Source organism: Anguilla anguilla, chromosome 6 (assembly GCF_013347855.1).
Source record: "Anguilla anguilla isolate fAngAng1 chromosome 6, fAngAng1.pri, whole genome shotgun sequence".
NCBI classification, from domain to species: Eukaryota; Metazoa; Chordata; class Actinopteri; order Anguilliformes; family Anguillidae; genus Anguilla; species Anguilla anguilla.
In genome coordinates, this window is record NC_049206.1 from 12597880 (window position 1) to 12877513 (window position 279634).

A 279634-nucleotide genomic window follows, 5' to 3' on the forward strand; every position below is an offset into this window, starting at 1 on the left:
CCGTCCACATCCTCATCCCAGCACCCGACCCCCCCACAACTCAACCCCGCACTCACGACACCCCCCTCCCGCCCCCCACCTTCCCTCACACTGTCCCCCCCTCCCCCCCCCACTCCCCCCTTGGGCTTCCCGTAGCTCTGTGAAGTTGCTGACGGCAGCGGGTTTGACTTAACATGGGTCACGGCGGTGACAGAGATTTCCGATTCCCATTGAATCGTCCTCCAAGATCAAAGATTGCTGGATAGTTGGCTCCGTGATAAATTATGATTGCTCCGAGAAATGAGTGGCGTGTTCACTAAGAATGTTTTCAAATCTTTGCTTAAAAAACAAAACAATATCACAAAAAACAAGAAACCACCCAGCTTCCTAGATCAATCTTCTCCTCTGCGATCTGTCCTACTGTCTCTGTTTCCATAGCAATTTGTTCACTTCAGTGGAAAGAAAGATTAACGCGGACAGAGCGAAATGTTTTGGTTGACAAACTTGCGGACTGTGTCAGAATCTAATACAGCCCTGGGGAGTGAGATCTGAGGTAGGAGGGGGGAAGAAAAAAAAGTCGATCTTGTTCTCATTGCAAGAGAAAATTGAAGTGTTAGTTACTGAGCCCCATCAATGATGGATTCCATCATGGCTTGTCAAGGTTCAGTTGTCTCCCTGAATGTCATCCACGCATGCGCACTCTCTCCGGCATGGACACACACACACACACACACACACATACACACCCAAGTATACACATACACACACACACACACACACACACACACATACACACCCAAGTATACACATACACACACACACACACACACACACGCATACACACAAACTAATGAACACACACACACACACACACACACACACACACACACACACACACAAACACACATACACACAAACACTCACACAGAGGAATAATTTATTCAGTAACTGTCTTAATGTATTGTATAAAATGTAGAATAATACAAAGTATCATAATATAGTGATACAGTATATTCTAATCAATAATACAGCAGCATATTCATAAAGAAAGAGAAAGTGAGTGAAAATTATGTTTTATATTTACAGGACTTGCATATTTTCACAACCTTATTATTTTACTGGTAGCTGAGATCAAGCAGGATAATTCAGGGTGAACAGAAGATGAATTAATTGCATAGAGTAAATAAAAATGATCAGACACTTACCAGTTCAATTCTAACAACTGTCATTTCAGTCATAAAACAAACAAGAATGGCATTCCAAATAGGATATGCAGGAAACTCAAACTAGATTTTCTTTGATCTGCCACTTTCATCTTGAAAAAATTAATAATGCCTTGGAGTTCTTTCTGATGATATTCAACATCTTCGAAAAGTAGTATTGGGACAAACTGTGACAGTATCCACTGACTTCAGGACGGGTGTGACAGAAAACTTCAGGCTTTGTGGGAGCTCAAATTTAAGCAATCTACTACTGCCATCTGGTGGGAGAATATCAAAATGATAAGTTCACAAATGCATGTTGATAGATGTTATTGTATGTTCTTTATACATCCACGGTTTGAAGGCCTGTGTTTTTTCCACTGTGGAGCATTCTACAATAGGTGGTTCAAAACTAAATGAATAATTATTTTATTTTTCGAAACTTGAGTCAGTAGTCATTGATATTAAATAAAAACATGGGTCTCTCAACTCAGTTTACATGATGTATGAAACTGAAGCACAAACCAGGAGAAATTCAAAATGGGAATTTACCAGATTTTCCAGGATTTCCCAGTTTAAAAAAAGAGGTAAAAATGCAACAGTTTAAAATGCATTGATTACTTTTGAAGATCTTTTCAATAAATGTCTTGAGACCACTGGTTAACTTGCCAACATAGTTTTAACATATATTTAAATGGAATTGAGGCTTAACGCTTTGTCATGCAAAATACATTAAAACATTTTTTTTAAAACTGAACTTGTATGTCAGATGAAGAAAATACAAGAGATGCCTATAAACATGACCACTGGGGGGAGATAGATATCATGATGATCACTGTAGAACAGCGATGGGGAAAATGGCTGTTGCATTTCACCATTTCAACATTTTGACCAAAATCCAAAAAAACATTTCCAGAAGTGAGCAATACATCTGTGACAGGGAGGGTCCATGAATCATGCAGTGAGTGGTTCATGCATATGCCAACCAATCAGAATGTTCTAATTTCTGTCCCAACATTCAGTTTTCTAAGTGCTATACAAATAAAGTCTGATTGATTGATTGATTTTCTATGCCCATGCAAAGGTTTGTTTTTCTTTTGCATATGTAAAACTACTTGAACAGGGATTTTGTTTGAATAAAAACCAGTGTATTTGAATGCACGCACACACACACAAACACACACACACATATTTACAAACACACAGACACATGCAAATGTTCCCAGACACACACACACACACCAGCGTGATTATATATGCCTTACTACTGTTCCTGCCTGCCCTCCTGCTTCCAGAGTCATTTTCTCTCTGTTTCCCGGCTAGACTACCTGCCTTCCTGAATTTCTTCCTGTCTGTCTGCCAGCCTGTTACCTTACCACCCTGTGTTTGCCAGTGTCACCGTGCCCTCCTGCCTGACTAACTTGGCACTGCCATCTCGTTGAACTAAAAATAACATGGACTGACATTAATTTGAACATGCGGATGAACAAGTTGTAGTCTAGTTGGCTTAGCATAAATGTGTCCTGCGCTACACTTTCTGCTGCAGAGTACTCACACATATCATCTTCTTTCCTTCGGGAAAGAAGACACACAAACTTGTGCTCCAATTGCATATAAATGCGCTGGACCTGGAGGGCTGAATTCCAGCAACATTAAGTCTGTGTCCTCTATAAGCACCATCTCTGTCTTGATTGACAACTTCAGTCTTTCAGTTAAGGCAATTGGCTAGATTAAGTGTCCTCCTGAAAGAATGTACTCCTAGGTAAATGACGAGTCTAGATAGGCATGTAGCCATACATTCCTATGTTCTTAAAACATTGCTCTACTTGTGTCGTTGAGTGGCATTTTCAAACTTCAGCACTACTGTATTCTTTTGCATATTTAGATTGAGGCTAATATAAACACATTTATTGTGCTATGTAAGTGTGAGTCACATAAAGTGCAAAAAAAAAAGGTTTATATTCTTACCAGAGACAACAAAATGGTAGATATCTTGTGAATTTGACTCATCATATGTTACGCTCATTATTTTATAAACGCAAATAATAACATGGCTTATTGTAGTTGCATTCCAACACCCTGGTATCAAAACAATTATCAAAAAACTAAGTTTACCACATAGTGGCCACCGCATTATATTATGCACAGAAAGGAAAATCCTATGTGAAATAATGGGAACTGTGGTTACATACAACCAGGTTGTCTCGGTAGTTTTGTACTTCCTGAAATTTAATGTATGTGCTTTAAAGTATTTCTAACCGTCCTGACAAGCCTTCCTTTCTTTTGATTACGTTTTGCACTGCAAGATATGAGTACCTTATTACCATCAAGCATAAATACCATCATGGAAGAATGCAACTAAATAACAACTTAATTTTCTTGCTTACATTTAAAATGGCTTTGCCATCAGGGCGCCTGTATTTAGACAGCACAAATATATATGACTGCAATTATGTTACTGTTATACTGCATATCCAGTAAAGGGTTGCTCAGTTGCTTATCGTGGTTCAGAATATGTACTGCATAGCTGAAATGTATTTATACAGTAATCTTTCTTTAACTATTTTCTCAACACCCCTTTTACAGAATCCTCCTCCCCTCATGTTTTTAAATAGGCTATTGTTATATATTATGCATTAATGAATATTTGTTTTTCCAAATTTTGGATTAAGACATAAATATGATTTTGTATTTGAAAGCCATTGATATTTTGTTCAATTAAAATGTGTGCGCATGTGAGTATATAAATAAGAAAACCATTTCGCTAACATTGTAAGACAGTACTTTTCTCACCCCCATACTGACACCACTGTGAAATCAGGATAATAATGAATCTGTGTTAAACATGCAACTAATCAGCTTCCCTTAAGGACAGTGTCAATGTTCACACCATATTTTATATTTTCTCATTAGCAATAGTCAAGCTGAACTTGATGAACTGAGATTTTGAATTTAAATGAAGATATTTTACCGTTACACTCTATAAACAGTCTGACAGGACACCGCTTGTTATAGGAATTAAATACACCAGGTCTCCCCAACCAGATCTGACAAAATTTGGTGTAGAAGCCCTATACCATATCTCCCTGTCACGTGTGATGAGGTCAGTCATTTATCTCATGATGGTGTGTTTACACAGTGACACTTGGAGGGTGAGTTAGTGCAACGTGATCAGCCGGTCAAAGGTTCCAAACGTATTCCTGAACCTAAACTAAGGCGTGTTTTGTGACTGATCGCTAATGATTGGCCTATATTTCATACACATGAACAATACTGTAAGTGTTACTGTATAGGTGAACCGGAATGAGGACACATGCTTAATTTTCAGACATTTGGTATATCATATCTCTGTTACTCGCTGGAGTTGCTACAGAGGGGTTCTTGAGTGGTGTAACCAGGTCAAACACCTCTGATTCCAAGAATGATCAGGCTCATAAAAGGAGGGGTTGAGGTAATGGGTGCCAACACAAATTCTGTGCCCCTACATGGTGTTGCATATCATGAATTTTCATGAAGGGACTTGACTAAATCAGCAAGCATATGGGGAATGCATGCAATTAATTTGTGAGTCAGTGGTAGAGCTAGCTTTAATCTGCACCTCCGATTGGAGCCCTGCTAACACAAGATCATTATTCATCAGCAGAAGCAGCTTGCCTCAACCTTAGTTAGCTAGCAAAGCACATTCCTGGTAGCTGGAAAAAGCCTTGCAACAATGCCTGGTCAGGCTTATGATATCATACGATTACGAGTCTGAAAACGTGGCTATCTGAGTTATAATTTCCCTTGTTGCTCAATGGTGTCTCTTCTGGTCAATGGGGTGCCTTCGGTCTGCCTTACCCTGCTGGACTTGTTACACAGTCCTCTTGCTTCCAGAGTGAAAAATGGGAATGAGTGACTGCGTGTATTTCAGAGGAGTGCATTCTAGAGTCCACATGCCTGAACTGACACAGTACATTGCAAAACTGGAATGGGCATACATTGCCAATTATAAAAATTGTTCGCAAAAAAAAGAGCCACAAAATTTATTCAATGTATATATAGCGTAAAAACAACCAGCCTTATAACTGATGTGATTGATCCTTGAATAAACAGGCAATTATAAGTATTCATTAGTACATTTATAGTAACAGTTTACACGGTGAGTATAAAGTGGGGGCAAGAGGATAATTGCAGTTCTCAGGTTACAGCACATTACACTTACGACTTACACTTGCCTTTTACAACATTGCAGTTTAGGCTAGAACGAACATAAACACCATGCTTTGGCAGCCCTGCGGTTGAGGCAAGCAGCATATCAGCTGCTGAATCCCACAGCAGGAGCCAAGTCCCTGCTTACCATCATTGGCCTTCTAGAAGGTTCTCAGGATGCCCTGCTCTGGCGATGGCGGGTCAGGCAGTTCCCGCCGTAATGTCCGGAGGCTGGTCAGTCACATGAATCGGTTGCTGAACGTGCCTTCAATTAGGAGCTGTTTCCAGACGCTAAGGCGATAAGAGTCATGGGACTTCTGCACGTATCATGAGATCTTCATTAGTATGATTGGCCAGCTGTCTGCTGGGGTACTCTGGGATGCTGTTGCCCCCCCCCCCCTCCCCCCAATAGATTATCTGGGTACCTTTCTATTCAGTGGTCTCCGTGTGTATCTTCTACAGGCAGACAAAGGAATGAAAGTAGATCAACCCAGCCAGACATGCCAAACCAATTTACCATTTATTCCATTCCGGAATGGAATACCAACAGAATGACATATTTGGTCAAAGGAGTAATACCTGGCATATATTCTAAGTGAATTGTACAGTCCAGTGGACAAATGTAATGGCTAATCCAGGTTTTATTGATTAACAGTCATGATTTAGTTGTAGAAAAATGACTGAGGAGAAAAATGTCGTTTTTCCAAGTATGATCCATTTTAGATCTACTGCAGCTGCTGGACTAAGGAACGAATGCAGAATTTCCATGCTGTCCTTTGCACTAGCAGTTCATATAGAATCTTGACTGTGCCTTTAATATAGAATTGTAACATTAACTCATCTGTGTCTGTTGATGGCTTAATAAATGTACAAATTAACAAAAAAAACAAAACAACTGAGCATATTGATGTTTGCGCTTCTGAAGATTTATCCCCAACAAAGACATTGCAACAGAAATAAATATTGCACTGAGGCTGTCAGGCCTTTAGATATATAAACATTAAACCAGTATATGAGATACACTATGGCAAATACATATTACAATAAACTTTAGACTAGAACAGTTGGACAACTGAAGTACATTTTCAATAGAAGTGAGGAATGGTCTCATTTTAGACTTTAGGATATAACAGCAGTTAGAATGTCAGAAAATTTACAAAAGATTTACATTTAACGCTTTTATAACATAAAATGATTCTAACCTTCTGTCTTACTGTGAGTAAAAACAGTAAGACAGAAGGTTAGAATCATTTTATGTTATTCTGTGGGCAATGCCAGCTGATCCCAGTAGAACTGATCCATTATTCACACAAGCAGTTTGTCAAAATGTTTGAATCATTTATCTAAATCATTTTTTTAAATTCTGCGTGTGGATCTTTCATGGATCTAATTGTCGGATCAGCACTTCACAATTATTAATTCTTTGGGTTTCAGGTTTGTTTTGGTTTTTATTCCCCTCTCTCAAACTCTCATTAATGACCCTGAGGTCAAGTCTAGTTCTTTTTATAGAAAATGAACTTTGAAAGTGTACCATCTCTGCACCAGGGCAGATACAAACAGCAGTGAGTATGAAGGTCAGTTTATTCTATCAACAAAGAAAAGAAACAAAAAAGAAACTTTGTGAAATAACAATTGGAAACAAACACCGTGGGTTGATTATTGATCTCCCTTGCTAATGATTAAAAACATAAACATAAACATATTTTGTTTTCTTTGTTGTTTCGCTGTTGTGACAGCAGTCTGCATCTGCATATGCAAACACATACACATACACAGACACACACACAGACGCACACACAAATAAACACTCACACGTGCATACCATTTGGCTTCATCTAAGTCTAGGCCTTGGTGAGGACTATTACGCAGCCTTTGTGACACATTTCCTCAATAAAGACACTATGCCCTAGTAATGGGATATTTACCTGAGATGATAAGGACCGATCCATTCCTTAAAAAGGCAACTCAATGTAAACTCAAACAAGTAGAACGCCTTTTGTTACCAATTCATACTCCTCGTTTTGTAGAGAAAACTGCAAAAAAATTGTATCATTCTTAATCTATGAAAAATTGTACATTGTTGTACAAAACTTCAAGGAAGGAATTTACAAAAATGCAAGGGATAACAATGACCTCTCTCCCTCTACACACAGTAACAAGGCATATTCTCTAAATATCTGACATGACATTTGTGACCTAAAGACAAAAGCAGAGCAAATAATCAACGAACTATAGCTGCTAAAAAGCTGATGGCCCCACGTGGTGTGGAAAAATACCACAGCATGGAGAGGAAGAGACCCTGGCCAGGCACAGGTTAATGAGTAATAGGGCAGTCACACATTGGCCTGGGCAGCAGGACTAGAATGCACAGGGTGATGGGTTTAGCTAATTAACAGGAGCTATGTTATTTTTCTCACTGCTCCATTTGTTTCAGCAGCCATGTTTTTTTTTTGTGAGCTCACCAACGGGTTCACACTTTGCATAAAATTACCTGCCCAAATAGCATTCCAGTTGAAAAGGCCAACGTGTGATATGCGTGCATATCTACAGCTGAGTGTGTATATATTCAAGGTTGTGCAGAAACACAAAGGCTTCATTCAGGAAGGAAAGGACAGAATATACCTTCAAATAGTGAAAGAATAGGACGCTTTGTTTCTTATGAATTTTTGAGGTTAGTGTGGTGGCCTCCACGTATCAATATTTGCTGATACTGATGATACGGGTCATTTTTCGGGCAGGGTAGTGTGCGGATTGTTTGCATGTGCCATACAGTGTGTCTCCAAGCAAACTGAATTATGTTTTCAATCCCTAGTATGCCCACTGTATTCTGGGACACTTACATAACATTTTGATTTCATGCTCTCAGATGATTTATTTTTGTACCAGTTTGGGATAAGTATTGTGCTAAATAACAATGCCCAACCAGGGAATTGAATCTCCGAGCTTCTGGCTACAGGCTCAGTTCTTTACCCTTCATGGTGCATGTAACAGAAACAGAACAAATCCACTAAAAGAGAAGGAACAAAAAGATAGCCAAACAAGAAAGAAAAAAAAATTTTGGGGGGGAGGGGGGGGTTAAAAGTTTCAAAATAATGATAAGTTGTAACCACGTGGAACCCGCATAACAGTAATTAATCAGACAACCAATGGACTGAGCGGTAGAGCAGGGTGGGGCCTTTGGGAACATGGGACAGTATCCTCTAATGAACCTCCAGCACATGGAGCCCGGGACTGGAGAAGGGAGAGTAGGGAGTCCCGTGCCCTCCGCAGCGGCACCGGCCCGGCTTTTATTATCTCGTTTGGCGTGAGGTGCAGGCTTCTCGTGTTCTTCCGCTGATGGGGGACACAAACTGCATCACATGCGTCTGATTTGCTGATTCCTGCCCCTCACTCTAGGTGCGGCAAGATGGCAGAAGCCACCGCTTACTGCCCCTCGGACAACCAGTGGGACCGCTTTTCTCATATTAGGGAACACAACTAGGACAGGTTCTGTATGTGAACCACACTGTGTGCTCTTGCTTTAACAGATACACTAAGAGGAGCACGCAGTCTTAAAATGTAGCTCTAACCCAATCTGACTCAGTTGATGTCATTGATTGATAATTTTGACTTGGATCATTGTGTCACATCAGTCAGTTAAATGTGTGTTGGAAGTCTTCGAGGCCAATGATATGCCAAGTCTTACATGGCCATCACATTTCATGATTGTTACCTTTATCAATGACTCTGCGGACTGCAACTGATTTTCTTTTTGTTTAAACATCTATAGCTCTTGCCTCTCATTTCAACTGCATATTTGCATGCTGACTATATGGGAATGGAAAACACAAGAAGAGTGTTTGGTTGGATGCATCAAACATTTGTAAGCAACTTTTAAAATGCCATTGCTTACATTGGCAGTCACAATGGCTGGCTGTATAGTATGAATGCAAAGAATTTAAGCTGTGTAAATTGCTCTGGATAAGAGTGTTTGTCAAATGCTTACAATATAAATGTTATATATCCAACCAAACACTCTAGGCATGATCCCTGCACACCATCACCCCCTACCTCCCGGATTTATTTCTCAGGTTAAATGATGATAATGAGATACATTTTTCTCAGGTTTGGAGGGCACATACTAGCCTGTGCATATACTTCCTTTTTTCACAAGAAAAACAAATTATGGAAAACCACTTGATGATATTGTACAGTTAAGAACACTGTCAATTAATTTCTGAGGTATTTAAAAAAATTAAAAAAAACACAATGCACTGAAGAATGGCAAATAATGGGCTGGCAGGGTCAATGACCGACTGTAGCATTCAAGTACCTTCCATCTTATACAGGCAGGATGGTCAAATGTGATTAGTCCTCAGTGCACATGATCTAAACTTGTCAAATTGTGTCTCTAATTATAAAACCAAGTAGCACACGCATTTTATTCCTGCTGCTTAAATTAATAAACCAAATTTTCTTGTAATACATGTGCGCCACTATCCCCCCCCCAACCCCCCCCACCCCCACCCCCACCCCACCCCAGCAGGAATAAATATACTTTTACTTATATTCCTTGTCTTGTAGACCTAAACCAATCCTTTAACTGTACTACACACCCAAACTTTTTTTAAGGATAAGACCAACAGTATATACCGTACATAAGCTATATAAATATGTTTATATGCGTGTATAATGTATATGTGCATGCCACATAAAACACAAAATACACTGAGACTTTCACCATTTCATAAATACAATTTTATGTAATATGCGATTGAAGAATATGTTCAATGATATGAGCATAAAATGTTTCTGAAAATGCAAACTGAGTGATTCATATAAAATTGTATGAAGATTATGGACAAAAAAATGTCAGTATAGTGATGTCGTTCAGAGCCAATATCCAGATGGTTGCTGGTGTAAATTCAAGGTATGGTGATTGTAGGCCTACTCTTGCATGATACTTAAGCAGACATCCAGTTTTGGGAAGTGATTACATTTCATTTGAAATTCTCTGGGTGCTGTCATTTGCTAAGCAAATGAATAACAATGCATGTGCAATATGTGTTTTAAATGTCTGATTCTGTAACAGACAGCAGAGTAATACTTTCTGCACTGCATCAAGTCTGTAACTTACTAAACTCATGTCCATGTGCTACAAAGGCCTTCTCACGCCTGCATTGTATTATTTAACCACTTTCATCAAATGAGAATATCGTGAAAATGTGTTGTGTCTTGAAACAAAACATCCACAAATGCTGCACGGTTGGTTAGAAGTGTGCAGGTAGTATGCAAAACCGTAGTACGCGGTGTAACTCAATAATATTACAGTACAGAGCAATGGGGACATACATATCACCGGTCTGACCTTCAAGCTCATGTTTCAATATTTATGATATAAAACAGATGTTTATTTTTGATCCATGAAGCCAGTTCGAACCGCATTTTAGAGTTATTCTCATGGCAGGCAGTATCTGTGATTACAGGATAGAACGCAGAAGGTAACGGAGCAACCCACTCAACTAGGACTCCTTGATTATTGCTAAACGTTGTCTCATTCAGAGCTTTATCATGTGAAAGATGCGTGATCAGGCGGGGACAACGTGACGTATTTCGTGTCGATGGCCAATAGGCGCTTCTGTTTTGGCGCTCGTGATTCGACGGTAAACACATTGACCTGTCTCTGCTGCTACGTAGTCAGTTGAAGCGAGCCAGAGGACCGAAGGTTCTGGGTTATAAGAGCTGATAACGTTGACAACAGTTCATTCGCTTTAAAGTGAGTGAATAAGCTCTAGACATTTTTTGGTTCGCCAGTGGGGGATTTTATCGAGGTGGAGAAGGAGAAGAATAAAAAATCGCTTGCTCGGTAGCACGACGAGTATTGGACACAGTAGCTAGCTAGCTAGCAAGCTAACGTTAGCTACAGTAGCTAGCTAGCTAGCTACCTACATACGTTTGAACTAACGTTAGCAAGCTTACTGCTTGCTACTGACCTCGCAAGCAGCTGACTAGGTAACTAACAATTAGCCAGCTACATAGTGAAGAACATCTCGACATCACCAGCCTGCTACCTTGTGTGCGGGTTCCGAGAATGATAAAGAATGAGTCAAAGAGACACCCTGGTTCATCTGTTTGCTGGAGGGTGAGTATGTCATTTGGTTAACGTTAATTAATTTCGCATTTATTGTCATATCTGGTGTAAATGCATACATAAAACTATAAACTTGAATAATTTCCAGAATAAATTATATAGCTAGTTAACATTATGTGTAAGCTGACTGTTATCCTGGGGCCTGTTCAAAAATAGATATCGAGCTTCTGGCTACGTTCAGTTCTGACGTCCATGTTCCCTTTTCTAATAAGTGGGAGCGTACTGCTAGCGACCTAGCGAATTCGTTAGTGTAATATAGGTTGCTGGACTATATATTGTGGACCTCTACAATCTGGTAGCTCGTTAACTAGTTAAATTAATGCATATCATTTTGACAATGCCTGGGTGTTTCTGAAACCCTTAAGTACTACGGCATAGCATATGTAGCTACCTACAAACACCGGCTGCCTAAGACCTGCGTTTCCAATGTCAAACAACAGGGCATCATGTGGTTGACTTGCAAGCTAATGATAACTAGACCTCTCAAAGGAGCGCTCCCGTGGGTGCCAGATTTAACTAGCTAACGGTAATTTGGGTAATCCTTGCTTTTACATAGCCAAGTTACAGGAAAATCGCGGTAGGTGTGTCGTTAATTTTAATGTTAGGGACATTAAGCCGCTAGACTGTATAACCGCCTAGACGACATCAAATTTGTGCAGAAGATAAATAATATAACGTTACTAGTATAGCTAGCTAAGTAACACTAGCTAGTCGACGAACCAGATGTTTGTTAACTAGCTAACGTTAGATATTTGAAGGTTGTTCAATGAATGACCACATCGTGAATGAGCTACATCTCGACATACCGGGTTAGCCTCTATCATTCAGCAAATCGGCCAATTGGGTTAGCTATTGGGTTAGCTTACTGGAGATGCAAACAGCAGCACAGATAGTTAGCCTCACAGACACGGAAACTCGTGGGGATTTTGGTGAACAATTTGCCGTAATAGGGAGTTAACTTACCAGTCAAAATAATGTATGTCGTTGTCTAATTAGCTGGGAACGTGAGCTATTTCGTTTTGCAAGTACAGTGTAAAGTTGGCAAGTTAGCTAGGCCCTCTCTCGTTGGTCTAGCCTCGGTATATCCAAGATTATGCCGCGGTTCTGTTGCCAGTGTCGGGGATGTCTTCCAAGTGGATTTAGCTAACTAGCTAGTTCGCTTTGCGAGATTATCAAAAGCAGGTCAGAGCTCTTGCATGCATATCTTGAATGATATCAGTAGACCAACTGTAATGAATGAAATGATCTTCGTGATTACCCAGTTCGCTGGATTTTGTTCGACCGCAAATGAAGGTGTGTCCATGAACTCTTAGTATTGAAATGGAAACAGGTAGTTGGAACAAAAAAGGTGCACTGAAGTTCAACGTGCCATCGCTCTTGCCCTCATTCAGGTCTGAAGTATAGCTAACACATAACGTTATGGTTCACGCAATTCCTCAGTCTGTACCCCGTCTCTTTACATTATGAAACGTGTAAGACTTTACAAAAAGACATAGCACTTAATCATTTTTATCAACCAATAAGACTCTTTCAGGGATTTCATGGGAATTAAGGAATGGGACTGCAGTTTAGTGGCTTTTGCATCACAAGGCCTACATCCTGTTGCAGCAACAATATAAATTATAAATATAAATTACGTTTCAGTTTAATTAACATGATTGATTCTTGGCTTCAAAAAATTCTGCACATATATATATATACTAGAACAAAGAGCCCTTTGGGTGTTGCAACCTTCTTCCTTGACCGTCCCCTGACCCCTGAGACTTTTGCCCCTGTACCCCAGCCCTCTCCATTGCTTTCACCCGCAGCCTCCCCTGATTCCCCTTGACCCTGTGGCCCCACCCCTTAAAAATATCCTGTGCAAAGGGCAGACCTCCAAGCAGTATTAATGGTGAATTTGGAAGGGATGTGACGAAAAGTGCATGGCACATATCCGAAAAAGCACACACATACACACAACTGTAATATTATAGTGCAGTAATAATAATATTGTATATTTACATGTGCCCCCCCCCCTCAAGATTGTGCAGATGAGGTGAACAATAGAAATATATATTGCATTACATGTAAGTTAAAGAGTAAAACAAGAAACCGAAAGGAAAACTGTCCATACAAAACTTTAGGGCTTGCCAACTCACTCATTTTTTTTGTCCCTGACCTTTGTTGATGGTAACTGAGAAAGCCAGCCTGACAGGGAACTGTCGCCTGACAAAGGTGAAGGGAAGCTCATCATTTCTGTCATGGTGAGGAGTCAGACGGGGGCCGCACAGGCTGCGTTGCAATGAGTGGCATCACTATGGTGAGAGAACGTGCACTTCGTTCTTCGAGCCGCTCTGACCGCAATAACTATGAAACGACCTGACGATTCACGGAGACCGTGTGCGCCGTCCGCACCGTGTAGACTGCGCCGACCGCAAGAAGTATGAAACACGAATGCTGAGCTAGCTAGCTAGGTACTTTATTAGCATGCTAACGCCAAACGGCGAATCAGCAGTGTACTTAAGAATTCTTAACTGACTTTTCTGGAGATTCGCTACCTTTCGCCAGTCTCTTGCGTTTGGCTGGAGATTTGCCACCTCGCGCCAGTCTCTTGCGTTTGGCATCACAACTTGCTCTCCAGCGTTTTCAGTTCCATCTCTGGTGTGTGGTGTAACTGTTCCCGTTGGTACGGTGGAAAATAGTTCCGGGTGACAGTAGTTCCGGATTCCAAAATGGTGGGACACACAAACACACACACAGACATACAAACTGCTCTCCAATTATAGTAGTAGGATATATATATAAATATACATACATACACATTGGTGCATATATAGTTTAAATCTTTACCTGCACAAATGATTTTACAAAAAGGGCATCTTGGCATGCAGTAATTGCATGATTATTTCATACGATGCACGTTGTGGTAAATGAATTACGCCCTCGCGAGTAGCACATGTTCTTCAGAAGGGCCATTCATGCTGGAATGCTGACTGGCTGCTGTGTTGGGCTCTGCAGTTTGTGCCCCCTAAAACTTCCCAGCCAAACGCAAGATCCAGTGCAAAAGCCAAAATATGCCTGGGACGTGCAGGGCATGGAGATTTTTTAAATGCATCTATGGCTTATTCCAGGCAGTTATGATAAGGTGAAAAGAAGATGTGGAGTGGCATTACTCTGTTTAATTAGATTTGATTTGTACAGTGATTTTACAGACACTGTCACAGAGATGCTTTCCAGAGTGAATTGGGAGTTTAAATTAAAAAAATAAAATAAAAATAAAAAATTCACCTGTGGGAAGAAAAAAACTTTTCCTGGTTGGAAAAAAAATCCCCCCCACTTATAAAGGGGTAACCCATGCTCTGCTGGCGAGCCTGGTGTCAGTAGTGAAAGGTAATCTAAATGGTAATATACATGTAATGGGGAATACATTCCAGCAAATAAATACAGTAGTGCCGAATAAAGCTTGAAGTATTAGCTGGTAGAATAGAAAGTATAACTATAGCAAGTAAGAATACATTTTCAGCAGGACTTAAAAAAAAAAAAAAAAAAAAAAAAAGAGAAATAGGTCTACTTTCAGGACTTGAGTCATTTGCTAAACCATAAGTATGAGGGAACCTTGGACAAAGTGCTGATTGTTAGGCTTATGCAACCAGTCATGTAACCCCAATAAGCTACAGAGCTGCAAGGTAGCAGTGGCTGCTCTCACAAAATGATCATTAGTCTACCTTACACATAATCAATTAGCATACAATACACATCTTATTAGAGCTTAACTCAATCCGTGTCCACTGTTGAGGCAAGAGAAATTGTTCAGTTGGACATAGCAGCTGCACAGTGTGTCAGTCACTGACCTTTGCAGGACTTACTAAATGCCAGCAGAATGCTTGGCAACGGAAATGAAATTAGAAGAGAACAACGGAGGTTGACGCTAGCTGCAACTGAGTATCACACCGTCCCGCTTTGTCTGAGCGAGAGAGCGCCGGTCGGGTTGTGGTGCGGTCGTTGGCCTTTTTTTATTTCTCTCCGAGGCTCACAAACCCTTTCCAGGGAAGGCAACATAAAACTGTTACCCTTACCTGTCACACAGTCTCTGAACTATCCGTGCATTCGTCATCGTACACTTTTTCTGCATAGTTTTTGCATGTGATTATTTCCTTAGGCAGATGTCCACAAAAAAACGTTATATTAATGGTGACCTTATTTAAGATGGTGATATTAGTTTTACATTTTTATAGCCCAGCTGTATCTGTTAGGGCTTGTTTCATTAAGTATTAGTTGCATCATTTTTGGCAAGGATTTGAGAGTACGGCTAGTCAGCTTTTGCTGTTTTTTGTGCCAAAACATAATTGATTGTAATACATTCTTATGCAACAAACATGGTTGCCTCTATTTTCAGCCTTTGCCAGTTTTAATAGGCAGTCAATATGAACCGGGTGAAATACCTTACAGCTTTGGGTGTTGCTAAGAATGTCAGAATTACCCGATGAAGTATATCTGCCTCTATGTATGTTGGATTTTGAGTGCGTTTCCATGTCTCAGTAAATTGTTATAATGTTGTAACCTGCAGTGGAAAACACACTTGTATTTCTCAAGGGGACTTCTAATGGCCAAAAATTTTCAGAACGCTGTTTTCCGATATTTTTAATTTTTATTTTTTGCATTTCTGAAGACAGCACACCAGTGCCAGTCACATAATTTGTGAAAACAACTCCCCCCCCCCCCCCCCCCCCAAATTATGAAAATTTCAAAGGGAACACACATAAAATGAAATGTCATGTTAACTTTGCGGTTGAGAAATGTTTTTACTGCAACATCCCTTTTAAGTGAATCCAGATTAGGACCTGCACACTCTGCAAGTTGTAGGGACTGGTTAGGCAGACGATGCAAAGTAAGCTGCCGTTTGGTTTAATTTGTATCAGATAAATGTTAACATAACAACATCTCTCTCGTTCTCTCTCCTCTCTCCCTTTCTTTTGCAGGGCATTTCTGAGTGTGCTATGTAAACTAGGATATGCTTTTATTTGTTGCACCATCCAGCACTATGAAGAAATCTTTAAAGTAATAGCTTGCTCCCTGAATTGTTTCCAAGTTTTTGATAACTGTATAAGTTAGTTTTTTTTTGGAATGTTTATCGTGTCAATCCACATTTCTCCTGTTTACATTTGAAAACTATGTGCTGTGTTTAAGTCAACATGTTTTTTATTTTTTTTTGCCAAAACCTTTTAGCTGAAGGCCTAACGTCTTCACAGATGTCCAGATATGTTCAGTTAATAGGGTTGCACGCCACTGTGATATAGAGTAGTCTTGGCAAATCGTTGCATTTCTTTTGGCCATTTCAAAAGTCGGAAAGGATGGATTTGCAAAAAGTTTATAATTTTCAGCCAATTATTTATTTTTGCATCATAATAGATTAAAAAAAAAGAGTGAAATAGAGATCAACTTGTCAAACCGGAATTCCCTTATCCTGTATTTTCCTGCAGGTTTGGGGTGATTTAACGCTTCGTGGGTTGTGAGGCGATGCAGTGAGTCTTAAGCCACTGAGACGTCAAAACAGTTAGTGCATTTTTCAGCATGGGAGGAGGCCAGAGGGGGACAAAAAAGAGAGGATGTGTCAGACGAACAGGAGCCAGCGTGTGCGCAAGAAGAGTGTGCAAGCGTAAGGGGAGAGGGACTGAGAGACTGCAGTTGTCAGAAGACAGCGAGTTAGTGTGTGCGAGTGTCCAAAGGAACGGGTGACTCCTTCACTTGATAGTCTCAGCTTGGGAAAGTGTTGAGAGAGCCTATAGCGTTAGGCCGAGCGTTAGGTAGGGTGGAGGTAGAGCGCTCTGTCGGCAGTCTACGCAGTGCTGGGCTGCGCAGGAACCCACATGCCATTTTGAATCTAGGACAAAGGTCACGTCTGGTGTTATGCGGGGCGCCCCTGCAAACGGCTGTGTATAAATAACCCTACGGAAAGAGAGCTGCAAGTCATCGCTTTCAACACTAGATCTGCACGTGTGTGCACTGCACGCCGCAGAGGAGAGGTTAGCACGTCAGTTACCTGGGTTTTAAAAATCACAGTGGGGAAAATTTTGTAAAACCGGAAGGCACTGGAGAGAAGTTTCTCTGTGTGTAAAAGGGGTGTGGCTTTCTCAGCCAGAGATTTCTCAGCCCCTTCGGTCGTTGTTATGGCTAAGGGGTTTCATTCTTCTTCTCAGGAAGTTGTGCGCACATACTGGGCCATCTTAAATCTTGTTCTTAAACCCAGCCTGCCCCCCCCAGCAATTAATTTTATAATGACGCAAAAGCAATAGACGAATAGGCGCAGGGGAAATACAATTTCTGTTTGCCCCCCCCCCACGTCTTCCTGATATTGAAGTGCAGGAGAATGTTTGGTAATGCTGCCCTGAAGACCACTGGTTATCAGTCTTGCAGTTGCCATGCACTGTTCCCATGGAGTTTAACTGCTAAGTTCAAACAGTGGTTCAGACTGTAGACATTTTAAAAACTTGCTTGTAAATTGCCCTGAGGGCCTGCAGGATTGCATCATCTTTTCATTCACTTTCCTGTACTTACTGTATCCTCTAATTCCCTTTCCCACAGTTATTACTCATATTTCAAGTAAAAGCAAACATCTGTGATGTAGTTTGTTGGTTATATGTTTGGAGTTTATGAAAATGTTTTTTCTTTCTCGTCCTCCAATTATTCTCTTACTCTCCTATTCTCAAGAAACCAAAGGCCAATATTTTTGAAGTCTTGGGGATACAGGAAGAGGGGTCCTTTCATTGCGTACAGGCACTTACGTAGGCCAGCTGCAAGCTTTGCAGCCAGGTTTGTCCGGGAAGGGCAAAAGGGGCAAACACACTGGCTTATTTTGAACTCTGTCATTTGAATGGCCAGAGGAGGCCACAGCTGGCAGGGGGCCTGCACGAGAAGCCTTTTCCATTATTAGGAACTTGGACAGAACATAATTTGTGAGGGCAGCATAGAGAACCAAATGCTCTGGGTTCCGGACTATCCTGGTTGTCAGCACGGAGTCCGTATTGAGCTGCACTTTGACATTGGGGATCATGTCATAGACATGGCAGCCATGCGTGTGTGTGTGTGTGTGTGTGTGTGTGTGTGACATCTCGCCCATGGGATTTACGCTCTCCCTCTTTCAGATGTGGGGGCACAGTGGGTGCCATTCTAACCTGCCCGCTGGAGGTGGTGAAGACGAGGCTGCAGTCGTCCTCCGTTACTCTGTACATCTCTGAGGTGCAGCTCAGCACAGTCAATGGAGCCAGCGTTGCTCGAGTGTCCCCCGGCCCCCTGCACTGTCTCAAGTAAGTGCCCTGTACCACCACACATCTGCTGAAGACACTCTCCACTGGACGCTTGGATGTTCTGGGTTCTGTGTACCACTGTACGCCATAAAATAGGGAGTACCATTATCACTGTACTTCTCAGTAAAGCGGGTGTGTATGTGTGTATATATACATATTAGGGATGCAAATTTAGAGAGATTCTTTTAATAGGTCATCAGCGCCCATTAAAATGGAGTGTAGCACAGTGGGTAAGGAACTGGGCTTGTAACCGAAAGGTCGCAGGTTCGATTCCCGGGGAGGACACTTCCGTTGTACCCTTGAGCAAGGTACTTAACCGAAATTGCTTCAGTATATATCCAGCTGTATAAATGGATACAATGTAAAATGCTATGTAAAAGTTGTGTAAGTCGCTCTGGATAAGAGAGTCTGCTAAATGCCTGTAATGTAATGTAATAATAATTAACCGGTGAGCTTAAAAGCTACTATATGATCTACAAAAAGAATGACTCCCAATAGGCCTACCAATTAAAAAGTTGTATATATCAGAGGTTATAAGACATGCTCAAAATTATTAAAACCGGATTTGCATTGTTTAAGGCCATAACAGCAAGACACAAAATTGTACAAACACAGATTCACAGACTGCTAAATCTGCAGGGACCACTGATACTTTTATTACAGGCTGGCTGAAGTGCTACTGCAATGGTGACAAAAGATATTGCTTATTAATGCTGCATATTAATGCTTAATTTTGTAATTAACAAGTAAATAAAAAAATTGACAACACTTCCAAGCGCTAGTGCGGTCTTACAAAAGAACACATCGGTTCAATAGCGTAAATTGTATTCTGTAATGAAAGTGAATTTAATACCGAAGCATTTTTGTTTAGGAATATGAGCATGCCTGTGTTGTGGGGTCTGTCTAGTGCGCAGGCTGCTGAACATGAGACCAGCAGCTGAGAAGAGGTGCTCAGATGGCACCGATGTTTGAAGAATGGGCGAATAACGTTTTGCAAACGCTGGCACTCGTTAGCGAACTGTGGCTCGTCAATTTTCCACCAGTCGAGGGTATTTTTTTTGTCTAACTACGGGGAAATGTCTCTCTAATGTAAAATCTAACGTTAGGTTATTCATTGAAATGGTTTTTTGAAATTTAACAGATTGAACCAATATGATTAATTGATCAACTTTCTTATTATCGATTAATCAGTTAACTGTTGATTAATCAATTAACTGTTAATATACCTAATACATATTTATACACAAACACACAATCAAAACTGAGTGTGATATATTCCTCACTGACTCCCAGAAACACCTGTGACTTCAGTGCATATGAAATCATGTGGGTTGTGCATGTTCAAAGAAGCGTGTGTGCATGTTCAAGAAACACAGCGGACAGGGTGATGTGGAATATTTTAGTGATTATACTGATGGCAGAACCTCTCCTGCACTGCACAAGTCCCTGGTGGGGAAGATAAAACACTGATAGCTGCCGCTCTGTTTTCTGACCCTGCGTGCCGCGAAGCTGAACCCTTGACACGTTGAAGAGTTCGTCTCGGGGAATTATCAGTGCTCCGCATACATTCCCAGTGCAGGCTGGGAATTCTCCTGCTCTTGGGTGTTAAGTCTGTCCCCCTGCAGCTCTTTGAGAGCAGGAGGGAATTCTGCACAGTTTTGGTTTAACTTTCATTTCTCCTTTCTCGTGCCCTTTGTTTTTGTTTTGTCTTCACTTTTTAAAAATTCAGTGGAAGTTACTTGTGGTGACGATTTCTTTTACTGAAATTCCCTATCTCTTTGACGGACCACATTGCGGAAAGCCTCGTGTTAGGGCCCAGTAGTGGTGATTTTTTTCGAAAATGTATTTTCATAGGCAGGAAGTGATGCCTGTTAGACCTGCTGCCCCATCTAGCCATTGCTCTTCTTTTTCTTTCCCCTTTCTTGTTGCTAAGAGAAACAAACGCTACTAATCTGCTGACCGGTTCTGTTGCCTGCAGTCGTTTCTGTCCTGTCGGCCACATCAGAAATCTCTTGGAATTTTCAACGTCTACAGGATCAGAGCTGAAGAAGACTGTACGTTGTTTTGGTGACAGTAAGATCTTGGTGTGCAGGGACAGTGTCCATAATGTGCTACATGCTACACGCCCACCACTCTGTCCCTGAAATGCACTTCATAAGCCACTGTCTACATTTCTAATGCCAACCTTGTTGGACTGCACTCTTTAAAAAGTTGTGGAGGAATTATATTTAAAAATAAACAAATAAATAAATAGGGGCATCTAGGTATGTTCCCTTGAATTCTGCCCAAAATGGCCTCATTCCTTGTATATTGAATTGGAGCTTGAAGTTAGTGTTGGATTCTCTGAAAATTGGTCTTGAATATTTGAAAATCAGTCACAACATTGTTTGTTTGGTTGGTATGGGTGGACGCACCAAGAGCAGGCCAAACAAGAATAATTTACTCAAGCTATTTTCTCGGCTATCTACGAGGATTGCTGTGCTACACTGATGATACAGAGACAGGATTCTCTATGTCTATCCCACTATGTCTGTCAAAAAGGCCCCAAAAAAGGACATGCTGTGGTGAAATCTGATCCAAAGCTTGCTTGCCCGCTTTCTAGCATTGTTCTCTGCAGTAGTGTCAGTCTACTGCAGTGAAGGTGGAGTTAAACAAACAGCTCATTTCGCGAAGTTCCCGGCGGGTAGGTGAAGGCCTTAACGTAACTGGGTCAGTCAGTCAGCACTTTAAGTAGGCCACAAACCTGGTCTCCTTTTGATCCCCATTCTGCATGAGCTTTTTTTTTCTTTTTTCTTTCCTCGTCATTTTCTTCTGACATGTCTCGGTCTCACCTGGTTGCGCCAGTAATGGGCGCGGCGCAGCTGAAAGTAATCAGGCCGTTGCCCGTTTACGGCTCGGCGGCGTCTGCTGTTCGCCCTCTGCGCTCGCGCATTTCTCTGTGTAGCGGGAGGCCTGCCATCCCACAGTTGCGCTCTTCTTGGAAACACTTTTCCCCCGGTCGGGTTGCTCAACTTCTCAGCCTTTCTATTTAGCCGACAATGTTGACGTTCACCGTGCAGTTTGCTCCGACTGCGGAGAGCTGAGAACCACCGGCAAATAACGGCAGAAATACTTGGAAAGCCTGCCACCCGACTGGCGTGTTTACAGTCTCACGCTGAAGTATTTCTCCCCCGCCTCTGCTAGCCACCGCCCTTTCTGTGCCTCGCCCAACTGATCCGGCTCGAAGCGGTTCTGATTCCCAGCCCCCGAGCTTTTTTAGGACAGGCAGAAGTGGGTCAGGGACTCGTGCAGCCCAGGTTGTGCAGGCATGTTTGCAGTAAGGCCTGCGGCTGTAACTTCCAGCCACGCTCCCTGATCGTGCTTGGATATGGGACATGCTGTCCTCTTGGCCGAGATGCTCACATGCATCGGTAAAGTAAACACTGAGCGGACGATATGAAAGCTGGCGGCTGCGCTAGCCACCCAGATAATGGGGGTAAGGTGTCCACTCTCCAGCCGCTAGTGCTTATTGCAGCGTCCCGGTTATCGTTCATTAATGGAGACTTGATTTGAGCAAGTATGCACTTAGGCTAAAATTAGTTTTTTCTTTCTGAAATCACCTCGACAGCTACATTTTCAGCGACATGACATTGTGTTGCCATTTTCCTATTATTTAGGATTTATTGTATGCTCATTATTGTACATGCTGTCTCTGGGCCAGCCAGCTCCAGATGAAAATTCAGGTAATGAGGTGTCTAGAGCATTGACATATGAGCCTTTTACTGGCAGGATCGTGTTGCTGTACCCAGCTATCTGTTGTTAGAACAACAACAACAACAACAACAACAACAAAACAAAAACTAAGTGCTGTTTTTAGAGGCACATTGACAAAGCTCACTAAAAGGTTGGTGAGATGTGAACCATGTGAACCCAGTTGTGGCAGTTTTTATAGTTGGCTGGCTAATGGTTTACTTCAGTGCTGGTTTGTGGCAGATTTATTGCGACAGATTCTATGTCAACAGATTCACCTTAGCTGCTGCTCACGTTTTATTGTATTTCGGGCTCTTACCGCTGCATTTTTGTGCTTCAAGGAAACCAGCAGCCCCAGGGTAGAGAATGCGTTTCCAGTTCAGGAAGGGAGACGGTGAATGCTACTAATAAGTGGTTCTGTCAGCTAGATTGTAAACTCTGCAGTGGCAGGAAACGCAAAATATGCCATGTCATGCTCCGGACCACGAAATGTCTAATTTGCATTTATTGCTCTAGAAATGACTCAAAATTGTGATGCAATGCGTTAATTACCAGTAATTTTTCTGGAAAATAACTGTCCACACTTTGTGTGCTTTCTGGCATTGCAAAGAAGGTCAACAGAGCCCGGTCCTGCTCACCGTGAAGGAGGCTTTCTGTACCTGCACACCTTTACGAGACGGCGAGGGCCGTGAATGACCCAGAACACCCTTCGGAAAGGTCAGCTCAGTGCAGTGAGCTAACTGCCGCATTCTCTCTCTCTCTACAGGTTAATACTGGAAAAAGAAGGCCCTCGTTCTCTGTTCAGAGGGCTGGGCCCTAATCTGGTGGGTGTGGCTCCGTCCAGGTATGAACCTTTTTATTTACTATGTTTATCCTTTACAACTTGTCAAGTGATTGTCAAGGAGACAGATTGAAGAATATGAGGAAATGCCAAGGTAGAAGGGTGAGAAATTTGCTTTTGTTTACAATCTGATTCTCCACAAGCAGCCTTGGACTCTGTCCTACACTCTATTTTATTGTTTTGATTACAGTAAGACATTTCCAGATATTTCAGGAGTGTTCACTTTTCCTGTCTGAGATGTAGGGTCCTCACTAGTACAGTTCTATGTCTGAAATGTAGGGTCCTTACTAGTACAGTTCTATGTCTGAAATGTAGGGTCCTCACTAGTACAGTTCTATGTCTGAAATGTAGGGTCCTTACTAGTACAGTTCTGTATCTGAAATGTAGGGTCCTTACTAGTACAGTTCTGTGTCTGAGGTGTTGGGTCCTCACTAGTACAGTTCTGCGTCTGAAATGTAGGGTCTTCACTAGTACAGTTCTGTGTCTGAAATGTAGGGTCCTAACTAGTACAGTTCTATGTCTGAAATGTAGGGTCCTCACTAGTACAGTTCTGTATCTGAAATGTACGGTCCTCACTAGTACAGTTCTGTGTCTGAAATGTACGGTCCTCACTAGTACAGTTCTGCGTCTGAAATGTAGGGTCCTCACTAGTACAGTTCTGTGTCTGAAATGTAGGGTCCTCACTAGTACAGTTCTGTGTCTGAAATGTAGGGTCCTCACTAGTACAGTTCTGTGTCTGAGGTGTTGGGTCCTCACTAGTACAGTTCTGTGTCTGAGATTTAGGGCCCTCACTTGTGTAGCTCATTGGCTTAGATGTAGGCCAGCTGTGGGTATAGCTCTTTTTTATAGTTGCAGTGACCACTGAGCTTCTGTTTATTTCTGCATGTGTCTTGTCAGCTGCTGCATTGGATGAGCATGATCTCATTGCGTGTAGCTGCGTGTTCACTGCCTGCTGTAAGCTGCAGCGGGCGTACGCGTGTGTGTGTGGGCGGGTGAGTGTGCGTGTGGGCGGGGCTTTTCCTGAGCTCCCAGCTGGAGCGCATCTCTCGTGACGCCGCAGCTGTTATGTAAAATGCGCCCTCCGCGCGTCGGTCTGATGCGCCCCCAGGGGTCCGCTTTAATCCTCCGCAGCGCCGCGGCCGCGGAGGCGAACACCGCTCCCTCGTCTCAGACTACCCGTGTCCAGCCGACACGATTCCCTGCTCCGGTCTCCCTTCCTCGGATCGGTCGCTTTCGCCCGCGTGCCCGACTTCAGGAGCTTTGATTCGTCAGCGTATTAGCTGCGCGCGCGCGCGCGTGCCGGTTATGTAACTCCGGAGGGGGGTGGAGAAGGGGAGAATAAATCGGGCGAGTGGAAATTTTTAGCGGGGCCGGATTGTTTGATGTGTGCCGGACCTGCCCTGCAAATTGCCGAGCGGGGAGATTAATGGGCGCTAATGGCGAGCGGGTTAATTCCCGCCTGGTGGCTCCGGGTGCGAGAGAGAGCAGGTGTTAGCGCAGATCCGTCCCAGGTGAATGACACCTGTGCGTTCCGCTCGCTGGCCTAATGGGCCCTCGGTCGCGCTGATGTCAGTTAGCGGAGTCGCGTCCAGCGGCAGTTCAAACAACAGGCCTGCGTTTTGGCCCTAATTTCACCTGCACTCAGCAAAAGCCGAATCCCCGTTCCTCGATGTTTACCTGCTGCATCAACGCACTTCAAAGTTAATGAAGGGACAGTAAATGAGTGACTTTCTGGACCTGCTTTCCCCCAGCATTCTGTTAGCTTTCTGGGCCTTTTGCAGCCCTTAATGCAGTGTTCTCTGCTCTAGAATGCTGACTCAAATTTACAAAGCTAATGAGTTCATCAGCAAACGGGTGATGGCTCTGTTATGATGCCACAAAATGAACTCAACCAAAGGCTGTAATATTGTGCCTATTTTGCGCTTTTTTTTCTTTCATTTTTTCTTGCTTGTTTTTGCACTTGACGTACGCTGCTCATGAACCAAGATACAGTTTTAACGTTCAAAAGAACGGTAATAAAATTGTCTTTTGGTTACGGAACAGCTTAAAAAGGGACAAACAAAAAAAAAAATGAATAGAAAAGGTTCAAAATTCACATAATAATAATAAAGATCCATCCATCAGTTAGGGTAACCGTTCCATTTGTAAAAATTATGCGTCTGTATTGTCGTAGCCCTGTAACTGGAATTTAAGGTGTTGATAAGAGTTTTTCTGCTTCAGTCTCAATTCACCTGCTTTTCCTCCTCTTGTCCACAGAGCGATATATTTTGCGGCGTACTCCACTGCTAAAGAAAAGCTGAACAGCATATTCGAACCCGACTCCACGCAGGTGCACATGGTCTCCGCCGGGCTGGCAGGTGAGGGTCGCCCCACACGCCGTCTGCTCGACAGGCGCTTGCCAGTTTGGTTAGAACGGGTTTTTAAATGGATTAAAAAAAATTTTATTTTGTATTTGACCAACATCAAACATCCTTTCTCGGTGGAAATTGGCAACTGTGTGTAGCTAAATGCAACAGTTACTTCAATCTCAGAATAACATTCTGAATACTGGTTAAGTGTGCAGTATTTCTTAACACACGATAGTCTTCTGGTTACCGTGATAACTAGTCTGCAGAAAGCACCTGATAATATAAAGGTGTGACTGTAAAAAAAAAAAATACATAATGGCTTTTTTGAAAATATTTTTGAAAACATTTATTTTGGCCCATAGTTTTCTGATTTCCACGTGTGGGGGGAGGGGTGGGGTGTCATGGATTATTTAGGTTTTGATTGTTGTTTTGTGTTCAGTTTGGAGCACTTCCTGGCTCTCAGCATGGACAGTGTCTACAGCAGCGACAGCCATTTTGTCAGAGAGCACAACCGTAAACTTTCAGGATCTGACCCACTCAAACCACCTAACCCACACCCTGTGGTTTGCTTCCTAAATGTTCCCCTGAACAGGTGGCTGTACATTGCTCTTCTTAATATCCACAACCATTTATTATGCTTTGTTACATAGTAGTGAATGAAAAGACAAAGAACTCCATATGAAGTTCAGAACATATGTCTCAGAGTTGCCTCTGTAGTGAGGGTTGTATTATGGTCCGAAATAGAAAAACGAAGTAATAATAATTAAACCCAAAAAGGTGGGACCTTAGAGTCGGCATGTGTGTCGAAGATTTGCTGCCTTAACCTGCTAGCTCTTTGTCCGAATATAGTACTGAGCAGCTAGGCAGTAGTTTTAAACACATTCAGCAAAAAAGGAATTAATGAAAATACTAAATTAAAGCAAAACCAGAAAGCAGAACTAGGAAAATAAGTTCCTAAGAGTTTTGGTTGTGCTTTCCTCTTTTGGGGGGGCCAGGTTGGTTAGGTTGGGGGAGGGGGGGGGGGGTTGTAGCCTGTTTGACAAAATTGAACCCGCTGGGCAGTCTTACCTCTCATGCTGCTTGTACTGTATTTGTTCAAGCCTGTAGCCGCTAATGCTAAAGGTCCTCACGCCTGCTGCTAGAGGACATGGGCGGGGCGGGGCGGGGGGGGGGGGGTCCACGCCGGGTGGGCAATTTGGGGTGGCTCACATTTCTTCTCCCAGTATAGTGAGGATGATGATGATGATGATTATGTCGTCATGATTGTGACTGACGAGGCCGTTGGCTCGCAGCTCTCTGTCCCCTAACCTCTTGTGATTGCGCAGTTTTGACGCTGGCCCCAACCAGCCTGTCGCCCTGGTAAAGGTAAACAATTATACACACGATTTTATTTATTTACTTAATTTATTTACTTTAAAAATCTGCAATGGCAAATGCTAACCTTGTCATTTTCAAAATTTGTCCTGGTTCAGACTTTCATTTGCTGCTTGTTTTGTTTTGCAAATCGGACACGTGTATATAGTGCAACATCTACACATTATGTTTCATTCTATATCCCTACATGTCTGTTTAAAGGTATTTCTATATCTGTCTATCATACATTTACATTTTAGACATGATAAATGTAGAAAGGGGATATATTTTTCATTTATTGGATTATAGACAGGCAGGTCAAATCAGTTGGTTGGGTCCGAACTGATAAGAGTGGACTCCTGGTCACTGAAACTAAACTTTGTGGGAAATGAGAAGTTCAAAGAAAAAATACACGGCAACAATCCAAGCTTGCCTTGTGTTAGATTAAGTTTTTAGCAAACTATGATATAGTAGAACACATTTTCAATAGATCAAGAAATTGGTTGCAAGAAAAACTAGCATACACAGTGGGTCCCTGGAAACCACTGGTTTCACAGACTACTTGCAATCTTTTTATGCAGCTGGATATATACAAGCAATTCAGTACCTTGCTCAAAGGTACACCTTAGAATTGAACCTACTGTACAACCTTGGAGTTACACCCTAGTTCCATAAACATGCTACACTGCTGCCCTATAGTTGTAAAATGGTTATAAAATATTCTTGGGAGTTCTAGATAAGTCGCATACACTTTGAGGAATTATTTTAATCCAGGAAAAGCAACAAATGAATGCGCTAGGAGCCCTCCTCAGTACGCACACCATTCTCTTCTCAAACCTTCTTTATGATTAACTACTCGCATGCTCCAATTCACAATTCAGCTGGAAGGAGATCAAAGTACTGCATGAACTATTTACTGACCAATAAGTGAAACGGACATTTAAAGCTTTTCTTTTTTTCTTTCCCTCTCCTCGCACCTCCGTCTCTCTCTCTCTCAGGCCAATTCAGCATGACTGATATTTATGTTACCAAAGCATGTACATAGAAAAAGGTATAGTTAAGTAACGAAGTAATGTACTAATAAAACGGGTGTACTGTTTAATCGGTCTAGGGTGAGCAGTACCTCTCTCTGAATGTTTCTGCCTGTCTCTCCCTCTCTCTGAGCATGAGTACACGCCCAGGCTCTTAATTGAAAGCGGGGTACTCACTCTTGGCTGGAGGCCTACTGAAGTGCAGTGCACTCTGTGCAACAACTTGCAACAAGCCGCGGCCAACTTTCCTTCTGAAAAGCGGAAATCTTAGCGAGGCCAAACCAAGGCTTTTAAAGCACGACGTAGAAACGCTTGCGGCTCTGACATCGAAACGGGCTCTTTTCTAAATGGGAGTTAGGAGGGAGGGATTGCTTCAAGAGAGAGAGGGTACAAGTATCATGTGTTCCAGGAATAACTACAGTATGTGTGTGAAAGGTCACAGGGGCGCACAAACAAATACACGCAAGCTACTCGTTTTTTTGCTTTCATGTCAGTATGTGTGAACCAGCTTTCAGGTTCACCGTTGACTGCGGTGACAAGGTTAGCATTTACACAGTTTTTTTTTCTCCTCCTGCACTGCTTTAGCATTCTTTTACCTTGATAATTTATACCTCTGTATGAAGACATGTTCCTCTCTCCCCTCCCCCGTTACGCTGTTGGGCCAATGACAACAGCGGCTCTGTTTCGTAAGGCAGGTATTCAGCCCGAACGACTTGGCTTTTCATTCTGTTTACAGTTTTACAAATTTGTGGAGACAAAACGTTTTTTTTTTTTTTACTTTGTTGTTTTGTTTTTTGATAGAGCATAAAGGGCAAAGGTCACGCTCGTCACCCACCCACCTCCAAAAAAAATAAAATAAAATAATAAAGTTGTAAAAATAATTGGTTTTGTGGGGTGATGTGGGTGGGGAGGGTGGAGAGCGGGGAGGGGGCTGAGGGTCAGGGGGTGACCCTTGTATCTGTGGTACAGAAAAGCCTGTGTCTATTTTAGGCCTGTACTCTACTGTAGCTCTCACCTGCGTGATTGAGTGCGTGAGAGATCCTTCCATCTCAGTCTCCACACCTGCAGGTCTCTAGCTGCAGCGGTAAGGAGTAGCTGTGAGTGAGTACTCTCCGCGTACACTCGCTCTCTCTCTCCCTCTCTCGTACGATCCATCCTTCACACACCATCATCTTCCTCACGCAGGCGTGCCATCTTCTCTTTTTCCGCGCCTGTCCTCTGCACTGTAGTCCTCTGTGTAGACTCATGCCATAGGTAGATGTCTCTGATTCGCTGTTAGAGCATTCCCGTTACCCGTTTAGCTAGTTTGCGCCCAGTAGAGGTTATGCGTTCATTTTAAGTGGTCTTTTTTTCCCTCCTTCATTTTGTTTACTTTTGTTTGGCAATCTTATATATGCCCATTTGATATTAGCTGTTGTAGGCACATGTGATGAGAAAATAAATAAACTCTTAATATCTTTAAGACTGAAGCCTCCCTCAATGCGGAGTCTCACAGATATTGATTTCATGTGCATGTACTTCATATACAGTGCAGTCTATAAGTATTTGGTTTTTTTTGGCTCTGTGCAGATTTGATTTGAAATTAAACAAAGAATATGATTTTAAAGTGTCAGCTTTAATTTAAGGGTAATTATATCAATATCCGGTGATCCATGTAGGATTTACAGCCCTTTTTATACATAGTCCACCATTTTAGGGGACCAAAAGTAATTGGACAAAGTAACATCATTTTGCAAATCCTTTCCATTCAATGACTGCCTGAAGTCTGTGACCCATAGACATCCCCACACATTGGGTATCTTGCCTGGTGATGCTCTGCCAGGCCTGTACTGAAGCCACCTTCAGTTTCTGTTTGTGTCAGGGGATTTTTGGTTGAGTCTTGTCTTCCTGCAAGTCAACACACATGTTCAGTTGGATTCAGATTGACTTGTTGACTTGGCCAGTTGAGGAAATTCCACTTTTTGGCCCTGAAAAACTCCCTGGTTGCTTTTTGGGGTCATTGTCCTGCTGCAAAGTGAGCTGCTGTCCAATGGATTTTAAGGCACTTGGTTGGATCTGAGCAGATAAGATGTTTCTGCACACTTCAGAATTAGTCCTACTGCTGGCATCATCAATGAAGACAAGCCAGTTCCAGTGACAGCCATACATGCCCACTACTTCCACCATGTTTCATAGATGAGGTGGTATGCTTTGGATCATCAGCTTTGGATCATCAGCAGTTCCTTTCTTTCTCTACACTTTCCTCTTTCCATCACTTTGGTAGAGGTTAATACTCATCTCATCTGTCCATATGATTTTTTTTCCAGAACTGTACAGTTTTTAAATGTCCTTTTTTAGCAAATTTACCTGACCATTCTTGAGGCTTTACTAGTGGTTCGCATCTTGTGGTGAATCCTCTGTGGTTATGCTGGTGCAGTCTCTTTATTTAAGCCTTTGACTCATCTATGCCTACATCCTGGAGAGTGTTCCTGATTTATTTGACAGTTGAAATTTTTTTATTTTTTTCTCCACAACTGAAAGTATTCTTTGTTCATCCACTGCAGTGGTCTTCCGTAGTCTACCAGATTGTTTGCTATTTCTGAGCTCAACAAGTGTGTTTTTTCGTCTTAAAAATGTACAAAATGGTTCATTTTTATACACCAAATGTTTTTGCGATGTCTCAGATCAATCTATTCAGATTTTTCTGTCTCAAGGTGGCCTACTTTACTAGCATTGACACTTATTTGATCCTCATGTTAAGAGACAACCGCAACACACTCCAAAAGAAATGCCACACCTTGATCCAACTCTAGACCTTTTGGTAGCTTTCTTGTGCATGAACTAATGATGCAATGACACATCTGGCCAAGAAACAGCTGAGCAGCCAATTACCAAATTAGTTCTGGTCTTCTAAAATGGGGGGACTATGTATAGGAAAGTGCTTCAATTCCTGGTTCACCTGCTATGGATGTAAATAACAGTAAAAAGACTTATTCCATTGAGTAATTATCCTTGTGGTATATACTGCACTTTGTCTTCATATTCATTGTTTCATTTCAAATCCAATGTGCTGGAGTACAGAGCCAAAACAACAAAAATTGTGTAACTGTCCAAATACTTGGAGACTGCACTGTATGTGAACATTCTGCCAACATTTCCACATATTTGTTTATTTTTCAGTTTACAGTGCCCAGGAAAATGGGCAAATGGGACAAATATTTGCAGTTGCTATTATTCAGTGGTGACCATTTTGTAAAAATATCCAGTCCTTGAATGACAGCTGTACTAGTTTTGTATCCCCTTCCATTTGAACCAGATAAAACGGTCCAAAGAAAAGTGCAGTGGGAGTTTGTAAATGCGCATTATTTGTAAACACCACTGTGATCATGTGACCGTATCATATTTTACACTGTAGTAATGGACTGTGCTGTCAACCCCTGGGAGTTTTTCTCTGATTGGTTTAGGCTGCAGTGCCTCAACCCTATCTAAAAAAGACACTGTTCCCTCAGTATGTGTTTGTTATATTAATGTTTAAGGGATTTTTTATGTTGGTAATTCCAGTGGTATTTTAAAGGAATATGCTGAAGTCTGAATTTTAAGCTGTGTTTGTGGCTGTGGTTTTTATTGTGGTTAAATGTCCCTTTAGAAAAAAGAAGAGAAAAAGCCATTATCTGATTACTTAATACATACTGAATGATATTGTGACGGGAAGTATAACGATACAATGCCTACAGGGTCACGTTTGTTGTTGTTCGCTGGATTCCTACATACCTGTAATAACGGAGGCTATCGTATGAATGTGTTCTGATTAAACTGGTCATAAACACAGCTTAAGGAAGCCAACAGAGATTATCGAAATACATTTTTAGACATTGGAACATAATGTTAGCAAGTAGTGTTAGCTTGTTTATATGCGTAGGTGTGCCAAATCTTTTAAATGAAGTCACTTCCTGTCTGAGCCCTTCCTTTTCATCTTCCAGGGTTTACTGCTATCACAGCCACCAATCCCATCTGGTTGATAAAGACACGGCTGCAGCTGGATGCCAGGTAAAAAGAGTCGTGTTTCACCATAGTGCTTCTGTTCTGTACAGTGCTTAGTGTCTTCCTCTAAATCCAAACATTTCAGTGTCTGCTGTGTTTTCTTTTCTACAAGGCTGTAAAAAAACAAGCACACCATCTCATCAGGGCAGTCCTCAAGGCGTTTCAGTCCAGTGAGACATGCCTTATCCAGCTTTTTTCCGGAAAACTTGCAATTCAAAAATTTGAGAGGGAATTTGGGAGTTGGAATTTAAAGGCATAAATACACAATACATGCACAAAGCTAGACTATGTAAAGGTGCAACAAAAATATAATAGATAAAAAAATCAAAGTAATAATGAATTGATGTGTTTGTGAATTTGCGTGCTTATGGTACATTTTGCCTTGCTTCCAAGCAGGCTGGAGCAGGCTGAAACCTGCTGGTGCTGTGCTAGCAGTCGCTAACGTAGGTCCATTCCATCACCACTAAGCTAAAGCTAGCTAACCTGTAACTTTGCTGCATATAGCAGTGAAGTGGGAGATTTTGGTATCTGATATGTCAGAAAGATGAGCATTCAAGCATACGTGTGACTGCCTGACTGGTATGAATGCAGCTATTGCTATATTGAAACAGACATGATTCCAACAGTCAATACGATGCTATAAAGCTACTGACATAGCTAGGCTGGGTTGAGAGCAGAGGTGGAGACTTTTTTGATCGTGAACACAGGGGTGACTCAAGGAAATAAATCCTGCATAGTATGCCTTTAACCATGGGTGGTGCCATCAGTGTCTGTGGACATACTCTATATTTTCCAGACCTTTGGAACGGTCTATATTTCATTAAACTAATGTTTCAGGTGCTCTGCTCCTCTTGTTAAATTCTAGTTCAGGGCTCTGGCTACCAGCGCTGGGAAATGCTGTGTTTTTATTGTTTTTAAACTGTTTCTTTTTTTCCAGGAACCGGGGGGAGAGGCGCATGAATGCGTTCGAGTGCATCCGGCGCGTGTACCAGTCCGACGGGCTCCGGGGGTTCTACAGGGGCATGTCGGCCTCTTACGCCGGCATCTCAGAGACTGTCATTCATTTCGTCATCTACGAAAGCATCAAGCGAAAACTGATGGAGACCAAGGCCGCAGCCAACATGGCCGCCATGGACGAGGAGGAGGAGTCAGTGAAGGACGCTTCGGACTTTGTGGGTCTAATGCTGGCCGCGGCCACGTCCAAGACGTGCGCCACCTCCATCGCCTACCCGCACGGTGAGTCTGGGGGTCTGTCAGCAGGGGGATGCCGCAGGGGGAGCACTGTTGCAGCATTGGGGCTTAAGGTTCAACTGTACTTCAACTGAAATCTGCACTAGGACTTAGAAATGTGGACCTCAGCGATTGTAGCCTTGGCTGGCCCTGATGAGTCCAAATTTAGAAGTGAAACACAAGTCTAATCTTGTAGGTTTAACTTGCACTACAAAATCCAGTTAAGTCGGACTTAATTTAAAGTCTTGACATGTACACTGGTCTGCAATCAAGGAATTAATTTGACCACAGTGTGTGCTTGATCAGCTGAAATAATGATTTCTAGCGAATGTCGCGAAGCACAATTGTCTCATTTCCTTCTCTCTTTTACTTTCGCTCTCGCAGAAGTCATACGCACAAGGCTAAGAGAGGAGGGGACCAAGTACCGGTCTTTCTTCCAGACACTATCTATGGTTATCAAGGAGGAGGGCTACCGTGCCCTGTACCGCGGTCTGACCACTCACCTGGTGCGGCAGATCCCCAACACGGCAATCATGATGTCCACCTACGAGCTGGTCGTCTACCTGCTGAATGGCTAGCCCTACCCTCCCCTGCCCAGAGAGAGAGGGACCCGCCCAGGACATCCCATCAGAGACCAAAAGTAACAGAGGACCAGGGAGACCACCCTACCCCCACACAACCTGATGCGCCACAGAAATAGTTGCATAGAGACAGAAAATATTGTTGTGGGGTGGGGTGGACAGGCTTGCAATTGTGGACTCCATTAAACAGGAAGTCAAAACGGGGGGTAAACAAAAATATGGCCAAAAGTGTACATTTTGCGTACAGTTGACACATTAAAACCAAGACCTGTCTCCCTTTCCCTCTCTCTCTCTCTCTCTCTCCCCCGTCTTTCTCTCCCCCCTCCTCCTTCAACTCTGTCTATCTTCCTGTGTCCCTGCCTTCTGTCCTTCTCTCCTAAAAAAAGAAAAAAAAGCTGCTTTAGGATGAGTTTGAAAAGAATATCAGAGAGGGGAATGCTTGAAAAAGGAGTTTCGTTCATGGTAACCCAAGTAATGAACCAATATGTTACAGATTTCCGGCATTATATATGCAAAGTGGTTTCTGTAATAACCCCCTTTCAAATTTAATAGAGGCATTTCATGTTCTGCCTTTCTGTGGGCAAACCTTTTGGACCATATTGAAGTGTAGTTTTGGTATGGAGTCTGTGATGTGTGTATGAGGCAGTTGGTAGTTTTAGATTTGGGGTCTATGGGAAAGGCACGGGGTGACATTTTTCTAGAAATTTATGTTATGTCCCTCCCATTTGAAATCCTGAAACCAAGGATATTTATGACGTAAGACAGAGGAAAGGAAGTTCTCACATGCACTGATTCAGGAAAAACAGTCATTTTAAGTCCAAGCATTCCCCACTACTTCCAGTGCTCAGTGCCTTTTACGGAGGGTCAGAGCACAATGAGACCGGTCAACTTGCGGTTGATCTTTGGTCAGTTACTACATGCTACACGTGGTTCAGCCATGGAGATTGTGGATTTGCTCTTGCCTTTTGAGGAGTTTAGTTTTGCTTGTTTTGCGGTTTATCTGGTTGGGAGCTTCCCTAATGTCTTGGCACATTAATATGGCCATTTTTTGTGTGAAGGACTGAGGGTAGTGTCCTGCATGGCGATGCCTCATTATAAAACATTGTTAACAGGTTTTCTGAAATGTATCTGCTGTGTGCAAGAACATCGCTACTTGAAACTCGTGTATGAAAATTCTCTCATTAAGACCTTTGAGGCACTTTTTTGACTAAAGTTGGTATGCAGCTCATTGTCAGATTGGTATATGTTGCATCAGGTGGATGGGCATGAGAAAACAGGCATAGAGCATTCCCCTTGTACTCCACCTGTTAATTTACAGCACATGTTTTAAATAACTACTGATCCCTTTTTGTTCCCAAAATTTGGAAAAAAAGAGACGTCCATTAGATGTCTTGTTTTCCTGGAGGTATGGTATATCGCCCTCTGGTGGACCGGAGGTGCCTCAAAACTGAATTTCCACTGCATCTGTGGCCAGAGATCTGACAGGAGAACTTGCCTTTCTGCACTACAGTACTTGAACAGATACCAGTGTGACAGACGTGAGAATTTCAGTAATGGCTGCATATCAACCTTTTTGTGAAATGAAAACATACAGTACAAAAAATGTAAATGATTATTACGCTAAAAAGAACTATATATTTTTTGTTTAAGCTTCTAGGAATAACAATAGGCGTGCTGTTAAAATGGAAATGTGAGACCCGTCAGAATGGGAGGGGCTGTGGGCGGCCCCCGACAACTCCACCCACACCGTGGCTTCAGAGTGACTCCTTATGCACTTTTGTGGCCCCTTGGCTTGTGATAAACGTTTTATTTTATCTGTTATGTATTATTAAGAAAAGTGTTATAAGCAAGACTACGTCTTGGCAAATCCATTGGATATCCATTGAAGATATTGTACAGTTGAGTGTACAGACTAGTGAAGGATATTCTTATATGTGTGTATATATGTGTAATATATATGTATACATATACAATATCCAGTGTTTATTGCTTAGGTCCATACATTATTATGCAGTAGTTTGCAGTTACTAAGTATTTTTTGTTTTCAAAGATGTATCTGAAACTGGTGCAAAATGGTGTGAGACTGTAATGCATTGTTTTTTTTCTTCTTTTTTTGTTATTGATTTAGCAACATGCACCTCAAATCCATACCAGGTGCTGAACATTGTGGTCCTTCATATTTTTATTTATTTTCTCAATTTTTTTTAATGGCATCCTGTGAAAATTCAGTGTTTCATCTCCCCTTCAGTTTGTTTACCTTCATACCCATCTCCATGGAAACACCCCCAGCTCCCAGTGCAGTGTGTGTTGGTGTTGTCCCCCCCCACCCCCACCCCTCCTGCCATTGAACAGACACGCCAGTGTGCGAAGCCTTGTGATTACACCCGTGGACGTCGACACCACAGTGAAAATGGCAAACGATCAGACGAAGGTGGAGTAACGCCTTAAAGGTCCAGCAGCATGGCAGATAAGAGTGTTTAGGAGGATACGACACCAGTCTGAGACCTGTTCGGCAGGGCATTGTTTCATTGTGTGTTTGCGTCAGCCTTTCGTGCTTATTCTGGGCCACGCCTCCTGGCTTGTGTGTCATGTGACCTTGGGGTCGGCCTTTTCCTTGACCCTCCCTGGGACCTGAGACTGGAGTTCACTAATTCCAGAATTCCAGCTGTAGAACCCCCCACCCCACCCAAGTTCCAGAACTAACTTTAATATAATGGAGGTCAAAATATTTTAATTCTGAATTGTTTTAATCAGGCAAGGTACTGGTAATTATTTTATTTTGATGGCTATATCAACTGGGGTCTAAGCACTTAACTTGGGTTGCAGCGAGTGGCGTCTGTCAGCCGTGGTCATCAGACATCCAGTGAGCTTGTTCAAAGGTCTTACTGTGGTAGGAGCTGTAAGTGCTTCCTCTGTATAAGAGGACCAGGCCCCTGAAATCCAGGACTAAATCTCTTCTCTACATTCTTGATTCATCAACTCCTCACTTACTGCATGTTTGCAACAAACATATTGGGTGCATTTTCACAAAAGATATTTCTTACAAAAGGCATCATTCTGGAATTGTTCACTGAATAGATTCATGAACCCGGTTAGAATTCACTTAATATTCCCTGCTGTTTTTTTATTATAAACGTTTAAATAATGTTTCTGTGTCACAAGACACAGAATGCTCATGTTCCGTTATCCAGTGTTGTCTGCACATGCACAGTAAAGGATCTGGCAGGATTGTGAACATCTTTTCCAGCATACAATTGTTATTGTTCTGGTGGAATTCATGTGAAGTCATTGGCCCAGTTATTAAAGTCATGTCACTTAGTGACTCCATAGTTATAGACACTACATTACTTATTAACCCTCGTTTTTCAGTATACATTTTCACACATTATCCATGAATGCATCTTCACAGCAGTTTAGGTTGTGTTTTACACAAAGTTTCAATTGCTGGTACCCACTTGGGGGGCTAACCTTGAAACCTTGTAATTGCCCAGTTCCCCAACCAGATTAGTGCAGAGGACTAGTATTGATACTTCTAGTGTTAAACTTGCTGGTAATGTACCAACGCACAGCGCAGTGTTAAACTTTCTGGTAATGTACCAACACACAGCGCAGTTCAGACTCCACCCTGGACACTGTCGCTGCGTAAGCCTGGGAGCTAGTCTCTGAGGTGGTCCCAGCGTTACCTGACTGAAATCACTTGTTTCCTCATGCCATGCTCTCACTAGGGAAGGTAAAAATAGGTCGAACAGTGATATAAACCATAAAATACTACCATACAGCACATCAGCATTTTCAACAAGGAGACTCCCAGATTATTTCCCACATATCATTTTACCCCCCCACACCCCCCCCCGATTTTGCATTTTACCAATACGGAGACCTGGTACTGACACAGAATGTGGTGATGCACTGTTTCCATTAATGCTATGCTAGCAAAGCTGATTAGCCTGTTTCACAGTAATGATTTTACAGTTGAAAATGTTATTTTCCTCAATTGCTTTTCTCTTGTTCTTTATTTTTGTTTTAATTTGTTTTTAGCCTGATGAATATGCGGTCAATTCAGAGCCGCCTATGCATTATCAAACCTCCTTTTGTACAAAAGTCAATAAAAATAAAGTTGCAAACTCCACTGGTGTACTCGTAATGCTTTGTAATACTGTGTGGCAATGGCTGCGCCCCAATCCAAATGAAAACGCTCCCTTCCGTCCGCCCCCGCCTCCACCGTCCACCGTCCACCGTCCACCCCCCCCCCCCCCCCCAAAAAAAAAAAGTTTCTATGGTTGGCCGTTAGGACGTGTTTTATGCGTTTGATATCAATTTATATAAACGCGTATCTTATTGATTACAAGCGGTATGTTAGAATTTTACACATAAAGCTACTGGCAAAAGACAGGCTCAAGACTTTAATGTTATCAAAGCTCATAAACGCGTTTTGATATTAGTGGGATGATCTTGAGCATGGATACTCAAATTTGGACTTCGAATCCAAAACCAACCGTGGTTTTCTTTTCCCCCAGGTAATTACCAGAACATTTAGCGCTACTGATTGGCCACATGTATTCACACCTGACTCCCAAGTAAAGGGAGAACGGGAAATCACCAGTTCTTGGACCCTGAGGGCCATGATTTGAGTAACAATGATCGAGAGGATTTTTTTTTCTATCGCCCGGTTTTCTTTCCTTCTCATTATTACAATTCTCCTCAGCCATTTCGATCATTCATCTCCTCATTTTACAATATCGTAATGGCAAGGCATTTGCAGACGACAGCGGCAGATTAATGTTTATATTCAATAAAACACAAGCTGATTGGTGTATGCAGTCAAAAGTGTTTCCCCTAGTGTAGATCATCCCACCAATAATGAACTCGTTTAATAAGTGCGTTTATTAACTTTAAATGCACGTTTTTAAATGTATTTTGCGAGCTATGTAATTATAACATCCCCGTTGAGTTCGAAATCGTTGCGTTTACATAAATTGCAGGCCTATTACGTGGATATAGCTAGGCTAATAGTAAAGACCTGCCTTAATTTTCAGTTTCGTCTAGATACGTCACAGTCAAACCATACTAGGTAATGTTAGCGGTAGGCTATTAGCCTATATGAAAGTCAAAGCATGAAAACTAGTTTACAAACTGGTAAGACTGCATTGTTTCACTTGCCAGGAGAAATTCAGATGCAAAATTAGTGAGCACAATAGTAGGTTTATAATTTTCATTCATAGTCAGCTTTATTAGCTCCTCGGATAAATTCTTGTTATAGGCAGGTGTGTAGCTACATAAAACCGTTAAAAAACAACGAAAAACATACACAAAATACAGCAAAGACACGACAGTAAAATGGCAACACAGCCAATGATCAAAGGCATAAGAAAACATCATAACTCCATTCAAAACATCGAGAGCGGTAATAATAACTGCAGTCTCGAGTAATTACATTATACAGCCGCAACCGCGATTGGTTGGTTCAAGCCCTATAATTTTCAATGTTATATTATACATTATGTTATCATTATGAGGTAGGACACAGCGAGGAAAGGACGCGGGAGAGATGGAAGGAGAGAAAACAAGCGATTGGAATGCACTACTCCGAATAGAAATACAATGTAAGCGAATGTAGCCCATTGACTGTATTGACATGTATTTTGTAACTCAAGAACAATACACTTGTTTGTTCTGAGGTCTGGTATCTTTGATAAGCACGCAACATTGCATTTTGAAAGTTAAATGAAGTTTCTGCTGTATTCAGGGACTGAGATAAAACAATAAAATTGATTTAGTATTTTAAAAGTTTAAGGTATTATGTAATAAGTCACACCCACATTTGTCACTCATGACCAAACTTTTATTTTGAACTAGTGCATGGATTTCATGACTGTCAGTCCATTACTGAGAAACAGATTTTCGGCATTTGTAGCGCCCCCTGTTGACCAATTTGTCATATTTTGCAATCTGCTTTAAATACGATCTGAAACGTCCGCCTCATGGAATGTTGACTGAGATATGGCCATTTTAGCCTTAAGGGTGGAAAAAAATGGAAATGGGGCCAACAGATGAAATAGCAGAATTAATGACAGCATATACACGTTACCAGTTTCCACTTTATAAGTACTTTTTCCAAAGGAACTGCAGTTCCCTGTCACGTGCACAAGGTGTCAGCACAGTCCTTCAATCTAGTCTAACTTGAGGAAGAATAGCTGGTCTCAATATGGTACATTTTGCATTATTCTTATATGTTCATAGACCAACCAATGCAATTCACATATATCCTCAAGTAGAGGGACAATTAACTTTTTGAAACTCTAATCCACCAACAATTATAGAAATGTTATATACTGCAAATATTGGAAATGTGGACTTCTGGAAAAATGTGAAATTACAATAGTGCATTTTAGAAAAAAGATATGTACTGCGATATCTGAAAGTAGCAACAGTTTGTATATCTGCCCTTTGTGAAGTCATGCAATAAAATATATTTTATTTAAATATATTGCTGTACATTCCATTTCTGTAAGACATGACTTGGACACGTGGAAGATATGCCAGAAAATGTATGACAGTGCAGGCCTCAACAGTTTAACATTTATAAAGGCATTCTGTTGCCTTTATTCTTTCTTTATCCACTGCATCACCCTCAGTTTGGGAGTCTGCAGGCTGTCACGCGTCTCCCACACCCTGGGCTGCCACCCACCATTTCTTTCCACTCCGTTGTTTACCAGTGAAGCGACACAGCTATTACGCAGGATGACTGCACAGTCATACTACAGGCATCAACTTAGAGAAAAAGAGTCACAAATTTGCGATGAGATGGAAAATATCCGATTGTAACTCTCCCAACCAACTGTACTTTCTCCACTGAGGGTGCCAGCCCCAATTGGCACTGGCATGATCCGGATATTTTATGGGATGCATTACTGGACAGAGAACCAGTGATTTTGGCTGCACGAGCCCAATCAGCCCTTTCAAGTTCTATTCAAAAAGCTTTTTGGATGCTGGCATACAGCTCTCGGTATCAACACCAATGAATTAATAAAAGAAGAGTGAACAGAAAAGGAAAGCCTGCAAGTCTGAAGTCCGAAAGAACTGGGCAGTCAACATTAAAGTTTGTTTCCTACACAGTCATTCTTTCAGATGGATGGATTGATCCGTTCCATTTCCAAAGGGATAGTAATCGTGAAACAGCAAAAAAATCCAGACACTCTTATCCACAGTAGCACACGGCAGTGGAGAAAAGTTTAAGTAGGCCTCAAACAAAAATGTGGCATCGCCAAGAAGGCATAGATCCTCATTTACAATTGATAAGTGTAAATTTAAACTAACAAAACTATTTTATTGTAATAAAATAAGATACCACTAGATGGATAACTGATCTTTACACGAAAATCAGAACACATGTAAAGAACACAATGATGTCAGATGCACTCAGCAATTCTTACCCTTACAAATGGGCTGCGATCCTATAGGTCAGCTCAAGTTATCTTGAATGAATAAGGATTATCAATGAATAAGCTGGCCCTGGATAGCTTATTGAGTATGGCAGAAAATAGGCCTACCTGATGCCCAGGGCTACAAGGTGTCAACAGCTAAAAAGGGTTAGGGCCTGACTTACAAAGCCCCTCTTCCATGTGAAAAACTAATAACACAACCAATGATTGGTCCAAAACAAATATCATGACCAATCGCTGGTCATGTTATTGGTTTAGCATGTGCTAAAAGGTTTTGCACATGCTAATGGTTTTAGTAAATCAGGCCGTTAGTCAACTATAGAGAAGAGAAACACACATCAAATTTATGTATGGATGACAAATGTATATTATACATTATACATCTGTATATGTCAGTAATAAAATTAATTAAAATGCATTTTATTTTAAACATGTTTCATTAAGCGCATGCTGAGGAAGTGGGACGATGAGGTTTCATCTTGCTGACAGACAGGTCTTCAATGCAAAACCAGTCCAGAGATAATATTCATGATAAAATTCATACTTCAGGCTATTTCACATGGTCATATAGGGTCACCCAAAACTGGTTTTAAAACTAATCCTGGTTTCCTAAAATTCCTATTCCTATTGTGTTTTAAACAATAAAATCTAAACAGTCAACAATACAAAATAGACAAATATTTCCACCCTGAACATATTTTTGCTCTTAAACGTGCAGGGGCGGAGTTAAGGGGGTATAACAGGGAAAGTTTTTGCGGGCACCAGCAGGTCCAGGGGGCCCCGAGAGGAGTGTGTATGTGTCTGTGCATGTGTGTGTGTGTGTGTGTGTGTGTGTGTGCACAGGGGAGCCTTTTCTCATATTATTTTCCCTGCACAAATCATTTCTCGATCCGTGACAGCACACGTGTGGCACCTTGCCCTTTCCTGGAAGGAAATGGAATGTCGGATGGAGATGCCCGTTGAATAACTGCTCTGGGCAAGGGCAGAAATACACCCATGTTGTTGGAAATGTGCATTTCCAATCATACGAAGCAGGACACCTCTAGCCATCCTCTACTCCCTGTGCCTCACCAACGCATGGAAAAGACCAGTGTACCTTTTCCTGAAGCTCAAAAACCAGCTCTGAACAGACCTAGATGAACAGACCTAGCACTTAGACTATACGCTAATATAGCGTAGCATAGTGTGTTAATTAGGCGAAACAGTCTGTATAAATTGGAAAGGGCCTGGATGCAGAGTTAGGCTATAATCTACACCAGAGGTAAAGGTGAGTGATGGGGAAATAGAACACCAAAGGATAACAGGAGAAACAGCTCTCAACATGAGACTGTTAGCTAACTACAATAGAAAATTGACATGGGGTCTAAGCACAGTTAACTGAAAGAGCCACGCAGTGGAAAGTGTAAAATTTCTCAATTTAAATGAGCATGATCTCGTAAGGCATTTGATTATTCCTACAGCCATAAAATCTAAAGCTAGGCCTATTGCTGTGCTTGAGTCTTTTCGTTATCTAGCTATTTGGCGTTATGTCATTTTGATCCCTGAAATGTTGAAGAGAAGCCCTGACAAAAAAAACGTGTGCCGTTTCATGCTGGACTGTTGTGGAACGTTTATCAATTTCCTCGCTTTTTATAATCTGCACTTTATGCACTGCAGGGTAGTACAGGAAAAGACCGCGGTAGAAGATTTTGGGTGAGAGAGCATCCTTCTAGAAGTCGGATAGGCCCACGATGCTAACATAGGCTAATGATAGGCCAAGCAAATAGATCGCATTATAGATTTTCATGATCAAGGATATGGATTTGGCCAAATAATTGGCGTCCTGAGTCATTACCCAAGTCGTGACCTTATGGTATATTTTGACTTGTTGACAAATAAATCGTTTCGCGCTGTTGGGGATACGCTTCCAGTCTGTAGGATAGCATTAACAACACATTATCGATTTACATTTAGCCTACCTTAACCGTCTTCAAAGAAATCAGAAGTGAGTAGGCTATTCGGTTGCCCAAGAATAGGTTTAGCAGAGCATCGATTTAGCAGGCTCGACAGCTCACCGAAGTGGAGACTCTAGAAACAAGGCAGACATTAGGACATGGAGGGTTTTCTTACTCCAAACTAACCCAGCAGTCATCACCTCTGCCCGTCTTTCTCCAGAACGCGTCCAATCAGCGTCTGTCAGGGAAGCATGAATGAATGGCCACATCCACAAAATGACTTTCAACGCTCAGCCAACAAAGAGACGGTCGTCGTGCGCAGCTTTGTGTTGCGGTACGGATGAGGGGACACAAACAGACGATTTTAGCGACAGCGCGCATAATGATATTTACTGCTAGGTAGCAAAAGCGCAACTGTTTCAACAGAGGATACATACGCGGACATCGACCAAAGCTTTTCATCAAGAAACTTCATCCATTGCAGCGACTGTTCACTCACAAACGTAAGTAGGCTACAATCGACTTTATTTGATTTCCTTTTAAATTTGCGCGAAGCAGCGAATGGAATCGGAAGACACTTGCAATAATATCGCCTCGCGCTTCGCTTTCGGTCAGTTTTTCGTGTAACCGGACAGTTTAATCTGTGAAACAACATGAGTTAACTCACCAACTTCACCTCGGCGTTCGGCAAGATGCAGTTTACGTTTCGGTTGTGTTATTTACGGCAGTTCGCTGAAATAAAACGTTGAACAGAAGCGCTATTTCTTCTAATTCGGTCTTTTAGCTAAAATTGGCTTCGTTGTCTCCTTTCAGTTCATTATTTAATTAGGCGATAACTTAACAGCCTACACGGTAGGGATTCACTGATCCAATCAGTGTGATTAATATTTAGAACGACCTCTTTTGATCCTCTGAGTCCCCATAGGTTATTTCTAATGTAGGACCAAGACAAAATCTTCAGTTAATCAAAAAAAGCAACACCTATTGAGGACAATACTCACAGACAACGTCCATGTTTCTGCATTGACATCTTAAGTTACCCTGGAAACTGAAGGCTCATTATTACATGCATGCCTGAGTGGACCCAACTGGCAAAAGCTCAAAGGTGGAACTGAAGGAGACATTAGGCCTACTGTGGCGTGTGAGGGGAAGAGAGTTGGTACAAAAAAGACGTTAAATTGAGGAATGTCGGTGTCTTAATAGAATCTTTGAGTTGAACACTTTTAGTCCGGAGTTAGGCTTCCCACTGCAGTTAGGACAGCAGAAAGTCATCCATCTTCCCACATGGACTGAAGACCCACCTCTTTAGACTGCACCACGGCTTCTCTGACCTCCTTGGCTATAACTTACTCATTCTTTTTTCCTTGTCTGATAATAATGTTATTGGTAGGGTATAGGTGTTTAAAGATTAGCTGTGTGGTAGAATTTACTTTTGTTTTCGGCTAACTTCTTTGGTGATACCGCACTATTGTAATCCTGATACAAACACTGTTCCTGGGTGGCCCGTCATTTGACCCATAAATAATTCACAAACAGCCGCACACACGAGCGCACCCCCATCGAACAGACAGTCTTTCATCAGCTAGGATTAGGCCTGATCATCTTTAGATTCAGAAGCCTGAGCCCTGTAGCTTTTTACATGTTGCCTGAAGTGCTAATATCATAGACCTGAACTGTTAACCATGACCGATAGTTCCAGTTAACATAGACTGAGATTGGTGGGGGGGGGGGGGGGGGGGGTTCTGTCTGCCTGTGTGTGTGTGTGTGTGTGTTTTTGTATGTATTTGGGTGTACGTGTTACAGAATGTTTGTGTGTCTGTCTGTTTCTGACTGTCTGCATTTTTGTCTGTGTGCCTGTGTGGGTATGGGGGTGTGGGTGGGCACGTGTGCAGCCGAGGTTTAAAAGAAAGGGGACAGGACACAGATGACAGCCCCTGTGGCTGCTGACCACAGCAGTTCAAGTCCTCATATATCCAAAAGATCATGCAAGGTCACCTGTGAATAAGGGGAGGAATGCCAGCTGCAGGAAAGATGACTGTACCTAGGAGTTAAGAGACACACACATGCTTACACACACACACACACACACACACACGCATACTTGCACAAGAACACATGCATACCTGTGTAGTTGTGCTGTCTCTCACCATAGACCACACACATTCTTATACACAGGCGTACCCATACTGTCTTGTACACATCACATCTTGCATGCAGCCGACACATCCGTACACTGTTTCTTACACACAGGCGGGGACAGGCAGTGGCACGAACAAGCTCACTAGCTTGCACAGATGCGGACACACACATACACACACACACAAATGCACACAAGCACGCACACAGGATACTTGAGCTCCTTAATGCTGACTGCCACTGCTCTCTTATGTGAAATGCAGTGGAAATCCGGACAATCATGCAGAAAAGATCTGGTAGTTTGAGACCTTGACTGCTTCACTTGAGCTATAAAGTCATCACACTTCCATAAATGCTTTCAGAATTGCGTCTTCAAATGGCAAGAGCCGCTACATATGTTCTGGCCTTTCGTCTCGCTGCACTTGTTTTAATACTCTGTTGGGACCCTCATCAGAATATAAATGGTCTTGCTGTGGAAGCACGTATGGGTAGTTTCTGCTGCATCTTATCGTTCTGACAGGGCATGGTTGAGTGTGTACCAGCCTGAAGCCATTTCCAGGGCTAGGTGGAACGAGCAAGCCTCATCCCCTTTATCAGGCTAACATCTTCAGCACCGGGTGGTGCCGGTGTGCGGGGGCATCAGGGGAGTGTCAATTGCGATGCAATTTACCAAGGCTTGCCTCAGGCGATTCTGCGCCGAGTGGGAGGGGTCCAAGTGAGTCTGAAGCCCCTCCCACTCTGCACAGTATTGGGGCGACCTGCGGTGAACACCCAGATTCTCTTCCCCGTGATCGGGAAAGAAAGCTTTTCTGTCAGGCAGAGACAGCGCCACGGTCAAAAGTCGCTGGCAGACACCAGAGCTGTTCGGGGAAAGGTTTTATTTATAGCAGAGTTATGATAATTGTGATAACTGTACAGGGACACAGCTGGGTATTTGCATTCCGTCTCAGTCTGTTCTTTGGGTACAAATGGAAATTGGCACATCAGATATTCAAAGCTGATTTGAATCACCGACTGATTGGGGACTAACGGGTCAACAAAAGTCTAGCCCTTCACCTACAAATGACATCTATGGGGTGCTCTACTTCCTGTAACATGACCTCCCTTACTCTTCAGTTCCCAACCTCGTTACCTGTGTCATGAACACCAGCTTGTGACTTGTGGTTTAAAACTGGAAGCGGCAGAAGTAAGAGGGAAGTGCAGCGTGGGGGTGAATGTAGACCCCTGTGCGTGTGAACAGCTGAGCAGCAGAGGATGACTGCGGAGGAGGAGGAGGAGGAGGAGGAGGAGGGAGGTGGCGGCTGGCGGGAAGATGGCTTCATTACTGGGGGAGGCGGATGGTGACGGAGCGCGTCGAGCAGCTACGAACGGGGCAGTATGCTGAGGAGCGCTGATCGGATGTGTCAGCAGAGCCGACCGGAGCGCGTCACGTCCTCACGTCAACCAGGCAGGGAACTGTGAGCAGGAACATTACATCATCCATCATCTACACTGGGGGGTGTTGTCAAAGGGTGGGATGGGTGTGCTTGGGTCCTCAGGTGTCCTTATAAGGATGCATCAATGGAGTTACCCATGTCTCTCCACTTGGTCTCTGGTCAGGGCATAATTAAATTGGAACCATTATTGTGATGGGAACATGAGCACACTTCTGCCATTGGACCAGAACACCAGAGCCATCTTCATCATAAATAGAAAGTAGAATATGTAATCATGGCTGCTCAACCCTTTTCCTGGAGATGTACTGTTCTATATGTTTTCACCCCAACCCTAATAGAGCACACCTCATTCAACAGCAAGAGATGTTGCTGAGCTGTAAATTAGTAGAACCATGTGTGGTTAGAAAGGTTAGAGAACCTACAGGACGGTACATCTCCAGGAACAGGGTTCAGCAGCCCTGATGTAGAGCAACAAGGCCTGCTGGTTTTGGTTGATCAATTAAAACAGTTTATTATGCTATTTGCTTACCTCATCTGGTTTCCTGGTCTCAGTTATTTACAGTTCTTAATGTGGAAACAAAAACCAGCAGGTCCTGTGGTTCTCCAGTGTTGAGGGTCTAAGCTGTAAACTTCTTTAAATAGGTTGTGACTGTCCGAGTGCGTGGGTACAGTGACCTGGGTGGTCCTCAACACGAGCGCATGGCTAAGTGTCGAGTGCTTTACGGGGATGCTTCTTCATCTGCCTGCCCAGTGATTGGAAACAAACACAGCGAGGAAAACAGACTCTTGCGAAGCCAAGCTCCTCTCTGCTAATGACTAAACCCCGTTTGTCTGAAGAGCCCTCATTAGCATTTAGACAACAGCAGGCGGGCGCTGTTGTTTCTCTGTTGAAACGTGATTTGTTTTTGTGTTGTTTGGAGTCTTCGTTCCCTCGGTGTGGAGTGGAATCCAACATGTGAGTAGATACCCAGTCAAACAGCAGGCCTCCAAAGCAGCTTTTGATTTAATGTGTCTGCTTGCACTTGCAAAAACGTTGAGGTTCATTATTCTTGCATTTGTGTAATGGAAGTTTTTTTTATTTTTGATTTATTATTATGCGCTGGTTAGTCACATTATTTGTTACCGAGGTCTAACCCTCTGTCCTCCAACTTCCAGTGCTAAATCTTCCCAGTTCATCCTGGAATAAGCCATTAAGAAAAGAGGTCACGTAAAATGCAGTGTTTTCAGCTGATGAGAGCCACTGATGTAAGAATGAATCATGTACAATGATTTAAAATGTGTCATAGAAACTAGAAGCCAGAGCGCCGTTGAGTATCAATTTGTGAATGAATGTAGAATTGCTTAGGACTGCAAAATTTTACAGTAGTTGTATTAAGGACTCAATTTCATACTCACACATGGCATGCAGCAGCTTACAGAATGCAGTGAACATCCAGAAGCCCAGCTGCACACGATCACACGACACATACTACAAAGCGTCTTGCAAAATTGCTCTGAAGCTCAGTGCCCACTTCAACTTATAAGAACACTGAGCTACACTAGAGAGGGACCTTTATCTGAAACTGACCTACATTAGTGAGGGACTTGCATCTCAGTGAGCTGGAGAGGACTCTATACCTGAAACCTAAGTGCTTTAATAGTTGGGGCCCTACATCTCTGATACTGAGCTGTACGAGTGTGGACCACAAGTCTCAGACACAGGGCTGTACTAGTGAGGAGCTTACATGTAAGGGGTGTGGTCATCATACACAAGTAGCTAGAAGCTAACACAGATGATAGTAGGAAAACCACATGTGACCAGCACCGAGGCAGAGTGTACCTGAAAGAAGGCATGCAAAGAACTGGATCACTGAACAAAGAAATCCTGGCATAGGAAACCGTGTAAGATGAGCTTTGTTGCACTGAACACAAGAACACCAGACATCAAAGTGCACTGAGAGAATATATCTTTCAGCCTATGGGGCCGAAGAGCTCATCCCCATTATGCACCTTGCACCAGCCTGAAAATTTATGGCACCCTGACAGAACCATTTCCCCTTCAGTTGTAATCAGAGGGCCCGAAGAGGTGAGCAGGGAGATGGGTTTTAAAGTCTGCTGAAGGACGCTCGTCGAACGCCTCGCGCGCACACCCAGCTGCAAGCAGCAGCACTCCCTCACCACCCCTGACTGCAGAAATATGGAAGGCAAATTCACGCGCGGTGCAAAACACTGAGCCCACGAGGCCGATATCGCCGGCGAAAGCAGCCAGAAGTCGTTTAGAATTCACAGCGTGTAGTTTTTATTCGACGCGGATGCTTTATATTCTTTGTAAGTGCAGAAGAGGGCTCTGGAAGGCAAAAACGTACGCATGTGCTTCACGGTGCTGCCGAGTAATTTTCCTTAATCATTTTTTTGGGGACATGATGAACCTCAGTTAAGGCTGATAAATTAATGAGCAATATTAACTTAAAAGGCATGGCCGGTTCAGCTGTGCTTCCTCCATGACTAATTGCATTCTGTCCTTCATTTGAGCCCGGCTCCTTTCTGACTCTGGTAGTGTGGTCTATGCACCAATTTGTGTTAAAATGTGGAGGCTTTAAATTTTGGCTTAATGAACATGTTTTTCCACCCCTTTGTTGAAGTTATTATCTGGTGTCAAATATTTTTTGCTGTTGTATGGATCAATGTTCAGCAGTCCTCTGAGGATGAAGGATAAATGCAGGGCCGGAGGGGGTGTAGGCCTGGGGTGGGTGTTGGGGAGTGAGTGTACCTTTTTTGCAGAAGGTGTAGAAAGCAGAGAGGGGGTGTCGGTACTACAGAGAGTACAGGGGTAGTGAGCCCTGCGGAGAGACCTAGGACTTGGAGCACAAGAGTGTAGTAAACCTGGTATATGCATGCAGGCATGAGCTGTCAGGATGGACAATGGAGGAGTGAGGAAGAGTCGCGCTAAAGAGAACAGTCAGTATTCTGTGAGCAGAAAACAGCATCGGTGAGGGGAGTAGTCACAGGATGTTTTTTTGCATGTAACCCTGGTAACTAAAGGTTTGGCACCTTGGCCTAGAAATGATGCGCACTCGTTTTGTTTAACGAGGGGCCGTGGTTGTCTGCATTCGGTAAACGCTCTGCCGGAAATGCCTGCCGGTACCGAGAAGCGAAAAAACGTCCGTTGCTGCGAAATGGGGAAAATTGAGCCGTCTTCAGCTCAGGTGATGACCATGTAATCCCGGGCAGTAAGCGCTTCTCTTGCAGATTGTGTTTCTGATAAAGAAGCCATTTTGGGGGGGAGAGAATTTCCCAGACAGGGATTTTTTAAATTATCTGCGGAATCTGCACGCGCACGGCTGAGCCTGGCGGTTTCGCGCCCGTCCTTGTGCGCTGTCGCTGGGCCGCTGGCGGGAAATGGCCGCTCGGTGGTGAGGAGCCCGTTGGCGAATGTGTCAGGTGACCAAGAGAGGAACGAAATGGATGATTTAGCTGAAAAGCTGACAGCCACCTGTCAGTGTGATGACTAATGTATTAACCCTTTCTCTCCAGGGCTGAGGACAGTGGTTTATTGGTTTATATGGGTCTGGAGACGTGCTGACAAACTGACGTGGACACTCTCCTCACCTCAAGCATCAGCACTTTCAGTAAGACCGCGGTGGTATAGATCATATCCCTGAATCTAAAATGACCTCATCAGTGTCTGTTGACCGGTTCCAATCAGCAGGCTTGTATGTGAGGTCTGCCCTGTTGCTGGAAGGACAGTGGCTGTGATTTGCAATGGGCCTCCATGGAGTCTCATAAGCAACATGCCCACACGCTGCGTTCTCCTGTAGTGCAGGGGCGCGCCCACACCGAGATCGGCTGGCGACTGTCCGTCGGTATTTTTAGAGGCGAATCATTTCGCTTCGCTCCGGGGTCGAGCAGCGCGCCAGGCCGCAGGGCGAAGCGATGCTGGGAAAAGGGAAGTCGCAATCTGGGATCATCAGTTCGGAGGCACTAGCGTAGGAAGAGGTTATCGAGCTCCGCCGGTTTGGGCTGCTATTGGGTGGAGATGGCGGGCGGGTTTCCATTCTTGTCGCTGAAGAATAGCGCCTCCGCCCCCTCTTCCATCTCGCTCACACCTCCCCTCAGGGCCGGGCTTTCAGCGCTCCTGCGTTTCACAAGTGAGCTCCTGCTCCCTTTCGCCTTTCTCTCGTCTCAGCGGCTAAATGTTCTCAAGTGCCTAGCAGGTAAATTGACTTGCTTTAGTCTTGTAGCTGTAATTGCCCTTTTATTTGATGGAAGGAATTTGACAGAGAAGAGTCGGCACTTAGGCTATAATTTCTCTTCTTTTTTGCCTGATTTTGAAGCAGTATTGAATTCTTATTGTGAGCTAGTACACCTGCTAATTAGTTGGAGGTCAAGAGACGGGCTGAAGCGTTCTGCCTAACTTGATTTGAGGTTTTCTTTTGCACAAGACAGGTGGAATAATGAGTTTAAGCGCTTGCTAATTGCCTGTGTGGCAGGCACACTAGGCTGTATTAATGATGACAGGCAAGCAGTAAAATGTGAGGATGTAGCATGTCTTTATGATTTTGTGTGCAAATTTGTAGTTTCCTTTGTAAAGAAAATGTAAGGATGCAAGTTTACAGTTTCGAAACACTCTTCTTGTTCCCTTGTCTCTTTTCAATCATTTTTCATACTCTCACTGTCTACCCACTCCATTTATTCACGTGTATTTTCTTTCATTTTGTCACATACACACAGTAGGAACTGTGGGCAGCCATTTTGCTTCCACTGTTTAGTGTCATGTTACTTTGCTTCCTCTTGTTTTTCTGATGAATTCAGGCCATGCCTATTGATTTCAGTAAGGGTCACCTTTGCGCGGGGACTGTGAACCACGGTGAAAGAGAGAGTGGGAGTGTACGCGTGCGGTGGCGGGGCGTCAGCAAGAACCGAGAAAATTACCTCTGTGGCCTGTTGGTTTTTGATTTATTTCGCCTCACTACCGACAGTGTTTTACGCTGACAGCGTGTCGGCCTATAAAGCATCCCATTGCTATTTTGGCTGTTGTTTCATAGTTGACTAACCATACTGCTGGGATGGATGATGAAGATTATGGTCTTGGAGAGAGATTTTGTCAGTATAACACATTTCCCCTTCCTGCTGAAGGTCACAGTTTAAAATATGTAGCACGTAGGCACAAGGCCCGCAGCCGGCGTCCGCTAGCCGCTCGCAGTGGAAGCCTCCATCGCAGCCCCCCCTGTCCCCCATATTGAAATTTACGCACTCAGCGCCGTGCGACTTGCATAAAAACCCCAGCGCCCAGCCGGATGGGGAAGAAAAGTGGTGTGGGTGGAAAGGTCACATGACAAGTTAGTTTACAGACCGTTGTTTCCTGCCCCCTCCTCGGGGGCCTCTGGGAAGATCACATGAAGCACTGCGGCGAGAGGGAAATAAGAGGAGGAGGAATGAACAGACATCTCGCATGATTCTCCGGAGCAGTCATTGCGTGGGAGATGTGAGCGAAACACGGTGGGGCTTTTGGGGGTGAGAGAGGGTGGGGTTTCGCTCCTTACACCTGCCGTTATTTACCGCTGTTTTTTTTTTTTTTAACCCCCCTTCCTTTCTTCTTAGGTTGCCCCTGTTCATGGAAACTCTCGGAGATTTCTCAGAACAGATGATACCTTATCTGTGCCATCTTTCCCCATGTTGTCATGGTAACGGCAGATTATCCATCTTAAATCCTCTAAGCAGAAAAATATTTTTTTTTCCTTAACAGGATATTGATCAATCTGCCTTAACCTCTTCAGTTCTTTGTGTGTCAGAATTTGTCATATCTCTTGCCTGGTTTTCCTTCTCTGCAGCAAAGTCTTCTCTGGTGTTCTCCAATGACATCCTCAAACTCAATATCAAATTCAGCAGTCATTTTATTTGATTATTGATATGGCATTCACCATATCAGTATTGTTTGTATACTTTGTCTGTAGAAGAAACTGCAAACCCTGAGTGTCCATTGGTTGTTGCAATGAGGAATTGGGATTGTTTTCTTTTTGGGAACTTGCCCAGTGCTCATCATGCACGCATGAGTAAGAGGCGAGAGTTCAACAAATTGGGCGATAGTTTAATCTGTTGGCCGACTCCTCGGGCTCCGAACAAGATGGAGTAAATTCTGCTGACTGGGCTGTGCTGCGTCCTCATTAGAGTATCTGGGAGCTCAATTAGTCAGGCAGTTTAAATGTCACAGGGAGTCCATAGCTCAGGACGCTTACTCTGAACGATTAGAGAGATTCTGAGAAGCGTGTGGGAGTGATTTGGCTGAATGGTAGGGTACTGAGGAACAGGGGATGACTGCATTATTCAGTTTATAGGTCCTTCATGGCCTATGGTATTTAGTGAGGGGGAGATAGAGCCTGGTTTAAATACAGAGCAACTGAAGAGGAAGATAGGGAGTGCACAACTTCATTCATAATCATTGCTCTTATTATCAGTAGTAGTATTTAGTAGTAGTAGTCTACTAGTGCAGCTACTGCTGATGACCAACAGTCGTGCTCAGAGTATATGGTGCTGCAGCAACAGCACTTATAATGTCAATAAAAGTAGTGGCAGATCACAGGAACAGATTTAGGATTCTTTGTTTTTCAGTACTTTCACATTAACCACCCCCCCACCCCACTGACTACCCAGTGAGCCCCCCACCCCCACACCTCCCACCTCCCAGATCTGTCACCATCTGAAGTGGGAGCATGAATTGGAGTGACAACTACAGTTGATTTCTATAGTGTTTTTACTCCAGGGAGTACTTCAAGGCATTCTGCACACTGGCTTTATCTAGCCTATTAGCAGTCTACTGAAGGTGGGTTGTAGAGATTAGCGTCTTAGCAGTCTAGTAGCAGAGGATGTTTTAGTTCTAGTTTGTTTTGAGTATTTAGTTCTCGTTAACTCGTTAGTTTCCCTCTCTACGCTAAAACTCTTTGTTGACACTTGCTAATTGCTTCTCAATGCATGTAATCATCTGAAATGTCAGATTTCGCCATCAAACGGCTCAATTATGCCTTTGTTTAATGAAAATGTGACTCGTTAATGAGCAGTGACATTTTCCCTTTCCGAAACCCCTCTCGATTTCCCCCGTTCCCGCCAAGTCTGAATTTTCAACATCTGGGCCACTGTCAGGGAACATCAGCTTCAATTAAAACCGGAGTCCCCAGATGAGTGGCAGAAAACAAAGCAGACGTGCGTTTTATTAAACAGATGGAAGTCCATTACACGCGTGACGTTTTGGTGGAGCTTTGGCAATCAGCACCCCGCCTCTGGAGCGCCTTAGGGTCACGGGTTCCAGTCCTGTGTGGCGCTACCGTTTTAGCCTTAAGCAAAGAGCACGGTCGCTGTTGAAACGAGCTGAGAAATCGTTACGGTTGCAGTGGGTCACGGAATATATGAGCCATCCAGGAAAATGGCTTCTTTTAAGTAAATAGATAGTGCTATGGGCTCATTACCGACCCAGTGGTAATGATCCTCACCCAGATCTCCTCCTCCCCCTCCCTGGCCAGTATTCCGGACAGGGCTGGGAATGAGATCTGAGGGTGGTATGTAAGGGGATCCAATGTTTCACTAAATATTTCAAAGAGGTTGGCTGCTGACCGAAGCTGTAGGTCATGTTACCAACCAGCCTAACTCCTGTACTGCGGGCCCGTGGGCAGTATTCCCATCCACTGAAGCGTAATTACCCACAATCCCCCCTCGCCAGTGCCATGCTGCACTTTTGAGTGTGTGACAGAAGTCTCGTGAAGGTCACAGGCTATCCAAGTCCCCTGCTGCTATTAAGCTCAGTTAAGTCTGTTGCCAGGATTTTAGATGCTTGGGTTTTCCCTGTTCTGTTCTACCCATGTAATCAAACATGAAGTGTGTCTGTTCGCCACTTCCAAAAAAAAAAGAAAGGACCCAAGAAAAATCACTCTTATTTTGATTTCTGGCACCTTCAGGATGTTGAAGCTGTGAGGTGTGGCGTACTTTCATGTCTGCCTGTGCGTGGTTCACGTGGGCTGGCGGATATGACAGGTTCCATTTGTTTGCTGCTGTCTGTTTGCTTTAGGCCCGGAGAGTGCTGCGTGGTTTCTGATGGTCTGCATGCGGGGAAGGCCAGTAGGCTGCTCACCCGACGTCCGACGCGGATCACCTCCTGCGGGGGAGGGGGAGGGGCCGAGCGACTGCTCGTAAATTAGGTTAAACGATCATCCTCAAACAACCCCCCTCACCCCCTTCGCACCCCCTGTAAACAAATCAGACAGCCTCTCACAAAGTGTTTGGGGGAAAAAAGCAGTGACGGGGAAAGAACGGATAGAGGAAACGGTGGGTTCAGTGGTCTTCCTTATGGAAACATAGGAGGAGGAGAGTGCATATTCTTTTTGAGGATATTTGTTTATCGGCGGGGGAGGGGAGTGTATGTTTTCTTACTCCGATAAAGCCCGTTGTGAGCCCTTTAAATCCAGGAACAGAGACGCAGACTGCACGGGAGGAGCGCCGAGCGAAAAGGAGTAAGTAAAAATAGAGCGAGGGAGAGCGGGAGGGTTCCGCACTGGAAGGGCGTGTGAACAAAACCGCCTCATCTGCGGAGCGGAGCGGGGAGGCGGCAGCAGCGGCGCGGGGAGCGTCGCTCCAACCAGCCCTGGCTGCGACGGAAGCGCTCTGGCAGGATGCGCTTTGGCGGCCCGTTTCCTGTCAGGAAGGGGTTTGCGGTCGGCGGCGCTTCCTGGTTCCCCCCCCCCCCCCCCGGCGGTGCCTCGCCGGTGCCGTGATTAATGCGGCTCGGCTGAACGCGGCGCGGGCCCGGCCGGGCCTGGCTGTAAGGCCCCGGGTTCTGGTGCGGCGTCCCTTCAGTTAGCACGCTAGCAGGCTAGCAGAAACGCTGTGCCCGGTCCCCTTGCTTTACCTACTCAGAGTTTCAGGGTGAGCGCACTGAGAATGTGCCTCACATTCGTTTAACCTCGCTTGGCAGCAGGCCCGGGCAACCCACTGCATTTGGCTCAGACGGACAGCTGTGCGCTAGTGTGTGGTAAGGCATCCGGTCAATCTGTCCGCAGTGTAGTGTGTGCAGCGTTTTACCCAGTGACTTTGAGTTGCCGTTTAGTACTTCAGATCCGGGCTCATTTTTAAAAATAATTTTTTGTTGTTGATCATTTTAGAAACTCTGAGGTTTTTAAAAAAAAAAAAAAGTAAGGTATTACTTAGTTTCTCAGGATTTTTTTCACTGACCGAAACCTGATGCTCCATACTCTAATCCGGACATGCATATGTCCCTGATACTTTAATAGAACACAATTCATTAATGAAATTCACATTAAGATCGTATTTTTGATGTGTGATTGTTTCTGTAAGGTGGAGTGGCTGGCTGCAGTTTTCGGGTATCAGCGATGAGCCCGGGTCTGTCTGCTCCGCGGGATTGATTTTCTGCGCCGGGAGGTCGGAGAGGGGCCGCTCGGCGATTCGGGAGAGGCGTAGCGGAACATATTTGTGTAAACGGCTCCCCGTTTATCCCCGACTTTCCCGAACCTCGACTTCTGCGCCGTCTCACCCCCGTACTCTTAAGAACATTGATTCACTTCTCTAATAAGATTAAGCCCTCTGTACTGTATTTAGCTGCTTTCTTGGAAGCGGTTGGAAGATTCCAGCGGCTTAGATGGAGCGGCGGTGGGGTGGGGGATGGTTTGAGGGGGGGCGGGGGCGCAGGGGGGGTTGCCGGGGGGGGGGGGGCTTTGTGGAAGGCGCTGGAGAAGCCGCGGCCCTCGCTCGGGGGCCTGCTGTGCGCTGCCTGCAGTCTCCCCAGTGAAGAGAGACGATGAGAGAGGTGTGTCTTCGCCGCGCGGCGGTTCGAGCCTTGTCGTCTGGGAGAGGATGCTCCTGCGAGGCGCGATCAATGTGACGGCGGGAGGCCGAGCGAGGCTCTCTGGGTAGGAGCCGCGGAGCGGGTTCCGCGAGCGCTCAGAATGGGGCGTGCTCAGCGGCCATTTTCCTCCGTGCCTTTGCATGCGATACATATGCAAATCTGTATTTGCATATGACTTCACGGCGCGTCCTCACAGAATTGGGGAGATTAGCGAATGGGACGCATTCAACCGAGAGAAAACGGATGAACAAAAGAGAAGATGAATGCGACGGATTAACAGAATTCTTTCATTGCTTTCCATATCAGCCAGTGATCTGTGTTGCACCAAAAAACCCTTTGTTTACGTCATGCTCGCTAACCGTTTGCGGTGATAATGATGACAACAAGGAGTTCAGCTTCCACAAGTAAAAGCCACAACCACAAAACACCAACTAGTGCTGCAACTACTACTATTTTTATTCTCATGGTCTCATCGTCACATTTTACACCTCCATTCACTGCCCCTAACTTTTATTTGTACATGTGGTACATGCCGGTTCCTTATCATATACCACTGCATCTTAACCAGTGACTAAGATGTCTGACACCCGGGTAATGACTTTCAGTTGTGTAACTTCAGCTGATTGTGAAGTAAAATGCTGTTCTATAGTTAACTTTTCTGGTGGGTTCCTTTCCTGGGGTGACGTAGGCCTATTGATCTAATATAGATTCATTTGATAACGTTTCCTTGTACAAACATTTAATTCTTTCTCTCTGAATTTTAAGTTTTCTTGCTCCCGCTCTTCTTGCTATGTCCCCTTTTATTTTGGCTATACGAATGGTCGAAAGCACGTTTCTTTTGCTAAAACTAGTTTTTTAACTTGGTGGCCTCTTCTGTAATTGCACCCGTTGTAAATTAATTTGGATTGGCGGTGCAATTTACCTGCTTTGCTAAATAGGTTCAGAAAACCGGTCGTACATTTAATGAGCTGAATTCAGTTCGCTGGTCGAATTCGTCCCTGCGCCTTTCTGAGTGTGGCAGGGTTTCACACGCTTCGCAGCCCCTTCTTCAACCCAGCGGGGGTCGTCTTCCCCCGCTCCTCTGCATTCTCTCATTTTATCTTTTTCTTCATCTTCCTTTATTCCGTCTCTTTCCCCCCTACATTAGCTGTTCCCTTTCTTTCATCTCGGTCCCCGTCAGATCTCACCGGCAGCGCAGCGACTCCAGCTCACGCTGTCCCTCGGTGAGGCGGAGGAGAAACGCGTCTAAACCGGCGCCACCTAATGAACTGAAGGACGGCTCCTTTCCCCCCTCCCCCCTCCTCCCCCTCCTCCTCCTCCTCCCTCACACCTCTCTCTCGCCCCTTGATCATCTCTGGAAAGAAGAACTGCACAGAGGCTCTCTGGAGCTCCCTTTTGTCTGCGACGCTGAGGAGCGCGTCCGTTAAAAGGGATCTTTGTGTGGCGGCAGCAGTGATCTGGTCCCCGGCCCGGATCGGCGGCGTCCTTTGTCCCAGTACCAGTTGCCCTGTGTAAACAGAGAGCTCTGAAGTCTGGAGAGCAGAGGGGAGCGCTTGACCCCGCGCGCCCTCCTCCATCGCCCTCGTCACCATCGCCATTCTTTCGTTTTGCGTTATTGCTTCCTCCCCAACGCCCTTCTCTCTCGCCTCCGGGCTCCTCCTTTATCGGCCATCTGCCCGGGGTGTGGGGTAACGTCTGCTGCGTAGGCCCCGTCTCTGTCCCCCTCACGCCCCCCCTAACCCCCCCCCGCCCCCCCCCACTCTCGTATCCTGGGCCTGCCCCTACACCCCCCGCCTGCCTCTCCCCCTTCGTAGGGCTGCCCCCATACACCCCCCTCCCCATTCTGGGCACTCACTGTGAAGGTGTGTGTGTGTGTGTGTGTGTGTGTGTCGCCTGGAGGGGACTGCCCTCCAGCCGCCTATTCAATGGGCCATCCAGATGGCCCCCTCCACTCACTGTGCCCTCAGATTAACCCCAGAACACCCCCCCCCCCCCCCCCGGTGCCCCACCCCCCTCCCCATGTGGTGCTCTGTCCCACTGGGCAAAGTGGTAAAAGCCGCTGAAGCAGAAAATGGGGAGGCGGGCCGCACCCCTGTCCCGTTTGAATGGAAGCGGGGGGCACGTGTGCACAGGGAGGTCTCTTTAACTTAATCGCCTCTGGATGCCTGCTTTGCTCTTCTCTCCAAACACACACACACACACACACTTTTACGCAAATACACACGCGCTTCTCCTACATAGCGAATTAGCTTGTAAACAGAACGAATAGGATTCATCTCACATAATCTCTTATAATCATCTCACATAATCTCACATGGCCTAAAGGACGCTCTCTGATTGTCTTTTCCTTTTTCATTTTCGTCGCTTGATTGATATGCGAAGGCGGGGAGTTGTTTTTGTTCTTGCCGCATCCCATTAATACGTGTGAAATGACACAAGTGGAGAACGGAGCGCGTCCGGGACGGCTGATCCCGCCCGGCTGATCCCGCCCGGCGCGCTTTTAATAGCTCTGCGTCGTCTTCGGGTTCGTCACACTGGAGCGAGCGAGCGGCCCGGGCGAGCTTCGGTAAACCCCCGAGCGTGGGAAAAAAGGGGGTTTCGCCGCCGGGCCGGGGCGCGACTGCGGGGACGAGCGGGGAACAGCCTGCGCTCCTCCGTCCCGGGGGCCCGCGGTCGGAACGGCATGCGAAACGGGGGCGCGGGGTCGGACGCGGTGTCCCCGATCTGGCTGCGCCCCGATCCGACTGCTCCCCGCGAACTGACTGCACTCTTCGGGAAAGCAAAGGACTGTTTGTGCGGGCAGCGGGTCAAGGGCTCGGGCCGTCGGCTCCCGTCGTCTTCCGCGGAAAGCAGATGAGAGAGACAGAGAAACGGAGACGGAGCGAGGGAGACAGCGAGAGAGAGAATTGAGAAATGGAATAGCCTACTCGTTTCGAATCGCTCGCAAAGTGCACTGCGGTCGCATGGAGCCGAGGGCTGGTCCCAGTTCCCCTCCCCCTAGCACAGAGAGAGTGCTGTTCTGGCAGACGTGCGGGAGGAGAGTCAGCACTTCTCCGGCCTGTGTTTACTGGAGGGCCGCTCTGAGTGCGCTCGATGGGTTTTCTGCTCCCCGCGTTTGGCCGGAGGCCGCCCCAGACCGGGGACACGCCTGACGGGCATGCGGACGGAAAAACACACAGAGGTGCCCCAGGGAGGGAGGAGGGGAGGAGGAGCGGGGGAGGTCCGGGCCGTGCGGGGCAGAGAGAGGGAGAGAATGAGGGAGGGGAGGGGACTGTGTAAGTGTGAGGAGGGAAGGGGACTGTGTGAGTGTGAGGAGGGAAGGGGACCGTGTAAGTGTGAGGAGGGAAGGGGAGTGTGTAAGTGTGAGGAGGGAAGGGGAGTGTGTAAGTGTGAGGAGGGAAGGGGACTGTGTAAGTGTGAGGAGGGAAGGGGACCGTGTAAGTGTGAGGAGGGAAGGGGACTGTGTAAGTGTGAGGAGGGAAGGGGAGTGTGTAAGTGTGAGGAGGGAAGGGGAGTGTGTAAGTGTGAGGAGGGAAGGGGAGTGATCGCGCTTTCGTCACGGGGAACCTTTGACTCCTCCAACTGCTGCGGCTCCTTAGTGCTTGCACGCGCTCTCTCTCCCTCTCTCTGCCCCCCCTTCACCCACTCTCTCTCTCTCTCTCTCTCTCTCTCCCCCTCCCTCCCTCCCTCCCTCTTCCTCTCTCACCACCTCTCTCCCTCCCTCCCTCCCCCTCTCTTAGGAGGTTTGGTACCTCTCTCACTCCTGCCTCATGCTGCTTCTGTACTGCGACTGACACCACTGGAGCTTTAGCCCAGCACAGCCAAGGTTCCGGCCAGGGCGGGAGCCGCACCTTACGGCACTGAGAGGTGTGTGTGTGTGTGTGTGTGTGTGTGTGTCTGTGTGTGTGTGTGTGTGTCTGTGTGTGTGTGTGTGTGTGTGTGTGTTTTAGTTTGTTTGTCTTTTTCTCCGGGGGGAGGGGTCAGACCTGAGGGGAGGTGGGGCTTGCCAGGAGTTCTGGAATCCTCGGGGCGCGTCGGCGAGCGAAGGAAGCCTCTTATTTGCGACTCTCTTCTTTTGGGGGAAGACTGAGGGGTGGCAGCCAGGTCGGCGTGGGGAGTAGGAGGGGCGCGGGCAGGGAGGCCCCCCCCCCCCCCCCCCCCCCCCCCGTCTCACCTCCCTCAGCCCTAATCCCGTACTGCCCTCGGACGACTCCTCGTCTCAGCTTTAATACTCGTGATGGCTCCCCATTGGCCCGGGCATGCGCTGCAGGGACCTCATGATTAGCTGGCCAGTACATTTCCCTGTTATAGTACGATACTAACACCACAGGTACTTCTACTCAAACCGCTGCTTTTACACGGCTGCATCTTGTGTCAGTTTTTAGTGACGTTTCTCCTAAAATCTTTTTGGACAGTATTGAAGCAAAATTTACCTGAAAATTCAATGGTAAGATCTTTTTGTATACCATGAGGTTAAGTTGGGGGAAATATGGTAGAGGTGATTCAGATGCCATGTCCTGTGCTGTTGTGTTCTCACGGATGATCTGTGCTGTTTGTGCCATGCGCTAAAGTATGTTTGTTTTTTCTCTGCAGCGTGTGTGCTGTGTTCTGTAGAGTGGGCCTCCTAGTTTGTTTTGTGTCTGTAGCATACTTAATGTTGTTTGTTATTGTGTTCCATTGTGTGTTCAGTATTGTTGTGTTTGTATCTTCCCTGGTGATTTCAGTTTAGTTGTTTGTTCTTTAGTGTGTTCAGCATTGTTGTGTTTCTTCCCCAGTGTGTTCAGTATTGTTGTTTGTTCTGTAGTGTGTTCAGTGTTGTTATGTTTGTGTCTTCCCTGGTGAGTTCAGATTTGTTGATTTGTTGTTTCTTCAGTGTGTTCAGTATTGTTGTGTTTCTTTCCCAGTGTGTTGAGCATTGTTTGTTCTCCAGCATGTTCCTCCAATTGGAGGTGAAGGCCGGTTTGAAAGATGGAAATTGATGGGATCTGAACACAGGATGTTCTATGCACGTTTATTCCACAGGGACGTAGCCGGGACAGACTTCTGGTTTCATATCATTTCCTCGTGTTACCTGGCTGTCATGTTGAAATGAAATCTGACAGGACTTGTCTGCATTTGGCTCGCTGGGATAGGCTATCTGACAGCTCTGCTATTCTCCGCTACTTCCAAGTTTTCGGCAAAGTTACATCTACATTCAGTGACACTCCCAAAAGAGAAACGGGGAAAGAACCTCTGCGTTTAATGTGATGTCACAATGGATACCAAAAGCGGCCTCAAATCAGTTTCATGTAAATGGCCCAGGACGGCTGACAGAATGTAATTTGAATGCAGCTTGGGTGATACCTTTCACTCTGTCCTTACAGAGGAGTCTCGCAGTGTATGACGGATGGTTGGTAACCAGGGGTAGGGAGGTGTCAGTTTGAAATGTCACTCTCATAGCTGACGTACTTGAAGACCGAATCAGTCACAGACATTGAGATGTGTGGCTACTGGAAGAATTAGTTGTGCTGAAGTTTGTTCTTTAGTTGGAGAGTTAATGATGTGTTTGTGCATGTTACTGCCATAGACATCAGACCTAATGTAGTACAGCGCTAGCTGGCTACTGATTTGTCTAAACAAATTTTGTGTTGATAATGGAGTCATCTCCATTCAGTTGACTATGTTTGCGTGTGTGCGCGTGTTTTTTGTGAGTGTGTTTCAGTTTGAATGTGTGTGTGTGTGCTTGTGTTTGTGGGTGTGTGAGTTTAAGTGTTTGTGAGTGTGTAATTGTGTGTGAGTGTGTTTGCTTGTGCGCGCTAATTTGGGAGCAGAAGGGAGCAGAAGGAGGGCCAGCTTGCGGTCCCTGAAAGGTCATATGTTGCGTGTTTCTTTGGCGTCAGAGTGTCGCATCAGAGTCCGTGTCGGAGTATTTATGTATCGCCGTGGTGTGTGTTTGATAAGCTGGGGGAGAGCAGCTTTCCTGTGGGTTCGGTTGTCCTCACACTCTCTCAATTAGTGAAAGTCATCAATCCCCCCCCCCCCCCCCCCCCATGTCGCCTGGTCCCAGGGGGACAGTAACGCTGGTGCTCGGGGCAGCCCCCCCGAGGAGGGACGGAGAGACGGGTGAACGTGGGGGTGAAGCGGCAAACGGCAGGCGGGAGCGGCAGATGGCTCGTCCACTTCCTCCTGAGCCCACCCCCCCCCCCGGGGGAGTGAGGCTGCGACTGGGGCGGCCGTGGCAACGGGGACTCCCTCACCTCCACCCCCCCTCCCCCCCCAGGGCCCGTCGGGAGTTCCCATTCCCGTTTGCGCTCGGAGGCACGTGTCTCCACTCCGCCACCCTGGCTGTAAACACGCTGCCCAGGATGCCCCTCTGCGGCCGAAGGGACTCCATATCCCACAGTGCTCGGCGTTCGGCTGCCGTGGAGCGGAGGCTTAGGACCCGAGCGGTTAACCCAGGGCACTGCTGATGCACCCTTTCCACAACTTAACCTGAAACGCCTCGATAAATATCCGGCGATTTCTAAATCGTGTTTAGTGCACGTTCTGAGCGTTGGCTGTGCCGGTAAACAGCGCCGCGGGGAAGACCTCTTATTCTCAGCTGTGGTTCCGGAACCTACCGCCTCCCGGACAGCAGGAGCGGGGTGGGCGGGGTGATGAAATCTTTAGCGGTGGCGCGCGGCGATGTCCTCCCCGCTCTTCACACCTACCCCCCGCTCCCCCCTCCCCCCAACACACTTCCCTTTTGACGTAGCGGCGTGGGAATAACCCAGCTGCGGCGTTCCGAGTCTCGCCTCCGACGGTGTCGCACGACAGCGCGTCGGCGTCAGTCCTCCGCGGGAGCCGCGCGGCGAAGCGCTCCACAGACGGCGGTTTTCGGACGCGCCTTTCGGCCGCGGCTGTTTTCGGAACGGCGCGCGTGGGATTTTCTGTATTAATGACCCGTGCCTAAGAGCATCCGAAAGGCTTTTTTTAATGCCTGATGTGTGTTGTGAGAACTCGTGCCGCTGTGAATCTGAACAGCAGTAAAAGAGGCTTTTGCGTCGGTGCCTGAGGCTCCCATTGGCTTAGCCTGCGATGGCCTGAGTGCCTGTCCCCCTGAGCACTGTTAGGATGGGAGAGAGGTCAGGAAGGAGGGACTGCAAAATGGGACAGGTGAGAGAAGAAAGTGAGGGACGGGGGTAAAGGAGAGAGAGAATGTGTAACTGTAGAGAGAGAGGAGCGAGTCGGGGGTGGGGGGGGGTGGGGGGTGGGGGGGGGGGGGAGAGACCGGGAGCTGAGAGGAGAGCACTAAAGCGGTGGTGTTAATTGGAGGGGGTGTGAGGGGTAACCAGGGGGGATTGCGGAAGGAGGAGGAAGCATAAAAATGTGGTGATTGGAGCGTGAACATTGCCTGCATTACGCAAACACACAGACGCGCTGGCGTATGTCCACATGGCCAGGGCTGTGCAGAAATGCTTGGTAGAGATAATGCACGTGTGTGCGCGCGTCTGTAATATTTACATAATTTACTGTCGTCTAAGCGGCAGTCTAATGTTTTTGTGTATGGACGCACACAGGCACTCTCACACACGCTTACAGTTCTCTGGTAGGGCGGGGTGATAAATGACAGACTGATAGCTGTACATGAATAATGCAGGGAGAGAGGGCGAGGTGGGGACGGGTATTTCTGTGGAGATGAATGGAGTGACGGATGAGCGGACAGGCGAGCGGGCCGATGTAAACGGAGGCTCCGCCGGTCGCCGCGGTTCGGGCTACGCGCCGCCGTACCGCCCTGGTCACAGCCGCCGGCTTCCCGCTCGGGGCTCGGGCCCCGTGACATCACCGTAGCCAAGCGACGGGGGTCCGCGCGCGGGGTCGGGGAGGACGCGGCGGACGGGGTCGGGGAGTACGGGCCCAGGCGAACGAGTTGGGACCCTCTGGGAACCGGGAGGGGTCTCATCCCGTTCCTGGAAGAATGCGACCGGCCCGCCGGGGCCTCCGCAGGGGGGGAAGACCGTGTTCCGAACAGGCCAAAGTGCGATCGCATGGTTTGTTTTTGTATTTTTTTTCTTCTTCTTCTCTTCTAATGAATTCCCAGACCACTTTGATATAAATGGCTTGCTGATGCTCCCTGAAAGTGGACCGTTTGTGAGCCGTCAGTGTCTTTAACACACTGCTGAGGGGGAGAGCGGGTTATTTATTACATGTTTGTTTCTTTTTTGCATAATAAATGCGTCGGCTAAAAGACTCTTGCAGGAGGGTGAGTGTTATTGTCTCTCTGAACAGATTTATGTCGCAGGCACTTTGAGCCTTTGGGATGCACGCCGTCATTCTTGCTGTCCTTTCATAAGAGTATTTCTGTATGTCTGTGTACTGGAGTGTCTTCTGTGTGTAAACGCATGTGTGTGTGGATATTCACCTTGTGTTTATGCGTGTGTGAGAGAGTCTGTGCGTGCGTGCCTGTGTGTGTGTGCGTCTGTGAATGTGTGTCTAAGCGAGAGTCTGTGAGCGCGTGCGTGTGTGTGTCTAAGAGTGAGACTGTGAGTTAGAGTTTTTGTGAGAGTGTGTGTGTGTGTGTGTGTGCTGGCTTGACTGCACCTGCAGGGTGGTGTGTGTGGTACGAGGGAAGGTGAGGACGAGGGAAGGATGTCTCTGATTAAGAAGAGCGGAGGAAGGGCTCCTCTCCCACTGTTCGGCATCTGTGACAGTTCCTCACTCTCTCAATGTGTGAAGAAAGACCAGAGTCAGCTGCAGGGCTTGTCCTGCTCTCCCTCCTTTTGCACTGCACCGAAGGCAGCGAGCTCCATTTTGGCTCTTGTGATTTTAGCCTTGTTTTTTTTTTTTGCTCTGTTCCTGTAATGAAGTGTTTTGTCTCCTCTGTTTCCCCTCTCTGGCCTCAGGACCGCGGCTTCTTTTGAAGAGGGCAGATTCGCCGCGGCGCGGCGCTGACTCCGTTCGTCTCCCGAGAGACGCAGCTGGGGCCGGCGGAGGGAGGCGGGGCCCGGCAGCCTTGATGAGGTAACAGAGGGCGCCGGAGCAGAGACAGACCCCCGCGAAAGCCCCGCCCCCGCGCCCCTCCCCGCCCCGGGCCGCGGCGCGATGGGTCAGAAGGTCTCGGGGAGCATCAAGTCCGTGGACGCGCGGGGCGAGCCGTCGTACCGCCCCGCCCGCCGCGAGCTGCGGGGGCCCGACTTCTGCCGGCCGGCGCGGCTGGACCTGCTGCTGGACATGCCGGCGGCGGGGCCCGAGCTGCAGGCGCGGCACGCCTGGAACCCCGACGACCGCTCGCTCAACGTCTTCGTCAAGGACGACGACCGGCTCACCTTCCACCGCCACCCGGTGGCGCAGAGCACCGACTGCATCCGGGGCCGCGTGGGCCACACCCGCGGCCTGCACGCCTGGCGCGTCCACTGGCCCAGCCGCCAGCGCGGCACGCACGCCGTGGTGGGCGTGGCCACGGCCGCCGCGCCCCTCCACTCGGTGGGCTACACCTCGCTGGTGGGCAGCGACGGCGAGTCGTGGGGCTGGGACCTGGGGCGCAACAAGCTCTACCACGACAGCAAGAACCAGCCGCCCGCGGCCCCGCCCACCTACCCCGCCTTCCTGGAGCCCGACGAGGCCTTCGTGCTGCCCGACGCCCTGGTGGTGGTGCTGGACATGGACGAGGGCACGCTCAGCTTCATGGTGGACGGCCAGTACCTGGGCGTGGCCTTCCGGGGCCTGAAGGGGAAGAAGCTGTACCCCATCGTCAGCGCCGTGTGGGGCCACTGCGAGATCACCATGCGCTACATCAACGGCCTCGACCGTAAGTACCCCCCAGCCACCCACCCACCCACCGAGCGCGCTCCTTTCCCACACCTCCACAGTTCTCAAGCTGACTGACTTCGAGTAACTTCTCCAGCTCTCCTAATGAAGCGTCTCTCTGCTTCTTCAAGGCTGCTGGAGGGGAGACAGTTTTGGCTCCCTGCTCTGTTTGGATTGATTTCTCCATCATTTGCCTGGGTTCTGACCAAGGGGAAATGCTCAGTTAAGAGTGTAATGGGAATTTTAGTGCTTTCAGTTCTGAGTGCAGGATTTGAGCAGTGTGTGTGTCTGTGAGAGTGTGTGTGTCTGTGTGAGTGTGTGTGTGTGTGTGTACAGTGCTATGGTTCATAGCATAACCGACGGGAGTGTCCTCACTGTTCCCACCCCAGCATTCAGTCTGAAATCTTATCGGCAGACTGCTGAGACTGCAGAGGCTTCTGGGAGTCTGCGCTTGCTTTCAAGTTTTGCTCTTTCTTTTGGTGTCATTCCCTCTCTCTTCCTTTCTTCTGCCCCCCCTCCTCTCACCCTCTCTCTAATCTGGAAAGGCTTAAGTGAAATTGGAGTGACTGAAGTTCTCGGAAGAGGAGAACGCTTTGTTCCGCTCCCCTACCCCAAAAAACCACCCTGTTGGGAAGGTTTAAAAAAAAATGTATATATATATATTTTTTTTTTTTGCCAGTCCAGCAGCCGTCAATCTGCTGTAGGGCCAGAGTGCACGCTTCTTGATTGTGTACCTCACTCAAGCGCTTGCCAATTACCTGGCTCTTTGACTGCTCTCCTGAAGAGCTTTCAACTTTCCGCACGCTCACATGAAATCGCCTGTCAGCGCCAGGACCTGTTTCTGAGCGCGAGGAAACTCTCCTTTTTTATCTTTTACCGTTGAGTTTCGAGCTCGATGCTTCGCTGACCACCGCGGAGACGTAAAGCTACTGGCAACCGGTTGCGAATTTTGGAAGAAAAGCGAGCCTGTCTTCTGACGTTGTTCTCGGTGTCTCCGCAAAAAAGCCGCACTCCGCAGGAAGGTGTCCCAGGTGTGTTATTGTGCTGTGAAGTAACAATGCTTCCACACAAAAAAGCTCCATGACTCCCAAAAACAAGCAGGAAGAGCAAGGAAGCGTCTGCTTACTGCAGGGTCCCAGCGACGACAGCAGGGCTGTCCTGTGAATACAGACTACGAGGACCAAGCAGAGCCTCGCCGACTGAAACGAATAGGGACGCGCGTTGGCCGTCTGAATCGCTGCGTTTCGGACGGCCCCGGGCCAGACAGGAAGGCGTCCGAGGAAGGTGACTGTTGGGAACGTCCTGCGTGGCGGCAGTTGCCGCAGCGAGCTGCTATTGTTTCCCTCCTGCGTTTGTTGGAAGGGAAAAGCCGGCCTGTCCTAGAACGGCGTGAATAATTGTGGCCGTTTCACACATTTTTGCACAAACAAAGCGCGCCCCCCCCGTCCCCCCTCCCCTCTTCCAGGCTGTTCCTCAGATAGCTGCTGCAGCCGGTGGGCCGCGCGAACGCACACCTGCCAGACGGGTTCTCTCATCCCTCTCCTCCTCTCCTCCTCTCCTCCGTGATGAATCGCGTTTGGCAGCCGTGTGGGGCCCTTCTGCTCGGAGGGCCCGGCCCCAAGCCGGTCCGCTCGCCCGCACCTCCCTCCCTCCCTCTCCTCCCGCTTTCCTCCGGCCCCGAGCCACACCTCCCTCCCTCCCTCCCTCCCTCTCTCTCCTCCCGCTTTCCTCCGGCCTCTTCCCCGGCTCCGTTTCCAGAAACTTCCATCTCTCTCTCTCTCCTCTCTTTCTGTCTTTCCCCTCTTTTTTCTCTGTCTCTGTCTTTCTCCCCCTCCCCCCTTTTCTCTCTGTCTCTAATGGGCTATAACGTTTGTATACGCTCCCTTTGTGAGTAAATTGGTTTGATGCCTTATCTGAGACTTGGAATTGATTTAGAACTTCACGGCCTGCCCCTCTGTCTAAATTTTAAGGGGAAATTGCAGAATTAATTACTTCTAATGAAATTTAGGACAAGATGAGTTTGTGTGTGTTTAGGCTAAAAGAGTTGGAGAAAAGAACACAATAAAACTTTCGTTGGCCTATTAGATGAGGTATATTTAAGTCTGTTTCTGATGTTCCCTTGTTCCCTCTGCGCATGAATCATTTGCACTTTATTTGCACTCTTGGCAGTGTTGCTTCTTTGCATGTTCTTTTCTGAAGTGGCTGCGCAGTCGGTGCGTGCGTGCAGGTGGGTGTGCTCCTTCTGCGTGCACTGTGATTGGCTGAGCCGATGTTTTTACGAGATTAAAGCTGTGTCCCATCAGCACCACAGTGATTATTTGCTCTGCATGGAAAACACTCCCAGAAATCACACAGACAGAACCCACGCACTGGCGCATACACACACACACACTCTCGTGCGCACACATACACACACATGCACAGACTTATACATATACACACACACACACACACTCACACACACGTGGGCCTCACATAGACATGCAAACGCATGCACACACAGAGAAATGAATGGAATCGCTATTAACGGGAATATAAACACCGGTTTCAGGCAGGTTTCTCAGCTTCTCCCCGCACGGTGAGGACGGGGCTAGCAGAAGAGCGCTAGCGCTTTTGGCGCATGCGCACTTCAGAGCTCTGTCTCTCGCGCAGTCACCGTATGACAGTAAAATCCACTTTACGGCCCCGCCACGCTCTCGCCCCCCGCGATCCTGCCCTCCACCTGCTCCCTAGCCGGCCAGCGAAGGAGGAAAACAGGGCTTTGATTGGTTCCGCGGGACGCCCGGTTCCGCTCGAGTCGGCCGAATCGTTCGGGGCGCTAACGGTCCCGGTTCGTGCGGGGCTGCCTCTCTGCAGCCCACCCACACGGTCCTTCAGTTGGATAAATCTCGCAAAGGGTCTCCCCAATGATACTCCAGACTCCCCGGGGGAGAGTACAGGAGCCACGGGAGAGCCTTGGGTGAGAGTGTTTGAAAACGGAGGAGACGGAAAATGGATCTGCAACGGAAGTCCGTCCCAAAATGGAAACGCCATTCGCTGTCCTCGGGTTGAACCTTATTAAGTCTGTTTGGCTTTCTTTGGCTTTGCCTGCGTTTGTCTGTTGTTTTGCTACGTGTGGCCGTCCGTGTCTTGGGGAGTATTGATCTTGCGTTGGCGTCTTCCTCTCTGTCCTGAGATTAGACGTGAAATTTGCTTCCGTCGCCCCATTTATTCACTTGGGTTGGCTCGCAGTCGAGCCCAAAGCGGTCAGCTTCTCTTCACTCTTCACTGCCCTCACTTCCTGTCTGTTACATCTCATCTCCCTTGACTAGAGATGCACTGTTTCAGTCTTCTAAAAGGCATGAAAGCTGGTTAAATGTGAATTAAACCTGGGTATTTTTTTTTTTTTTAATTATTGAACACAAATATTCACTGTATGGGTGTGTGCTTGATACATACCAGCCTAATTCCTGGGATTTACTTGCATTTTACTTTGTCACACCATAAATAATTTGTTTCAGAGAATAGCTGTTGGTAAGGAGCATAGTGTTTATAGTTCTGGCTATGGAAGCTAAGGAGAAATTTGGAAGTGTGCATTATGCACGATGGTGAGCATGACCGTAGTTCGGTACTTGCAGGCCTTAAACATAAGCCGTGGGTTTACATTTCAGTCAAAATATTTCTCATTTCTTTACGTGTGTTTGCATTTGTGCTTCTATTTTAAGTAGCACTCTTCAGACCACGTTTCTGAGCAAAACATCACTCTGCTGAATAATAAACCAATTCCCCGGGGCTGCTGGAAATATTAATGATGGCGTGGCAGGGAGAGGGGGAGCCATAGAGGAGAGGAAGAGGGGGGATGTATGGGAGGAGGCTAAGGGGGGAAAGGTATGAAACCATCGCTACTGCGCAATTTACCGGTTTCCAGGTAGTTGGTGTTCCTGAGCTACCAGCTTCATTGTAATTGTACCACCTGACTGAGAAAATGTATACAGCTGAAATTAAAACTATGGCGAAGGTTGCTGTTTGAGGTGGTAATCAGTTTATCCGTATGGCTCGCTTGACCCAATCAGGCAAATTGGTTGAAGCGTTCCGACGGGGCACGGCGAGCGATTCCCCCCATTCCCGGGCTCTCTCGGATGCGGAATTCTCTGGTCGTCCGGGCGCTTAATTTCCCCCTGTTTATCCCGCCTTAACGAGTCGCCCACTTGACCCCTGGGAAGCAGCGGCGGGACCGCAGGGCGAGCCGGGGCGTCTTTCATCTGCTAAATGAAATGTTACCCGGGGCGTCGGTATCAAAGAGAACTCCCAGCCCCCCCCTTCACTCAAAGCAGCATGCAAATTGGCAATCAATTAAAGCTGCCCTTGGCCCCCCGTCATCACGTTAGACTGGAACTCTGCTTATAAACAGATCGAGCTGGGGAGAAAAAGGAATAAGGAGAAAGAGTATGGGGAGGAAAAAGGAGCGGAATTGTGGTACCAGTAAAGAGACCAAGGAAAGAAGGAATGTAGTGGAGGAAGATATTCTCTACCTACAGACAAGTCTGTCTGAGAGATAATATTTAAGGTGCAGCACCAGGAGATTGCTAATAACTGGAACTTTGCATCCGAATCTCAGGGGAGGCACTGATTTTTTGCATTGTTTGCCCACTTGCTGCTGATTGTTTGGGTGAATGTGTGGTAGTATGCATTGGTAGTAGCCTATACATATATTGATTTTAAAAAGTAAGTTTTTCTGTATACAGTACTGTCTAAAAATATCTGACACAGCTATCTGCTTTACCATAACTTAGATCTTTTGCTTTTTTGATGTCTGTTCATATGTGAGCGTATGTGTGTGTGGGTGTCTGTTTCTGTGTGCATGCACGTGCAGCAGCGTACATGACTTTCCTCAGGAGACACACACTCACACCTGCGGCACACGCATGCGCGCGCACACGCACACACGCACACACGCACACACGCACACACGCACACACGCACACACACACACACACACACACACACAAACACACCGCTCAATTCCTGCACTCAGTACACTGAGTCTGAAATGCGCAGGGGTTTCTTTTCAAAGGCCAGACCTCTTATCTCACCCCAGAGCCAAAATGAAATTTCAGAGAAACCATGTGATCAAAGCCAGAGGAGAGCCTTCAGCTCACAGCTGCGTTTCCCGCTCGTCCCGAGATGAAACCAGAACCAGGGTTTCAGATTTGGAAGTAAAAGCGGGTTAAATGTATCCCATCCACTCGAAAATATACACATATTTATCCTGTGCGGCAACACGATTTCTGTACTACTTTACTGGCATTAATAATTCATGCCTTACATCCCCAACAGTTTTTTTTGATATTCTAATATCTGGGCAGCAGCGTGGTCCAATGCTAAGGGACTTAACCAGAATTGCTTCAGTAAATATCCCGCTGTATAACTGGATTGTGTTTGACGATTGCGAGCCGTCTGCATCGCTCTGGATAAGAGCATCTGCTAAACGCCTGAAATATAAAAACGTAAATGTAAATGTTTGTTTTATATCCCTTCGCTGATTTTTACGACTGACGGATGCTTCTGGAAACCCGTGATACATGAGGGTTTGAAAGCCCGGGCTGCTTAATTAACTGCTGAGCCTCTCCTCTCTCCAGGCACATGTTCTTTTCTGTAGTAGCTCTTCGCTCAGAACTCAAGGTGCCGCAGATTGGGAGTGTCTCACGGGGGACCCAGGCAGTCTACCACTTTCCTGCTGCATCTGTTCCAGGATACTCTCGAGGCCTGATTCACTCAGATCTCTAGCATGTACGAAACCTTTTTGCACGCGCAAAAACCAATAACATGGCCGGTGATTGGTTATGGTATTTGTTTTGCACCAATCATTGGTTGTGTTACTAGTTTTGCACGTGCTAAAGGTCTGAGTAAATTGGGCCCTCGGTGCACTGCTCCCTACCTCCTGCAGCCCTTCCCCTCGGCCTCTCTACTGCAGTGGCCCCCAATGGACCTTCCTCTTATTCAGCCCACAGCCAGTCTTTCATATCTACTCACAGGTTTCATATACACTCATTTCTTTCTTTTTGATCAGCTTCTCCGTCAAATGGTTGATTTTTGTATTTTTTGTATTACTACTTCAGACCTCTTTTGGACAAGGTTTGACACTAAATACACACGCGTGAATGAAAAATCAACATATACAGATATGACATACACGTAAAGACATGGACAGTTAATCTCCGCTGACAGTTGTTGCGGTGAACGTGTAGGAAAATAAAGCCAGAGCCGCATCGTCCATCTACAGCTGCCGGTCTGTCTGTCATAGAATAAGTACTAACTGTGACCTTTGTGCCGGTTTGTGTTCACAGCTTCTTCCATGAATAGCTTTGGCAAAGCTGTCGACATATTGTAATTGATTTATCATTGGCAGGCCTGGAATTGGCACAGTCCCCTGCATCCTGCTTATGAGAGGATGTGATGGGACTCCGTAGAGTACCGTTACTCAAATGCAGGTCCTGCGAGCTGTAGTGTGTGCAGGTATTCGCTCCATCCACTCGGTTTCACTAATTACTTCACTTACTTCAGGAAGTAAGCTCGTTAGTGAAATCGGGCGGTGCAGTGCATTGTGGGAGCGGATACCTGCCGACACCGTGGCCTGCGGGGCGTTTTTAGCCGAGTGCGGCTTCTCCTGCTTTGTTTGAGTTGTGCAGGGAGCCGTGCTGTTTTGGCAGGTCTTTAAGGACCGAACCAGGGAAATGAAACGATATCCCCATTCGCGGTGACTGCACGCTGACCTCGGCACTGATGCAGCAATTATTTTTATCCAGTGTCGCGGTGTAGCTGTCACAGTTTAGACCCGCCCGCGCTTTGAATGTGGAGGATAATGAGTCCATTGTTGAGTTATCTCTACGACCTTTCACACCTTCCTCGCTTTTTTGAGTGGCACGTTGAGCTCTGAGATAGCAGCTGCTTTTTTCCCCCTTCTGTTTTCCTCCCCCCTCCCCCCGCCCCCTCCATTTCCCCCCCCCCCTCTCTCTACCCATCGCCTGTGAGCTAACAATGTATCCTTCAACAAGAAGTCCTGACAGTGAGGGGTTTAGCTGTGTCAGTTCATAGCAGTTCATAGCCCCGCGAGCGCGATGCTAGTGGAATATTGCGCATTTGCCCCTCACCCCCCCCCCCCCCACGCGTTGGTCTCATGACATTAAGACGTCCTCACATCCCCTCACATCCCCTTATCACCGCCGGCCTGAGAGCGGGCTAATTCCGTAGCTCACAGTTTGGCCCCCGGAGTCGTGCGCTAATCCAGCCATTTGGACCTAGCCGCGGCGTGATTGCACGGTCTCTCGCCCTGCGACAGCAAGGGATTGTGGGACTTTCCAGCCAGGTTCATGCTTCATTTTCCCCAATTGCAAAACCCCTGTGTGCGCACGCATGTCCCAGCATCCCCCAGTTCTTTAAAGCCCAGCCCCACCTGGAATTAAGGCTCTTATACCGCCGGTTATAAATATTGATTTGCTTTGGACAGCACCCAGTCCGTCCAGTCCAGGGGGGTGATGGCCCCCGTCGAGCGAAATCGCGCGGCTCCTCGATCCGTTTGAGCTGCGTTTCGACTTCCCCCCAGGAGAGCGTGGGCCTCGATTTGCTCTCGTGGAGGTCGGGAGATCGTAAGCGTGGATTCGCACGCCGGCCCGAGCAGCGGTCGCTCACGCCATCGCGCTCGGCTCTCAGAACCCAGGCTCATTACGTTTACACGCCTGCTTTCCCCCCCGAGGGCACCTTGCCCCCGAACGTATTCCACGCAGGTGTACGCCTGAGCGCGGAGTTTCCACCTCGGTACCTCCTGGGGAAAAAAAAGCAGTCTCTGTTCTGCAGTGCAAGTATGTCAAACGAGACCTGGGAAGGATTTTTTTTTGAGTGCCGTACTTTCTACTGTAAAAAGAAGGTTGGAGAAGCACTGCGCATGTCTCGGTGAATATCCAGTTCTGCGAACTGAACGTGTCAAATGCGAGCCAGGCAAATTTCGGTTTTGTTCGTAATTGGATCTCGCTCGGGTTGTTGGGACTGTATCCTTTTTTTTGGGTCAGAGAGAAACCCCTAACCCCCCCCCCCCCCCCACCTCCTTGCCCGTCTTAGCTCGGCTCTTGGTGTGAATTATTTGGTGCGATTAGCGGAAACAAAAATCAATGCCCTCCCTCGTGTGATTACCGCAGAGCCGAAGACATTGACGCTCCTCTGTCCTGCGCGGCGCGTTGCGCGCTCCGGAGGCACTCTGGGAAACGGGCGCGCTCTCGCGGCGGCTCCGCGGCGTGCGAATCGGCGGCCTTTCCGGCGGTCAGCGGTCCCCAGGCTCATCGCCTGCTTGATTAATACGTCCATTACGAGCGCGGCGCTGCAATGATTGCCGAACCGGGTCTATGCGAAGACCTTTAGCTCAGCCCAGCCATGTTTACTGTAGCGTTTAAAGCGCCGGTGCTTTAACACGCGTGTTTCTCTCCCCCTTCTTATTTTAAAAGCGCGTTCCAGAGTGATATCGATTTTTTTCAATCAATATTAAAAGGTTGCAGCGCTAGGGTTACCTCCCCCCACCCTGAGACTGTAAGACGCACGCATTCGCAGTGTGAAAAAAAAAAAAAAAAAAACCATCAACGGCATGCTCTTCAGACGCAAGGAAATGCCTGTTGCTGTTCCCGGCCAGTTTAAAACCCGATGCGCATCTTCCTATAGGAGAGATTATGCACGCATGCATCGCTACCGCAGTTTCCGCATTGTTCATTTCTGCAGGGTGTTGCTTGTGTGGCTGATGTGTTGTTTTTTTCGACCTTACTAAAGCCAATGATATGGAGCCTGGTACTCGCTGGCCTAGGCAGTTTGAATTCAGTGGTGCGTAACATACAGGCTGGAGACCTAACATGCAGCACATTCTTTATTTTCATTTTTCACAGGTACTACAGTTTCTCCTGCTTTATTCTATGGTATTATGTCTGGAAGAATGCTGCTCCCTCTCCCCCAACTGCCCTAAGGGTCCGTAGCACCGCGTGGTCATCGCTGCGATCTCCGCCTTGTAGTAATGGGGGCTAATGGCTGCAAAGTGCCTGGAGGACTGGCTGGTCTGGGGTGGAGGGAGTGATACAGGTTGCAGTAATGTGGCTTTCCCAGCATCTTACGGATTCTCCTCTCTCCCTCTCTCTCTCTCCCTCTCTCCCTCTCTCTCTGTCTCTCAAGAGCAGAGCCTATGGCCCGATTGATCTTTGTTTGTGAAATTAGAAAAGCGTCTTTTTAATCTAATACATGTATTATGTATTTATTTCTGTTTATATTGTTCAACCTGTTCCACCAGGGGGCCCAGACCTTCAGCCCCGTGAAAGTCGTAAAGGAGATACTTCTCCATCAGAAGTGCATCCAGGCGGCAGTCTCGTATTGATTAACAGATCTTTAGGCCGGACTAATTGAACTTAAAGAGCATTGATTAGTGTGGTCTGGAACCCACTGTCTGCCTGGTGTTTGTGAGCCCGTGTGGGGTTGCTGTGGTCAAGGACGCCACATCCGGCACTGGCCTTAATTTCTGACCACGCCCTCAAAAATTTCAGACTCTAGCTGTCCAGCTGTTCCCATAGCGCATTCCCCTCCAGATAGCTGTCTGAGACGCTAAAACGCACGTGCTCAGTATGTTTACTGAGCTGTGGGCATTTCCTGCAGTGAAACCCTTGGGCTTCCTATGGAAAAGTCTGTATATTCTCTGTTCCATTACGCTAAAGGGAGAGCAGGCAGGCTGGGAGCGGTAATTGGATTTTGCTCTTGTACTTTCGTAATGTACAGCCCCAGTGTCTGGGAGCTCGGCTCAGCTGGAAACTCCGGCTTTAGAAACACGAACCAATTCACCCTCGCACTCAAATCTATATTTTCCCTTTCGCTTCTCCCCCCCTCCCCTCCCTCAGTATTTTTCTCCCCTATTTGGAGTGCCATATTGCGACTAGGGTTACTGCTGTGCCACCTGCACTCTTGCAGTAAATTGCAGCTGAAGCATATGCGGTACTCCAGTCTGCCAGCCACGGTAAGACAGCATCTGATTGGATGCCAGCCGGTAGCCATGCGGGATCCTTGCGCATTATTGGACGGCGCTGAGGAAGGGGCGGTGACCCGAGGAACCCTGGCCGACTTGTCTGTGGCCGAGGCTAAACTGGTGATGACTCCTCCATGAGGCCCCAGCCTGCTGTGGCTGACCGACCTGAGCTGCTCAGGCGGGGTAGTTCCTGTTTCTCCAGGTCTCATTGTATTAGTGGGTAATGGACACTTGTGGGTTTGTGGAGTGGAATTCCATTAAGTAAATTTTCTCTGTTTATGATTGTCAGATTTTTATGATGCTGCAGCTCTTTGTCACGTGCGTGCCGGTTCACGTGCGAGGAGATGCACAAGTTTGCGCAGAGAGCGTGGTCTTTGGTTGCTAGGCGAATGGTTGGTGACCATTCGCCCTGTTTGTTGAGTGTCCTTAGTTAGAGACTGTGCAAGTCGGCGCACGTACATATTTGGGTGTGCATATTAAAAGCAGACCGTGCTGCTACAGAGTAAGCTCAACAGCAGCTCTAATACCCGTGCAGTCTCAGGGCCTTTAGATTTAACCAGAAAATACTGCTTCAATTCCACCTGGACATAATAGCGCTGTTTGCTACGGCGCTACAGCTCGGCTTGGTAATCGCCCCGGTTCAAGTCAAATTGCAACTCGCCCCCCTTGAGAAAGAATTGCTGGGAAAATCACAGGCGTGACACCTGCATTTTCTACACGAGATATTTATGGGCGGAGGGCTTTCGAGCAAACTGTTGATCTCAGCCCGTTCCCGTGCGCTGGACCCGCGCGCGGATTTTCCTGTCAGGGCGGCGATATATCTCTGCGAAGCGAGGGCCTAATAGATGTGTAAAAGCGCTATCCCTTTGTCAGTTAAACTGCATGACAGTAAGTGGTAATGGTCTTTGGGTGTGTGGTGCGGCTGTGCTGGTTAATGCTTGTTTTTTCTTTTCTCTCCCCCCCCTCCCCCAGGTATGTATTACGGCTGTGCCAGTAAACAGTTGTTATCTCCGAGTGTGTATTTTGACAACGCCAGTAAATTGTTGTTATCCGCGTTTGTGTTCTGCCTATTCCAGTAAAGACTGGGCACAACTTCAGTTTTTTTTGCACTGTCATCCAGATTGTATGTTTGTATTTATCATTTTTACTGTTTATTTAATTGTTCTCTGTTTCATTGTCTTGTGGTCATCGAATGTAATTTTCCCTCTGAAGGGACGTAAAGTGCCTTATCTTTACTTAACTCAGGGGATATCTCATCTCATCTGCGTCTCTCTGTCTCTCCCCCCCTCCCTCTTTCTCTCTCCCTGTCTGTCTCCCCTCCTCTCTCTGTCTCTCTCTCACTCTCTCCCTCTCTGTCTCTCTCTCTCACTCTCTCCCTCTCTGTCTCTCTCTCTGTCACTTTCTCTATTTCTCACTCTCACTCTCTCTCTCTCTCTGTGCACTTTCTTTATTTCTCTGTCTCTCCCCCTCTCCCTCTCTCTCTATCTCTCTCTCTCACAGCGGAGCCCCTTCCGCTGCTGGACCTGTGTCGGCGCGCCGCCCGGCTGGCGCTGGGCCGGGGTCGGCTGCACCAGATCCACACCCTGCCGCTGCCTCAGTCTCTGAAGAACTACCTGCAGTACCAGTGAGGCGGGCCTCCCGGCGCCGCCGCCGCCGCCTTCCTTTCCGGGGCTCCGCCCATCCGGGACCTGCTCCCGCCCTGACGGACAGGTGGGTGGGGGAGGGGCATGGGAACGGGCCGGGCGAAGAGAAGCACGTACGAGCGTCATCGCCCCCTGGAGTGGGGCGGAGCTGGGCGTGGCTCGACCCGCGAAACCCAGGGCTCTGGGGCTAAGCGGGGGGGGGGGGGGTTCTGAAAGCACACTACTCGTGGCGCGGCTTTGGGATGTTTATAACCGGATTTATCGGTCACCGGATCTCTCAGGACTCGTAACCGCGCTGGGTCCCATCCAGCCGCCCGGAAGCGGGACCCTGAGGTCTGACTGGGGGACCGCGTTTCACTGCGTTCCAGTTCCCACGGTCACAGCCCGCCTCGCCCTGTCGGCTCATTGCCATGCTGGGTAATTATGTGCCACATACTGAGCACATCACCAACCTGGACCAATCGCCAGGAGGCTCTGCTTCGGTCAACCAATCAGAAGCAAGATCCAGTCACCGGGTGGCTCCTTGAGTCACCGAGCTTCCTGTTTTATCTGAATCATCTTTTATTTCAAAAGGAGGCTGTACTCCAAAGGTTACATTTCTTTTTTTATTTTCGAGTGTTAGTTTTTAAAACTGCTATTTATATACGTGTGGATTCTGGTTCTGATTATTTTAAGAATGGTGGTGATCATAACTGTAATGTGTTAGACTGACTTTTTTAATTCTGAGGGGTTTACAATGCAGGTCTGTACACCTGGGGTGGGGAAGACCGCTTCTGTCACCACACTTTATTTTTAATAAGATGCTGCTTTTTCAACATTATTATTATTATTATTATTATTATTTCTAATGTCTTAGGTCTGTCAGCCTGCTTGGCTCGGACGTGTGATTGGACATCATCATGTCATGAGAGGTAGTGGAATGTACTCTACGGACAATGCTGCCCTTTGCTTTTAAAATGTGAATAAAAATTAATTATCACACCTGTAGTGTGGAAGTTGTGATGATTCCTCAGTGGTGTCAGCTGTCCTCGTCAGACGCAGGAAGTCGTTGTCATTGTAGGTCCAACTGTCACATTTTCCACACTTAGTCCTTCTTTTTAGAGCAACTGTCTTCACTGCCATGTCATCGGGTAACTGTTAGCTGAATTTTAGCACATTTTACTTGAGAGATGCAAGCACACACACACACACACACACACACAGACTTGGGCTCTCTCTCTCTCTGTGTTTCTGACACGTGCTGGTCCAACTGAGAGCCATGTTGTACTGCAGAACGGAGCAATTCAGTCAAATGGCTAATCACGGACTTCCTTTAAAAGGGGCGGGCATTCAGTGCATTAGCAGTGTCAGTGGACACAGCAGTGGCCAGTGGGACCGATATCCACAGTCCTGCAGGCAGTCTCAAAGCTGTTGAGGGTTCTGTCGCACAGAAAGTGACATGATGTACTCCTCCCATCCCTCTCTGTCTCCCTCTCTCTCTCTGTCTCTCGCTCTGCTGTGCGATTCAGTCTAAATTTATGTGTAATTAATAGTTTTCAGCCATGTCTATTTCTGCTGGCACGCTACGACATTGATTTCTTTTTTGTGTGTGAAACTGTGAAGTTATTCCTCTTGTTGAAGAAAATGTATACTCCGGAGCAATAGCACGCCGGTTTCCCGTGCTGGAAAAACACTTGCAGAAATATGGAAAAAAATGTACAAAGTTGGACACCTCGTACAAAGAGGGAGGGCTGGATTCTCAAGCTCGTGAGTTGTGCGAAAGTGACTATTTGTCACTTTCTTTTAAAAAAAAAAAAAAGATGGATTTTCTTATCTATTCTGACCAGAATTCGCCTTTCAATATTGTGTAAAAGACTCCCGCTCAAAGCTGGGCACGTTTCCAGGGAAACGGTGTGTTGTGTGAAACAGGAGAGAATTGGTTGGATGAGTAGAAACAATGGGCAGCCATGCGAGGCGACAGCCATGCCATTACTGCATTACAGTGTGCCGCCCCTTATCAGTCAATCGCTGACCAGGGGGGACGGCTTCCCTGGCAGTCAGACTACAGGTCAGAATTTGAGGGTTTTGATATGGATCTAGAGGAGGCAGAAGGATAGAACGGTTCGGTGTAAATTGCTCATTGCTGGGGAAAGTGCAGGCTCCTGGTTTCTCACATTTTAAGTGGTGTAAATCCCCTGCGGTGACTGGTGTCTTAAGAACACGTCTCGTAGAGAGATTGTAAAGTGGCAGGTCCTTCTAAGGCAGTGTGAGATGTGCTCTACATGGTATCAAATCCTGAACATTGCCAATGCTGACTGGCCGGCAGACCTGCTGGCTGGGGCCAGGGATAAACAGCGTTTTTCATTGGTGGGGTTACCTCAGTCTCGTCCTACAAGATTCTTCCTGCAGCACATTTTTACTCGGATGTGTAATAGAATGTACGGTCTTCGTCCGTAGACTACATTACCCAGCAAGCACTGCTCATGAAACCATAAGCTCCCAGAGGACCCTCTCAACTGACTGCAGCAGGAGTTTTATCGGTCACTGTACTTTTCCAGGCTATGGCCATTTGTCTCGTCTGGTTGTGGACATTTTTGTGGGGATATTCAAGCTTACCCCACCCCCTGCACTCCTCTTGGGTCTCATTCACAGCTTTATAAACGTGGGCTTGAGGAGGGAAAGTGGGTTGCCGGGTGCCAGGAAGGGGGCGGCAGCCAATGCCTCGCATTTTAGCAGCCGTTTCCCTGCCCCCCAGCCCCCCTCCCTCCCTCCCTCCCCCCAGCCCTACCCACCGCACTTAAAACAGGCAAGGGTGTTCTCTATCACTGCTATGAATCTCAAACGAGGGTAATTAGTTTTAACAGCCTGGAGGAAGACTTCATATGAGATCCATCCTGTCTCTCAGCACCAGTGCCCCCTCCCCTCTCGATTTGTGCCGAGCAGCCGGATTAGTCCGAGGCGTCACGCTCCATCTCCGATGCTCCGGTCTCCCTCGGCCATGGCCCTGTCGCAGGGTTGTCATGCTGCCATCAGTTATGTGGATGCAGATATCCTGCAGTGTGCAAGTGCATCCAGGCTTCCCGAGCACCAGGGCTCAACATCATCGCTCAAAAGAAGATTATATGGTTATCTCCTATTGCCTGCAGACCTTATTTCAACCTTGAGTTGACAGACTGCAGTGCTGGCAAGAGGAAAAGAAAACTTCTGTACTTTTGTATCACTTTAGATTAGGAGGATTTTTTTTTCTTTATTTGGGGCGAATGATCCAACAGAAGAGAAATACTCTCCTCAGAAGACCAGGTTTTTTGGAATGTTTTCTTCCTCCGAAATTCGAAGTCAGTGTTCTAGAACCCCTTTGCATTCATTTGCCAGAAGTGACTGTGACATCAGCACTAGAATGTTCAGTTATAAATATTCTAATCACATTAGCGATTTTACACCCTAAAGGGTTAAAAGGGATGTTTATGCGGCAGTTATTTTAATTAGCATAGTGACGATCGCCCGATGTTAATTGGTGCGAGGGAAGTTGCGTCTCCGTGGTGCGATGTTGCGCAGCGATGTGTAATGCCTGTGATCCGGGGTGCGATTTTTATGGGTACGGTAAATGACGCGAGCTGGCTCCGAGGGGACCCTTCTTAAACGCCGTCGGACGTGATGTGATTAGTCAGCGCGTGTTCCCGCCACCTTCCTCTGATGTCAGCGGCCTGACAGGAGCGGGAATAAAAGTTAATGGCTTGATAAATTGTCAGCCATAAACAGTGGCCGTCCTCTGCAGGTCGATGTGATGTGACAAATTAGACTGGTTGTCAAGGGGAGGTAAGCATGTGTGTGTGCAGAGTGAACTTGCCATGAGGATGCATTAAAGAGTCTGCAGAGCACTGTAGTCCCAACCCCGCAAACAGCATACACACACACACACATTTATACACAATCACACGTATTCATACATGAACACACACACACATTGACTCATATAAGCACACAGACCGTCACACACTCCTCACATGCCCACATGCCCTTCTGCACAGTGATCTGATTTCGCCGTTTGTCTTCAGACCGATGGCATTTTCTATCCCGTCATTATTTCGCTTGATTTTGTTAACTGAGATTTAAGATTGTTTGTTATTTTGCTGCAGTTCATATATCATTATTCAAATGTCAAAATGAAAATGAGCCAACTGCACAGCATTGAGCCAGTCCTGCATAGCTACTTACAGTAGCTCACTCTTGCCATCTATTGACTATGTGCTGTAAAGGCAGCCAAGTGAATTTTAAATATTGAGCGAAAGACCGATCAATGCTAATACTAAGTAGGAAGTGGTTTCAAGGTGTTTTTAATTACATTTTTTCCACATGTTTTTATAGCCAGTGCTGCTGCATCCCAAAGGCCCAACAGCCTGCATTGTTGGACTTACGCAAAGAGGAAATTCTAATTCAATGAACTTGCTTTGATAAATGTAAACTAAAAACATATTTTCTGATTTCTTCTGTTTATGGTTTTTTACCAACTTTTCGTGAATAGCTGATTGTAACCAGTTATTTCCTTACCTTTTCAACTGCATAAAATCATATCATTATTGCTTTAATACATTGTATTGCCTGCTTGTGCAATGAACCCTGTTTCAAGGATTTCAGTGTGTGCATTGTGCACTTACAATAGACTTATTTCTTTAGCACTAATAGTGGTTCTGCATAAGTACTGACGAACCTATAACATATTTCATATGGAACAGAGGGCATGGCTATGATGGCAGTGTGCATTTTAGTTATGGACTTAAGGGCCAAACTGACTTCATAAGCCTCTGAAGATTAAGGGTCATACAATTAAAGGCCTGATTGCTAAGGCCTGATTTACTAAGACCTTCAGCATGCGCAAAATCTTTTAGCGCCCACAAAAGTAATAACACAAATAACACAACCAATGATTGATGCAAAACAAATACCACAACCAATTAATTATTGATTATGTTATTGGTTTTATGTGAGCTTAAAGTGTTTGCACATGCTAAAGATTTTAGTAAAGCAGGCCCTAATTGGCTAGTTTCATTGTCATGCCTGAGGTGGTAACATCTCTATTCCTGTGTCTGTGTGTGTTTGTTTCTAATTCCATACAATGAACTCTGTTTCTATGTTGTGGCCAGAACACAGCAATGCTTACCTTCTTCTTCGCTCTGTCCCCCTATACTCAGATGGAAATTGAACCGCATTCCGTTTACATCCGACACCTCATTCACAGTAAAGAATGAACACGGCTGGATTCTAAAACAAGTCTTTATTGGCTGACATACAGAAAGTGCTGCAGTCACCATCAAGGAAAGGAAAGAACAGAAAAACGAGGGGGAAAATTAAAGAAAAACTTATAAAATAGTTTTACACATTTTTACAGGCTAGATATTTCGAATGGCTCTTTAATCGTCATTGGAGTCATGGAGACGAGCAAAAACATGATCTGACGAAGCAGGCGGTAACACAGAGTGGAGATTGGGAGGAGGGGGTGGGGGGGAGTTGCACATTGATGACATCACAAGCACAGGCTTTATAAAGTTGATGCGGAGGAAGAACTCCTAATCACTGCTACGGACTTTACATGTAACCAATACACAAATTCAAAATGGAGCTCTTCAGGAAAACCATGGGCAAGAATAAAGCACAGAAAAAAAGATCCATCTACAACACCACCCACCTTCTCCCCGATGGGGGCGGGGTCCTTACGTCTGCTCTTTAAACACATCTGGACCAGATGCTGGTAAATTATGTACTGTAGTTAGTTAAGGGTTAAACTACAACAGGCCACACTCAATGAATTAGGGTGATGCGATACTAATAGTTTTGCACTAACTTAATTGGTAGCAGACTGGTCAGTTTAGTGAAAGTGGATATTAGCAATTTAGTCGGCAAGAAACAGAGCAATAACAATTAAACTCTTCATTAGTGAAAGACAAATCCACATGCTGCCTCATGGAGAATTCAAAGTGTCAGTTGAAAGCTCTGAACACGCTTACAGCTTTCTGATTAAACACTTTATTTACAGCTGCATTTACTGTGGCTCTATAAACGTGTACACTCAATTGCCCTTTTAACACAACAGATCTGTTTTGTTCAGTCGTACTGCATTTCGAATCACAAAATGGTGCGGAAGAGTACACGGGGATCAGATTGACGCAATCTTGTGAACAGAAGGGTGTTAACTAATAAAATCAGCAATCCCTCGCCATGTCAAACCCTCTGCTGAGGTCTAACTACAAACTGTACTCTTACGTCGCTCTCTCTTTTGCATATTTTCTGCAAGTTTTGCAATGTATTATGGATGTTACTTGATTGACATTGCATATTTGTGCTGTTTGGTACTGTGCAACCGGAGCAGAACCAGGCTCTACAGCATATCGTACACGCACTTAACATGGAGAGAAATAAAAATGAAGCGAAAAAAAGGCGTTTGCTACTCTGACCGAAACTAAGTCGACCTCGGTCTGGGGCAGTTCTGAGTGCGAGCAAAGCCATACGAAGGAGAATTCAACCTTAGCTGACCTGTTTTGAAGGTGCACACAAAAGCCTCTGCCTGGAGGAGGGCGATTGGGAAGTCGGCCGCGAATGCAGAGAAAGATCGGGCGATCGCAATGAAAAGGCAGTTACCGTATGAATGCACACGAATGAGAAAAGCTGGCGTGAAGTGCTTCAGTTATCCTACTTGAACCATATAGTGTACCTACAGAACGGTATATAAAAAGACATTGCTCCCTCTGCCCTCATCGTGTTACCTGGACAAGAGGAGAAAAGTGGGAAATCTTTGACAAACAAAAGCACAAAAATGTGAGACATGTTAATAAAGAATAACGGGAAAATAATAAACCCCGATTAGCGACGAGTCATATCTTCTAAACTCTATTCTATTGTAAATTTAACATAAGTGTAATCGTTAAAATATAGGCTATACCATCATAAAAAACTGCTTTAAGATATTAAAATACTGAAAATAAATGCAATAATGTTCATGTCAAAGATTAGTTTTTACATTTTTCAATATATTGTATGAAACAAAAGGTACTATGTCCAGTCTATAAAGTACTTTGCATGGATTTTGTCATTGATTCATTGTATGTTTCACGCAAAACAGCTTCTTTTTGCTACTTGCTGGAAACTGTTCCGAGCATTCCGAGAAGAATCAGCTCAAAAGGGGCAGAGCTCTTGTGGCTTTTGACCCAGAAAGGAAACGAAAAATCACACAAATGTCAATCTACAATTGTGCCGGTGTGGCTTTATGGTGCAGTACATAATACCAATCAGCAGAGGGAGACATTGTTTTGCAAACAGATTGGTTGCAAAAATTTGAGTTTGGTCAAAGGAATTTATCGTCTGAAATGTAATTTTTTTTAGAAAGGCATAGATGTTCCGTGTGCATCAGTGCATGTTTGTGTATTTATGTCATGAGTGTGAGTGTGTGTGTGTTAGTCTAAGATAAGGTAGTATTCCACTCCAGCCTGCCCTTGCTCTTGCCTTCCTCTGTCCCCCTGTGGACCCCCGCCTCCTCATCATCACTATCTTCGGACTCCATGCTTGTGACGTCATCCTCCAGTCCATCATCCTCTTCTTCCTCGTCCTCTTCATCTTCCTCTTCTTCTTCACTGGCTTCCTCATCCGCAGCCTTCGGCTCTTCGACATTCTGGGGCGAGAAACGGACGTGACATTACTTAGTTCATTACTTGTCACTCTCTCTCTCTGTCTCGCTTACTCTTTCTTCCTCACTCTTCCTCTCTGTCTGTCTCGATTCTTCCAGTATTCAATATACTGAATTACAGAACTGTATAACTGCTGTTCAATACCTCTCATTCATTTTATTCTCAGAATCAAGCTGTTCTTCTCCGTGGTTGACATTGAAGTCAGTGGCTATATGAGGTCAGAGGCTGAACTAGAAATATCTTAATAACTGCCATCTACTGATCACAGCAGGCGGAGACCAGGTGCAATCCCTGAAGGTGCCCTTCCTTTATTCCATGACAAGCTAAGCAGTTGCTCTGCCCTCGTCCCAGGGCTCACCTCCATGGGGTTGACAGTGATGGTGAGCGCCGACTCGTCCCAGTCAGCATCCCTGTGCTCGGTGTCGCCCTCCTCGCTCTTAGAGCCCAGCTGGTGGGCTGCATGCATGCGATAAATGCCCAGGACAACGATGACCACCAGGGCGGCGATGCACATCACAATCACCACAGTGGCTACTGGGGGGGTGCCTGTTATATGGGGAAAAGGGTTTAAAACAGAGAGGTGTTTCTCACAATTATGTTCTTTTACTGAAATAGATTTCAGACAGTATATTTATATTACCACTAGATGGCGACAAAACATTATGAAGTGGGTCCACCGAGGAATTGCTAACTCTGGAATAGTGCCTCTTGGGCCCCTTTTATTATTTCTATCTTACTATACATGGTCCGAGGGAGGCTGGGAAGTGGGTTTCCTCCAGTAGGGGGCAGAGTGAGATTATGGGCACTTTTGTATTCAGTGATCCATGATTTTTTTTTCTTGTTTCGATCATGCCTGCAATTTCCTTCCCCCCACTGTCCTTCATTTCAGACCCCTTTACATGCAAATTGTTTTTGCAAACCTGCTCCTGCAGGATGCAATTACGGTTGGCCGTTAAAATGGAGTAACTGGGATGAATAATTAATCGAGTGAAAGTAGTCATGACATCATAGATTATTAAAGGGGTATTTTCAATCTGCCGCTGTTCAGGCAGGGCTCCTTACCTGTGCTGTGGGCGGAGTTCAGACTGTGGACCATGACCGGGTGATGCACCGCCCGCATGTACTGCGATTGGGCAGCCATGTGATTGACATGGTCCACGGCCTCTGACCTGTGGAGCACACTGACCTGGGAGGCAAAGAAAAAGCACATACATCAAGGTTGACCATAGATAATTTAATAATTAATGGTTGCATACTGTATGCTACTTTGAAAAGCAGTATGCAGTATATACTGATATAGTATGTAGTATGTAGCACATAGTAGGTGGGCTACAGCCTATGTCTGTGAGGCTATCTGATAACCCTTTGGCTTGGTCCTGTACGTATCACAAATTTCCCCTGATTTTAATGCTTGTAGAGCATGCTCCAGGAATTGATCCAGGTTGCATTATATTTTGGAGCACATTCAACGGGCAGATTATCAAACAAAAGAGAACAGGGATCAACAATGAGGCTTGCCCCGAGCAATCTCGTGTGTATAAAGTAAAACAGCTTGGCCACTTGCCCAATTGGCCAAATAACAAATCAGAGCTAATTTAAATCTTAGTTCATTCAAATCTCAGCGCGGTGCTGAACTAAAAATAGCGTTCCAAGCACTCGTGGCTTCCAAACAGAGAAAATTAAAGGAGCTGTTATTTGAATCCCCATCTAGTGTCCACAAGGGAGAACTGCAATCCCAGCTCAAATAAAGACATCGCCTCGCGAGTTGCAGGAGATTGAAACTCCGCCCCCATGAGTGGTTGCCAGGTTCTCTCACACCTGAGTCTTATGTTGGGCCATAGATTGTAGAAAAATATGGACAAAGTCACTGTGACTCTCCATGGGCTCGGTGATAAGCGTTTTGAAGCCCAGGAAGTGCAGTTTGTGGGCGCCTCCATGTTTTACAAACTGATGCCAGAGACTGCTCAGTAGGTACATGAAGTCCAGTCATCTACTAAGCGTGTGACATCCAGTGACTCGGCAAGCAAACTTAAACTCCACACAGATTTACTTTGGACAAGCAGATTTCTGACCAACTTGCCAGACTGGACAAGTGGGGGAAAAAAACCGTAAGGTTGAAGCGAGCGGAACATGACCAGACCCCAAGCTCTGACCTCCATGTTGAACTCGTTGCTGGTGTAGCGTCCGTTGAGCTCCGAGCAGGTGACGCAGAACCGGCGCTCCTTCAGGCCCGCCGGGTGCCAGTTGCGGTACCTCACCTGCCGGATGGCCTCCTCGTAATGTGACATGGAGTCCACGCCTGGGACGAGACAAGCAGCCTGTTGCAGGTGGTGGACACGGTCTCACTTACGCTCTGTAGATGGAGTTGCAGAGGATGGGAGTTGATGTTGAGATTGGCTGAGATACCTACCGTAGATGGAGATGCCCGAGGTGGAGTTGGTGGCGTCCAGGTGCTTCCCCTGCAGCGCTGAACGGGGTATGTGCAGGCTTTCCTGCTCTGGGTCCAGCTCCTCTCCAATCACCAGCACGTCGCAGTAGTCCAGGTTATGGAGGAGCTCAATGACTCCTGGTCTGTGGGCTGTATACACATACACATACACATACACGGCTGGGCATGAAGGTGCCTAGCGTCACAGAAAGGGCAAGTCAATCAAGCCAATTAGCTTTTATCTTCAGGGACCTAAGAGTTTAGCACGGTCCAACTGCGAACTGGATGCTCTGGCGATCTCTCACACGGCGTGACTTGGGGATCAATGCTTTCCTGCCCAATGCCAAATGAGACAGAAAAGACACGTGCAGTACTCACTAAGCGTGAGTCAATAATACCAGTAACTCGCACACAGCAGACCTCCCCGACCCCTAAGGTCACGGCTGTGGCACTCGGGCGACGACAAAAGAAGCGGAGCTGTCAGTCAGATTCACTGTGTCCACCCTACTGAGACGCACCGTAGTGAACATTTCTGTGCCCTTAATTGAGATCACACTGGGCCATTTGTCTGGCCGACAGAAGGCTTGCTCAGCACAGGAGTCCAAGTCCTTATCAATCAAGGCTTTGTTCAAAGAGCTGCAGACTATCCATCCTCCCCTCAAAAATGACCGCAGACAAACTCGTGATTGATTGCAGGACTTTCAAAGGCACCCGGAGTTGCTCTCCGAAACACGAGCCACATTTCGACGAACAATTATAACTTACTTAATTCCAGTTTGAGCTCGAAAGAGTTTTGAAGCTTTCTGGGAAAAATTCCAAAAGTTCATGAAAGATAAACCCAGTGAAAGTGTTTGGTTGGACCATAGACTCACTCAGTCAATGGCCTTTCATTAATATTGATTGCACATTCCCCACCACTGTAGTTTTTTGTTCACGATGACTGGTGTCCATTGTGCATTGTGAAAGTCTCTGCCATCTGATCAGCGCTACCACAGATTCTGTACATCCACCAGATATTCAGCTCCATATTCAGAACCCTAAATGTTCTGCATCTCTGCCACTGTTCTAACTCTCTGCCACAGTCCAATTTTAAGCATCGTATGAACACTCATAAGGGGCTTGGATCAAGAACAGCACCGGAGCAAAGTTATCCTTTGTATGTGATTCATGAAAACATGCACAAAAAAAAAAATCATACATTGATTGTTTGTGTACCATCCTTGACCCACACCATTTATGATCACCCATAAAGGGTGTGGATCAAAGACAGCACTGAAGCAATGTATGCTTTTTCTGGGTACACCTTTTCATGAATATTCATACAGTGCCAGAAGCTCCCGCTACCATCTGGAACCTCCTGAAGTTGAGAGGACATAAGGAGCGCGGGAGTTGCCCATCTGGTTGCTGCGGAGAGTCTTTCTCCAGCCGCGAGCCGCGGCGCGGCGGTCCTTACCCGCGCTGTGTGCGGCCGCGTCGCTCTTGCTGACCGTGCTGACGATGCGCAGGTCCTGGAAGAGCGCCACGCCCGCCGGGTCGCGCAGGTCGGGGCCGGGCCGGGTCAGGAGCTCCGCCCCGGCGATGGTGATGCGCGGCTCGCTGGGCGGCAGGACCATCACCACGGTCTCCACATCCGGAATGGAGATGCAGGAGTCCTCGCCGAAGCACCTGAGCCGGAGGGGGAGGGGCAGGAGAGAGAAAGAGAGGCTACAGATTGATGCTTTCGGGTGATTCCGCTTTATTTAATTTAAACAGCAATCCGCTACCGTTCGTTGAATGGGCGGCCTGTGCACTCCTTTCTTGTGATTACTTTTGATTAGATGCATGTGCCTCCAAATGACTCAGGAGCTCCATTAACTGAGTATTGTAATTCTCACTCCCCTGCTCTAAACAGCCTGATGAAGATGCACGACAGTGGAGAGGCACCGCATAAACCTCAATGGGCTACCCACCTTCAGTTATTTACTTTTCTTCAGTGATGTCATACTAACTGACTAAAAGCTTTCTCATTTGAGTCCCAGTTTTGAACAAAGTGTTTACTTTCTTATTTTAAGAAATATCTCAATTAAGAAAAACACTTAAAAAAAAAAACTAAACAGGTGGTGCGGTGGAGGGCTGTAGCCATTGAAGCAGGAATAAGAGCTCATTTGTGGAGTCTAGCTCCAGCTCCGCAATTGGACTCCTTCCAGCTTGATTAAGGAGAAAAATTAAGTGAAGAAATGGCTCATCGGAGCACTGCGTTCCTCCATGAGCTGTCATTTGCAATTACATTTCTAGGTGGCCTGTCGAAACAATGAATTTTCTCTTTCCTGATTCAGAGCTGGTTACCAATTTATGCCGAAGAAGAAGTATGTTTATTTTAAGAAATACTAATATGGCAGAATGTTAGATAGTTTAACACAGTTTTGATTGTTCTTGTCACGACAGTTCCTTTGCAGATTAATTTGCCGCTGCAGTGCTTTATGTTTTCTGCTGGCTTACCCAGTTGAATAACAGACCGCAAGTCATTGGCCGTAATATTCAAGATGGAAACTCATTATGGAATTCATTAGGTTTAACAAATGCAAACCAGGTGTCTAATAGTTCTAAGAACCCTATTTGAGATATATTTCAGGTAATCCTGCAGCATTCTTTCAACCCTGTATCACTGGTAAAAAATAAATATTTTATTTGGATATTAAGGTGAGCAACAAAACCACTTCTCGCCTCTTTTTAATCGATGATATACATTACATATAGTGAGTGATGTGGACATTCCCACCGAATGAAATCTTTCTCCCTCAGCGACACAACAGCCAATCTTGGCGCAGCACGGTCCAGACTTGCTGACCAATGGAGCAGGGCCTTCACAGGAGGAGCCACCCAGCAGCCCAGCAGGACCCCATTCAAGCAAGACGTCCGACCCTCAGCCTGATTTTCATTCTCCTGATACAATTTATAAGCCATGTGGAGATTGGGCTCTCCTAAAATGGGTTTAATAGCTCTCTGGTTCAGTGTAAATTAAAGATGTCTGCTCTGGTTTGGCTCACCCTCTCTATCCCTTTTCACAGAGAAGATTTTGGCAGACACCCCCCCCCCCTCCTTCCCCACCCCCACACACACACAGGTGGGAGAATCTCTTCCTGAAGGCAAATGTTGGGCTCCACTTGGCCATGTTTGTTCTGTGTGCTTTATGAGCAATCTGGCAGACTCCTCTCATTTAACCCTCATCTATTAGGGTCCAAATTAACACCAGTGTGCACAGAATACTGTCTAACTTTACGGAAGTTTCTGGAAGTACCCACTGCAGGAACATAAGAGATGAGCAATGACTGATGATTATATGAGCATTCTTTTGCCACTTTCATGAGGATGCGAACACTTCATTACTGCATTCAGAGTTGATAAATATAAGATTCTATCGGCATAGTTTTGAGATATACAATAAAGCATTATGATAGAAGTCCCATATAACAGCTTTTTGCTGTTTCGCATCTACTGTATGTTTGTTTTACTGTTTAATAAAGTAATTCCATGTTTTGAATCTGTTGTTTTGCAAAAACACAACAAAGAGTATTTTCCATGTTAATTAATGACAAATTGGACCCAGTTATTCTAAGTTCTCCTTTTATGAAGTGTGATGTCACATTTGCAAGGTATTTCCAAGGCTTGTTGAAGAAAGCAACATATTAACTATGCAAGGAAATACTTGACTCACCTTGACTTCAAACCCACACTAAGCAAATAATTTGTAATGCTATATTAGCAATACTTTATAAATTATTTCTTATTAGAAACAAAAAATGTGTACATGAAAAGAAAAAAGGTTACATCAAAATTTTAACCTACTCATTTCTCTTAAGGATCAGCAATAAACTGCTAGCCTGCCATTGAGGTATATCACCTTCTAACATAAACATCACATGACATCATTTTACTTAAACTGTAACACAGGTAATAGCATAATTAGAAGTTTCAAAAGACCTGTTGACTTCACAATAGCTGGTATGTGGTTGCTTGGGCAGGTCATCAAAATCCATCTCTGAATATCTAGAATATTCTTCATCGCACACAAAAACTGTCTGGACCAATGGAAAATATACACTTAGGGCCAGATTTGCTACGGAAATGGAACGCAAAACATTTGCTACAGTAGATGCTATATGCTATATGGCTCTGTTGCGGTTGCAGATACAGACACGTGAATAACCAATTTACCGAGACTGGTTCTATTTATGCAACCGAATAAATTCAACGCCCTCATTAAAATTTCTGCAGTAGGAGACACCCATAAAAAGGGTCAGAAACAATACAGGATGCTATACACGTCCAGATTACAAGGCGCTAAAAAATGGATATGGAGCAGCCAGGTACAGGCAGCGAGGGAACCACAAGAAAAAGAAAACATAAATTTACAAATGAGGAAATACAGGTAATGGTCAACGAGGTACATCATCACAGTGGCATATTATAGCATAGGAATGAATACAACCCCAAGGTAGATGATAAAAATTTGGCTTGACATCACATATAAAATTAATTCATTAGGTATAATAAAACGAGCAGTAGAGGACATAAGGAAGAGATGGCATGATATTAGGCAGGACACGAAAAGAAAAACTTTACGAGGGCAAAAGACACAGGTGGTGGTCCAGCTAAGGAAAGAATATTAACAGCGACAAAACAACAGGTGGAAAATCTCTGCAAAATGAGCAGGTCATGGGGCTGGAAGAAGTAGACGTGGATGAACTAGCGATGGGAGATAGCAATAGCGAAGGCCACAGACTGTCTGATGGTAAAACTGTCAACTATTCACAATTCATTATATACCCTACTGAACACATACGCAGAACAATTGTTTATATTCAGAACTGTGTTATCATACTAACTGCTAGCTGATGACATCAACCAAAATCCTGCGTCCTTTCAAATTTCATATTTCATGAAAAAATAAATAAGGAACGATTAGTAGAAATGTGTGAAACGTATTTGAAATCATATCTCCTTTCCAGAGTGTTATGAATCATTTGTTCATCTTCACCCCACGCAGCCCACAAGGGAAACTGATCTGACTGAGGAGGGTGTGTGTACAGCCCGACAGCCTGTGCATGAGCTATAGGCTATCGGCTATATATCAGCGCAAATTACCGCCTGCTTTCAGGAGTTATAGAAATTCTAACACAAAGAGGGGTGTCGCAATTAATGCGTGCTTTAGTAAATTACACAGAATACTTAATTGGCCTAATTTACATAATCTCCCGACCAGTTTTAAGTGCGTTCACCCCAGGTATGCATATGCATGACCAGATCTAATTATGCATCAAAAGGAAAGTCAAAGCGTGATATAATCCACAAAAAATACATCCTAGTAGAAATTCTCGTCTTAACTACTGCTTGTATTTTTGCATAGACTGCATTGTTGCTGTTCTCGTTTGTGTTAGTGTTAATCAGCTTAACCCACAGGGTCCAAGTTGAACTATGCGGTTGTTCCCTGCACTTGGAACGGTACTTCTCTCTGGGGTTTTCGACACACTTGTTCCTGGTTCTGGTTATACACTTTGTTGTACGTCGCTCTGGATAAGAGTGTCTGCCAAATGCCTGTAATGTAATGTAATTCTGACCCATTGCGTCCTTTTAGTAAATACGAAGTGGATATTGTGCCCTTGTAGCAACGGCATTTTCATCAGAAAAGCAGTCGTAATCATTTAGAACATCTGGGCCTGAGAAACCCCACAGAAAGAACAATCACTTTAAAGGCGAGATTGTCACATCTCCTGTTTCATGCTAACAAGCCTCCACTGAAAACACCTTCTGTTCCCACCTCAGCTGATGCACGATGAGCATTCTGGCGTTAAAATGGATGCCGTGCATCACCCAGGTAAGCCCTGCACACTGGCGGTGTGTCTGAATCGCGTTCCCCTCCCTGACCGTATCTGCTTTGTGTCTTTTGTGTAGATGTGTTGCCGGTGTCTCCGGTGCCTCGGAGGGCGAGGTCAGCGGGCGTGCGAGAGAGAGAGAGGCGGTTGACGGAGGCGCGCGGGGCTCACTGCACGGAGGTGGCAATCCGCAGCCGCCGGATCCCGGGCGTGGGGAACTGGCGGGAGTTGATGTAGGACACCTTGGACAGGGCCGCGTTGATGCTGTCCAGGTCGTCCCCCTCCATGACCAGGATGGACTGGGCCGGGTTGAAGTGGAACTGGAGAAAGAGCGCAGAGCATTTTTAAGTGTTAATTCAACTCCAGCAGCGATTATATGAGTCCATGTACTCTATCAGAGTTTTTTTTTTGTTTTGTTTTGTTTTTTAAAAGCCTTCCATCGCCTCCTCTAGTGGATCTCAGCAGAGCTCGGCCTGGCCGACCCCAGCCCCCCGTTTCCCCACAGAGCATACAAACAGCTGTCCAGGTGAGCTATTGCGGGGTCGCCGGGAAACAAGGCCGGCCCACTTTATGCTGCTCCCCAATCAAACACTGTAATTCACAGGAAGTGAGTTACTCTCTGGGTCTTAAGCCCCCACCCCCCCCCCCCCCCCCCACCCCTTCCTCCCAGAGCACTGTGGGCCAGGGGGCACAGAGGAAAACAGACAAAGAAAATTGAATGTTTTTTTTTTTTTTTTTGTGGAAAGGTGAAACGAGGCATGCCTTCCTGTTTTCCCCCACTCTCCCTACATCTGATTTGCTCTCTCTCCTTCTACCTTGAAAACTGACAAGATTTAATCAGTCTATTTCTAAAGAAAGTGCACTTTGCCACTGCTGACTGAAGAACACAGCCCTGGAGTATACAAAATTGACCTGGCTGTTTTATCAACCACAGGACTGTGATGGGTGGGAAATGAATAAATCCCTCCCCCCGTCCCTTACACACACGCACACACTATCACAGGCCCCCCCTCACCCAGCAGACCTCGTCAATGCTCCCATCATTCAGTTTAATTCCTCTCGTCCTCATCAAATTATTCTACACCCATACAAATGAGAACACAATTTTTTCACGGGGCAGGTAGTTAATGTGCGTTTCCAGCTAACCGAGAAGTATTTGAGTATGTATCTCTTCTTATCTGATGACTCCGCCCCCTGGGGGTCTGGGTTTATGTCAGTAATTACTGCGTGTTCCCTGTGAAAACAGTGCTATGAAGCAGCAGAGAGTTAAAGGGGAGAAGATAGCAGTAGTGTTACTGCAGTGCATTGCCTCCTCACCCCTCACTCTGTGCTAATAGAATACCACAGATACGTTCCTTACTCATACTGCGACCGTATGCTTAAAATAGCTGAGATTAGTTCCCTTAGAAGCAAATACTGGATTTTACAATATTGTCCTTGTGTAAAATTCTGCAAAGAAATAATAAACAGGAAAATCTAATCATAATTTGGCTCAGGTGGAGAGGAATTCTGTTTGAGGAAGTGGCTTTGACACTTGGTTGGCTCCTGAGAATTGCAACAGGGTTTGTGTGATATTGATGTTGTTGTATAATACCATCAAAAATGTTTAAACCATCAGCACTGTAAATCAAAGGAAACTAAAGTAGCAATAAATGCATATTTACACACATAAAGTAGAGTTATAGTGTAGTGAGAGACAAATGATTGATGTACCCCTGTTTTTTCCCTACTAGTTATTTAGTGTGTATACAGTGTGTAGAGTGTGTGCATGCAACTTTGTATATGCATGAGAGTGAACATATGTATAATGTATCTGTGTCTGTACTTGTGTATGCATGTGTGTGTGCTTTTGTGTACCTGCATACATACTGTATATGTTTGTTGGTATGTGGATGTGTGTGTGTGTGCGTGTGCATGTGTGTGTGTGTATGTGCATGTGGGTGTATGTGTGTGTGTGTTTATGTGCATGTGTGTGTATGTGTGCGTGTGTGTGTGCATGTGTGTGTGTGTGTGTGCATGAGTGTGTGTGTGTATATGTGTATGAGTGAGTGAGTGAGAGAGAGAGCCATCACCTTGATGCCTCTGCCCAGGCTCTCCAGAGAGTTTATGTCGAGACCCTCCTTGCAGGCCTGCAGACAGGAGATGACCTTCTGGGTCTCGATCTTTCCCGGGCGGATGGTCAGGCCTGAGAGACTCCCTCTGAAATACTGGGTGAACCGTGGAGTGGTGACTTCACCTCCTGGGGGAAGGGAGTCGAGGGTTGGGATTTGGGGGTTTGGAGTGGGGGCGGGGATGACAGATCGAACACAGTTAAGAAGTATGTGAGGCATTTTATTTTGCATTATTTTCACAGAATAGTGGTCTTTGTGGCTATTATAGTTTTTCACAACTGCTTATTTCCTGAAATGATGCTTCATTTCCCAAACCTATAAACACAAAACGCAAAACACTGCTCTGGCAAGACCTCAGACTTGGATGAAACAAAATGATGTACTCTAAAACATCTTAACTTCCATCTTAATTAACCATTGCCTTCAGATGGCTCACAAAAGCCATCAAATAAAATACATAAACATTGCTGAATACCCATTACACACTGGTGAGCTAAATTAGAAACACTAATATAAAAGTTGTTAATGAATCAACAACCATATGCTTTTTCTTAACCTGTATATGTATACACTTATCGACATGAATTGTGTAAATGTGCAAGTGTTAAAGGGAAACAGTACGCAGTATCCACAAGGGTGTACACTACAATTACACTGCAAGGATGTGTCATTTCACAGAATTTTAATTGTATTTTCCAGCATACAAGAGAAGTCAGGGAAAGAAGTAAAAATAAAATTGAAGTAAAAATGTAAAAACAAAATTCCAAACTGTTCAACTAAAATAAGAGACATGTACACATTGTCAAAGAAAGAAATTCTGCCTCTGGGCTGAGTCAGTCCAGAAGCTTCCATCTACACCGCATGCAATGTCAGCCCTAGGCAGGCAGTGGGGGAAGTACCTCTAAGTATAGTATGCCTTATCCACCCCTGGCAAGACCCCATGATAATGTCCCCACAAGCCCCACTCATATGTAATTCTTTCATATACTGTACCTTCCACCACCATGCACAGAAAAAGCTCGTCTATGGTGTTTAGGAACGGGGAATAGGGTGTAAGAAGCAAATTACGGAATCGAGGACTGTCAGTGAATCAGCTGTGGACCACAGCAGTGTGGTTGAAACTCATGTTAGCCCAAATAGCAATGTAGCGTGACTGCTCTGGCTGCCCTGACTCCCTCTGCTCTCAGTGAAATGTATTATCCTGAAGACCATCGAGGAAAGCCAGCAGATGTGCTGTGTTATATTGGCCCAGGGTGGGGTGGCAGCAGAGGACTTAAAACTCTTTTTAAGATATTTTCAAAAGGAACATGGCAAGCTTGTTTCGTTCGTATTCTGTTACATCGAAGGATGTGGCGAACGGTTGAAATGCTGATTTGGTCAATTCCGTGAAATATACACTCATCTTCTATTATTCTGGTCTGAATTTCTCACAAACAAATAACATTGCCGCAATTTTAACACTCACAATCTATAATTTCACGGACAAGGACATGCTCAACTACAGAAGCACAGATCTCATCAGATACAAATGCTCTCCTTGTCATTCTTCCTCCTCTTCCACCTCCTCACAGTTGTAATCTTCCTCTTACTTCAGCTCAATCTGCATTGTTTGGATCCATTGTTCCAAAGCAAATTAACTCATAGGTGGCCCTTTTTAATTCATGCTGAGGTTCTGATTGGTGTCTTAACAATTTTGCTTCTGAGTGTTTGCACCTAGAGAACTGTGTGGAAATCGAGGTAAGGTTGCGATGACTTGAGTTAATTATATTGAATGTCTGTTTCCTAAATGAGCACATGGTGCAACCTGTGCTTTATAAAAAGAGTTTTGCACAGAGGGCTCAACAAATCTCCAACATGGATGAAAACAGGTGTTTACAGTTTACAAGAAATGAGTCGTGTAATGGTTTGGGATGTTTCCCTCATAGAACCAGTTTTAGTGTGTAAATAAGAAAAACAGTTTTTCATTTTTTAAATATAAAAATTTTTTTAAACTCACTTTGTATTATCTCTATGTCAGGTTGTTCGGATTGTCTAACAACTTTTTTGGGCTGACATTACGTACTTTGCGCTTAAATAGTTAAATGTATTGTGTGAAACACAGTAAGGGGGATGGTTTGATGTCATTTTTATAGATAGCTATGTTCTTCCAGTTACACACGCATGTTAAGGGTTTTGATCCCTAATAATTGGTTCTGCTAGCTGCTGCTCATTAAATTAACGTAGAGGAGACTCTGACCTTCGAACAAGTCATTTCTTACAGGCTGTTTTCCTCAATGAACAACTGAGCCAATTAGTTGACTGGCACATACTTGCCTTTCTCTTATCGGCGTCAGAAGTGGCTGCTTTTCTCATAATTTACAAGATTACATAACTTCATAAAATCTATGTAATTATTAGAATACATTTTTAACAGTAATTTTCAGAGAGACATTTCTGGGAATTAATTGTAAGATGGGAGCTCTATAAACGGTATGGAGGGAAAATCTTGTTATTTTGTATAGGACTTAAATTTCTGAGAGAAATCTTCACACGTTTATGGGAACACATTATATTCTCAACATTGTTCAGAGAGTGAGAAATAAAAGCACCTGCAGTCTAATCAGTGAATGTTGGAAGATGCTGCAGAATCTGAGGCATAAGTATGACAATGCTACCATAAAACAAATTAAGAGAATGAGCTGTTTAGCTACCCACCAGTGTAATTATATACGGTAATTATATAAGGTAATTAGTTGCTTCATAAGTCAAGCAAAAAATAAAAAATAAATTAAATAGGCAGAGCCATGATTAAGGGTAAGATTTTAGTCTCATCCAGTTCCAGCTCATGAACCATAACCTGATTCTGCACAGTGCTGTTCTCAGAATCTGAATGGCATAGCGTAGTTTTATGCATATACTGTATGTGAACATATTGCATTTCATTGTTCATTGGTTCAGTCAGTGTTCAGTGATTCAAGACAGTGTCCTGGAGCGATCTGAAAGTTTTTAATGATTCCTGCAGCTGTTAGCAGGAACACAGCGAAAACTTTCTGTCTCCTGGCTCCAACCCAGCTTGATTTCCAGTGAATTTCTCTTATCTCCTGACAGGTGTTGTGAATTTAATTTTGGGACACTGTGATGTTAATTATAGCTGAAAAGCAGAATCAAAACAATTACCCTGCCAGGCTTAACTAAGTTTCTTTGGCAGGGATATTGGACATGTTTCTTAAAATGCATTTTTTTGCATTAAGTAAGTTCGCAAAGTAACTTTACCGCCTAATTTGCCTCATTGTGGAGCTTGTCATATTCCTGGGGGAGGGGAGGGGAGTCGGTGCTTTTGTGAATTTGAAGTTCTCTTAAGCTGACATTCCTTGTCAGGGAACGTTAGTCAGACTGAATTGACTTGAACAACATCTTGTGCTGGATTCAGTTAAAGGAGAACCTGCTCAAACGGAATCTCCTTAACCCTCAGGGGCCTCTCAAAACCACACCGCCCCCCCCCCCCCTCCCTGCCCGCTCCTGTTCGGCTCTGGAGTTCTGTGCGCTAAACACAAAATAAAATCACCGAGTCAGGCCAATTAGCAACTCCCCGAGATGAGGCCGAAGCGCAAATTATCAGTACGCCGGTACCTCATCTGTGCGATAAAGGAAGCGGGGTCCGCACAGTTTGAGTCCCACTGTCACTCGCTGTTCTGCGCTTGATTAGGAGCCGGAAAACTAGCGCCCACGAAAGACAATCTGGCTCGTTAATAGCCTGGAAAGATATCAGTGTCAGCTCAGTGGAGCTCAGCCCAGTTTCAGAGGGACGGAGTTCCGTAGCCGGTGAACTTTTGTTTTATTCGGGCCTCATAATCCTCCATTCAGGCAGTCTTAACACGGGCGCGGTGTCGAGGACAGGAATGAAAGAACAGAAGTATGGCTAATACAAAGGAATCCAAATGACGACTCAACTGTAAGAACTGGAAAGCCTCTGCAGAGGGCCCAGGCTATTGAGATGCATCGTCGCGTAGTTCCGCTACCCAGCACGTTTCCATAATTATTCAGATCATAAAAGTGGCGTTAAGCAGTTTTTTCTTTGTTCAAATGAAGTCATTATTCCTGTGTTTGACAAGCTGAAATGAATACACCAAATTTTAAACTTCCCTTTTTTCCCCTTTGACATTTTTCTGAAGCTGAGACTTCTTTGTATGAAGATTAAGTCACTTTCTTAAAAATCAGCATGCAAGAATGGTCTTGCTGTGGTCAGTGATGTTCAATTTCTTACTTTTTTTAAGCTATATCCCTGTATCTCATGTATGTACTCTAACAATAAGCCAGTTTTTTGATAGAGTACATACTTTAGTAATACTTTCTTTAATTGATTTTTATTTTAGGAGCAATAGGCTCAAACACAGCCCCCTAGTTTCCAGACTCACCTTGCCAGCAGGCACCCACTGTCAGCTGGACATCAATCTTGGAGGGGTGGATGGGCCAATCGTCTGTTACTAGGTAGGGTTCATAGGTCACGCCGTCCACGTAGAGTGTTACCAGGGGAAACTCCACATTAATCACGTAGTAATGCCACTCCTGGTCACAGATCTGTCCAGAGCAAATATCCATTATCAATAAGCGTTGACATACATTGGCCACCATGACCAACAAACAGACACACACATTAGCACACACTCTGAACACAGACACAAACACAGCCAAGGAGCACACACAGTCAGATGTGTCTTAGATCTTTGATGCAGAGGCGTGCATTGGGCGTAGGCAAGAATAAGAATATTTTTTACAGTTACAAGCATTGCTATAACAACACGGATCACAGACAGCATTTGATCGTAAAACGCATGCATATTATGTAACAGTTACACAAGTGAGGAGCGCTAAACAACTGGAAGAACAGCGACATGAAAGAGAACTGCTTCTGCTACTGACAGCACTGGTTCTGCTACCAGAGAACCATCATAAAAAATGCAGTTTACATTTGCTTACCAACTAAGCAGCTAGCTAGCTGGCAAACAAACTAAAAGTAATGGCCAAACATCTTTGCTAACCCTAGACAAGCATGTCATGAACTCATAAGGGAAAAATAAGACATCCATTCCGGATTGCAACCACAATATTAATTCCCCAGACTGTTTTTTACAAAACCGTTTAGCATTCAACCAGACATGAACCCAAGTTTCCCTTCTCTCTGTTTTAATCAACTGTACGATAAATATAGTTAGGGCGGGCGCTCAATCACCTGTTTAAACTGAAAAAGGAAGGCGTGCCTTTTTTGATGAGAAAAAATCTCTCCTAGCAGGCATTATCTTGATGGTGAGGTTTTTGCCAAACTGGCCTACTTATCAATATCAGATATATTAGATCTGCTGAACCAGCTGGAACTGTCCATCCAGGAAGAAAGAGCAGTATGTCTGCAGTTTGTGACATAACTGCAGGATTTAACCGTGGAAGGATTTAATACTTTGGAACAAGTGAAAAGGGGATGAATGCAAATGTCCCCACTCTGGAGTGAGATTCTGGAAGATTCTCTCCAAATGTGTGTGTTTTGGGCATTTGAGTCAGCTGTCACATAAATTCTCAGGCTACCTCCCAGACGACCCACAGAGATGGCAATCTCTGGATTTGGGAGCCATTTTCAGAAGATACTGCGGCTGAGGACTTGGCTCCGTCCACTTTGCTGGAAGCCCAGCTGACAGAACTATCATCTGATGGCAGAGAGTGAAACTTCAGCTCACAAAAGTTGACGCACTGCTTCATTTTGCAATTTGGCACCACTGAATATTCGGCTCTGTTACGACAGGCGGCCAAGTTTCTGTTGCCTTTCGCCACGCCATACTTGCGTGAGTCAGGATTTTCATAGTAAATACTGACCATATTAAGACCAAAGACTAGGAATAAGCAGGAAGTAAATTTGAATGAAACGCCTGTGAGTCACCATCTGGTCCATCACACTCCAGTTTGACCCAGTTACTTTGCAGAATTTACAGTAAATAATCTACGTATCCCCAAAGGTGAATAGCCATCTGTGTTATTTTATCATTTCAACGGACAGTTATATACAAAGTGTTATGTCCCTGCTTAGGACATACAGGTATTTAAATGAAAAGGGAAACGCGGACAGACAAACAGCTAGAATACAGTACTTTAGGAATGAACTCTCGGGCCCTGGCACATAAAGCAAAACCCCTCAGTGGTGGATGTTGTATTTCATTAACAGCCTAACACATGAACCGAGCAGCTCCTGCTGCACCACACTCTCTCCATAGAAACTACATTTTCACTTCTTTATATGCTAGTCTCTTTACCAATCACAATGCAGTGTTAACCAGCGACCAAATGCTTTACCATTTTAAAATATAATTAATCCTAACATGGGGTTAATTCACCATTCTTTAGATTTTTTTCCCTTATGTTTTTTGGTTATGCCTCATGCGCTCCCAGGCTTCCTTGATATATGCAATATAAATCTAAGTGGGACTTGAGGCACGAAAGGATGAGGACACCTGGAAGAGAGTACGTCTATGTGGGGAGAATATTTATCAAAAAGAGAAAAACAACTTGCTGCAGGGGAAATGTTTCTCAGTAAATGTAATACTCTGCAAAAGCGGATTTCACCTGAGGATGTAACAGCCCTGTTACATTGGCCTGCCGGGAGCTATTTGTCATTCCTGTCATATTCTTTTCAAATGGTATCCGCTGTAATTTCCGAATTCCATTTTACAGCATAAGCCTACTCGGGACGACTTAATTATCACTTTACTGCGGCCGTACTGCACTAATAATGACAGCTTTTATGTTATTATAATTACATATATACAATGAGGTGGATATGCATTAAGGCAGAAAATGGGTTATTTGCATTGGAATGACAGCCGTTTCACAATCCTTTCATTCCTATCCCTAACATGTGCACTCAGCACGTAGGCATCACTAACAAAAATCAATACAAGTGAATCAGTCCTACAGAGTTCCAACACTAAGCCCTAACCTCCTCTCTCTCTCTCTCTTCCTCTTTCTCTCTGTCTTTCTTCCCTCTCTCTCTCTCTCTCCCCCCCCCCCCTCACTCTCTCTCTCTCGCACCATCATCTCTGAGCCTCTCCACACCCAGCTGGTCCTGACGTTATGATAAAATGCCCCATCTGTGGCTCGCTGTTCACTCCATTCTCAGCATTGCACGGCACAACACGGCAATATATTGCCTTCTTGAAAAATCAATTTCTGTAGTGGAATTATAATAATGTATCACGGAGTGCAGACATGCTTTAGCACTCTAAGACCCCTCAGATAATTGTGCCAAGCAAGTGCATCGCAGGCCTGTTTCTCCCTTAAAGGGCTTTGTAATGTCAAAGCCTAAGTATTGTGTCGCTTTCAGTCATATTCAAAATACGCAATATGTACCAGTACACCCTCCTCCGAATGACGCTGTGAAGGGGCTAGTTACTGAAAAATAATCACCATGACTGCATTCATAAGAAAATACGCTGCCTGTCTAATGAGAAATCCACTTGAGATATCAATCTTGGCATGACGGGGGGGGGGCGGAGGACCCAGCTGGCCATACACGGACGGGCTCGTGCGGCACCCGTTAACGAACAGCCCCCCAAATAAGAGCGCTTCTCTGTCCTCCCCGCCTTTTCTTTCCATTTTAAGCTACGCAGACGTTTTTTAAATCGGTTTTCTATGCTGCATTTAGCGTGATGCTGACCTTCAGAGCAAGGAAATGGCGCACACGACCGGGACAAAGGGGGACCTGGAGTGCGCACAAGGCACGCTAGCAATGCTCATGAACCTTCGGGCCCATCAGGGAGAAATCGGGGCGACGAGCGGAGCGGCGGCAGCGGACCCCAGCCGAGGCAGATCACAGAGCCGGGACCAGGGCGGGAACGCCTCACGGTGTATTAGCCGGAGGCAGGGAGGGGGGGGAGGGACGGGACGGCAGGGTGCGGCAGAAACAGAAACTCCCGCGGTCAGCCGGCCGCCCGCCCGCGACGCGGTACGCCAACGTCAGCTCCGCCGCTCGCGCGGTCCTCCGCCGCGGCGACTGCGCGGCTCCGCTGATGGATTGCAGAGTGAAGAGGAAGTGGCAGCGGCAGGAGGACGCGCGCGAGCGAGCGAGCGAGCGTCGCCATCCATCGCAAATTGATGGATGGCGACGGAACCCGAAGCTGCAGGGATGAGAGGGGTGAACAATTACGGCTGGACTTCCCAAGTTTGGAGGGAAAAGAAAATATTCGGTTAATGTTTTAAAAAGATACAAGGCTTGAATTAACCGTAGGCTCCCTTAGTCCCTGCTGCATGCGGCAGCTCATCTGTGCAGTGGTGTTAGGCAACAGAAAGTTGGACAGAGCCGGTCAGTCTCTGAATTTCTATGAGAAACACCTAGACTGATAAGTTCCAGCCCCTCACTGGATAGGTTCTCCCATACTGCATGTGCCGTGCTATGCTATGCTATGATATGTTATAAGAGAAAACTGAAGACGGTTCTCCTCACAAACAATCTGTAACACATATGCCTCATGTTTCTCACACACGTGGCCTGTTTCTGTCACCCCCCCCCCTCCCCGTGTTTTTTGCTTACGCGTCTCATTCCACCTCTTGCTGCCCCCTTCGATCTGGGTAAAAATAAAAACCTGCAGAAATGAAAATCTGTCAGAGCAAAATACTGAAAGCCTCTGATAAATTTGATCAGTGAGATGCTACCTTAACACACACACACAAAATTACAGAAGCAGGCAGAAAATTCATACCTAACACCTCTGTGATGAAATCTCCACATGTCTGTGAGTGTTAATATACCGGTTCTGTTACCATTCAGTCAATCACAAACTGGAACCACTTTTAACTTTCCCTGCAACATGTAATTCTCAGAACGCCAACAAGATAACAATTTATTAAGGGACCTGACAAGCAAGTGTAGTTGGTATCTGTGTTCTGAAGACAAATAAAGAGATGTCTGGTTGCTGAGAGACGAAAGAAGTCAATGTTATGACTGGCTGCAGGAAGGAAGCTGTGATACAGGCTCTGAGGCTTGCCCACCATCGCAAATCATGGTGCTTGCTGGATTCTGATTCTGCACAGGTGTCACATGACACCAGTCAGAGATGAGTGTGAGTGGTGAGGGGTGAGGAGAAAAATTTGGCTATTATAGTGGTCAGGGGAAGACTGACCTCATGATCCACTTCACTGCTTAACTTGACCTAACCCCCTCTGGTCCAAGTCACGGCAAGGGGGTGGGGGATAATCATTCCCAAAGAAAATCCATCACGCATTGGTAAGACATGCTAATGGATCCAAAATCCACTAAGCACTCCCTCTCCCCCCCCAGATTGAATTAAAACGAATGCAATGAAAGCAGAGCAGCAACTCCAGTGAGCTCAGGAGGGAAATCAAAGCAATAGTGAATTCTGATACATTAAAGGCGGCAACATTGCCCCTGCCCCCCCCACTCGGCACACAAAGAGAAACACCGTTATTTCTGCACCTCGTTCCGCGACCACCTCCCTCGCCTTCACTTGTTCCTGGATTACCACAGGTTTTCAGAGAGCAGTACCGTATGTCAGAAGGGGGTTAAACCACGTTTAAGAGAGTGGGGAGCAGGGTAATCTGGGATGAAAATCATGTACGTAGCATATTGATCCGTCCATAGGCTGAGGGCAAATGTTTTCATGAAGGAAAATTGATATCACAACCAATAAACCCGGTTCTGTATATTTAAAGCAAACAGAAAAAAATAAATGGAAAATGCTGTTGGGAAGGACCCAAGAGGACATACCAGTCTGCAAGGATGGATTTATGAATATCAGAAACATGAGAGAAATTGTGAAGTGGCTGGACATGCCACACCTCCCCTGGTACGTACGTGCAGAGCTGAGTATTGTGATAATGCGATGACATCACAATCCATTGCTTCCTTGGGTAGTATTGCCGTTTTCAGCAACCACAGAGGAGCTCTACTCAAAGAGGATCATCCGAGAGCAGGCATTTCCCGTCCGGATGAGCTAGGGATCGATTTGTTATTCACGGCACATTTGCGGTAATCAAAACTGAGCCGGTTGGAATTTGCACTGTAACTGGTGTGTCAATAATCACAAATCTGGGGATGATTTCCGTCTCCGTGTCGGAGAGAATGTTTCTGTTTCTCTTCATTGATGCCACGAGGCCACAAGACAGCAGCTTAATGAGTCTGAAAATCTCTCCCTGGGATTCTCAGCACAAATCCGTTCGGAACACTTTACTATTATGGCCACGCAAATTTGAAAAATGTTTTTTAAATGACTGGATAAATTTGGACAAGACCATTTGTCAAATAATGAAGCAAATACACACCGTTGCAATGGAGAGAACCAGATTAAGTACTTTAATTACAGATGGGAAGGTGAGAATTAGTGCTGATGAGCCCATGATGATGCCTCAGGCGGTTCACATGTCAATCATGGCCTGGCCTGGAGGCATTGCCTGCACAGAGAGGGACTGACAGCTTTACATGGCTCTGCTAACTGTCCATACGTGTTCCCATGTGGGCATGCATACGGATGTGTGGACATGTGATTTTTTAAAATACGCATATATGTGTGCAAGTTTATAGTTGTGTGTATGTGCCCACGCGTACGGGTGCACGCGTGTGCGAGTATGTTTACGTCGGTATGTTCTTGCGGGCGTGTGGTCATGTTGGCATACGTGTGTTTTGTGTGCCTGAGGAAATAAAGAAGATGAAGAAACATAAGGAGTCAGTGGAGAGCGATCTTTCGCCCCCGGCTGACTGAGGCCGACAGCTCAAGTCAGCACTACTCAGTCCGACCCAAGCCCACCCTGGGCCTTTATTCAAAACCCCTGACAAGGAACAAAAGAACGGTTAATGTTCCGCACTCAAGCTTCTCCTGGAAAGCCCATCACTGTTTCCCTGCATTATTAATGCGGGCCCATTAAGTGTTCGTACTCCGGAACGGATTTGTAACTGTGCAGCAGTGAAATTAACTTCGCCTTTCAGACGCCTCCACAACATATTTCCAGGTCAGCGTTGAGGTGGCGAGGGAAGCGCACCACAAACATGGAGCTGAATAGTTTCAGACTCATCTCGGGTCATGAATGCTAAACAGAGGGCTGCTTTTTAGAAAAGGGCATGCCATGGCATTGACCCACAGTTTGCATAATAAGAATATTATCTGTAGGTGACTGAATTACATCTTTACATGCCTTGCTATGCAAAAACCGTTTCAGCGTGGAGCCTGAGCTCAAGTGGACACCCCTCCCTCTAGTGCCCATTGGTTGCCTCTCGTTGATTGACAGAACTTATCAGAATGTTGACTGTTTGCTTTGTTTTCTGACCCCCAAATATAGCAACCTGCTCTGAAAAAGGGCACTAAAATTTGGTAGGCACAAAAAGTCATTGCAAACACCAAAACATAATTCAAACTCAACAAGTATTTCTTAAAACACAGTTTGACGCATTTCAAGATTTGCCAATGGTGTAAGTAATTTTCACTCGTCAAGCAAACGGAAACTTAAAGCAAGGTAATATTTCTTACATGAAAAAATACGATTTTAAGTTTCATTACAAGACCAAAACCCTTGTTAAGCCATTCTTTTTGCAGTGATTGTAATTTACTGGTGGATTCCCCCAGTCGATCGATTTGTCCTAATTTGTCCTGACATAGTCACTGGGACGGATCGTGGCTGACCACACGGGAGCCCAGCCAATGGAGCCCTTCTCGAGTTTCACCTTGCGCTTCTTTCAAGAGAGACGGCACCCGTCGTGGGGTCGCGGAGTGCCTGCTAAAACAGATTGCTGCTCTCCAGGCGTTCACATTTTAAAAAATAACTTTCGGAAGAACAGCCAAAAACTTCCGTCGTCCTATCTTTCTTTCTCCCTCGCTCTCCCCCTGCCGGTTTTGAAATCGCGTCTGTCAGTTGTGGCCAGGGTGACAATGGCGGTTTCCCACGCTGCAGGATACGACGTCCGACTCTATAAAGCGTCGAAAGTCATCTTAATGGAAACCTTTTGCGGGGTGAATACCCGTCTGCGCGTGACAGACCAGCACAACGTGCCCCGTTGACGCGGGAATAGAGCCATGCCGGTGAATAATTTAGCATTCGCGATTATTTCACACTATTAAACAACCTTTAGGTAGCTTATAAATGGGGTTTTACTGCAACGAGACGGGAAGGAGCAGAAGAGAGAGAGAGAGACGGGCTGCCTTTGACTCCTCCGAACGTGCTTTCATCGCGCCTTTTGAAATCTTTGTGCGGAGGAGAAACAGATTATGGAAATGAGGCGGCTTCCGACATCCAATCTAATGCTCAGCCCGGTGCGGCTGGTGAAAGGGAAACATGACGTAGGAAACGAGGAGCCGCAGACCTGACCCCCCTCTAGCTTTTTATTTGAGAGCCCACAGAGGTGAAAATCAGAAGGCAGAATCCGAAATGAAAACAGGGAACTGTGAGAAATGTGTGAATTACAACCGGCTTTCAGCATCAGATATGCATCTCAATGTCTAAGGTGTTGGAGTAGTTATTCTGGGAACTTTGTCGTCAGTCTTTGTTCTATAGTTAAGCTTATTCCAGGCTTTCTGCAGATAAAATATACCTTATGGAAATAAAAAAACCGCAACAAAAGGATGAGGCTGGGTATGCGGGGACATAGGAAAATTATAATAATGAACAAACAATATAATCACAATAAAAATGATTATCATATTTTTTCATAAGTAATCCATGCATGCAAATTCAAGGAATATATAATTAAAAACATGGAAAAAAAAATATCCAAAGGCTGTGCCGGAACATAAAAATAAAGCACTCGAGTGAAGAATAAAATCCTCACAGCGATAAAAAGGAACTAAATCGGAACAGAAAAGGGCTGAGTCAGGCGAGCACTAGAGGTCTCAAAGTACCTGCGACAAGCACAGGTGCAGGCTTGTGTGCAATTCACATCTGGCGAGAGACACACTAACCGATGATGGCGAATAAATAAATAAAGGCCTGGGCAAACGGCTAACCAGACATCGCTGGATTCGGAGCTCTTCCACCGCAGCTGGTTTCCACGGCGTGCTGATTGTATCGAGGCAGCGAGGAATGGAAAAACGTGTTCTCGTTAGGGGGACCAGATTCCCGGGAGGACTGCGTACACAATGCAGCGAGGACCTACAATAACGCCAATTACGGCCAGCAAACGCTTTGAAATATGGCGCCGCTGAAACACGGGACGAATCAGGATTTTCTAAGGGTTGGCTGGGACACGTGAAAAGGGGTGAAATACGGAGCTCTCCCAGAAAAAAATCGGGGCGTCTCGTCGCCCTAGTGCTGCGTGCCTGCAGTGTGCATTCTCTCCTTCCGCACTTACAGGTGCCAGACCTGCACCACGCCAGTCCAGACAGAGCCTGTCTCTGAGCTTATCCCAGTCCAGGTGGCTGACGTGATTCCCCTCTCATTTCCGTGCTCCATCACTATCAATCTTGCTTCTGTGTACATTGATTTTCCCCCCCGCATATCCACAAGACAGTTGTGCATTTGAACGGGCAAGAATCAATGTCAAACTAATGCATGTTTTATGTTTTGCTTTTCTCGCAAATGGCGGTTTAATTATCTTTCGTTCGAATCCAGCACGACGAAGCGGCAACGACCGAAACAGCTTTGGCTTTGTGGTAACGCTTACAAGACAGAGAAGCTCCGACACAACAGGGCTCACGGGGTTGAACGCCGCCTCGTTCTGCCCTGACACGTCGTTCCACAAACGCGTCGTGAGTAACGGTCGCTCAGCTGAGAACGATCCATTCTTTTAAAGCCATTAAGGATGAAGAACTGCGGAAGAATCGCACGCTTTCTCTCCATCCCGTGTCATTCGCTGGGAAATGGAGCAAAACAGAGCATCCTCTCAAAAAAAAAAGCTAAGTGCGCAGAAGATTGCAAATCGATATAGCTAAATGGAGTTGCGACGAAAGACTGTGAGAGTCTTTTCAGAGTTTCAACGCTGCCATTGGTTATGTACTGCTGATGGTAAGGGGAAAGGGAGGGGGGTGGTGGAACAACATTGAACAGCCAAGACTAAGAATTGTTCCTCACGAAATGTTTGTTTCTGTCTTTGAAGCTGAGACTGTCTTCTGCCGAAACAAATTATTGTGTGTATGTGAGTCACACAATTCAAACAGATTTCCCATGAATTTGGATCAAAAGATTCTTCAAATGGGAGTCTATTTGTTTTGGAGACATCTAACACAGCTGGGCAGTGAGAGCATAGGGGGCCACTCCTGGCCAACAGAGGTACTGCACAATGAGTAACTAGTTCCTCTCCTGTCAATTTGGTCCAGTCCTATTCATGAAAGTGATGACAAAGTTCCCAAATCATGAGCCTTTCAAACATGGTGAGGTTAATCTCATTTCTCTCCTTGGGGAGTGAAATAGTATCACTGGAGAGAACTTGGACTTTGAGGGGGATGTGTGACAACCTGAAGATTCTTGGGAATACAAATGCTGAGACTTAATCTGCAAAGGAGTCCATGGAAGTGAATGGGACACCATGGGGCCTTGAATCATGATACACCATCCTCTCCAGTTCTCTCCAGTTATCATGTCAGGATTTTAGTGTTCGACAAATTTGATCGAGGATAAAACTGCGCTATATAGCAGTATACAAAGTAAGAATAACAAAGTTTTTTGATAGAGGTAATTAGCTGTTCTTCCATATACTCATAAACTTTTCAAAAAATGATAGGTTAACCTCAAGTATTTCTTCTCCTGCTGACTCAGTGGGAGGACTCAGTGCTCACTGCGTGGGTAGATGTAGATTGGGCCTGTATGATACTAAAAAGCAGTCTGTATGATGGGACATGGAAAAGGACACTGTGGCGCCACCTCTATGCTGCATTAGCAATGTTGAATAGTTTCTCAAATCAAATATCTACCAAAACAGACAAAAATAGATCTTCAAGTCCACTAGGGAACAAAGGAACTGATCTACTGTTTCCCCCTCACTTCAGTACACATTTCAGTCATCTTTGTCCTATGTAACAATATTTTACTAAAATACATAACCAGCAGAAACATAACTGAGACTTTCCAAAAGATGCCAACTTTGATCACATTTCACCGCTTCTTCTTTTGTCATTCTTGGTTATTATGAGGCCATGCGCAGGTGGCAAACAATCTCTATTTGCTGGTTTTATTATTATTTTTGCCAATTCAGCAAGTCTGCTTGGTTGATTTTGAGAAGACTTTGCACAATGGTACAGCCAAAATGTCTCTAAAATCCCCCTTTTTGGATCCCACCTGAACAGTACAGGGTTTTAAACACTTGTCAGTGGGCTTTGGGCTGGAAAAAGCAAAGAGGAACAAAATGGCTCAGGCTGATATTTATGCGCACACAGAATCACATTAGCGGTGGCTGCAGGGATTTGATTTATGGAGTGGCAAAATTCTGTTTATTGTCACCGAGTAAACAGAACACAGATATTATAAAAACACAAAAACAAAAGCACAATAAATCTCTCTAAAACCTTGACATGTTAAAAAATGGATTTGAAAAGATTAAAAATCAGCATGTACATTTTTCCACACAACAAATGCAGACACCAGTCTGAAGATGATGAAGATGTAGATGAAGAAGATGATGACGGACAAGATGAAGAAAAAGATGAAGACAAAGAAGAAGAAGAAACTATTTAAGAATGGAATTGAGCATGATGAATGGTAAGAGACAGGGATCCTGGAGTGAAAAAAAGAGAAATTCTCTCACTCTGGCCCATGCTGTTGTTTGCATTCAAAGGCACTCTGTGTTGCAGAACACATTTACCCTTAAATGTAGGCATTGGCAGGCCCTCTTATTTAGAGTGACTTACATAAGTGCACACATACAGGTTTGCTGATGCCAAGTCATCAGGGTCATGACCAGCAGTAGTAGTTGATACATAATCTTACAACATAAATGTTTAATCACACATAAACCAACACTTAGTAGCACGTAGTAGTTCACAGCTGCCCAGTTAAACCTTAGCAGTAAAACTGAGATTCCCGCTAATTGCACATGGTATTCAGCTCCAAACTCTTTAGTAATTCATAAAAGTTATCGGTAGGATCTCTGTATCTCACAAAATCTGCGCGGCAGTGGTTCACTGATTTAAAACAGCAGCATCTGATTGACTACTGCAATGTGTCAGCTTATCATTGCTTGATCCTTCCTGATACACAAATGTCAAGGCAGCAACATCCAGAGAAACTTAAATTAGATGCATGGCAACAGCACAGGGGAGAAAGTTGCAGACGGTTTGCAAGGTGATACTGAGGGATAGGACGAATATTGTTTAAGTCTTGTTGGCTGCCAGAGAGTTAGTCTTGCAGTATGTTTTACGTCAATCAGGTTTTCTCTACTGTGGAAGCATATTTCATGGCAGCATAGGAAACTCATCCAAGTCATCTGAAAAATATATAGGACAGAGCTTCTGTTTCTTTTGCAAACCATAATTTGAACGTTAAAGGTTATAATGGTTTGGCCAAAAAAGGGAAGAAAAACATGCAGGCTTTCGCCTTTTTTAGTAAGGTGATTCATCATTAAAAAGCCCACTGTAATCCACTACACACTTACATGTGACATAATGGTGGCATCCCAATGGTGAGGAGCAAGGGGTATTTTGCCATTTCATTTTCACTTTACAAATTACTTTAAATATATGCCAACATAAAGCTGAGGTGGACAGCACAGAACCCTCTTTGGGCTTACGGTCCCTTTACTGAGAGACTGTTGCCAACCACACACTTCCTCTCAAACGAGTCAGTCCCTAACTCCCCACAGGAAGAACATGAGAAAAATATATGGGAGCTGCTATAGACCTCCCTCTGTACAGAGACGGCCTCACCCTCATTGGCTGTATGAGGAACTAAAGGCCCACTGCAGTGCTTTTTCCTTTGCCAACACTTAGCCTCCCCATGCTCCCGTTCTGCTCCATTAGCCACAGCCATCCGAAGCACTCAGCCATGTTGACGTGTAAGCAGGAAGTGAGGGCTTCCTCATCTCTTCTGTCAGTAGAGCTTTGCTTCCTGTCAGTGTTGAGCACCTCTCCATTGACGTACGGGCACTCCATGAACTCAGTGTGTATTGAACAACAGACTCCTAAGAGGGAACGGAGTGATGGCATTCAGTGACATCACATGGAAGGTTAGCATTAGGTAGTAGCGGTGTATCCAGGCCCAAAAACTATTTGGTAATGAACAGATAATGTGTTGTATACAGATTTCTTTTCTTCCCAAAGTTAACCAATGGTATTCAGAACATTTTGGGAACATGATATCAGTGAAAAGAGTGAACAGTTTGTTTGTGTGTGTGTGTGTGTGTGTGAGTGAGTGGCTGCCTACATACGTGCGCGTGTGTGCATCTGTGTGTACACATGTATGCGTTGGATTGTATGCGTGAATGCGCTTGTGTCATTGTATCAATGCGTGTTTTGGCAGCGCATAGGTGTCAGCGATGTGTGGGTTTTCATCACAGGTGATGGAGTATCGCTGTTTTCCCTGAGAAAGGTCACTGCCGTGGAGTGTACTTCATCCAGATTACACGCGTCTCAGCGCGGCGCTCTCCTCTCCGCGCGGCGAGATAAGAGTCGGGTGACACCGCCGCACCCACACCGCCAATTTCACAAACAAGGAGAGAGGCTTTCAGCAGAAAACACCGCAGGAAACGCTCGCCTCACTGAATAACAGATAAGTGCTCATGGAAATCAGATGTTTTCTGAGTGCACTTCAGCTCTTCAAAATAGACACGGGCTGTCATGAAATCGGAATTAGATTTATGAAAGCACGGCCAGACGGGCAAACTTGTTATTGCTGATTATTAACAGTAATGACTTTCGTCTGCATGCCACCTTCCAATCAGAGGTCTTAAATCTGGGAGGTGGAAACCTCATTCACCAGCCCACGCAATAGCAGAGCATAGTTTTCAGGTGGTTAATGGACAGTTACCATTTATGCACCTAACAAAGTTGCCACATATTATTTGAGGTGGAAAAGCTAGATACGGAAAGACAACGATGATGACAGTTGTAGTATGATCAGAAATTCTAAATTACTTGTGCAATGGTTTCCTATCTTATCCAGAAAGGGCTGCCGTGGGTGCAGGCTATTGTTTTAGCCTAGCACTACAACACTTGATTTAACAAATTAACTAATCATGGTCTTCAGTCAAAACCTTGCTAAGTAGAATCAGGGGTCTTAGGGCTGGGCTAAAACAGAAAGCTGCACCCACACTGGCCCTTTCCAGATAAGATTGGATACCCCTGATCTAGGTGCCAGAGAGAAGAGAGACCGTGGGCAAGGACGGTCTTCAAACAGTAAAGATCATACAGGAGTTTTATTCACTTTCCAAAAGAAACCACTTTATTTCCGAATGATCCAATTAAGTCTCGGCTAAAATATGAATTAAAACTAGCAGGCAATATAGGCTTCAGTGAGCATAGCAGTTTGCCTTTTGTCCAGGTGTACGTGCACCCTCTTTTAACCCAAAAAAATGTTCCACAGTCTCTCTCAGGGCGCTCACCTGCTCCAGCCTCCAGTGGAACTCAGCCGGGCGGAAGGTGTCCACCTGCGTGAAGTCCCTCCTCAGCAGGAAGACCAGGCGGCAGTGATGGACGTACAGGGAATAATGATGTCGATTCATTTCTGTCCAAGACAACACAGATGCAAGTGTCACAGGCCTTACAATCACTTCCGCGCATCACTCTGGATAACAGCATCTGCTAGGTGACTGTAATATAATGCGATGACACCGTGAGAGGGTGTGCAGTTCTGACAGGAACACTTTGATGAAGAGCCTATCAATATGAAGAGCCAAACATCCTGGAAATTATCCTGCAAATAAATGTTCCCACATACTTACAAATATGAACAACAATGAGCAGCAGGTGACTGCAAGCTGCTGACTGTTCTCAGACTGACTGCTTATCTTTCTCAAGCCTCTGGAACTGTAGGACCCAACAGTCAGCTGTCCCTTTAATGGAGACGGTGCTGACCGTTGTTCATCTCAGTTTTCTGCTCCCATTGATTTCAATTACATCTTTCTTTGATTTGCTGTGATGCACATGATGGGGCTGCCCAATGAGAAGCTAAAAGGGCTGCCATCTCTGATCACGGCTGTTCCATGTCCTATCAGCGAAAGCGCATGACCGCAAGAATACGATCTAATCAAGAGAACCTATGCATCAACAGCCCCCCCCCCCCCCCCCCCCCCCCGCTGCTTGCTGACTGTCCTAGTCAAACTGTCATTGGAAATTAAATCAACGGGAAGCAGAGGGAGTCACAGAATGGTAGAATAGTTATAGGACTCTATTGACAGTGCCCTCTTGACCACATTGGTTTGAAATCGATGGCGTAATTCCACCTCTGTCCTCCTGTTTGGTGTCCTCCCTCAACCCTCATTTTCATGTACCTCAGTACTATATGCTTCACTGGCCGACACTGACTCTATTCCATACAGTATCTCAGGCTTGTATCTACCCCTGCCTATACCCTATTCCCTATGCTGGCTTCAATCTGTATCCATGGCTATGCCTCTACCCCTGTCTATACCCCATTCCCTACGTTGGCTTCAACCTGTATCCATGGCTATGCCTCTTCTCCTGCCTATACTCCATTCTCTATGCTGGCTGCAACCTGTATCCATGGCGATACCTCTAGCCCTGGCTATGCTCTATTCCCTATGCTGGCTTCAAAGTGTATCCACGGCTACACCTCTCTGATTGTATCTACACCCTATGTGCCTCTACCGTTGTCTATGCCTCTACCTGTTTCTACCCCTGTGCCTGTTTAAGATGCCTTCATTACCCCTGCCTATACCCCATCCACTGTGCTGGCTGCAGCTTCTACCGCTCCGTCTATCCCTATACCTCTAACTGGCCCTGCCCCAACCCCTACACCTTTCCTATCTGCATCTGTGCTCCTACGTTGCTTCTACCCCTAACAGCTGCTTCTACCCCTCCCCTTTCCTCCCCTGTCCTACCATCCCCTCCCCTTCCCTCCCCTCGACGCCCATCCCCTGCCTCCGCCCCTGGCCCCGCAGAGTCCCTCTCACCCGTCTTATCGGAGTTGCAGAGCAGCGTCTCCTTCTCGGCCCGCGGGCCCAGACTCGGGCCGTGCTTCATCCAGGTGGCGATGGTGAACTGGTCCGTCAGGTTCTGGGGCACCACCTGGTCCGGCACGTTGGCCGCCTGCCGTCCGTCAAAGCGGAAGATGAGGTCGCTGTCCCTCCCGCTGTCCGTCAGCAGAGAGGCTGTCCAATTGGTGGAAGCGCTGGGGGCGGGGAGAAGGTCAGTGCTGCCAGACTCAGCACCTGAAAAATCACCACAGGGACACGACGCCATTAATCTCTGCATGCCCAATATAAACCACGATCAACTGATTCTCATTTGTTTACTCCAATAAGTAAAATAATAGCATGATTAATGGTACAGCAGTCATTTTTCACAAGAGTTTTTTTTATCACTTGTGCATTACAAATGCAAGACAACCGTTCATCCACTCACTCATTGCAAATGACATTGTATATCCATTATGTCACAATCAACCAAATGACTGCAAGTTTGTCTGTGCTTGGCCTGTTGTGTGAATCTATTTTGAAAAGGAAGCAGGGGAAACGGAAGTGCAAAGGTGTGACTAATGTTGGATGTTACATGTTACATTATACAGTGTTTTTTCAGTGTTGAGAGTGTTGCCCGCATCCTGCATGGGCTTATCTTTGAGATCCTTGAAGTAAACGATATGCCTTCTAGACTTTATTATAGCTACAGGATTGGAATAATGCCATGACAACGGTAAGTGGGGTGAAGGCGAAGCAATTATACTGCATGTCTGTGTTTGAGATGCCTTAAGACTTTATATGTGATCTCCAGCTGAAACCCCTACAGACTGGTGGTCACAGACATTAAGGACAGACAAAGACAGTCTCAGCCTTAAGTGTTTAGTATTGATCCTGATAATTAATTCTAGACACCTCTGACATCTTCAGAAAGGTTAAATATTTGAGTGAAATATGTGCAAAGAATAAAGTCATTTGATAAAATAAATGAGATATGAAAAATAAATTTGCAAAAGGCCTTCCAGTAAAAGAACCTACCAACACACAATGCCACAAAACATTTTTATTAAAATTAGTTTTTAAACTTAAGCTGATAATAAAGCATTTGCTGAAATAATTATATCCATAGAGAAATTGCAATGACTTTCTTTAAATTCATATTTGTCGTTGTATTATATCTTTCCATACAATGTTCTGCTCTGTATTGATTTATTTTCATAAATATTTTCATTGCAATGGTACCTGCCGCACAATGGTGCTCTGGACCCTTTGGAAACATCCTCGGGGGAAGAGGAGTTAAGCGCTATTGTTGTGAAACTGATTACTGGCCCATAATTGACCTCAGCCTCCTTTTCATGAAGGCTGAATCCCACAGCATATCGACAAGGTTGTGCCCATTACCCCCATGAAAAATGAAAGAAGGCCTTTTTGTATGTGCAGCCTACAGCTGTTTCTTTTTGCTCAGTTCATTATGCTCGGTTTCCCCGAACCTTTTATAATAGCAGTGGAAAGTTATTGACGTAATTAAAATGAATGTGGAAGATCTCGCCAGTGAGCTTTGTGCAGCTTGTTATCCGAACTCTTTGTGTGCGATCTTAAATTGATTTTGCAACTATAATTTATTTTACGGTGTACATTAGGTAATGATTATGGAACCCTGAAAAGCACTCAAGTTGTAAACCAGGCATAATGAAGAAGTAAGAAGAAGCATTTCACTAAGGTTATCAAGACACATCGGAGGCCATTATTCAAGCAGTGCCAGTCTATGGCACCATATAATGAACTGCAGTTGTCACAAAGAAAAAAACACAAAGACTTTACTATTATTTACTTATGAGAAATTTGTACATTCAAGATAATACACTGCCGAGCTTTTTAGATCTGAAGTTCTGTAGCAGTCTAAATGTATTTATGTACAGGCTCTTTTTAGATGTATATCGCCAGATTTTCTGTCGCACACCTGTGAATGGGGGGGGGGGGGGGTGTGTGTGTGAAAAGAACGTGACACAGTGACAATTGCAGTGACAAGGAGATAGAACAGAACAGAATTAGCAAATTGCCATTTGATTCCCCGAGTGTCGAAACCAAATAAAGATTAAATAAAGAGCCAAGCCACAGAGTTTCTGAAAGATTCCCAGCCTTTGGGACAGAATAGGAACCCCTGTCGGCAGCCATCTCTGGATCTCCTTGACCCCTCAGGTTTCACACATAGATAAAACCAACTGCTGATAACTGAGCATACTCTGGTCTGTTGAATTAGGTTTTCACTCTTACCAGAGTGTTCATACAACAGATGTAAGAGAAGGGCAGGAAGACTAAAATGGGGCCAGCTGCACTCTATGCACCGATAACAGAGTTTGTGAGTGCCTGGCAAATAATTTGTCGCTTGGGCGGTGCAGGGGACTAGCGTACCGCACAGTTTCTGCAGCGACTTCTCGGAGTAGGTCTCCCGGTCACATCCTTTCCCAATATGGCTGGTCTGCAGCTCCACGGTGGCCCTCACCGAGGACAGAGGGCTGTCGCACGTCTCCAGGTGCATCTTGGGAAACAGCTGCTTGCTGCCGGTCCCCGGGTCATAGTCTACTCGCTTGTTCCAGCCTGGGAAAGAGACACGCTAATAATGACTCTAAAAATATGGCCTCGTGCAACTTTCAGCAGCTGTCCTCGTCAGGAGATGATTTACATTGCTTATATCTTGCGTGCTACCCATTTGCACAGCTGGGTCTTTCCTGATTAAGTGGCACAAGCTCTTGGCAGCAGCGCCATACCTGTGGATTCAAATCGGCAACATTCTTGTTACAAGGCCAGGCCCATAACCACCACAATTCACTGAAACCATTTAGCAAAGAAGGAAGCATAAACAGAGTACTACAGACAAAAGCACAGACATACAGAAGTTGTATGTTTTTTTGCATATCCCAGATGTATGAGATGATGAATGCTGACTCTGTTTATTTTAAGTCCAATCCGGTTCATGTGATTAGAATAAGAAAACAGCCATGAACAAATACAGACAAGAAAAAAAAGAAGAATGAGGAAATTTTCTTACACACAGTTTACAATCAAATGTGATCATACGCATGTTTCGTGAATGAGACCCAATATCTTTATTTTTCTATCTCAATCATAGCAAGTCAAGGTCATATTGCACACAAAAACATTCTTCTGGCTTACTATTTATAACAATGTAAAGCAAGGTGTAGTTTGACAAATCGGCTCATGGCCAAAGAAGTAAATTATAGGACAAGACTATTTGCTAGTCAGCAAAAAAATAAAAAAATGTAGTCTTATGTCAAGGTCAGAGTCTGTAGGAATCTAAATATGCTGGCGATCCAAAGGAAGGAACATAGGAATGATGGTCAAGGAATGCAATACTTACGTTAATACCAGCCAATCTACCCCCAGCCAATCAGAATAACATCAACACTCATGACAGGTAGTCAGAGTAACTCCAGTATTACACAGGGCAGAGCTAAATCTCTGCCTTGAAAGGCAAGATCAAACTCCACACAGACAGGAAACCCTCCTGGAGCACGACTGATGCCAGACCACTGGAGTTAATAATCGTTCCCTTTCCAAATTTAATTGGACCGGGGCTCTTCTTGTTTGTGCAGCGCAGTAAACGGGAGGCAGAAATAGAACAAAGCGGAGAGGAAAGTGCAGCGTGTGCCCGTGCTTAGCAGCCTGCTCCAGCCGTCTCCCCTTATAACACTCAGCGCTTCATACGTCTCCTATTTACTTTGTTTGAAGGATATTCCCAGAGTAGGCTTCGGCTAAGAGAACACAGATCAAGTTATTTTTCTGGCTTCTGCTCCGGTCGATAGGAAAAGGAGGCAGTGGCGCTAAGAGCAGAGCTCCGAGCTTTGCGGCAGTTTTCATTCAAAAAAAAAAAAAAAACCTGTAAATACTTTAGCCAATTCAAATTAGGTAAGCTCAGCGCAGGGGGAAATCTCACTGATGAAACGGCTGGTCGTGTCTGGGGTTTGGCAACGGTGGAATGCTTTCCCAACACTTGTTAATCCCTGTCATGCAGTGACTCGCAGACATATGGCATATCTGTGCTAATGTTTTTCATCAGACTCGTTACCATGCCCTGCTGTAAAAGACACATTTTTATTGAATTTATGGAAAACATACACATAGTGATACTTTGCAAATGGGAACTCTGCCAAACCCGTGCCTAGCGCTAAAAGCTAATTCATAGGCACTGACACTGTTCCCAAGCTAACATGTAATGCCTGTCTAATGTTGTGGCAACAGCATCGAATTGCTGGAACACTGATTATCACCTGGCAGTCTGTGCATGGCTTGCTCCTCACTGGCTGGGGTTCCAGTTCACAATCACATTTGGTGAAATAAAGGGTTTCAGTGATGCAGTAATGCAGTTCTTACATAGTCACACAGCCCTACGGCTGTGGGGCATAAAATAGCTTGAGCAGAGCGCGCTGAGGCCGGATGTCTGTGCATTTCTAAAACCCCCTGCGACCCTCGAGACTATAGAGTAATAATGCACACACAATGCAGGCAACGTCAACTTAAAATAGTGCGGTTGTTACAAGCTGAGTTCACAGGTAGGGCACTGAAGCAATGGGCTTATCCTGATTTGGCCCACTGAATATCCAGCCTTGCTGATGTGGAAATATAAGATACATACATTTTTTCTGGATAAGGCTAAACACAGAAATAAAGTGATGTAGGCCTACCACAGAGTAACATGGATACTGAATGATCCCACAGCCATACGAGACACTGCACCCTTCCAGACCTTAAAAAGCAACACCATCGACAGATTGGATTTAATCTGAGGGCAAACATCTGATAATCCAGATTAGGGGGTCAGATGATAAGGAAAAAGGGATGGATGTCTAAATGGGCATGTTTTTATGCCACAAAAATATGTCACTGTATTAATCTTCAGCTTTTCAAATAGTACGTACATATGGAACAGCATACATATTTTAAAAGCAGGAAATGGGCATTGGCAAATCTCCTCCTCACAAGGGTAAGAGTTGCTGTGATAGAAAAAAAGTAGAAAAATTCACTGTGGAAGAGCACAAATGAAAGGTTAGTGCAAGAGGATGCAGTGTGATTTTTAAAGTCATAGTCTCTTCTTCTGTTTTCACATCTCCTGAAAACAAATCAAAAAGTGACGAGCAGGACTGTAAGGACAGAGAACAAGGTTCTTTCGATATGGGAAAAGTGACAGGGAAGTTTACCGCAAGAGCAGTGATTTCTAGCGAGTAATCTGTGCTGACAGACAGGGAACGAGAGCGAGACGAGACCGACAAAAAGACAGAACAGAGAGGGAGAGAGACACGCAATGACCCAGCGAGCATTTCTGTGGTGAAAAGTCAGTGACACGTCGGTCAAACGCTGTCCAAGCATTGAGCAGAAAACGGCCTGTCTTTGTTTGAAAAGTGAGTTTTCTACCTGACTAGAACGTAGTCAGGCCATTAACCTACTCCATTTATGTCAAATCTCTCAACCTTGAGTTCCACCCCTCCAGATGTCTAGGTTCCGGCTTTTGCTCACTGGAGAGAGACAGAGATGCCCAATTCGCAGAGAGTGGCTGAGACAGAGATACAGTTAGAGAATGAGATTATATCACAGAAACCTGTAAAAGGGAGGATTTAGATATGTCAGATAATCTGCTTTCACAACCTTACTACATGTCCATTTCCAGCTTAGCAGAATTTCCTTATACACTCCATGCATTCTCAGTATTATACACCATACAGTATATCCTACTTAATATGTACAAGCTACAGTGTACATCTTTCTTGTAGTATCTGCTTTGACTGCGTGCATTTCATACAGAGAAAATCGATTTATTAAAGCTGTCGACACCTCTATGGACCGTGTCAGTGATGTAATTGCAATCAAACGGGGACCAATGAAGAGCTGAAATACACCACCTTATAAGGCAAAGGTGATGAGGACAGAGAGTTTTATTGGGGTTGTAAAGGTTGTTAACTGAATAAATGTTTAGACAATTATGCGACCAAGTGGCGTGAATGTCAGATGTTTCAGCCCTGTTCCAGGGCACTGGGAGTCGGCGAGCCCTCTCTGCTCAATAGAATGACGCATTTTAGCACAGAAAGAACGGGGGACGCGCCACCCCTTTCGCCGGGAGTTACGGGACGATGCGATTGCTTCTTAGCCTGCTCTGGGTGACATTTAGGGCACGTCTCTCTGGTGTACACACGCCACGCTGCCCTTTGCGAGCGGGATCAGCCACTGCTCCATCAGGGGAGCTGCTCTCCGGCTAATGAAATGTCTAAATCCTCATTTTGAGAAGGAAAAAAACAGGAGAGGAGCAAAGTCGCATCAAAGGAAAGATTAGGGAGCCTGCAGTTGTGGAGGTGCACGAGCGTGCCCCACGTTCAACCGTTCGCTGCTCAGCCACTGCTCTGGCCTTTATTATTATTTTCCTTTTCGGGCATGATTGGAGGATGTTACTAGCCTGCTGGGAACAGCCTGCTGCTTGAACAGATGTGCGAAAAGGAAATTAGGCTCGCATGCACAGCTTTTCAGCTATATCCTGTTGGTGTTAGATGAGAACTCATTAAAATTTCACCTATAGTATGAATAGAGCCTGTCAATTATTATCATGCTGAAAGTTGACAATTCATATATATTTAGGTCATTCCAGTGCGAACGGGCCTTATGAATTAAAACTGCTACATGAACCTTGATGGCAGGGGTGCCGTCGAGAAGTCTATCCAATGCGGCTGACAGGAGAGCTATAAACAGGCTTTTATACTGAGCAAGTTGTGCATTGATGCAACTGCCAGAAACTTAAGTAATCACCAGATTGTTGTCCTTCATGATATATTTCTGATATTGAAAAATATTTTGTATTGAGCTGTACCTTATGTGAAAATTGCAATAACTGCAATACAATAGTATCAGATTAGCAATCATTGCTAGGTAATATCAATGCCACATCAATGTCAGAAAAAATTCAGCAGCTTTAATTTAATGACTAATTGTAATTTGCTGTGAGCTGTGAAAAAAGTGGGGCTTCCTGACAGATTTCTGACAGGTTGCATCTATGGCCTTTTTATATCACCACATGACCCTTGGCTCCTACATCCCAGCGCTGCCCTACTCTCAGAAATGATCAGGCAGATCTGTGGCCGGTGCAGTGCTGGGGTGAGAACTGAAAGGGTCCGAACACCTGAGTGAATGCTGCTGCTTACCTTGCCAGCCTGGCTTGCAGACGGGCTTGACATCGATGCGCACCTGCACGCTCTCCGCTGCCCTCTTTTGGCCGCAGTCGAACGCAGTCACCATGATCTTGTACCGCGGCTGCTTGTCGAAGCTCAGTCTCTCTGTATTCCTGATGTTGCCTGGAAGAGGAGAGAGGACATCTGTTTATGAATAAACTAAAACAAAAATCAGTCACAAAAACAATTACGGAAATGCAATTAGACCAAAAACTGGTTTTATATTTTTAGTGTTTGTATCCTAATGGTCTAGATAGGTGTGTTTGAAATGATGGTTTATTCTCAGGAAGTTGACCTGAAGATTACTAATTGTGTTGTTCATCCACTTAGAATCAGCTGACTGAGGGTTCTCACTTGTGTATTCTCTCAATATGGAAGGGCCTTGCTGAGGTTCATATTTGGATCACTGAGTTGTGTAAGTGTAATTGATAAAGGCCTAATTTCATTTGGCCCACCCTGTGTTGTTTGTATTCTTCTTTATAATTTAAAATGGAGGGTTTCACTAGTGTGTTTCACTTCAGCCACGAAAGGAAAGACACTAACACAAAAAGGAAACTGAAACCCTCTACGACATGGGGTAGGGATGCTATTTATCTGAGGCCTAGCTTCCCTTCACAGTATCATGACATATGTTTTTGCCGCCAGTATCTAAAGCTAAAAGGACTATGCTAACAGAACCAAGCTCAGACGTGAATGATCTGTGTGGGTGGCAGTAGGCCCAGGTCATCGACAAAAGACTGGGATCTGATTTCATTATAAAGATTAAGTACTAGGGCTGCAGGACAGAGCCAACATAATGGTTAGTTTACTGTACGTAGATGTCAAACAGCGCTGGAGTTATGACTCACACGCGGCCCTTGAGAGAAGAATTCTGCTATTTTGTTTCCAAATTTCTCAACATATTTATATTCTCAATACTGATTTTTATGGCATCATGTGCATTACCACCTACACCAATTTGAACAAATGTAATAAATGGACCTGATGTCAAATTGAACCAAATGTCTTTTAAAGTCTGCAAAGCAAGCCAAAGCTTTATTATTTTCCCTTTATTTATTATTCTGGTGAACATTTTCATTAATTAGATTATGAAGACTGCAACTGGTCAGTTGTGCGGCAGTTTGGAAGAAAGTCAATCTGATTCTTCCTCAAGGCATAATTCTGAGCCAATATCCATCAAATATACTGCAGAAAAGCTACCTCTCCCTCTCGGTCTCTCTCTCCTTCCCTTCCAATCTCTCTCTCTCTCTCTCTCTCTCTCTCTCGATCTTTCTCACTTTCTCTTTTTCTGTCTCACCCCACTCATTCTCTCTCCATCTTCCTTCTCTTAATTTCGGAAGAACTGGAGGTATCTTGGGGGCGTTTATGCAGTGGTTAGCACCTCGGACTTGGCCTCTGTGTTCTCTTACTTATCCTCTCTCTCTTGTCTGACAGCACTTTGATCCAGTGGAGCGACTTTTCTGCTCGCGGTTGTCAGACATGCCTCTCAGATTTAAAAAAGGGCCGTCTGACAATGCCATCTACACCAGCCCAGAGTGCAGAATATATATTTTGAATGCTGCTCATCTCCGATAACACCCTAACCTCAATTTACTGTTAAATATTCAATTGTCTTTTGAGAGAGGGCGCACATAATTTGGGCCGTGCATAAAGCACGACGGACTGGGCTGATGCTAAATCTGAAGCGACACGTGTTCTAATGCAGATGAGCTTACACTGGATCACTTTGACCTTTTCTGTCAGATGTGGCAACACCTGTCATTAAGATGATGTATAAACCAACAGAGCTCTGATATTTATATGTGCACGCCCCACTGGTTCTTATTCCATTTTAGGGGATATAAATAGCCTTGGATATATATTCTAACCCACGCAGTGCATGCAATCTCTTTAACTACAGGATATATATATATATATCGAAATTCAATAAAAGCATTCAGATATCATTCTCTTTAATAAAGTTCCAACAGTTCCTCTGCCTATGTTCTCCAGACTACTGCATCTATCTCCAATCATCTTCTCTCACTCCACTCCCTCTCCGTCTTTCTCAGTCACCGAGAGCCAGAGGCCTGTTGTTTTTAATAAACCACAAAGGCCTGTGATCCACATTTAATCACGGAGCCAAATACCCCCAAACTAAACGCAGTCTGGAGGCCCAAGCATCCCTCACTGTCATTTCGGCTCAAACGGATCAGCGAGAGCACCAGTCACCGAGCAGACACTGGGACGGCCCTAGGCGGCAGCGCGACCGGCAGCGGAGGAGCCGTAACTGGAGCTGCTGCTGGAGATGTGCGATCAAAGTGTTCCCAGGTGACAGACAACTAGCCCTCATTGTATTGGAAAATTACACTGAGACAAGTAATGGAGGTAGAAGAGAATGCCAGGGGTGTAGATGGTTGGATTGAAAGTGCCAAATCAGATATCAAAAAAGTACCTTTTTTTTGGTTAGTCACAGAATTGTAAAAGAACAGAAACCAGCAAAGGCAGCCATGTAAAATGTCACCCTGAGAAGGACTGCGACTGTTAAACACAATGATACAGGTGACGGTGATACAGTGCAGCCAACTTCCTACCCAGTAACACAGGCTATTTATAAGAACATTTTTTACGTTGCTGATGAGAGAATCAAAAGAGGTTGAAAAGGCCACAGCAACACTTTAGACTAGGTTTCTTAGCGACAAATAAATAGTTCCTTTCGATGACTGAATGCTTTCATAAATGCTCAGTGAATTTGTAAGAAGATGTAAGGAGAAAGGTGACTGCTTTGGAACCAAACACAGAAGATAAATGTAGAATAGAATGGAGGACTAATTGGAACAGACGAAAACAGCATTTTCTGACGGAAATGTGAAATAGATTGGACATACAAGAGTGTCTACAGCCTAGACCAGGGATCATCAACTCTGGCCCTCAAATCCAAATCCAGCCCTGGTTTTCTTTTCTCCCAGATAATTAGTGCTACTGATTGGCCAGACTGTCTTCACACCTGACTCCCAGGCAAAGGGAGGGTGGAAAACCAACAGTTCTCGGCCCTCGAGGACCGTGAGTTGCTGATCCCTGGTCTAGACAGAGAAAGGGGAAAAAAACACAGTTGGGGTTAGGCGCTGACCATTGCGATCGATGGCGAAGGGCGTGTCGGCGGTGATGATGTCGTAGTTGCAGATCTGGCTGTATTGCGGCGAGCAGTCCTGGTCCCAGGCCTCCACCTGCAGGATGCTGTCGTAGATCCTCCCCTCCGTCACCGCCGCGTGGTACACCGGCTCCCGGAACACTGGGGCGAACTCGTTCACATCGTCCACCTGGATGTGCACCACTGCCCTGGCCAACGGCAGACACGAGGGGGCGACGGTGAGTCAGAGAGGCGAGGTTAAGGTGCGACAAGAGGAATTCAGGTGGAATCAGGTGTGGTAACGTGTGTGAATGCAAAGACACCTCTAGCTAGGGGTACCTACCTTAAAAATAAAAAGTGTCACAAGCTCAAGTCAACCAGAGTAATGCTCAATTCTCTGATGGTAGCATTATAATATGATATTAGCTGACATTGGCTACTGTTTTGACATGATCCATGTCCTTTCCCTTTCTGGCTGGGATTGGCGTGAGTAGGTTCAGAATTAAGACAAGATGAATGTATTCAGGGGCCTCTTTACATTAGTCAAACGAGTGGAACAGAGAGGTATCATTAATAAAGATTAACACAAGCGAATCACTACCAGAGTTCCAACAGAGAATCTAACACTAAGCCTTAACTCCTTCTTTCTCCCTCTTTCACTTTCTCTCAGCCTCTTCTCTCCCCTTTTATCTCTTTCCTTTCTCCCTCTCTCTCCCCCTTGCTTATCTCCCCCCTCTCTCTTTCTCTGCCTCTTTTCTCCTGCTCTTATCGCACCACCCCTCTCTCTTTCAGCTAAAGAGCAAGTATCAGAAGGCAGTAATTAAAGATGGAGGGAGGTGACAAGCAGAAGGCAGCCCCATGGGAGGTCAGGAAATGCCAACCCGGGTGCCTCTCTTTGCCAATACACTGCGACAGGTGAGGAGAAGCAGGTGCGCCCTGAACAGTGAGCTTCAGCACACACTGGCATAACTGCAGCATTTCCTCCGCTTCCACCCAGGAAACGCGGACTCCCATGTGTAATGTTGCGCACAGCCAAATTCATTCTTGTACTACACAGGCAAGTTAAGAGACTTAACTCACCAAGAAATGTTTTTGTTTGTGCTCCCAGGCAGAATAATGTCTGTTTTTTTTTCTCAGGAAGAGGTGAGCACAGCATAGTCACTCAGTAAGGGGTGTGGCTGTCACCTCCATCACCTCTGTGGTCAGCCACATTGAGCTCACTCTGTAGTAACATTGGGTGTGATGCTAGCTGGACCAGAAGATGAGTTCAGTGCCTGGCTGGTATTGGATCTACCCTAGAGCAAGGTGTGACCCACATGAAGAGTGAAGTCCTGGGAAGAAATAAGGGTTTGAGGATAAGGAGGATCTAAAGCTCTGCAAGCTCTGACCCTGGGTAAGTGGGACAGGGTTGGAGATATAATGAAGCCAGGTGCCCAGGGGCATCAATCCTTCAAAGGCCTCCTCTTGACCACACTCTGTGTCTGAGAATGAAAGAAAGATCTTATCTGGGCCAAGATTATGACCACATAAATTTCAGAGCGTATATGGAGTATGGGCCCGGGGAGCATGTGTCAGTCAGTTGTTCTCCTACCTTGTAGAGTGTGATAGAGGTGATGTGGTTGTGTGTGTGTATGTCTCCCTCTCACACACACAGACCAACGTGCTCAGGCACTTAAAGTGTGTTCACATTCCGCTTTAAACAAGCCTTGTCTGTGATGGGAGCCATTGTTTTTGATGGGGCCCTGGTGTTGGCTTGCTTTGGTGCTTGGGCTAGCATTTTTTTTTTAAATTATCGAGTCTACCTTAAGCCACCTTCCACGCATTGCAAGAACATCCAGCCAATCATGAAACAAAAAGGGGGTGGGCTAATATGTACAGCTAATATTAGCTATGTGGAAGGAACACTAGCTATCTATTCAGCTAGTTGACCAAATAGTTTCATATCAGGTAGATAAACAGATTAAATTTAGCTTGATAGGTAATTCTAGGACACTGGCCGCCCACTGTCCCTATCAAATAAATAAATAAATATAAATGTCAGCTCTGTTCTGTATTTATGTATTCCATGCAAGCTTCAGTAAATGGTTGCTATGCAGTGATTACATCCCCTCATTTCAATATTTTTATTGACAAGTATGAGACACACCCCTCAACAAAACATTGCTTCAAGCTTTGTGTTAGCGCCATCTGAGTTTAACTTTACTCCCCCACAGGCATCCACCCACACACACACACACTCACAGCTTCACGGCCATGCCAACACGCATACAAACACACACACAGAAGCTTACTTGTGGGACTTCTTCCAGTCTGCTCCATTGGGCTGGGCACCACAGTCATAGGCTTGAACAACGAAGGTGTACTCCTTCTGCAGCTCACAGTCGATGGGGCTCTTGGCTCGTAGCTGTCCTTCCCCAGACGTCCTGTTCAGCACCACCGCCTCAAATGGGGCTTCCTGTCCGTGGATCTTAAATGCACAGATCTCACCTACAGAGGAGGACAAAAGGCAAAGGGAGAGATTACATCTTCTACAGGACCACAGAGACCCAGGCACTGATCTCTACTTCTCGTTATTCTAATCTTCCAACAGCGTCGTCGACTATGAATGGTGGGGTGAATGGGTCTCACAAGTGTCTACTTTTACTTTCCGTTTAAGCTTCAAAGGCTGTCAGCAGGGATAGAGTCTCAAGAGAATCAAATCTTGCCTTAGTTTCCATTCAAGGCCATTATGACAGTATGACTCATCGTAATCTTGATCTTAAAGGTGTTCTTTGGTCTTGGTTTCATATGCAGTGCTGTACATGCACAATTACCAATTTTCTGACCCTGATTTAATGCAGCTATATAATGGTTAAGACTGAATCTGGGTTTCATTACTGGTTCCTTGCTCATGTTGTCTTGGTCAGACCATTAAGAAATCGACCCTTTGCGTTGGCTATCACTAGCTCCAAAACCAGAAAAAAAGCTTCAAGGAGCAATAAGCATGACTGAGCCATATCAACCCCACCCCAAACAGTTCGGCTCATCATAAATCAGTTAGATCCCTCTTCGCCGAAACAGTTCCAATCTCAGCCTCCTGTCCCACCCCTCCACCGTGGAAGAGTGTTCTTTTCACGGATTTAGCGAAATATCCCAGTCACGTCTCTCAAGCTGGCGGGTCTTAGCCTGGCTGGAATCCGTGCTCATTCTGCACTCTGGAGGCTGCTGGCAGGTCCTGATAAGCCCAAACTTTCTTTGCCGTGCTGAGCTCTTCCTTTGTTTCTATTTTACGGCGGGTTTAGGCGGCACAATCTCTGCGCCTCTCCAAAGAGTTCAAACGACAATTTACCCTCCGCAGTTGAAAGTGACTTCGGTCCCGCCCCTTTTCTTTCAGCAGTGCAGTTATATAAGTCCCACAGTCTTTTATCAGACTCACTGTGTATGGGCAGCACAATGGCGGAGCGGTGAGTTGGGAGAAATGATAAAAAATAATGCAGACTGCTGCGCTGTGCATGTGCGCGTGCGTGTGTGCGCGTGCGTGTGGACGTGTGTTGTGTGCACAGGAGATACAAGAAAACAACCATTCAAAATCTTCAAAATACTATTACGGGCACAAGGAATGGGGAAAATCCAATATGAGGATGACAATACATTATATACCTGTACACTAGAATGGGTGAGTACTGTATAGCAACTGAAAAGTTTGTTTATCACTTTGCACCATGTGAACCATTTTAGACTTAATCTGTCAGCTGCTGTAGCATAATTAATTTTGGATCAAACTCGTAGAATTAAACTTGAAAGTCAAAGGCAAAAAAGCAGAGCCAAGACACGCTGCACACACTGTACAATAGATCAGGATATCAATGCTTTCCTGTCCCCATAATTATTGAAGTGATCATGATGATGATTAATTTATAATTTATTATTATTTCAAACCGATTTGTGTCTGAAGGCTAAAATGTTAACCTGCCTGCTGAGTGTTTTGCATTCACCACTTGTACATACAGAAATCTTTCCCCTCAGATAATAAAGGCCTTCAAACCACAAAGCCGAAACCTCCACGTCACAGTGAGTCACACCACAGCACAACAATGGGCTTATTACACATACTGTATAAAAGAAAGCACTGGGGAATCTGTAGCCATATTATCACTGAAGCCGCTAGGAAACCAGTGGGTTGGATATGCATATGAATCTGTGTTAACATGCAGATTCATACAGTGCACTAGAATAGCAGCAGATCACATGAGAAACATCCAAGAGCACTCATAGGCCATCTTAATACCTACACATCCCTCTCTTCAATCAACTAAATGAAAACAAAGATCGTGATCATGCAGGTCTCATACTGGCACACACACACACGCTGTCACTCTCACGCCCACATCTTCTGAGATGATTAACTCTCGACCTTTCCTCAGTGCAGTAATTACTCAAGCAAAAAGAAAAAATGTTGATCTGTTTGGGGGGAGTTTACCAACACTGCAAAGCATACTGGCGATACATTTGACATTTTAAAATCTGTATATTTCAGTTCAGAAAGAAAAAAACATCATCCATCTTTGCTGATGGGATTACTGGCACATCCAAACGGCTGTTTGCTTATTTAAGATGGTGAAGCTCAGGTGGTGGACCATTTCCAGAACTGACTATTTCCTGAATTGATGGGGGGGGGGGGGGGGTGAGTTTACTGCAACGGGACAAGCCTACACACACAACTGACCATTCCAAAATGGATTCAAGGAGCAGGGGGGGGGGGGGGAGTAGGTAAAAGGTAAAAAAAGAAGACTTTAAAAAGGCTCAGCTTTGAACACTCATCTGGGCGTTATTTGCAGTGCAGAGCGAGGATGAGAGAGAGGTGATGTGCTAAAAATAGCTGCGCCGCAGGCCCCGGAGCTGCTCCCCGTTACGTCTCCCACTCCCCCTCCAGGCGACCCCTGTTAAAAAGGGCATTCATTATTCATCTCTCAAAGCCATCAGCATCCAGGTGCTCGCCTGGCCGCCGCCCACTAGCCACTCGGCGACGGCCTTGTAAACTCCCCCTGAACCTGGCGGCGTATCCCCGCGCATCAGCGCTGACAGATCCCACGCTACCCGGGGACACGGGGTCATCCCCCAGCAGCTGAGGGGGCGCTCTTCATCTAAGGAATTCCATTACTGGCTACATCCACTTTTTTTTTTGCAAATTTATTTGCTTTTGATACTGTCCCACCCCCCACCCACCCCCCCCCCATTTTTACCTCTTGATATTTCCTGGAGCCATTTAGATGTATATTGCTCAAGGGTGCTCCACCTAGGATTCAAACCCTTAGCCTCCTGGTTACACACTGGGTTCCATAATCTAAAGGATACACTGCCATCTAAGCCCGATTCATCCAGATAGGAGAGCGTAGTCTCCCTATTGGTTGTCACCCGGGCCCTTTTTCGCTGATAAGACAACTGGTGATGGTGATCAATTTCTTCTGCACAGTACACATTGTCACATACGTGAGGGCATACTTGAAAGACCGAAACAAAACCAGTCCTAGTTAATCGCAAACACTGAAAAAATAAACATTGTTTTCTCTGTTCTTTCGCAGAGTTTCCTCAAATAACTCCCGCAATCCGAGGAAAAGCTCACAGGTTTTCGCTGGCTGACAAGGTGCTTGAGCGGGTGTGGATTTTCTCTTAGCGAATCGGAGTTTGTGTTTGCGCGCGCGCGCGGCGGCGGCGCTCTCAGCTGCCTCGCTGATAACCGCCGCCGCTCCGTGAATCTTCATTAGCGGCTTTCTCGCCCGACGGAGCTGAAAGCCGACAGCCAGGGAGCGCAGGGGTGTGACGGGACGCTGTCGGCCAGAGAAGACGAGCGCGTTAGGGGGGACGCTCCTCAGATCAGACGTCCGGGCCAAATCGCTTTTACCTCTGATTTCACCCGCTCACATCCTAATGTGAAGCAATGGCCTCTGGGCGTAAATTTATCTGAATAATAATAAATGGGTTGGAATGAATTTTATCACCCTCTGTCCCTGAGTCCCGCAGAGAGTCGTGTCACATGCTACTTCATTTAAACATTCAATTCCTACTGAAGCTTAATTAAAATATGATTCAAACCCTAGCCGATAGCTTTGGCATAGGCTACGCAGAACACATACTTCTCCTCGTGAACATTAACCTACTTGTGACAGCAGGGCTCAAACGCAGGACCAAGCATTTGCAACACTGATCATATTAATACATATAATGTAACTGAAGCAACGTGCTCTACTGTTAGCGAGCCAATCACCTTCAGATGCCTGGGAGAAACACCAGTTCAACTGTATGGGTTTTCAGTGGGATTGTGGGATACAACGAATTCTGTGAAACTTCTCAGCAGGTCGTTCGCAGCACAGCCCTAGCTACCAACATTTACATTTATGCTGATGACATACTTCAGTAAACTGAATCCGCTGGAACAGACTGTGGTCTTATTTTAACGTCATTTTTTTTCCCAATTCTGCGAGCAGGACCCCTTTTTTCCTCTTAATGATTTAATGCTGGGTGAGTAATGAGTTGATGCTTTTAGCACAGAGAGAAATAACCTTGAGAACCAGGAAAGCAATGCAATGCTGTATCCAGTGTACAGTGGAGGGGGAGAGTCATTAATTCTGTGAATTGAAAAGCAGGCCTTCCCACGGGATTCACATTAACCTATGGAGAGCACAGGGTTTCGTTATTTATAAATTCCAATTTTTACTGACACGTTTAATGCAGTTATGCGAATCTACCAAGCAAATTAAGTCATAAGCAATAGGATGTTTTCCCTCTTCCACCTCAGAAGATGATTTTGTGTGAGTTTATGAGATGTGTTGTGTTCCTAAAAAAATGAGCCGTGACATCAGACAATAGTCCGTTAACTGGACTTGCAACAAATCAAATTTGACAGCAAATAAAATAAAGGTCAACTTTGTCTAGACATAAATTGTCTAGACAAAGTAAAAAAAAAAAAAACAAGGCTCAAGATCTGTGCTAAGGATATTAAAATGACAGACTACATTACCCATAATTGCTTTGTGCAGACAAAGCCACAATCCTCAGAAGGCTGCTTCAGAAGAGGCTTGATGAGTCAATTGAGGAGCCAATCCTAAGGTGTAAACCTTCATTTTCTGCACATGCCCTGCTGACTTTGTGACCCAGTGTTTACAGTGTTTACTGCTGTAGGTGTGGCAAACCACAAACAGTAACGGAACCAATTTCTTTTAGTTCAAAACAGACTGTTTTGCGCATGAATTTAATGATCTGTAATCACCTCTGCATCATAGCTTTAAGCGAATTCTCCAGCAGGATGACTGCTCTTGCAAAGTCAAACCTTGCTGGGTAATAGTGGAGTTGGCCCCATTTTTGGGTTCTCTCACAGAGCTTCCAACAAGCCTGGAAAGGCACACCAGACAACAGATGGGGACATCTAAAAAAAATAATCGACTGGCTTATAAGCACCAATTGATGGATTTACTGTAAGAGACATTACCGAAGGCAAACCTTTGTTACCCACTGAGGCAAACCTTTGTTTCCCTCCTTTACCTTTTCAATCCATCCCGAAACTGAGGATAAGTAAAAAAACGCCCTGCAATTTGCCTGTCCCGTTCAGAGGGAATATGTACTTCATGTACTGGTGAACTTCGACCCCATGTGCCAATCAGGCCTGAAGGCAGGTAGACTCTTCAGCCAGCAAACATGCTGGCCCCACTCGCTGCCCACCAGCGACCCACCATTGGTGCAACTGTCGGCCGGCTGGAGTTCACAAGTCGCTACCACTGTCCGCAAGCAGACGGCTGAGGCGAGTTGAGATGAAAATTGGCTGTATAAAGAACGCGAAACACTTGGTGAACGATCGCGCGGCTAGCATCCCGCTGTAGAGCCTACTTGCAAGCTGATGGTGGACCGACAGCTAGCGTTGACAGCAGTCCGCTAGGTGCTTGCTTACTGAGCCACATACTGAGCCTCAGCTAATAAATAAATACTAATAAACCGTGTTTGTTAGAACAGGATGCGGGCCAATAAAGCCAAAAATACATGGCAAACAAACTCAGTCATGATTGGACTTTTTGTTGTTTTTGTTGATTTTCCATTCTCATTTTCTCAGCAGTGCTCTCCGTCTTATTTCTCTGTGTACATTTCATTAGAGCTTCACTTGTGTTTAAGTGCTGCAGAAATTAGCTGAGATGGCAGGGTGTTTTTCTTCCTGATAGAAAAACTCCGACCTTGGGAACCGTGATTTCTTTCAGAACAACATTTCAATTCAGTTTCAGTGTGTGGATTCACAAATGCAAACACATATTGCACAATCATCGATACACACACACACACACACACACACACACAGGCACACACTTATGCTCATGCACCAACCTTCAGTAACACCAGTGTTTGCAACAACAGAATGTGTGCAGATCTGAGCGCCATTCTTGATCATATTTCCATTTTCTGCCTCGCTAACACACACTCACAAATGTAACCACACACACACACACACACACACACACACACACACACACACACACACAAACGAGCCCTCCCTTGATGCCCTGCTACCATGAACAGTGGTAAAAGATTGAAAAGATCTAGCACAGCCTTTGTGGTGATTTCCTCTAATTAAACAATGGAGCTAATGTGAAGTGAGGGTTCAGTGATAAAAGCGTAGGACAATGTGAGGTCAACTCCATGATTGAGAAGGAGAGGTGAGATAGGAACTCTGCGTTGATTCTGTGCATACCAATACAGCTCACAGCCACACATTCTCACTCATCTTCTATTTCTCATAAAAACCAATACATTTTAAAATAGAAAATCCAAAATGTAAGCCACAGTATACGAGACAAGTTACTTTAACAATTTTATTTTAACTTCATGATCGCACATGATACACTAAATGCTATACATTACAAAATACAAAAAAGTTTCATAAATGGGATTTCATTTCGTTAAAGTTTTTTTGGTGAGTAAACCCTTCACACAGTGTAGTCCTTTACCACACCTTTTAAATAAAGCGCATCAGCAGGAAGCACATAACCTATTGGGATTCGGGTGACTCACAGATCAACCCCTGAGGCAAAAAGAAAACTTACAAAAAGAACAGAATACCTGATTGATCCCAAAGGGAGACTTTAACTCGCAGGATTCAGTGGAGCAGGATAATAGGCCTATATAATCCACACCATGTTCTACAGCAATGTACGCTGGGCATGACACATGCACTGAAAATAGTTCAGTGGGAAATCAACTCGAACAGAAATGATGAGCGAAATAGGTATAAAATATGCTGATGTACTATCGGAGCGAATTCAACTCAGAACGTGTTTCTGTGCGCTAACAGGCAACGGCAACCAAACAGTCAGAGATTTATTTCAGAAATCAAAGGTACGGCATTCTAGATCAATGTTTCCATTCCTACCGGTACTCATGGATGATGAGAGATGTTAACTATTCCCAGCGCGTTTTACCTGCTAACTGAGGTTGCTATGTAGGGGATCACACACAGTAAATTGTTCAGCGTTAAATCAACTCTCATACGGTAAATTCTACAGTACGATGCTGGAGCACATTTGTTCCCATTTGAACTATAGTTCATTTAACACTGAAAATTTTACTGCTTAAATGTAATGTGTGATGAGTGTCTTTCTGAAGTGACAGCTGGAAAAAGCGAATGTCAGTTTTTCCGTACAGCAGATAGACTAGATTGGCACATTTCACAATCCTGCTGTGCTGACATTTTCCCTAGTATGCCTGAAGTCACGTACGCCTCTTTAAAAAAGATACTCTCAAGATACTGTCCATGAAGACTGTCCTCCGTGAGTTACAGTATGTGTCCTGATGGAGAAACATAACACAATGTCACACAATCACACATACAATCAAAATTTGGCTCACAATCAAATGCAAGCATTTGTTTTTTTTTTTTCTTACATTCTTCACTGGTAAAAATCCACAGTTTCAATAAAGGCTATATGTATGGAATTAGAATTAGAAAACTTGAATTTATTTGTAAGACAACATGAAAACCAAATGTTGTGTCAGGTCCAATGGTATCTCTCCTAGGGTAGATATCAGGGCAGAGGAGGAAGGTGGGTGATTGACCTTGTGATGGGCTATGGACCACAGGGAGTGCTTTCCCACCAAGCCCCTTGATACTATGCAAACGGTGGTAAACTCTAACCCTTAGTGACACCCAGGACCACACGTGGCTAATATTGATAGCTGTCATAAAAGCAACAATACAGCATGGAAAAAATGAACTCTCCTGTTGGAGAGATCATTTAATTCTAGGAACTGCTCGCAATTTAGTGAAGGTCAGGCTGGGGTCAAGAAGACCCAGAAATGGGGAAACTTCAAAACGAAGGGCTGCGGGGGATCGTAATATCAAAGCAACATGTCCCTGGAGAACTGGAGTATGTGTGTTCTTCATACAATCATAGAATCATCCTGATCCTATATATATATATGTGTATATATGGATTCTAGAATAACATGGTTGTACCAGCAGAATGTCACAGCGATGCTTCAGGCTGCTACATTGTTGTTTTATTGTTGTTCTTCCCCTGGCATACAAACTAAGGTCACATCAGCAGAGATTCTAGCAGTTTTTCTTCTTCTGCTATTCTATTCTACTGCCTCAGAAAGAGTAGATTGGTTGGCATTGTCAGAGAGAGATGTTACCCCGTATCACTGTGCGATGACAGCCCATAGGTGACACTGATAAGGCATTAGAATGATTACATTATGCCATCTGGATGTTCCAATGTTTCAGTGTTATGCTGTCAATTAAAAACCTGCACAACAAATAAACGTGATTTCTTGATGTACTGAAAGTGAGGGAGGTCAGGGAAGGGTAGATATATTCTTAGCAAATGGCAAAGAACTGTTAGAACTATAGAACTGTCGCAGAAGTTGGAATAATTAGTGTAAATTAACGTTACTGAGAGCATATCTTTGTTCTGTGCTCTGTGCAGTTGTGTGTGTGCTTTATGCACGTGACTATGAATATCTGTGAGTGTTTTATGTGTGCGGATGTCAGTGTATGTGTATAATATTAATTATAGAATAACGGCCTATGGCTGTGGTGCCCAGCCCAGTGGAGCAGACTGGAAGAAGTCCCACAAGTAAGACTGCGTGTGTGTGTGTGTGTGTGTGTGTAGGTGTGTGCGTGTGTGTGTATGCATGTGTGTGTGTGTGCGTGTGCTTGTGCGTGTGCATGTGTGTGCGTGCATGTGTGTGTATGTCTGATACAATTAAGTTGTATGCTCTTTAAGCATGTACACAGTATGTAAAAGCAGACGGCAGGGTCAGGGAGACCAGCTCACCAGCTCAGAGCAGGTGACGCTTGGTGCGGTAGTGTAGGTAAGGACAGCGTGTGGATGACTGCCACTTGCCAGGTCGGTGCGACACGGATGATTTCCTGGATATACTCCATCAGATGTCCTGCTGGTGTACTGGAGATGTTATACTGCCTTGTCCCACTCCCCCATTAATCCTGCCTGACATTCACTCACACTTCACAAGTTGATGTGACATCCAAGCAGTGGAAGGCCTTGCCTTGTGACTCGCTGTAGATAAGAGCATCTGCTAAACGTAAATTTGAGTTGTGCCCTTGATCTGCATTTGATTGCTTTGCAAACTACCCGTGGCACTTTGAATGAGGATCACCCACCATCAGTGCGTGTACACAGAGAGAGAGAGAGGGGGCGGGGGATGTTTATTTGAAGAACTTCAGGTTTCCTTTATAATAATATACAATAGCCCCATCTAACTAATATAACATGAAGTGCAAAAACATTAAGCACAAATAAAAAATTAAAAATAAGTCAATTACTCACGGATAATACTGAACTTGGGAAGCTTGTGAATAAAAAAAAATAAATCTAGTTGTGTACTAATATTAGTTCAAAGCTACTTTCTGTGCCTCCACAGAGTATCTCAGCAGATACCACTGGCCCAAAGATAGGGGATTGGCCATGAAAGTCTTGGAGGAACACTGATTGTGTTTTTAAGGGGTCAGTGTTAGCCTAAAAAAGCCCTTGTCTGACTGTGCAGAGCATTTCCTGTAAAAACAGCTAAAATGTTTTCCCTCCCCTCATTTAATCAAACATGCCCTCTCCCTGTCAGGCTCGAGACGAATACTGATGAAGAACCAGCTGTCTTCTTCACCAGTAAAACCGTCTCTCCCACGTCTGCGGTTGGCCCGGGGAGATGCCGTTGGCTGGGGTTGGCGGGGAAAAAGAATCCCTGGCAGGGAAAGCAGGAGACAAAGCTGGCAGCCCTGGCCTTTGTTCTAAGGATTCTCTCAGAGGAAAGTGGTTGTTGATAGCGACAGCGAGCTGCGAAGAGAGGGGAATTAGGCTGAATTATCACTCTCCCCGGACACTTTCTGCCTGAATAATGACTCACCATGTTGCATTCCTGTGCGCCGAGAGTTGAAGGCCAGGAAATTACAACCCGTACAACAATTTTTTTTTCTTCTCCCCTCCTCTTGTTTCTCTGTTCCTTCTCTGAATTTTACAGGACATTGTTGTTGAGTGCAGCTGAACAGGAGCCAGATGAATGTTTAGGGGACATCCCCTGTGCATTTTTAAAAAGCTGGACCTCTCCTGAATGTGGTCTCTGTTTTTATTATTAAATCTATGCATCTGTTTTTCACTGGGTATAAATCGGTGCTCAATTAATTTTCTTAATTAAAATGTAAAGATCCTATTGGATGGTCGACAACAACTAAGAAACTCGTTTGCATTTCTTTTCTAATTAAATTTTATGAATAATCAAAATTCCTGTTAAGCTGTTCAAAAATTGCTTATCAAAATATTACTTAAACAATCACAATTAACTGCACAAAGTAGTATGCCAAATCATTACAAATTTTAGCCACATTGACAATTTTAGCTCAACCTGGAGAGGACATAATTCCTGTTCCTCTATCACTGTTAATGGATCGACAGAATCTCCCTCTTGCTCCTCTAAGAGCCCCTTGGTGTGGCATAGCAGCAACCACCTGGTCATGCAGGTTCTCCCTTCACAACATCAGGACAATCCAGCTCTTCCTCATCCAAGAGGCTGTGCAGCTATGTGTCCAGGCACTTGTAATATCTTATCTGGACTATCTTGATGACTGGCTGTTTGATTTACAGGCATCTGTCATCAGGTCCCTGCAACAGGTCCAGAATGCCTAAACTGACACATGCCACTCCACTTTTGAACGCTGTTCACTGGCTTCTGCTGGGTGCCTGAATTCACTGCAAATTTCTCTCAGTGGACCATCTCAGTCAGGAAGGCAGATTCACTGGCTCTATTTCACAAGTGTTAAAGAAACCCACATTTACAGACTACACCTCAATGTTCGCATTTTTTTTTAAAACAACGTTCTCTCCATTTGTCTTGTAGGTCTTGAGACTTGCACATTAATGATGGAACTTAATATGACTGTAACTCTTCTCTAGGTTCTTTGCAATGTCTTGCTCTAGTGCCACTTGTCTACCATGTGAAACGCGCTTTTGTAAGTCGCTTTGACTAAAAGCATCCTCCAAATTACCGTGAATTGTGAACTGAACATTATTTTTTTTTCTCCAGCTACCTGCTTTTAACATGTCATGGACAGGGAACTTACAGTATGGAATCATGAATAAAATATGAACCATCACTTGTAGAATAAGCATATGATGTGACCCGTACACCTATTATTACCTATGCCAATCTGAGAAATAATAATTTTGTCATTGGACAGTGAAGAGAACCAAATGACTCCTCTCTGATATGTTCCAATCACTATCAGAACAGTGATTTCTCACGTTTCTCCTGGCATTTGATAAAACTACGTCTGGCCAACTATAGCTAAGGAAACTGTGGCTGTGTTAGTTACCAGCATGGCGCAGATCCGTTTCACTCTTGGCAAATAATGCTGCTGTAGTGTTCCTCAAGTCAATGGTAAGCGGAAAATGGAAGAGAATGAATTCTCAATGAATCGGAAATTTGTCATGACTGACACAAAAGGCGAAAATGTTGGCAGGAGAAACCTATTTAGGATCAATCTTTTCAGACTATAGGTAATAAGAGGAATCTCTTTATGAGTGCACTTTCCTGAGCCTGCGTTTCATGTTCCCAGAGCGAGGCCCAGCAACACCCTCACACATTGCTAAGTCACTCAACAATAATGTGTGTCAAAATTGTCAGAATCTCTGCTAATATCCTTTCTTACCACGAGGTCACTGGGTTGGCATGGATCTGGGCGTGTAGCACCGAAAGCATTCGGTTTCGGGCTTTTCATCCCTTTCCTGTAATGAATGTTGGAGCTTTTGAAAATCGCAGCGAGGTGAAGGCGGTGAGCTGTTAGTAATTTGTCCTTCCACTTGATCGAAAGGCAGAGTGCACTACTGAGCTTTCGATGTGCCCTTTCAAAGCACACAAAGGGCCGCATTCCATTTAGAAGCCTCCAAAAATCGCAAGGCCAACGAGAGGTAATTAAAGTACACAAAATCAGCGATTAATTCAGCCCTGTCAAATCATCAGGCGGTAATAGAGGAGGAAGCATTAAAACAATAACAACACACGGTATGATAAGTACTGCCATTATCTCAACCTCCCGGCCTGCCCTTTTCACTGAAAATTTGACGCACAGGTGCAAAAAAGCATGTTCTTCCTTTTAATCACAAGTAGCAGCAATATGACTTAAGTTAACATTTACTGTATATCAATTGATATACAATGCATGATGTAGCCAGATATCAAGTGAAGTGAATGTCTGGTTGATATAGTATTGCACGATTTCTGTAAACAGCAAAAACTCAGCAGACAAATGTTGCATTGTCAACATACGGTACCCAGCATCCATTATGACTCAGAACACAATCAATTTATGTAAGAAGTCCAAACAAAGCAAAAAATAATGTATTTATTTTCTTTCTATTCCAAACTGAAAGCATACTTTAGGAAATATATGAAATACTTCTACTATGTTCCACAGAACTTTAGCGATATATTGTAAATTATAAATGTGTGTGTAATGCGACTAACTAGTTTTTTCAATACATTGTAAATACAAAGACTGAAATACTGAAATATTTTGCTGACCGCCAAAGACTAAATCCTGGGGAGGGTGCCCATAGACCATGCAAAAGGGATCAATGGCTTCGGCTCTGGACATCTTAAATAGACTCTGCTCATTATAAACTGATGGAGACTCGGATTTTCTGGAGGCTTCGTAACTGCTTTCTTTTCATTTTTCTGAGTTAATCTTTTCTGGTTTCATATGGTTTTCTTGCACCATTTATTTCTCCTCCTAGTTTATGAGATTGTTTGATTCCATCATTCAGTTTTTTGTAATAGCCTAGTTGAATGCTGTATTATTACGTGTTGCATAATTGCATATTGTATTATATACATATTATACATACTTTCCCTCTAAAATGTATCCTACAAATTTAATATATTTGGCCTAAAAGCCTCTCCCCCTGTCTGCCTGTCTCTCTCACTCTCATAACAGCGCACTTTTCATCTCAACCGATATCCATACTTGGCTAATGTAATATCCGTACTTGGCTAATGTAATAACCTTCAAATAATCAGTAATGTTTTCTTCACAACATGCATTAACGCAATGTATACCGTAAAGAACCACACAGAACCTTTGAGGCGCTGCATTATTCTGGTCTGACGCAGTCCTGTGACAGCCGATTTCTAACAGTGCATGGCATTAATGGCTGGACATTTATTCAGGGTTACTGCCACATTCATCACTGTGATGCAATGACAACATGTTCATCAAATTACAAAATCTTCAGCTCGACATTAACAAGGGTAATGGGGCTGAAATTACTTAGTTATATTAATTACGCCACAGAAACTGACCCCAGCCTCCTTCCATTCATATCTGCTGAAGATAAGGAACTGGGGGAGGGAGGCTTATCCTCCATGTCCTTAATTAGACCAGCATCAATAATTAAGACAATGCCTTTGCTTCTCCGTAACCTCTCTTTTGCCTTGTCCCCGCAGGTAGGAAATAGCTTGACATCTGTCAGAGCTAAAAGGCTGGGGAAAAATAATGACTGTGCTTAAGCCATGACATTACCATTACTCCACGCTAAAAGCTGTCACAAGGCTTCTGCTCCTGCCGACTGCGTTTTTTGAGTGAACAAAAAAATAAAATAAACGCAGTCACACCATCAGTTAATTTCAAGATTTTAGCCATGTCAGAGATATACAAACACACAGCAGCATCAGATCGGATAGCAATTAATGGCAGTACTGGACCGTATAGTGCTTTAATGTGTTGTGAGCAAAAAAGACTAACATATGATGCAAAGCAATACGCAAGTTTCCTCATGTCAAATATTTTACATAAATACGTCCTTCACAGTTGATATTTCTGAAGTCTCAGAGTTACAGTATCCTTCAAAAGTATGGAAACAGCAGTGTGAAATTTATTTTTTGCTATATATGTAGGCATTTGGATTTGAGATCAAAATATGAATATGACAATAAGTTCTTATTTCACTGCATTTACATGTGTATATTTGTTACCATTTTACAGAAGCAACTGTTTTTGTGTTAAAGTATACGTACTGTATAAAGTTCAGTCTATAGCAAAAAATAACAATCTTACTCTACCGTTCCCATACTTTTGGAGGGCACTGTATAATGAACCATTGCTGATATAAAGCTACAGCAGCAAAGCACTGGATCAAAAGGAATAAAAATATTACAACCACAAGAATGAAGTAGCTTCAAACTTTACATATTTCACTGTGATCTCATTCAGTACCTACCATTTTGAGCACCTCACATATATTATTTTTACTGCTGGCTATTAATCTGCTCTTAGTGTGGCAAATACTACGTGCAACAACTCTTCCAAAGGAGACAGGGTGCAGCCTGAGCAGTGACCACCTTCCTTGTCCAATGATTGAGCGCTTCACAGTTAATCAAAAGGGGCAGAACTGCTGACGCGGGGATTTTACTCATGACACGTAAGTTTATCTGACACTACTGATGAAAGATCAGTCTCTGTATTTCATTTTTACAATGCTTCAATGCACTTGATGCCCTGTATGACTCCCCCATGCCCCCCTCCCCCCAGCACTGGCCCCTCCCATCCTCAAATCTAGTTCATCACACGTAACGTGACAAACATCCAAGCTGGTTTTTCCCCTCATTACTTTTCAGGCAGAGGAAATCAGGAAATCCTTGCAAGGGATTTACACTGAAGCCCTTTCCGATACGTTTTTCAATTATTCCGCTCGCCAGCACCCAATTGTTAGATTCACTTCTATACACTGGTTTTAAAGCCCTGAGAAATTAAAACTGGAGGCTGATCTCAATGCAGTAACAAGCAACATTTTATGCAAAGGGACTTTTCTCCAATTGTTTGAGTCCGTGTAAGTATCACACTGAGGTTCTGTTATATTCGTGTAATTTCATTACTGTGATTGAACACTGGTTTTTTTCTCTTTTGCCCCTGAGCGCTCTATGAAACACCAGCTGTGAATAATGGCTCACCGCAAAGATCTGCATTCATTCACACATTCAGTCAGGAAAATTAATTACATCAATGAATTATGTGTTATTTTATGCAGAGTTCCTCAGCACTCCTTCATGCATATTGATTAGGAAGAACATAATCCTGGAGTTTCCTTGTTCCTTGTTAATTAAGAAGCATCTGAGTACTGGATTAAGTAATCGATCAGTGATCTCTGGGCCAAATATCAAATTATTAATGCATTCTTTTATTAACTCTGATTATCCCTGATAAATAGACTGAGTAAACACGCTGACACCTACTAATTATTTGCGTACAAGTTATCTGTGGATTCTGGGCATTGCCAGGTAGTTGGTTGCCTCTGATAAGACTTTGATTAAAGCACACTGTATGTGGGAGCCTGCCATGTCATGGCGGATTCGTCATCATTTGTTAACACGTGTCAATCTGTCTCGACAATACTATATAAACACAAGGGCCTGTTTGCCATCTGGCTGATACACAGGGTATCATAGGACATCCTCCGGGCTCGAGATGCAACCCATATTCCAATGCATTAAGGACTCCGCTTCCATACAGGAATGCACAAGAGCCAGAGGAGTAAGCATCAGGGCAGCAGTTTCACAATGACTCACAATGTCACGGTGTCGCTACGGCATTGCTGTAAAGTTATGACATCCACATCTGCTGGTTACCTACTGGTTAAATACACTCAGTGAAAAATACATGACCTTCCTGCGGGCAGTAGATTTGTCAAAGCGAGGAAGACAAATCCTTGATAAATATTAAGGACATCACGTGTGTCCAAATCTCTCTTTTTCATTATCGCTTGCCATGTTGAACCCTGGATCTGCACTCAGCCCCTCAAAAGATGAGAGGGGGAGGGGTGGGGGGAAGGGGGGGGGGGGGGGGGTTGGTGATTGCGATCTAGGCCACAGCCTTTGGATACGTTCAGCCATTTTTAGAGTCAATACAGAGGGAATAAGAGAATTCCATCACAGGTGATGTGAAGGCAAAATCGCCTGCCTACCTGCACTTCTCCCGCTCCCAAGGAGGGACGTAAATATTTGAAAGACGAGCGAACGAGGTGCCCTGCAACCCACCCCAGGCATGGCGAAGAACCCCCCCCCCCCCCCCGCCGCTGACAGCACCCAGCTGACGTTTGAGCACGCATCGCGCTTCTGTGCTCCGTGGACACACTTACCCCGGGAAACAAGCAGAGCTTCCATTGGTTTCCTTACCCCTTAAAGAGCACTTACCTCCGGCGTTTCTCTGAAAGAATTATCAGCGGTTTACATCACGTTTGCCTTGGAAGACGTATCTCCAGCCGGAGACTGAAATGAACGTCCACTTATAGAAATGTCTGAATTCGCAGAGGCGTTCCTGAGGGCACTGGGCGCCTCCGTGCACGTGCTCTTAGGAAGCTCCGTCAAAGTCCTTCGGCTGATGTGCTTCTCAATTTTCAGCGCGTGCTTTGCATGTGCCAAGGTGACTGCGGCTGTTATTTTTGGAGGGGATGAACTGAAAAGTCTATCAAATTTACCCAGTAATGCATTTAATTGGCAGGTTTCACCTTCCCTAATAAATAAATAAGCTGGGTGTAGACTGCTATGAATTCAAACTAAGTTTGCCTATGATATTTCCTTGATGTACCAAGAACAGAGTAAATTGAGTGATTTATAAATAATAAGTGAATCTGTACGCTTGACCTCTAGAGTTAATTTTCTCATAGAACCATTCTAGGGGCCCTTTTTTACTACTGGGAGCTTAAGGAAAAATATGGCAGAGGAAGAGGAAGAGGGATAAACAGATTGGACATCACTTTATGATGTCACTTCCACAGTCCAATGTCACTGACCTTACAGGTCCTTATTAGCTTCAAACCCATACGAGAAATGCTCTGGTACCTATCCAATGGTCTATAAACATTGCTGAGATGAGTTTGAAAAAGCAATAAATAAAAATGGTAAAAATGACTCAGGCAATTGAAGAGACCTCTACCGGGTACAGTGGCTCTGCACCACACGGGAGTCAAATGAAAAACCGGCCAATTGCAACAACCCGGTTTCCAAATGTCGCTCGCCCCCGCTTGCGCTCCTTCCCTCCTTCAGCAAGCGTGGTCTCGCGCCGAGGCCAGAAGAGACGCGGCGATGTGAACCCCGGGGCCGAGGGGATGGGCGCGTGAGGTGTCACGGAGCGGAGACGGCGAAATTGAGAAATCTTGCTGAGCTGGGGGATGTACCGCGCGGCGGTTCCATTTTACGCCTCCGCGAACAAGGTGAACACAGTCCAGGAGATATGCAAATACGCCTCTAATTGGACTGTCATTGGACCGTCGTACTCCCGTCAAGCCCACGGTGGTGGAGGAGACAGAACAGACAGATTGGGCCCAGCTGCCGCCGTTATACATTTCATTAAACCGTTCAGTACGTATCAGACCTCGGGTCAGCGCACCAACCTTGAATGATGCTTATACCAGCGTCAGAGACGACTAAATCTGCCCATATCTGAACGTCGTCCCTCTCTCATCAACTCTCTTTCTGTCTGTCTCTTTCCCTTTCTCTCCACCCCCCCCCCCCCCCCCCCATTCTCAGTTTTTATTTCTGTACTGGAACTCACAGGCTCAGCTAGCTCAAGCTCAGCTAATTGACTGAAGAAACAAATGCTAGCACACAATCGGTTAATCTGTTTTTCTCCCTACGTGAGTCGCAGAGAACCACCTACTTTTGGGCGGTGTAGCATAGTCGTGAACATGAACTCAGGGAATGGAGCTGCAGGCTTCACACCACTCAATCTCTGCACGACAGTAACAGTTGGGCTGAATGTGGTGTAGCTGGAAGCGGGACGCAATGTGCTACATCCAGAGGATTTAGACATGTACACTGGGACTGCAATCTGTGCGCCACAATCCTGGAAGTTTTAATGCATCACACTGTGGTCTAGGAAGAGAGACGGAATCAAAATGAAAGTCAGACCCGCCATTTTATCTGTTTTTCCCTTTCTGCTTTGAAGTAATTGTCTTTCTCTGTCATATATACAACACACAGTAAACTCCATAAGGTTTGGGACAAAGGGATAGTTTTTTTCTTGATTTATCTCTGTACTCCAGAATTTTACGTTTGTAATCAAATGATTCAAATGTGATACAAGTGCAGAAGGGTATTTTTTTATATACATTTTAGTTTCCCAATTTAAAGTTTTGAGAACTTTTTCATACATAGTCCCCCCATTTCAGGGCACTATAACATTGGAACAAATGGCTTTACGGGTGTTTCTGATTAGTCTGGTGAGTTCAATTGTTTCCTTAGTGCAGGTATAAGAGAGGTTTCAATATCTAGTCTTGATTCCAGGCTTTTGATTTCTCTTGGAGTCTGTTATAGGCATTTGTCAACATGAGGACCAAGTTGTGCCAATGAAAGTCAAGGAAGCCATTATGAGATTGAGGTTGAGAAATAAAAGATTAAAGCAGTCAGAGACACAGGCCAAACCTTAGGCTAACCTAAATCAACAACATCATGGAACACATTGGAACATCATGAAGAAGAAACAGAGCACTTGGTGAGCTGAGAAATGGCAATATAAATGCGTCACCGTTGGGTACTGCTGTACCAATTGCAGGAATGCAGTAGATTATTGACAGAGGGAACATATCCTCCATCTCAGAACTGATGCTGCTCATTGTTTTAACTGAACTTAACTGAACTGTCTAATTTAAAGGAATGAGGAAAAGAAAGCTAGATGAATTTCATCTTTGTGGTACGGGCCCTCGACAGGAACAAAACTCCATGAAACACCATGTGCGTGGTTCAAAGAATGCCGGAACAACATTCCGACCCCGGCAACAAAGATCTGTAAGCATAATTTGATTTAGCACAGCTCCCGAAATACCCTCACTGAACACAAATTACAGAATCATCAAATTGATATATGAAGAATGAGAGAACAGCAGAACTTAACTAGCCAGGAGAGGAAGGAGACACATCCAGCCCTGGATGTTTCAGTAGAATTTAATGAAGGAGGCAGCAGTGAGATGATCCCTTCATTAGAAGCTTCTGTGCTTGTGCTGAGTTCTGTGTGAATTGAATACGTGTGTTTGTGTGTGTGTGTGTGTGTGTGTGTGTGGGAGGGGGGTTGTGGGCGTGTGCTATAAATCAATGCTCATGATTTATCTGCACAATGAAAAATTATAATCTCTCTCACACTGAGAATTATTAACAGGGCCAGGTGCATGGAAAGAAAGCCAATGCATGGAAGGAACACCAGAGAATTCAAGGACAGACACCAGCTCAATAGCGTCTGCTTTCATCTCAAATACCTTTCCTTAGAAAAAGAATCCTTCATCTACCCCCCCCAAATCCTCCCCCCCCCAACACACACAAACAAACACATGCACACACACACACACACACACACTTTGTAAACTACTTATTTGGTGTGAATGCCTTGGACTTCAGATGACTGATGATGTCACTACAAAGAGAATATTAAAACCAATGGTAAACGGTGTGGCCTATTGTTGCCAAAACTCCCATGGGTGTGGCAATCTGTCTTTAATCTGTGTCCTGCATCCAACAGTTCTTCACCACTAGCAGCAGCTGAGCTCTTATTACAATCAGCAGTGTGGAGCAAACTACCAGCACTATATGCACTCCAGACTCCAGAACAGGTGACTTGTGCTTAAGATGCAAAACCTGACAGTCATAATGCATCCATACACGCTATAGTGACATGGTAATGGTTCTATGAAAATCCTGGGTGCAACTGCTAAAGAAGCCACAACTTCACCATACGAAAAAGAGCTCAGACAATACCCAGCATAAACACACAAAGAAATTAGATATAGAGGTAAGATATACGGCTTCCTGCAAAACAAACATAATATGCAGTATTGATTTGTTTCATATATTAATACAGGAAGTCAGTCTGGATTCGGCTTTGTTCGTATCAAACATAACCTTTTACACCGTTTAGCATCTCCCCTCCCCCCATCCCCCCGCCCCCTCTCTGCACTAACAGACGGGCTGTGTTGACAGTTGCTTTGGCCAGAGGTGCAGAAAATGAAAGGCTTGAATGTGTCCAGCAGGGCTCATTTACGGCACTATTGATTGAACCTATGCATTGAGTTCTCATTCAAGTAATGGTTTATGTTCAAGATGTATGCATCTCCATGCACTCTCTGAGGTATTCATTATAAACAAAACCACAGCAAAGCCAAATAACCTGATATCAATGTTCTTTTTCCAGTGCAATAGATGCTTCATGTTTCTCTATGCAGCTGATGTTAATAAACCACTCGTCCATATGCAAATTTCCAAGCAATTTAAGGTTTAAAGGGACTAGGCCACACTTTTGAAAGAAATTGACTTATCCAGATTAGGGCTAGCCAATCAATTATACATAAATATCAGGATCGAGCACCCAAATGGACAAGTTGTGGATGATGAATGTAAATAGGCTTTGTGGAAAGTAGTATTGATTTCGATTTGTCACTTCTTGTTGGACGTTCGTGCATATTGGTAACTGATGCCATTTGGATCATACGTGCAATCATGATCATTCTGGTTGGAAATTCTGAGATTTTTTATTGAGAATTATTGATTTGTGCTAGAATAGATTTCCTCACTTAAAATACATCACTAATCTTATCCGTGACAACTATGGCATCAAGATCTTTGAAAGGCTTAAATTGTCAAGAAATGTGAGCTCCCTGGTCTTTTATATGTACATTTTATTGAGAGTTTACATTGGAAAAATCTTTTTTGTTGTTTTTGGATCTTTAAAAAATTTGTGTACATATGTGTAATGTATAAATGTTGATCTAATTCATTTATTTCACTGTAATACATTTTTGAAATTGTACAAAGGGTGTATTTGACTCGTTATCAATGCTTTAAAATGAAACTGGGGGATGAGCTTAGTGATAGTTTCCCTCTGGTGCTATACAAATTTATACACAGATTCTGGGAGTAATGTGCTTTGGATGTGATCTATTTTTGCAATGGCAATCTCCTTGAATCAAACTTATGCTTGAGACTTTTTTTTTTTTTTTTTGGTTTTGTTTGGTTCTTACCATTCCATAACACACGTAGCACACTGCCACAACATTCCACATCTTAACATCTAGTTTAAAACCCTCTGAAGAGTAGGTTTTTTTGGATTTCTAAAAAACAATTATGAGTCTTCTATGAGTCTATGGGTGTTCTAGAACTCCATTGCTTTCAATTACTAGTAATGATTGTTACATCAGCTTTGAAATGTTCAGTTCAGTTCAAGAACATTGTAATCACATATTTGTGATAGCACACCTTAAAGGGTTAAAAAAGATTCAGTAGAGGAGTAGCAGTAGAGCAGGAGGGCTACAGCGACGATGGAATAATCAAAGACATATCATGTCTCCAGAAGACATTCAACGCATTTTCTGAAACAAAAGCCGTGGCTCTTCAAGCTGCCTGTAGCTATAAATACTCTGGCTTTGTGTACTGTCATAATCTAATGTTTAAAAAAAACAATAAAATGAAGCAGCTGCTTGAAGGGTAAGTAAACATACTGCATACTCTTGAAAAACAGAATACAACTTCTGGATGAAATAAAGCCTGCTTTATTTAAGCACACTTTGAGCTGGTCCACTGTATTATAATAACTGCAGAGCTGAATTATTGCCATGGAATTATTTTCTTGCTTCTTTTCACTTCAGCTGGTATTTCTCTTCAGCAGGTATATAATACGAATAGATAGCAATACAATAGCAACACAAATTTTTATATTTTTCAGTAATAAGGTCTTACGACTAATAGTGCTATGCAAATAGCTTCAGTATTGATACAGATGCTTAATAAATGTATATTTTTTCATACAAATAGTTTATTATTTTTGCTCAGCATTAAGAAATCATTAGACATGATATTTAGAAGGCTAGGGTTATCAACTGATCAACTCCATACAGGCTACAATCAAGTACTATGGCTGTGTCGCAGATGCTCACATCTCAAGCACATATCGCAACCATGTGCCAAAATCTTTACTGTTGAGAAAGATCTTGGTTTACTTAAAATGCCATAACATGCCAGACAAATGCTTTTTGTCCCACAGTTGAAATTGATACCACCTCCGCAATTAGCGGTTCCTTCCATTTACTGCAAGTAGACTCTGAAAGGATGATGGGAAAATCAATGTGTTAATGTGCCCATCTATGCATGTGCACGGGAGCGTGTATCTGAATCAGCACGTTTCCTCTCAAAGGGCTTTCTCTATGCTTCATGAGAACATTAGTCTCTTCACCCTCCAGCTAACCCCGCACATACAGCCTGATGCCGTCCCTGGCTAGCGCGCCGCACAGAGACCAAGCAGAAGGGAGGTGGAGAGGGAGGACTTGGCGGCGCTGCTCAATGCTCAGCACCTGTGTCACCCTGAAAGATGTGATTAACAGCTCTGATGGCTGACACACTGAGGGAGATTATTAATACCCTCAAAAAAAAAACAAATCTTTTGCGTTTTTTTAAAGGCCTGAACACAACACAGGCAGATCCTGAGAACTTCTCTGTTGGACACAGAGGGTGAGAAGTGCAGGCGAATCGAAGGCCCAAATTTACATCACTTCCTGCAGGAAGTGATTTTCTCTCCATTCAGAAAGAACCTTTTCTCCAATACGTCAGCCTGGTGCCAACCTTACCATTCATTAACCCTAGACATTAATTACAAAAAACATTGATTGATCAGTGTTTGGAGACATATACTGCTACTGTTTACTGGCTGAAACAAGCACTACATGCTGTGATTAACACCAGTTTTTCATTGCTTTTAAATAGTTTAATAATCAATGTGGCACTTTGTCGCACACAGTGTAGAACTTTTGATATGGATGACTTAACTTAAAATGAACAGTGTATGTATTGCACTCGCTCACGTAAGAAAACTGACCCAAATTACCATCCGTCTATGGCCTTAGCGTTTGCTTATTATTTTGTCAACAGTAAAAACACGATTAGCTCGGTATTGTGCATTTATCACTTGTCGGACCGTATTTCACTCTTGATAAACGGCGAGTGCGGCCGGCTGCGGTCGCTGATGGAGAGGAAAAGGGGGCGCGGGGAGCGGCATCGCTCACTGTCTGCGGAGGGGAAGTCACGGCGCGCGACCTTCTGCGTCGGTCAAACAAGACGGAGCGCGGGGCCCAGGGGAACGAGATACGGTCGAACGAGAGAAACGGGCCACGGCGATTCGTCTCTCTCTCTCTCTCTCTCTCTCCGAATTTGGCTAACGGCGTCGGCGCTTTCATTACACGCGGCTTTATCCGATGCTACGGAACGCACGCGGCCTGGGCGCGGCCGCTCAACCAAGCAGAGCCGCTCGACCGAAAGAGGCGGTTACTCTCCCCGCCGTCATTATCTCTTACTGCATAGCGCATTTTGGCCCGTAATGTGGCCTAATCACATATGCAGCGTGAAGACTTGTCCAAGCGAAGGCATTTTTCATGGTTTTGAGGCTGTTAAACTTGACTTTATCTTTATTTGGCAGGCTTCCTTATCTTGAGTGACATGCTGAGCGAGGTGTCGTCAGTGTATTTCCGCACAGGGCCACATATAGACAATATAAGTGATAGCTCAGACCGAGGGCGAAACATTAAAGGCGTTAGGGGTATAGGGGAAGGGACATAAAAGGGAATTAATTGGATTGAGAATACGTGACTCCTCTTTCCAATTAAAACCTCACGCATTATTGACAATGACAAATGCGATGAATAATAACAGAGCGGGATTTGTTAAGTACGCATTAGGCCTGTTCTTCAATCACTGAGACGACGAGGGGCTAATTAATCAAGTCTGATTATCCTCCGAGTGGGCCGGGCCCGGCGCGAGGGGTGTTTGTTGATATTCGCGTGCTCGTTTGGCGGAGTTATTAAATTAAGCCTCCACTGGAAATCAAATGGCCTCGCACTGTTCCACTCTAGCTGTTATCCTCCCGCGAAAGGACAGAAAATTCCGTCGGGAAGGGGGTGGGGGGGGGGCCTGGTCTGACTGAGGCTTGGAGCGTTGGGTAGCCACCCAGCGGGTGTGCACAATGTCAAATGAAAGTGAGGCGAGAGGAGAACAGCCTTTTGACTCGCTTGTATCATCGCTTATCACTTCATCACGTAATGGTGACATAAGAGACAAGTGTCATTCACACACACACACAGCTCAAAGCACAAGGTGATGTCAAAGCGATTGCCAGGGTCAGGATCAACAGCTAATAAAACAATGTGAAACATGTCTAAACATTATGTCGAGACAGCGTTTGAAACTAAATTAGTTGTGGAATATCACACGCATACACCCGGTCTACCTCTCTGTGGTTAAATTCACAACTTTCAAGTTGCAAGTGCACCAAGTATTTAGCAGAGATGAATAAATACTTAAAACCTGCCATCTGCTGAACGCATACAGTATGCATAATGAAGGTCCATGCCTGCAAGCATATCAGCTTTCATTAATAACAGCTAGAAAAGATAAAGCGCATCCAATTAACAGAAATATAAATTACACCCACCAAACATATCATATCATATTAAGGAAAATGAATTATTCAATAAATAATCACCAAATTAAGAATTAAAAGTTTGTTAACATTTAATGAATAGGGAGAGTTGGGTTGTTGACATGAAAAGGCTTCAAGAAGCTGAAGATACCCTGAAAAAAAAGTCTTAACTCGCACTCTTTGTCTTGTAATGAGACTTAAAATCTTTTTTTTTTCTTCCAAGTAGAAAATAATAGCTTGTTTTAAGTTACTGTTTGCTTGAGAAGTGAAATTTTCTTATGCCATTGGCAAATCATGACGAGTTTGAATCTGTCTGACCTCATTGGCAATAGTTTACTTACTTAGCAAAAATATGAAGACTAAAATACTTGAGATTTTTTGAGTATGGTGCTTTGATGTTGGGATGGTATAAATGCTCGTTTACATGATGTAATAGCTGCGAAAAAGGCTGCAGAACATAACAAGCCGCACAGTCCTGATCTGTTTACTATCCTTCTAGAATCAGAAACCCGATGATTCCAGAAGTTTCCAATGGTCTTTTGAGGAGTAATTGGACCGTAAGGGAAGACATGGAGAGCACGTCGGGACGCGCAGACAGAGATTGCTATCTGTTGGCAGCGCTATGCAAAAGTCCTCTGACGAGTGCCGTTACCGAAAGCCGGCCAAAGTGAGGCATAAACGCCATATCACTCCAGCTGACATACACTGCTGCTCTATCCGCTCAGATTAGCACCGCCAATCTGGGTGATATAAATACAACATGACAGGCCGGCAGACAGATACGCAGAACGGCGATCGCGGTGATGTATTGCACGGGGCCCCGAGTGCTTTTTGAGGTTTCTCGCGGTTGTTGTTTTTGGACGCATTTCTTCGGATTCAAGCTGTGCTCAAATTGAGGATAAATACCCGTCTGACTATTGAAATTGGCAATCAGGCATTTTACGTCTGCAAAATCAAGTTTACAAATGTCTCCTTAATTTCCCGAACGAGGCCCATCGGAAACCATGAGGCGTGCGTGCTGGCGTGCCGCTCGCTCTCAGAGGAAATCAGATGCCACCGGGGGGAGGAGGCCGTTGGTTAATCAGCGTGATTTAGTCACTCAACAGGCAAGCCTCACGCTGAGACACCGAGGGAGAAGAATCTCCCACAGAGACAGGCTTGTAGATAATCGGCTTGTTTTGTCTATCGTTCCGTCACCCTCCGTACGGTTTCGGATGCTCGAGGGGCGTAGAGACTGTAGGCCGCCTTTCATGTTTCTCATTCTAAAAATCCTCTGTGCGTGTTTGCGCATGTGTATTCGTTTTTATTTATTTTTAACTAGGCTTTAGCGACAATGTGTCGTCCCGATATAGAATTCCTAGTCCCACTTCTGCAACACAGGTGCACAGCCAGACAGGGGGAGAGTTGCAGGTTCATCCACTCCCCCCAACATCAAGTTACAGTACTATTAAGTGTTAAATGTCTCACCAGTGGCCAATTCTGAGTATCTGTGCACAGTCTGGCACTATGCATCTCCCCTCACGCTCACGAGTATGACAGCTGCAGCAAATAAAGTTTGTGCCTCTGTCATTATGACAAAGATTTCTCACACAGCACGCCATGTGCAAAATTAGGTCACATTTGACTGTAGCGAGCTCCAGCATTGATCGCTAATGTTAGAATATAGCGAAACGTGTAAAGGTCACCAGCACTCTACGGCTGTAACATCTCCTCAGAAATTGCCACTGGAAATAAGCACTCGAAACGACGGAGGCAGCCAAAATGGAAAACATTTAGGTTGTGTTCAGATCAGTGCACACCTTTAAAACAAGACATATAGTTTTACGACTCTGTGTGAATGTGTGAGTGAGCAGCAAATTTACTTGCTGCATTGGGAAACTGTTATAGGAGGCAGCTAGGCAACTTAGGAGCTAGCTTGCAAGATAAAGCTGTGTTAGTCGTAGTAAACCCTGTTGTTTCCAGGCTAGCTCTATGCCACCATGAACTGCTGTCATCTACCTTGCCAGCTAGTGTACTGACGACATGGCTGACCATTGAAGCTACATTCAGTTTGTAATTATTTCTTGATTTCACATATTTAATGGCCAATAACAAATAACTACATTGTGATTAGGTTTAATGTGCAAATTCAAGACTGCAAGCACCTGCTAGCCCACTTGCAGTTCTTGCAGCATGAACCAGAGACAGCCTTGCTGACTAAGACCCCTTTTCCTGGGACGGGTGCTTAGGTGGCACCCTATGGGGCTGCCAGGCACAGGTATGAACAGCTTGCAGCCCATCTCTCTAGTTACAGTGTATTATATGGATAAAAAGAGCGGTGCACCCTGGGAAAGCACTCTTAGAAGGAAGGAGGTCACGTTCCTCGTGAGCATAAAATAGGACACACTTTGCCTTGTCTTTCTTGTCTTTACTTTGTCCTTGTCTTTTTCATTGCTTTCCTTTTCTGTTTCTTTTTTTTTTTGGATTATCTCCCTTCGTCTCGCTCTTGCTGTCAATTCAAATTCTCTTTCTGTCTCTCTCTCATTTGTGCATATGGATCTATCCTCTCGGCAACAAAGCACGGGATTTTCACAATGAAGCGCACCCCCCTTCATGTGACTACAGCTCCCGGCAGAAGAGCCGAAGCTTAGCAGACACAATGTAGCGCCGCTCTGTCTTCCCTCTCTCTCCTGCAGAGAGATTAATGGCTGGAGCGCAAGTGTAACTCTGGCCTAGATAACAAATTAGCAGAGGGGGCTGCTTTTTTTTCTGTCGTAGTTTGTTTTCTATGCCGGAGTTGTCATTCGCGGTGATGTGATCGAGAATGCTAAGCGTGCGGTACAAGCCTAGCGCACCGTACCTTACAGGGGGTGTTTCTGTTCTGAGGAAGAACAATCCATTCTCTGGATCCAGGCTCCTGCGTATGTCACCCCCTTTTTGAGTTTCATCATTGTTACTTCACCGCTAAAAAAAGGCAAGCATTTAACAATCCCGGGCAACGCTCCAACAGCAATTAATGCAATGCCAAGGGATCGCCCCATTCCTTTCCCCGCAGAGACAAAACCAGGATTGATGACAAAGCACACTGTGAATAATTCAGGGACTTTGTGCGGGGGAAAGAGTGAGAGGGAGAGAGTGAGAGAGGGAAAGAGGGAGGGAGGATGAGAGAGAGGAAAAAGGGAGGGAGAGAGTGAGAGAGAGAATGCACCTTTTCAGCAGATCTTTTTTAAATTCATCTCCGTTGTAGGTCAATGCCATAAGTATGGAGAGCGTTGTTGTTTTTGTTTTTTTTGGAGTTGCGCTAACCTTCAAATGTTCTTCTGGTTTTGGCTCTGTTTGGGGCAGTGGGGTTCATGAGCCTAGACCTGCCCTCCATTTGTGCAAAGACTTGTTTATGCCTTTGGTGGCATTTTGAATATTGTGTTGTAAACCGCACTTTATGTTGGCAAGTCTGAACAGCCCACTACTACAGCAGACATCAGTATTTCCTGGCTGTCAGAGAGGCAATTAATTTCAGCTGCCTTCAGCTAATGAGGTGTAAGGCTCGAACTGCCACAAAACCTCAGAGGGTTAAAAAATCCACTTGCTCTAATTACACAGTGCCTGTCACCCACCTGCACTTCTCTTCTGATTTATCTTTAATCAGAACCCAGTGGCAGAAAAGCTTTCCAATTACACATGGGAAATGGTCTAATGCCGGGGCGGAGCATGTCACCTACAGCCAATCAGCTACAAGGCCACGAGGTCCTTCCTGGGAGTCCCCAGTGGGCTTCTGGGTGAGCAGGGGAAGAAAAATATCAACAGATGAGGACTCCTACCTGCAAAGGGGACTGGCGCATCTTTATCAAGGGCCACCAGGGGAGGATCCAGAAGGACAGTGTCCGTGTTCTCGGTTATTACTCCATGATAGGACGTCTCTATCCAGGGCTTGTGTTTGTTCACTGTGGGAGGGGGAGGAAAGAGAGAGAGCGAGAGGGGGAGAGAAGAAAAAAGAATGTCAGTTGGTCATCTCTTACATAAACAGTACTTTTTGACAGATTGGCCTCTTCATGAAAGGAACGTAACAGCAAGTGGTAGATGGATCTGCTTCGACTAACCCTGCACCACTGCCTGTTCCACCTTTGACCTATCTGGCCCATTAGATGGTCTCTCTCTCTTTCAGGTGGCCCTCTAACATGGTGGTAATAATCACGGAATAGAAATACAGAAAGTAGTTTGATTTTTTTTAAATGCACGTGCCCATGTGTATATGTTATCCTGCTCAAGGATACATTGCTTAGTTAAAATAACACAACTTTTATAAGGCAATAAAGCATTGAAAATATACCAGGTATTCAAAAAACCTCAGACCATAAAAACATAAGTACTTTCTTTTCATCGGCCTATTATCCTCCCGAGTTAGTCTGTGTTTTAAGATGATTCATTTTGGTGAGGTCGCAAAAATGAATGGGAGGGAATGGAAACCGGAAAACCGGAAGGAACGGCGATGAAAACGTTAACAGAAAACAGGGACATCTGACGTTGCTAGTATTCACGCAACGCAAATACAGTGGAGTAAGCTCCACAAAATTACTTGTGTTATACCGAAGTGAAATATCCCTTTAATAACAAGAACCACAACTGCAGGCTTCTTTCCTTTATGTAAGAATTTGAGAGCCTTATACAGACTCCTTTCACACAACATGAAAAGACGCTTTTGTTCCACCATGCAGGCATTATGGGAGCTCAGCGCAGCCGACACACTGTTGCCTTTTCAAAACGCCTTTGATTTGTTGTGCGAATTGATTATCGATGCCTTTTGTACGTCGCAGACACAGTTTGTAAAAGTGTACCACAAACACCAGAAGGCTGGAAAGAAAATTCACATTTTTTAGCGTCAAATTCTTTACATTTCTGTGTTCACCCCAGATATTCAACTGAACTGCTGTTCAATGAGCTTTGTCAACAGTTTCACATCGCCTTTGGCCTCTCTGAACAGCAAGAAATCTCAGCATTTCGTATACGTGTGATATTAACTGGTGCAATGCACTCAGTCGCTGATAACATATCACATGTGAAACATCCCCTTTGGGTTAGCCTTCACCGCACACAAAAAATATTATCACAACTGAAAATGAGCAAGCTAAATATAAATTTCGCGTATTTTACCCCTTCTGGGTCAAAAAGATGTACCAAAATAGGATTTCATTTTACCTGGTGAGGTAGAGTTAATTTATCTAGCCACTGCTATAGCTATTCATTTCTAAACAATCTGTCTAAAGCACCAACAGGCACACTTTAAGAGCAAATGGAAAAGGGTAAACGGAGACATTGCCTGATGCAATCTGAATTCCAATGCTACCATGCCGCGTTTTGGGCGGCAATGGTCATTAGTGGCCAGAAGGGTAAAGCCACCATTTATGAGGCGGCAAATAACCAGCCTGTTTGGTTTTGATTGCTACGAAGGGGTGAAGAAATGCTGATTCTAACACCCCCCCCAGCACACACACTAATGTGGGTCTGTGATATAGGGAGTAGCATTCACAACAGAAATACAGTGTGTTCTGCCTAACAGTAACCACTGGGAACATTCTGTACCATTATTCCACATTAGGGAGCAGGGGTAGAAAAGGGGGAGATTAACTGCATTATGACTGTAAAAGGATGCATTACAGCAGACTTGGAAAGCACCTCATTCCTCACTTGATAGCACTATCATTCTGTTTTAAGGTATTGTATTCATAAAAGTGTCAGAAAAGTGTCAGGGAGTGCTGGTCTAGATCAGTTTTGCCCTGTAGCTTGTAACACTGTAGAACTTTATAAACATTTATGTACTTTATGAAGTTTATAAACATGGGTCCACATGTCTGTCAGCTAATTTTGACCTTATTTTGTCCTTTTTGCAAGTCAAGGCCGATGTGTCAAAGCTACAGTATAATCAGGTGCTAACTTACAGAAAGATAGAATTCTTTGTTAGAAGTCCATTAAATATGATAGAAATGGGGCATTTGCATCAGATCATTGACTAGCAGATGATGCATAATCACAATAATCATAGCAATCTTAACAAAAAACTATTTATAACTTCTACATAGTGTCTTCTGCGTATTGTGGGCCAGCATCATAACCTACGTATAAAACAAACACAGCTGCTCAATCTGGGTCTAAACTAATTCCAAAGCCTTCTTTTTGTCAAATAAATGTGGTTGATATGGCCAGGAGGTAAGACCCTACCCACCGGTTTCCCACCAGCACTGTAACAGTGAACCGCAAAATCTTAGAGGAACTCCAGGGGAGAAAGAACTCCATTCAGCACTTTGTGGTCATGACAGAAAAAGCAACCACATACTGAAGACCTCTGATGACCCCTATTAGAGGATCAAGTGAAGATTTCACCTCAACAACAACAGCAGATACATTCTGTCTGGTTTAGAGAGAAGCTGTGAAGCTGTGGCCCTGACTCAAGGAGCAAGACTGTTGAGCTTTTACAGTGATTTAAATTTCAAAGGAAGCACATTTCATGAGGTATCACTGAAAACAACACGATCTAAGCTTGATCTAATATTAAAATGCAAATCTAATGCTTCACATTTACAAACTGAAATGGCCGACCTTTACAGGAGTTTCATCTGCTGTAGATGCTGTACTAGATGCTGTACTAATCCTTGCTCTTTGCTTTCAACACCATTCAAATGTCATAATCTACCTCCTGCACCGGACAATGCCGTTACTATTAATCTTATCTTTCCGACTTAATGTTTGCATCACCCAGCAGAACATTTCTGTGTTCTTCAGTTTTTTCACCACATAATTAAATCTCAAATAAAAACCAATTTCTCACATCACACACCTACCTCACGAAAAGAAAGAATGAGAGAGATGTGTGACACGACCAAGAGAATAGTCTTGAATGGAAATAAAGAGATAATTACACGTTCAGAAGGAGGTATGGTTATTTCGATATCGCATGGGGCTTTTTCAGTGCTGTGCTGAGAATCAGGAGCAGGCTAAGCAGTTGCAAATGTGCCTCTGACCTCTCCCTGCCCTCCTCTAACGATGTGGTAATTAAACCTGGAAGCCACACATTTGACTTAGTGGGGATTTCTGAGTGTCGCAGAGGTGATGCAACATGCAATTAATCCCTTACCAGACGACCCTGCTCTGAGTATCTTTGGGTTATAACTCATGGACCCGTCAATGATTGTAACACATTCACAGAGAGAGAGAGAGAGAGAGAGAGAGAGAGAGAGAGAAAGAGGTGTAGTCATAGTAGCAGTCGAGGTGGTAAAGGTAATGAGAGATAACGTAAATTAAGGAAACATGTCTAATCCTGTAATCGTGTAAAATGGGTGTCTGTGAAGATAGTGGGATTTCAACAAAACGCGAAATACGAAAATGTGACTTTTCAGGAGCCCTCCTAGGATCGTGTCATGGTTTGCCATTTCTGATGAAAGGCCTTATTAGGATCAGTGAACCTGTGCAATTAGCGGTGGAGCTATGAAATGGCCGAGACTTATCTAATAGCATAAAAGCTAAAGCTCTTGGCTTTGTCATGGCTGCAGGAGCTACAGTTTAAAATTTAAAGAGTTAAGTGAGCAGTTCACAGTTACCAGTGCCGATCAGCAGCTACACTACAATCAGATCATGACCAGGAAAACATTTTATTTACATTATGTTATACACTTGTTTAGCAGGCTCCCTTATCCAGAAGGACTTACAAGGTGTTCTTTCTTTCTTTGTTTCTTTGTTTGTTTTTTTACATTTGGTGACACTATCCATTTATATTGCATGATGTTATCATTACTTGTGGGAGGGGGACTGAATCCTAGGTGGAGATGTTGTAATCTTGGGACTTTTCTGTAAGGGATAGTCCACTGCAGTTTTAGTATATATTTCGGATTGACCCCGACAGGTTTTATATGCGATGTTTTAGATAGTTACAGAAGTTTATGACGACCTTTACAATTATGGGCATTTGCAGCTTCAAGGTTTTAAAGCAAAAATACGCTTCTTGTAGCTCCAAAGCAGCTTTAACAGCAATGTTATGCTAGCAGTTAAGAAGGTTCAGTGTATGTTTATTACTTGGTTATTTTTCAGAGATCTATATTTAGTATTATTTTCAGTTGGAACTATTTCCTAAGGCGGATGCAGCCTGAGCCTGCTGCGCTCAAACAAAGAAGTACCGGCATGGTGTGAAAACAGACATTCATGTCTACAGTGTGAATAAATGCTATACTGTACAACTAATCTGTTAATATGTAGATCCTCTGAAAACATAACTATGCAGTATGAGCTGCTTTGGGAGTTATAAAGAGTGCTTTTTTTAAGCCATGGAACCACAAATGTCCCTATACCAGCCTTTATAAAGCTGGCAGGTCATCAGAAACATCTGTAAATATACAGAGGGTAGAAAAAAAGAATGCATGCTACTAGCCACAAAGCACATACCACAGCAATGTGCCTGTGTATCTCCCAACAAGGTGACCCATTCGCCCAGTCACTCTTCAAGGTCACCTCTCACCCAGCCCTTGCATCGTACCATTTCTTCACCCCGCACAGAAGCAGCTTGAAACAGAAAACATCACCAGAATTCCTCTCGTGCGTGCCTCCTCCCCTCTCTTACAGTTCATCCGCTCTCACAGCTGATTTACTAAAATCACAGGGCAGATAAAAGCTTCTAATGGTGCTTTAAGTTCCTTCATAACCAATGACAGCCAGCCACTGAGCGACATGAAATATTAATAAGGGAGCACCGTAGCCTGGAAGAGCTAAAGCCTTCTGAATTAGTTATGAATGTGAATGAAGGAAAAGACTTTTTTTTTTTCCATTTTGCCGTGGAAGGTGACATTAAAGTTTCAACAAATATTATTAGTGAAACAAATCTGTCCCTCTTGCAGCCAGGCCACTGAGCAATACCGCCAAAGAGCTCTGAGAGACTCAGGGTGACCCGCCATCCAGATATTCATTCCTATTTTTATTTATTCACTTATCTCTGTCGCTACTTAGGTTTTCAGTACACTCGCACATTTTAAATCAAGCCTGTCAGACCGGCCTAGATTGAATAAAAATCACTTCTGGATTGGTGTGTATTTAATCAAAATTTGTCCTTCACTTGAAGCTGTAATTAATAGTAATTGCCCGCTTTTATCTTAACCGATGCAGCTTTTCAAAACTGTGTTGGTGAAGACAAAAAAAGACATTCACAAAATAAGTCAAATTAAGGACAAAAGTCCAGGACATTGTTCTGTTCAAATATTCTATCTCTCCACAGTGTCCCACTTCAAATAAATCAAGCCATCTCTTTCAATGCAGTGCATCCAAATTACAAAAACAAAGCCTCTGACACCATCAGACTTTCATAAACTATTCTCAGAGCACTTTTCAGGTAAGAAAATATGTGAAGATGGGACAAGCCAATATTTACTCAAAAAGCACAATTTAGACTGATGGCTGTTGGTAGGGGGGCATTTAAATTCCATTAACATTTATAAGGATGTGGTTCAGTCGCTGAACCATTTGCAGTGTCACAAAACAGCATGTTCTTCGGTTCTCCTTCATTTGATGTTATTGGGAAGGATTTAGATAACATTTTATAAATGTCACGTCAGTCGTATACTTTTTAAAAGGAGCCACCTCCACCGGGGGAAAAGTTATCTGTAAACTGAACTTTTAATTGATTTGAAAGCCATCGACCGAGAAGGCCAGACAGACAAATCTCTTAAACAGACATCCCTGGCACTGTTCCTCAGTCCGCTGCCATGCTCACTCTACGCCGAGCATTAAAAAGCATCAAAGAGCAACACGGCGGCTTTGATTGGCCTTTATCACTCACTGCGTGGGGCTTCACGACAATGCGAAAGCAAAGTGGCCTCCTACACACTTCTAGAAGAGTCCGAGAGGGAACCCAGCTGTCTAACAGTGCCCGGCATTGACGACAAATATTTAAAAATTAAATATTGAACGGTCAACTATCAGAGTGCAATGTACATGAGAGGCTCCCTGCCATAGATGTCCCCTTATTTGACATTTACCCGTTTCAGAGCTGAAGCGACGCCCCTGGGGATCTGCAAATGTCATGTGTGCACAATTAATTATATATTGCCTTCGGAGTCAAAATCTGGCCTTCAGCCTTAATGAACCGCATTTGATAAGCATATTGTTGATTGTTCGGATATGCGGGAGCATCAAGGCCAATTGCTTTGATAGCGCGCGGGCAAAATGTGATTTTTGCCACCAGCCGATATTAAAATAATCAAAAAAATTCACTTAGCTATCAAAGCTAATTTCTAATTTATATCAGCACTTTGAGGGGACAAGCGAACTGGCCCCCGCTGTCAGGATATGCTTATACCCACCCTTTCATCTCTCACTGACTCATATTTGTGTACTAGCTAGCTGTGCATATCATTTTTATATAATCTGACTGTGTAGCTTTCATTGCCTCTCTCTCTCTCTCTCTCTCTCTTTCCATTTTTTCCAGTCAATACTTTAATCTCCTTACCTTGATCACCTACACTTCCCCATCAATTACACCTGTCATTCAACACAGGTGGCAAACAATCACTGCAAACAGACACTGGACTGGTATTGGACACTGGACCGGACCCATAATAACGTACAGCAGCTTCAGTACGATGCAATATTGGCTCCTGTCATGAGCACATGCATCTGAACCACCACCACCACCCCCCCCCCCACCCCCCCCAAGAGAAATAAAATAAAATCCAACCCCAAGCCTTGAGGGTTAGTCTATTAGTTCAACAGAACTTTTGCAGTTTTTATTTAACCTGTGATTTATTGCACTTGTAAACCAACAGACCATTTCTTTATTACATGAGGCCTTAAATATCTTAACAAGATAATAAACTACGTCTGCGGTCTCAATGCTCAGCCACCTCTTTGGTTAAAAATAATGTAAATACTGTAAAACCTACAGTACAAAATTACAATCTGATAATACCACATCTTTTGCCACTTATGGAAGACTGATAACAGATCTGAAGCACCATTTTTCACATAAGTCCCACAAACAATTCAGCAAAATATAATTGTCTTCACTGACATCCTCAGCTTATTCAGTTAGTGAGCCTGCACAGGCCCTAATTGAGCAGTCAAATAGCTGCCCATGGTTTCGCGTGCCAGTTTTACATTTCCCTTATTGGAGAAGAGTGAAAAATACCTTTATGTGTCGAATAATAAAATAAGGGGAAGTGTCCTCATCGATTGTAATTGTGATTTGCATGTTATATTTATTTTCCCCTGTTCGCTTTATTTTATTTCATCCAAGAAATCCCCCATTCATTGTTGACAGGATAGGTTTTTTTTCTTATTTCTATGTCAGATAAATGTTCAATAAATAGCTGGATGGAATAGAAGAAGAGAATATGAAAACTGAAAAAAAACTGTGATCATTTCACTGACAAACCAAAGGCTTTCAGAAACAGATATGATTCATCAGGTGTGACAGAGACAAGCTTGCCTGGGGCCAAGCTGTCATTCAGTCCACAGATGCCTGGTGGTTCAGTTCCTGCCAGCAGTGGGGCTTTCAGGATGAATTTCATAAGATCACGTTTCTGCGATCTAATAGCATCATTTTCAGCGAAGCATTGCAGTGTTTCAAAAAAGGGAGGAACAGACAATGCACACCAACACAAGAGCTGCTCCTCTTACTGTAGCAAAGTTCATTTAATTAGCTCATTTTAAGCATACAGCTTAAAAGTGTATGCTTAAAAGTGTTCATTGTTAGTTATTTCCTAGTTAGCTATTAGTCAGCATGATATACAGTAAATGCAGTTGTGGTATAAAACATTGAAATTAGTCTTTGTGCATTGTGTATGCACACCCTTTCTAGGATTCTTTAACCATTTTATGTTACAGTGTTTGCCGTTTTCACTATCACAGTACTTTCAATTAATTTTATGATATAATTTGTATATAAAACTATATGAACTAAGCCTGTAAAAAAAGGAACACTTGTATTTATTTTAAGCTTAGAATATTAATTGAAGGCTTTAGTGTGATTGTCACATAAATATTTTGCTATGTACTGCGAAAATTTGTGAATTATTATTATTTTCTTCTGGTTACATATTTTTATGTTCGCAGTTGAAATTCCACGCGGTTTTAATTGGCCCAGCGCATTTAGGGGACATAAATTATGCTTAGAATCAGGAGTAATGTCCCATGTAAAAATGTCAGAGGTTCTGCACATGCTCCGTAACGTGTTTAAAAACCTGTCGACTGATGGAAGGCGCTCTTTGCTGCCTCATTAACGCCGCCCCTTGCAGTGTCCCTGGGGTTGCGTGAGGTTGCAGCCTTGGGGCTGTAGCCTGCATTCTCTGCATTCAATCGACACCCCAAGGTAAATCACCGAAACAGAAACAAACGCGGGGCCGGCGTGGAATAGTCTCTTTGGCTGGGCGCCAGTTGCACAATGATTTATAGACCGTCCGCGTATTGTTGATTGTATTCCGTAGTTATCATGTGACCACCGGCTCCTTATTTCCTCCCTGTTCCGATTCTGTGCGCCGACTACACCAGCGAAAAGCCATTTTGGGGAGCAAATGTGCTTCGGCGCGAGCGTAGATGGAAGCATAATCAGTGTGACGCGCTCTTCTGTGTCTCATGATTGAATCATTGCCCCCTAAGCATGCACAAGCATCAGTATTCCTTTCCAATTACCGCCGTACTCAACCACAATCCAATCTGTGACTCATGCCTGAAAGCCATACTTTGAAGGGAAACCTTCATTCATAGTTAACGTCAACACCATCTGAGCGTTAAACACTTGTGGGAGATCCGACTACAGAGTCCAGGGTGTTTGTTTGCCTTCTGAACAAGCAATGCCTTCTGAAAATCACACATACTGTGCAAAACAGGTCACTGCCCTAAGCCTCAAAACCTGGCAACCATTTTAAGTTACTTTATGCAGACGTGACCCAACTCTGACACCATCTTTGAACCCGTCTCTTTGATACACTGTTCCAGTTTATGTAAGGATTATGAAAGATACATTTACTGTCGTCAAGGTAACGATACCTGTTCTGATCCCTTTGATATTTGAACGTTCTATGATTTATAAGAATCAAATATTCCAACAATCAAACCTTGTTTTCAGTTCCCAAGACCTGCATGGTAATGTTGAGAACAATGCAGTGCAGAGCACATCTTCATTCACAGCAGACATTGCACTTGCAGGCAGGAATAGTAATACCATCAAGGAATTATCTGTTATTTAGTGCCGGAATCATAGGTTCCTAATGAATATTAAGAACCCATGAATCAAGTATTAAATAACAGATAGTATTTTTCTTGTCGCAGTTGCTGGTTAATTAAGCAGAATTAGAAAAATACTGATCCAGGTAATTGCTCTGGGACCTTGTCGAGGAATGTCAGAAGATACAAATATTCAGTCTCAGGCCTCCTGCGATTCACAGTATGGAGGGAAATCTGCATGGAAAACTCAGTTTTCTATACCCTAAGTGTTTAGGCACGTTTAATCTGTCCAGTGTTCTGCAGGTCACACACATAGGCTTCGATTCAATCAACATTTTCCCTTCACTTTGACTCAAAATTAACATTTAATTAACTTCTTTTTTTTTTTTTTTTTGCACAGCTTAGGTGAGGAAAATGGCTTGTTCACTTGGTCTCGCAACAGAACATACTTAAAAATAGCATATTACATAAAATAAATAAATAAACAAATAAATACATACATACATACATAAATAAATAAATAAATAAATAAATGGAACTGAAGTATACCACAGCATTGAGCTAAAATAGCAAGCGCGTCAAGTCTCACTGTGTTCCACAGTCCCAACACAGGGCTGCGTTTTTGCCGGTGTTTGGGTTCTGAGGCCATTTTGCATGGCTGAGGTACTGGAGAGTGCCTTCGAAGGGGTCTGCTATCTATCTGGCAGTTTGCGCCCAGGAAGAGGAGCTCAAGGTTATCTTTCTCCATGCTCTGATCTGCAGCAACATTAGCGTTTTTGAACTTTCCCAGTCACCCAAGAGATTAAAAAAAATCATTTGAACACACTCTGAAGTGTGATTTGCTGACTTCCCAAAGCAGTGACTGGAAAGCAGGAAATTACCATTTTCTCAAGTGGATGGTCAGGTATTAGTTCACAGTCAAAGCGTCCACACATACCGCGGAACAATCCTAGCAAAAAAAAAAAAAAAGTGTGAAAACTGCTTGTTTATGCAAGAGCAGCCTGAATTTCCCTGCACCGGTCAGATTAATAAATGCCCTGGCGCTGATGAGCAGCTGTTGTTAATTCTCTGAAAGAATGAGGCAGCTCAGCTACAGCGTATTAATCCAGTGCACAGCTGTCCGCAGTTATCCCCTCCTCCGGATGCTTAGGCATGTCCGACTCCAGCTTTCCGATGACATTCGCACTTTATCCCCGCTGTTTGATGGGATTAGGAAATTCTGTCAAAACGCTTACAGCACACACTGTGTAAGCAGAGGTTTCACTCTCCGAGATACATGAAGGTTAACAGAGATCATTCGGTTCCACTTTCACAGCACAAGTGGTGAGTTAACCACCACAGACCCCTGTGCATTCATGGAGGGTGGAAGCTACAGAGAGGGAGAGGGGGGGGGGAAACAAATAAAAATAAACTAAATCAAAATCCACACATTTTTATCCATTTTTCATTTCGCCTTTCATGTAAATTAATCAATAGCAAAAGGAAGCAGACATTGCTTTTCTCATCGCGAAGATAACCTCCCAAGAGCCAGAGACACAGTGTTCCAGTACACTATTCAGTAAGTATAAATATGTAGCTTTTTCTTCAGTTAATGTTTGTTTGTCTAAGCCATGTATAACCATTTATAACCTTACTATTCAAAGTGACTACATCTGTTTGACCCTTGATGAGGGCCACCACCCTGTTTGCACACCCACAGAGGCTGAAACTTGTGTGAAAAGTGCCCTGGGCACTTAAAACCCGGATGCCTTGTCCTCAGTGTATGCAACAGCACTATATATAACAAGGAACAGAGCCCAGCTGAGAGGCCAACCCTTTTCTTCAGACCATTCTTCTTCTCCAGCCCAGTGAAGTGTTTACAAGTGGTGCTCATTTCTGATATGGTAAGAGTCCCGGCTCTTACCTCTGCCTCGTGTGCTTTCAATCCCGGCGAATCTGCCAATGACAGCGCCCTTTTGAGAGCTTCAATATGCTCTTTATTGCCAGTGTTGCGAGAGAATTCTCAAGACTCACAATTTTAATATCTAAGTCTCTCTTTGATTGACTAATGTTCCTGGTGACATTCAGCATATTCTGTTAGGTAGAACTGTTTACCTTTACTTTTTTTGCACCCTTTTTAAGTGGAGGAAGATCTAACTTGTAAGCCCTCCACTCATTCCAGAAGGTAAAAAATCCTTTTAACATTAAGTCACTCAATAACCCAAGGTTAAAATGGCAGTAAGCTCATCTTTTTCTTGTAGATTTTATGAAGACTACCCAAATTAATATATAATTGTCGGGAGTCCCTACTGGACTTATATAATGCTGCAAAGCTATCGAGCCTGGAAATGGAAATTTGAAAATGTCTTTAAACAGACTCCAGGTATACTGTCAAGGTTTTCATCAGCGAAATATCTTCAACAACATAATTTATTACTGTTTTGGACTGGGAGTGAGTTAATTTTGGATGAACTTAATTTGTTTACAGATGCTCAATTAAACCCATTAGCAGATAGATATCTCGCTTTTACAAGACACTGTATTTGCTATATTTTTCTGTACTGCTTCCATAATAAAAGAGGTGTAGCACATCCAATGAATGTCCCTTCACAAGAGCTATATAACTCCTCCATAAACAGAACATAAACATTTATAAATGGTTATGTTGATCGCCACAAACAGGCATATGTGTGTTGATGCCACAAGTAACAGCTGCTATTACATACGAGTTGACACACACCATATGCCTATGTGTGGTTACTGGCAGAAGAAAACTCTGAGAGACTTTCTTGCATTGCTGCTTGCATGCTTGTATTTGATTTAATAAAGATAAAGCTGTCAAATGTAGCTTCTAAATTAAGGATTTGCCCTTTAGCTACTTCCTTTGCCTCGAGGTCTCATTATTTACAAAATAACCATACACCACCACTTAATGAGCTTCCATAACATGGTATCAGTTCCACCATTTCTCTCTTTTCCTCAGTTTCTTATATGTTAACACTCTTTGATAAGATTAGTGAAAAACAGTGATAATAGTTCCACAGCATTTGTTTGCTGTGGAACTCCAAACACTATTCCCTCCACTCAGTCAGTCTGTGGGTACACAACATTAGAGCAAATTTGGGTGTAGAACTCAAGCATGGAAAAAGGTGCTTGAGTGAATTTGGTCAGCAGGTAAACACTGGGTAAACTGGTAGCCTGTAAGGCGGAGTTCTCCTACAAGGCCATTTCATAGAGGTCAAAAGACACCTCCCCTCGGGACCCATCACGCTTCCTCCAGCTTCATCGCCTGCGAGGGGGCGGGGGGGCGAGGGGTGCAGAACCCCCCCCCCCCCCCCACCCCAGTTCAGTGAGAGGGACTCGGCAGTGGGTGGAGAGAGGTTCTGGAGCAGACTGATGCATGGGCTGTCTCGCACTCTAATCTCGGCCAGGAGCCACCCATTACTCAACGGATCAGTGCCAGGTCCGTCGGCCAAGTCCACCACACGGCCCTGTTCCAGAACGCCCTTCAGCGCGCGTCTCAAACGCTACACAGACACTCGTAAACACGCACATGCGTGTGCGCAGGCAGGCACGCGCACACGCACGTACCAGCACACGCGTGAACGCTCAAGTCCACATGCACCCACACACGCGCGGGGGTCTCTACGCTCCCAGACAGCTACAATCGTCGATCATTATTCCAGTCTCTTTTGCTCAGCGTGATATTCATTTTTGTTCAATGCAAATTTAAACCATGTCAAACAGAACCGTATAATTTTTTTTTAATGGCTTTTTTATGGCTGATGACATGCTGCGAATCTGCAAAACCAGACAGCGGTGTGACATTTGATAATTGTGATGTTTTCTCCAGTTTGCATTGTTTTAATTGTCTCGCAATAAGAGTGTTATGGTTTCATATGTGCCTCTTGTGCGAGCTTGGAGCTGGCAAATTGTGATATATTATATTTCCTCTCTGGGTTTAGTCACAGCTTTATGGTCATTTACAGCTGAGGATTAATTACTCTGAAATAAAAGAAAGTAAAACAGCTTAATTCACAGTGGAAAGAAATATGTATAAACATTCATAGAATACAGTAGAGAATGAGTCAATATGTGTGAGAGAAACGTCACCAAGTAGGAATGGCATCTGTACTGCCAACACCTGTACTTTTTTCTACTAAAGTAATTCCTGCACTGTACCATTCAGCATATTGTTGACATGCTTTATCCTTGTACTATTTTTTATTTATTTGTTTTAGTTCAAAACCAGTTGATTTTGCTTCAAGGGTATATCGCATTAGAAGTCATAAGGCATCCAAATCAAAAATGGACGAAGAGAACAGTAATCATAAAGGTTGAAAACCATGAAAGCGTCATTATTCATAATGCCATAGACGTGGTGGAAGATGAATGACTGTGCTCCATTGGGTGGGTTCTTTTATTGGACGCAGTTATGCGTATTACCAACGAAAAGATTTTTCTTTTTCCTTGGCCACTAGTTGTTCAAAGCTGTCCCAAACCAGCGAGAGGCATGAATTAAAGTTCAACCTCTCAATTAAACGGAGAACCACATATTGAACACCCCCAAATCAGCATCGTTGCTAATAACTTGGTTAAATAAAAGTGTCATCTTCCTTGTTTCCCACGATAGCCATTTTTTCTGTTAAACACTGTCCTTACCATTCATCCAATAACAGCCATTAAAACTGAACATTATTGGGTAAATGCAATGAAGATGTTGTAATTACTGAAATGTTGTAAGATTAGCTGGTCCCACTTATAATCCATAACTCTGCAGAAGCCCGCTAATTAATACGACTCCCAGGCCTTGCTTTCCTTTTAAGAAGCTTTCATTAGGGTGTAGGGGAAAAAAAGTGGTTTTAACATAAATCGGATAAATAATAAATCTGCATTTTCTCCTGTGTTTTACCGCAGCTCCATAACCTGTGGAGCACGGGCATCTTATTGTGGCTAAAGCCCTCATCGGGATTCTCCGGGAGGCACAAAAGATTATGAATATTTAATATGTTCACAGACACAGCAGCTTCAAAATGATTGGGCTTCCAGTTCAAAGTCCTCTCATCATCAAAAGCAGTTTCAGTTAGCACCCATTCGCAGAGAAAGAAATAGACAGAGACAGAGACAAAGAAAGCAAGTTAGAAAGAGACAGAGATAGGGAATTAGAGAACACGAGAAAGAAAGAGAGAGATAAGTACTCATAGTAGCAGTAGAATTAGTAGCAGTAATAATGACAGTGCGGGTGATGGTAATGATATGTTTACTATGCAATATCTTCATCAACCGCAGATTGATCCTGTACTTAAGGCTTTGTTTACTATTTTTTTTATTTACTCCTGGAATGTGCACACAAGTATGTCAAACTAAGAGGCGCCAAGCATTGAATGGGGAATTTGAATGAGAGAGAGGAAAATAACAAGAGAAGACAATAAGGATGAACAGTAAACTGGGGGATTCAGATATCAATGAGTGACTTACTTTTATAAATGGTTGTAGTCACATTAACAATGAAAGTTTAAGGACATTTGTTACATCCAAAGGAATCTATGCTTTGGAATCACATTTGTCGTTTCTTATCTTGCCTCAGACCTTCAAACAAGGGTACAAATCTAAAAGTACACTGAGGAATCTGCTCTAACAAACACCGGGCACATTGTCAATTTAGCATTGTCTAGGCACTAAGACTTACACACACAATCATCAATGGAAGCAGTTGCGCTGACAATAATGATGTTAAAAGGTTTGTTTAACGCCTCAAGGTGGTTGTCATATTTTCCATACTCGTTTCCCACCTGCAAGGATCGCCATGTCAACGGCGTTGTTGAAAGGTGATATCCTCTGCCTCATAATTCTGGGTATCAACACAAATCTGCCACGAGGCTGTATTTTATGTACAATGCGCACCTGACCTGTCATGACATCCGGCTCCACCACACATACAGTATAACCCCATATATCTCAACAATCAGCCTGCCAAGGTCTTCACCAAGGTACTCAATAACACTGCGCTGGGTCAGAAAAATACACATCCCACATACACATCCTACATATCATTTGTACAATGTCTTTATATACACCACCGTCAGGATTCCCCCCCCCCCCCCCCCCCCATCTTAAAAAAAACTGTTTCTAGAACCTACCTATCATTTTCAATGGTTCTATGCCAGTCTGTGGTTATCCAAGTTCCAGAACTGGCAGAGAGATCAACAATATCAACACAACAGAACACAACTCACAAGAGGTGGGCACTTAGCAGTTTTCTGGGCATGTTTTACTCTTTGGGGTCCTCTCCCACCCCCTAAACTTATGCTTCCCTTCCTACACACAAAAACTCAAATGGAACCAAATATGCTGGAGGAAGAAGGATTGGAGTGCTGCTTACCTTCAGGTGCATCAAAAAAGATGTTGTTTGAAAGCTGGGTTCTTTCAAAATGGCAAAAATAAGTCTAGAGGCTACTTGTTAGGTTGCCATAGCTACCAAAATGGTTTAAAAGTACCATCTACGCATTGTAAACCTTCATCAGGGTGTACGATGAGAACAAAAAAAATCCCTAAACTTCTTAAAGGAAAAATTCAAAATGGCTCTTGTTGCAGCATTCTTGTCAATCTGCCACCACTTCTCTCTGATTTGCCAATTCAAATTGCCAGCGACCAATCACTTTCAGAGAAGCAGAGTTATTCCCACAGACTGCCTTATAGTGACTGCCCATTAGATAATCCTCATTTCCTGTTTTAATTGTATATCTTTTAGCCTGCCTTTTTCCCAATGGAGAAGCTACCAGAAGGACGCTCCAGATGGTAAATCACATCTGTTGTTTTTCAATTAATAAAACCATTGATATATCCTATCTGAATCATTGACATAATAAAAGAGTTCAGTCATAAAATAGGTAGCATGTTTGAACAGCGCTTGCACCCGCTACACCCACCTTGGTCGCATTGGTTGGTTCGGCAGCCAAGAAATACGTTTAGGTGGCTGTGGGTGTAATTGCTGTTCAAACTCATACAAGGTACGGCAATTTGACTGGGATTATAGCTGCTGTTTCAGTCCCAAGCATGTATTCCAACAGAGGCCCACAACAATTCATTGGCACTGGTCAATGGGAGTATGAGAGGCAGAGAGATTTTTTGTGTTTTGTAATTGTTGAATTCTTTGGCAGCATGACTGCAAAATTTGTAGTGCCAATAAAGCTTGTGTAATTGAACTGATCTGAAGATGAGAGCAGGTTGCGTTGCCAAGCTGATTTGGAAGTCATATCAATCGGTTATTTAACCACTAATCTAGCATATCCCTGTCCCTTTGCTGCTCCAAAAGGGCACATTGTCTGACCTTTGCTAGCATCTAGCAACCGCCATTAGCGGGTTCAGTAGACTAAATTTTCCTCACAAGCAAAATTAAAGCTTGCCTGTAGAACTGGCAAGAAATCCAAGCTCTTTATTTTCTGTCTTGCTTGGACACATTTCTAACAAAGCAGGTTTGTCGTTGCCTCACAATGCAAACATCACTGCACCCTGCAGCAGGTGTTGCATCTCGTTTGGTTCCGCCCACAAAATCATGTTCCCTTTTGCAAGCCTCAAATCAGTTCATCAATCAAGAATATTACCACCGTTGCTACAGATGGTACAGAGATCTTATTTTGATTATTTATGCTGTTAACTCAAGTGCATATCTATCCATCTGTTCCCCATCTAGTTATGCCCTCAGAATATGACAAATATGTGCAGGTTTTGAGAATTTACAATTTATTACAGAATATAAACACTTTATTGGGCCTTTGGCTTTTTTTTGAAAGATGATGACTTGCTATTTGTTTCACAGGATGAGCTAATTTCAAGTTGAGCACGTTTCAATATGGAGTGTGTGAACAAGCGCACCAATCTTCTGAAAGCATGTCTTGGATGGCACCCCACAAAGTGAGCATGGTTCTGGGGTGAACCAAACCTGTTGCAAGGAACCACAAACTACAATGCTAGCTAGGCACATAAACTGTACTTTAGGTATGGATAATGTAAATTTTGAAAATTCAGCAGTGGTGAAAGTGATGACTGTTTCTGATGAGGTTCTTTGTTTATGCAACATCGATGGAAAAAATGGAAAATGGAAAATTACTGAATCGTTCAATAAGCTAGGCTGCATCATCTTTTTAGGCGGCTCCCTGCCCCTAACAATTCCAACATCTTTATTCAGTGTTATATGGACAAAGGAAGACATCATTACACACTCACAATATACGCAGTGGTGGGAATGGGGAATCGAGAACTGAAAGGAGGAGGGCAGTGGGGGGATTTGCTCGATGTAAGCAGTGACAGAAAGACAGACAGCTCAGTCAGCGATGGACAGCCCCTGAATGACATGAATAAAGGAAATAGTGTTTGCATCTCTATCAATGCCTTGGTCAGTACATAATCAATGGAAGGACCCTGGGAGCTTTCTCTCTATCTCAAGAGAGAGGCAGTATTGCTGAAGGTCATGCCATAACTGACATTGAGCTGAAAATATAAATGCATTTATTGTCAAGTAGCAAATCCCACATGTCAGCACGCTTAAACTATTCAACAGACCAATACGCATGCACCATGACCCCTACTGAAAAACTGACCCCCTCAAGACTAATTTGTATACAGACTAAATTCAACACAAAGCAGCTCACAAGCAGCATAGAAATAAACAACTTCTTGGAATCGAATAAATTCTACCACTAAACATCTGAATTAATTAGTCTGGAAACTTTGTAGTTGGTATAAACCTTTTTTTTTTTTTTTTTAAAGTCAACAATAAAATAAACTAATGGAGAAGCAAAAATGGGAAAGGGCTTGACCAAGAACGCAATCCTATCAGTAATTACCACGCGAGCACACTCCAATAAAAACACAGAGGACATTCAGTCAAGAGGTGCAGCTACCCACAGGTCCAGGGACAACACAAACAATTCCTGTGCAAGAAAAAATATGAAATTACAGTATGATGGAAAAAGAAAACCAAACAAAGAAACTGACCAACAGTCGTTTATATCCAGGGATTTACATGACAAACTTGATAACCAAAAACATTTTTTTAAATTCCAATTCAGAAAGCCACTATTTGAAATTACTTAGAAAATTAAATAAATTAATTATAAACCAGGGTTTCCAAATTATAAATATAATATATAGATACTATATTTCCTACAGCACAGTGCGGTTTATATGTCACTGCAGGTATTGACTTTCTGGATAATAGCCATTGTGTGGTTGTTCTGGTTATTGCCGTCCTCCATAATTGATGCTACGAGCATTGCGGCAGGTAAGCTATGCCTAAAATGACATCTGTACAGCCAGGCTCCTTCAAAGCAAATCAGCCACCTGACTGATACAGCCACAGCCGCCAAGATGGCATGCCTACAGAAAAGCGGTCCACTTTCCTTCGGGCTTTTCCAAACTCCCATTGCTACAGTGCATTCAGAGGCTATTTATTCTCTAAATCTCCACTTGCAGACTTGCAGTCTGATTTAAAACTCATTATTTCCCCTCTCGGCTTAATCACACTCTTTCTTGGGCTCTTGCATTCCCTGCCCCCTAATCTCTGTGGAGCTAAATAAAGGCCTGTTCCACACCAGCATGTGGACTGGAGCTCAGTGATTTATTTATTTATTTATTTATTTATTTATTTATTTATTTATTTATTTTGCACAACATGTAGACGATTTTGTACTTTATAACGAGTTGGGTAAAATGTGCTGGAGAGAGTGTGCCCAAGTACGTTGAGGCCCTTCTCCCACCGGTTCGATGGGGGTGGGGGGGGGGGGGGGGGGGGGGCAAAGCCATCAGCACCCCTCAGTTCCTTAGGGAGCTCATAGATGCTGTTGCCTGAGAATATATAGTCTGTGGATATGATCTGCGCTCCTCTCTCTGGTGGGATTCAATGGCCCCAGCTCACACTCACACACACTCACACTCACACACACACACACAGACGCACACACACTTTTTCAAGTTAACTCTTATTTTGGAGTGTACGTATCGGCTGCTTTTCAGTACCTTAAATAAGCCCAAAATACCCAGGGAAGATTATGTTTCTCGCTGCTATATTCGATAAGGCTGCATTTCCCGTACACTGTATTGTCAGATATTATTCCGTTCAGAATCTCATACCAGCCTTTCCTTGTATAATTACGCCGATTGAAACTGCAAGTGCCTGTGCCTGCAATCGCGGGGTTCTTAATTTCAAGCTTCTTAAGTTGGATAAGGTGCTCCACTGGGTATCAGAAACCTAATTAAACAAGGGAGGCGCAATATTGACAAGAACTTGTACGACTTAATTAGAGTGCAGGAACAGGCATTTATTTTTCATTAGTATTACTATTTAAGAAATGCTGCCAAGGCTCTAGCCGCTCGGTTCTTTATTTCTATTATAATAACTGACGTCGTCAGACAAAACGAATGATCATCTTTTGAGTTCTTGTTCGTGTTCTGGTTGCGGTTGCGGTCTCGATCTCGGTAGTCACGGCATCGTCCATTATGGTGAGTGACGGTTAATGAGAGAGCCCAGTGCAATTAGGTCCAGCAAACTTTCGCCTGAAAGGGAATGTTCAATTAGGAAGAACTTCAGATTAAAAAAAGCATACGTGCAAGAAGCACAATCTTCCCTGGGTATTTTTATTTGTGGTAATGAAAAGCAGCAGGAGCTCACACTCCAAAATAAGGACACACTTGCAAAAGATTAGAGGTAGAAAAATGCACAATTTAATGTAAAAAAAAATTTTTTTGTTTCTATGTGTGTGCAAACTGTGCATGTGTGTGCGTGTGTGTGTGTCTGTGGTGGGGGAATTTTTGTCTGAGCACTCATTAGTGCTTGTCTGTATATGTGGGATGTGATTCAGAGGACTAGTGACAAGAGTCACTGTTGTTTCAGCAGCATGCTAAATATACTGGGGAAAAAACATCTCCTACGGCTGATCTGTCCATGCTCTGAGCCACAAAGCTGGAAACTACCCTCAGGCCAGTTGTAATGACAAGTCCAAGTACAGCACAGCACAGGGGGATTGTGGGAACCCAGGCATGTGAGCCCACTGGACAGGAAATAAGAAATATGAAAGCAAGGCCGATCATTTAAAATAATAATAATAATCCATCACACAATGAAACATCCCTGCCACACTTTGCTGCTTCGCTTCTCTCATCTCAGAAAAACGGAGGAGAGCTGGTTTGCAACAGCGCTGTGCCTACATCACATGCAACAGTGTGCAGATGGAATCTAATGTACCATCAAGGCTGCAATAAAAACACTCTGCTCTAATATATGCCGCTATCTGGTATGTCTCCATTTGTTTGTTTTGCTTCCTCGTATGAAAAATTAGGTTTGGTAAATCTGTCAAAAAAATTCAGGGAACAGTTGAGGATTAGATCAGTTAATACAACTGTCAAGAAAGTATAATAAATGCTTTTTTATTTTAATTATAAATGATATTTGTCAATGCATTCATTCATTTAATATTTTATTTATAAATTCAAATAAGTAGTTTAACATTTTAATATTAACATCGGTGATGTTTATTACCTGTCTTTTTATTTTGGTGTGTATTATAATAATGATGTGAAGGACACACTATTATGGATATTGCTGGCTATCGGTGGCTAATCAGGTCTACTGTATTGCCCTGATTAATGAACTTGGTTCTGGTCAGTGGGTGATTTGCATACAGAGAATTTAGTAGGGCGATCAGACAAGTCAGCTGCCACGGGACACTGGTATTCACCCATAGAACGGACCATCAACCGAAGCAGGCATCAGACCGCTAAGATGAGCCTCTTCAACGCACAGCACACATTCATGCAGTTTACCAGGGGGGGAGGGGGATCACCCTGAAACTAAATCAAACCTGATTTGCTTGCATGGTGTCTGTACATGGCAGCGCCATCAAATAGGATTTGCGGTCTCTAAGTCTCAGATTGCTGTCCCGCTTTCTGCGCTCTGACAAATACTGTGAAGCCTCAGTTTGATCTGCAGTCTTGTGCCAATTTCTTGAACTGAAGTACAGTCATCTCCAGAAGATTGATGCTGTCTCGCAGTGGTACGTTGAATATTTATATGACACCGACGATGGCAGTTGAGGGGTTCCAACATTATTTGAAGAGTTAAATAATATCCAGAACCTGTATTCACTATGCATAGATTCAGAGATCCCCTTATGCCACCTCTTTAATTTCATTTTCTATTCCTCCTTTATCCTGTCTCCCTCTTTCATTTCACTGACACACGGCACAATCTCTGGTGACATTTATGCGAGGCTCGCCCCATTCATTTGCAACAGGTCTCACGCTGTTATCTAGGGGGTATAGCTCTCCATTTTGAATCGCATATCATCTTCCTGCTATCATTCTGGTCCCTAATGTTTTCCCTGTGTAAATTAGGCCATTAAAACATTTGCACTACATGACTGCTCCTGGAAGCCCATTGATGATGCTGGCCAAGGATTGCCAGTGTAATTAAGAGACTGCCCCTGCTGCGATGCAGTCTCTCAAGCCTCAACAGGATCACACAGCAACCTATTATCTGTTCAAAAGCACCTGCTAAAGGGTTCTTCTGTAACCACCTATTTAAAATCAAATACTATAGATTGACCTTGTAAGGGTCCATATACTTTGATAAGCTAATAGTTTAATAATTCCCAGTTTTCTTTTAATTTTTTAAAGGTTTTGAATGGTGCTCAGTTGCATTCTGAAGCCGGTGTCATTGCTGCAAAACCCTCTGTCAATTTGGGCATAGACTAGCATGGGCTTCCCATGAAAGGATGCTACCAGCCTGCATCCACAAGTTGAACTGCTTTAAATTTTAAACTTTCAAATACTCACTGGCCTTTATAAGACACCCTAATATTGCCTGGAACGAAAATCCATGCTAAATCTTTGATAATACATTTGTTAACATATAATAAATCAGGGATGCTAAGGAACTGAATCAGTAAATAATCAGTACATACATAAGGTGATAAAATTTCTAGAGAAATACCTAAGCCCCTGAATCAGAGTTATTATTATTGTGAGGTTCATTGTGGGGAAGCACACTTCACTTGAGTTCTATACAGAGCCATATTCACTTTCAGCCCTGTGCATGTACAAGCTTCACACCGCACACGGCCTTCAACAGACCACTCGGGTTATTAGAGAACGGTCCTCACACACTACAGAATGTTCGCATGTACCGCACACAGAATGACAGTCCAGGCACTGTTGACAGCCGACAAAGCCTCACACTGTCTGAAAAGTAATAGGATTCAGTAACAATAACACAGTAATTACCTCTTTACAATAAGATATGGCCGTGTGTGGGTGGATCACATGTGAGGTATCGTCATCTAAAATAATGCCGTCACAGCCTTCAGTTTAAAACTTCAGTCAGGAGGCTGCGACAGCACTAAAGAACATCTGCACTGATGGAGGGGAGGAGAATAGGAGGGAGCAGAATTATTTGAATTGGAAGACTCCATGCACTCAGAAAAGAGTCAAAACATAAAAACATAAAAAACTATAACAAGATTATAATAATAATATGACAAATTACCACATGTAAGTGCACCTCAGGTATATTCATTAGCAGGCTACTTCGATATATGTGGTAGATGGGTCATGGGCAGTTTCTTTTTGCCACTTTGCCCTTTCCATCAGTCTGACACACGTGAATCTTGATCTCATCTGTTCACAAGATCTTTTTTCCAGAACTCCACAAGCCCTTTCTTTGCAAAATGTAACCAAGTCATCTTGTTTTTGCGGCTAGCTAGTGGTTTACATCTTGCTGTGTAGCCTTTGTAGCTCTGATTGTGAAGTATTTGCTGTCAAAATTAGCACAACATAAATCTGTTAGAATATCAATTTTGAAAGATTACTATGTTGCTTTGTGAGTGTACAGAACAGGTCCACAGTTTTAGGAACAGAAAGTGCAGAACTATTGTTTTTTAAAACCACAGAATCCTGCATGACATTCGTCTAACTGATGTCGAGTAAAATATATCAGATTGTTCAGGCACCATAACATTGGACCAGTGTGCTGGAAAGATTGTAGGATTTTGAGCAGTCCTATTCAATTACGAGCTTCACTCCTGATCCAAAACAGCTCTCTGACCTTATAACAACCAGGAGTTGATTGCCATTGATCAGAACCCCGTGTCTCCGTTCTTAAGGAAATGTACACTTCAAACAAAAACATTTGCTCCCCACAGTTCTTTCAGCTTCATCCAAAAAAATAACTTCCCCAACACAGCAGGCGAGATTAATTCCACTCACAGGGATTTCCAAATCAAACAAGGCCTCCAGAAAGGCAATGGGAGGATTATGTTTTTCTCTGTTTGAATCTATCTTTCACTGTTTGCTATTTTGTTTGTTAACCTGACTCAGTTCATCTATCCTGCCTGTGTCTGATTCTGCGTAGATCATTCTATCCTGCCTGTGATTCTCTGTAGGCCGATCCGTCCTGTTGTGTTTGTTGGCCAACCTGTGCAGTCACTCCATACGTGGAGATGAGAGCTGTGGTTCTACGTAGATCCAGGTTTATCAGAGTGGGGCTGTGTAATTAACAGTCAGGGTAAATAGAGAAGGAATTTGGTAATGCTAAAAACCATTACCCCTAGCTTCATGTCCAAAGTTATCAATCTCCTCATGTCATCAGCATCCCATTGACTGTAAAAGCACCGCAAATCTGAAATATACCATGGAGTCTTATTTTAACTGACTTAAAAAATTCATAACGTTGCCTTGATGTAAAATTCATCAGCCATACCAATGTGAAAATCAACACAGTTCACTTACACCGTAAAACATCCAATATTAATTCAACTCTACCAGAGTACATATGAGTCCAACTGGGACTATATGTACTCTGTAAGAGTTAATTTAACTCTGAATATCTTTGTTTGAATTCAGTTCTCATGACATTATCGTTCTATAGATGAACGTACAGCGTTACCAAGGTCACCCATTCAGCAGATGAACATACAGATAAACAAGAACAGATGAACCAGCACAGATACTTCATATCACAATTTGTGGCTCGAGTTCTGATATGAAAAGGAAAATGTTTTGAAATAAAATGGACGCTATTACACAGAGCACTGCAGATGCAGGTGAAAGGATGTTCCACCTAAATTGCTGCCGATTGCCTGCAGTAACGGAGCAGGAATATTAGCTTCTGAGTTCAAACACATTCAGCGCTGTGCATTCATGGTATGAATCTGAATTATCTGTTACTGCAAAGTCACCTAAAGCAAAAAATAAAGGGACTGGGGAGGTAGCAAGAGCATAGCATCAAGGTGCATTTATTATTATAGCTCCAAAATGCTTCGGGGCCAACTAATATTTCTGGACTTATAAAGCAATATACCAGCGCTCACATGACCAACATAAGGCAATCAGTTTAGCAGGGATTGCTGTGGCTCTAATATAAGGTTTTATGTTCGGAATGAGAATGGACGGCAAACCCAGCTCAATCACTCCTGGTGTTATGTGAGACAGGCCTTAGTCTTACGGCCCTGAATTATGTACACTTGAGCAGACTATGAAAAATTTACATTTAAATGAAATGTAAATGTTTTTTTGAAAAAGACTGAGAGGGGAGCTGAACCTCGACGCGGAGCAGAAATTCCAAAGGGAAGAGGGAGAAATTCTCAACAAACTCCAAATGCATTCACTTCGCTTCACTTTGAACCTGCGCCCTCGTTTACCAAGGATAATGAAAACCCTGAACTAAACCAACATGTCAATGAAACATCCTTTAATACCAATGTTAAAGTCACATTGGCATATATTTATTTATTTATTGGCATGGAATCTGAAATTTTATCCAACCTGTCTCTTCCTTTGACAGAATACCACTGTTTAACTTGTTTTTACCCAGAAGTTCTCATTTTCAGGTTGTAGTTGATATCTCTGAATGTATCTCTTGAAGTGCAATAAATGAAAAAAAAAAACATTAAATGGTTAGGGAAACACGGTTATGAAAAGCATGTCTGAAACCGACTTACTTTGGTGGCTAAGTTTTCTCATTTGCTCACATTGCTACTTTACATCAAAAGCCATCTTTTGCACAGCACATTTTGTACAATAAAATACAAACCACCTCATTAACAACCTTGTGTTGTGCTATTTTTCGATTGCTCTCCAAGAGATTATCTCCCCATCTCTGCCCTGCATATCTGGAGGACCCTTAATGAACTCAGCAGTTCATCAAAGCCAATCAGATATAAAGATTGGAATTACAGCACAATTAGAGAGCAAGCCCCGCAGGCTGCAGGCTGTATGGGGTTCATTACTTCTATGTAACAAAGACCCAGATAAATAAATGAAGCTCGTCCTTTCAATAACACAGAAAATAAGAAGGCAGGAGTCTGTTAGCTTGCTTTAAGATGGTTCGCGATGTATGACCATCTGGGTAGAATGCTAGCCGCTAACATTTGGTCTTTTGTGGTTCCTTTCAGTTAGAATCTGTGGACATTTAAGCGGTCTCTTGTAAACCTCTGGCACAAGGAGACAAAAGATGAGACACAGATCTAGCCAAGGCTTTTGATAATGGATCAATAGAGAGGTCATCACCATGAGTAATGCCCACAATCTACAGAGCTGCAGTTCCCATCCTGCATATTATCGGCTCCTCTCTGGCTCTGCAGAGAGAGCAAGCTCCATTTCTCTGATATGTTTTATCTTCTCCGTTTCCAAGCACAACAGTGGGAACTGCAGAAAACCTAGTCTTTATGAATGTTCCTTGTTTTCTAATGAGCAACAGAGAATGTGTGTGTGTGTGTGTGAGTGAGAGAGAGAGAGAGAGAGAGAGAGAGAGGGAGAAAGAGATTTGTGTGTCCTCATCTTCTGGAGAATTCTACCCAACACATTTTTTTTTTCTGTAAAGAAAAGGTTGCGCAACATTTTATTCCTTGCTCTGCATTAATTGCTTAGTTAATGAAGCAAGATAGACTCAGAGAGGTCTTTCCTAATTAGAAATGTATTCTTCGGGGAAAGTTGCCTACACTTAATTGCATAAATATGAACAAACCCAATCAAGTACTGTGATCCCCGCTACCTTTTACTAAGTCTGAGCAACGGCATAAACGCGCCAGGTTTTCAGGTATTACGAAGAGAAAAGTTCTGAAAGGTTAATTAAAGGTAGGCTGAAAAGACTAGATACGAGTTCTGCAGAGAAGCACAAAACATTTAAGAAAAGAAAATTCATATTCCTTCACTATTAAGGCTCAAAGTTATTCATACTCATGGTTCTGTCTGTTTAGTGACTCGTATAAATTATTGCACTTTATATGGGATTGAGATGAAACTGGGCCTGAAGCTGGGGCCTTTATTGCAGTTCATTGTTACAGATGGCTCCACTGTGGTGTGGGAGCGCCGCATTTCCCATTTGTATTTCGCAAAGCGTATCTTTCTTCCATTCGCCGGGAAGCGGAGTCACGGCTGCTAAAAGCTGAATAAAATACAATCGAGAGAGATAGGAGAGAGAAGTGCGTTTTGTTTTGCTTTTCATCAGTCGCCCGCTGTTCCCCATTCCGTACCCACGCGGCCTCCTTAAGCATTTCGCTCCGCCGTCAGGGGCATTTCCACTCCATTTCCGGAAAAAAAAAAAAAAAAAAACACGGGGCCAATTTCAGGGAGGAAAGGGAAATGAGGAGATTGTATCGGTCCCTCCGCCGTATCCCCGGTTTGGTTTCGGCGCACTCCGGTTCCCCCGCCCCGCTGTGTATCTGACCGTGCAGGGGTCTCTCGCAAACCGAAAGACATTTCCCCGAGCGATCGCTATCTCTCCGCTTTCCTCCCCGCCTTCATTCCATCGCATCTCCAGAATATGCGGGTCTCGTTGAGGAGAAGCCAGCTGCTGTTTCCTGGAAGGGCTAGCAAAAAGCCTTCGAGCTGCACAGAGATTTCAGCAGTGTGCTTTGCTCAAAGATACACTGCCGGTACATGGGTTAGGATCCTGGATCTGTGTGCAAAGACTCAAAATCCAAGGGTCAATGGGCCTGCTGGGTTGATTGACTGGATGTAAATTGATTGATCTTTAGCTAAACCACTGACAAATAGTTGGATAATTAAGTGCAGGTTCCAGATAAAGGTTCAGATTTTCAAACTGCTTTCTTTTATTTTTTCTTCCAGGCTTGCTAAACATGGTAAAAGAGTAGCAATACTCATAATTAGTTGTTATTCTGAGTTAATACTGGAGTTATTCTTAAAGATTTCCATTTTAATTGGACACGATTGCTCCAAGATGTCTTTTTGACACCAGCATGCTGTGGGCTGTAGTGCACTTAATGGGTATTTATAGGCAAAATTATATCTGCAGTATTAATCATCTAAGTCATAAAAATGCATGTGGCCAATGTGAAAAACTAACACAAGGCTTTCTCTTTATTATTATTTTTTTTCTTTATTGGTATTAAGGCCCAAACTGTGTTAATTGTTAAAAATTGTTCTTTGAACACAACCATTAAGTAAACTCTGGGGACTGAGTGGTTCTTTGCGTTAGAGGGAAATCAGCTGATATTAGTTCACATGGACAATGAAGCCAAAGTATGTGCCTGTGGAACTGTCCAAGGTTCTGAAACAGCTTCAGAACTGTTTTGGTCATACATGTTTGCTTGTGTCCACATCTTTGTGCGCGCAGGAGCACTCGTGTATGTGTGTGTGTGTGTGTGTGTGCGTGCGTGCGTGCATGTATGTGTATGTGTCTTTCTGCATGTGAGAATTGATTTTTGTGATCCATGCACCGACATGAACCTGAAGAGTAACAGGAAAATATGAAAATTACTTTTGGAGATAAAATTGTCATTGAATGAAATGGAAATGATTTGCGTCAAAAGTATTGACACATTGCAAACCTGCTTTGACATCGTTCCGAGCGCAACCTCATGCTCGATGCCAACGTGCGGTGAGATTAGAAGGAGAACGCAAGGGAGTTCTCACCTGCCAAGGGCTTCTTATGAATTCTGCTCTCCATTACCATCAAAGTGCAGGAATCTGACAAGCACCGAGATTACACTCGCATCTCAGCCACGCGCCCTGATTTGCCTGCCACTGAAATTTGCTCTTTTGAAGACGGATGTACGGTTGACAGCAGCTGGAGATGTTTTTCAGGCTCGGACGACAGTGGCGCTCACACGCCTGCGCCGTTTCGCATCCGGGAGGCGAAGAACGAAAACTGTGGTGTCACATTGTCTCAGATTTCATTACACGGGCAATAGCTGGGGGAGAGACCCTTAAAAAGGGCAGGGGCGGGGAGCGCTCCAGGATAACTCATTATCCTTCCTCCTTTAGGAATGATGTCCAAGCCTCAAGTCCATATAGGGTCACGGCATACCCCGATGACTGTGAAATGAAGAGACGTGATATTTAAGAACACCCCATGGGCAGGACACCAGCCTCTTACAGGGGCATTACCCACAATTCACCACCTTAATGCCAGGAGCAAAGCAAACAGACAGTAGGTAAAACGTGTAAACTCTTCAAAATTAAATCCCAAATCACTCAGGTCAGGATGGATTGTATAGCCTCAAAGCCTCAGAAGTGCCAGTAAATTCATTGTATATATTACAAACTATAAAAAAGTATTCTTTACAGAGCAGGGGAGTATAACCAAGATGAAACTTTTTCAGCTCTAAACCCCGCCCTTCACAGACCTGATGGTGCCACTGCACTGTTGGTGTTGCTTCCAATGAGAGCCGTTGGCTGTTCCCAGGGAAACACATGGACCAATGAGAAACTGACTGACAGTAGGAGGCACTCCTGGCAGACAGAGCCCTTCACACTGATCTAGGTTCAGCTATTCACCGTGTCATTCAAACTTTAGTTCTCTGGCACCGAGAAATAAAGAAGAAGAGAGAAAAATCTGATTCGGGGTCAGCAGACAGGAGTAGTGACACGCGGTATCTGCTCCATAGCAGAAGGACGCTTTCCGCCGTCTTTGATTCCCCCAGGATTCGGGGATATCTGAAATTACCTAGACGACTGCCGCGTCCAACCCCGGCTCTCTGCTTTAAATTCTGTGGGAGGGCAGCGTCGCAGATCCCGCTGAAGGAGTTTATTTCTTTTCGCAGATATCTTCAGAGAGACAGACGGAAAGCTGGGATAAGAGAGAGAGAGATGGCTCAGGGAAACCAGCGCAAAGTAATGTCTCCCTAATGCAAAAATAATTGTGCATATTAAAGCTTCTCAAAATGCTAGCTCAGTCTGGGAACAAAAGCAAGAAGGATTTCAGGAGTCAGTAATATAATAAAGAGGAAGACGGGTTTAGCTGGCAGATTTCATAAGAAGTTTGAAAAAAAAGGTGCGCTTCACTTTAAAATGTGCAGATGCTGAAGGACAGGCCATTCCTCAACAGCTCAGCAGCTAGGAGTCAGTAACACTGGGCTCTCTGAGATTAAGTGGTACATTTTGCTAAGATTATTAACTTTACTATACTTTTCTTATTTTTTTGGGGGAGGGGGAGAGCGAAGCTTTCCCAGAGATGGCAAAATTAAATAAAAACCAAGCGCAAACACTTCATAAACACGAGCCAAAAGTTTTACACATTCAGCAAACGAATACTCCACAAGCAGAAAGCATAGATCTGTTTCCAAACTATAACAAAATCACAATAAAAATGTGGAATTTTTTGTGATAAAACAAAGATGTGTTACCAGATGGCCACATTTCCCCAGCAAGAATGTTAAAAAAAAAAACTGTATTCCAACTGTCTCTACAATAAAGCTCCTATAGGTACTGGACTGCTTACAAGTGAGCTGTCAAGAGAAAGATGTTAATGCGCATCACCGCTGACATCACAGCAGTACAGCCAGTTAAGGAGCAGACAGGGACGAGGAAACAGCTGCCATAAAGGTGCAGAGCTATTTGGAGCTTTACCTTTTTGGACAAAGAAATAACGTTAAGCTGGTTCGAGGTAATTGCATCAGGACCACAACTCCCTTCCCAGATGTTCACGTACACTGTAAAGCTCCTGTATACGGAAGGTCTGAAATACTTCATAGTGTGTCTGCCATTCCGGCTCAAAAACAAAGCGCCCGTTTGCTGTTGGCTTTTCTTCCTTTTGACCGCTGCAAAAACTGTTTGACTTTGATATACAGCATAAATGATGACAGACGCGTGTATCAAGTCCAAGCCACGTAATGAGGAACGAACGCTCTTGTCCTACATCCGGGGTAATGTGTATAACAACAAAGTAATAGATTGCCGATGGCATCGATCTAACTAGGCCCCCGAAACAAAAACCTCTGGGATCTGGCGCCTGTTCGGAATGTGACTGTGAAAGTGAAGGTGTGTTTTTTTTTCCCACAGGTACGCGTTCCATCCATGGGGAGAGCACACTCAGTGGTCTTCGCTGTTGAGAGGCAGGGCACTGCCCAGGATTGCATTGTCCCTGAGTTAGTGCTCCAGAGCGGTGAAAGTGACATTCTTCGCGGGCAAAAGCAGAGCCATGGTTACGGTCTCAGCAATGCGCTGTTTTTAACGGCCACAGATCCTCACACGCGGTCGACAGCCATGCCACACACACAAAGGCAAAGGACAAACCAGCCAGAGGGCTTTCTTCGCAGGCTAAAGAAGAAAAAAAGACCATTTTCTCTCAAAGAAACCCCTCAATGTTCCCTGGAATTCAAAACAGCACTGTGTAGTGCTCTTGAATCATTTGTTAATTGCGTAACTGTTGATTATTTCAGTGGCAACAGAGCGCAAACCTATTCATTTGGAAAAGGTTGTGGATTTCTGCCAGTACAAACAGTCCACTCCTCATAAACAAACATGCGCAAAAATACACGCGCACACACACACACACACACACACACACAAAGCCCAAGCAGCCGTGTTTCATAGTGATGGTACAGGACTAGTCAACTCCATCAAGGAAGCAAGTCAGTAGTTGGTGAATGCTACTCAAAATGGCTATTAACGTGGGTGAATATGAACAAGCTTGAAATTTTACTATTGGTCGTCTGGCAGCCACAAGCACGCATGGTCTCAGATGTATATGAGCTCTCGTTTTCCTTTCATCTGGCAGTCACCAGCACGGGTGCTGTTTAGCATTTGGTAGCGGATATTTAAACAGGAACTACAATGTCATTATGAGCCGTACAATTATTTTTCTTGTACTGTAAGGTATGCAACTACGCACAGCTAAATAACCAAGGGTATCAAGGCTAACTAGCATCAGGTCCAACAGCACAACAGTGGTAGATATAATTCAGTAACTCGGTGAACTGCATTTAAATGAATGCAAAAATATACACTGGATGTAAGATATTAAAGGGGCCAGGCGAACCTTTGGTGTGAGTTATTCATGATGCCTTGCTCTACGCCAGCTGTTTCAAAAGCTGAAACCCCAGACTGTGCACTTGACTGTTCATGGCCATCGAGGTTAAGGCCTTTCACTGCACACCCTCTCTCTAGTCAGTTTGACTGATCTTATTATTTGCAAGTGCTGAACATGTAAATTATGCAGGACAAACTTTAGGGAATTTGGTTGGGGGTGTTTGTGTTGATCCAGACGTTGGTGCCGAATTGCAATGCATTTGGCGTGTTTGAATTGTTCCGTTCTGTTGCAATATGTCATGCGTGCTTGATTTGCTGCAGTCAGTGTGATCAGATAATTGACACAGATGTTTGATCTAGTGACAGGTTGCTAGACTCCCAGTCCCAGCCATTTAACTTGGCAATTCACCATAATTTCTTAGCACCTCCTTATTACTTTATCAACTCAAATTGCACTCCTTCGCTAAATCAAGAGAGTGTCGTCTCCCTGATTATTAGTCTCCAGTCTTCTGACAGACTCCGCCCACCCGGTGATGTCACATTTGTTCCCCTTCACTTGGATGCGTGGGTATAATTATGCTCAATTGAAAGGACAGCGGCTTGCCTTCAGTCATGATTTGTTGTATTTCCATGGTAACCAGTTTTTCTGCTCCGTGCTATTGTTATTATGTGTTAATCACAGCGCTGCCAATTACTATAGCTAAACGCTTCTCCTGTGATGAAACGTTGTCATTTAAAGCCAGCCGCTCAGCCTGTGAAATGTTTCCTCTCTGAGTTTTTGAAGACTTTTATAGGCTGTCACTCCTGTTTCCCATGCAGTGACAATCAATAGCTACAGAGATTCCCTGCCAGGAGAGGCTGTAAACTTGTGTTAAAAATGCTAGAAAATTCTAGAAGGAAGCCTCAGCTCCAACCTTACCTCAAGTTTATTCCATGTTCAAATGTATCAGCTCCCACAGCTGTTCAGATGCAAGAGTTGTTATTTACAAGTACATATCTCAAAGTACTCAAATACTGGATATACACACAAAGAAACACACAGGAGCCCAAGATGAAGCATAGGTGTGCATGCACAGATAGGAACACACATCCATACTTAGTCCTGCATGCACACACACACACACACACACACACACACACGCACACTCACACACGTTTAAACAGCTACGCAGAGGCACGTCCATTTATCATTGAGCCATCTGAAAATGTGCTCAGTTATTACACAGATGCCTGGACATTTTCATCAGCTCTGACTCATCTCCCATTTAGAATCAGCAGTTGGGGCTCTCATGTTTCCACCCACACTGATATAGGGAGCACTGAAGCCTACGCTGACGCCTTCCTCCGATGCAGTCACATTTGAGCCAGTTATGCTTTAACACCCTATGCTAAACTGGCTGCTGTCTTTTTTCTTTTGAATCGTGTTATAAACAGCGCGTTGTAAGTGACCAGCAACAAAATGAATATATTACCACAACGTATGCCAAGTCCTGACGATCGAAATGGTGAATCCAACTCCCGTCAGCAGACCTCAATGTACTACAGGAGAAAGCTAGCGCTGAACAAAGTTGAGTTTCCTGTGGGCACCTTAGAATTAAATGGGGTAGCAGAAATCTGAGCCAACATGAACCCAGGCAGCTCCTGGTCACATGAGATGAAATTGGGCCGCACTGCAGAGGACAGATGTAGTCAGTAAATGATGTAGCTGAGGATCTATTAGGCTACAAATTCACACCACGGGTCAGCGCGTTTACTGACAAGACCACTCAGGAACTCCAGATGCACTGTTCAGCTATTCCACGCAAGTACAATATGAGAGAGCAATTCAGGAGATAAGGACGACTGGCAGCTCTGTAAAACAGTGCACTTTTCTTTATCAGTAAAATAAATAGCTCCTTGGCGCATACAGGACTGTCAAGGCCATCCGCGGCTTTCGTCAGGACAATATTTAACAAATGATGAGGTCATAGATAAGTGTGCGCGTCGGGATGTATTGGGCTGCGTGTATGATAAAAGTCCCTGTCCAGACACACAGTAGCTCCCGCTAAGGCGCACCATCACGTGGGAGTGCCTCTCTTAGATTAAAATGAGCCTGCAAGGACAGGAAGTTAACCCCTGAATGGTCTGGCTGCAAGATTTCCGTGGTATATCTGAGCCAACTGCCCGCAGTGTGCTTTGGTCATGGGGAACCTTGGCCTGAGTTTCTGTATCAAACGTACAAATGAGAATTGGTGGATTTGAGATTTGGTTTAGTTATGCATCTTATATTTAATTGGATATCTTCGGCATGGACCTCTTCGCCTGTGGTAGTCTTTAAATATACAGCTGCTGTAATGACGAGCTGCTTTCTTCGCACGGAAGTGTACTGATTGGTCCACATCTGTTCATCAATTGTGAAATTATTGGCTCATAAGGACTTGGTGCTTTTTGAGGGTACATCGCAAGCATGGGACATTAGAGGAAAGCACTGAGCCGGAGAAATAAGCTCAAGCAAACAAGGATTTCAAGCTCATGGAGGGAAAAGAGGGAAGGAAAGTCTTTTTTTAACTTAGGTGTTCCCTTCAGTGTCAGGAGTAATATACTGTAAGGAAAAGCATACTTTTGGCTAGGCATTTAATGTTTGCTTTTTGCATAAATAGACAGATACTAAATGCATCCAGCTTCATTAAGGACTGTGTTCTATATTAAAAGCAGACTGTGCATCAGCAGTTTCCTTACATTCATAGAATGCAGTTAATAAACAACAACATTTTATCTAGGAAACCGGTCCAAGTGAGAGTAAAAAAAGGTCTATCCTGTATTTTTCTTTCAACCACAAACTTGGAATTCTTGCCAAACTTTGGAGTGGCACTCTGGCTGTTGCTAAGTGATGAATAATTTCCTCTCTCTCTCCTGCAACATGGTTTGAGAACACACCAGAGTGTACTGGCCCCTTCATACCCACTCCAGTGCAAATGGACTGGGTGCATTTATCTACAAGTACTTTCCAGCCACTGGCAGTAGGTAGCCAAGCATCATGATCCCACACAGTGCGGAATTTCTCTACATTCCACGAGTTTAAAGCTTCTGCTTTTAAAACCCTGCACAGTTTTGAGGTTTTCCTGTAGGATTGTGCAATTTTCATTGAAAAAACTTTCACAAGACATTCCCCAAAATTTTATCAAATGCAATTGAAACAACACTCTAGAAATCTGCAACCCAATCAGGCCACTTAGCATTTAAAGGCAGGTACATTTGCAATGAAATTACCAGTCTGACACACCCACTGAGTCAATCCCTCAGTGAAAATGAATTTTCATTAGCTAGACACTCTTACTTCCTGCTCCGTAATGGCATAAGCCTGCATTATGGGGACACGGTGCTGGATTAATCCAAGACAGGTAAATCTGGTTTGATTGAATTACATATGCCCTTAAACTGGCTAAGTGCATTTGACTGAATCCATCCCATTGTTTTGCCGTTATCCAATATGCTTGTAGATTAGTACCAAAATAGACAGACCTGACTGCAGTAGCCAGAGGGAAATGAGAGTAGAGTCGTGGCCCTCCCGTTACTCTGACATGGCTGTCCAGCTTAGCGAGCAGGACTGGACATGATCACCGGCCAGCGAACAGCGATTAAAGCCACGTCAGAATTGCAACGGATGTCACAACCGCAAGGAAATGCTGGTTTACAGCGGAGTGTGGGACAGGACGCACGACCAGAAAACAAAAAATATTACCGCCTATATTATGAAACCCTAAAACAGGAAAGCGACAGATGAATGAAGTGAAATGATCAAATGAATAAAAATAATGCTCAGAAATGCTCTGAAGTAAGTTCATGTGCCTGCAGCTTGCATGGTATATAGTGTGTCTAAAATCCCAAGCATTGTGCCTCTAACAATAGCAATGATTAATATATTCATGAACTGAATTAATTTTATTTTTTTCATTGTGTGGCACAATTCTGAATTTGTCAGTTTGTCGGTGATGAAGTCAAGTGGTCAGGTATGCTGGGATTGCCGGGGATGTGGGTTTGAATCCTGAACGAGAGACACTGCCGTACAGGTAAAGCACAAGTCAACAAAGTTCCGGTAGAGATCCCATTGTGTAAATATTACACAGATGCCATGTTAAACAGAAATAAGCTGTAAATCACACCTGATCCTCTCGAACACAAATAAAATTGCCAGCTGGCGCGGACATGTCCGCATGTCAGATTATTTTCTTCAAAGGGGGAGAGACGCACGCGCACTCTGATATTTACGCATTACCACTCGAACGTGTCACGGCTCTTTGAGATAACAGGAAAGCGCACAGCACATGAAAAGGAGGCTTCAGCCGAACAGGGCGACCGTTTGGGACGCTCGACTGTTTCGCTCTGCTCCGCTTCGTCGCATGTAAACGACGTTCAGGCTTTACAAAGCAGCGCGAGTGGAAAGGGGCGAAAGGCGGGGGCGCTTTCACGTTCCACAATACAATCAAAAATCACTTATTTTGTACGCTGCGTCTGATCTGGCCCTTGATGTGCAGCGTACCTCACGGGGGCTGGAGGGGCCGAGGAGCGCTTTTAAGTGTCAGGCGTACAGTGCCGGCCCTTCGGTGTCCCACTGGAGAAATATCACCTCAAGGAAAAGGCTCTGGGTTCTCTTGGCAGAAGAATACATTTTCCTGCCGAACAGTCTGCGTCTGGCCTGACTTCAAACTTCCTCTTGGCAAATCCATGGAGAAGCGCAAACCTCACCGACAGCATCCGTTACATTACCTCTGAAATTTATGCGTTGTTCATTTGACAGGGGACTTCATTTATTTATTCACGAGGATATTTGTTTTTAATATTTACAGAAATTATTCGTAGAACAATCAGCTCTCAATCTGGGCACGTTTTCTGTTGTTTATTCTTCATAATAATAATCATTATAACCCCCTGAGACCCAGCAGAAAAAATGTTTAAGTAGTTTAATACATAATACAAGTTTCTTGGATGACAAAAACATGTTGCAGGGAAAATATTATTTTCTAAAATATTATATTCCTTAACCAAATGTGCCTTGTAGGGTAGGTTTTACCACAGCAAAATATATGGTTATTGAGATGATTGGGTTTTATTGTTTCTTTTGAATGCTTTATCATTTTTATTGATTGTTTGATGTTTTTTTTATTCATGGTTTCATTGTTTTTTATATTGCCACTTCTCTAAACATTTATTAAAATAAATAAATGAAGAGCCAAGTTGGGCTGAATGGCCTGTTATTGTCATCATTTGTTTTATGTTCTTATCATCTTATATTCTTAAGACCAGAGACTCGTGTTCCCTACAAGGGACAATAATTAATTGCTGGGTCTTTGGAGGATATGATAATCATTTGGCCTTGACATTTCAAATTGGGATATAAATAAAAAATAGGGGATCCAAATATGTTAAAAAGGCTCTTCAGCTGGCTGATGGAATTAGTGAAAGATCGTACAATGAGCTAGAGAACCTGGGATATTTAAATAGTTTGAGCAGTTGTACACAAGCTTGTTATCCGTTTCTGAGATTGACTGGTATCATCTGGAAAAATCTCAACTGAAAACAGATAAATGCAATTCAAGTGACTTTTAGCTGTGCATCCAACTTCTTTAACATGCTCTATAACATTGGTGTTTCATGTTAGACGTCTTTCACAGCAGCGCAGGAGACCAAAGTTAAGCCCAGTGGAATTCATGATGCAGTTGTTTCTGATAACCTAACCTTCAAAACAGCGAGTGCTGGACCCTGTCTTCCTCACTCAAACACCTCTCTCCAGAGACATGTATGAAATACAGAAGATAGCTGCCACAAATCAGACGTGCCGCTCAACCTTGCCAAACCGTGGGCGGAGGTTTTGACATTTAATTATGACTGCTGTATCATCATCCAGGTCTGCTTCTGCCATTACTAAATGAGCCTGTCAAAACAGTTGGTTTTCTGACAATCAAGCCCATTAAGTTCGGGCGTCGCATTTTCCAGGAGTAAAATGTGTTGTTTTAATGCCAGAGAATTTTACAGCACAGTTTTCCTCCTACTAGCAGTATATTCTGAACTGGAAAGTGAGCATTTTACTGCAGTGCAGATTCAGTGTTCGAAGCAGAGGAGCAGACATGGAAAGATCTTCTCTAGGATTGAGCAGGCCCAGAGACAGGCATATGAATTCAATTTCCTCATATCTCCACCAAAGTGCGATATTAAGCTGAAAGTGGTCTTTTGAGTGAAAAGCTTCTGGCTGTCTCCCCCCATCTCTGTCTTTATCTCCTTTTTTCTCCTTACTCTCGTTCCCTCTTTCTTCCTCTGCTGATCTTCTCTCCAACTCTTCGCCTCCAGCACTCCGTCTTTCACCATTTCTTTATCTTTGTTTCACTTCCAAATTCAAATTCAATAAGCTTTATTAGCATGACAAAAATGTCTTAAAACACCTGAATTTTTTCATAGACAGTATAAATTTTATGAGTATAACTGAGTGACATGAGGACACATAGGCACCACAGTAGGCTACTTATTGCACTCTAACTCTCTCGGACATTTCCATTTCTCCTCTCTCCCCTCTTTGCTCACACTCTCCCTCTACCTCACTATTTTTTCTCTCACTCCCTCTCTCTATTTCTCTCATAGTGGTCTGGTGCATGCTGGGAATTCTTTCACAGATAAAGGCGGCCCTCTGCAATTCTCCACCACATATTCTCCAGCCTTTGCTTGTTTCAGACGGACACGGTAAAGATTCAGCCTAAGAAGTTCAGTTACAGGCAAAACAGTTCATCATATCTTGCTTGGAACACCTTGCGACGGAGCACGGAGACCACGTTCTCGCCTGATTCACATGCGTCAGTCCCCCGACTGTGCAGACAGACAGAATGGCAGGAGCAAACAAACGTGGGCACAAATGACCCGTTTTATATTTAAGTGGAGGAAAATCAAACCTGATTTTCTCCAAAAGGTAAAATAGCAACTGAGTTCCCTCTGAGCACAAACACACCACACTATTAAAAACAGGAGATACTGGAAAATGTCAGCCCGACAGCACTGTGCTACGGCTCCGTGGGTATATCAACCGTTCTCTGTTTCAAACCTCAGTGGAGAAAAAATGGAGCTCGCTCAGCCATCAAAAAGATGGATAAATAGTTATTTGTTTTTCTGTTGACAGATAAATTATAATTAAGCAAGGACAGAAAGTTCTGGATGCTCTCGCAGTGCCTGTCGTCTCTATGGAAACCCAGGCGCGTTGCCTTGCAGTGATGGACTTCCCGCCGAAGGTGGTGGGTATCGGGTTTCGGGTTGTTTGAGCCTCAGACCCACCAGCAGGGGGCAGACAGCAGCGGGGGGAAGGGCTAGGGAGACGGGCTGGTTCGAGGGTGATGCACAAAATCTTGCATGGTGCTGCGGGACAACATAAAAAAAAACGATCCTGATCTCACACAGATGCTTCACAGGTATCAACCAGAGAACAATTTCAGCTAATGTGAGAAACATAAGCAAGTGACATCTGCGATGCCTCCAGTGTTGACTGTGAAAAATATAGCGAGCTACGGTGAAGAGACGTGTGGCCCGGGCTCTCCAGCCATATGTGAATCCCCCCACCCCCCCCACCCCCACCCCCACCCCCGCGGGGGAGGAGGGTTTCGATCTCTGCTGTGGCACCTTCTGAGCTGTTACACTCCCAGCTTTCTCCCTGACTAAAGGTGAAAATATGAAAGGAGGGCTGGCATGAGACTAATCCACTGACTGACATGAGCACATGAAAATCTGCTAAACGCTTGAAAGCAATTAGGCAGGTTGTAATTTAAATTGAAAAAGTACGAGAACACATATTCACATCCCGTAATGGCAAAAGGAAATGATGGAGGACCTTAATGATAGCAAAAAGGGGTTTCATCAACCCCGTAATGGGTGGAGGTACAATCAGCTATCAATCGCATGGGAGTCCGATTTTGCTCATTACAGTAGAACGATGATTGAGTCAAACAAGCTAGTCACTGATAGCATATGGCACTGCCTATTTCAGATTGACCAAAGTTTTGTTTTCCCATCGTAAGAAGAGGTTATATTATTACATTTTTTGTTTGTTTTTAAAAGGAGGGAGAGATAGATGTTTGTACCCACAAGATCAAAACTTGGCAGACAGGAATCCATATTTGGTGCAAAGGCAGTGACAATTTAGACAAACTGTGTACCCTCCCTCTGGCCCAAAAGAGCTCTGCCCAGGTCCTGGGGAGCCACAGGGTCTGCTGTTTACTGTTCTCATCTTAAATACAACAACCACTTTAGTCCCAAGAAACCAGGTGATGGGACTTCGTGTGCCATCACCCGTTTTAATTGACCAATTAAGCGCCAAGTAACAACAAAAACCAGCAGGGTATGAGGCTCTCCAAGACCTGGGTTGACCTCAAGCCACTTACACAACTGCTCACACATACACACATGCACGGACATACACTTGCGCGCACATTTCCCAGAGCGGTTGTTAGATTAGGTGGCACTTTAACCACAGGGCGGGCTGGCTGGTGTGGACACAGTCACATGGAGGGACTGACAGGATCGTTCTACCACTGTGGGGACCTTTGAGACTGCGTCATACTGTAAGCGTATGCGCTGCATGAATTTGTTTAGGTACCGTAAATCCATCAGCCCCAAGTTCTGGCCCCTATGAGCATGCAGGTTTTCATTCCAACCATAACTGAAACCCCCAAGTCATAAAAAGCAGTTAATTTTTCTAAATTATACCATTTTAATGTATATTTGAGGACAAATGACTCTCTTATGGCCACATTATATTGGAAATAGGCTATAGTTATGCATGCCTTGACACAATTCATATTCACATCGCAGTTAGATCAATTAACGCTTTCATTTTCTGTAATGTGCTATTTGGCAAATGATTTCTTCATAAAGCAGTTACGTTTTTAAAATGAATACGACATAGACTCGCAGGTGAAATCAGCTGGGTCCTAATTGCGAAAAGTGAGAAAGGACACTGAATCAAAACCTGAGAAATTAAACTTAAGTGCATACACAATGGGTCCCCAACAGGGAGGCTGGGAACCACTCACATACATGTATGTGTTCAAAATCCATATTTTCATTCATATATATATATATATATATATATATATATATGACATGACATTAACACAACCAGAACCAGACACCCTCTGATATTTAAGTGAATTTACTCAAGCTTTCCTGTAATTCCACCTCAAACATTGGACCTTCCCCGGGGGTATTTGCTCATTTAACTCCTTTAAAGAACTAAAATGCGAGTGAGCTTCAGTACAGCGCCCCCTGGGGTGCGCTGCTGTGTTTTCGGAGTTAATGTCAACCGGGACGAGCCTCAGCCAGGACGGCTAGAAACGCAGGTTTTGCCAGCGTGTATAAGAGCGCTGAAGTCACCCGCACCATTCAGGACATCAGGAAACAGTTACATTATCTTTCCTGACACTCCACACAAAGCCTGTTTTGCTGTCATATCATTTCTCCAACCGGCGGTCTGAAAGTGTGGACCTAGCTTCAGACGCTTCCGGGCTGTTCTGGACTGTTCCGGACTGTGGCACTGCCATAAGTCTCTGCCCGGGCAATTCATTTAGAGGCCCTAAACCCCTCAGTTGGCTCCCACTGTACACTTCAAAATAATACAATCAGTTGCTTGACAGAGATGGATTGAGATGTTGGGATTGTGGGGCTAAGAGTGCTTTTCTTGCCAGAGGGAGAGAGAGAGAGAGAGAGGGAAAAGAAAGGCAGAAGCGCAAATCTCCACAAAGGGGACCTCACAGCAGCAAACGGCACTCAGCTTCAAATTAATTCTCATCAGACTCCCGCCGAGGCAATCCACCCAAACCGCGTCTTCTGCCGAAAGAGCTGTGTCCACACAAACGCGTGTGACGCCGCGCAGGAGCGAGGAATAACAAGCTATTTATCTGAAATCTGTCTCCCTCCTTCCACATAAAATAAACTGGATCTCATTAACAGCCCCTCTGAATGATTGCATTGGAAGTGTGCTAGTGGTACCAATGATGGGAACAATGACAGTAATCATGCTGAAATTGATCCATTTCACTGGCTTTTAAAGTGGGCTCCAAACTAGGCAGGATTCTGCTGGGTTTTTTTTTCTGACAAATTGACTGATCAGCTTTGACAGGTGATTCAGGGACGGTGGTGAGACTAGTGGACATATTTACTGCATATATAAGAATATACCTAGTCTCACTTAGACTTTCCAAAGATATATGATGACTACATTTGATAGCTGGAGTACCAAGGGCAGATTTATTCTACAGTTTAATCTTTTCATAAAGCATGCCCAAGCTTGGGGATATTGGGAAGAGAGGGATAGAGAAGAAAGAAGAAAGAGGTACAGTAGAAGAGAGGAAGAGAGAGGGTTGGTAGCACCACAGTTGAACAGAGCCTGTGGGCTCGTAGGCTGACCTTGCAATTGAAGCAGAGGTTCACTCTCTGTCCCCCTGGCCAGCCTCTACAGCCAGGTGCTGCAGCTGCCTGTTCTTACGCTAATGAATTCTGTTCCTGCTATAACTAGCAACCGCACACGGAAAGACCCAACTCTACACGTAGCTCTGCTTCATGCTGTTCACAGCGAGGTGCTCTGTATACCGCCACAGTCGCTCCGAGTCTACATCCAGTTCCTAAGTCTTCGACGGAGAAGAAAGGCTAAACTAGCGTCTGTCTGAGGAGGAAGGGAAGTCATCGCACCAACGGAAGTTCTGACTGAGCTCTTCATTTTCCTTTCGTGTGCCGAGACTCACGCTCTTCACGCACAACACGTGCCACGCCCTTCAAACGCAAACATCGCTCTGTCTGCGTCCCTCACTCGGTCGTTCAAATCGCCTGCTCGGTCTTGTTCCCGGGGAGCACCGCTATAGGGGTGACATAGCTCAGGAGGTAAGAGCGGTTGTCCGGCAGTCGAAGGGTTGCCGGTTCGATCCCCCACCCTGGGCATGTCGAAGTGTCCCTGAGCAAGACACCTAACCCCTAATTGCTCTGGTGAATGCGAGGCATCATTTGTAAAGCGCTTTGGATAAAAGCGCTATATAAATGCAGTCCATTTACCACCGCGCACGATGTCCTTCGCGTGCGCCCAGATTCAGCTCCGCCGCCTCCCCGTAATACGGCGTGATTTACTGTGGGATGGACACAAGGTCGTGCGGACGTGAGAGCGCTATCGGGTAAATGGCTTTTAACGAGCGGGATTAAAGACAATGAAAAGCAGTCACATTAGCATACCTTCCGAGCAGCGGGGAGGCTCCCGCGAAAAAAAAAAAACTCTCCTGGGAAAACCTGATAAAGCCACGCTTTTATTTCTCAAACATCTTTCATTCCATTTTTTTTTAAATACCTTTCCTTTAATACCTCGTTGTGCGCCGCCTGCTCGTTTTAAACCGCACGTTCAGATCCAGTTTTTTACGGAAACCCGGCGCTCTCCCCGGTGAACGGCGGGTCGAATGCGGGAAGCGGGGTGGTGGCCGGGCTGTGCTCGTTTTAACCTTCGCCGTTTTTGATGAAGGAAAACAAATAAAAGTCCCGGTGAGGTGAACAGGCCGGCGGAGCTGTCGCGCTGACGCTCCGGCCCGGGCTTCAGCCGCCTGATAGGGCCCCCTCCTCATCTTTTCTTCACCGCAGGGACAAAGGGTGCGCTCCGGAGCCGCTCGCCGCTAAGCACAGGCATCACAAGGCCAGCTGTCAGCCGCCGCTGTCAGACCTTAACAATGAATGCTTCTCCCATTCAGCGGAGAACTCCTGAGCCGCGATGGACCCAGGCTGTGCTGCTGACACTAAGCACTGCGGTTCTGAGGACAGGGAGGATAATCCTCTCCCTTCAAAAACCTGGGTGACTGGTTTAAGGTGACTGCGTGATGAATGAAGATGAACACTCTGAGAACACACATATGCAAGCGCGCACACACACAAACAAACAGACTATTGCACACGCAAACATACTCACACACTGGCACACACACACACACACATATAACAGATACACATTCTGTACTATAAGCACTATATTGTCATATACATGCACATATGTATGCACACATACACACATATTAATATGCTCCACCTGTGGCCAGAACCTGGAAAACTACTTACAGTATAAAGAGATTTCAACAGCAAGGCAAGCGGTGCCCAATGACTTCAGACAAGGCATCAGACTGGATTCCCATCAAACCGGCCCACTTCCGCTTCATTCATTAATTCTATTACAAAAGGCCTCCCTCAGCGGACAAGTAAAAGGCTGGGAAACATTTTGGCTGACAGGGACTCACATTAATGTCCGACAGGCCTGCCCGCCCCCAAAGATCCGGCAGAAGGCCGTCGTCGCCCTCCAGCAATGGGGAAATGGAGAAGGCCATTGGCCTGTCACCCTGGATTGCCTGTCACCTCTGGACTGGGCCAAAGTTCCCGTAACACCCATGCCCTACATGGCTAAAAGTATGTGGACACCTGACATCCAACATCTAATCCAAAATTATGGGCATTAATTTGGGAGCTGGTCCACCCTTCGCTGCTCCTCCACTCTTCTGGGAATGCTTTATACTAGATGTTAGAGCATTGCTGCAGGAATTCTCTTCCATTCAGCCAGAAGAGCATTAGTGAGGTCGGGTATTGATCGGGTGATTAGGCCTGGCTCGCAGTTGGTGTTCCAATTGATCTCAAAGGTGTTGGATGAGGGCTCTGTGCAGGCTACGCCGTTATTTAAGGTTTAAGCATTAAGATTTGCCTTCACTGGAACTAAGGGGCCTAGCCCCAACCATGAAAAACAGCCCCCGACCAAAGGGTGTCCAGATACTTTTGGTCATATAGTGTATCACAATGAATCAGAGTATGGCGCACATACGAACAATGTGTGGACTATGTATCATATGGATCAACTATGGATCATATATCGACCGTGTATTGAACATGCACGAACAATGTATGGATGATGCACAGATCATATGCAGACCATGGTGAAAATATTTCTCTCAACAGGAGAGGCTAGTGCAGATTACCAGGACCTCCCTCCAGGCTTCAGAATGATTCACTTCAGGACGCAGTTCTTAACGTGCGAAACCCCTTGCATTTACAAAAGATGACCCAGGGGCAAAAGAAAAGGAGCAGCAAAACGAGTGCACGTCTGCGTATTTATTTATTTACTCGCTCCACACACAAAGTCAGAGTCGAGATGACAGCCTCTTTCTGCAGCACAGCTGCGCAACATTGTTGGGCAGGATGGCGGGCGGCCTTGTTAGCTCGATTTACGACCCGCGATCGACCGGCCCGAACCTGCCGGAGACACCGAGAGGGAGACGTCAGAGCCACCGTGGCCGGCGTCTCCTTGCACCCTGAGCTAAGCGTGCCCTTCCAGCTACCAGAACAGCCCTCCCCGGCTCACAAGGCCAAATTAGCCGGTAATAGATTCCAAGAGAGACACAACTATAGAGGCCCATTATAAGGCCCATTACTTTAAATGACATTGAGGTTTTTTAAAAAAAAAGGTCTGCTCGGGGGAAGCTTACAATTCAAAGATGTACACAGCTAACAGATGATAGCTGTAATAGGAGTCATTTGGCAACAATAACAACTCGCTAAATGTGCCACACTGAAGCCTCAATTAAAACAGAGCAATTTTCTCTCTTGTTCCGTAGCAGAGGAAGGCTTCCAACGTTTCAAAGAGATGAGACGAAGCCAAAATTAAAGAATCCTTTTCTTCTCGGCGTGGGCGTGAGTCCTGGGGAATACACTACAGGCTGGCAGCGTTCTAGTTTGGAATGCAGTACCTTTTCCTCGTCAGCAGGGCGGCACTGTTCACATTAACTGCAAACCGGGTTGTTACCCGTCCACATTTCAGCCCCGTTGTGTCCTCTTGAAATCAGAAAAGATCTTTAAAAAAGTAATAAGAATACCGTATCATACTGTATTTATCATACTACTGCCTACTAAAGGTTTACTATTTTCCAGAATTTTAGCAGTAGAATAATTACTTTACAGAAACGTTAAAATTGATACTTGACTACTGAAATCCTGAAATAATTCTGGATATGAATGTTACAGGCACGATTCTGGTAACTAAAATGTTACGCTTGAAAGCGAAGTGATTTTTAAGAAAAAATGGATTCTTCAAGTCCCCAGTCCTGATCTGCTGAATGACAGGAAAAAGAGGAAGTGACATTGTTAAATGTCAGAGTTCAATGGCTTTTTCCTTCAATGCCAGTTCATCTGGTGCCTCTTCAACAACATAACATTTGGAGTGATGTCAGACTTGACACACCATTGTTCACGACATACTGAAAGAAAAATATTACTTTTCGTGACCCATGGTGCCCTGCAGTAATTCAATTTCTCAGCGGCAAAGCCGCCAATCGCATGGAAGATTCACACAGAGAAACGTCAGCAGTTATCAATCACTATAGCTACATTAGCCTGAACCCATATGACTTTAGAACACCCATTCCACCTTTCATATTATGTGCTTTATGGAAACAAGAGTTAGTATATAATGTAAGAAAGTTAGACTGTTATAAACTCACTTGGCCATTTCACTTTTGCTCAGTAGATGATTTCCCGAACAGCATATGAAAAATGAGACTCTGCCCAGACTGTTAAAGCAAACAGAAACAGGAGCAATTTGCACATGACTTCCTCCCCACCTTGGCTGCATCAAAAAAAACACACCATTCTCACGTGTGAAATCATTGCAGTGCACCACATGCTTGCTTGAATGGTGTGATAGCACTTTAACCCTCCGCTGCACGCGTTATGATAGATCTGTCGTTTAAAAAAAAAATGTTTCACGCACTATTTCATTTTTTAGAAGGCAATTTTAGATGCAATGCCATTTCACAACAACATATGACAATGGAAATCATTAAGACAGTTTCATTTTTTTATATACTCTATATTTTTTCACAGGAAATTCAGTTTATGTTAACTCTTTACCATTAACGCCTCGTTTGCATAGTGTAGCCGATTAGCGCCATTACACTTCCGCTCTCCACGATCTTGCTGCTTCCCGTGGCCTCAGAGCTAAAATGGCCGCCCTGACCCTGGACCACGGGTGCCCACTGCTTTTCTTCTTGGTACTTGGTATAAAAGATGGATTGGGGTTAAGTACCCTTGCACAGACTCCTTCACGCCAAAGGGAGCTCAGGATAAGCTATGAGCCATCCCAGCTCACCCACAGCACGCTCACAACTCTGCAACAGCGCTAGCTGAGTAATACCCCCACATGGGCCATACCGGATCTTTCCGCCTCACTGACCGAGACTCAAGCCTTGTTCCGCCAAGGGAGGGAGGGGGCACTTTTTAGCATCTAAGTAGCTGCAGGCCTCCATAACCAGGACCGATTCTGCCCCTGTGAGCCATAAAATCGCAGACTGCCGATCCTCTGTTCAGGCCAACAGTCACACGGGCCGGCCCGGCGTTCCATTTATGTCAGCATTGTTATTTATTCGGCAGGAACGTGGCATGGCGGCGCAAAGCACAACAGCACGCTGTCGCACCGTGCTCTGCATGAGAGGACTACTCCAGACCTACGCAAACTATGAAACACCGCTGAGCTCTCCACCCTGTATTTTGCCAAAGGGAAGGCGACAACATTCACCGAGAAATACAGCAAAAAGAAAAGAAAAAACTCCAAAAAAAAACAGCCACGTACCAGTGGAGCAATCAGAAATCTCTCCTGGTTTCACTAATGCCTCTATTTGTAACAAGGAACAGCGAGCTGAGGCAGACACGTAATTATTACTTGAATGTAAAACATACCCCTGGAGATCTTCTATTAGAGGAAATCACACCGCGACAGGAAAGCAGTTCTCACGGCTCAGGGAACGAACTCATTTGCGCAGTAAACTCTGCAGCCGGGGCTGCACGAGTCCCTTAATGGCGTGACCGGGGAGGGGAGGGACGGGGCGCTGAATGAGACGTAGCCGCTGACGGTTGAGGACCGGGATCCACAGGAAGCGGCCTGCGCTGCGGACGGGACTCAGCGACAGGGTTCCGCTCCAGCGCGCCCCACTGCAGGTGCTGCTCTAATGGGTCCCACAGCAGGACAGACTGCGTCTGAGTGAGAGGCCTTCAAATGCACGTGGATACAATGCACGCACACACACACAGACACACACTCACACACACAGACACACACTCACACACACACACACACACACGCACACACATACACACAGACACACACACACACACACACACACACACGCACACTCACACACACACACACACACACACACACTCACACATACACACACACTCTCTCATTTTCTCTAAAACACAGGCACACACACTCACACATACACTCTCTCTCTCTATCACAGGCACACACACCCACACACAAAGACACACACCCTCAATCTTGCTCTGTCTTTCTAAAACACACACACTCTAAAACACATGCACACACACACACAAACAAATTACGGTCTTGTACACTAGAGGGGATGCATAAACAAATGCACTGTAAATAGGCCACATTGTTCCCATGGCATTTAAAAGAGATGAAACTGGTACATGTGCAATTTCCACACAAACAGCTAGGGGGCAGTGATGGTAATTTTAAATGTCACCTATGCCCAAACCTCCACCTATTCCAGCAGTGATAAGGCTCTTCAAAGACAAAAATAAAGCAGAATCTGACAGGCGCCAGAGCGTCTTGTGCGTGTTTGGCGGGTTTAGGCGAGGTGCGGTAGAGCTCAGCGCGGGCCCCCCTGTTTTGGCAGGTGACCCAGAGCACACAGACACAGACACAGGGGCTAGGACCCCCAGCTGGAACACCCAAATAATTACCACTCAAGGGTACCCTGCTGCCTACCTCCCAGCTTCCCTGTCATCTGCTGCCTCTCACTCCACCATACACACACGTGGGGAAAAATACTCTTTATCTCTCCCTCCCTCCCTCTCTCTCTCTCTCTCTCTCTCCCACACACACACCTGCCTACCTGCATTGATTCCATGTACAGTTGGAAAGGGCAGTGCAGTGATTAAGCTCTCGATTAGAAGAGGCTCTAAAGCAGAAGTGACAGAATCACTGAGGTATGCACTAGCCAGGAGGTGTTGCATTTTCAGTGGTAGCGAATACCATATAATCACAGACACACACAATAAGACCTGTTTCTCTGGCACACAAAGTGTAGGCCATGCTTTCATGCTGTCCTAAAAAGAAAAAAGGGAGACAGACAGACAAACAGTCAAACAGGCAGGCAGTCAGACAGAGAGGTTCCAAATGCAATTAAATATGTCTCTTTTTTAGCAAGCTAATTCTGTGCTTCTGTGCACATAATGACAGAAGACAAGAAACAATTAATCACTCTGCAAAAATTTGTCTGGGCTTGAGTGGGTTTGCTAAACAGTAGGTTACATTAAAGTCATGACTGTATGTTATTGACCGGACCGGGGTCTGGACTGAACTAGATCTTATTGTACGTTAAACAAGCTGATCCAAAGTTTGTATAACAAGTCTGTTCTGTGTCTAAGCTGTACAAAGTTTAATTCTATTTGTCTTCCAATTGTATATGGTACAAGGGTGTGATTTTTCTTTACCCAGAAAAAGAGTCACAAATGCCCACTGAGGATCAGCCATCTTGTAGCTTTCTCTACTTCCAGGCTAATCTCAGATATCAGCAGAGGACACACCCACACATTACACTAAAATAAGGCCACACCAACCCAGCTATATTTAAATAAGTGCACATCTATACTACAATAATTTCACACCCACGCAATACACTAAAATAATGATACACCTACCCAGCTACATTAAAACAAGGACCCATCTACACATTTAATCTAAAATAAGGACATACCCAACAAGCTACACTGCAACATGGACACACCCTCACATCTCCATAGCTGCACTATTGCAGATGTGCACAGCTACACACCCGACAGCAGCTACACAACAGAAAAGGCACACTTTAAAAAAAAAAACTACGGCACACAGATGAAAACATATTCATACACAACTGCACCGCAGCAAAGACATTCGCACAATTTCACTGCAGTACTGTGATTATGCCAATCACGGGAACGCAAACCAGAACAAGCAGATAGCCCTGAATAGGATGTCACAGGAAAGTCGTGACGTGCGGTATGTGAGGCACAGGATCACATGGTCGTGGGACATACAGTATATCACAGATACACATGAGTAAGGGCCCCCACCCAACATAACTCAGACACACTGGGGGACTGAAGGATTCGTGAGAGTTTACTGCCACCTTTCAGAAGAGGAAATACTGTCCACCCAAATCACAGGTTTCACTGCTCAGTACATAAGGCTCCCTTAGCCTCACCTAAAAAGTGCAGGGGGGGCTTTCTCCCCTCCGGCCCCCAATATACAGGGATCAGTAAGAGCACCCAGCCACCTGGCCACACATCGAGAGTCACACATTTTCATTCCAAATCAAAACATAGCACAAAAATAAAAATAAATAAAAATAGCGAAAATGAAAATGATCATAAAAATTACGACGAGCACCAAAACGACTGGCAGCTATTTCGCTTCGAAAGTCGTGCCGCAAATACGGAAATGGTCTGATAAAAGAGGAGGGGGGGGGGGGGCGCATTTTAAAAGATCCATTTAAGCCCGACAGAAAGTGTCACTGCAGGGGGCGTGAGGGAAAACGGTGCCGGGTCCTGGACGTGATGGAGAAAATGAACGCTCAGTTCAGAGCGACAGGCTTTTATCCTTCTCTCCCCCGGAGTCTCGCCCCGAGCGGGAGGCCCGCTCCAGCGAGTCGGGCGGTACCGCTCGCGGCGCGCGACCGCGCGAGAGAGGCGCCGCCGCCGCCGCGCCTCGCCGACTCCTCCGGCCCTCTCTCCACTCTTTCATCCGGCTGCCTTTCCGCCGCGATTCTGCTTCTTACGGTCCCTGTGGCAACCGCTGGCAGTATCACAGGCTATTAATTTTGCATCAGGTAATGTTGGCCAGTTTATATTCACATGGCAGAAGGCGCCATCTTACATTTTTCTGCGTGCGCAATCAAGATGACTGAGGGATGGAAATGGCTTTTTTTTTCTGGTCGGCATGTATTTTTCTGAGGGACACATTTGTGCAAACACACACACACACACACACACACACACACGTTCTACATGCAGATATGCTCGGACACAAGCTTTAACAAACATGGAATTTGGTTGCAAGACTATATCGGCTCTCTTTCTGAAAGTAAGCATGATGAGAGAGAGAGAGAGAGAGTGAAGAGAGAGAGAGAGACAGAGAAAGAGAAACAGAAAAAGAGAGAGGAGCGGCGCAGACAGAATCAGTGGAGTCCCCTCAGGAGGTTTTCCCCTGAGTTGAAGAGAGAGAGAGAGCAGAATGATGCAGCTGTGTTGGTCTCCAAAGCGCACCTGCAGCCTGTGCTACCTTCGTTGTCCAGCGCGCAGGCGTGAAAGAAAACAAGCGGGATTTACATAACATTTACATTCATGAAAAACACAAACACTACTTGATTCCGAATGCCAGCAGTGAGCAGGAAGTCCTGGGTACAAAACTCTGCATGTGGCCTTTCAGCATTTCTACAGCATCTGTGGCTGGATCCGCATTACCCCGACGCAAACCACACTCCGCCCGTTTGCCGCAGTTAAGAGGTGAGCTTTCAGACGTTGAAAGACGGCACTACCTTAATGAGCCTGGGAAGCAGCGGTCGGCCTCTCCAACAGCTAAAGCCAATTTCCATACTAAAATGCTGAAATGTGTTGTTTTTGCTGATCGGTGGAGGGGGGAGTGGAGAGAAAATCACCTGGCCATTGTTCAGGGCCCTTTGTCCAGAGAGACTTGCAGTTTTGCAAATTCTGTAACCCATTTACACAGCAGGGCCTTTTTTTTGGAACAACCGCACTGAAGAACGCAAGGCAAAAGAGCTTAGCTGCCCAAACTTTGCGGCTGGGAGTATTTCAAACCATGAGTATTTCGGGACCACAGGTTTAAAAAAAAGCACAAAGAAAAGCGAGAACCTACATAAATGGAGCAAGGGTTCAGGATTTTCAAGTTAAGTTTTCTGAACAAAGCTGCAGCAGGCCATCCACTGATTGTACCGATAACCAATCCCAGCACTCTGCTTGTCTCCAGCCAATTGGAACACGGAATGGGAAGCTAAATAGTCAACATTCGTCACTTTTAACTGTTTGCTGCTATTCTCACTAAAACCTCTTTCCTTCTGATTGATCATTCTGGCTTTGCCCTAATGCGGGGTGTCAGGAACCCCCTCCCCTGCCTCCTGCCTCCTGCCTCCTGTCCCCAGCCTGGTAAACGGGGCTGTCAGCTCTGCGCTCCTCCCAACTCTAGTCAGCATTCTTTCCCTCAGAGCTAATAGCGCTGTCCATGCTAGCCTACCACCAAATGGATGCTGAGCATTTGCCCCCCACCCCCATCCCCTGCCCCCTTATGAATACTCACAGTCAGGACAGCGAATCAGAGCACATTTGGCCTCTGCAGCTGCAGCGCAGACAGAACCGCTCGCGTTAAGCAGGCCGAGTAATCGTGCGGCGCACGGAATATCTGCGCCTCCGGACGCGTCCGCCAGGCGATCGGCACGTTTCCCTCCGACAGAGCCAGGACGCGGGGCCCCTAAATCTAATTTTACGCCAGCCTGCACACCATTGTTTACCGTTTCTGCATAATTGCTCGCAATGTTAATTGTTTGTTTCCGACGCAATTAGATTCTGAATACACAAGCTGATGAGCCGACATGATAGGACTGACCCCTGCGAGCGTTCAGGTGGCGGGGCACGGTGACCAGAAGCTGCAGCGTGGGAAGGGTTCAGCGGAGAAATAGAGACCTGCAGAACTGCTATCTGATCTCCCCTCCTACTTAATGCTGTTAATGTGGCTTTATCGCAGGGTATTATCGATGTTTAATATGCTATGGTGAGAAATGATTTTTTTTTTGCTGCGGGCCTACATTGCTGTGCAATCCGGTGGATCTGTACCTGGGGGAACGCTGATATTTAACAAAAACGCAAAATATAAGAAGTTATTCATTTTGCATCCAAAATTGATAGAACTGTTCCAACTGGCTCCAAAATAAGACGCTTTAAGTTAAGTTTAAGAAAATTAGAAATCACATGAACAGAAAGCACTGGGTACAACTTATCCTTTTACACACGGACACACGCACACACATAGACAGACACACACAAGCACACGCACACACACACACACATAGACAGACACACACATGCAGGTACACACACACACACACATACCTACTCACACATGCGCAAAACCCCAGCTGCCTTTAACCACTTGCGAAACAGAAGTCAGCAAAAAAACGTCTCGCACTGCTAATTAGCACAAACATTCAAGGACGGTGTGTCTCAGACCCCTTTCCCTCCCCAACGGGCAGCCAGGGCGCTTTAATTGAGTCTGAGTTACAACAAAGTCTGCTCTGCAGGCAGGATAGGGCCCAGGCTTTGGATCAAGCTCGGCCTTAAGCCGCATGAGCCGCTGAGGGTTGTACACTTAACCCCAGGCTGGTCATTATGGCACTGTGGGCTGTGCTCACCACGAACTGCCCATTATGGCACTGTGGGCTGTGCTCACCACAGACTGGCTATTATGATACTGTGGGCTGTACTTTCCATAGACTTGTTATTATGAAACCACGGGCTGTACTTACCACGAATTATCTATAACATTGTGGAATGTACTGACCCTAGACAGTCCATTATGGCATTGTAAGCCGTACTCTTTGCAGATGGGCAATTATCACACTGAGTACTTACAGTACCTGAGAAAGGCCATTTTGACCCTGTGGGCTGTACTTAACAATGTGGGGTGTACTTACCCTAGACCGGCTATTATGACAATTGTGCGCTGTACTTACCCTCGAAAGGCCATTATGACAATGTGGGGTGTACTTACCCTAGACCGGCTATTATGACAATGTGCGCTGTACTTATCCTAGAAAGGCCATTATGACGATGTGGGCTGTACTTACCCTAGAAAGGCCATTATGACAATGTGGGCTGTACTTGCCCTAGAAAGGCCATTATGACTCCATGGGCAGTTCTTACCGCAGATGGGCTATTATGGCACAGTGGAACACACACTTACCCCAGGTTTATTTGTGCCATGCTAGCTCCACTGCAGCGAGTGTGCAAGTCCTGCTGAACGGCCATGATCATTACTGCACACCAGCGGAGGATTAAAAGCTTTTAAAAAAGAGATCTTATAACCGAGACCTGTAAACCAATCCCTGCTCTCTGCCCATCCTGCTTGGTCAACAAGCGAGACTGTTATCTGATCAATCCATACCCGTTGCAAGGTAATTCCCTCTCGATTAATTGTCATCTCTCGTGTGGTAGTTTTTTTATGTTTATGAGGTGTTATAGAACATAAATGATGAGAGTTTAATTTCAAAACTCAATTAAATAATCATTATGCGGTCAACACTTACGATAACCTAAAGTGGTAAATCATCCATAATGCAAAAGCTTTGAATGCAAAGTTCAATAAAGGCTAGTGAATTGTTTCCATGGGGAATTAAAATATCTACGTCAATTAAATAATAGTGGTCATAGTTAAAGAGTGCTGAATCTACAAATATGATCATGTAGTCTGTGTATGTAGGCAAATGTACCACAATTTCATGTTAATAAGAAAATAATTCTATGACTAGACAACTGAGAGAAAGGGAATTTGCTGCCAACTGGAATGCATTATGGAGCCAATTATTTGCTTGATTGGTAATCAGTTTTCCCTCACATTTTTTGGCTAGTCTCGAGACGGTAAAATCATTGCCGGAATGTCACTACATCTGTCCATCATTTGCGATTATGCAGTCATTCAAATGAACCATGCACTGCCAATCGTCAAACCCATCCAGTCATCCACCCATCCACCCACCCATCTTCCACCCATCCACTCATCTAAAGTAGACCATCCCTCAGTGAGCCGACTTGAGTTAGCATATAGAACAGGCATGAAGAGCAGGTGAAAAACAGATTAGCTTCGCCCAGGGCTGCACAACTCTGTTCCTGGCAATATACTGTACTTTAGCTGTTCAATTCAACCTTAATTTGGCACGACCAATTCTACTAATTAGCAGCACACTCAGACTTCCAGCTGTTGAATGAGATGTGCTTGGTTAGGGTTGGACGGTAGATCTCCAGGAACGGGGTTGGGTAGCCTTGGCCGAGCCAATCCAAGAGCTCCAGAGTGGCTCAGTTAGAAAAAAACCGCTGACCAGGAGTACAGGGTGTGTCATGCAGCCTGGATATAAACTAGTTTGAGTCTGGGCTACGGTTTTAGCCAACCATGGCCGGGCCTCCGATGCGGCAGGAAGTACCTCCATCCCACAGACGTAGGGTGGAATTACCTCAGCCAGCCGCCCTCAGATTACCGCTGCACTAGTGCCCCTCAACCACTCATCAGCTGCCTACAGACTAGCACTTGACTCTAGCCCTAGCTCTCTCGCTGTACTTTGATTCCCGTGGGGTATAAAATAGTCCCAGTCTGGTGGGCGAGAGTATGGAGGAGCGCACACGCCACAGCTGCGGCGGCTAGCTAAGCAGGTGCACGCGGCACAGCTGTGATGTTAGCGCACAGTACAATCTGCTATTCCACTGTGGCGGGGAAATAGCCAAAAGAGCTACGAGCCTGTTTACTCTGCCCACTCTTTCTCCACCAAGAGGCAGTAATTAGAAGAAGGTATCAGTGAACAGCTGGCGGCGGTCTGCCGGGAGCCGAAACACCTTTCCACCCACAGACCACCACGCCGTCCTGAGCGTCCACGGCGGGAAAAGATGGTCAGGTCCAATGGCATGCCTGCCCTACTGATGCTCTGGACTCCCTGGGTTCCCGGGTGCGGAAGCTAGCACCAGGTGTTACAATGTTTCACAGAGCCTTCCTAGCACCTCTTCCCTAGGGGCAGCAGCCTCTGCTAAGTGTGACATGAGCCTTCTGGATACACCAGTAAAAAAGGCCCTAGTTCAGGTTAGCGTTGATTTCGGGGCCACAGACTGGAATGCGCAGAACACCTGGTTATCTGTGGCACAGTGGCACCTGCACAAGCCCCCTAGACCTATCTAGGGATTGGACCCCACTGCACAAATCTGTGGAGCACTAGCACTACCATAGTTGGATGTGGAAACTGAATACACAGCAATATTCCAATATAAAATAAATAAAGGTCAGAAAATATATTACAACACTCCATAAATGTAATGGGAAATGTACAAATAATTGTGAATGAAAAATATGGCGCTATATATTTTTTAAAGTACACTGCTGTGATGTATTTATCATTATACGTTCCCAAAAGTCCACATATTTATGTTATATTCCAGTATATCCAGTTTCTGTAAGGGCACAGAGAAAGTTGAAAGCATATGGGTCTTGCTGGGGTGTGTTAACTTCCTTATGAGGCATAGCAACATTGAGAGGCCATTTGGGGTTTCATTAGGGCTGCAGCTGAAATACACCGGTGTTACAGACGGGAAGAGGAGGTAACTTTGTATGACCACCTTTGGCGGCAGACGGGGTCACAGTTATGGGCAGCAGTACAATTTCCCTGTAGCGTATTAGCTACTCTTTCCTTATCCACGGCTCACACAGGCCTTCAAGATGCACGCTGGTTAATTAACAGTGAATGGCAAGACTCCAGCAAACACTAGAGACAAAAGCGGAGATGCCAGAAGGAGGGGGTTACACTGGTCTTCAATGGCTGGATTTTCCACTCTCTGCCATCTGCTCCCAACACGACACCAGCGAAATGAAAGACCCACATTTCCCAGGCACTGGCTTTCCGAGTCACGGCACGAAGGTCCTGAGTTATGGAGCTGGTCTGTTCCCACACCGAGGATTTATGCTCCACTCTGATACTCCAAGTCTTTTTCTGAAACAGCCGACATAAATCTGTCGCTGCTTTTTCCCTCCTCTTTTATTTGCAGAAACTGTCTTTTCTCTTTCCTTCCCCCCCTCTCGCCCTCCCTCTCTCTCTCTCGTTCCTGTTGAGGTTTTTGAACAACAGCAGGACATACAGTATGGTATCAGAAGCAAGGAGGAGTCTCACGGGATTCTCCAGTGCTGTGTCGAAACAGAGCCTCTTCTTCTGTGTTCATTATCTAACCGCTACTGCCCGGCTAATGCACAATAGCAACCAAACAAAGTTGCTATGATACTGTGGCAATGTTATCTCATTGCGACAAGGTTCCAGTAATAACAGGAAAGCTGATAAGCACGCCCGTCACACACTGCCCACATTCAGCCACTACGCTACACTACACAATTGCCAGATGCCAGGGACACTGGCAGCACATCCCCCTTTTTTAAAAATACAAAAGCATGTAATCACCATTCTTCACTGATGGTATCTGCATACCTCCCTAACCCGTGCCTGTCGCACCAAATACAAAAAGAAATAGAAGCAATTTTCAGGAAGCAATTTGTTGCATTCAGTCAACCACTGCATTAAATACACACATTTTGTTTACTTATTCATTTATTCAAATTTATTGATGTGCTTCTATGTTTATACTCTTTCATATGAATTAAACCCATTAAACACTTGGGGGGTGGGGGGGGTGGGGAGGGGGGGGGGTAGCAGCTCTTTATTAATTTATCAAAATATGCTAAAATATTCCTTTCTAACATCAAGGATATGTTTACATTTGTGTCACACGTATTTATATAACATAATGCATAATATATGTAAAATGTAGTGTATAAATGACATACTGTATGTATTAATGTCACCCCTATATACGGAAATGGGCTTGTAATAGGTAATGCAATGTATTCATGAAAACCTGCATACATAGTAACTATTTTATAATATAGCCTATATCTAATTCGACAAAACATGCAAAGCAGCAAAATGATCTCTTCTTGCGCATGTGCTAAAATGGTTCAATTTTGAACATCTGCCTATATGTATCCCAACATATTTCAATTTCATATTTAATCATATTGAGCTATCATACTTTTTATGGCTCATATAATGGTTCATGATTTATAATAATATACAGTGCAATGTAGGGATCCAGACCACCTGCTCATGGTGACAAATTGCCATCACGAGCGCCTCACCCTCAAACGCATAGGCTACTTCTACCACTACCTTCACCTATATAGAAACATGATTAACATTAAATACACGCCAGTAAACAGATGTTACCAGAGAAATTCGGGGTTGAAGGAAATCTTAAAGTAATAGTGGTACTGACTGTAGTGTTTTTATTTGCAGTAACCACATATGACCCGTTTCTGAAGGAGTTTACTCTAATTCCGCTTCAACAAACCCAAATGAACATAAATAGGAATTTAAATTAGAATAGACAGATATTGACAACAGTTGTTTAATGCTCTCCCGAGTCTTGTGGGACTTAATTACATAGTAGAACTTTGAGCTGTGGTTTCCCTGAATCCTCGCCGTGTGGGTGATTTTGTTTTCTTTGAAGTGGGAGAAGAGGTTGACAAAAAAAGATAATTTGCCCCGATTCAGTTACGGTAAGCTCTGCTACCATATCCTCCAGTTCCAACTATAGGAAGTCTCTCGACATACAATGTTAACAGTCAGGTAACGGTTGTAAATTTCGCTCTTTTTTCTAACAGAAAACATTTTTGCATTTCCCGCAGCGCACAGGTAATTGGTTTCGTGGATCATTTACACTCACAGTTTGAGAGCCTGTTTGAGATTTACCGATTAGCCTTTATCGATCTCCTAATAACAAAGTGAAAGTGCGCAGAATGCCAAAACGTGCTGTCGCTATCGCAGAAGTTTGGATGGGGCAGGTAATACATTGATTAGTTCACGTCTAAGCTTAAACTCGTAAACTCTAAGGTATATGATCAGAAATATGTGATTAGAATATTCTTAACTGAAAATTCAAATGGTGACAATGGAGTTCTAGAACACTGACTTAAATTTTTGAAAAACATTCCAAAAAGCCCACTCTTCAAAGGGTTAACGGAAAACGAAAGCAGCTTTTTCACTCCAAAGTCTCATCCTTGAACACTGTGGAAAAATTAATAACGTGGACTATGGCATCATCTGAATCCCACAGCCTCGCCGCACGATGTTAATTTTTCCTGCAGATTATTACACGAGATCGAGGTATCAGTCTCTCACTGAACTAAACGCTTTCCTCCACCAGTCCAATGTATTAGTTTCCTATGTGTGCTATATCGTTGACAACTGCTAACAATAGCAAACGACCTTAGAGAGACACCGGTCCAATGCACACTAAACAAACGCCCAAAACTTATATTGATGTTGTCATTGAATGACCAAAGCCCAAGAAACATCACAGTTAGCCGTCCCTCTACCTCAATAGTGGAACAAGACTTAAACAGTCATCATTCTAAAAATAAGACAAGATCATCTTTGTCGACATGTGCAATTGAGGTCAATTGCTGTTAACTCAGTTGTTCAGTAGAGACAGTCTACGACGAGCGCTCTCGCCTTCACCACCTTTTCCAGGTAAGCCACTGATTTGACGTCTGTGTCCCTTCGGAATTACTGTTGCTACGGGCAGTTAGCTTTACTCACCTTTTCCAACGAGGTTGCCGCACCGTCCCAACGCCACAAAAATAAGCGCCAAGGATATTCTTAGCATCTTCTCGAATTTTAAGAGACAATTCAATCAGTGCACGATGACCTCTCTCTCTCAACGAGTCTGTCTGTTTGTCTCTCCGTCGAAGCTTTGCAATGTCTTAAAGTTGTACACGAAGAGGAAAAAGCTGACGTGAAATGTGTAAGAACGGGGACACACGGACGCAGGGCAGGGCAGTGGCAAGCGGCGCAGATCGTAACTGCTAGGTACTCTCCGAGATCTGGTAGGACGAGAGCGCAGAATAGCGCACCCCGGGACTAGGCTGTTACGTCACTGGAAACGGAGTCATTAATATTAATCTTAAGTGCGTTTTTTCTTTTTTTCTTGCGCTGCCTCTTTCTGTCGGCTCTCTGAGGTTAGAAGAGAATATTTTTCTGATATTAACAGTTTTAACCCATATAGAGAGACAGGACGATTTTTCATTTCATAATAAAATTATTCTTTACACTGATGTGTTAAAGATTTTACCTTGGTTCCCTGCTTTGCGCAAATGTTTTGCAGCTTATTATTATTATTATTATTATTATTATTATTATTATTATTATTATTATTATTGTTGTTGTTGTTGTTGTTGTTGTTGTTGTTGTTGTTGTTGTTGTTGTTGTTGTTGTTATTCATAATACTTTTATATCAATTGCTCAGTGAATCTGGCTGCATGTAACATGCAACATATCCCAACACATTTCACAATTAAGTAACCTTTCTTGGGGTGATACTGAATGTGCATGTGAGAGCAAAATTATTCCTGTTGCCACATCACAGATAGTCCAAATTTTCCCCATGATAAAGGCACACACAATTACAAAGTCTGATCCTAATCCAAAACTTTGGTGCATGGAAAATAAAATCCTAAATCTTCTGCAGCTTGCCATTTTTAATTACACTCTCTCAAACATGTCCTCCACAGGAGAGGTTTCCTTCCTTTTTGATGTTGTCCATTTTCTGCGGTTTGTAAATTAACTGCCTCTGTTATCGCTGGGTGCATGTGTTCTATTGTGGAAAATTGCACCTGATGAATTTTCCATTCCTTTCACTCCTGGAGGCATTGCATCATGCAGGTAAGTAAATAAGGAAAGGGCCTCCCCTGAGACTGTGGGGCAGGGAGTGATGCTAATTGTATAATTATTGCTCACTGATGTAATGATAATTAAGCGCTTGCTTATAATACACAGTCAACCTCTGTGTGTGTTTGTGTGTGTGGGGGTGAAAGACCAGGGATTCTGTTTAATTTGTATTCACATTGCAGTTCAATTTGAACTTATGCATACCTTTCCAAACAAAAATTATCCATCTTAATCAAAGCCATTCATGTACGTCATTCCTTATATTGTGTAATATCCTGTATATATATATATATATATATATATATATATATATATATATATGTACATAACTGACTGTGCATTATCAGCACACTTGTAATATACTCCACATAGGTATATCCCTTGCTAACACTTGGTGTATCATTACCACTGTATGCTAGTGTTACTGGAACATGTCCAGATGGTTGTGAGAGTGTGGTGTTTGCTGGGGAGTGCACTGTTTGACCAGTGAAGAGCACAGAAGCAGTGGTTTGGAAGCCTTTATGCTTGACTCCCCCAGATTGTTTAAGGTAAAAAGGGAAGGAGAGGGATTGCCTCTGAATATTTTATGGCCGACATGGTTATCTTCACATGTCTGGAATAGCAAATGAGCAACTCTCCCCCAAAACGAAACTGTTAAAAGACAACCTGCAGCACGAGGTTCACTCCTTTTTATTTCTTTGGTTTTCTGAGTAATGTTTAAATCAACATGAATAAATAAGATGTTTTAATTATTGATGGCATGTATCGTACACTTTACATCAGAGGGTTGAGATGGAGGCAAAAAATAAACATCAATGTGATCAAAGTTTCTTCATTTTATTCCTCTTTTTCTTCACCATCTTTCATGTGATAACAGCTGTTGCCTGGCCATAGTGCTGAGTTAAAATAAGATGTCAGGTCTTCACTCGTCACTCTTTTTGCAAGCAACCAAGTGTAAATGAGGGCATTATTAACAAACACCTCATAGCTATTGTGTTTTTGGATTTAGACATTTCCTCACCATCGCAATTTACTTCTGGCATCTATTACAGAAGAATACACAATTTCATGTCAGCCAGAAAGTGGATGAATATTTTTATTTTAAGGTTGAATGTTGAATATTTTAAGGTGAACATTTTAAGGAAACCTGTACCAATGGATTTCAGATACCCATATAATGATTTGTAGCAATTTATTCTCTCTCTCTCTGTCTCACATTCACTCTCTCTCTCTTTCTCTCTCCTCCCCTCTCTCTCACTCCTTTCATTAAGTGTCAACCTCCAGGGAAGCCTGGGGAAGTTTCAATAATGCCTTTAGACAATCCCCCCTTCGAAAAAAAAGGAGAAGTTTGAAATTCCATGTTATTTTCTAGTCCTAATCCTAAATTCTTAAAGGTAAAATGCCTGTAGCACACATGGATTAGAGAAGTCCACTTATTCATTTTAATGTCATTCCATCATTTGTTCTGCATTAAACCTTTTCAGACTATTTGTTTAGTCTGTCTGCTTTGTCGCTGTTGGTTTGCAGGGGAATATCAGATAGAAACCGACTATAGATACTATGACTGCTGGCTTTGCTCCAGGGCAGCTGTCAGGAAACTAAACCTCTGATCAGCAGGTTGCAAGTTTTAATCCCATATGGTATATTGTGCATTGTTTCACTGTGCATTGGTTCATTGACAGTTATCTTGCATTATTGGTAATGCATGAAGGATGTTTAAATAAAAGACTATGTAATCAAATGGAATGCAGCAATAAAATGACTAAAATGCTAATAAGAACTTTTTTTTTGTCGTACTGGGCAGTAATGTGCCAACACTAATCTGTAATGCCCATTATGAGCTCTATAAATAATTGATCCAGATTCTATTTAAGGTCTCAAGAGCACAAATGGCAAGGCTCCGCCTCTCAATGATCTTTTCAATTCACAGACATTGGCTTGTTACTTCTCCCCTGCACCCTCTTTACACTGGCAATGATTTTCCTCACAGTTCACTTTTAATTTCTAGTTTCTCTCTGCCCTTTTCCTGAGAGTTAAATGAAGAGGCTAACCAGTGACCTGTGTGCTTTCTTTTCAGTTCCACAGCTTCAGAACCTTGGAGAGCGCCCTACGGCAGTTACACTGACTCACTGACTACATCTCCCTGCAGGCTATAGTAAGACTATAGCAGTGATGCTCTTTTTAAAATAAAAAAAATGTACACATGCTCAGATATAGACTCTGCTTAGCACAGCGATTCCCAAACTGGCCTTCATGAGAGGGGTTGATGTGGGTCATGAGAACCATGTAAAAATAATACTACTTTATATTTTCTTTTTTTGTATGATTTCATTTTCGTTTCATTATAAACTACTTTATATTTTCAATGGGGTTCACACCAGTAAAAAGAAGCATGTTGAAAAACAAAATCATACAGGTATAGTAGATGCATATTGTGTGTGTGTCTGTGTGTGTGTGTGTGTGTGTGTGTGTGTGTAAAACTGTTTGAGGGTCAGTGAGAAGGAATCAGAAGAAAGGAGGGCAGAAGACATTGAGAGCAACAGCAAACATATGGTAACTACTGAACCATTTAAAAGGTATTTAGTGTTTAAATTTATGCATCAAAATAACCTGTACAGGCAGCAAACCAGGACTGGCCAGGGGGGGTCTAGACAGATGGGGCCCTAGGAAATCACTAATGTCGCCTATGCCTGGGTCTTTGGTGGCTCACATCTTTATTCAGCTCTGTGTTTCAGTGTAAAAACGCACCCCACCGTCTGGAAACAAATCCTGATCATGTATATTTATTTGCAGTACTTCCAAAATTAGGATGTTTTATTTCTTTGGGTTGCCCTTGTCCAATTCTGCCAGTCAATCAAGTGCTCTGACATAACATCCCTGATGGATTACGCAGTGAAAAGCTTGCATCGTAGAAGTGTGCGTGTCTGCGCTCTCCCAGATTGACAGAGGTTGTTTTAGCGATGAGACAGCCTGCAGATACCATTTGGCATTCCAAATAGAGAGAAAAGTTTGATTTGGGATCTAAAAGTGCTTCTTATAAACTCCCAAAATAAGTCAGATGCATATGCCTTGCAATTTCAACAAGAGCAAGATTGCTCTGGGAGAGAAAACATGGATCAATACCAGTGAGAAGTCTAACCTGCGGCGGAGCTCGCCACGGTTCAGCGGTTCGGTAACGACAGAATATGTTAATGTCTGGGTGTCTTCGCAGTCCGAGATGAACCTTACGTAGGCCTATAGGCAGTCATAACCTTGCCTTTGGCAGGCGGGATATTAATTGGTTTCAAAGCGTCTGCTTCCGACCCGTCAATAAGTTAAATAAAGCACTCACCTTGAGAGCCATGATGAAACCACCTCGTATATCTGAAAAGTGATGTGATGCTTTACAACAGAACAGCCTTTTGTCAGGATCATTTGATACTCTGTGAAGAGCTGGACAAGGTCACGATAAAGCCTGTGTACAACCCCCATTGGAAAGCGTCCAGGCATCTTTATTTACTGGCCCGCTTTGGTCCCATTATCACTATTTCTGAAGTGTTCCTGTGACACGTCACTTGGCCATTCTAGTAAGAAAGATGTGTTGTCTGGACAGGTTCTGTGTGTTATATTACATATTTTATTTGCTTAACGGGCGTAGCATGTCCATATACCGGGCATCTTACAAATAATGTTATTTTTCGCATTCTATTTACTAGGTAATTTACCTCAACAACTCCAGATAGTATCTTACCTCAAAACATTTCTGCAATGAACATACGGTTCTTAAAACGCAGCACCTTTTCAAAATTTTTGAATTAATGTCAAATACCATAATGCAATAAACACAGCTGCCACCAGGGAGCACCATCTTCCTCACAGCCATTGCTAAAAACATTGCCATTTCAGCGGCGCCAGTGTCCGGGGGACAAGAAACGGTGTAACACAAACCTTTAACAGCGAAAGAAAGAGGTAAATAAATACTCAGAACACCATTCAACATCTTGAGGCTATGGACCATACGTTGAAAGATGGCTTAGGCTACAAAGTTGTATGCCTTTTTTGGCTAGTTCAATTAATTGATAATCCGCAACTATCGATAGTGGCTTGCTAGCCATATAGCCAGACAAGGTCAACAGCATGTACGAAACTCGAGCTAACTGGCCAGCATGCGACCACATTGACTTTTAGACCAAGTTAGATAACGTAATGTTGAGCTAGGTAGCTAACCTTGACGAATATTTTTATTTATCTAGATATCACTGACGCTAACAAACGTCTCTACAACGTTATGCTTTAGGTTAGCTAGCCTGCTTGGAATCAGATCCCCTTTCAAAAAACAGATTTGGCGTTCACATAACGTCAATTATCGTTATCTGAGAGCTCCAGTCAGCGCTTGCTTGCATACAGTTTTTATTTATTTTTTGTATGGCATTGCACAGCCACTGGCACTGCATTAATGAGCAACTTCGGAGATCAGGACTAACCGCTCCTTTGCATTGTTATTTATTATGCATCATTATTACCTTAGGTTTTTCCGTTTCGTAGACTTATACAGAGAGATTTAAAGGGTGACTAAGTAGGATAATTATAGTCTATTATAAGAGTTGCAAAAACGCGGCATAAATCCGGAATGGTGAGTAACACGTGTATTAAAGCATCAAGCTAAGTGGCCTTTAACCAGTGCACAGAATTACCATTTTTTTATCATGCATTCTACATGCATACATTAGTGAAAAATATTGATCCATATGAGCTATAATTTAAATCACACTGGCTTTAACGTTGTGCCTTTCTTTGATCGTGACACTATATCACAGTTGGTGAGCTTATATTATCGGGTGGCAACATCCATGCGTCAACCTGGGTCTGGGAACTAACAAAAAAAGGTATTTTTTTGAGTCAGAAGCTGTATACGTATTGTGTGAGGCCTTTCATCAAGGTTTCTTTCAACTTCCCACCAGGCTTTTTCGTAGCCACAGGATTAGAATGAACAGGTGCTAATTAATCTGTCGACCATGGGACTAATTACCTTTTCTCCAATGGGCCATTCACAGATGTCTTCTTGCTTTCTTGAGGTACACTAAGAAACCTTTTTCTGGAATCCTAAGTGTGATTCATGGGCTGACTTTTCACTCATCTCGCAAATGTTGGGTGCATGCAGCTTGGTTATTAGCTTGCTAGCTACACATATGCATAGATTGCATTTATATATTGGTGATTCACCACTAAAATAGCATTAATGCCCTGCAGCCATTTTGTACCAGAATCAGGTGCAGAGGGAGGGGTTATAAAACTGTTAAATGGGGTGGTGATCAGATGTCCAGAATATGCAAACCAGGTTGGGAATGTGATCAGGGCCCTTGGAAAACCCCCTACTCTTTGTGATTCATTCCGTGGGATCATTGCCACAGTGAGTCAGGAGGACCTCCGTTTAACAACTCAGTCCTGTGAAATTACACACAATCTTTGGTTTTCCTGCTTAATCCAGAGTGAAGACTGCCCCCTAGAGGCCCACTAACAACACTTGTGGAAGCAATTTAGTGTTACGCTCACATCCCTGTTTGGCTTCTGCCATAATAATCCAGTAAGGTACAGGTTGGTATGGCTACTGCTGCACCAGCTGTATGCTTACTCTTTACTTTGTTCTGCTTTTTTGCCAATGTATCACAGGGCACACACTCAGGCCTATGGGCAATTTAGGGTCTCCAATTAGCCTACCTGCATGTGTTTGGACCTGGGGAAACCAAACTACCCAGAGGAAACCCATGTGGACATGGGGAGAACATGCAAACTTCAAGGCGATCTATTTCTTCTTTATGGTCTGGGAATTTTTAAGAATTTTTAAATTTCATTTCTCATTCCAAAACCATGGGCATTAATTTGGAGTTAGTCCCCCCTTTGCTGCTGTAACAGCCTCCACTCTTCTGGGACGGCTTTCCAGTAGATTTTGAAACATGGCTGCAGGGATCCGCTTCAATTCAGCCACAAGAGCATTAGTTGGGGTTGGGCTTTGTTGTTGGGTGAAAAATGAGAGCTATTTGACATTTTAAGGGCGGCAGTGTAGTATAATGGGTAAGGAGCTGGTCTTGTAACCTAAAGGTCACAGGCTTGATTCCCAAGTAAGACACTGCCGTTGTTCCCTTGAGCAAGGTACTTAACCTGCAGTGCTTCAGTATATGTCCAGCTGGATAATGGATACAATGAAAATGCTATGTAAAACGTTATGTAAGTCGCTCTGAATAAGAGCGTCTGCTAAATGCCAGGAATGTAAATGTCTGTAATGGGTGATAAGGCCTGGCTTGCCGTTGGCTTTCCGATTGATCCTGAAGGTGTTGGATGGGGTTGAGGTCAGGGCTCTGTGCAGGCCAGTCAAGTTCTTCTAACCTGAACCCACTAATCAGAAGGGGTGTTCACATACCTTTGGCTATGTAGTGTGTTTTGATAAGTGACATTTGATGGAGTTAGTCGCCGAGTGATCTTGAACTCTCATATTAGCTTCTTTTGCATGACGTTGGCCTTGGCCTCAATAATTTTGTTTTTACCAGCAGTCGTATGAAAAATGAGAGCTATTTGACATTCCAAGGGCTAATAGACATTAAATAGTAAGATGGACCGGACCCTGTGTGGACACTGCGCTTGGTATTTTGACCTTTTTTTTTTCCCTCTTCCGGAAAGCTACAGTGACCTCAGTGCATAGCGAATTACAGTGTTGCTTATGCACACACCAGCTGTTTACTCAGCAAATGGGGGTGTAAGTTTTAGTCAACCCCATTAGGTGTGCCTGTTCCACCGGCTATCGAAACACGCAGATGTAATTAAGTATCGCATTAATTACAGTAGCTGGTTGCGCTTAAGCCAAGCATTTATTAAAATGCAGGGCGCAATATGTGAAGCCACATTTGACTTGAACTTAATGAGGGTGACAAATATCCTTATATATTAACTGACACACTCCAGAATGACCACCCTGGGAAGCAAATTAAAACAAACAGGTTTGGTTTATGTTTTAATTCGTTTTGCTACACTGTTGCTTTCGGTTTTATGCCTGTCTGGCTTTGTAATGGTGCGCTTTGTTCATTACTAAACCAGCTTATTTGTTTTGACGGCTTTATGTAGTGTTGCGAGTCATTTACGCAGGTGATTCCGGGCGTGGAGAACGCTCGGTATTTTCGACCCGCTACGCCAGCTGCAAATTGGAAACGTAATCAGTGCTGATTCTGTTCCTCTTGATTTCTGCTGGTGGGGCCTGATTGTGTTGCTCTAGATTAGGCCTAAATTTGGCTTGTTTCTTTATTTGTTCCGTTATGCACACTGAGGCAGGCCATTATCCAGGCCTGAGATTTGGTTCTAAATCAGGGCTAATAAGAGTTTGCGGGGAAAGCGTTAGGCTTTGTTTAATCGGGTAGATAGCTGAAGTGTTTCAGTACGGTGGAACCCTGGTGTGCACTTCCGGGCTGGTAGTCATGGAGCAGAGGTTCGCTTTAGCTCACCGGTCACCTGGTTAAGCTCACACAGGGGCGCCGGTTCCGGCAGCAGTTATCACAAAAGAACACAGAGCTAAAAATGTAGAACTTAAGAAAATGCAGCGCTTGATTTGCTGCCCTGATGCTAGCTTTTGCCGCAAAGGAGCAGTGGGAGTTTGGTCATTTGGTTTTGTACATTACAGGCATTTAGCAGACGCTCTTATCCAGAGTGACTTAGACAACTTTTTACATAGCATTTAAATAGCATCCATTTATTCAGCTGGATATATGGATGAAGCCATGCAGGTGAAGTACCTTGCTCTATGGTACAACGGCTGTGTCTTATCCGGGAATCTAACCTGTGGCCTTTAGGTTACAAGACCAGTTCCTTATCCATTATACTACACTTTTTCATTAGTTGGGCATAACAGTAACCATGGTGTTTGTGTCTGTCTTGCAGGTTGTTTTTTTTGTGTGGTGACCATGCTGTGAGGGCAGAGATGGCCAGTCGTGTCCCCCTGGTCCTGCTGGCCTGCGGCTCTTTCAACCCCATCACCCTCCAGCACATGAGGCTGTTTGAGCTGGCCCGGGACCACATGCACCAGACAGGTGGGGCCTCAGCTGTCAATCCAAAGGCCCCGCCGGGGCCCCGCGTCAATCAATCACGGTCGCAGAGCTCAAAGTAGACAGGGAGAGTAGACGGAGGGAGCGAGCGGAGGGACGGAGAGCGAGAGATCGATTTTCAAGAGCCTGGCAATCCGCAGCCCATTCAGCGGGCCGAAGGCTGTGTGTTTGTCTGCTGCTGTGAAGTCTTTTCATCGGCACAGCGTGCGGTCCGAGCTCAGCGGGCTATGAAAATGTGATGGCTTCTCCTCTTGATGGGGGCGACCCGAAGCCGCGGTTCCCGGTGGAGCCGGAGACCGGGCTCTCTTTGTGCGTTTCGATTCGCCGCGTGCTCCAGAGAGAGAGAAGACAGTGGCGGTTTACCCCTGCCACTTTAAATTTCCCCGGCGTGCGTGTGAACATCAAAGTGCGGAAGTCCTCCCCCTTTACTGCGTGAGTAGTGTCAGTGACCTCGTAAATGGAGTCCTCCAGCGAGTCGCCCCGCTCGTTCGCGGACGTCAGCTACACACATGCGTATGCGGACCGTAATGTTACGATGTGGAACTCTAATCTTCTGTACCATCCCGGTGCAGCCATCACGGTGCTCCTGAAGGGGCTGCCCGCCTGAGGTTGTGTGTGATTTTTACTCTGGCATATGGGTCACCGGAATTGACGTGCAAAAAAACATGTATATTTACGAGGAACAATATTTTTAAAAAGAGGAGCAGACCTACTATTGCAGCCAGTTCCCCAAAAGGCCTGTTTCCTGAAAGGCTCGCTACATGTTGGGCCTACCATTCTGTTTCCTGAATGGTCTGCCAGTTGGCTTCATGTTGGGCCTACCATTCTGTTTCCTGAATGGTCTGCCAGTTGGCTACATGTTGGGCCTACCGAGGGTAAGCAGCGGTGGTCTGAAGTGGCGATCCACGGTATTCTCATGGTACAGCTTACACCTGACCTGGGGAAAACATGATTACACCATGCCAGTTTTGTTCAATAGATTTCCCCTTCTATGGAGATCTGCGTCTCAGGTGTTACCGATTTTTCTCTGATGCTCGTGGAGGTGCTTGTGAATTCAGCAGAGGTTAATGCCTGGGGGAAACTCTGTGAGCAATAGTGCCAAAGGTGGATAACAATATTCTCAGACCAGTGAGTATAGCAGCATCACTAAAATATCACTAAAGTACAAATTCTGAATACACGAAGATCTCATTTATAAGAGGCCCTAAAAAGGTGGGTGCAGCATCTTATATGAGAATATAAACATCAGACATGACCCTGAATGAATGATATTTGCAAACATATTATTACTAGCTTTACAGCTTGTGCATCTTGCATATGTGGCCATCTCTGAAATGAACGTAATTCACAGCACTTTTACATGCTTGGTTTAATTAACATCAGTATAAGACTTGTGGGCCCTGTATTGTTTCCATAAATTATTTGCTTGCCGAAGAGCCAGCCTCTGCAACTTAATTAAACAGGGCGAATTACCTCTTTATACTCCAGAAAATTTACTGAAGCAATTCAAGCGTGCATGTCGCGGAGTGCAACAGCCGAACCCCGCCACGGATTTGAACCTACCTCCTGCAGGTGCTAAGCGCCGGACACCGTCTCCTCCCTCAGGTCAGTTCCAGGTGGTGGGCGGGATCCTGTCCCCCGTGAGCGACGTGTACGGCAAGCAGGGCCTGGCCCCGGCGCGGCACCGCGTCGCCATGGCGAGGCTGGCGCTCGGCAACTCAGACTGGGTGCGCGTGGACGACTGGGAGAGCAAGCAGGCGGACTGGACCGAGACCGTCGTCACCATGAGGTACAGTACGGCTGCCGGGGGCGGACAAAAAGCATGCAGCAACCACGGGAAGTAGGTGGGAAACTTGGGATTTGCTGTTTTATAACTTTTCCATGTTTTATTGGCAATGAGGCTGATCTCCACACGCGTACAGAGACAAAAGGAACCCTTAGCTATGTAAGGCTAACCTGAAGAATGAGAAACGCTGGAACAAGCAGAGCTCTACACTTAATAGCACATTTAATGCTCAAGACAAGACTGGCCTTTTATTGCCTATGACGCGTTCTTAAGAGTCCTCATATTGCATAGAGGCTTTATGTTGTTCTCATATTATCCCTGCTCCAGTTTAGCACTGGAAGCCACAGCTAGCATCCTGCACATGGCAGCTTTCACAGAGCACTAGCCCACTTAGCATTCCTTATTTAGCAGGCATCCTGCTCACGGCTGGCTCACAGCTACCCTGTTTCGCACTCACCCAGCAGGGGGTTCTACCACCACGGGTCATGCCGCTCACAGAACTCCACCCGGGCATCCAGCTCGTGACTCTCAGGTTTGGAGACCTAAATATAGGGGTGAGATAAAGGGTGAAATTGGGGGGGGGGGGGGGGTGGCCACACAGGGAGAAAGTGAGAGTGTGAGAGAAAGAGAGGGAATGAGGCAGGTTGGAGAGGCTCGGATCATTCAGTGGGTGTGAATCCAGCGATAGAAGAGTTCTTCCATGAACAGTTCTATTCCCCCAGATTTCATCAGGAGCGTACTCTCCCACACTACATCTAGCTTTTCGTCTGACTGTCCAACTGCACTGTCCAGCTTCTCCTCAGGATAGTGTGCACCTTAATAATTTGTGTGTGTGCATGTGCACGCGTGCGTGCATACATGCATGCGTGTATGTGTACGTCTGTATGTGTGCGTATGTGTGTGTGTTCACTCACATATTGCTCACTGCAGTCAGCTGGCAGAGGGTTCTCAGGTGAGTTATCGTACCCTTAAGCGAGCTGCTCTTTTTTTCAGTCCCTCAAAATCAAGCACAGCTGCAGGATGTCCAGTCTGAAGTTTAAAATTTTTGCCTGCGTAAGAGAAACTGCTAAGAGACTACATAATTGGCAGTATGATGCAATTGGATGTAATGTGTCAGACACGTGTCTTGAGCCAGTCGAGTTGCTGATAGTCAGGAGTTTTGTGCTGTTATAAGCCTAAGCTTTGTTGACTGACCCCCCCACCCCCCCCCCCCTCCCCATGTGGTACTCTGGCCTATTGGGTCTGGCCTATTGAAGGGGGGGGGGGGGTAGTGCCAGCCCTGGGCCTTACAGCAGTGGGCAGAGGGAGGGTGCGGCACACACAGGAGAGCCCGTGTGGTTTGGGGTAGCGGCCTGTGTTTGCCTGTGTTTGCCTGTGTTTGCCTGTGCTGTGTGCAGCTGTGTGAGTTGAAGTGAAGGGACTGGGGAAGGGCGGTGGGCAGCCGTCTCCTCAGTGCCAGAGAAGCCTTGGGCTGCGGCAGAAACGCTGGCGCATTCAGAATTCTCTGTAACGCATGAATGCGAATGTATTACACACGTACATCTGTACACAGGCAGGTTTCATTTCACACGCGCATGCACAAAAAAATGCTTAAGCATTCTCGTGCTCAAACAAGCGCACAACGGAGTGACTTAAAAGACACACACACACACACACACACACCCCCATGCATGCACAGACACACTCATATACTCACTCACTCATACACACATGCGCGCACGCACACACACAAACATACACAAATGGCACACGAGCGTACACGCACAAACACAAAAACGCGAGCGAACACACACGCGCACACACACTATTACGCAAGCGCGCGCAGCATCAGAGCTGAAGGGACGGCCAATGGCGAACGCTCTTGTGGCGAGTTGCACAATCTCATCCAGGCCCTCTCAGGTCTAATCCCCTTGTGAGGGCTTCGCAGTTTAAGCTGTACTTGCGCAGGGACCGAGCTGATTAGAGCATGAAGTGGCCTCTTGTCTCTGGCATGGCGCGAGGGGGGTGCGGGACGGGCATCCGTTGGGTGGACGGGCGGGACGGGGGCTTTGGAATCACATAATTCAACGGTGAGCTGGAATATTCTTGAAACGTCCCGTAAGAGGATTATTCGCACAGTGGCCTCTTTTATTTTTTGTCACCTTTCTCATGTGTTTGTTTCTCCCCCCCACCCCCGACACCCCCCCCCCACCCCCACCCCATCCCACACGCCGGCCGAGCAGGCACCATTACAACCAGATTCTGGAGCAGCACCAGAACACAGCCGGTAAGACCTTGGAGGCCTGCCCTCATAAGTATTGAAGAAAGCCTTCTTCAGTAACGAGCAAACGCCTCATGTAACTGTGTACCTGTCGCCGATGCATGAGTTAGCTTATTGTTACTCATCGTGGTACTGCCTCTCCGGTGCAAATGCCCTTATTTGTCAGCGCTCAAATGATGCCCATTTATTTACCGGGCCTGTATGTCACTCTGTGTTAGAGCGTCTGCTTGGTAAAAATAAATCGACTCCCCAATCAAGGCCCCCGACCCGCGATAATAAACCCCAAGGTCGGCGCTGAGCGTCCGCACCCAACCATTTGTCCTTTCCTCGGTTTAAATCTCAGATGAGTCAAATATCTGTAAAATAACTCCTTATAAACAATTTACAGTCCCCGTGAGAACAGTTGTATTTCTGGTGATATGTATCTGACATCCATGGTAATTGCAGTCGGCGCTGTCTGTAGGACAAATGGGCGGGCAGCTAGCACAGGTGAGCGTTAATTAGTTTATGTTCCTTCCGCAGTGAGAGCCTAGAGGCACAGGACATTTTGTTATGGGTATAATTTTGCGCCCCTTGCTAATAATTATGAGTAGGAGTTATGCATTTGGTCCTTCGATTTTTCTGCAGTCTCTTGAATTTTCCGAGCTGAGGACCTTTTTTTCTGAGCTAAGGACCAATCTTGAAAATCAAGCTAATCATACTGCGCTTTCCATGAAAGAGCAATATGATTAGCTCCTTTTTTAGAGCTAAGGGCCAATCAAATTGCACTTTACATCACATTAGGCCCCGTTCATTGCAACCACTTTATGACCACTGCTCAGAAAAATGAGCTTCAATGGCTATACTGGTCCTGAACTATTTTCTTTAGGATTTAGAAAGGTTTTTCTTTACAGTTTACTTACATGTGCTTATAGTTCTATGGCTACCATTACCATTGTGTATTTTACACGAGTTTATGCAGTGGTAACGAACGGATTATGCCATGTTTAGATTTTATTTGTTAGCAACAAGAGAAGAGGAAGTGAGGGAGCAACTCCTGAAAATCTATCCTGCTACTTTCTCCACCTTTACGTAAATATAATACTGCAGAGGAAGAAGGATTTCTGCAATCCTGTAGAGTATGCCTGTGCTTAACGAGTGTATTATTTAATGATACCAGCACAGCGCTAAACAGGAGGAATTAGCATGGAGGTCAAGGGTTTGCTTAAGGCCATCGCTAATTATGTTCTCCCAAAAGCTTCCAGCACAAAGAAAGCCTTTATACTTTGTATGAATGTGTGTTCTAAACTGGGCACGGGCAGCCTACGGGTACATAAATAACAGGGCCGTTAGTTATGTAAGTCCCCATGCTGGCATTTGCTTAAATAATTTGGGGTGTGTTGATATATTATGAGCACACCCTTTATTGGTTTCAGCAAACCAATACAGCAGTGAAGCTGGCAATTTAATTTTTATTGCATACTTTCTACAGTCAAGGTGAGGGAGGGATACTGTCAATCACGTCTGCATGATACAGTGGTTGTTTCAGAGTGTGCTTAAAACATCTCAAATCAAATACCACAGAAAAGCATACAGCAAGTTATTTTTATACCATAATAGTGAGCCCTTTTATCGCTGCCATTTTTAACTGCCGTAATTGCTGCCTTAATGAACCAATTAATTCACTTTGATTAATAGCGAACGCCATCGCTGTCATCTTCGTTTGGATGTAAGTTCAGCTCATTTGATGCCCCGCCTTCTCACAGACATTGTGAGTCTATGCCAGGTCAGGCTATCCAAGGTGACAGCGATCTCCAATTGATCTGTTCTGTTGGAAGTGCCAGAACATAGTGCTAGATGCCCTTCAGCCCACATATTGTAATGAGGAATAGAATGGTGCTCAACAGCAAGGTCAATTGAATATAAAAAGGTTATATATAATTTCTACAAAGGCTAAACCAATGAATGAGGACAGCCATTTTACACATTTAATAAACAGAACAGAACGGGACAATACAAGACTCTTCCTTCTTGAGGTTAGTCTTTTTTTTTTTAAGTTACCTGAGTAAGGATTCTTTTTAGACCCATTCTTCTGTCTTGTCCTTTGACCCTGACCTCTGACCTCCACAGGTGCTCCCCAGCTGAAGCTGCTCTGCGGGGCCGACTTCCTGGACACGTTCAAGGTGCCGGGCCTGTGGCGGGACGACCACGTGGCGGAGGTGGCGGGGCGCTTCGGGGTGGTGTGCGTGAGCCGCGGGAGCCTGCAGCCGGACCGGGCGGTGCACGAGTGCGACACGCTGTCGCGGCACAGGAACAACGTCTTCCTGGTGCGCGAGTGGGTCAGCAACGAGATCAGCGCCACCGAGGTCCGCCGCGCCCTCAGGAGGGGCCTGAGCGTCAAGTACCTGCTGCCGGACGCCGTCATCGACTACATCCTCCGCCACGGCCTCTACACCTGGGAGAGCGAGCAGAGGAACAAGGGCGCCGTGCTGCGGCCGCTCGCCCAGCAGGGGGCGCCGCCCGAGACGCTGTCTGACTGACTGACCCGGTGGCATCATGACTGCAGGGCGTCGCTGCCTGAGCATCCAAACTGGGTTTGTTCTTCCTCTGTGAACTTCAGTATTGATTCATCTGCCCCACCCTGGCTGTACGTAAGGGGGAGGGTCATCAGCAAAGCGGGCGGCTGAGTTCTGTTTTGCTCCCCAAAACGGTAGTGTTCAGCCGTCATGGGTTTCGCCTTTAGTCTCGTACTTTTACAGCAGTGTGTTGGAGTAAAGTGCGTGACTGCTCTTCCACTGTGAATCAGAGCAAAACCCTTTTGGGCTGCCGGGATATCCCTGTCATGACCAGAGACTGAATAAAAATAGGTCATGACACGGCAGCATTGTGAAGTGTCCCGAACTCTCTCTTGTGAGCGCTCTCACGCGACAAATAAACTGCAATAAAGACAGAGAAGTGGCTGCCTCTGCTCCGCTGGGCGGCCGTTTGCACAGAGCGGAGGAGGAGCAGGCCTGGAGAGATTAATAAAGCAGGGACTGGCATGGGTCCAGTGTAAGCACGGTGCCCAGGTTCCAGCTGCACCTTCTCCATGCAGGTGCGATTTTATGGGAGTCTGCCCAATCGGCTGTGACTTCCTGCCAGCAGGTGACATATTGCATCGCAGCGTTACGTTTCTGCCAAGCGCAAGCACTTCGCAGCACTAACTGCCATTTTCAGCCTCAAGGTGGACAGAAACCGACAATACGGTATTCAAAAAAAGATACTCATTTGCAGTCAGATTTACAAAGTGGCAAAATGTATATTAAATATTTTTATCCCCATTTAGATGAAAATTGTGTGGTGTGAGTGAGGGTTACGGTCCCAGTGGAATTTTATAGAAATGACCATAGTTCGGCCAACCGGCACCCAAGCACAGGAATGTGTGTGCAAAAATAAAAACAAAGGGACAGACTTTGCATACAGATCACACAGATTGCTTGCAGTTATCGGGAACATAGGTATGCACAATAGTGATGAACTGTTGTGCTGTGACCTCATGATGGCGGTGGCCCGTCAATGTGTTCCAGTTGGTGGACTGCACAGCTGGAGCGTTTAAATGTGCCACCCGTTGCTCTGGTCCCTGCGCCCCCTGTCTGAAACTTCCCTGTAATAAAGTCTGTTTCCCCGGCGACTGCAAATTATGGTTTGTCTGTATATGGGTTTGTGTGCGTGTGTCGGTGAATCCTGCGCGGCGAATGCGAATATTGCGAAGGCTGTGACAGCAAAATTGAAGAGTGGGAAAATGGAGTTTTTAGTTGGCACTAAAAGCAATGGAGCGGAAGTTCGTTGTGCCACCTTCAAGCGGCTCTGTGTCAAGAAACCTGCTGGCGAAGCATTTAAATGCGCTCGGTACCGGCAGGTGTGTCTGCGGGCGCAGGGAACATTTATGCCTTAGCCCGCGCATATGGGATTCTACTCTACAGCTGCATTGTGACGGGACATACATTATCAGCCGCCGTTAAACTGAACGCCGTGCCTGGCTCAAGGTCAAATTTCTCCTTCTCTTTATCTCTTCTCATATAACACCTTCGGAAGCATGTCAGCAGCACTTCACAATGCTTAATGACGTGTCAGAGCTGGTCGTAAATGGTCATAATAAATACACAGTTTAAAAACTGTACATTTTACAGTAAAATTCTGGCAACTTTACTGTATAAATAACGGCAACAATATGTTAAGCATACTGCAGCAGGCTGTATGTATAATATATCAAAGTGTTTGATCATAATGGGTCTTTTGAGATGACAGACATTAAATCCCAAGCATCATATGGAGTTTGGGACATTTTGTCACAAGATATCTCAATATATGTGTTATTACACAAATATTTTTAATGTGTGATGACAACTGTCTAAATCTCTTATGACCGTATTACGGTTTTTGGCATGCTATCACCTGTGATATAGTGCATATGGTCATGAAGAAATTCTAAGGAGAGCATCACATAAGTTGCCCTCTTTTCCAATGTGCTCAGCCTGTGGGACTTAGTCTACTTTGCTTAGCCAAGTGACTAAAAATGTGAGCAAATGACTGAAACATTTTGGAAGACTAAAGAATGTAGTTTCCTAGTGGGAAATTAGACTATATGAGGGTGTTCAGCTGCAAAAACGGACCAACCGCGCTCACCAGTGAGTCTATATAGGTTTTCACACAGGCGTTCATCTGAAGGTGGGCGAGGCAGAGTGTGTTCCGAGTGTTATTTATTTATTTATTTAAGTCTCGCAATAATCGGATTATAATGTTTTCAGTTAAATCTGAGGTCATTAACAAAGGTTCGGCATTCGGTCGCAAGTAAGCTGCGATATCGAATCTCCTTTACCATATCTTTACATACGTGAAAAGGAAAAAAGCAATAATGCCTGTTGATTTGAACGGCTACTGGAAAATGATTTCCAATGAAAACTTCGAGGAGTACTTGAAAGCGTTAGGTGAGCAGATTGTGTGCTTTTCACGGACATTTCTCCGTCTTATTGAAATTTTCATCTATTTGTTTTAATTGAGCCTACTTACATAGGTTGTAGCCTACAGCATACTTATCTTAATAATATTGCTAAGCGGACAAGGAGACCAAGTTATAAATTCATGTAATTCCTTGAATTTTTCAGTCGAGGCTTACAAAACTTTCTGAGGATGGTTGTCTCAAACCTTTCCTCCACTACTTCCCACAAAATTATTTGCAGGTTCAGACTTATTGATGTTGTGTAGCCTACGTGTCCGATTCCTCAAACCAAGCTTAGAACTAAATTTATAATTAAAGTTGGATATTTTTCGACGACAACGTATAGCCTGTGCATTCAAGTTACTAGGGCACAGCTGAAATTGTAAATATTCTCGATATTTCTTTGTGGCTCATAATTATTTTGAGTATTCACTTTTTGTTCTCTTCTTCCACTCATCTGAAAGACGTGAATGTCGCAATCAGGAAAATCGCCACTCTGCTGAAACCAGACAAAGACATCACTCATAATGGCAATCACATTATCATTAAAACGCTCAGCACATTCAAGAATTACAACATGGACTTCGAGGTGGGGAAGGAATTTGAAGAGGATCTAAGTGGTGTGGATGATCGAAAATGCATGGTAAGTATTATTGGTAATGAGCAGTGATTAGAGGTTTTGTCGCTCGGCTGATTAGAGCTAGTCAACTATATAATCTACACGAAAGGATACAAGCATATTAATAAAGTTCACATCTGTGCTCGAGTTAGCATTAACAAGTCAATCTTGTTGGTGAGCTGAGCGACTCTCCCGGTTTTCTGGAAAGGAATTAAAAATTCAGAAGGCTTGCACCGAGGAGCTGTCTGAGGTGATGTAATCTGGCATCAATTGACAAAAAGTTCGGTGGAGTCTTCAGGAAGTCTTCTGAAGTTTTTCCAACGGCTCAAAAAGTGATGTTTATCCCAACATTTAGGTTTTTTTTTAAAAATAAATCTTATAAGGCGCATATAGGCTACAACTACTGTTATATAATGTACACATAGTGCACGCTGCAAAATGATGTATCGTATTATTTGATAAATGAAAGTGTTGGGGCTACGGCGGTTAATTGCGCCATGCTTGGTTTTGGATGAATCTAAGCAACAATTGAACTGATAACACACTTGGCAAAGGAGGTACAGTGAGCTCCAAATTTATCGGTGAACTTTCTAAAGATGAACAAAAAACCTTTATAAAATAATAGGCAAGGAGTTGTGTGCTCAACAATATGGAAAATTCTATACTTTTTACTAATGAATTGAAGAAAAACGTTTTTAACGCGTAATCATTTAGTAAGTTTAACAATAGATTGGTGGCCAAAGTATTGCCACCCCTATTTTCAGTATTTTGTGCACCCTTCTCAAGGTTAAGACTAGCCTACTAAATATGTTATATTGGCCATTTTTCCATACAAAATATTTAAATTTAAAACCCTTCAGAACCTTCAGACTGTGTTTGTGGCCTGCAGTCTTCAAACCATAAATTATCGAATGGGTTAGAATCCGGATACAGGCGATTTTGAGGTATTGTCTTTCGGAACAATTCATTTGCGGCTAAGTGTAAGCTTCCTTCAGCTTACAGTTTCATCGGGTGCATTGCCACTGCAAAAGCCAATGTTACAGGCAGCTTAAAACTAATCTTCCTCATAGTGAAGAACATTCATACTTCAAGGTATTACGTGCATCGAAGAATATTTCAGAAGTTTTTACCTGTACGGATGTAGGCCTACTTTCCTTTGGACTTGAGGTGAAAAATATTACCACCAACAAAAGAATTCTACGTTTTTTTGTCAATAGATATGTTCCACAAGGCTCATTCAGAAAAAAGGGAAGATGGATGCTAATGTCTTAACGTAGTGCTGTGGCAGTGGTGTGTATTGTAATGAGGTGTATAGACTTCATTCATATTACGCCTATGCTTTATGTGTAATGGCGCGTTCATTGTGTGGGTAATTGTGCATTAGTTCTGCGAGTGTAATGGTGTGCCTATAACGTAATGATCTATCCGCGCTGTGCGTAATGGTGCGATGGCATTGTGATAGTAATGTTGCTCTCGAGCCGTAATGGCCAGTCTGTGCCCTGATTGTAATGGCTCTGCTGCACTGCCTGTCCTGTAGACTACGATTACCTGGGAAGGGGACAAGCTGGTTTGCGTGCAGAAGGGAGAGAAGGCAGGCAGGGGCTGGACACACTGGGTAGAGGGGAACAAGCTACATTTGGTAAGTCTGCGTGCACCCCACCCTCTTTTCTTTAGATGCTTGCTTGTGTGTTATCCTGATGTTAGCGGAGCTCTTTGGGCAGGTTGTCTGGGCTTGTTGTCTTGCCATCCCTCCCACTGTCACAGATCTAGTGTTGTGCAAATGTCTTCATTATTCCCCTTATCATATGCAGTCATATGTGGCTGAGTTTAAAAATTAAAAATAAAGTTTTTCCTGTAATTAGGAAATGTAATGTCTGCTGATGACACTGTCAGAGATGATGGACGTGTATTTTAGTCTTTTTTGAAAGTAATATTTAGGTTATTTTACATACTTAAAAGTGTAAGTTGCGTGATGTTGCCCCATGTTTACATTTGATACCCCTTAGTCCTGGTCCTGAGGCTGATGAGGCCTCTTGGCAGAGGCACAGTCAGGAATTGGACCTGAGAAACAGAAACAAAAAACCAAAACACAGAAAGAAAAAAACTTTAATGCCCTTATCAGCTAATTAAAGCTACAGAAAGTATATTCTGTGTATTCGTTTTGACATTTTAAGTATGCTGTAATGGGCTACATGAGAGATGACCGGGTTAGTGCAATATTTATTTTGAAAATGTGCCCTGTAAATGTAATTGCAGTCGTAGATGTGACATAGTGGACTGTGGCGCCCCCTTGAAGTCAAACATTGCAGTGCACTCACTCTGAATATTTGGACTGCTTCACTTTATTATCAAGCATCTTTGTACCCTGTTTCCCTGCCGCACATCATGGATCCTTGCTGAGATTGTTTTCTGTCTTTTTGTTCCCCACAGGAACTGAGAGCATGCGGAGCGGTTTGCAAACAGGTCTTCGAGAAACAGAGCTAAATTTGCCCCAGTGACTGAGAGTAGCACAGAAGCACAGGGCCACAGATAAGAGCCAAACCTGTGGCAGAACCACCCTCCCTCTCTGTTCATCCGGCCATTTCTTCAATGAATCCACCTAACCCCTCCCCACTCTCCACCTCCCACCACATCCCAATGACCACCATCTATATCCACTATTGTATCATGCCTATAGTGTTCACCGAGCACCCCCTTCCCCCCACCCCACCCCACCCCACACCCTGTGCCTACCACGACCATTGTCTCTATTAGAGACCAGCCATACTGTAAGTGGATGGCAAAGCGTTCTGATTTGTCTTTTTCTCCTGTCAGATATAAAGATGTCAACTGCTCACACTCCTACTCTGACTCAGAGAGAGGGAACACTTTGATTAATTTGCGCCTGGGTGTGGATGAATTAACAATGTGTAGACGTAGGATTTTGCCATTAGCGCCTCTGTCTCTGATAGAGCGATGGCAGCGCCAGACGGATGTCTGGGTCAAGCTGTTGCAGGTGTGAATGCGGGATTTGTGTCTGAGAGCACAAGGAAAGGAGCCTGACACGATGCTGTGTATTTTTCCCGCGAGGTGTGGCAGTGACAAACGGCGGAAAACGGGAGAGGCGGGTGAGCCTCGCTGGGCGGTTGTAACTCTCTGGGTAGAGTCCGGCAGATACTAACGTCTCCTGGGCAAAATGTCCATCATTTATGCTTTGTCTCCGCCCCCAATTGGGGAAAAAATCTGAAGTAAATAAAGAGGAAATCGACACCCTTGTTTAGATCACTGTTTGTTTTATCGCTTCATTACACACAATTCTTATCTGTGCCTAAATCACAAGTTTATGCTTCATCTCTTTTAAACCCTTTGTAATTAAACATGTGAACTGATCTTTATGTGTATATAGATTATCTTTGTTCTTACGTTCAGATGTTCTGCCCCAGTCTATTCTCTCTCAACTCCCATATGATATTTTTAGCCCACCATACAGTATGTTAAAGGCTTGCACAGCACCAAAAAGAGCATGTAGCCGTTTTCCCTTCCTTATCATCACCTTGTTCTTTATCTTTTCACAAGTACAACACCCTCATTCAGCACACGTGATCCCCCCCTCCGATCTTCAGTCATCAAAATATACCCCTGAGCCCTTTCCTTTCATAAAGCAGTCAATCTCATAGTTCACACGGACGTGGAGTTTTTGCAGACAGAGGTATGCAGCTCTAGAATGTTTCTTCACAATAAAGCTCAGAATCCATGCTGAATCATCATCCACCAATTTTCACTTTATGAACTTTTAATCTGTTTACAGTAGGGAGAATGCAGAGCCGATCTGGGCAAATAAAAAAGAAACAAGAGACTCAAGAATAACTTAGTGAAGGGGGTGCTCTCCCATCTATTGCATTATGTCTGTGAAATAATATTGTTCCTGATAACATTACATGATAGCGGCAGCACAGAGTTTGAACACTGTAATCATGTTGATTACAGTGTTCTCTCCTTAAAGCTGCAGAGTGTTTGCCGCAGTCAAAAGGAAATATCATTTCATTTACAAATAATCCTCTTGCGGTGCAATCCTTATTTTATGGAAAATTTAGAAGGAAATTATATAAAATCCCAGAAGCACAGAAAATATGCTGACGGATACATCCCAACTATGGCAAATGTGATAATCTAATAAGTCTGTTTTATTGGTTTGTGCGCCGATGGTTTCGTTTTAATTCAACAGACTGTATGAGTGTCCTTTGTACACACAATGTTTTGAGGATAACATCCTATTAGTTCTCTAGCAAGCATAATTATCTGACGTAGGCTGAATGGGCAGGAGTTTGTGAGCAGATTTTCCCTTCTCCAGATCACAAAGTGGACATTACACTTTTCACCTCCACTGCAGCTCAGACCACAGGAGACGGAAACACCGGGGGCCATAAAACCCAGCTGGCACTCCGATCAATAATGCAACAATGGAGGATGAGAGAACCAAGCGACTGGGGGCCCCTCTGTCAAACTGCTTTATCAGCATGCCACTGAGCTTGCTTAGCCTGGGACGGTCTGGCAACGCTTTGGCTGAGTGAAAGTTATCATGCAGCACCCCTGCCCCTGTGGGAGGGGGTCTGTTGGTAGGGCACTAGAATTCTGGTCAGGTCAGACATTATATGGTGAAATCTAGGGTGGTGTGGAATGTGGGAGGAATGGTCAAAATGACATTTAAGCAGAGCACGAAGGAAAGTTTGGAGAGAATCTGCTTAACAGTCTACAGGTACTATAGTCATCTCCTTTGAGCATTTGTGGTAAGTTTCTTTCTCTTAGACTGTGTTAGGTTTTTTGTCATTTCTCTTGTGACATAATGTCCTATATCTGCCATGTCTTGTAAATAAAAGGATTACCTATTAACATATTTAAACTGCCTATTTCTAGAAATTGGCAACTGTCATACTGTGTCATATCATAATGTTCTTTCTCTTGCAGCTCATCCAAAATACATGGCTCACTTGTATACAGATCGGGTGTACATCCATGCAAGAACCAATCACTGCTTTGCCTCATAAATACAGTTTTGGTGTAACCCCCTTTAACCGGGTACCCACTGGGAATATTAATAGCTTTGCTGGCAGGTTGTGCAGCTGTTCTGGGAATAGCTGTTGGAGTCAGTGTCCAGATGGATCCTAGAGTGATTTCATACATTTATAGAGGGGTTACGCTCTGGAAAGTTTAATCAAATGTGGTAAGCTTTAGGTTGCTCCCTGGGATAACTGTTAGTTTTGATAGCTGAATCTGCATATTTTTTCAGTTGTTTCTTCTTCATGACGCAAGTATGTGAATTGCCAGATGAGCAGTATGTTTACCTCAAAGGATAGAAGGAGCACTTATACGAATGCCTGGCAGCAGTAGATAGTCTCACTTTCTGGGCTACATGGTCTTGGTGCCCATTATTTCATGTGAACACACCTACAGTCAATGCACATATAAGCAAACACATAAACACATGTAAACATTCTGGTCACGGGATTGGAAAATGAATGGAGTCGGATAAACTTGTTTTCTTCCCTGAAAGAAAACTCTAACTCGTACCGGTTGACAATGATTAATAGTGAAAATGCACTCATTTTTTACTTATGTTGAATAATTTTACATCAAATTGCATACATTGTAAAATTCTAAAAGTTATCATCAATGCCTGGACATCTTTGCATATCTGTGTCTGGGTATTGAGGTCAGCCAGCATCCTGTTTCTCCTCCACCTTCTTCTTTGTCTGATAGTGACCTTGTGAGGTCTTATCTCTGTCTGTACAGCCGGGTCAATGCAGTCTCCTACTGATCACAAGGGGTGTGTTGATCAAATAAGCACACACAAACGCAAAATCCTTATGATGAAACACAGATTCAGCATCAAATAGCTAAAACAACCAGTTTTTCTTATGAGTGTCCTTCTTAATCTACACTACTGCAGACACATCAGTTATTTATCAGTACCTCAATTTAGCAACAGGGGAAAGTATCAAATACAGAACACCAACCAAGTTGTCTGTTGTCACTGGTCAGCCTTTTTACCGTGGGATTTTAAGCTGCGTCTGCAGCCTTTGCTGTTTTAACCTTTATTTCCTTGGTGGACAATGCTCGAAAGATTATTCTCTCTTCTCTAATAAATGTGTATGTGTATGCAGACCTTTGTGTGTGTGCCATTTAGTAGTATTATTCAAGTTTGGGAGGTGTGGTAGACTTTAAAAGTATATTTCAAGTTAAAACATGTTGAAATTTCATCAAACTGGCAGCCAATTTCCGCAAAAAGCGGAATTATGTAAAACTTTGCCTTTTCAGTTTGAACATTGACATTGCAGTTTGTAAATTTCAATGTGACCTTTGCACAGAATAAATAGTGGGACCTCTAAAAGGAGATAAAATAATGCACTCTGTCTGTTTGTTTAAAGTATGTTTATATTAGAATTTCAGCAAATACCACCTTCCACATATTTGGAGATATTACATATACAAAGACATTGACTTTTCCCCTGGATGTGATAGGGGGTATTTGTGTGAGCAGACAGTATTTCTAATTTCTGGAAATTAGCCCAGTCTCCATGCTGACTCTTACCAAAGCAGTTACAAAGGCTAAAAGCCAAGCTACACTAAACAGATCAACCCCCCCCCCCCCCCCCCCCCCCCACACACACACACACACACACCCCACAACCCACAATCTTATCGGCCGTACTCTGCCCCCATTCCCTACAAGTCTGACCAGTATAAAAAGACAAGGACACATCCCCTCTGGTCTCTTTGGCAGAGAGTGCCTTCCTAAAATCCACTCTCACTACTCCACCATGCCTGCAGACTACAACGGAACCTGGGAGATGGAGAGCAATGGGGACTTTGAGGATTACCTGAAAGCACTGAGTGAGCAAGTCAACTACTTCTAATGCATGTAAATTACTATAGTCAACAGGTAAATGATGAAGTATACTGAAGAAGAAGAAGTGAATGAGATAGAGGCCTGGTTCAACCTATTTGCAGCATGCTTTACAAATACTTTCAAAGAGAAGCGAGGCTAAACAGTGAAACAAAAACCTTGATTCTAATTATTGACAATGCGCTCTGTCCATATTACTGAGCTGCAGATTTAGGTCCAATTTTGTTTCCATTTTTATGTTTTTGTTGTCTTTCTGGAGACTGCAGAACTCAGCCTTGTGTGAATGAAAAAGTAAAGCTTGCTTGAATTTTCTTCAAGTAAGTATTGAGAACCTGTCAGCCTTGTGTATTTGACTGGCTTCTGTTCATTAACGTGGGAAAAGATATTGATTTTCTCCCCTCGATATTTCCCTGCCTCTGAGATAAATTAGATCTGTTTCACATGTCACGCTCAGGTTCAGCCAAACTAATTTGCAGCTCTGCTCAGCATTGATTATAACCCCATCTTTCATTACTCAGCAGTTTATGTGAGATTTATTCTGTCCTATTTCCCAGTGACATTTAAAATTGTCATGTCAGCCCATTAGTTTTCATTAAGTCATGGTAAATTACACAAATGTGGCAACGGAACACATATCTTTATGTTGATATACATGTAAATGCTGGGTTTAAATCGAATTTCTACATCTTGGAAATAGAAAATGAGTTATCTGTCAAATATGCAGTAAAAAAAAATCATCCTTTTAGATATCAATGGCCATTAAGATGTGATGACAATGCAGTAACGAATAGTGGTCATAGAAAGAGATCCCAGTGCAGAAACAAGTCAGAATGTCTGTTCTATGCTTTTAAACAAAATGGAGGCCATATTTCTCACTTACTTAGTGCTTGTTGTTTCTTCCCTCAGATATTGATTTTGCCACCCGTAAAATCGCCGTCCACCTGTCTCCGACCAAGGTTATTATTCAGAACCAGGATGTGTTTGAGATCAAGACGCTGAGCACCTTCCGGAATTACGAGGTGAAATTTACTGTGGGGAAGGAGTTCGAGGAGCATACCAAAGGACTGGATAACAGGGTGATCAAGGTACTGCCCGATACTATCAGTGAAGTACAGTTGGAACCTGCCCACCGAAGGGCTTATTCCTTCTTTACATACCCTTGTCTCCATAGAGCCTTATTTCATATCCTTTCTTTTTACTCTAAAACGACTACCATAATTCATAGTTAGGCTAATACAGTTTAAACAGAACAAATGGGCTGACTGTCAGAAATAAATGTTGAGTGGAAGTACATTTTTGTTCTTTAGGGAACAAATTTCCCAAATTTATCCTGAAAGTTCAATAATGTTTGGGTACTAATAAATACCTTTTATAAGCAAAAAAGGTACAAATGAATCATGTATTGCTGGCCAGAGATACAATTTTGATGTACCTTTTGGGTACCACCCCAGTGACAAGCATTAATACCTTTATAGCCACTTTTTCATACCATTTTTTTCTGAGAGTGCACAGAGACCAAGACATCACTGTATCCAAACAATGTGTGAAATTAAAACTCACTATAAAGAAAACAGACACCAAAACCAGCGGCAAGCTAACCCAGTGTTATCAAAACAGCAACCAAGATGAGGCCTCTACTGTGCCACACAGACTAACACAGGACCCATTGTGTCTCCATCTGGTCATTAGACTCTGGTGACCTGGGAAGGGGATAAATTGGTGTGCACCCAAAAAGGAGAAAAGGCCAACAGAGGGTGGAAACACTGGATAGAGGGTGATAAACTACATCTGGTGAGGTGCTTTATTTCTTTTCAATCTATTTATCTTTATTTTATAGGATACCAAGTTTAAATAGCCAATCACCATTTGAGTAGGATTTCATTTTGGTGTCCTTCTGGTATCCTTTGTAGTCCTTGATAATGTAAAATTGGATATTGGAGTGAAAAGAGTGTTTTTGAAAGTCTACAGTTTTCACAATGTGATGCCATCTTTTGGAGAAAAATGGAAGTGCAGTCTCTTTTCCCATTAGTGAAAGAATACCATGAAAGCTCATGTTCGATGTTTGCCTCCACTGACACTAGGTGAAGCAGAGGTTGTGTGATCCTCGTCGTGTGTTTGTTTGTTTGCGTGCTAGACAAGTTTGTTGTCTGTTTGTTTGTCCGCAAGCAGAAAAGGTCACAGCTAAAATGGAGTGAGTGTTGCGTATGGTGCTCAGAAGCCACATTTATGTTTCAGGGCTGCATCAGTCCTGTATTGTGGAGGAAGACTGCATTACACCAAGCACACCTCCACAAGAACAGCTCTCTTGGCAGCCATATGGCAAAAAATTCATTCTTCTTCTATTGTTTCTAGGAACTGACCTGCGAGGATAAGGTGTGCCACCAGATCTACAGGAAAAAGAAATGAAGGATGACACTGTGTATTTGTTCCTGTTTCTGCTTGTTTTCTTATTTCTTTGTTTCAAAAACCAGAATTTTACATCAACAGTAATGTAATCACACAATGTTAATAAACAGATGAACAGTTTTATGTGTGTGAGTTCATATTTTTAATTTTAGCAAGTGGACTTGTCTAGAGCAATTCACATAGATTGCATTTTGTAAACATAAAATCCCTTCATACAGCTGGATATTTTACTGAAGCAGGATAGCACCTTGCTCAAGGGCACAATTCCCAGCTCAGAACAGAACTCACAACCTTTGAATTATAAGCAACTGCCAGTCAGTGTCATGTGCATTTGCATGTGAATCTGTAAAACAGAAATGGAAAATAGAATGACATTCAACTATAAAATGCAGTATGTGCATTCTATACAACTGAAAGAACACAGTTAGCTAAAGCTAACAGATTATCAAATGTTTACCACAGCTAAACTGACCTTCGGTTTGTAGGCAGTCTAAAATCTTTATAGCATTCTATTTTAATTTCAGTTTGCTTGTATTAGTATGGCAAGTGTATCATATGGCTACATGTTCAAAATACAATAAAATATCATTCTATAATATTGCTCACATTATTACAAACGCAATGAGAGGTCATTTCACTAGTCACATCTAGTCCCAACATTACGGTGCGTTCTTCACGTGAGACGTCACCAGTCCCCAGCTCTCGCGTGAGGGCATAGCAGGAAGCTCCACGTCAGTAGATCCACCGAAACAAGCTACTCTGGTTACCTGAGGGGGTGCAGAGAGGACCGGGTTCGTAGAGTTTGAGACCTCCAGGCACAGTGAAAACATGGTAAGGCAGTCCACGTACTCATATTTAAGAGTATTTACGCTTTTGTGCTTTTAAGAACGTGTCACAGTAGCCGTTTTCACAGTTATTAGCCGTCTCCGATGTGGTATGTCAAATGTTTCGTGTTCGAGGAAATCATGTATTCTGTCGCGATGATGATTGCAGGCCATTGACACACTGGTACCGTTTACAACCAGCTAGCTCGTTTCTAGCTGTGATCAACACAACTGTAGCTAGTTAATGTACTTAGCTACATGTATTGTCGACGATCCGAGACTAAAGTTTCACTGAAAATGGTTTATCAGAGATAGGTAACGTTAACGTTATCGTACAGTCCGCTGTGTTGGTGTCCTGGCAATATGGCCCGAGCGCTCGGTTTTCGGAAGGTAACAGCCGAGTCCTCACTTGACCCTGTACTGCCAACATGTCAGAATTCGCACAATTTAGCGTTCAAGTGGTGTGCAAGCAGCACTTCGGAACACTGTTCATGCACTCTCGAATAATATACATTTTCCGATGATAACTTTTGAGTTACTGTCAGTGGTTCTAATCTGGTGGGTTAGCTAGCCATCTGGGTTCAAAAGTACAACGTGGAACCGGAATCGTGCCGCTGGCAACCTACCACATATAGTAATTTACCTCAGTTGACATTTGTGGAGCAGGGTTTCCCGAATTATACAGCTGCATAAAAATCAAAATTTGTTAACGGGGAGGTTATGCATTTACATCTACACTAAGTTTCTGAATAAATTAACCCGTTCGTGTGCCTTAAAGTAAATGCTTGTACCTGCATGATTTAAAACAAACCAAAACGTAACCGATAAAGTTGTAGAACGTTAATAGTATGGATCTGTTAAATTCGTAAGTAGCTAGCTAACATAAATTAAAATGTCCTGCATATTAACTTGCAAAGTTCAATCAGTTAAAATGTGGGGTTTGCTAACTTTTTTTAGTCGTAGCAAGTTTGCCAGAATTGCGCTGTTGATCTGGATGTGTCTGACTGCGTTCCACTCCCTCACCCCTCAGCCCCTGAGACTGGACATCAAGCGGAAGCTGACCGCACGGTCGGACCGCGTTAAGAGCGTTGACCTGCACCCGACCGAACCCTGGATGTTGGCCAGCTTGTACAATGGCAGCGTGTGCGTCTGGAACCACGAGACCCAGGTGAAATCAGCGCTGCATCTGTCGTGAAGGAGAGGGGTTCACTGACTTTTTCTGTGTTTTGCTACTTTGCTTTTAGCGCTTAAAATGTTTCGGTAGGTGAATATAATGTATTTTACACTTGTTTGCATTTTCTGTATGGTGTTTTTACCGTGCTGTGCTTTGCAGACCCTGGTGAAGACTTTCGAGGTGTGTGATCTCCCAGTGAGAGCATCCAAATTTGTGGCCCGGAAAAACTGGGTCATTACTGGAGCGGTAAGTACGTTCAGGCTCCTCGCTAACATCCATACTGTACTCATTTCTCTACCGTTGAAAGTTGATTAATTTATTTTAGACAACATTGTAACCTTTAATGTTTATGCTTTTTTTTTTTTTTTTGTACTTGAATCCTGGTTATTTTAAGACAATTATAAATGTTCATTTGGGAATATGAGGCATTTAACAGGCCTTATAGGTTGTTTAAGAAATGCTCAGTATTGCCCCATTTCCTCTTGGGAAATGGAGTGTTAAACGACCTCAGCTGTCGGTACACTTTTTTCAATTTTTCCCCCTTGTGGTATGCAGGACGACATGCAGATCCGTGTCTTCAACTACAACACCCTGGAGCGCGTGCACATGTTCGAGGCGCATTCTGACTACATCCGCTGCATCGCCGTCCATCCGACCCAGCCGTACATCCTCACAAGCAGCGGTAGGTTACCATGGCTTCCAGCACATTCAACATTGTCCCTCTGTAATCCCCGTTATGGTCATCTGCAGCAACAACACCATTTGTTGTCATCATCGTCGGCTGGCCCATCTTAATCTGCTATCTCCATTGTCATCCATCAGTTACAGTAGCACAGCCTGATTGTTCTGCCTAATGAAAAGTCCAGGAGAAACGCGCAAACAAACACACACACACACACACACACACACTCACACTGACGCAGACGCACTTGTGTCTTCCTGTGGGTTCAGACGACATGTTGATCAAGCTGTGGGATTGGGAGAAGAAGTGGTCCTGCAGCCAGGTGTTTGAAGGCCACACCCACTACGTCATGCAGATCGTCATCAACCCCAAAGACAACAACCAGTTTGCCAGTGCTTCCCTGGACAGGACCATCAAGGTATAGCCAAAAGCTTTCTTTACCGAGCTCTTTTACTGAACCTGCATTAAACGGTACATATTCCTCCAGGTAATGTTTGTCAGCTACAGTCCTTGTATTGATGATGTATGCTTGTTTTCTGCTTTTCATTTTGTATGTTTAACTGATATATGGTACCATACAAGTGTGTGTGTGTGCGCTTGTGTGTGTGTGTGCTTATGCGCTTACTGACTGTTGCTTTGTTTTCACCTCAGGTGTGGCAGCTAGGTTCCTCCTCACCCAACTTCACCTTGGAGGGTCACGAAAAAGGAGTGAACTGCATTGACTACTACAGCGGAGGTGACAAACCCTACCTGATCTCCGGAGCCGACGATCGGCTGGTCAAGATCTGGGACTACCAGGTACAGGGGAGGGTTCATACCTCAATGCAGAGCATGCTTTAATAGCTCCTGTAGTTATGGATCCTCTAAATGTTGTTTGATGATAATGAGAAAAGAGAATGGACTTCTAGGTTAGAATTGGTTATATTTTTCATGGAAATATTTTTGTTCCCATCTGCCACCAGGAAGATAAGTTGTCATATTCCTTTAAGTTTTCTGGTAACTCCTGCACTTTGCATTTGCTCTGCTTTGATAAAATTGGCTTGTGTTGTGTAGTGCCTCTCGCAGCTTCTGTAGTCAGGAGGGATGTGGGTTTAGGCTCGAGAGATTCTGTTGTTCAGAGCCAGGAGCATGTTCATAGGCTTATCCATAGGTCATGTGACTGAAGGACTTCTACTCCCCTTTCCTGCAGAATAAGACATGCGTGCAGACCCTGGAGGGACACGCCCAGAATGTGTCATGTGTCAGCTTTCACCCCGAGCTGCCCATCATCATCACAGGCTCCGAGGACGGTGAGCAGAAGGAAGACTCTGGGTCTTTGCCTAAACATTTCAGTCCTGTTCATACATATTTACTGGTGCTTATGTACACAAATCAATCATTTTAGCAGTTGTAGAGTTTAAAACACATACTTTTGCATTGTACTACTGTAGTACATGAGTATCATTGTCGTTTTGCTATGACTCTCTTTATGAGTTATGTGAGCCCTCCCCCATCCTATTTGAATGGCTTTGCGTGCTCGTCTCTCTTGGTCTGTAGGCACAGTACGGATCTGGCACTCCAGCACTTACCGGCTAGAGAGCACGCTCAACTACGGCATGGAGCGGGTGTGGTGCGTGTGTGGGCTGCGAGGTTCCAACAATGTGGCGCTGGGCTACGACGAGGGCAGCATCATCATCAAGGTACCACTATCCAGGACTCCATCTCCCAGAATCCTCCCTGTCAAACTGTTTATTTCTCGCTCCTCTCCTACAAGTTTATTGCTTCCTGTACCGTCTTGCATTATGTTAAGTATTACTGGCCTCCACACTGGACACCTTTGTCCTTCAACCACAAATGAAGAAGAATTTTGGTTTTAACTTTTCATTTGAAGTGTGTAATTTTTGTCATGACCATGCCCTTATTTATTGTTTGTAAACTCCACACATGTGACTGGTGTTGTGAGTAGAGGCCCATATCACAGAGCTGTCCTCTCATTCCCTCTGCCCTCTCCAGCTTGGGCGCGAGGAGCCGGCCATGTCCATGGATGCCAACGGCAAGATCATCTGGGCCAAGCACTCCGAAGTCCAGCAGGCCAACCTGAAGGCCATGGGGGACGCCGAGATCAAGGACGGGGAGCGGCTGCCCCTGGCAGTCAAGGACATGGGCAGCTGTGAGATCTACCCCCAGACCATCCAACACAACCCCAATGGCAGGTGAGACAGACTGTTATATATGCACGTCTTGGACTCCCTTTAAGAGAGAAGGTTTGTCATGAACTGGTTTCATTACCTACACTGACATTTTCCTATCTGTGTTCAGAGGGGTGAGTGTGAGAGGTTTTCTCTGGTTCTCATGCTGCAGGTTTGTGGTGGTGTGTGGGGACGGAGAGTACATCATATACACAGCCATGGCCCTGAGGAACAAGAGCTTCGGTTCGGCACAGGAGTTCGTCTGGGCCCACGACTCCTCTGAGTAAGACCTTCGTTCCAAACGCAGACACATTACTGTACACATTGCGCTAAGGTGTATTGGTTACTTGAAGTTTACCCACTAACACCCTGGCTCTGTCTCACTACAGGTATGCGATCCGGGAAAGCAACAGTGTGGTCAAGATCTTTAAGAACTTCAAGGAAAAGAAGTCCTTCAAGCCAGACTTTGGGGCTGAAGGTAGGCTGAGTCTCTGTGACTGCCATCGTCTGATTGGTCAGTTTGTTTACCAGGTTGCTCATTGCTCCTCAGCAGTGGCTGAGCTGTCTCAGGTCTGTTTACATGGCATCCGTATGTTTTGCCGCAGGTATCTATGGTGGGTTCCTGCTGGGAGTGCGGTCTATGAATGGCTTGGCGTTTTATGACTGGGAGAACACGGAGCTGATCCGGCGCATCGAGATCCAGCCCAAACACGTGAGCAATACTCGAGCCACACTTGGACCCTCTGTAGATTTTTTTTTAAAGTTTGTGAGTTTGTGATCACCATCCCGTGATGCGTACGTCTTCCCTGTCCAGATCTTCTGGTCAGACTCGGGGGAGCTGGTGTGCATCGCCACAGAAGAGTCCTTCTTCATCCTCAAGTACCTGTCTGAGAAGGTGGCGGCTTCCCAGGAGTCCAACGAGGGCGTGACGGAGGACGGAATCGAGGACGCTTTCGAGGTGAGAGGTGCTCTGGAATGTGCATTTCTGCACATTGTGCTCACATAACATAAAGTGGTTTGGAGTCCATAAAACTGATGGATCACACTGATGGGACATGGGAATCCCTCATAAGTCGTCTAAAAATACTGTCTAGGCCCTGACTCAGCCTCCACCTGGCCTGCCTTGGACAAGCACTGGCCAGAGTGCTCCTCCTCTTCTCCCCCATCTGACCAGCTGTGTCTGTGATTTCCAGGTCCTGGGTGAGATTCAGGAGATCGTGAAGACAGGGCTGTGGGTTGGAGACTGCTTCATCTACACCAGCTCCGTCAACAGACTGAACTACTTTGTGGGAGGAGAGATCGTCACCATTGCCCATCTGGACAGGTACTGTTCAGCCTGCTCTGATGCTGATTAGTTTAATTACAGTTCTTGTACAGTTCTCTGATGGGATACATGACACTTAAAGGTAGCAGAGTACAGTACTGTGCATGATGAACTCGGCGTAATGAACTCATCCCCATACCTCCAGGACCATGTACCTGCTGGGCTACATCCCCAAAGACGACCGCCTGTACCTGGGGGACAAGGAGCTGAACATCGTCAGCTACTCGCTGCTGGTGTCCGTGCTGGAGTACCAGACGGCCGTCATGCGCAGGGACTTCGGCATGGCGGACAAGGTGCTGCCCACCATCCCCAAGGAGCAGCGCACCCGCGTGGCCCACTTCCTGGAGAAGCAGGTGCGACTTCCTGATGACTTCTTCCTCAGCTCACGTGATTGGGCCCCATTGTGATCAGTGACTTGTTTATGGTAGGAGCTTCAGGGGGTGGGGCAGTAGTATCAACGGAAGTATTAGGCCTCTTGATCTCCAGAATAGAGGCTGTCGGTGACTCACTGTTTTTAACCAATCATAGCATTTTGCTGAAGAGTGCATAGTCTTTTGATTGGTCCCTTAGTGGTTGATAGGACCTATAGTGGGTGCATGAATTCTCTTGTGACTAGGGAGCAGTAACGGAGGGGGGGCTCTGGAACTGTGCTCTTACTGTGTGTGTGTGTGTGTGTGTGTGTGTGTGTGTCCTGCAGGGTTTCAAGCAGCAGGCTCTGGCTGTGTCGTCTGACCCCGAGCACAGGTTTGAGCTGGCCCTGCAGCTGGGAGAGCTGAAGATTGCCTACCAGCTGGCTGTGGAAGCAGAGGTGAGAGTCTGGACTGACAGAACCCTGAAAACAGAAAAAAGGACTTAATTTATCTTAATTTATTTCTGAAAAATCCTGAAATGGTTCTGTACTATTGCTCTGCTGTGTTAGCCAGCGACTCTAATCTGTCTAGATTTGTACCAACTTTATCCAGTTATAATAAATGACCGCTATTGTAGTTCAATAAAGTAGGTTCCGCCTCCTTAGAGTGTAGCTCTATTTTCCACTTACCAGTGAAAGGGAGGATATGTGCTTTATATCTTGATTTATTGGAGTCACTGTCCCTTTGTGTGTGTTTGCTGTTTACATTTTTTTTATTGAATGTGTTTGGCTTGACCTGAAGGATCCTTTCATGTATTCAAAAGGAGATTGAATTTTAATTGAATCAATTGTTATTGGATTGGATTGAGTGTCAATGTGAATGGAATTTGAAGTGAATCTGGATCGTGCTCCTCTCCAGTCTGAACAGAAGTGGAAGCAGCTGGCGGAGCTGGCCATCAGTAAGTGCCAGTTTGGGCTGGCGCAGGAGTGCCTCCACCACGCCCAGGACTACGGCGGGCTGCTGCTGCTGGCCACCGCCTCCGGCAATGCCAACATGGTGGCCCGGCTGGCCGAGGGCGCTGAGCGGGACGGGAAGAACAACGTGGCCTTCATGACTTACTTCCTGCAGGGAAAGTGAGTTAGGGGTGAAAGGCATTATGGGTAGTTTCTGTTGGGGGGCGAAAAAGAACACCAAACTCTGGTCACTGTAGCTGTATATGTCCCTGAGGTACCTTCACAGTGTCTAGTGTCTGCATTTTGTTATATCTTTGGTTATTTTGAGGAAACTGTAACACACTTAAACTACAAAAAAACGTACATTTGGGCATTTTAAATATGTATAAATCAAGGTTTAAAGGAAAAGTGACCAGTGGGAATGTCCAGATCCAGCTAAACGCTTTCCTTCTGACATAGTCAGTGCCTTTTTTCCTGTGACCAGTTAGATGGCCATATTAAATGATAACTGATCAGGGGACAGCCCTGGGTGCCTGTGCTCTCAGCCGTTACCTGATCCAAGTCTGCATCTGTTCTCAGGCTGGACCACTGTCTGGAGCTCCTGATCCGAACCAACCGCCTGCCGGAGGCTGCCTTCCTGGCCCGCACGTACCTGCCCAGCCAGGTGTCCAGGTATCTAACCATGACCCAATCGGATTAACCGTTTTACAGTGCTTTACACAGAGAGATGCACTCTTGAGTGCTGTACGGAGTGGTACCCTAACTGTGAATTTAAAAGCTGTTTATAATCAGTCTTAACTTTGTAATTGGTGTGGTGTGCTAAAAGTGTGAAACGGTTTGAGAGATGTTTTTTTTTTTTTTTTTGCTTTTCTTATAAGCATGCATTATGTGTAATGTATGTTCAGATGCTGCTTTTTCCTCAGTCTGAAATTCCAGTTTAAAAAGGGCTCCATAAAGGTGCATGAACACAGCATTTTCACAGCACTACTGCCGTTAGCATGCTAGCGCTGCTGCCGCGTCACGCTAACGTCGCGCGGCCCCTCCGTGTTGATAGGGTGGTGAAGCTGTGGCGGGAGAGCCTGGCCAAGGTGAACCAAAAGGCGGCCGAGTCCCTGGCCGACCCCACGGAGTACGAGAACCTGTTTCCGGGGCTCCGGGAGGCCTTCGTGGCCGAGCAGTTCCTGAAGGAGACCTGCGTGGGGAAGACCAGGCCGGCCGCCGACTACCCATTAGTCACGGTGAGATGCTGGAGGGGTGGGGTTTGGGTGTTGAGGGCGGAGTCGGGCATTGTGACCTCACTGCATGTATAATTGTCCCTTAATTTGTATTACTGTTGCACAGTTCCAACACATGGTGACGACTAATAATGTGTTAAAATATGTTTATTTTTGATTTCATCGTTACTGCGCCCGAAAGTTTCACTGAGTTTCGAACTGCCTATGAGCAGCTTCCTGATAGAGCATTGTCTCGCTACAATAGCCTCGGCCTCACTTGTTACCTAGCCTATATTAAAATTTTTGGTTTTAGGTCAGAATGGTCTCACGGCATGCTTGCTGTCCCGGCTAGTTAGCTAGCTAGCTGACTATTGAATTGTCTTCAAAACAGCGGTTACTATAAACACAGTTGTTCACAAAAATGTGTCCCGTAGCCATGAGTTAAATCAACGCCTATTCTATTGTCCAAATAAGGGACGATTCCGATTTGCGGGTTGCGTAAATAAAGCCAGCAGCAGTAACTAGAAATGTGATTCAACGTTGCCATAAATTGTGACATTGGATATTGAAAAGGGGAGGGGATGTAACAACAATTCAAAAGCGAAAGAATAATGTTGCTGTTTAAACTGTTATAGAGTGCTGGATTTTGTAGCGCATTGATTTTAGAACTGTTAAAAGGCCGAGGTGTCCCTTACTGGGAAATAATGCCCACCCTTGGACTAATCAGAATCGAGTATTCAGCCAAGCCGTTGTATAATTTCCAATAACGGGACAGCCCATCGTGTTTTTTTCCTTAGCCTACATAACACCGTTAACAAAACAGCGCTAACAAATCACTGCAAGCGATGACATTCCTTTTTTATCAACATTGGACATTACAAAAGGGCGCATGCCACTGCACAGTTCAAAATGTAGAGCCAGGGCAAGATGAATTGCCAGAGTTGCACGGAAAGGTAGCCTGCGTGTATCTGTTGTGAATGTCAAACGTTGCGAGGTAATGCGACATGGGGCGACATAGCTCAGGAGGTAAGACCGATTGTCTGGCAATCGGAGGGTTGCCGGTTCAAACCCCGCCCTGGGCGTGTCAAAGTGTCCTTGAGCAAGACACCTAACCCCTAACCCCTAACTACTCTGGCGAATGAGAGGCATCAATTGTAAAGCACTTTGGATAAAAGCGCTATATAAATGCAGTCCATTTACCATTTACCAATGCAAATGCATTGCGAGGGAATGCAAAAGTAGTTCAAAAAAAAAAAAAAAAACAGTCTGGGTTTTTTTCTTCCAGTCCAGTTTTTTAAAAATTCCAGTTCAGTGTTTTTTTTCTTCCAGTCCAGTTTTTTTTTTTAATTCCAGTCCAGGTTTTTTTTCCTTCCAGTCCATTTTTTTTAAATTCCAGTCCAGGTTTTTTTTCCTTCCAGTCCAGTTTTTTTTAAATTCCAGTCCAGGTTTTTTTTTCTTCCAGTCCAGTTTTTTTTTAATTCCAGTCCAGGTTTTTTTTTCTTCCAGTCCAGTTTTTTTTAAATTCCAGTCCAGGTTTTTTTTTCTTCCAGTCCAGTTTTTTTTTAAATTCCAGTCCAGGTTTTTTTTTCTTCCAGTCCAGTTTTTTTTAAAATTCCAGTCCAGGTTTTTTTTTTCTTCCAGTCCAGTTTTTTTTAAATTCCAGTCCAGGTTTTGTTTTTCTTCCAGTCCAGTTTTTTTAAAATTCCAGTCCAGGTTTTGTTTTTCTTCCAGTCCAGTTTTTTAAAAAGTCCAGTCCAGGTTTTTTTTTTTTTTTTTTTTCCCCCCCACAACAAGCTATTTCTTGGGGCTATTTTCACAACAAGGGACGCCTTGTACTTTTACCAGTTCTAAAATCAATGCACTACAAAATCCAGCATTCTAAAGCAGTTTAAGGGGAGGCAACACTGTCAAAAACAATGACTTTGGTTCCATATGCCATTTTTTTGATATTTTTTGATATTTTGCTTCTATAACTTCTATAGCTTCATAAAATGAACAAACTAAACGTAAATAATCATTATAAATAGTTAATTTTGAGATAATATAACACCATTGTCAAGTACACAAAGCATAAAATGAGCTTATGATAGCATTATTTATGATTAAATGCCTCTGTGGTTTTAAAACTAACCTGGTTGACCATATATCATTAAAAAGCTTGTTTCCTGGAGCGTACTGCTAGAATGACCATAGGTTCAGACATTTCATAAAACTTAGTTTAGTTAAAAATAAAAAGAGAGAGAGAGATGCCAATATTAAATCAATTTGATGCTTTGAAGGCACAACAATTGCATTGCCAATGAATATTAGGTTAGAAAATACAACGTTTGCCCGATTTCGTATAAACCACACCCACTTCCGGTCTTCTATCCGAATACAGATACACAGACAGATAATTTTGTTGGTTGAACAGATACAGATACAGAGAATGATGTCTCTGCACACCCCTAACATGCGCACACACACACACACACACACACACACACACCTTGCTGTGTTCTGACTGTGTTCATTGCTCTACAGCCCAATGAAGAGAGGAATGTGCTGGAGGAGGCTAAAGGATATGAGCCTAAAGGAGGGATCCCTCCCACACAGGTAGGACTGCTTTTCAATACATGAACACGTACTTGCATACGTATGTACATATGTACGTGCATACATACATACATACATACATTTATGTTTATAGGTTGCTACTTGTCAAGATTGCATGCATATGTGCACACATAAATAGGGTACTTGCATGTACACCTGGATTTTTGTATTGTGTATAAATAGGTGTACTCTCCCAGTCACACAGTCAAGTGTGTATTCACATGGGTGAGATTATTTCTTATTCTTTTGTTATGATTTCCATATTTAAAGAGTTGGAATAAATTTTACATTTAAAATTACATTTAATGACATCACTATGCCTGTATTCACTCATAGAGATGCCACTTAGCTACTCTCATAAAAGCATTTCAGCCACAAAGAAGGATCTTTAGTGATAAAAGTGTGAATTCAGGTGCTCTGGAAGCAAAATCAGGAGATTAATCTTTTTTATTTTCTGTGTGCGTGTGTGTGTGTGTGCGTGCGCGTGTGTGTGTATATATGTGTGTGTGTGTGTGTGTTGAGCAGGCGCAGGCTGAGGCGGATGAAGAAGCTGCAGATTCAGGCGTGATGGCGGCGGTACTGGCTGCAGTCGCCGCCCCAGTGGCCGCAGCAGTCGCTGCAGTTTCGCCTCCGTCCCCAGAGGAAGAGCTCCCCGGCCCTTCGCCCGCAGCAGAAGCAGCAGAGGAAGCAGCAGAGGACGCATCCGCTACGGAGGACCAGCAGGTACGGTGTCCTTTACTGCACTGCTTCAACACATGACCTATAGACACAGACCAGGGTTCAAAGGTCAAGAAACATTTATATCTTAAAAGATGCAGAAACATGACACGTGGATGCTTATGGAATCCTGATTGGTGGTCCATTGTCTGTTCCCAGGTCCTGGATGATCTGGAAGTTGACCTGGATAACATGGACCTGGAGGACATCGACACGACGGACGTGAACCTGGACGATGACTTCTTAGATGACTAACGCACAATGAAATCTCCATTATTTAAGAGACCAAACGCTTTCCATTTGTATTTATGTTACTTCCACAGAGGGTGGGTGTGGGTGGGCGGGGCCTAGGGCAGTGGGGGGGTGGGGTTTTGAAACCTGTGGGAAAGGACGAGTTAAGTAGTCTATGATTGCACTGCCTGTATCACAGGAGAAGAAAAAAAACATTGTTTCTTGTTTCTGAATTTTGTACTTTATATAGAATCCCTAGCACTCTCAAGCTATCTCTCCAAAGTGTATTTTCGTCCAGCATATGCACGCTGAATATGGTAATTCATACATCACTAACTCCCAATAAATGCCAATATTAATTGTGAATACCTGTTTCTTGGAATTAGTGATTGTGTACCTCTTTTTTTCCTGTATAAGGTAAAAAAGCGTCGTATGAAAAAGGATGTTCTTTTAACCGCAACGTGTGCTAAACTCCCGTCCTCAATGGTCCCATTCACAATCTGGAGATTGCATCACCGGGGCTATTTTCGTGCATTAAATGAACAACACCAAACTGGTGTCTGGTATTTTCTAACGACAACATGCCTATAGAGCCTTAAAAAACAGTATATCAATATATCCTTATATCTGAATGTTGTAGAACAATGTTGTACTCCATTGTATCCACTAGATGGCTTTTCTAAGTTCCAGTAGAGTAAAAATACAAACTACAAACAATGCAAGATGGCTCTGTGTTTATTTGCAGTTAGTTTAGTTGAAGCTGATTCCTACTTTCCTCCTAGTATTGTTAGTATGAGTTGACCTCCAACTTGAATGGATTGTGTGTGAAACAGGCATTGTGTGACCCACCTAGATGGGAACATCTGCAATGCAAATAAATACAGTGCTAAAAACCTGCAGGTTCATTAGCACTGCCACATTTACATGGTCATTTCAACAAACATTTCCATACAGCAGTCTTAAGTGATGCAACATGGAAAAGCCATTGCGACATGCAGCAAGCTGTGTCCAAAAACAAGAGTGGCTGTGTCAGCTGTTCATTCGTCAGGCCCATGGTGGTTCCGAGAAGTGTGGTACCCGAAAATTCAGAGTGGAGCACGTGTATGCGGAGTGGAGTATGGTGTGGCCTCAATTGACAACCTTTCCCCAACTTACTGCAATAATCTATCTGAGCTGTTTTTGACCCAAGCGCATATTACCAATGGTGCCTTGGAACACAGCTGAAATGAAGAGCTCAATATTTTGAACATCTTTGACAATTAAACTGTGGAAGACTCCGTACTGTTTCCCTGGCATTGCTACCCATTGGTTCTCAATAGTCCCTGCAGAGCAGTGTGGCATTGAGCTCTACAGCCTGTAGGCATGGCAGAGAGGAACAGTGGTGGTTAGGGATGATTGGTTTAGGGGGGGGGGGGGGGGGTGATGTAATAAAACCGTGAACGCAGTCGCAAGGACCACTTCTCACCGCCGAGCATTTTTAAGAGGAGGACGCAGTGAAGACCAAGGACGGGGTGACATTTGAAATCTGGGCCATTTCGAGTCTGCTTTCATGAGTCAAAGTGCTCTTCACCGCTTCCTGTGGGCAACGTTCAGCCTATTTTCTCCACCATTTCCACCGTTACTTTATGTAATGAAGGCCACAAGACTGAATCACTGGTTACTTTTCAATAAGGTTCGGTCTTTTTCAGCAAATGTGCAAATTGCTTTTTTTATGAACTGTGCCACTTGAACTCACTCATATTCTGGGAGAAACACTACAGTAGGAATAAAGACACCTTTGTGTCTTTAAAGATTTGAATGATCTTTTAATGCCTGTCATTAATTGTTGTTTATTGTGAAATACTTCATATTATTTTATTTTGTTTTGTTTTATAAGGTTTTTAAGCCAAAAACACATTTTTACTTTGTAACCAAAATGGACTATAAAGACTTTGAAATGATTGCCTTATTCCAGAATAAGAAGCAAGGAAAAAGTGCGACGGTTGCATGGTCAAGGACTTGAGGTAATACTACCAAGACAATAATTCTGCCAGGCAAAAAAACCCACCAAAAATACACCAAGATACTGATGCCTCTGCACCTGCCCACTCCTCTGTGTTACCTCCCAAACTGGTCTGCCGATGGAATGTTCTGGTTGCTTGGAGTTCTGGTTTTCCAAGTTCTCATCCTCAGCTCCCAGCTGTCCCAAAGCAGCGTGTGGTTATTGGCGATAATGGTGGTGATCATTCACATCCTGGACATGTTTGAACAAGAAGAGGAAGGGATGGATGTGAATCCTTGAGTGCAGGATAGCAAATCTCCTTGCAGTTACATTACATTACATTACAGGCATTTGGCAGACGCTCTTATCCAGAGCGACGTACAACAAAGTGTATAACCATAACCAGGAACAAGTATGACGAAACCCCTAGAGAGAAGTACCGGTCCAAGTACAGGGAACAACCGCATAGTTCAACCTGGACCCTGGTGGTTAAACTGATTAACACTAACAACGAGAACGGCAACAACGCAATCTATGGAAAAATAAAAATAAATAAAAATACAAGTAGTCGTTAAGACTGGCGCATCAACTAAGTCACCTATTAAACAGCTGCCTAGTTACAACCATAAGTTTAGTCATTTACAGGGGGGGAAGGGATGGGGAGAGGTGCAGCCTGAAGAGGTGGGTCTTCAGTCGTCGTTTGAAATGGGTCACAGTCTCAGCTGTTCTGACCTCCACAGGGAGGTCATTCCACCATCGTGGGGCCAGAACAGAGAGGAGACGTGTTCTGGAAGTGCAGGTGCGAAGAGGGGGAGGTGCTAGGCGTCCTGAGGTAGCAGAACGGAGGGATCTGGCTGGCATGTAGGGTTTGAATATCTTTTGAAGGTATGCTGGGGCTGATCCCTTGACTGCCTGGTATGCTAGAACCAATGTTTTGAATTTGATGCGAGCTATAACAGGCAGCCAGTGGAGGGTAGTGAGCAGGGGAGTTACGTGGGAGTGTCTGGGGAGGTTGAAGACCAGACGAGCCGCAGCATTCTGAATGAGCTGCAGGGGTCTGGTGGCAGATGCCGGTAGTCCAGCCAGAAGAGAGTTGCAGTAGTCCAGGCGGGATAGAACCATTGCTTGGACCAGGAGCTGGGTTGAGTAGGTGGTGAGAAAGGGGCGGATTCTGCGGATGTTGTATAGACAGTTGCTATGTTATGGTTGTTAGTATCGCAGGACTGTAGTGTTTGCATGTGTGCATTTTATGACATGAAGCATTGTGTTTTTGTTATTTGGTGGTTTAGTCTAACCTCATGCCAGCACATCTGCCTAAGAAGTGTGGCCAAATGGAGTATCTGATGGAAATTCACAGCAGCACACAACAGCATCTTCATAGACGCCAGACTTAAAAAGGCGTGAGAAATTCTCACAGATAAGTGGAGAACGCGATGTTCACAGCGGATTCTCTGGCTTATCGGTGTCTTCTGGAAAAAGGCAGCTGTGTGGAGAGGCATCGGGGGTGAAGATGACATGGAAGACCGTTGAGCCCATCGCTGCCTGCAGGTCTGCTCAAGCATGCCATGAGACCTTATCTTCCTGTGAGAACAGATCTGGACAGAGAAGCATACGAAGACCAGTATGTGCTGATAACTGATAAAAAATGTAAACAATAATTTGTCTGGAGGGATGGGGTGAGGTGAGATGGGGCAGGATTGGGGCCTGTTGTTTCAGCACACAGTGTACCCGTCTCAGATAAAAGATAAAATCTCAGAAGCCTGCTGCCACAGTCCCTTGTCTCATTTCCCTGTGATAGGACTCAGCCCCTGTGCACACTACTGTGCTGCTACGCACACGCACACACATATGCAGACACCCTTACACTGGACAACAGGATGGTCCCCACACAGGGGCTAGCTCTCCACCCCCAGAATTTTGTTAATGAGATAATGAATTATAAAGAATCCATTGTCTGTTTCTACTAATTCTCTCTCTCTCATTTTCATCAGTATTGATTCACTTAAAATAATGTTTCTCCTGTCCATAAAAAACAGTGGAGGTATTTCAGTGAACTGAAAAATGTGTCGATACACAATGACTTCCCAAATCCTGGCGTGGGGGAGTTGTTTTTTAACAGGATGTGCTAACAGGGTAAACACTGGTAGTACATGGAGAGTATCATACTGACCTTTTGGCTGAGTAAAGTCATCCAAAAAACTCAGGAGGGAGGAAATGACTATAGCAGACTCTGTGCTGTTCTTTACCATTGTGTTAAAAGTCTGTTATTCTCACAGTTTCCAGGCTCCAATCCATCATGTGACACATGGATGTCCATAATTTTTGGTTGTGTTTTACCATTCATCCACACGTTATAAGTGTATGGGGGAATACACTTTAATGCAGCTCCAGTGGCAGCTGATCTCTAATTGGCCAGATTTCCTGCAAGACTGCACCCACCACCATCATCATCCCGGTTATTTGTTAAGCTCTCACAAATACCAGCATGAGTAATTCTGTCCTGTAGTGAACCCATTCTGGAAATTCCAGAAAGAATGAAGAGCTTCGTATTTCTTATGTATGATCTGTTCATTTAAGTGAACAGATGCTGAATGCTGTACATTTTGTTAATTTATTTAGCCTATGTTATATAACCAGGTTGGTGAACTGACAACTGACTGACATCTCATTTACTGTGATGGGCTGAGCAATCAAAGTAGGTGGAGGACGTAAGGGATTATGTAAGAAATTAGTAGTAGGGGGATTATGTGCAAAGAGTCAAAGAGGAATAGTTAGAGATTATTTAGGGGATGGAAACACTGGGGTTAACACCCCTAAAAAATGTTTAATGACTACAGTGAGTCAGGACCACAATTCCATACATTGTGTAACAGATGCCACGTACTACAGTGCAATGCCTATTTCCATTACTGCACTGGAGCATTGGAATTGACTTGATCCACAAGGAAGAGTGCCCCCTACAGGCCGTCCAATAATGCTGGCAGCAACAATGTTCTTCTCCCGGAAATGGATACCAAAATGGATACCAAAGACACAGCAAAAGGCAGGGCAGGTGTGAGACACTATAGTGACTAAATACATACCTCTACTTACCTGTCACGTATCACCTGTTAGCCACCTGGCCTTTGATGTCTGGGATTCGCCAAAACGTCTCACTGTGGCTCGATGGTCTGCCGCAGTCATTACAGAGGAAGGTTAAATTGACACACAAGAGAGATGAAAGGGATGAAACGCAAAACATAAAACTGTACAGCACTATATGCATAGTAAAATATTTATTTTACTAAAGTGCTGCATATCTGAGGTACAGTCTAATTATGGACTTCTGGAGCTCTGCATGTTGTGTGCCAAGATATACCACTTTCTGTTATTAGCATTTTTGACATATAAAAAGGTGAATTTCTCCTCAGAACAAAGACACTTCAGATTATATGCCATAAAATAAATATGCTTTTGCTGAACTATTTGGAAAGATTTTATGCTGATAAGGCACAGAAGTTCAGAAAGTGAATGCATACATACAGAAATCTGGAACAGACTCAGAGTAGCACAATAGTGGATTTGGGGGGAAATAGGTAAGGACAGTTGCAACTTTTACCTTATGAATTCCTGTCATTTGTTATAGAACTCACACTTTTGTGAGAGTGAACTCAGCAAGGGAATATATTTTCCTCCTCTTTCCTTCACCCAACCCAAAACCCCTTCTCAATGCAGGGGGTGGATGGGAGCCCTATAATATTTCCCCCCATAATCTGTGGGAAAGCCCCCATTTCCAAATATGGTATGTTGGGACTTGCATTGAGCATCCTTAAAATCAAATCTGAGCGTGTGACAGCCAGTTCACCTACCCTGGGGAAACAGCGAAATTACCTGTACGAGAGAGCTTCCAGTACGAGCCAAGGAAACACTTGTGTTCAAAGGAAAATTCTCGCTCCTCCATTCAGCTGCTACTAATTTCAGATAAGATCAAGACCTCACACTGTGCAGGCTGTCTGCACGCACATTGTTCTGACGGCTGCAACAACAACCCCTCGATGCATAATATGAGTACAGCATTATGGCAGATTGGACATGCTGTAGGGGCTCTGTTCCCAAGAATACCACTCAGTCTCTCACCATTTTGTCCTTGCATGGCACCCTTCTGTCCTTTTTACGCTGTGTCACTCTCTTACTTCCTGTATCTGTCTCTCACTTGCGCCCTCTCATTTGGTCTCTGGGTGGAACAAATGTCTGTCCTACCCAATCAATACTAAGACGCTGAGACATCTCCCATGACTTTCACAAGGGAGACAGGGTCTAGCAGGGGCCTAAAATGTGGGTGGAGTCAGTATACACATGCATGCTGGCCAGATTAGCCTCACCAAGTTCAACTGTGCTGTTTTTCAGATACACGACAGTAAAACTCAATAGTTCATACCGAACCAAATTTCTTGTGAAAACATTCCAGTTGTGGCATTGGCTGATGACTTTGACCCAAACCAGTCTTAAGCCAACCAGTGGAGAGTATTTGCCTGTGTCCCCTCTCATCTCTATTTAAAGTCATACAATATTTTTTTTTTTTCAGTGTCTGTTGTGTGTCTAGTCTAGCTGCTAGTTAATCAATAGCGTTCCGCTATCAATCCAACTATAGACATCTGAATTTTAAAGTGAAAGCGGGGCGTTTGAAAGGACCCTTCGCCAGTTTGAATGTGTATTTATTTAAAGGATTAAAGGATAAAGGATCATGAAAGATAAATAAAATTCTAATACCATTATTGTCAGCAATACCATCTTATATTGAGACCCGTGTGAGTGTAAAGACCAGGTTAAAATGATTATGAAAACGATACAGCATGAACAACTGTCGTCTATAATGTTGTGCTAAGAGTAAAAATTCCAGTCACGGTAGCTAGCTTGAGAACTATTTCAACTTGAGCTTCGGAAACTGGACACGTGCAGAAACAGAACCAGTTGACAGCGACTTTGACCAACAAGATGCAAATGTTGCATCTGCAGCTGATTTCGCGTGATTCACCAATTCAACAAACAACGTTTATTATAAAAATACACACAATTCGTGCACGATAATACACGTCGGTTGTCTGCGTAAATAACTATGGAACTTTATTAGAGTTGAAAGTAGCCCACTCAATCAAATCGATTTTAAGGTGAATATACTGCTGCGTAGCCAAAAACGCAGGAAAAAATTCCAAACGAACCTTTTACAAACTATAATGCAGAAATTGTTGCATACGCCTACACGAATAAATAATTTTCATATTTATTGTGTAGTATGGTTCAGAAACTATTTAAATTTTAATTGCAAAAAAGGAATGCAAAAAAAGCTACACAATACTCAGAACAATGACATGACGAAAGCGGAACAGGTACGGAAAACAAATCAGAAAATCATATTCAGTGCAGAAAGTACGCGCCGCTCCAGGCGGAGGTGAATTATTACCCTACTTCTGAGAGGAATGGTGACCCTTCACATCGTTAGTCGTGCTTTTACAAGAAATTATCCCATACTAAGTTGTGCTTAAATGAGAAATTAGGCTACTATTTCCCTCGGACATTAATTTCTGTACTGTTGCGCAACAACCAGAACGAGAAAGATTCAGGACATCGGATGCGTCATTCCACAGCGGGCGTAATGTATTTTGTGTTGATGTTTTCTCACAAAACATCAACGGGTGCCATAAACTTTGCAAGTACGCAGTGTTTTTTGTTTTCGTTTTGATGTGCACTGTGATGGCCACTTGTCAATGTCCCGATGATGTCTCTACGACCATTGACTCCAACACTAACGAGGAAGAGAGTCCAACCAAAGTCGAGCATGTTCAGGAGAATGTGTCGGACAACCCCGACTCGTCTCAGAAGCCTCCCTTCTCGTACGTGGCCCTGATAGCCATGGCGATTAAGGAGAGCAATGCAAAAAGGCTCACATTGTCCGGGATTTATCAGTTTATCATCACTAAATTCCCCTTCTACGAGAAGAACAAGAAAGGCTGGCAAAACAGCATTCGCCACAACCTAAGTCTCAACGAATGTTTTATTAAGGTACCCCGGGAGGGCGGTGTGGAGAGAAAAGGAAACTACTGGACCCTCGACATGGCATGCGAAGACATGTTCGAGAAGGGGAACTACAGGAGGAGACGGAGGATGAAGCGACCGCTCAGGCCCCCGTTGCCGATGATATCTCCCTTCAGCGGAGATGGACATGCGTATCTCTCTCCCACAACGTACCTGCAGTCTAGTTTCATGAGCAACTCTTGGATGTTTGTGGAGCCGCCTGACGCTATGTCCTACGCGTCTCGGCAGGTGGACATAGGCAGTGCGACTCCCATCAACCTCAAGGGACTGTTTCCACCCTCTTCTTATAATTCATACTCACGACCGCAGAGCGTGGCTTTGCCCTGCATGGTGAACTCATGCACTGGTATAAACCATCATTACCATTCTGACGCTCACCACCTTCAGAAACCCAGTGCGGTTCTAGCGGCGCTTACCCCAGTCTCCTCTCCAGACGCAACAAGCTGCCAATTATACGCTCCCCAGTCAGCAGAGCGGCTGAACTGCGCGCACTGGGATCAGAAGAACCGTGGCCTGTCTGCTTTTTCATACTGACATTAAAGCAGTGGAGGTGATTATCACAGATTCTGCGGTGGATTTTTTTTAGGGAACATAAATGAACAATATCAGGTGGCGACCTGTGGAACTGTGAGCAAACGGAGGAGGCGCTTGGGTCATGGTGAGAAACAAGTTCTCCTCATTTAAAACTGGGAAAAGAGCTCTGAAATCTTATAGGAGGAGCAATGCAGTTTACCTATCGCGAGAGCGCGAATTCTACACCAAAGCCATGCGTTCTGTAAAAGCAAGTATTTACCTAAATGTCGATTAAAGGCTAGCCTAATCCGTCGGCCCTCTTCTAAACATGTTCCTAACAAAGATGTAAACCCCGAGAGTTAAATTAATGTTGCCATGTACGAATTGGGTGCATGAATGTCTGAGATCTGTGCATGACAGGTGTTTGCACAGAATGAGTTATAGATTAGCACTAATACCTAATGGAATTTTTTTAAAATCTGTGTTCAGTTGCCTTTACAGCGTTTTTAAACAATTATTTTATTTTAGATTTTTTGTTGTTTCTTATACTATGAGTCTGTGTAAAATAATAATTTTTTGATTGTTATTCAGAATTCTTCAATAAATCTTTCAAAATAATATGAACAGGTTAAATACGTTTCAGTAGATTTTTCTGTTCACGCCTGGACGTGGCCTAGATTTTAAAACAGTGTCCATTCATCCAACCATTATCTATACTCGCTTATCCTGGGCAGGGTCACGGGGGGTGCTGGAGCCGATCCAAGTGTGCATCCCAGTAAGCCTATCCTAGTGTGCTAGTATTGGGTGAGAAGGAGGATTGCACACTGGACAGGTCGCCAATCTATCGCAGGGCATACACACCATTCACTCACCATTCAGTGACACACTCATACCTATGGGCAATTTAGAGTCTCCAGTTAGCCTACCGGCATGTCTTTGGACTGTGGGAGGAAACCGGAGTATCCGGAGGAAACCCACACGGACACGGGGAGAGCGTACAAACTCCACACAGAAAGGCTTAGGCCAGGATCCGAACTCAAGACCTTCTTGTTCTCACCACTGTCAAACATATAATGCATTTAATGTTAGATGTTGTAATATAACGAATAATAATTCACCTGAACAGCCCTCACATTAGGAAAGAAATGGCCTTTGGTGAGTGATGTCGTTATATGATCCTATATTTTATATTATTGCCATTTATTAGACATTCTTCAGAACTAAATGCATTTAAAAAATAATAATTATAATAATAATAATTTTAAGCCCACCACGGGGCTATATATATATATATTGAATTTGAAACCAAAACTATGATATTAGAAGTACAGTTCCCTAAAAATAAGAACTGTAGAAATAATTAGCACACCACATTAGTACACAACAAAAGTTTCTACTTGTGCAAGTGTGGGTGCAACCATGGACATTTTCATAAATATATAAAAACGTCTCGGAAATATTTTGGTGTGCAGGGGCAGGTGAGATACAGAATCACCGCCCCCCCAATTATTGAAAATTATTATCGTCCTGATTCTATTTTCTTTGTTTGCAAAGAGGTTTATTTTTAATGTTTCCATAAAGAACTGTACTAGCCGCCTACTCTATAGCTGCTCCAAAGATCGTGACTGGAACAAACACGACACAAAACTTATTTTTTACTGAACTTCGCTGGCAGTTATTTGAGAATCTCCTCCAACTGGTCGAATTCTGTCGTCATATCACACCATTTACATAGCCAGGACCTCAAAGATGCAGTGTTCAGATTTGGCCGCAAGATGGCAGCATAGATGTAAAAACTAGGTATGTGAATTTGTCACTATTGCAACACAAACTCATTCCCTGAGCACGTGGGTTCATTATAAAAAAGTGTGTAAGGATCCATATTGATAACAAGCTGAGGGACCTGTGTTTTGTAAGAAAATGCATGCTTTTGCATCAGAACATACTGGAGCTCTGTGCCTGACCCAATAACCTTGATTGTACATCATGATACAGATTCAGCCTGGCTATACATCAGCATCGCCATCTTGCGTATATGACACACACACACACACATATATACACAAGAATTTATTGCTATACTTGTGAGGACTTCCCATTGACTACATTAATTCCGTAACCTCTAACCCTAACCCTAACCCTAACCCCAACCACTACATGCCTAACTGTAACCCTAACCTAATTGTAACCCTAACCCTAAGTTCTAACCCTAAAACAGCCTCTTGAACTTCTGAGAACCAGCAAAAGGTCCCCACCTTGCGTAATTTCGCTCATCTTTCTATCCTCGTGGGGACATTTGGTTCTCACAAAGATAATAATACATGTCCACACACACACACACACACACACACACATACACCCTATCTCTGGCCAGTGAGTTCTTAAAACTTGGCAGATTTGGAATCACAAGTTCAGGATCAGGTGAAATCTTGCCCTGTCTCGTTCTGCTTCTCTCCATTTCAATAGAAGTGTTTACAGAGGTCCTGACAGGTATAAATTTTGTACCTTTCAGAGTTGACCTCTCACATCTGGCTGAACCATGGGGGAGAGTTTCCCCCAGTAGTGTGTTGAATATATAACCATTTTTGAATATTTAACCATATGGGGTTTGGAAAGGTGCATCAAGTAACATGTTACAATTGCCAAGTTAATTATTGAGATGCTTTCATTAGCTCTCTGGATTTGAGGGTTCTAGGGGCAGGTCTTGGGTTTCTGAGAAATGCAAAACATTTACACTCATATGCTTTTATTCATAGCCTTGCGTGTGGCTGAACCACAGACAACGACAGACAGTATATTCCAATCTGCGCTCAGCATACAGGTTTGGAATTTTTTATCGGCCTGCTGGAGGTGAATCAGCATAGACAGTCCCCTGACCATAGCTCTCAAACTATAGGTTACATACTACTTTCTCTGGGTAGCACAGCTACTCTGAAGAGAAAAGGTTGATTTATTCAAGGGCTCTGGACAAAAGATAGCACACATTTTATGAAGCACATTTTCAGGAGTACCCAAATTACTATGAGTATCCATACAGAGATCCCTGGGTATGCACACTTCTTACACTTTTACCTAATAAACAACTAAATCTTGAATCTCCCTGAAATCAATTTATGAAAACTGGGCTGTCTGTCCTTGCCATTCATAAGTAGAAATGTTGACGCTCTGGAAGGTGGAACCCGACCTGTGTGACACCTATTCTGTCAGGATTTGTTGTTCCATTTACCACCATTGTACTGTAGGCCTATATGGCAGAACGGGCGTGTGGACGGGTGCCTGAGTCGTGTGCATAGTGAGTGGAATTTCGCTTGACGCGGGTGGGTTGTTGTCCTTGTTTTTCCGACCGTGGGCGGATGGAAGTCCTTGTTTTGCCTTTAGCTGCGTCATACGGCACATTCATAAAAAAGAAAAGGGATCTATCTCAACATTTCACACCGAAGGACTACGTGGCACACACACTGCAACTGTCTGAATGGCTTTTAACTGCAGGCAAAGCAGTATTACTCTCCATTCAGGGAGACACTCGTGAATCCTTTTTTCTTTTCCATGTATCAACAGGATCTCAAGGTGAATGGTACATACAATTTTTACACCTTCCATATTAGACGGAAAGCAAAAGAGATGAAGTGCTTCAGCATAAGCACTCTCATTGGGCTGAAAGTATCTCTCATTCTCTCTCTCATGTGGTAACAGTAACATCAATTGTGAAGGCTGAATTTATTCTGATTACTCCAGGATGTTGCTATGTTTGATGCCAAAAAGTTATGTAAAGAAAATGAAAACATGCACAATGAAAACATAATTCATATTTATAATATACCACTCACTATATGTTGTACATTTCAAGTAACAATTAAGCTAGTTATTTCACAAATAAGGAACTGTTATGGCTTAAAATCAGTAGTATTTGTAGTTATAAGCTGAAAATATGATCAGTACAGCATTCTGTTGTCACAAGAAATGACAAATAAAGAAAAAAACTTTTGTTTTGTAGGAGTTTGCTCAAGGAAAGTTGCAGTCAGATGCCAAACTGTAAGGATCATGTCTTACATCCACACCAAGACTAAAATGTTGAATTCTTGAACGTATTCTTTCTTGTCTTGTTGTTCTGTGGAGCAATCCCGTGCACGCGCGCTGTCACTGGTTCATGTAATACTACTTTCCACTTACCTGGGTGGTGAACACAATACAAAGCAGCAGGAGACTATAACAACGCCACAGACTATTACTTGAATCATCCCTGGCCTCATTCACAGCAGTGTGTGTGACGCACATTCAGCAGTGTTTTGTAGGAAGGTGGTGTGTGGGTTGCTAGGCATTGTGAAGCAGCGCTAAAGGAGGTGAGAACCACGGGCTGGAGTGGGAGGGTGGAACTGCAATTTCCTTTCAAGCCGGCCTGACTTTTGAGTGTTACTGACTTGCGCTCCCATTGAAATTGGGACAAGAAAGTGGGTTTGCGGATAAACGATTTCACGTGACTCCTCTTGTGTTGATAACCAGAAAAAAAACCACTCCTGCCACGGGCTTATGAATGACTGAAACTCACATTGTATTTTCTGATCAAGTCGGAAATATTGTTCTTTATTGCTTATTACCTTTGAACTACATTAAAACATTGCCTTCATTGAATCAATAGACACTGAAAACTGTGAAAAAATACTCTCCCATAAGGCATTCTATGGATAGGATGAAATCTTTTCCGTTCAGTTATATGGGTAATTGAATTAGATGCTCTTCTATTGCTCTCTTGAAAGTGGCTTGAATGTAATTTGGTGAAGAGTTCCATTCTGTGATATATCTTTAAATGACAGTAGATTTGAGGAGATTTGTTTTAGGGTAGTGTGGTAAAATATATCCTGAGCCGCCCTTTCCAGTTTGATAGTTATATTTACTACCGGTGTACACTACTTGATCAGAAAAATACTGTGGTTTCTCAGAGATTAAGACATTCCCGTAGCTTGTGTTGAACGAATGACATTTGTGCAAACAGAACAATGGAATGCCAATCTGGCAGTACTGTTTTTATATATTTAACTCTAGGCGTGACAAAACTAAAGTTTTAGTCACTTGAATCAGATTTATTGATGTTATATACCCACAATATATGTAAGTAACAGCAATACCCATGTCCATTTTAGTTAAAATTTTGTCAATATGCTCCGACCACAAAGTCCCATGTCCAACTCAATTCCAAGTAACTTGGTCTTTTTGATCAAATGTTCTGTCAAGTAATAAGCTCAGTTGAAGTTCATTAACAGGCACATGTCAATATTCAGCACAAATATGTTCTTATTTACCCACTCTACCATATATTGTCTGTGATGGGGTTTACCACCCAAAAACAAATTGTTCTGTTACTGCATGTCTACGTGTGCAGTCCTTTATTTCTTTCTCTTATGCTGTTTTCCTGTTGTCCCTTTATATCGTCACTCTTCACGATGACATAAAAGCAATCAATTATATCATCATCATCATCATCATCATCATCATCCAGAGGGTATGGTGACTTAAACCATACAATTTGTGAGGCTGTCAATTGTAAGTTTCTTATCATTGGCGGAACATATAGAAGCAAATGAAAAAACATGCCTCTGAGACCATTGTTGCTGTCTTGGCAAAGTGCATCAGTGAGTCAGTACTGAAGGCTTCATGCTCGCTGAATGGAGGTTTCAGGGCAGTATGAGGAGAAAAACATAAACAGGTAAGAACCAGTCCTGAAGCACTGTTGCCATGCAACAGAGCAGAGCTTTCGCTGATACTAGAATCCTTCTGCAAGTTTAGATTTTTCACTGTTGGGGAAAAAACAGCTTGACAAATGTGTCCCTCGTTGCCATGGCTAGGTCATTTAAGCCCCAGCCAGACTCCCTCCCCTACCCACCATCTTCCCTCCCTCTATTTGACTAATTCACATTAATGCAAATCCATTTTAATTCCTGTTGCTAGGGTTGTTTTCTCACTTGTTTTTGCTATATTTCGACCAAACCAAACTGAGATTTTGATAATAACTTTTTTGCAGGTTAAATTTATGAATCAAACTGTGATATTGATATTCACTTTTTACAGGAAAGCCATTGCATTGTCACACATTTTTTGGTTTCTAATTTTCTGTACATAGCTTATATTTTTTGCATATTCCTATTAAGTACTACCACAAAATCTAAAACGGCAGGTCTAAATCTGGTCCACAGGTCAGGCAAGCTAAAGGTTAACCACCAAAATCAATTTGAATAAAGCTCATGTGCAAACACTATGAGGTTTCACAATGGAGACACCCTTTCTGTTTGATTTTCAGGCATCTGTTGATAACTGCTGTGCCAGTAAACTGTTTGATGATATTCATACATTAGCATTTAAACATATTTAACGGTACATATTTCAATCCTGGATATTAAAAAATAAAACAGCAACAAATCGCAGAAACTGAGACACACGTCAACAGTAATTCCAGTTCAGCATCAACCTGATTCTGACGGAAATGAGGACATATTTGGTTTGGTCTGCTGTTGCCAGAACAGTGAGTGCGCCAGTGGGGTGACTGGCTCCCATCACTGAGTCACCCCGAAACCTCCTGTCTGTCCCTCGTGTGCTCCATCCGGCCCCCCCACCCCACTCGTGGACCGCCACCCTCGGTTGCTGAATGCAACCTGTCCAAACCTGACTGACTGTGTACGTGTGAACCTTGTGCCAGACAGAGGAGGATTCCCTCCACCCCACCCCCGACCCCCTCCCAACTCTGGCTCCTTCCAAGGTTTGTTGCTCCATGTCTTCCAGAGAGTTATTCCTTGTCACTGTTGACTCTGGCTTGCTCTCTGGGGGTTTAGGTGAGGGTAAACTAGGAAGCACTCAATGACAAATCCTCTGCAAAATGCACAAAAAAATAAAATGTATTGATTGAACAATATCCGGCATGCTGTTCATTGCGCTATTTCCATCGCTAACCACTGTGAACACTGAGGAATGGTTCCAGGTCACTGTGCTCTGCATTCTGAAGTGTCCTCTGCCCGGTCTTTCTCTGTGTCTGTGATTTCCAACATATTTTCTCTCTGTATTTGTCATGTCTGCTCACACCTGTCTAATTTTCTGTATCGACATCAGCCAAGTATCAGGAGCCGTTTCTACAGTCTGCCTGCACTTCTTTGCTTGCAATTTCCTACAAATCCAATAGGTGGCGATACAACCTTCAGGTTTTCTACATCATCTCATTTTGATTTAATTCAGAGTTGCCCAGCTGTGTTCCTCGAGATCTACCATCCTGTATGTTTTCACTTCAACCATAATTTGCCACACCTGGTTGTACTAATTAGCGGCTCAACGAGATCGCTAGCTGCTGAATGAGGAGTGCTTTGTTAGGGTTGTAATGAAAACCTACAGGACAGTAGATTTCTTCATAAAAGTGCACAATTTAAAATTTTTAAAAATGGAATCATGGCCCCAAATCTTCTATGATTTTCATAATTATCACGCCAAATCTTTTTGGCTGAACAATTATACCTTTTCTACTGACTAATAGACTAGTCTGTTGAGTCATTACATTTCAGTTTTGAGAGCAGTGTGGTTTGGACAAGGTCATATGGACTGTTATGTGGGTAATATTTATTATCAGACTTGCTTCTTTTGGTGATGGTGTTTTTCCATTTGCACTAAACAGTCCATTGAACAATATTTTATAACTTGAAGGTGAGGAACGATTAAAGGAATCTTTGTACTTTGTAAGTCGTGTCTTTAGATACCGTGTAAATAATGAAATATGAAGTGATCCTTCCATGGAAAATGTCAATGAGGGTGGGGGAGGGGGTTTCTAATGAGTATTCTATAAAAGGAAGTTTTGAAAACAGACTACATTCCTTCCTAGAGCATGCTGGCCTTTCTCATACTCTGCAGATGTGTCCAGCTGGAGAGAACAACACTTATTATGCTGCAAAGGAGCTTTCAGTGTTGTCAGGTCCACCCCTGCTCACCAGCACATATACCCCTCCTGCTTCTCTACATGCCACTCACAGTGCACATGCACAGGCCTTTCATTCTGGCTGAGAACATTCATGTCTATGATGAAGGATGCATGAGGAACAAGGACCCAGGTCTCATTTCTCATTTCAAACAGGGAACGTTTTTTAGGATTTTTTTTAGGGGGGGGGGGGGGTACACTAACAGTGCCACCCAATACAGCATGACAATTTTGGGAGGGGGGGCATTTGATGTTTTCCTAGAGTTGGGGGAACCATGATCAGGAATCAGGCAGCACTGTTAAATTATGATGCCATGGGTCCCAGGGGGACCTATAGGCATATCTTAAATGTGACCACAATAACTTAAATAATTTAGTTTAGTTTACTGAAATGCAGGTGCACTGTGTAAGGTTTGATTCTATAGGAAATCTCACTGCCTTTTTATCACTGAGAGGGCATTCTGTATACCATGTTACATAGTGTTTTTCTGACTATACGCCGTAAGCTCAGGGGACTCATCAGAGGACCGGTGTGTTGTCACACTGAAGACGAATTGCCAGTGGAACAGCTGAGTATTCACCTTTCAACTTAACCCTCAAATCAACCCTTTTGGTCACTCCTTGACAAGAGCGTTATGATGTCATTGGATTTGACCCTGCTCTCTAATTTCCTACACCACTCTGATTTATTACCTTTTTTCCAGTTTTAGAAGTTGTGCCTCCCTTCTCTTTCTAAGCTAGTGTTACAATGAAAGATAGCTCTTTTTATCACTGAGTAAATGTGACAATAATATAGAAAATATCTTAAAGTAAAAATTTGAATTTTATGGTATTATTTTCAGTCTTTAGGCATGAGAACAGACAACGGAGGCTGAAATTGTACATCCTGAGTGGTGGGACAGGGTATCATCACTGTTCCCAAAAAAAACAGGTTCCTGGGGCAGCTGTCTCTGTGTCCCTTCACTTTCAGTTCCTTCACGAGCCAATTCTAGGAATGGTATTACGCGGTTATCAGAAAATAAAAGAGGCTGGAATGTTTCCCAGGCCACCTTACGCACGCGCACACGTGTGTACGCACGAGCACAAGCTGGAGTTCGCGTTCTTCCTGCCCTAAATATTGAGAGGATGCTGTTTGCGTCGCCCAAATCGACGGGAGGTTAAACAGTGACTCACAAGGATTTCTGCACGACTGAACCAGGTCCCGTTGGAGCTGTTTCTGCCGACCCCTCATCTTCGTCCGTCAGTCACCCGCCCACCCGCTCCTGCCACCTCCCTCTGACTCACGCTTCCACGGGGCGCTGCAGGGAAGGCCTGCCGGCTGTCTGCTCCCGACCCCAGCCCCAGACTGCTCTAAATGGGAGAGGGCGCGTGGGCGTTTGGGGAGGGGAGGTCTAGTCAGGCGAACTGAGCTGGCAGGGTCGGGCACGACGAACACGAGACCCCCCGCCGTCCCTCTGCTCACAGCGTGACTCAATGTGCGGCCGTGTGGGGAGCCAGAGCCGCGTTTCCCGCTGCCTTCTCTCGTGAAAAACAAATTTAGACTCACCTAAGCGATGGCCACACGGCAGGTCTTTTGGCAAAAGAGTGTCCTTTCCTAACGGTCAGAACCCTTCCGTCCTCATAGGTGCATTTAGAACAGGTTTCCTACTGTGTCACTGTGAGCCCCCCACAGAGACTCTCATTGGTGCATTTAGAACAGGTTTCCTACTGTGTCACTGTGAGCCCCCCACAGAGATTCTCTCATTGGTGCATTTAGAACAGGTTTCCTACTGTGTCACTGTGAGCCCCCCACAGAGACTCTCTCATTGGTGCATTTAGAACAGGTTTCCTAGTGTGTCACTGTGAGCCCCCCACAGTGGCTCTCTCATTGGTGCATTTAGAACAGGTTTCCTACTGTGTCACTGTGAGCCCCCCACAGAGACTCTCTCATTGGTGCATTTAGAACAGGTTTCCTAGTGTGTCACCGTAAGCCCCCCACAGAGACTCTCTCATTGGTGCATTTAGAACAGGTTTCCTACTGTGTCACTGTGAGCCCCCCACAGAGGCTCTCTCATTGGTGCATTTAGAACAGGTTTCCTAGTGTGTCACTGTAAGCCCCCCACAGAGACTCTCTCATTGGTGCATTTAGAACAGGTTTCCTACTGTGTCACTGTGAGCCCCCCACAGAGGCTCTCTCATTGGTGCATTTAGAACAGGTTTCCTAGTGTGTCATCGTAAGCCCCCCACAGAGGCTCTCTCATTGGTGCATTTAGAACAGGTTTCCTACTGTGTCACTGTGAGCCCTCCACAGTGGCTCTCTCATTGGTGCTTGTGCTTGGTGGCAGATCTCGGATGCCCTGGACTGGCTGAACCTGTGCAACCCTCCCATGCTCAGGTCTCCTGCAGAGTTTGCTGTTGGCACATTACCAGCATGGTGCCTGTCCCTGCTCAGTGTGCCCTGTCTGTGTGTCAGCTCGGCCTACAGGCTGGTCCCAGTGGGGTTACGAGGTCATGTTTGTCCAGCTGACAGATAACAGTGAGTCTAGTGTGACTGACAAGTGGCGTGTTCATGTCTTCATATACGTGACGTGCCAGACTCTGTTCCATCTGTTCTCTGTGGACTCTACTCTCTAAGAATTTCTAAGACTTATGCAACTCGCTCAGGATGCTAAATGCACAAATGTAATTGTAAAAATGAGGAAAAAGTATGACTTTTCTTCAAAAACACATTGCTGGATGTGATGATACATGTCATGTTTCTGGATTTAGTTTTTAAAAAATAAAGTTACTTCAACACTGGAACAACAGCAGACCTTTGGGTTCAAGCCTGATGATGAAAGGAAAAGTAGGTTGGACTTGATTACCCTGAATCATGCCATCTTTGTCCAAGTTGATATGGAGCATGTCTGGGGCTGCATTTGATTACCTCAATGTCAACCTAATATTGCTAGCTGACATCTTACCAATATTTCCCGATCCACAGGCAGCGACATTGTCTTTTTTTAGGATTACCCTGTCATACTTTTGTACATGTCGAAAATGTGGCTTCATCCAGGGCTACCTTCACAAAATTATAAACCCTACATAACACATGACTAATAAACATGCTCGGAATTCAACGTGTCTTTTCCCTCTGTTGAAGCATGGAGTTTGGAGTCATATTCCTGCAGTGCTACTCTCTGTCACAGTCTGCCTGGGAGAAGAAGCTGTTCAATTTTAGCCTCTTTCGAAGCAGCCTAAAGATGAGATGCCTAATCAACACGAGTGGGCCATTCTGCCACCAGGCAACCACTGCAGCCTGATTGCGCTTCCAAATCTGAGGCGTCATGAGTGGGCTGATAAGAAAGGTTTTATTTATGGCTGTTCAGACAGGAGGCGAGTGGGAGATAAGTGACGTTACAAGCGCACGCCTCTGCGATATGTCTGAAATTCAAATTTCACCTCTGACTCTAGCAAACCAACTGTCAATGCAGAGGCCTTAAATGCACTGAAAGAGCACTGAACCCGACGTGTCATCTTCATTTCTCATATTAACACTTGTGTATGCTAATAAAACGTGAGTGAGTGTGTATATTGTTACACCAATGTACTTTACATTGTATTCAAAGTACATAGGAAAGTGGTCTTCTTTTAATAACCTGCTGTATGTGTTTGCACATATAATCCTAATACATTGGGTTTTATTTGTGATTACTGTGTGTTCAGTGATGGATAGGCACACCGGAAGAACAGGTGCACACTCCTACAGCTGGGATTTGCAACATCTTCATTGCATAATCATTGATATGTGTCATGCCATTTCTAACCCTCCCAACATCCTCACCCTAAAGTGGGGCCATAATGAAATGAATGAATGAATGAATGAATGAATGAATGAATTGTGCTGGTTCAGAAGCTGAAATGTACAGCTAATTTAGGTTAGTTGTCGCCAAAGGCATTTTTTTGCAACATTATAATGAAAATGTATATCGAACAAAACACATCTATATACATGTCACACAACATAAATCTATGTATTCTCTTCAGGTAAAAATGGGGGCTCCTAATGTGTGGGCACGCTTATCCTGAGTCAGTGCTCGTGCGTCACAATGTACTCTGCAGTGCACATCTCAGAGGCTAAATTTCTGTCAGGCTCCAAAGCATTTTTCATTTGTATTTTTAGCCGGCCAAAATGGTCCAACGCTTCGGCAAAGTTCTCAAACGTGAATGCCGTGACATAACAGATGAACTGCTGCCAAAGATGGAGGGTCAGTGTAACAGCACTTTCCATTCCTTCATTTGTATGTCTGCAGACAGGCTGGGGGGAGGGAAGGGGGGCAGTCAAGTGAGAGGGCTTAAAATGGTTATTGCACAAATCACCAAAGAGAAGGTTTCTTGAACAATTGCGTGTTTGGTGGTTTTGGATAGGCTTGGACCAAATGCATTGTCCGCAATGTTATATAACTACCTGTTCTGAACGTATCCGAACAAAGCATTCTTTTCACCTAAAAACACAAACTAATATCATGCAAGATAAAGTAAGAATGTCTTTATAAATTATATATTATGACATTTTATATAAGATCTTACAAGTAGACAAAAAAAAACACTCAGAATGCAACTTTTAGTGTGTTTATTGACTGTATAACAAAGAATAACGGCTAACTACTAATGGACCATTTCACCACTTTCAGTAAAAACAAAACAAGAAAAAAAAAACACTGGCTTGCACAGGAAGAGAATAGTTGACATTTTTTATATTTGAGTGAAATATCCTTTAAAAATTACTAGGCTTGTTGCAACTGCCTCTTGTTGAAACGGACCCCCGCTCTCCTCTACAATTAAATGTGCATGCAAAAGGTGCATTCGGCTAAAGTGCGTAAAAACGGATTGCAAGTGCACAGTAGACATGCCTTAAGCATTGATATTTCATAATAGTTCCAATGTAAAAATCCTGTATAATATACCTTTAACTTGACTGTTTACTACACGATTACGTCATGTGTCATAATATAGAAACCACTCCCACTGTTTGACCAAGCACCAATCAGACTAAACACGCAGACGCAAAATTCATACAGGCAACCTGTTTTCCACCAATAAATCCACTTTTGCAGTGAGCCTCCATAAATTGGTTAAAAAACAAACGTGCCGCGCATTGAGTTTTAACCCAGACTCATATCGCGTAGCCTACCACTCATTCCGCTTTAAAATTTCTTTATTTGGATATTGGCCTGTGTTGTACACAGTCCCGTGGCACTCACGAACGGGAATACTAATCACTACCCATAGACCGTATAAAAATAGGAACTACCTCAAATCGCCCCGATACGTATAAGCAGCGGGTTACTGTATTACGGTATGCAATAAAAACATATGGTATTGATAACATTGTGTAACAACACTGTCAGCTCAGACGGAATCCGCATAGATCTGCTTCAGGTGGACCTAATCGCTGAATATGTGACGACGATGGCTGTTTCATAACTGAGCGCTAATACTCGTTTCTTCTGGATACAACTAGCTACTGCAGGGGGCGTGCGCTGTCTTCCTTATTTTGTGCTATTGCTACAATGCATGTTAGTCCGACTGTCATTACCACAGTTTTAACAAATAACTATTTTATCACGGAAGTTTTTGAAACCCATAACTTTTTTTTCCACAAAAGTTCCTAAAATTAACTCACCGGGTTACCCAAAAGTGGAACTGCCTCATACCCTTGGATAATCGCATATTTTACGGTGACCGGCGGTACGAGCTCCTGCCATTCATACAGAAAACTGGCGCGGCATGTATTCTGTGGGCTGTTCACAGATTCTGCTGTTATACAACAGTCGGGTGTGCACTTCTGCTAGACTGGTGCTGCACATTGGTCCTATGGTTGTTATATATACCGCGCAGTCTCCTTGCATCAGAATTTAACTGGACACAAGATAATGATGTTATTTTACTGTTAGCCAAACCTCAATTCAGATCTTTCTTGCCTTAGTAAAGTCAGGTTTACTTAACTAGGTTTTGGAGCTGAAGTAGGCTATAAACTAAAACATAACCTTTCCGATTAAAAAGCTATAGCCTATAATCGTCTATTCTGTATCTTACATACAAATGTTATGCAAATGTATCCTATCCAACAGCATTTTTGTAGGCTACCAATATACGTATTCTATAATTGTTAAATACCGGAAACAGTGAATCCACACATTTGACTCCGATACTGAAAGTGTAGATTTTGTGTGACTTTCTCGCAGCTTTAATATAATTCGTTTGCGTAAAATGCCACTGCTATGAACCCAATAAGCTCTACACATTGACATTACACACCATTGTATAACTGTTTAGATAACACGCGGGTATCATTCAAACTCTCAGAACCAACCGCTTTCCTCCCTTGCCTTCGGTTTATTATATACGGTTTTCCCTACTACTGATTTGTCCACA

At 44.2% G+C, this 279634-nt stretch overlaps 8 protein-coding genes across 16 annotated transcripts; 7 read left to right on the forward strand and 1 right to left on the reverse strand.

Annotated features, from left to right (window-relative positions):
* The first annotated feature begins 11021 nt into the window (after positions 1-11021).
* Positions 11022-38044, forward strand: slc25a36a (solute carrier family 25 member 36a). Its single transcript, XM_035424023.1, has 7 exons — positions 11022-11490; positions 18621-18782; positions 23278-23355; positions 25609-25709; positions 32044-32110; positions 33042-33340; positions 33719-38044. Exons 1-7 carry the CDS (start codon positions 11450-11452, stop codon positions 33910-33912), a joined length of 942 nt encoding a protein of 313 aa, XP_035279914.1. The 5' UTR covers positions 11022-11449; the 3' UTR covers positions 33913-38044.
* Positions 38045-43335: 5291 nt separating this feature from the next.
* Positions 43336-79105, forward strand: LOC118229061 (SPRY domain-containing SOCS box protein 4-like). Of its 5 annotated transcripts, none has more exons than XR_004765604.1 (4): positions 43336-43794; positions 65551-66455; positions 77976-78185; positions 78975-79105. XR_004765604.1 is itself a non-coding variant. In XM_035420729.1 (4 exons), exons 3-4 carry the CDS (start codon positions 65750-65752, stop codon positions 78101-78103), a joined length of 834 nt encoding a protein of 277 aa, XP_035276620.1. In that variant the 5' UTR covers positions 43336-43794; positions 46668-46884; positions 65551-65749; the 3' UTR covers positions 78104-79105. The 5 variants fall into 5 exon arrangements, 4 of the variants coding, with proteins under 4 accessions (XP_035276620.1, XP_035276619.1, XP_035276621.1 ...); XM_035420729.1 differs by adding an exon at positions 46668-46884 and having other exon boundaries at positions 77976-79105; XM_035420728.1 differs by having other exon boundaries at positions 77976-79105.
* A 4245-nt stretch (positions 79106-83350) lies between these two features.
* On the reverse strand, positions 83351-216692 carry clstn2 (calsyntenin 2). The gene is made up of 17 exons (XM_035423592.1): positions 216391-216692; positions 157285-157407; positions 128814-129009; positions 126523-126731; positions 123387-123536; positions 118597-118782; positions 116182-116439; positions 114652-114773; positions 100559-100721; positions 96126-96292; positions 94225-94373; positions 89655-89866; positions 88184-88351; positions 87927-88072; positions 86836-86959; positions 86132-86319; positions 83351-85757 (listed from the first exon to the last, which is right to left on the reverse strand). Exons 1-17 carry the CDS (start codon positions 216455-216457, stop codon positions 85548-85550), a joined length of 2838 nt encoding a protein of 945 aa, XP_035279483.1. The 5' UTR covers positions 216458-216692; the 3' UTR covers positions 83351-85547.
* Positions 216693-221345: 4653 nt separating this feature from the next.
* Positions 221346-233289, forward strand: nmnat3 (nicotinamide nucleotide adenylyltransferase 3). Of its 4 annotated transcripts, XM_035421813.1 has the most exons (6): positions 221490-222130; positions 222459-222572; positions 225421-225569; positions 227190-227373; positions 229593-229636; positions 231740-233289. In XM_035421813.1, exons 3-6 carry the CDS (start codon positions 225461-225463, stop codon positions 232147-232149), a joined length of 747 nt encoding a protein of 248 aa, XP_035277704.1. In that variant the 5' UTR covers positions 221490-222130; positions 222459-222572; positions 225421-225460; the 3' UTR covers positions 232150-233289. The 4 variants fall into 4 exon arrangements, with proteins under 4 accessions (XP_035277701.1, XP_035277704.1, XP_035277703.1 ...); XM_035421810.1 differs by lacking the exons at positions 221490-222130; positions 222459-222572 and adding an exon at positions 221346-221466; XM_035421812.1 differs by lacking the exon at positions 222459-222572.
* An 816-nt stretch (positions 233290-234105) lies between these two features.
* LOC118229653 (retinol-binding protein 1-like) lies at positions 234106-238453 on the forward strand. Its single transcript, XM_035421814.1, has 4 exons — positions 234106-234576; positions 235052-235230; positions 236744-236845; positions 237637-238453. The coding sequence occupies exons 1-4, from the start codon at positions 234504-234506 to the stop codon at positions 237688-237690; spliced, it is 408 nt and encodes a 135-aa protein (XP_035277705.1). The 5' UTR covers positions 234106-234503; the 3' UTR covers positions 237691-238453.
* A 3466-nt stretch (positions 238454-241919) lies between these two features.
* Positions 241920-244616, forward strand: LOC118229654 (retinol-binding protein 2-like). The gene is made up of 4 exons (XM_035421815.1): positions 241920-242076; positions 242996-243174; positions 243779-243885; positions 244442-244616. Exons 1-4 carry the CDS (start codon positions 242004-242006, stop codon positions 244446-244448), a joined length of 366 nt encoding a protein of 121 aa, XP_035277706.1. The 5' UTR covers positions 241920-242003; the 3' UTR covers positions 244449-244616.
* Positions 244617-245172: 556 nt separating this feature from the next.
* On the forward strand, positions 245173-257437 carry copb2 (COPI coat complex subunit beta 2). Of its 2 annotated transcripts, none has more exons than XM_035421806.1 (22): positions 245173-245326; positions 246350-246487; positions 246653-246739; positions 247049-247175; positions 247445-247593; positions 247827-247973; positions 248365-248464; positions 248712-248854; positions 249168-249367; positions 249516-249626; positions 249733-249821; positions 249949-250055; positions 250158-250301; positions 250537-250667; positions 250813-251020; positions 251365-251475; positions 251936-252150; positions 252550-252642; positions 253025-253208; positions 255708-255779; positions 256299-256502; positions 256656-257437. In XM_035421806.1, the coding sequence occupies exons 1-22, from the start codon at positions 245324-245326 to the stop codon at positions 256749-256751; spliced, it is 2859 nt and encodes a 952-aa protein (XP_035277697.1). In that variant the 5' UTR covers positions 245173-245323; the 3' UTR covers positions 256752-257437. The 2 variants fall into 2 exon arrangements, with proteins under 2 accessions (XP_035277697.1, XP_035277698.1); XM_035421807.1 differs by having other exon boundaries at positions 256305-256502.
* Positions 257438-264079: 6642 nt separating this feature from the next.
* LOC118229651 (forkhead box protein L2-like) lies at positions 264080-265926 on the forward strand. The gene has a single exon (XM_035421809.1). The coding sequence runs from the start codon at positions 264427-264429 to the stop codon at positions 265312-265314; it is 888 nt and encodes a 295-aa protein (XP_035277700.1). The 5' UTR covers positions 264080-264426; the 3' UTR covers positions 265315-265926.
* Positions 265927-279634: the final 13708 nt, after the last annotated feature.

Coding starts and splice junctions, on each gene's coding strand:
- slc25a36a (XM_035424023.1), top strand. CDS start 11,450: ATGAGTCAAAGAGACACCCTGGTTCATCTGTTTGCTGGAGG. Junction 23,356..25,608: donor GTGGGTGTGGCTCCGTCCAG/GTATGAACCTTT, acceptor TCTTGTCCACAG/AGCGATATATTTTGCGGCGT. Junction 33,341..33,718: donor CTCCATCGCCTACCCGCACG/GTGAGTCTGGGG, acceptor TCGCTCTCGCAG/AAGTCATACGCACAAGGCTA.
- clstn2 (XM_035423592.1), bottom strand. CDS start 216,457: ATGCTAAGAATATCCTTGGCGCTTATTTTTGTGGCGTTGGGACGGTGC. Junction 96,293..100,558: donor AGTGGGTGCCTGCTGGCAAG/GTGAGTCTGGAA, acceptor CCCTTCCCCCAG/GAGGTGAAGTCACCACTCCA. Junction 88,073..88,183: donor CTCGGGCATCTCCATCTACG/GTAGGTATCTCA, acceptor GTCTCGTCCCAG/GCGTGGACTCCATGTCACAT.
- nmnat3 (XM_035421810.1), top strand. CDS start 225,461: ATGGCCAGTCGTGTCCCCCTGGTCCTGCTGGCCTGCGGCTCTTTCAAC. Junction 225,570..227,189: donor GGACCACATGCACCAGACAG/GTGGGGCCTCAG, acceptor CTCCTCCCTCAG/GTCAGTTCCAGGTGGTGGGC. Junction 229,637..231,739: donor GCAGCACCAGAACACAGCCG/GTAAGACCTTGG, acceptor TGACCTCCACAG/GTGCTCCCCAGCTGAAGCTG.
- LOC118229061 (XM_035420729.1), top strand. CDS start 65,750: ATGGGTCAGAAGGTCTCGGGGAGCATCAAGTCCGTGGACGCGCGGGGC. Junction 66,456..77,975: donor CTACATCAACGGCCTCGACC/GTAAGTACCCCC, acceptor TCTCTCTCACAG/CGGAGCCCCTTCCGCTGCTG.
- LOC118229654 (XM_035421815.1), top strand. CDS start 242,004: ATGCCTGCAGACTACAACGGAACCTGGGAGATGGAGAGCAATGGGGAC. Junction 242,077..242,995: donor GGATTACCTGAAAGCACTGA/GTGAGCAAGTCA, acceptor TTCTTCCCTCAG/ATATTGATTTTGCCACCCGT. Junction 243,175..243,778: donor TGGATAACAGGGTGATCAAG/GTACTGCCCGAT, acceptor TCTGGTCATTAG/ACTCTGGTGACCTGGGAAGG.
- copb2 (XM_035421806.1), top strand. Junction 250,302..250,536: donor GAATCGAGGACGCTTTCGAG/GTGAGAGGTGCT, acceptor TGTGATTTCCAG/GTCCTGGGTGAGATTCAGGA. Junction 255,780..256,298: donor GAGGGATCCCTCCCACACAG/GTAGGACTGCTT, acceptor TGTGTGTGTGTT/GAGCAGGCGCAGGCTGAGGC.
- LOC118229653 (XM_035421814.1), top strand. CDS start 234,504: ATGCCTGTTGATTTGAACGGCTACTGGAAAATGATTTCCAATGAAAAC. Junction 234,577..235,051: donor GGAGTACTTGAAAGCGTTAG/GTGAGCAGATTG, acceptor CTCATCTGAAAG/ACGTGAATGTCGCAATCAGG. Junction 235,231..236,743: donor TGGATGATCGAAAATGCATG/GTAAGTATTATT, acceptor CCTGTCCTGTAG/ACTACGATTACCTGGGAAGG.
- LOC118229651 (XM_035421809.1), top strand. CDS start 264,427: ATGTGCACTGTGATGGCCACTTGTCAATGTCCCGATGATGTCTCTACG.